This window comes from Xiphophorus maculatus, chromosome 20, assembly GCF_002775205.1.
Source record: "Xiphophorus maculatus strain JP 163 A chromosome 20, X_maculatus-5.0-male, whole genome shotgun sequence".
NCBI classification, from domain to species: domain Eukaryota; kingdom Metazoa; phylum Chordata; class Actinopteri; order Cyprinodontiformes; family Poeciliidae; genus Xiphophorus; species Xiphophorus maculatus.
In genome coordinates this window covers 2780228-3031079 of record NC_036462.1, presented here as the reverse complement: position 1 = coordinate 3031079, position 250852 = coordinate 2780228, and the positions used below count along the sequence as shown (strand labels likewise).

The following is a 250852-nucleotide window of genomic DNA, read 5'->3' as shown; positions in this document are numbered from 1 at the left end:
AGGATGTGTAGACATGTTGACGGCCACAATAGTGACTGGTGGGACAATACATTTGACCTGGATACGCTTATTTAAATATATACCATATTCTTCCAATTCCAAATTTCTTCCTTTTTAAGATTAATTTTGAGTGTGGTTCTTGATCTGTTGGACTTAGTGATGGCCAGACTAAGCAAACAGCAATGTAATTATGAGAAAGATGGAATCCTTACTGATATTGGTAGTGATGGCTCAGACATGGACTATAAGGGCCTGATTTTGAATGCATATGATCAGTTCATGGGAAAAGAGGATGATCTGACCCTTCACCAGTCATGACTGGTCATGTGATCCTCCTTCATCATTAACTTTTACCACCTGTAAAAGTTAATGATGAAGACACAACTGTCTCTTTGATGTACCCTTTAAAACTAAAGACGATCCAATGAGGTTCTGAGAAACTGCTGGCCCACTAGTAAGAAACACAGGGACTGATGTCAGAGAGATCAATGAGCTCAGGAGACGTGTAGACCTTCATGACCAAAACCCCTCAAGGTACAGAATCATGATCAGGTCCAACAAGTCTTGGTGGTCCATCTCAAAAGTGCACCTGTAAAGAAAATGACTGTAGCTTAGGAGGTTGGAGTTTATCTTGTAACTGGTGTTTTGCCTGCTGGAAGTCCCACTTTGTCTGTCTGTCGTTGTGACCTTGATCAAGAGGACAATTCTCCCTCCATGCCTGGTAGTGGTGGTCAGAGGACCTGGTGGTGCCAGAGTATAACTGCCTTACTGCTGTCAAACTGTGCTAGGGAAGCTGCAGCTACAATATAGTAGCTTACTGCTATCAGTGTGTGAATGACTAAATGTGGAGAAAAGCACTTTAAGGTCATTTGGACTTGATAAAGAACTATACAAGTACAGGCCATTTACCTTTTAGATGTTATTTTAAAAATGTGTTGTAGGACGGACGACCGATTTGCTCACCTTCTCACGGGTTGTGGCTTATTATCTTATGCAAAAGTTTGGCACAAAGTCAGTAGGTCATGAAAATAGATCTCAAATGGACACTTCTCTTCAAGGTGTGACCAAGACATTTACTGGTCAGTCAATGCAAGAATCGTTTCCAGAGATGTTGCTTTTGCACCACAAATGCCTGGGAGAAAGTCAAGGATTTATTGCACATTGAGTATTCTTCAATTTTGGGTTATTTCATCCCCTCTTTACTTTCCATGATCTTTCTTGAAATACTCAAAGTCACCAAATGGTGAGAAAGAGCCAAATAACTGACCTTTGATTCCAGGCCTTGGGGTTCGGTATCCTGTACCTTTCAGGTGTGTCCCTGGTCCAACACACCTGAATCAAATGGATCACCTCCTCAGTATGCAGTCCAGTTCTCCAGAGTCCTGCTAATCACCTGATTCAGGTGATTTGAAGCAGAAACGGATGTAAAAGATGCCTGACCCCGGCCCTCAATCCCTGGAGTTGAGGCCCCTGGACTAAGTTTATTACTGTGTGACAGAGACTGACTGACGTTCATGATTTTTAATAATATAAATGAAGGCCTCTACTATAGAGGTTATCTTTATGATCTATGTTAATGTGATAACATAAAACTACAACAAACTGAATTCAATATAATTATGCATAAACACTCAAATTTACCTTGGTTTAGAATATACAGCCAAATGTTGCACTAAAGTAATGCTGTGACTTTATATTCAAATAAAGAAACAATGTTCAGCTTTTATGATCTTTTCTATTTGGAAAAAGCATTTTTAGCTCATTTTAGTAAGAGCACCACATTATCCCACTGGTCACAATCGTGACCAATCATAAAACACACTTTTTCCATCATTTTTAAAATTATTTCCCCTTGATTAGTTCAGAGGGCTGTAAATGACATCTGATTTTAATATTTTCATGTCTGGGAAAAAATTGGGATTAAATGAGTTAGTATGGAAAATCATTTATCTTTTTTTTATTTCTAAACACTGTGTGAGATAAGTTAGAAATTTCTGATTGTCTAATTTAGTTGGAAGTATCAACTTAACAAACCATAAAACACATGAAAGAATAAAAACTTAAATTTGGTAAAAAATGATGACTTCTTATTTATTTTTTACAATCATACTTGTGCAACTAAGAGTCTGTCAAAATAAGACAATATGATTTAGCTTCTTCTGGCTTTTATTATATCAACATTTGGTTTTCACAATAAATACAGTTTCATAAAATATTAGTGTAATACCTGCAGAAAATTAAAGCACATTGAGGCATATTTTTCTCCTTTTTAGGTCAACTTACCACAAAACCTGTTGTAAAATCACCCAAAATAAACAGCTGGTGACTGGTAATGCAAACGTTGTAGGAAGAATCAAAAAACCTTCAAGGAATAATATTAAATCTTACAGCAATATGTAAATATCTCAACTATTCCAAACCCAAATAAAAAAACTCAAATAGTTTCTGGTTGTCTCTTTTCAGAGAAAAAGTGCGACAGTTTTACAGGTTTGGACGTTTTCTCAGCTGATCCTTCAGGTTTCTCCAGGTAAACGGCGCCAGCGGCCGCCTGGTGCCTTCAGGACTCAGCAGGAACGTCAGAAATCAGAGCGTCTCAGCAGCAGCTACTTCTTCAGGATCTGGTCGGAGAGCCAGTCCAGTCCCTCCACCAGACCGGCGCCGCTGACGGCACAGGACGACTGGACGAACCACTGCGGGGACACACACCAGGTCAAAGGTCAAAGGTCGTTCTCTACCTGTATTAGCTACCTAACCGTCCACGTGAGACCGCCTGTCTAAATTCTTTCTGATCACCACAGGAAGTACCTACCGGCTGCCGGACTCCTGATAGGCTGAGAGCCTCTGTGATGTCATCGACAGACATGGCTCTGGGTAAGTCCTGTTTGTTAGCAAAAACCAGAACTGGAACGTCCCTCAGCTCATCCTCCTCCAGCTGAAGACAAACACAGAGCAGGGATTAGAGTCTCAGATTACTGTAATCTGGCTTAATTTTTGGAAATTATTTCACACTAACATTACTTTGCACAAGGTTTTTCCTTTCTTTAGTATTCTATAGCAATAGTAGATTATGCGTTCCTGCTGCATGATGCCGCCACCACCATGTTTCACTGCAGGAATAGAATTTCAATACAAACGTGTTTCTGCTTTGACATTGAGAAAAAAAACTTCTTCAGCTATTTTTTTAAAACAGATATTTAGGCTGGATTCCCACCAGCCCTGTTTAGTTTGCTTTTCTAACCAACTCCAGTCTGCTTGCCTAGTCAAAGTCTGTTCCGCTTGAGGAGACGTGAATGTGCAATCGAAACAAAAAAAGGGACTCTGGTCCACCTACAAATCTCGGTCTGGGTTTGGTTGCAGTGAACTTTGGTGGGGTTCAAATGCAAATGTGAACGCCAGTGGACCAGAGACTGCGCCACTAGCAGGAAGTGGACTGTAGCACAGAGCATTCTGGGTAAATACAACCCCAAAAATTTGCTAACTTGCACTAGCAGGAGAAGTGACTTATCTTTTACCAAAGACAAAAGAGAAATCTTACAACCGCTAAAATCTGACACATTTTTAATAGCATTTTTGTTAAACAGGAAGTTGCACAAAAGGAAGCTACAGTGTCTCCTTCATAGGTTTTTGTGTTGTTTTCTTCAGTGGTTCTTGGTGCAGCGCCCCCACAGGCCAGGAGGGGAACAGACTGCTCAAAGGGTTTGGTTGGTTTGACACATTGGAGCAAGAAAGAGAACCACAGCAGCTGAAAATGTAACTAGTGCTGTGGTTTTGGTCTCTAATAGAACCGGGTCTACCGGACTATCAGGTGGGAAAAACAAAATCTTAGTCCAGACCAGGAGTCAGCGGCCTTTATAATAGAATAGAATAGAATAGAATAGAATAAGAAGTACTTTATTCATCCCAGCAGGGAAATTACTTCGCAGTTACAGCATAGAGACAAGACACAATAACAACCACCACTGAGTAGCAGTTGTCTATAAATTGTAAAAATATGAAATGCTGTTAATATAAGAAACAGCTTAGAGCAGTCCTTGCAAAGATTCAAAAATGCAGATATGTATCTGTAAATATATGTACAGCAGTGTGCCTCAGTGCAGTTGTGCAAAATCGGACTGATTAGTGCAGAACAATGATTTAGCTTTTATTGTACAGTGAGATGGCATGTGGCAGGAAGGATTTCCTGTATCTGTCCCTACGACAGCGGAGCTGGAGCAGCCTATGTGAGAAGGTGCTCTAAGATACGTTTTTATTATTAGAATTAGTTTTACTCTATGTGGAAATATTATGAATATATTGTATTGAAAAACCCTCTACATTTTAAAACTTTGCTAAATTTCGCAGTATTTTTGGTCAGTTATGGGTGCAAACGTCCCAACAAGCATTGAGTTGATGATGTGAACAGAGGCTCACCTGCCTGTGCAGCTCGTCTGCAGCCTCTTTAATCCTCTCAGAATCGCTGCTGTCAATCACAAAAATCAAACCCTGAAGACAAACAAACGGAAAATTTAGCAAGAATGGTCACAACATTAATTTTATTAGAAAAATCAGCTAAATTAATTGTGATAAATGAACATTTCCTAGGGATGCACTATATATCAGCATTAACATCGGTATCAGTTGATTTTAGTCATTTTTTAGCGATTGCTATCACTCCAGTAAGTTTAACAGTTCAGAGTTTTCTGGTTACCTATTGCTAACTAGTTTACATTAGTTTAATGTAACTAATAAACTGGTTACATTAGCCGCTAGTTTAATTAGCTACATTAAACTAGTTACTAATGTAACTAGTTTGAAGTATTTCAAACTAGTTACATTAAACTAGTTTGAAGTATTTCAAACTAGTTACATTAAACTAGTTTTTTACATTGTTACTTCTGTAACAAACTAAAAATACATTAAAAAATTTCAATTTAATTTCCATTTAACTAGTAAACTAGTTTAATATAAAAGTAGTTTAATTAAACCAATAAACTAGTTTAATATAACTAGTTTGGTAGTCACTAATGTGGTAATTAATTGCACATTGAACAATTTTGAAGTATTTCAGACAAAATGAATGTAAACAGTTAATCAGTGTAATAAAATGGCTTCCTAGCAACTGTTGCTAAGACAATTCTAATTTTGTTTTACCCCTAAATTTGTTTGGTGCTTGTATTACCCTCAGAGCAATTCTAGCCACATTTTACACCAATCGACTGTAAAGTACTAATGTACTATACTGTACTAATGTACTATACTGTACTAATGTACTATACTGTACTGTACTAATGTACTATACTGTACTGTACTAATGTACTATACTGTACTAATGTACTGTACTAATGTACTAATGTACTATACTGTACTAATGTACTAATGTACTATACTGTACTAATGTACTATACTGTACTGTACTAATGTACTATACTGTACTGTACTAATGTACTATACTGTACTAATGTACTATACTGTACTAATGTACTGTACTAATGTACTAATGTACTAGTACTAATGTACTGTACTAATGTACTAATGTACTATACTGTACTAATGTACTATACTGTACTGTACTAATGTACTATACTGTACTATACTGTACTAATGTACTGTACTAATGTACTAATGTACTATACTGTACTGTACTAATGTACTAATGTACTATACTGTACTAATGTACTGTACTGTACTGTACTAATGTACTAATGTACTATACTGTACTGTACTAATGTACTAATGTACTATACTGTACTGTACTAATGTACTATACTGTACTAATGTACTGTACTAATGTACTAATGTACTATACTGTACTGTACTAATGTACTATACTGTACTAATGTACTGTACTAATGTACTAATGTACTATACTGTACTAATGTACTAATGTACTATACTGTACTAATGTACTGTACTAATGTACTAATGTACTATACTGTACTAATGTACTAATGTACTATACAGTACTAATGTACTGTACTAATGTACTAATGTACTATACTGTACTAATGTACTATACTGTACTGATGTACTGTACTAATGTACTAATGTACTATACTGTACTGTACTAATGTACTGTACTGTACTGTACTAATGTACTGTACTGTACTAATGTACTGTACTAATGTACTAATGTACTATACTGTACTGTACTAATGTACTGTACTGTACTAATGTACTGTACTAATGTACTATACTGTACTGATGTACTATACTGTACTAATGTACTGTACTAATGTACTAATGTACTATACTGTACTAATGTACTATACTGTACTGTACTAATGTACTGTACTGTACTAATGTACTGTACTAATGTACTAATGTACTATACTGTACTAATGTACTATACTGTACTAATGTACTGTACTAATGTACTAATGTACTATCCTGTACTAATGTACTATACTGTACTAATGTACTGTACTAATGTACTAATGTACTATACTGTACTAATGTACTGTACTAATGTACTATACTGTACTAATGTACTATACTGTACTGTACTAATGTACTATACTGTACTGATGTACTGTACTAATGTACTATCCTGTACTAATGTACTGTACTAATGTACTAATGTACTATACTGTACTGATGTAATATACTATACTAATGTACTGTACTAATGTACTATCCTGTACTAATGTACTGTACTAATGTACTAATGTACTGTACTGTACTGATGTACTATAGTGTACTAATGTACTGTACTAATGTACTAATGTACTATACTGTACTAATGTACTGTACTAATGTACTATACTGTACTGATGTACTATACTGTACTAATGTACTGTACTGATGTACTAATGTACTATACTGTACTGATGTACTATACTATACTAATGTACTGTACTGATGTACTATCCTGTACTAATGTACTGTACTAATGTACTAATGTACTATACTGTACTGATGTACTATAGTGTACTAATGTACTGTACTAATGTACTAATGTACTATACTGTACTAATGTACTATACTGTACTGTACTAATGTACTGTACTGTACTAATGTACTGTACTAATGTACTGTACTGTACTAATGTACTGTACTAATGTACTATACTGTACTGATGTACTATACTGTACTAATGTACTGTACTAATGTACTAATGTACTATACTGTACTAATGTACTATACTGTACTAATGTACTATACTGTACTGATGTACTGTACTAATGTACTAATGTACTATACTGTACTGTACTAATGTACTATACTGTACTGTACTAATGTACTGTACTGTACTAATGTACTGTACTAATGTACTAATGTACTATACTGTACTGTACTAATGTACTATACTGTACTGTACTAATGTACTGTACTAATGTACTAATGTACTATACTGTACTGTACTAATGTACTATACTGTACTGTACTAATGTACTGTACTGTACTAATGTACTGTACTAATGTACTAATGTACTATCCTGTACTAATGTACTATACTGTACTAATGTACTGTACTAATGTACTAATGTACTATACTGTACTAATGTACTATACTGTACTGATGTACTATACTGTACTAATGTACTATACTGTACTAATGTACTATACTGTACTGATGTACTATACTGTACTAATGTACTGTACTAATGTACTATCCTGTACTAATGTACTGTACTAATGTACTAATGTACTATACTGTACTGATGTACTATACTGTACTGATGTACTATACTGTACTAATGTACTGTACTAATGTACTATACTGTACTAATGTACTATACTGTACTGTACTAATGTACTATACTGTACTAATGTACTATACTGTACTGTACTAATGTACTATACTGTACTAATGTACTATACTGTACTAATGTACTATCCTGTACTAATGTACTGTACTAATGTACTATACGGTACTAATGTACTATTCTGTACTAATGTACTATACTGTACTAATGTACTATACTGTACTGTACTAATGTACTATACTGTACTAATGTACTATACTGTACTAATGTACTATCCTGTACTAATGTACTGTACTAATGTACTATACGGTACTAATGTACTATACTGTACTAATGTACTATCCTGTACTAATGTACTGTACTAATGTACTATCCTGTACTAATGTACTATACTGTACTAATGTACTATACTGTACTAATGTACTGTACTAATGTACTATCCTGTACTAATGTACTGTACTAATGTACTAATGTACTATACTGTACTGATGTACTATACTGTACTGATGTACTATACTGTACTAATGTACTGTACTAATGTACTATACTGTACTAATGTACTATACTGTACTGTACTAATGTACTATACTGTACTAATGTACTATACTGTACTGTACTAATGTACTATACTGTACTAATGTACTATACTGTACTAATGTACTATCCTGTACTAATGTACTGTACTAATGTACTATACGGTACTAATGTACTATTCTGTACTAATGTACTATACTGTACTAATGTACTATACTGTACTGTACTAATGTACTATACTGTACTAATGTACTATACTGTACTAATGTACTATCCTGTACTAATGTACTGTACTAATGTACTATACGGTACTAATGTACTATACTGTACTAATGTACTATCCTGTACTAATGTACTGTACTAATGTACTATCCTGTACTAATGTACTATACTGTACTAATGTACTATCCTGTACTAATGTACTGTACTAATGTACTAATGTACTATACTGTACTGATGTACTATCCTGTACTAATGTACTGTACTAATGTACTAATGTACTATACTGTACTGATGTACTATACTGTACTGATGTACTATACTGTACTAATGTACTGTACTAATGTACTATACTGTACTAATGTACTATACTGTACTGTACTAATGTACTATACTGTACTAATGTACTATACTGTACTGTACTAATGTACTATACTGTACTAATGTACTATACTGTACTAATGTACTATCCTGTACTAATGTACTGTACTAATGTACTATACGGTACTAATGTACTATACTGTACTAATGTACTATCCTGTACTAATGTACTGTACTAATGTACTATCCTGTACTAATGTACTATACTGTACTAATGTACTATCCTGTACTAATGTACTGTACTAATGTACTATACGGTACTAATGTACTATTCTGTACTAATGTACTATTCTGTACTAATGTACTATACTGTACTAATGTACTGTACTATACTGTACTAATGTACTATCCTGTACTAATGTACTATACTGTACTAATGTACTATCCTGTACTAATGTACTATACTGTACTAATGTACTGTACTAATGTACTAATGTACTATACTGTACTAATGTACTATACTGTACTGTACTAATGTACTATTCTGTACTAATGTACTATACTGTACTAATGTACTGTACTATACTGTACTAATGTACTATACTGTACTAATGTACTATCCTGTACTAATGTACTAATGTACTATCCTGTACTAATGTACTATCCTGTACTAATGTACTGTACTAATGTACTATACGGTACTAATGTACTGTACTGTACTAATGTACTATTCTGTACTAATGTACTATACTGTACTAATGTACTGTACTATACTGTACTAATGTACTATACTGTACTGTACTAATGTACTATTCTGTACTAATGTACTATACTGTACTAATGTACTATCCTGTACTAATGTACTAATGTACTATCCTGTACTAATGTACTGTACTAATGTACTAATGTACTATACTGTACTAATGTACTATACTGTACTGTACTAATGTACTATTCTGTACTAATGTACTATACTGTACTAATGTACTATACTGTACTGTACTAATGTACTATACTGTACTAATGTACTATACTGTACTGTACTAATGTACTATTCTGTACTAATGTACTATACTGTACTAATGTACTATCCTGTACTAATGTACTAATGTACTATCCTGTACTAATGTACTATACTGTACTGTACTAATGTACTATTCTGTACTAATGTACTATACTGTACTAATGTACTGTACTATACTGTACTAATGTACTATACTGTACTGTACTAATGTACTATTCTGTACTAATGTACTATACTGTACTAATGTACTATCCTGTTCTAATGTACTATACTGTACTAATGTACTATACTGTACTAATGTACTGTACTAATGTACTATACGGTACTAATGTACTGTACTGTACTAATGTACTATTCTGTACTAATGTACTGTACTATACTGTACTAATGTACTATACTGTACTAATGTACTATTCTGTACTAATGTACTATACTGTACTATACTGTACTGTACTAATGTACTATTCTGTACTAATGTACTATACTGTACTAATGTACTGTACTAATGTACTATACTGTACTAATGTACTATACTGTACTAATGTACTGTACTAATGTACTGTACTATACTGTACTAATGTACTAATGTACTATACTGTACTAATGTACTGTACTAATGTACTGTACTAATGTACTAATGTACTATACTCTACTAATGTACTAATGTACTATACTGTACTAATGTACTATTCTGTACTAATGTACTATACTGTACTAATGTACTGTACTATACTGTACTAATGTACTATACTGTATTGTACTAATGTACTATACTGTACTAATGTACTATTCTGTACTAATGTACTGTACTATTCTGTACTAATGTACTATCCTGTACTAATGTACTATACTGTACTAATGTACTATCCTGTACTAATGTACTATACTGTACTAATGTACTGTACTAATGTACTATACGGTACTAATGTACTGTACTGTACTAATGTACTAATGTACTATCCTGTACTAATGTACTATACTGTACTAATGTACTGTACTAATGTACTATACGGTACTAATGTACTGTACTGTACTAATGTACTAATGTACTATTCTGTACTAATGTACTATACTGTACTAATGTACTGTACTATACTGTACTAATGTACTATACTGTACTGTACTAATGTACTATTCTGTACTAATGTACTATACTGTACTAATGTACTGTACTAATGTACTATACTGTACTAATGTACTATACTGTACTAATGTACTGTACTAATGTACTGTACTATACTGTACTAATGTACTATACTGTACTAATGTACTGTACTAATGTACTGTACTAATGTACTAATGTACTATACTGTACTAATGTACTAATGTACTATACTGTACTAATGTACTGTACTAATGTACTGTACTAATGTACTGTACTAATGTACTAATGTACTATACTGTACTAATGTACTATACTGTACTAATGTACTATACTGTACTAATGTACTGTACTAATGTACTGTACTAATGTACTAATGTACTATACTGTACTAATGTACTAATGTACTATACTGTACTAATGTACTGTACTAATGTACTGTACTAATGTACTGTACTAATGTACTAATGTACTATACTGTACTAATGTACTATACTGTACTAATGTACTATCCTGTACTAATGTACTATACTGTACTGTACTAATGTACTATTCTGTACTAATGTACTATTCTGTACTAATGTACTATACTGTACTATACTGTACTGTACTAATGTACTATTCTGTACTAATGTACTATACTGTACTAATGTACTGTACTAATGTACTGTACTATACTGTACTAATGTATTAATGTACTATACTGTACTAATGTACTATACTGTACTAATGTACTGTACTAATGTACTGTACTATACTGTACTAATGTATTAATGTACTATACTGTACTAATGTACTGTACTATACTGTACTGTGCTACCTAATCTGGGGAATCAGTAGAACCTGTTTGGCAGCAGGAAGTAGGCTACAGCGTCTCAAAAAGCAACACATCACGTAAAAAGTAGAAAAGCAAAGACAGACAGAAAAGATAAATTAGATGAAAACTTTTCCCATGTGTGCATCAAAGTGACGTACTGCAGGCTAATGACTTGTGCAGCAGTTGTACCTGTGTGTTGGTGTAGTAATGTCTCCACAGCGGTCTGATGACGCTCTGACCACCAACGTCCCAAACGGTGAAACTGATGTTTTTATACTCCACCGTCTCCACGTTGAAACCTGGACAGGAAAAAGAAAGTGTGCGGCTTTAAAACGCTGCGGTTCTGTAGCTCTGAGGTCAGACAGGAAGAGGTCAGAGGTCAGAACCACTCACCGATGGTCGGGATGGTGGTGACCACCTCAGCCAGCTTCAGTTTGTACAGCAGCGTGGTTTTACCTGCAGCATCCAGGCCCACTGCAGACACACACAGAACAGCTGTCAGAACCTGTACTGGTTCTGATCCAGGGCGGCACGGAAAATAACCCGAAGAACCTTTAAAGGAGTCAGCAGACCAGTCACAAAGTGAATTAATTGACATCATTTTTATCCGCAGCAGCCTGTAGATGTCCCATTATTAATGACACAGATTCCCAGGCAGACCAGAGAAACCCCACAGCATCACAGGTCTTCCACCGTGCTCAACAGTAGCTCTGAGATGCTTCCATGAATATCTTTTCCTTCCAGATCCACCTGAGATCAGGGCCGGCCCAAGGCATTGCAGACTAAGCAGCTGCTTAGGACATCCACACCACCAGGGGGCCCCAAGAGCACCAAGATAGCATGATAAAATATATGCATATATATTTAAAATAAGACTCAATAATACAAACTATATGCTTTTACACATGAAAAAACAATTTTGTTATGATAGTTGTTACATAAATTATTGTTAATCATTAATTATTGTTAGAAATATAAGATATCAAACCTGTTGACTTGTTTACTGTAAATTTAGTTTTTTATCAACTGATGTTACATTCAAATAGTTCAAATAATATTGTACACTTAAACATCACTCTATTTCAAAATCTGATTTTTTATTTTTTTTTTTAGTTTGCTACTTCTGTTAAAATCAACAGCTGTAATAATCCTGGTACAATGTAGCTAATAATACAAATACAAGATAATACTGACTAGGAAAACCTTTCCCGCTGTAATGTCGCGCCCTCCAGCAGCGCGATTGTTAGAGATACAAATAATTAGAAATAAATAGCAATTATTGATTAGTATAGGACATTTTGCCCACTGATAGAATGTCTGATTTAATTTAAATGCTGCTGCAGTAACTCACCCATTAGAATCCGGACCGGAGTCTTGGAGATGAACCTGGAGAAGATCTGCGAGATGATGACTCCCATGATGAAGGTCCAGGTCGGAACTGTCTCAGGTTGAGGCTGCGCGTCTCCGAGTCTCCGTGTCTGCGTGTCTCCGAGTCTCCGTGTCTGCGTGTCTCCGAGTCTCCGTGTCTCCGAGTCTCCGAGTCTCCGTGTCTGCGTGTCTCCGTGTCTCCGAGTCTCCGAGTCTCCGTGTCTGCGTGTCTCCGTGTCTGCGTGTCTCCGTGTCCGTGGATAGCCCGTGTTTTATACACCACCACTGTGGGTGTGTATCTCTAATCCACGCTGTCATCCCGGGAGACGTCAGCTCGGTCCACGGTGGAAGGACGCACGTAAACACAGCTGGCTCACCGGGAAACTTCAAAACACCTCATGACATCACTTCCACCTGCAAAGCTTTCAAAAATAAAAGCACTGAGGCTTTGGGATTTAAACAGAAGTTTAAAACGACTAAAGATTTAGATTTTGTGTAAATGAAGGAACCTTTCTTTATTTATTTACTTTTTTGTCGTTGGTATTGTACTACTGTACACAACTTCTACCACTAGTAGCAGTAATTATGTCTTTTAATTAATTAACAAATGTATTATTTATTCACTATGAAGGTTTTAACAATGAAAACTTGAAAAACAGATATGCAGGCAAAGCAGTACCTCACTACGAGGTTTTATATATAATTGTTTATATATATATATGGAGAGGGCCTGGAAGGTGAAGACCACAGTGGTGCCTGTGGTCATCGGGGCCCTCGGGGCAGTCACCCCCAAACTGGACCAATGGCTACAACAGATCCCAGGAACAACATCAGACATCTCAGTCCAGAAATGTGCAGTCCTTGGCACAGCCAAGATACTGCGCAGAACCCTCAAGCTCCCAGGCCTCTGGTAGAGGACCCGAGTTCAGAGGATAAGAACCACCCGCGGTGGGTAAGAAGGGAATTTTTATGTGTGTGTGTGTGTGTGTGTGTGTGTGTGTGTGTGTGTCTCATTAATGTTATAAATACTTAAAAGTTAAGTAATAATTCTTCTCAGCCTTTGAAGGTAATGAAATCTGAAGCCCAACCATCTTCAGTTTTATTTTGAAAATTCTTTCACTTCCTGTTTTTTATAGTGCGTAGCAGGAAGTGATGCCGTTTGCTCTGCCTCTTTCTTGTGTTTGTTGGCAGGTGTGACACAACCAGGTTGGTCTGGATCCGGGTGTGAAACTCATTTTCGTTTTGGGCCAAATCCAGATTATGATGCTCTTATTGAGCCAGAATGTATTGATAAAACCTGTTCACAAACTGTTGAAATATCAATGAATTCTTAAAATTAAATAACATTATTTAACATCTGTTCAGTCCCTCCAGGATTTTATGATACTGTTAATGTTTTTTACAATAAAAATCAAAATGTTTATTAATTTGGAAATATTTGCAAGACTTTTTATTACTCGCCGTTTAGATCATGGACTACAATCTGACATCATATATAGGCCGAGGCAGTTGTTACAAGTAATAACGTTTTTCACTAGTTTTTCACTTTCACTTTTTTGAGAAACATCTGCAGTGAATTCCCAATTATGTAAAATGTTGGGATTTTACTTCAATTTCCATGATAATTCTCAAGAAACTGGAAACTGGAGGGACTGATTGCTACAATTTGGCAGTAAACAGATGAAAACTGCATTGACTCGATTGATATCATATTAAATATTGATCATATTTAACTTATGATTCATAAGTTCATATATACTCATATATAACTTATGATTCTAGACTTAGTGTTTAGTCTAGAATCTAGAGGGCCACATAAGAAGCTTCGGCGGGCCAGATTTGGCCCACGGGTCTTGAGTTTGACACACATGATCTGGATCGTCCCAATCAGACACAGATAAAAAAATGTTGGTCAGAACATCCATCCATCCATCCATCCATCCATCCATCCATCCATCCATCCATCCATCCATCCATCCATCCATCCATCCATCCATCCATCCATCCATCCATCCATCTTCTTCCACTTATCCGAGGTCGGGTCGCGGGGGTAGCAGCTTCAGAAGGGAGGCCCAGACTTCCCTCTCCCCGGCCACTTCTTCCAGCTCTTCCGGGGGAATCCCGAGGCGTTCCCAGGCCAGCCGAGAGACATAGTCCCTCCAGCGTGTCCTGGGTCTTCCCCGGGGCCTCCTCCCGGTGGGACGTGCCTGGAACTCCTCACCAGGGAGGTGTCCAGGAGGCATCCTGACCAGATGCCCGAGCCACCTCAACTGGCTCCTCTCGATGTGAAGGAGCAGCGGCTCTACTCTGAGTCCCTCCTGGATGACTGAGCTTCTCACCCTATCTCTAAGGGAGAACCCAGCCACCCTACGGAGAAAACCCATTCCGGCCGCTTGTATCCGCGATCTCGTTCTTTCGGTCATGACCCAAAGCTCATGACCATAGATGAGGGTGGAAACGTAGATCGACCGGTAAATCGAGAGCTTGGCTTTTTGGCTCAGCTCTCTCTTCACCACGACAGACCGGTACAGCGCCCGCTTGACAGCAGACGCTGCGCCAATCCGCCTGTCGATCTCCCGCTCCCTTCTTCCCCCATTCGTGAACAAGATCCCGAGATACTTGAACTCCTCCACCTGGGGCAGGACACCCCCCCTGACCTGGAGAAGGCACTCTACCCTTTTCCGGCTCAAAGCCTCGGATTTGGAGGCTCTGATCCCCATCCCGGCCGCTTCACACTCGGCTGCGAACTGCTCCAGCGAAAGCTGCAGATCACGACCTGATGAAGCCAAAAGGACCACATCGTCTGCAAAAAGCAGAGATGAGATCCTAAGGCCACCAAATCGGATCCCCTCAACACCTTGGCTGGTCTAGAGATTCTGTCCATGAAAGTGATGAACAGAATCGGTGACAAAGGGCAGCCCTGGCGGAGTCCAACTCTCACCGGAAACGAGCCCGACTTACTGCCGGCAATGCGGACCAGACTCTGACACCGGTCATACAGGGACCTGACAGCCCGTATCAAAGGGCCCGGTACCCCATACTCCCGGAGAACCCCCCACAGGGCTCCCCGAGGGACACGGTCGAACGCCTTCTCCAAGTCCACAAAACACATGTAGACTGGTTGGGCGAACTCCCATGCACCCTCCAGGACCCTGCCGAGGGTGTAGAGCTGGTCCAGTGTTCCACGACCAGAACCAGAACCACACTGCTCTTCCTGAATCCGAGGTTCGACTATCCGACGGACCCTCCTCTCCAGGACCCCTGAATAGACCTTGCCAGGGAGGCTTAAGAGTGTGACCCCTCTATAATTGGAGCACACCCTCCGGTCCCCCTTTTTGAACAGGGGGACCACCACCCCAGTCTGCCAATCCAGGGGAACTGCCCCCGATGTCCATGCGATATTGCAGAGTCGCGTCAACCAGCACAACCCTACAACATCCAGAGCCTTAAGGAACTCCGGGCGGATCTCATCCACCCCCGGAGCCTTGCCACCGAGGAGCTTCTTAACCACCTCGGAGACCTCGTCCCCAGAGATTGGAGAGCCCAACCCAGAGTCCCCAGGCTCAGCTTCCTCAATGGAAGGCATGTTGGTGGGATTGAGGAGGTCTTCGAAGTATTCTGCCCACTGGCCCACAACGTCCCGAGTAGAGGTCAGCAGCACACCCTCCCCACTATAAACAGTGTTGGTGCTGCACTGCTTCCCCCCCTGAGACGCCGGATGGTGGACCAGAATCGCCTCGAAGCCGTCCGCTTCGCCCGCCGGTACCCATCAGCTGCTTCCGGAGTCCCACAGGCCAAAAAGGCCTGGTAGGACTCCTTCTTCAGCCTGACGGCATCCCTCACCGAAGGTGTCCACCAACGGGTTCGAGGGTTGCCGCCGCGACAGGCACCGTCAACCTTGCGGCCACAGCTCCGATTGGCCGCCTCGACAATGGAGGCACGGAACACGGTCCACTCAGACTCCATGTCCTCCACCTCCCCCAGGACGTGTTCGAAGTTTTGCCAGAGATGGGAGTTAAAGCTCCGCCTCACAGGGGATTCCGCCAGACGTTCCCAGCAGACCCTCACAACACGTTTGGGCCTGCCAGGTCTGACCGGCTTCCTCCCCTACCACCGGAGCCAACTCACCACCAGGTAGTGGTCAGTGGACAGCTCCGCACCTCTCTTCACCCGAGTGTCCAAGACATACGGCCGCAGATTTGATGAAACGACGACAAAGTCGATCATCGAACTGCAGCCTAGAGTGTCCTGGTGCTAAGTGCACATATGGACACCCATATGCCTGAACATGGTGTTCGATATGGACAATCCATGACGAGCACAGAAGTCCAGCAACAGAACACCATTCGAGTTCAGATCGGGCGGGCCGTTCCTCCCAACCACGCCCCTCCAGGTCTCAGTGCTATTGTCCACGTGAGTGTTGAAGTCCCCCAGCAGAACAAGGGAGTCCTCAGGAGGAGCACTCTCCAGTACCCCCTCTAAGGACTCCAAGAAGGGTGGGTAATCTGAACTGTCGTTCGGCCCGTAAGCACAAACTACAGTCAGGACCCGTCCCCCCACCCGTAGGCGGAGGGAGGCTACCTTCTCGTTCACTGGAGTAAACACCAACGTACAGGCGCCGAGATGGGGGCAACAAGTATGCTCACTCCTGCCCGACGCCTCTCACCTTGGGCAACTCCAGAGTGGAAGTATGTCCAGCCCCTCTCAAGGAGACTGGTTCCACAACCAGAGCCCTGCGCCGAGGTGAGACCGACTATTTCTAGCCGGAACCTCTCGACCTCACACACTGGCTCCGGCTCCTTCCCCACCAGAGAGGTGACATTCCACGTCCCAAGAGCTTCTGCAACCGAGGATCGGACCGCCAGGGCCCCCTCCTTCTGCCGCCACCTATCACACACTGCACCCGACCCCTTTGGCCCCTCTCACGGGTGGTGGGCCCATGGGAGGGGGGACCCATGTTTCCTCTTCGGGCTGAGCCCGGCCGGGCCCCATGGGTAAAAGCCCGGCCACCAGGCGCTCGCCATCGTGCCCCCCCTCCAGGCCTGGCTCCAGAGTGGGGCCCCGGTGACCCGTGTCCGGGCGAGGGAACGCCAAGTCCAATGTTTTTTCTCATCATTGGGGTCTTCGGGCTGCGCTTTGTCTGGTCCCTCACCTAGGACCTGTCTGCCTTGGGTGACCCTACCAGGGGCATGAAGCCCCAGACAGCATAGCTCCTAGGATCATTGGGGCCCTCAAACCCCTCCACCACGATAAGGTGGCGGCCCATGGAGAGGGGTCAGAACATGTAAAACCAATTCATAATATTCTCTAAAGTCTTTATTATAAAACCATAAAAAAATATTTTCCTAGTAAGTTTAAAATTATTCCCACAGTTAAACATAAAACTCTTCAATTTAAACGTGTTTATCAAACTACATGGTTTGTTTGTTGGAAATCAAAACAGCTTCAGTGATTTATCATTTCTTCTTATAAGTTTTTATGGTTGACTTGGTGGGATTGTATCATTTCTCGACATTTGTTATGTTTGGTTGTAGAACAATGGATTTAATGTGCAGACTGATTGTTTCCTGCTGCTTCATTCCATCCCGTTTTTTATTTCAGAAGCTCTTTGTCTCTGATTCAAAGTGAAGAAATGTTTGATGGAAAACATTTTGATCAGATTTATTTGGGAATGCATGATTCTCTTTTAGCATGTTTTATTGTACTCCCATTTGGGTTTCTGCTGCTTCTAAAAACGAGCCAAGGGTTTATAAAAACGCCAGATGCTTTTTGGCAATAACTTTATGTTTTTTTGGTGTCCAGAAAACGAGCTGTTTCAATAAAGCCTGAAGTGTAACATCACAAAGCAGCAAGCACTGCTCGTCACCTAGCAACCCTGGCAAAATCAGCCTGTTACCTAGCAACCCCAGTTGAGTTCCTGGTTTTACCAATGGCTGCAACACATGCAGCCATTGTGCTGCATGTGTTGCACAATGGCTGCTGGAAAGTGTTTTGTTGATGACTAACCATCCAGAAACCACTTGCTACTTTCTTGTTGGTTGTGCAAGAGGCTCTACTTCTGCTTTTCAAAGATGTAAGGTTGTATGACTGCATATCTTTTTCCAGCCATTTTATGTGCAAGTGTAAACACTGAATTTGTGGCTGTCACCAGGCCCAGCTTATTTGGATTTAAAGTGACAAGAGGCCCTAAAACAGCTCAAACTGAACAGACTACAATCTCATCGGAAACATGTTACAGATCTTTCCTAACCTGTTCAAAGAAGCATTATAAGTCAGAGTCCGTCTGGTTGAAGACAAGATTGTCAACAGAGTTTGCTGAACTGGCAGAACCTGGTTTTAAGGTATTCATTAATCATAAGCAGCTGCTGTATCTCTCATCTCCATGTAGAACCGTCGGTAGCGGTCCACTGAAAAACACTTTGATTCTGTGAATTACAGGTGAATTAAATCATCTTTCAAAATTTCCAGGTGCTACTTGGCAACATCAAGAGCTCCGGTGTGAATGATCCGATTTTCAACTGTTGATCATTCATAAATAATTGTCAGCTATATAGATATATCATACATACACCATATTATTCAGAAAGCAACATACCTTGGTTGTTTCCTCATCTCAGAAAATCTTTTGTAATTTGCATACAAAAGAGGAAGTTTGGGATGTTTGTAGAAGAACAAGGTTCAAACAGCTGAAAATATGCAGACTTCATTTTTTCTGACTCCTGAGTCACTTTAGACAGGAATTGTTTAGTTCTTTGGTTCAATATCTGTCACTGTTTCTCTCAGAATCAGAATCAGCCTCTATTATCATTGTAGAGAAGCACAACAAAGTTAGTTTCAGTCCATCCAACAAACCACATTAGACATGGATGGACCGGTTCCACTCAGATTGTAATTAGGTGCAGAAAACCTGTTGATTTCCGTTGGATTGTTTGTGCTGCTTGTTTTAAATGCAATCTGCGTCTCCTTCACAGGCTCTAAACAATAAAATCTCAAATCTGAGTGAATAGAAGAAAAGCAGATTTTCCCCCCTTGACTTTATGCAATTCTGTTTGCAGCAAAGATGATTTAAAGTTTGTTTTTACTCAGTTTTACCCTGCAGGATTTAACAAACAGCAGAACAATGACTGAAATGTTCCTGCTGCCATGTCTTCTTGGATCAAACGCCTGACTTTTCACACCTGCTGATAAAATGATCATAAAACTGTTTAATCAGCATCAGTCGTCCTGATTTTCATAAAAAGAGGAAGTTTGAGATGTTAGCTGTAGAAATACAACAGCTGGACAGATGCAGATTTCACTTCTGTTTATCGAACCAGTTGCTTTCATTCATTTGTCTCATGTTCTGGAAGTTACATTTCTGGACCACAAACATACAGTTGAAGTAATCTGACCTCTGCACAGATTGTTGTGGGTTTGTGGTTTATAAATATCCCGGCCAGAATGTCACATGGTTCTGTTACAGTAATATTCTGCAGCTGTTTATCTGAACCAGACAGCCTGCATGGGGAGAATAGGAGACTAAACCAGAGAAACGAAACTTAGAGGCTGTTGACTTTTGAAGCAGGAAGTGAAATTAAACAAGCTGACGTTCAGCTCTGAGAAGCTGCAGGCGGAGATTATTTATTATCACCGATTGCAGTTTTCCCTGCAGACGTCGGCAGATCGGCTGAGTGTGAAGATGAAGCTGCTTTTCTTCTTGATGGTGACGCTGATGACCTTCACTGAAAGGTCACTGCATGCTTGGCCAGACCCCACCAGAGGTAAGAGCCGTAAGGACACAGACGTCCCTAAATTACACTAATGCATATGCAGAATTTTCAAAATTAGCTCACTTCTTCTTTTTAAAACGACGGAAAGTGAACAAATCACCGACTTGTCCCTGAAATTACAGTTTTTATTAGTTTGAATCATTTTGTAGAAATATAGCCTTTATCTCCTCATGCAAATTTCCTGTTTTTGTTAACATTTGCATTGCATTTGCTTTTGCAATTTTTCCATTTGTAAGGAGGGAAGCTGTGCAATAAATTCCTTAAGATGTTAGATTTCATATAAAAATTAATTTTCAACTAAATTTTCTAAAGCTTTCAATATATTCACATAGTTTCCCTCATTTTATTGCTTCACAACCACAAACTTTATTTATTAGGGGTTTTATGTGACAGTACAAGTAACTACATAACCAGTCTGTAGATGATTAAGTACAGCTCATATTGTTCAGCTACATGTCACTTGTTTCATATGCAAGCAATTTAAACACACTTAAAGGAAATATTTTAAATTAGGAATCAACATTTCTAGTTAATTTTGTCTTATTTCAAGTGTGCTTAGGCATTTTGAACTAGAAACTAAACAAAAACTATTTGGTAAGATGTAGTGTTTTGCAGTGTAGAGAGAATCCTCTCCAGGAGATTCTTTGATCTGGACCTAAGGCAGACTCTGTTGCTTTCACTTTGTAATTTCTTGCAAGTGAACTATACCTTGTAAGCAAAACCACACAGGTGTTGACTGTTGCTGGTTCGTTTGTGGAGGTGTGAATGTGTTATCAAACTCTGATGTGGACCAAAAAAGTGAACTCTGGTCTGCCTACAAACCTCGGTCTCTGTTCAGTTGAACTCTGGTGCGGTTCAAATGCACATGTGCACACCAAGTGGATCAAAGACTGTTCCAAAACCAGGAAGTGGACTACAATGCAGGGCATTCTGGGTAATTATAACCCAAACAAACGTGTTAGTCTAGCACTAGCAGGAGAAATGTGCTCGTGGTTTTTTACCAAAGACAAAAAAAAATCTTACATCCGCTAAAATCTGGCACCAGTCCATTTTTGTTTACATTTTGCAAATAAGAAAACTGCGCTCAGTGTCTTTTTCAGAGGTTTTTGTATTGTTTCCTTCAGTGCCTCTCGGAATAGCGCCCCCACAGGCGAGGAGGGAAACATGGTTTTCAACGTGTTTGCTTTGTTTGGCACGTTGTAGTGAGAAAGAAAACTGTAGCAGCTGACCAACAGAGCAACAGCGGCAGCTATGAACACACCCTTGAGAACTGGTGTGACAGGAACCATTTTCTTGGTGTTTTCCAGCATTAGGACCTGTAAAGATCTCATTACAATAACACAAGGGACTGAAAATAAAGGCATGCCCCAGGCATGTCTGTGTCCGGTTTCTTGAAAGGTTGGAACATAATAAAACTCCGAAAATGTTGTAAGAAGATTTTTTCAACGCACTCCTGTTGTGCAGTTCTGATAAACAACAAACATCCTCTGAAATATTGAGTAAGAATCAGGACTTTATCTCATTCTGATGGTGTGTCTGATTATGATTCTTCCTCAGGTGGTTCTGGAGTCAATCTGAGCGGGAAGATGTTCACTTTGTCCGGTTATTACGGAAGATTGGTCTTCTATTCACCTTACCAGCTGCCCCCCTGGGCTACTACTACATCATACCAAACCAGAGGTTACACCGACTCTGCCTCCACACCCAGCTACACCCAAACTAACACAGGCACAACTGAAATGTCAACCCCTAACACGAAAATCAACACCCATAGACCTACAACTGGACCTTATCAACCTACCACCAGCTCTGCCACTCGGTACCCATGGTCCACCACTCGGTACCCATGGTCCACCACTCGGTACCCATGGTCCACCACTCGGTACCCATGGTCCACAGCTCCTTCCACTAGAGGTGAGTTCCTCCACAAATAATCACTGAGGCTTTACTGATATTCTCTGTTCCTGTTCATTAAGGTGAAAAACTTCAACAAAGAACAAAGTTAGTGGAGCTATCGGTTTTCTTTCTTTTTTCTTTGTTCTTGCTTAGCTATGTTCTTTTTTTAAACTATGTATTATGACATTTTAGTTAATGCATCTTAATTCTGCACTAGAAGAAGCCAGACGCAGTAAAACTATCAATCAATCAAATTTTATTTGTATAGCCCATTTCAGCAGCAAGACATTTCAAAGTGCTTTACATCATTACAAACACAGAATCACAAAGCAATATAGAATCAATCATTAAGTCAAGTTCCATCAATAAATTTGTAATTGATTACATTTCAATTACAATCCTAACCAGGTGGGTTTTTAGTTGAGATTTAAAAGAAGTCAGTGTTTCAGCTGTTTTACAGTTTTCTGGAAGTTTGTTCCAAATTTGTGGTGCATAGATGCTGAAAGCTGCTTCTCCTCGTTTGGTTCTGGTTCTGGGGATGCAGAGCAGAACCAGAACCAGAACCTGAGAGGTCTGGAAGGTTGATACAACAACAGCAGATCTTTAATGTATTGTGGTGCTAAGCCGTTCAGTGATTTATAAACTAACAACAGTATTTTAAAGTCTATTCTCTGAGCTACAGGGAGCCAGTGGAGGGACTTTAAAACTGGTGTTATGTGCTCTATCTTCCTGGTTTTAGTCAGAAGATAGAGTTACTAAATGTAACCAATGGTCGAAAACTATAATTATGAAATTATGGAAGAAGTCAATGAAGCGCATCACGACACAATCCCACCTGGTCAACAGTCGGCGCCATCCATGGTTATTTCCGTGGACAGATCGCTGCTGTGTGACATCAACCTTCTTCTTCTGTGCATGCGGGTTGGTACCAGGTTGTAAGTCTCTTTGAATGAGTAAAAAAGTGGATTTCAGGAAACAATGTGAAATCTGAATCAAGCATCAAGACCTGCTGTTAGCATCAGATGTGCAGAATAGCAACTCTGGAGAGGCAGAATAATAAAACCATAACCACGTTATTCATGGTTTCTTTTTTTGTTGTTTTTTGTTTCGGTTACTATTTATAATGTTATATCACTGAGATTTAACCTTCTGTTATATATTTTTTGTATTTCATTTATTTTCTTTTTATTTACAACCCATTTACTCTTATTTTTGAGCTTCTCTGTCCTTGTGCGCCCCCTGCAGGTGTGTCAGTGTGCTTGCGGTACATCACAGACTCTCAGAGTGGCTCCATCTTCACCCTCAGCCCATCCAGCCAGTATCTGAGGCTGGAGATTGGTAGACCGCAATCATACGCACTGACCTTCAACAATTACAACAGAGTTTACCTGCAACCTTACTTAAAACTCTGGCCTGGTCTGACGCCCAACATGTGGACCAGCATCTGCTTCACTGTGGACAACACGAAGGGTGTAGTCCAGATGTTCAGAGACTCAGACATGAGCAGCAGGAAGCTGCTGAATAACCAGGTGAGAACAGAATGAACAACATCTCTGATTTAGTGTCTGCACTAATCTAAAGATATGACTGCTGTCACTGATATGGCTGTTTTCACATCCCTTCACTTTTTCCACATTTTGTATCATTGTGTCAAAATCTAAAATTGATTTGAGTATTTGTTTTTTTTTCATGAAATTATTCATAGATTAAACCACATACTGTAAAAACACAACATCTTACCAAGTAGTTTTGTTGTGTTTCTAGAGTAAATATCTTATTACACTTCATAGGGCAAAACTAACTTGCATGTAATCTGTCAGCAACATGTACCAGCTTGTTTTAAGTCAGTCATTCTTAAATATTGATTAAAAAATACTAGCTTCACTGCCAGATTTTTATATACATACTTAATACTTTTTTGATTTCCAAAGGGCAGAAACACAATAAAAATGAAAACAATACTAATAAAAACAGGCAACAATAAATATTGAGCAGTGATAATCATAAAGACACATGTCACTCAATAGATCTCAAAAAATATATTAATTAATTAAAGTGCACAGCTTTAAACTAGAGAGGATACTTTCACTTATAACAAGACATTTTTCCCATAAATAAAAATCTGTTTTTATGAATATTCAAGAATTACTGACTTAAAACAAGCTACTGTATCTTGCTGAAAAGTTGCTTGTGAATTAGTTTTGTCTTATTTAAGTGTAAAAAGGTTTTTGCACTAGAAACAAAACAAAAATACTTAGTAAGAGTTTGTGTTTTTGCATTGCATTTGCCCGCTGGCCAAATCCAGCCTGTCATGTTTGTTTATGTGGCCTTCTCGTCTAGACTGTAGACGGCCACATAAATAGCACTTTAAGATCACAATTGGGTGCTTAAAATATTATTTTATCAGTCAAATTAAATCAGTTGTATTTGTATAGGACTAAATTACATCAACGTGGAATAAATGTTAAAAATGAAAACATTTAAATTTGTACTAAACAGAGAAAACTATAATATTTGAACAGTTTGCATGTTGCATTAACTGTTCCCTTTAAGGACGTCCATGATCTTATGTGGCCTGAAATGAAGAGATTTACATTTTTTAAAAATGTCTTATGTAAATGTTTTTTTTTTATTATTTTTTATTTTTATTTACTCATTCAAATATGAAATAAATCTGTAAAAAACAAAGTGGAAAACAGTGAAAGGGAGTGAATCCTTTGATTGTTTTGAATTATTGAAATAAACTTTACAATACATTTGTAATTTATTAGGTTGCATCTGTACACACACACACATTTTAATGTAAATCTCAATGAGTTTCTTAATTTTCTCTCCAAAATGATCTGCTTTGTGTGTGTGTGTGTGTGTGTGTCTTCAGTACGTGTGGTCAGGTGAGCGTGTAATGGATTTTTCAAACTTTGAAGGTCAGATCACTGATGTCCAGGTGTGGGATTATCCTCTCCGTTATCAAGAAGTCTTCTACTACATGAGCAGCGGTGGCTACGGGTATGCTGTGTGTGTGTGTGTGTGCTTGTTTGTAATACCTTGTGGGAACCATTTTCCTGACACATACATTATGGGGCCCACTGCTCCTGGTAGGGACCAAAGCCTGGTCCCCACAAGGGAAAATGCTGGTCAGGGGTCAGATTTAGGACTAAGGTGTGAATTGGGTTTTGAGTAGGGTTAGGGTTAGGATAAGGTTTAGGCTGTGGAAATGAATGGTAATCAATGGAAAGTCCCCACAAAGTTAGCCACGCAAACATGTGTATATGTGTGTGTGTGTACTTGTTTATATGGCCTGATTGGACCATGTTCTAGTTCCATTCAGACCATCAGACCACTTTGTTTGACTAAGATACCAGGTGTTTAATTCATTGCTTGGCAAATAAAAACAGTAATTCACAATAAAATTAGTTTATTTAATGGAGGAAAAATACATCTGGCCCCTAAATACTTCTAGCTTGCTAATTTTTTCCCAGGTGACAAGAAGTTTGGAAGTACGATGTGAAAAAAGATAAGATAAGATAAGATAAGATTTATTGTCAATGTCATCAACAGATTACAACGAGATTGAGATTTGCTCGACTCGAGTTAAGATGCAGGTTATGTGTATATACGTAATATACAAAGATAAAGAAATAAATAGTACAAAATGAGAAATAAATAGACATCAGAAGATGGTTGCAGCGCCTGGAGGTGTCGCAACAGAATCTACATTTTTAACAAAGTGGTGTCAAGAGCAGAAGTTCTTATGCCTTTGAATTTAGTGCCATGATTGCCATCGGGTAAAAACTGTTTTTTAGGCGATTTGTCCTGGTTTTTATTGCTCTGTATCTCTTGCCTGATGGCAGCAGCTGGAAGAGACCATGGCCAGGGTGTGAAGAGTCATTTAAAATGTCCAAAACTTTCTTGTGGAGCCTGGAAGTGTAAATCTGTTCCATAGTGGGGAGGGGGCAGCCTATGGTCCTCTCTGCTGCCCTAACAACCCTCTGGAGTGCCTTCTTGTCCGCGGATGTGCTGCTGCCGTACCAGACACACAGACCGTACGTGAGCACACTCTCTATGGAGCAGTGATAGAAGGCCTGCAGCAGGTCTGAGGGGAGACGGTTCTTCTCGAGTATTCTCAGAAAGTACAGTCTCTGCTGTACCTTCTTCAACAGCTCCTTGGTGTTGGTGCTCCAGGTTAGCTTGTCCTCCAACTCCATGCCCAGAAACCTGAACACTGGGACCCTCTCCACACAGGTCCCACTGATGGTGAGAGGCTGGATGTCCGTTTTGTTCTTCCTGAAGTCGATCACCAGCTCCTTTGTTTTGGAGGTGTTGAGGAGCAGGTTATTGACTTTGCACCACTCTGACAGCCGCTTCACCTCATCCCTGTACTCCAGCTCCCCCTTCCCGCCTGAGATGAGACCAACAACAGTCGTGTCATCTGCAAACTTTATGATCTTGTTGCTGAGGTGGTTGGAGACAGTCATGAGTGTAGAGGGTGTAGAGAAGTGGGCTGAGCACGCAACCCTGTGGCGATCCAGTGTTCAGGCTCAGAGCAGTGGAGGTGTGGGGGCCCAGTCTGACCCTCTGGGAGCGACCTGTTAGGAAGTCCAGGATCCAACTGCAGGTGGCTGATGGGAGCCCAAGGTTTGCTAGCTTGGACACCAGACGTTGGGGAAGTATAGTATTAAATGCTGAGCTGAAGTCCACAAAGGGCATTCTGACGTAGCTCCCCTGCTTCTCTAAGTGGGTCAGGGCAGCATGAAGTGCTGTGGATACAGCGTCCTCTGTGGACCTCTTTGCTTTGTAGGCAAGTTGGAGAGGGTCCAGCTCAGCAGGCAGGCCAGCGAGGATGTGACTCCGCACCAGTCTCTCCAAGCACTTCATGATGATCGGTGTGAGTGCCACTGGACGGTAGTCGTTCAGGGTGATGATGTTGGTTCTTTTCGGCAGGGGGACAATGGTAGAGGACTTTAGGCAGGGAGGGACTGTGGCTTGAGACAGGGACTGGTTAAAAATCTTTGTGAAGATTCCAGCCAGTTGCTCTGCACAGTCTTTAAGCACCCGTCCCGACACACCGTCAGGTCCCGCAGCCTTCCTTGGGTTCACCTTCCTCATCACCTGCCTCACCTCACTCTCCTCTACTGTGAGAGCAGAGCTGCTGTGGACAGGCAGCTGTGATGGAGCTGTGGTAGGTGTCGCCTCAAAGCGGGCAAAGAAGATATTCATCTCCTCTGCCAGGGAAGTGGTTCCCTCCGTGCATGGCTGGTTGCTGGATCTGTAGCTTGTGATGTGCTGAACACCCTGCCACACCTGCCTGGTGTTGTTGCTCCTGAGCTGCTTCTCTATTCTCCCTCTGTATGATGCCTTAGCTTGGCAGATGCCTCTTCTCAGGTTGGCTCTGGCAGAACTGTAGAGTGCTTTGTCCCCAGACCTGAAAGCAGCGTTCCTGGCTTTCAAGAGGCCCCGGACCTCCTTAGTCATCCAGGGTTTCCTATTCGGATAGATCCTCATGAGTCTGTTCCTGGTGACATTGTCTGTGCAGAACCTGATGTAGTCCAAGACTGCTGAGGTGTAGTTCTCCAGGTCCTGATGTGCAAAAACCTCCCAGTCAGTTCTCTGGAAGCAGTCCTGTAGTTGGTGAGAGGCATCCTCAGGCCAGATGGTGACAGTCCGGGTTGTACTGGGGACACGTTTCCACAGGGGGGTGTAACCAGGGATCAGTAGCAGGGACACGTGATCAGACTGGCCAAGGTGTGCTAAGGGTTTAGCCCTGTATGCTTGTCTGATGTTTGTGTCCAGCTTGTCCAGAGTTTTATCACCCCTGGTTGTGCACTTTACGTGTTGATGGAGTTTAGGGAGGACTGATTTCAGATCAGCATGACTAAAGTCCCCAGAGACGATGTGAACAGCCTCGGGGTTCTGGTTCTGGTTGTTGCTGATAGCATCATGCAGGAGTCCCACGGCCGAGCTAGCGTTAGCATCCGGTGCTATGTAAACCTATCGGGTCTGCATTTAATTGTGATGAACTCCACGCCTGGAGAACAGTGGCTAACAACTACTGTGGAGTTCGTACACCAGCTGTTATTTACATAAACTCATAGTCCACCTCCTCTTTTCTGACCGGAGCTGCTGATCGGTCCTGTCGGTGTGCTGTGTAGCCTGCTAGCTCGATCTCCGGGTCCGGTATGGTTGGATTTAACCACGTCTCCGTGATCAACAGGACGCAGCATTCCCGGATGAGGTTGTCAGTTGCAATCCACAGCTTCCATTCGTCCAGTTTGTTAGCGAGAGAAAGATGCTTGGTAGCGGTGGTTTGTGTGGCTGTTTCCTGAGCCTCGCTAACACGCCGCTGCGACGCCCCCTCTTCTGTTTACATCTCTGCGCCGTCGCCCTGTCGTAGATACTGGGATTATAATCCAGGGAGAGCCCGGTGTCCGAGCAACATCGACCGGAATGTTGCTGTGGACACGGAAAAGCTCCAGTGACAGACTTTCCCCGATTGCTTGACCAATGGCCAGTAAATGTTGTCGGTTTTAGGTGTTTTTAACCAGCAAAGTGGAAAAGACGAACTTTGAGTCGCTGAGCACAGAGCCGCTGCGTCTGCGCGCCGCCATCTTGAATTCTACGTTCAGGCCAGGAATTTCCTAATAATGGTTAATAAAAATAGATGGATAAATGCAGGAACTGAAATGAATGGAAACCAATACAGAGACCTAAATATATGTAATAATATAAACCTTTGAGTGAACCAGGGTGGGCAATGAGCTAAAGAAAATTAAAAAACTTAAATTGAACAAACAATTGAAATTTCAAGGTTATATTTTTTAAAATTCTGTTTTCTTATGTCACAGTTTTAAAATACTAATTTCTTTTTTGTCTAATTTTTAAAAAAAAATATAGCAAGTTTATTTGTATAGCACATTTCAGCAGCAAGGCAGTTCAACATGCTTTACATAAAAACAACATACAGTCAACAATTGAAAATCAGTAACATACTGACAAAATTTACATTTTGACGATGGCCATCATCAAAATCACCAAAACACGTAGAATATGTTGATCAATGTTCCATTTATTATTGCTCAAAAGCAACTCGGTGTTTCAGCAGTTTAGCAGTTTTGCTGGAAGTTTGTTCCAGATTTGTGGTGCATAGAAGCTGAATGCTGCTTCTACATCTCAACATCTTTCACCATTTTTAAACCCCAAAGATTTTGAGTACATTGCAAGACAAGTTTCCATTACGAACAAAAAGAAGTTATTGAATTTTTTATACAACCAATACTTACAAAATACATAGTTATATTTAATATTCATTTAAACAAATACAAACAAATTTAAAGCCTTTAGATGCACACATCAAGTTTGTTCTTTTGATTTTAGGTCCTACCAAGGTTCTGTACTCAGCTGGTCCTACATCAGCTACTCTCAGACAGGCAGGACGCTGCTGGAGGACGGCTATGAGCTGCAGATGAGAAAACCAAACCGCAAGTGGGAACGAAGAAATCACCTGAAGGGAGAATTCAAGCCCAGAAAGGTTCTGCTCTTTGAGGAGCGTAAAAGAGAGCAATGGAAGAAAGAGATGTAATGTTCAATGAAATCATATTACACCTTTTTGACCTTTCTATCTGAACATATAATTAACATGAAGATTAATCAATTAACATTTGCACTGATCAAAAATATTCCCAAAATCACATTATGGTTTTAATAGTTTATTTTCCTACTTTTGTAATTCATTTTAACTTTCAACTACAATAAAGTGATTTCTAATTAAATATTGCATGTTAGTGAATTTTGTTTTATACAGAACAACATTATGCACTTCTGGTAAAAATAAAACCAGAAGTTTATAGCAATCTGTGTGAACAGAAAAAAACTGTGGTAATGTTTCATGACATTTTCTCAAAATCACTATCGCAGTTTCATTTTGTCATGACCATGAAATGATTATTCTGCAGAAATTTGTTGTTAAAATTCAGTTTGAACATTCACAGTGACGGTTCTTGCATGAATAGATCATGTGCTGGAAAAAGAAAAATCATTGTGCATTTCATCAGTGACATTGCAATATAAGCAATTTTGATCAAAGGTAACTGATGTTTACAGATTGTTTTATATTTTCAAAATTAATACAAATATTTTTAGATCAGAGACTTTATCACATTAATCTTAATTTATTTTGCAGATTTCATTCCAGTTTATGGACTTGAACCTCTACCCTTGCTCAGACTATAGGAGGTGGGCGAATTGATCCAAAAATATTGACACTAATTTGCCATCAGCATCAATGCTAGCTTGATAAGATCAATAATTTAGTTTTAGATTCCCTCTTGAAATTTCATTTTATTTTTGTTTTACAGTAAAAATAGATTTTGCTTTGATTTGCTCTGAAATTATATATTTTTTGCATTTGTTCATTTAGAAAATAATTCACACATGTTAAAGTATTTTGTGGACAACTCTTTTTCTAACTTCTGTCCTAAGTTTTAACAAAATCCAACCACAAAAAGGAAAAACCAGAAAATACTTTAATTTCACAAGTTTGATGATATAGCAGAGTTAAATAATAAGTGTTGGTATTAGATTGACATCAAAATATGCAGCATCCCACACCTCTTCCGGCTGTTAGCAGGAATGAAGTATAAAATACATATTCTGAAAATATTTCTAAGAAATTCTCAACACTTCAATCCACATTAAAAAACCAGTTTTTAGGGGATGTTGAGGCCAGAAGAGTAAGCAATTATTCTTAAACTAATATACTGTTCCCCACAAGGGGGCGCCCATTCCCATTTTATTCTCTTCAGAAAGCCAAATAAAGAAACTCGGGGAAAATAAATACCAGGAGTCGTTAATTATTCTGTTTAGTAAGACATGTTTTAATAACAAAATACAGATTCTACATCCTTATACAACCTGTTGGCTTTTCATTTTATATTTTTATGTACAAAACTCAATCTGCAGTGTTCGAGTCTCTAAATAAATTCAAGATTGTAAGCTTTTCACACATCTAAAACTTTTGGGGTTCCCCAACAGTCGGCCAATATGGGATCGTCCAACCGTTAGGGCTCAAAAAACAAAACATTTTAAGTGTGAAATTAATTTAAAATAATGTTAAAAGGCCAACAAATTACTTTGAAATGCAGATGCAGTTAAAACATAGAAATGTTTTAACAGAAAGGAAAAAAAAACATTACAAAACAAACACCATCAGCACAAGACCACTTAATATCAACTTATTTTTATTTGTTATTGCTGTTCATTGTTAGTTGTTCTAGGATGTTTATTATAACATGTCATACAGCCTGAAAATCTTGCATTTTGCAGTGGTTTTATCATCATTCCCATCCATGTAGCTGTAAGTAGACTGCCAATAAACCTACAAGTGTTGCTTGGTGCTCAGGTTCTTTAATTGTTCAATAAGGACACTTCATTTTTCAGTTTAACTGATGTAGTCAACATAAAGCCTTAAAAACTAAACATATTAAGACAATTAGCATTTAAAAACATAGACAGGTTGTGGTTATAGAGCTGAAACATGCAGCAATGATCATCCTCCCTTTATGCATCTGGTCTAAGCCTCATATTTAATATTCTGGTACTTTTAGAAAAATGTATCATTAAAAGTGTTTTTAAATGTATTTTGTTCATATTTACAAACTGAGAGGTTACTTTTCAAACGACTTTGGTCTTTGGATATATTCCCATTTTAAGGCAATATTTACCTCCACAAACATTCGTATTTCACGATTGCAATTTAATTTTTTCAACATCTTGATTCTTGATTATTCTCATGAAAGTTAACTGGTAAACTCAGGGGCCTTTTTATTTTGTTAATTTAAAATTCAAAGTATTTTCTTTTCTTTCTGGTAGTTCCTGAAACTTTTCTTTATGCAGTAAATCATAAAAATAAAACAAAATTATCTAAAATTTCTGGTTTTAACTTAAAAATAATAAAAACAATTACAATTTTTAAATTAATTTGATATAAAACAGCTGACAAAACATTTTAACTCTGCTTAAAACATACTGACATAAAATAAAAGTTTATTTTTCCTTTTTTTTTTTGGCATAAAATGTCTTCTTAAACTTTTACTGTCATTTTACTGTTCAATCCAGTTTACCAGGATTCTCTGCAGTTTTATTTCAACTGGGCTCCACAGAACGGACCCGGTCGACACCAAGAGGAGCTCCAAACTGAACAGAATCAATTTTTAGGCGCATTATAAAAAAACATAAAGCAGAATTTCATCAGTTTGTGTTTCTCACCAAGCGACCTCCTCGTCTGGTTTTAGATTTCTGATTTAATCTGGAATCTAGATTAATGATGGGAAGATGCTTCTGATGAGCATCTTCCCATCAGAACGACATCCAGAAGGTGTCAGTTTTACGTAACTACAGTCATGGTACCGGAACTCTTCAGTGGTACGCAGGCAGGTCATTGATTTCAGAGATTTAAAGAACATCTGAAGAGTTTACGTCCAAGACAGGATGACCACACAACAAACAAAAGCAACAATGAGGTGAAAAATTTGGAATCGTTTGGATTTTCTGTGATTCACATAGTCAAAATTATACATACAGTCTCAAATATATAGGGAACCTTGTTATACTTGGCTAAATGTTTTTGTAGCGAATCGACAGCTTCATTTAAAAATCGGGTTCCTACCATCAAGACGGCTCATTTCTCTACAGATCTTAGCTTAGCTTAACGTTAGCCTGTCTGGTTCTGTTTGGGATCTAGATAGGTCAACTAAGTCCAAGTTTCAAACATCTAGCTCAAGGGTTTCCAACCTGTGGCTCCAGAGCCACATTTTGACCAACACAACTAATAACTTTATCCAAAAATGCTAAAGAATTCAGCAGTGTTTCAAAGGGGTAAAATTATGTGTCTTCCAGGCTCATAGTTCCATTTTATAGTGCAATCAAGTAACTATGTTACCTTGACATGACAAAAAAAATGCTCTATATATCAAATATGACTTAAAACAAAATTTACTTTTAATTTTTTACTGTAATTTAACGTATTCAAATTGGGCCTCTGTCTCTTTAAAAACTCCTGCTCTTTCTGAAGCTCCGCCTTCAGGAAGTCATCCCAACATGGCGCCTCTAACCCTTTAACAACGTACCAGCGTTACACTGAGAAACAGCTCCTATAATGAGCTTAGCAGATGTTCCACCAGCTGTTTGCTAATTGCTGCTGGCTAGTCTGAAGGAGCTTAGTGGGGGGAGGAGCTGTGCCTCGAAAGCGGGGCTAGGTCCACACAGGTGTTTTGGACAGCTGAATGGTTGCCATGGAGATTAAAGGATTTCTCAAACATGCATAAAAAAATCAAGGAAACACTCCAGATATGTTTTTGATGATAAAACAACATTATATGATGCACAGCTCAAAACAGTTACATTTACATAATACTGTCCCTTTAAAACAGGGGAGCCCAAAGTGGGTCCTGGAGGCCCGGCATGCTGCATGTTTTAGTCTCTCTGTATTGGTAGAAACAACCTTCTCAGCAGGTCAATGTTCTTCTGAGGCCTCTAACGAGGCATCATCAGTTTAACACACCTGGATCCATGGGTGGATCCAGGTGTGTTAAACCAGGAAGAGACTAAAAGATGCTGGATGCCGAACCTCCAGGACCAACTTTGGGCTCCACTGCTTTAAAATGTAAAGGTAATTAAGCAATGCTAGCTTTAGCGGTTTTTCCAAAGTGTTTTCATGGAAGAAATGCATAATTATTTCACAAAGAGTAGAATAATTAGTATGGAATATTTTTTTCTTATCAAGTACTTAAAGTAGTTTTTAAAAACTATTTTTTATAAAAAATGTAAAGTCCCATTCAAAAGATAATTAAAAATCTAAAAACAAAATCCTACAGCAGATTTCACAAAAACGAGCCTTTCATCTCCAAGAACCATCATCATCCCTATTCCAGTCACACAGCAAACAGACCCTCACCATGACGCCACCATTACTGTGCTTGACAGTCAGGTGTAAAAGTTTCACCTCAAATCCTTAATTAGTCTCATCAATGTGAGAATTAGTCGCCTCTTTCACCAAACGCAGCAAAAGTAAGAGTTTACTCTACAACCAGCTATCAGAGATTTACACAAATGTTACTGGGAAACAATGAACAATATTTAAGCTTGTATGTAAAGATTTGACTTGGTGTGGATTAGAGAAAATTCATAATTCAAATTTGTGCATCCTGATTGTCATGAAGGCCGTAAGTCAATGGATAAACTTCATTTATGCAACACATCTGAAGCAGATATCAGACGTTTAGCATAAAATGTTGAAATAATGTCAGATGATTGAATCAGAGCAGCTAGTGTTCAGTTATGGTGACGTTATGCTTCGTTTCCAGGCAGCAATGCAGGCCAGTGCGGTTTAGGACGCCATTTTGTCTGTTTCAGTGTGAAAGCGACCCACATTACCGATCCATACCGCTCACTGGAAACCAAGCATTAATCATCTGGTGTTTAAGTTTCTAATTACCTGTTGCTCATTCATTAAAGTAATATTAATAGGTACATTTTTACACAAGTCTGTATATTTATGTCTGCATTAATTTCACTGCTGGTAAGTCAAAAATACTGAACACACTTATCAGCAGAAGAAAAAGGAAATCAGGAGAAAAATATAAATTTTACATTAAATGCATGATGAACTGCATCTTAATTTTCACATTAGCTACAGTTTCACATTCTGATGTTAAAATCTTGTACTCATAATGTAATGACCACATTTAAATATTTCTTATTTCTGTTTATGATTTTTTGCTATTATAACTTCACGCCTCTTTTTCCTTCAACATCCTGCAAAAACACAAAATCCTACCAAGTCCTTCTGCTCTAGTTTCTGGTGCAAATATCTTGGTTCACTTGAAATAAGACAAAACACAACCTTTTAATTTTTCAGCAAGAAATACATAGAATCTTGTTTTACTGGTTCCACCTGCAGATTATTACACTTAAAACATTTTCCCCTTGTAATAAGTGAAATAATCTGCCAGTGAAACTAGTACTTTTTAAGTTAATGTTAAGGAATTACTAACTTAATGGAAGCTTCCACATCTTGCTAAAAAGTTACTTATAAGTTAGTTTTCTTTTTTAAGTGTAATAAAATTTTTCAATCAAAATTTGACAAAAAATATTTTGTGTTTTTGGAGTGTGGTCACTGGGTTCACTGCAAAAACACAAAATATCTTGGTAAAAACTAAACTAATTTACAAGCAACAAGATACAGGAACTTGTATTAAGAATATAGTTACATAAAATGTATGTTTATTTATCTTATAACGTGGTAAAACGTCTTGTTATAAGTAAAATAATCTAGTGGAACTACTACTTTTTAAAAATCGATTTTCAAGAATTAACTGCAGAAAATAAGCTCATGTCTTGCTGAAAAGTTTCTTGTAAGTTAGTTTTGTCTTCTTTCAGGTGAACTAATATATTTGCACTAAAAATTGTATTTTTGAGGTTTTAAATGCACCACTGTTGCTTCTTCAACACTGAGCTCAGTTAAAAATGGACACAAATTCAGCGTTCAGACAAAAACAAATAAAATTTTCACCATGCATGTTGCAGAGACGGTGAGCTACCCAATGCAGAGAGATGCGAGACTGGTAGTGGTGTCGTGGCTCCTGAGCAACGCTTCACAGCAGCAGGATTAGAGCAGGTTGCTGGTTCTGAATGCTGTTTGTGTTTCAATAAAGAACATTTCTGTGAAATATAAATATAATGCACTGCTTGGCTCTGCTCGGTTCAGTTTGTTTGCATAAGTCTGAGTGTGTGTGAGGGCATGCGAGTGTGTTGGGCACTTTCTTTAAAGAAAAAAAAAATGGATGAAAACTCTGAAGCCTGGTTCAAAAATAAGAACCGAAGATGTTCAGAAGTAAAAATGTTGAGTCAGTTTTCCTGTCCGCTACTCCCCACAGGGTCAGGATTAGTAGTGGACTATGTGGGAACGTGATCAGCTCTCCTTCATTTCCCAAACAAAACGCTTCATCTGGCAGCTCCAGGCCAGTCCAGACCGCATGATTCCCCAGGCCGTGTTTGAGCCGAGCAGGCCTCCAGCTGGGCCTCGGTCCGCTCTCAGGATGTGGGCGGCTTGTGGAGGATGCCCTGCAGGTCCTCTGGTAAGGCCAGGATGACGGCCTGGATGTGGGCTCTGAGTTTGGACAGAGTGCCCGGCCGGACCGGGAGCTGCTCCCGCTCCGCCTGGCTCTGCAGCACAAAACATCAAAACTTTTGATTTTTAGAGTTTTAAAAAGGGCTTAGAAATAAAAAAAATAAAACATTTTTTTTATATCATTTACAAATTTAATCAGTTTTTGTTTTTCGCTTCCTTTTCAAAAATGAAAAAAGTTTCAAATTATAGAAAAAAAAAGTTCTTTCTCCGATATTAGAGCGAGGCTATGATAATTTAATTACGAGAATTGAGTCATAATATTATCAGAATAATGACAATTTTACCTACGCCTGTCACAATAAAAAATAAATAAATTAACCACAAGATAAATTAAAATGAGCTCAATTAATTTGTGTTTTTCTCTATTTCTACCAAAAACTGGATGATAAAAGTCTTTATCAAAGTTAAGGTGCTTTGACCTTAACTAGTCCTTTTTCTTTACAGAGACTTTATAATTTATTGTATTTGTTGTTTCTGTTTTTTGGATATTTAAAATATTATCTCGCTCCAGAGTTAAATCTTCATTAGAATTTAAAGGTTATCGATCTTGCATTATCCTGCCGTTACCATTAACTTCATTACTTGAAAATGGTGTTAAAACAACAATATTGTCATTTATTGCAATAACTTCTGGGACAATTTGTTATTGTGACAGGCCAACTCATGCAGCTTAATGCAATTTTAAACAATAAAAAATTCCTGCTACTGATGACAATTTGATGCTGATGAGTTGAAAGATTAAGTATTTCTACTAAGTATTATCTATAAAACTTTTACCAAAGAGTAACGTCACAAGATGCTCAACATTCCTCATATAAATGTTCAATTTTTCTCATAAAAATTATCACTAATATCACTTTGTTCTCATATTATTTCAACTTTGTTGTACAACTTTATTCTGGTAAAAAGATCTAAGAGCTCTAGAAGCGAATGCTAAGAAAAGAGAAAACTTCCACTACAGCAACAGATGCCATCTAAAGCCCTCCACACCGAAGCAATGCAATGATGACTTGTTGCTGTAATTTCCAGACTGCTGAGCGGACCTGATTATAATCCATAGAACTGGAGTTTGTGCTCACCAGTTTGTCTTTGAGCTTCAGAACCAGATCTACCGCCTCCACCTCTGTGTGCTTCTGGATCCGCTGCTGAAGGTCCTGCAGACAGAAACAAAAGTTACTTTTTCCTAAACCTAAAACCAGCCAAACTCCCAGCAGGTTTAAAGGAATAGTTTAATTTTACCAATAAACTTTTTTTAATGTTAATGAAAGATCTGTTAACAATGTAACATTTTAACCCCTTAATATCTGAATATATAATTGTACAAAAAATTTATTATTGGTGTTTTTTTGGTCAATCAGATAAATTAATAGATAAATTAATTAGAAATGATTAGAGTGAATACTGTACCTGTTACTACTGTGAATTTAGGTATGATGCTGATTAGATTCACCAGGCACTTAAGGAATGAAACAAACTTTTAAATTTTATTGGCTTTGAAATTGAGATAAAAAAAACGTGTTTTTAAACAACTATTGTTTTTTCATCATTACAGGGTTTTAAATACAGCTTAATACTGAAAGATCCCTTATTAATTATTTGTTTCATCGTTTATATATTAGTTTTAAAATCTAAAATAATCCTTTGATTTGAAGCTGCATTGCATGCAGAGAATTTACCATTTCTACAAAGATACTTAAATAATGCATGTTGCTTCCTAATATTACTGTTTATCATTTCCCTCATGTCATGAAAAATCTTCATACCAGAAATTAGAACTACATTTAGAAATTTAGTCATATCTCTACTTTAATATAGCATAGAATAATTTAACCTATTTAGATATTGCAGAATTTAGACCAAGGCTCAGATTATGTTCTAATTTATCAGTAAATTCAAAGCGGCGTGCCTATCCACGTTTAGTTCACAATCCTATTTCAGGATATGAAATATTTTTATACACAAACACATCAAAATAACCAAGTTACGGGCGTGCCGTGATGGCGTAGTGGTTAGCGCGACCCGTATTTGGAGGTCTTGAGTCCTCGACGCGGCCGTCGCGGGTTCGACTCCCGGACCCGACGACATTTGCCGCATGTCTTCCCTCCTCTACTCCCCCGTTTCCTATCAGCCTGCTGTCATATAAGGGACCCTAGAGCCCACAAAAGACCCCCTGGAGGGGTAAAAAAAACAAAAAACAAGTTACACTATGAAATTCCATTCCACAAATGCAGAAGTGGTAAAATAGACAAACTGGGAGGTAAAAACAAATCCTAGCGGTAAAAATGACCAACTGGATCCAAACAAGCTGAATTTGGTAACTCCATGTCAAGTTTTCATTGAGTTTTGAGATGTAAAGGGAGACACTTCCACTCCAGCTGAGGAGAGCCAGCAGCAAGCATCTGATTTTTATAACAGCGCCCCTGGTGGCTGGATGAATGAACGGGTCACATGTTGTTGAAGTTGGCCACATATCCCCAGTTACTTTTTCTGGTTTATGGCTTTTCCTCGTGTTGTGACCAAACTTTTTGGCTCTGGGGTTTCACACGGATCATTTATCTGATCGTCTCGCTCACCTCCTCACACAGAGCCTCCAGGTGGAGAGCCTCCAGTTTCTGAGTCATTTCTCTTTTCCTGCTCCGGAACCAGCCGTCAAAGTTGGGAGACTTTAGAAAATGCCTAAAAATAAAAATCACAGGAGTTCACGCCGACTCAGAGGTTTACATCACATTGTTTCTGTATGCATTTACATTTACAGAGCTACAGTTTTATTATACAGCAGCTGGCACCTGTACAGTCCTATCCAGTCTCCTTTGAGCCTGGAGGTGAGCTGCGGTCCTGCTTTCTCCAGAGTCTTCATGAAGTCAGGCTGGACAAAAGGCCGGAGCTGAGGCGGACTCTTCCAAGGACTGATGGACTTCTGCAGAGGCATGAGGCTGGCCACGTATCGCTCCTGCAACGACCCGCCTGGGCGTTTAACCCCTGCTGTGAGTTTTCATGATGGATAAAATGGACGGCATTTACCAGAGGAATGATGAAGCTCTGAGTCAGCTCTAAAAAGTACCGTCGAAGAATCGCATTTTGAGCCGCCGACGGTCTCTTCTGTTGGACGCCCTGAAAAACGGAAGCAGACGGATTAAAACCGTTAATGCTTCAGGCTGCAGAGAGTTACAGAACATTTTCCACATTATGGAAAATGTTCTGCAAGGATGAAAATCCACTTTCAGGACATGAAACTCCTTTAAGTTAAGAAACTCCTTTATTATCCACAAAATGAGCCAACTTTTAAAATATATTCCTTTGTTTTTACACAGTTTTAAAGAGATTAAAGTTATTTGATCAAGCAGTAATTGTCAATTTAACATTAAAATATTAGTGGTAGTGCATTATTTTTATAATGGATATTATCAGGTGTTATAAGCAGGGTTTGTACACTTTATCCACAGAAACATTTAAACATTTTCAACTACTAAACCTAAATTTACCAAAACGTTTGGTGGATTCATAATTAACAGAAATATAGGCTTGAAAATGTCAACATGTGTGGAATTAATAGATTTATTTCTATAAATTTCTTAAATATGATTGCTTTGTTAGCCAAGGCTCAGATCGTCGCGGCTACAAACATCAGACCAACTAGCAGAGGTGGGTAAAGTATCCAAAAATGTTTCTGAAGTAAGAGAAGTACTACAACATATTTTTACTCACGTAAAAGTAAAAAGTAGCTGTCCAAGAAATTACTCTGAAGTAAGAATAAAAAAATATTGTAACTTGTAGTTGGTAAAAAGTCTGTTCAAGTACTGAATAACTGATCAAATTATCAATCATTTAATATTTAAAAATTACAGACAAAACAAAATATAAAGTTAAATTATTTTTTTCCTTTTAAGGACCAAAATGATCATTTATATTAGTAACAAAAAATAAAAATAAAATGTTTTCAATTCAGTTTCTTTCAATTTAAAAACCTTGTGAAACTTTAACAGAAGCTGCTGGTGTGTGTCTGTCTGGTGGATTTCTGGTTAAAACATTTTTGTTTTTCATTCAGTTTGTAGAAAATCCAGAAATTTTACTCAAGAGTAGAAATACTTTTTAATTAAATTACTCAAGTAAAAGTAAAAAATACGGGCGTGCCGTGGTGGCGTAGTGGTTAGCGCGACCCGTATTTGGAGGCCGTCGCGGGTTCGACTCCCGGACCAGACGACATTTGCCGCATCTCTTTCCCCGTTTCCTGTCAGCCTGCTGTCGTATAAGGGGCACTAGAGCCCACAAAAGACCCCCTGGAGGGGTAAAAAAAAGTAAAAAATACAGTGTAGTAAAAATATTCCTTATTTTTCAAAAAAGTTACTCCAGTAACTGTAACTAGTTACTGGCCACCTCTGCCAGTTAGAGAGACCGATTAAAGCAGCAGTCATGTTTTGCTGCAAGGCAACAACCCTCGTGTTGCTTCAAGCTCGTTTCCCCTCAGCCAACAATCTGTAGCTGCAGCAGTTATCCAAGAAGAAATGATCCAGCATTACGGCTCCTGGCCTCGTGAGGCCGCAGACTCCGTTTTTGTTATGTAGGTTCAGCTGTGCGGCGCACAGGCTGTGCGGGCGCACCTTCCCGATTGGCTGCCTGGAGGCTGCAGGAGAGCAGCCACCTCATTGGCCCAGCAGAGGATTGTCAAGCCAATCAGACGTTGATGTTTCCCACCTGCACCATATAAAAGGCTCCTAAAGTCATTCCTCCAGTGGGGCGGCCAGCAGGAAGAGGCTTTGTAAAGCCGTTCCCCCACCTTCGGTGCTTGTAACTGCTTTGAGTCGTTTTGAACTATCTTGTTTCTACTTGTTCAGTTAAGCAGTTTGTGTCTCAAGATTGTTCAGACAAACTAGAAGCTGGTGATGACGAGGCTTGGTAATCCCTTTGTGTTTTCTTTTGGATTGTTTTTGAGTTTACTTTATACTGACTTGTTTGAACATTTTGCAATTTAATTTGCACTTAACAATTCTTGAATTTGTTAGTCATTTTCTTTTGTTTCAATTGGGTTAAATTGTGTTTTGGTTTTGAGATACCATCTTTTCATAATAAATCATTTTACATTCCACTTTTTTCTCTGCACACATTTTTATGTTACCGGCCCTGAACCCCTAGACCTTGGGGGCGAAACATCCAACATAAATCTTCATGTCTTTGCTTCCATCAGACAGAAGAGAGGTGATGTGTTCAATAACTTCAGGAGATAAGAGATCTGATCTGCAGATGTTTTACAACTCCTTCAGCCCAGGTTGCTTTAAAAACATGCAGCAACACGCGCCAGGCAACCAGGAGAGGCGGCCTGCTACCTTCTGGAGCTGCTTGATGATTTCTTCATCTTTGCTGAGATATGGCTTGTAGGCAGTGTACACACCTGTGATGAAAACACACTGAGATCAGTTTACCGAGGCAGGAATGAGATCAGCTGGCAGCTCCAACAATGAAGAGTCTTTACCAGGTTTGGAGTCCAGAGTTTTCAGGTTTTTCAGTTTCTTCACCTTCATCTGCTTGGCCACTTCTCCTGGGAGAAACAAGCATGTAAAACAGAGGGGAGGATTCATCATAAATTACATGTCTAATGTGGAATATAACTCGGTCTGTAAGGCTCACCTGCTTGCTTCATGTCTCCGATGCGGATGATGTGCGGCCAGTGCTGCAGAGTCTTTGCAAAGAAGGGATTGGTCACTCCCAGAATGACGGACGGCCTGCAGATTCAGAGGTCAACAATTAATTCATGGTATTTAATTTTACTTTCATGTATTTGACAAAGTTAAATCTTTGTTAAAATGCAAACCAGGTTCAGAAAACTAAAAATGACTGCCTGTACTTCCTGTAACACCAAATGTTTTGTCTCTTACTGAATTTTATTGTTGTTTTTGACATTTGCTGCTTCTCCAAAAGTGTTTTCATTCAAAACAATTTTCTAATTAAAACATCTGATTCCAGTTTTAAAATGGTGCTAAAACGGGGGAAGTTCAGTGAGACTTCCGGTCCAAACTACTGACGAACCAACTGGTTTATCCTGAGATGACAGATAATCTGCAGAGAAAAGACAATGTTTCTGTGTTTCAGCTGTGAACTAGATAACAGAGCTAGAAACCTGTCTATTGTCGGTTTTGTGTAGGGAAACATGTTTTATGTTAAAATGCAGATTTTTTTCCCACCACTTCTTATTGAAGTAGGTAATTAATTGGCTCTTATAGTTAATCAATTCTTTATGTAAACTTTAGCAGCATTATTAAATAGTCTTATGAATATTTAAGATGTTTCTGTGCATTAGTTGTGTACAAGATATCGGCCATTAAGCTAATGGCAGCAGCTAGAAACCTGTGTATTGTCATTTCAGTGTGTAAAAATATGTAAAAACTTAAATATTTAGCAGTTTATTAATTAACTTTTTCCTCCACTGTGTGCCAGAGTAGCATGTAATGTTATGTTTATGTCTGACTGCATTGAACTGGAGTAAGTCTGTCATGATAACAAAATTTGCTGAACGATAAATAATTCCAGAAGTTATTGCGATAAAATATAATGTTGTTTTAGACCATTTTCAAGTAATATAATGATAATGAGATCAATAAATTTTAAGTTCTAATGAACAATTAACACTGGAGCTGGAAAACATTCTGAATATCCAAAGTAAATGAACAATAGAAACAACAAATGAAATTAATTACAAAGACTTTGTGGATAAAATTATTCTTCAAAAAAAGGGCTAGCCGAGACCAAAGTACCAGACTGAAAACTTTTAGCATCCAGTTTTTGGTAGAAAGAGAAAGAAAAGAGAAAAACAATAATTACTGCAAATGGAAATGATTGAGTTTGTCTTAATTTATCAGTGCGATTAATAGATTTATTGGTTGTTGTGAAAGGCCTAGTCATCCCTGAAAATCCCTGCTGTGATTCATTCTCCTGTATTTTCAGAGTTTTAACAGTTTGGCTATTTTTACTCACGGAGCCTGCGTCCGGGTCGTGTACTCCTTAAACTCGCTGTCATGGATGGTGAAGTACGGCCTGAAGTCGCTGCAGTAACGCAGCGGAGAGACACAGCTGCAGAGAAACAGAGAGAGGAGGACGGGTTCATCTCAGTACATCTGTCCGCCACACCAACCAGTTCTCCAGGACACCAAAACTCCTCTGCATGTAGGAGACGTTTCTAGATCTGCTGCAGCACGTCGGCTCCAGGCGAGCCAGAAACGCCTCGACTCACCTGACCAACGCCAGCACGGTTTCTGACGACTCAGCGGGCGACGGCGCCATGACGACCAGGGCCTCCCCTAGCAACACCAACTCCCAAAGCATCTGGATGTGGAAGAAGACCGGGTAGAAGCACCTGGACGGAGAAAACGTTTTATCAGACATTTGGTACAGAACAGGGCTGAAAATGTGGCATTGACAGGACGATTTTAGTTCACACATTTACCTCTTCCTGAAGGAAGAAGAGTCTGACAATTACAGAAAAGGTTTTTTAATCTGATTAGGATTATTTAGTTCAAGGCTAAAGCTGTCGCAGTAACCAATAAGTCAACCAGAGCGATAAATTAAACAACCAGGAATCAGATGTATTGTACAAATTTTGCTTTTTTTATTTTGCTTTTACTGAGGGATAAATCAGCTAAATAACTGTGAATATTGAGCTGTATGCAGATTAATTTACATAAAAAAACAGAGAACCATCTGACCTTTTCATATCAAGTAGTCAAAAGAACACTTTCCATGCAAAAGGACAAGTTTCAGAAAACATTTAAGCTAAAATGAAAACTTTCTAACACAGTTTGGGTTTTATTTCAGGTGAAAGGTTTACAGACGCTGCAGTTCCACCCACTGAGCAGCAGATGGAGACACACAGAGGCAGAACCGGTCCCACCTGAACAGAACTCACCTGAACAAGTCGACTTCATGGATCGTTGGGAGAATGATTGAAACCAAACTGTCACCCTGAAAGCAGAAATCCCTTTTCAGCTCAATGTGTGAAACAAAATGAGTAAAATCAGACGCCGGGACGTGAATCCTCTCTGGGACCGTTTACCTGGGCTGACTGGACCAACTGGGAGGTTCCTGGTTTATCGTAACAGGTTGGGATGCGAACCTGCAGCGCGTAGAAAAGTAAATATAAAAACTAAGGTCTGACCCATATTCTGCAAAAATAAAACACTGATGCATGGAACTAAATTACAATAAATCCACAAATAAAGTCAATTCAAACATTTTATTGGCAAAGTTAAATAAATGTACTGCTGTTAAAGGAGCTGCATTGTGTGTTTAACAGGAACATGGAGCCAATTTATAGCACAATCAAGGAACTGTGTTTCCTTCAGTCGATGCCGTATGTATCAAATATTACTTAAAAGAAATTTTACTTTAATATTTAACACCCTGAAATTGGGCTCTGTCTCTTTAAAAGCTCCTCCTTTTTATGAAACTCCGCCTCCAGGAAGTCATCACAACATGGCTCCTCTGTTAACCCTTTAACGTTTTTACCAGCATTGCACTGAAACTTAGCTCCTATAATGAGCTCAGCAGATGCTTGCTAATTGCTGATGGCTAGTCTGAAGGACCCAAGTGTTTTGCACAGCTGAATGGTTGCCATGGAGATTAAAATATTTCTCAAACATCCATGAAAGAATCAAGGCAAAGCTCAAGATATGTTTTTGATTATAACATGATGAAAACCTCAAAAAGGTCTATTTTACATTATACTGTCCCGGCTAACCCTTCTACAATCCTGGTTCGGTCTAAATCAAAACAAAAGCTTGTTTCTTCCCATCAGGCTTGTATGGGACTACCTTAATGACGACACCCATGATCGGCAGAGTCAGGACTCGTCCAGGATGCGGCGTCGGCCAGCGGTCGATGTCGTTACAAGCTAACACAGGAAAAACAAAAGATTCAACAAAACGAAGGGATCCACACTGGAATCTTCTCTGTTCTGCCACAGTTAGCTAAGCAGCCGGTAAAATCGGAGTGTTTCTAGCAGTCAGTGTGTTGTGAACATTTCTGCTTTAGATTCTGAGTCAGAAGACACATTCTGATCTAGATTCAATTCTTTTGCACTAAAGAGAAACTGGTGTTAAATTATAAAGGCTGGTGGGAACAGCTAACTCACTCTCACTCTTTGGTTACCTAGCAACTCATTCATTCTGTGGTTGCCTAGCAACGACCTGTTGAGTAACTTGCACAGCAGCAGTTTAATGTTTCGCCACCGCGACTCTTAACTGCTTAAAACAAAAAAACTGTGTGGAGTGAAAACTGTAGATTAAATAAGAAAGTTTGTCTCGTTTTAGATATTTAAAACGGAAAAAAAAACTGATCAGTAATTATTAATATCGAATGATATGAAATGCTTATATTGTGATAAGTTTTTCAGCCATGTTGTCCAGCTCTACTAGTGAGTTGGAATGGCTTTGTCAAAATCCAGAACAATTGCCTTTATTCTGGACACATTGCACATAATAATATAATATAACATAATAATTGTAAAAAAGTACAACTAAGTTGGCAAATGTCAAAACAGCAGAGGACGGCGAGAAGCAGCTATTTTAATAAAACAGTTCAACTGAAATGAAAAAAAATAATTTAATGTTTTCCCAGTGACTGCGTAGACGTCCCATTTTCAGAAAATAATTATATTTTGACCTGAAAATGGTGAAATCCTAAGCTGATCTCCATCGAGCTCGAGATACGTTTCTGAGATGAATGGCAACAATTTAAGTCTTAAAACGTGGAAAGCTGGTAGAGGCCTGAGACAGCACAGACAACAATTAAATGCATAGTCCTTTCACAATAAGCAATAAATCAATTAATCATATGATAAATTAAAACAAACTCAATAATTTTCATTTCCATGATACATTGTTTTTGTTTTCCCTCTCCTTCTACCAAAAACTGGATGATAAACGTCTTCAGTCTGGTGCTTTGGTCTCAACCTTTTCATGCTTTGACTGTTACAGATACACCATGAGCTGACAGAGACGAAGATAGAGAGACGTTGAGACTGACCGGCCTCCAGGCACGGCTCCTGTTTCTCAAAGTACTCCGGAGCCATGATCTTCAGCAGCGAGTGGAAGAAGGTCACATACGGCAGCTTACTGATCAGAACCAGGGACTGAAATAAACACAAGACATTCAATAACGACAGACAAACGTCAGGAGTTATTCTGCAAGCTTGTTTTACAACCACTGATAAACGATAAGGAACATCACACTGTTCTGGGAAATGATGACTAACTCATTTTTGATCTAAAAGATGCCAGAAAATAATTAATGTTTCCAAGAATTTGTTTCATATGATCAAAAACAGAGGAAACAACGAACCAAGTTGGCCTTCCTAGTTGTTAAATCATTACAAAAAAAACAAATACACAACAACAACTGCTCTATGGAAAAACTAGGATGCAGGTTTTCATTTTTAATGTGGCTGAACCAACTTTAATGCATGATTTCATTCTCTATTTCCTCAACCAGCCATTTCAGGCTCATCTCTAAGTTACTGCAACAACACAAAACAAAAAAAACACACACACTTCCTGCTCACCTGAAATTATTCAAAGAATTTAAATGTGGGAATTCAACATTTCCCCAACTGCTAAATCTACACGGTGTCTTATTTGAACTAAGAGGCAGGAGAATGACGACTAGAAACTCAAAGTAACTGCACCTGTTCATTGCAACAGAAGTGACATGTTGCCTGATGATTATGAAAAACATGTGATTACACTGAATTTATCAACACAAGTCGACCGAGACGAATAAATTCAGAATTACAGCAGAGGTTTTTAGTCAGAGCAGAGCTGCAGATCACCACTGACCTTCTGGAAGTATCCTCTCTTCAGGGATTTGTCTCGAACCTGACGAAAATACACATAGCCGTAGTAATGGCCTTGTTCCCGCTGCAACGCAGAGACAAAGGTATACACAGCTGCATGACAACGAAATAAACAGAAACAGAAGATAGCTGGAGAGAGATGGATGGAGAGAGAGAGAGAGATATATAACTACCGAGGAACATCTGGAGAGGTTGCTACAGAGAGAGACTATCTCTTCACGCTAGAAGAGATAGATAGGAGAAAGATGGCTAATGAATTAGCTAGAGAGATAGATAGAGGCAGATACTCTATTAATCCCCTAAATTAAGGTCCCTAGAAGCCCAGAAAAAGCAATAAAAACAGCAAAGGTCTACATAAAATTTGCATTTTGTACTAAAAGCAATGCGGGGCTGCCCAGTGGCATAGTTGGTAGCACTGTTGCCTTGCAGCAAGAAGGTCCTGGATTCGATTCCCGGCCGGGGTCTTTCTGCATGGAGTTTGCATGTTCTCCCTGTGCATGCGTGGGTTCTCTCCGGGTACTCCGGCTTCCTCCCACAGTCCAAAAACATGACTGTCAGGTTAATTGGTCTCTCTAATTTCTCCCTAGGGGTGTGTGTGTGTGTGAATGGTTGTTTGTCCTGTATGTCTTTGTGTTGCCCTGCGACAGACTGGCGACCTGTCCAGGGTGAACCCCGCCTCTCGCCTGGAACGTAGCTGGAGATGGGCACCAGCAACCCTCCCGACCCCATTAGGGACAAGGGTGAACAGACAATGGATGGATGGATGGATGGCAATGCAGGGTTTCCCCCAGTGTATTATAAGCCTGGTGGCCTGCCAGGCAAGGCGTTGCTTGTTTTTGTTTTCTGAATAATAACAATAGAAATTATTATTATTATTTCTTTAATTTCTTTTTTTTTTTTTAAATGAGCCAGACTGCAAGTGTCTCTATTGTGCTGGTGGAGCAGAATTAGTCCTAAAATGTGGGTTTGTAGTCATTTAAGAGGTCACAAGGCCGGGATGACGGACCAATCACACCACTGGCGCCACTGCGCGTTGCCTCGCGCTCTGTCTGAAGTTTACCTTGGCACAGATCGCGAGCGCCTCCTTTCACTCAAACTGAACACTGAATGGATATTTACATCAACCTCCTGTGAGGAATTATGTGTCTTTTATCAAGGTAGGAGTCTAAAACCCACCGCGTTAGCTCTGCTTGTGCAGCTCTATCATATAACCTTCAGTCGCAGTGAGATAATAATAATTTTTACTTTATTCATCCCAGCAGGGAAATTATTTCGCAGTTACAGCACATGACAGGAGCTGTGTCTGCAGGCAGCCAGCTGAGCCGGCGCCATTTTTTGAAGGAGGACATGTGGCAGAGGTCGTCAGGACCGGGAGTCGAACCCGCGACATTCGCGGGTCTAAGGCCTCCAAACGTGGGGCGTGCTAACCCGCTGCGCCACCACAGCACAGCACGAGAATGATTTATCTTTGTGAACAAAGAATTATGTTCAGCGTTTAAATCTCAACACGCAGCCCGGCGCTTGGCTCTGCATCTGCGCTGATAAACTTTATGTATGTGGTTCTGGTTGGCCGGTGCGTTAGTGGTTAATCGGTTCAGCCTGCAGAGGAGCTTTCGCTCTCGCCTCGTAGTCAGACATCACGCTAGAAGTAATAAAATAACTTTTAAAAATTTTTTTATTTTTTTTTTCCCGGTTACACGATGCATCAAACCATATCAAATGCTTTGTCCACTTGGCTAAAGCGAACGCATCAGAAAAACTCGTCCCACAAAGCTTGGGCAGCCAAAACAGTTTCTGTGGCTTTTATTAAAAACTCAACCGACACGAAATGTTAGAGCTACTAAAGCAACATTAGCGGCGTTAAATTAAATCTCCCGTTTGTTGCTCATCTCTGCGCAGTGCAGCGGATTTAACTCATCATTCAGGGCCGGTCCAAGGTTGTGTGAGGCCTTGAGCAGAATTTGACTTTGGGGCCCCTCTTGCTGCTAAAAACATCAGCAGCTCTAACAGTTTCTGGGTTGGATTTAATCTGGGAGAAGGGAAGGGAGTCTAAAAAGCAATCGGTGATAATTGTATGTTACTGAGATATACTGTATTTGTGAACAAACGGAGCTCAAACTCAAAGATTAAACTCAGAGCATCAGATTGTTGCTATGGTAACAAACCCATCTAACTATGAATTTTGTTATTTAAACTTTTACAAAGTAAACTTGCCAGCTCCTTAAAATCTAAATTTAAATGTTAAACTATTTAAATCTGTTAATTTATGTATTCTGAAGACATTAAATCAAATATAGTAGCATTGATAATCTTAAACAAATGTTGCATTTACGTATCTGTGTTAAAATATTAGCATTATGGCCCCTGAAATCCTGGGGGCCCGATGGAGCCGCTGATTTCATTTGGATTAAACAGAAGTGCAAATAATTGATATTAATTTTAATTGTATTTTTTGATTTGTTGTTTTTAATTCTAGTTGTGGGGTTAAACAGCGTTTCACGGGCGATGTTTCCCCTAAAATATAATTACCCAGTAATATTTTTACATTCCCTGTCAGTTTAACATTTTTTAAAACAAAAACACGGTGCACCGCCTCGGCTCCCCGACCACCACACAAAACTTTGCAGTACTATAAGAAACAGAAAGCAGTTTATAAGCTCAGTCCTTTAGCCAAGGTGTTGGACGACCTAAATAACTAATGAAACCTCTCAGCTCTGCAGAGACGTTAGCCTCTCGCTGTAGCTGCCTCTCTGCCCCATCGAGGTGTAATGGAAGGGATTAGCTGCTGTTAATAATAATAATGTGGCCAAATGTATTCCTTAAGGCTCCAAACCTTCAGGCAGGGCGGCGCGTCTCGATCCGTGTTTTCCAGGAAACACCCAAGGGACGACTTCCTGTTGGATCCCTGTCGAAAGCGGAAGCAGAACTGCGTGTCGCCAAGGCAACCTAGAAACACAACACAAAACGCTGTTTCAAATGCTGCAGTAGGTTAAAACAGCTAAAGACAGGGATACCAGTCAGAAACAAGAGTTTTGTCTACTGACATTTCTCCTGAAAGCAATTAATCATTTCACAATATTCACATTAGACATGTTTGTCCTTGACGTTCATAAAACCTAATTAAAAATACAGTGATCAATGGGGCGTGCCATGGTGGCGTAGTGGTTAGCGCGACCCGTATTTGGAGGCCTTGAGTCCTTGACGCGGCCGTCGCGGGTTTGACTCCCGGACCCGACGACATTTGCCGCATGTCTTCCCCCCCCCGTTTCCTGTCAGCCTGCTGTCATATAAGGGACACTAGAGCCACAAAGACCCCCTGGAGGGGTAAAAAAATATATAAAAATACAGTGATGAAGAGAAGGCTCCATGTTCTCCACAGCACACCTCACCGCTGTCTTGCCGTCACAGTACGGGTCATGGACCAGCCTCACTTGTTCTCTACTCAGTCTCTCTCTTCGCAGTCTATCCTATGATTTTTCTGGATAAGAGATTTTTAGTAGTTTGATAGTTTGAATTTTTAGTGAAGCTGTAATTGCCCCACAAAAAACAGCTAAATGTCAGTTTGGCTCCTTTTTTGCTAGCTACCCACATTCAGTGATAAAAATCCTGTTTTGGTTTTATGTAATAGTTTCTTTTTCTGAGAAATTGATTCTTTGGATTTTCAACAGCTGTAAGCCAGAATCAAAATAACAGTAAAACTTACAGGGCCAGTATGTGTTTTCAGGGCCATTTTATAGCATAAGAAAGTAACCATGTTACCTCCAGTTGTTATAAAAATGCTACATATACTGTATGTCTTAAAAAAATTATTTCCTAATTTAATGCCTTGAAATTGGGCCTCTGTCTCTTTAAAAACTCCTGCTCTTTCTGAAACTCCGCCTTCAGGAAGTCATGCCAACCTGGCTCCTCTATTAACCCTTTAACAACGTTTTTACCCGCATTGCTCTGAGTAGTGGCTCCTACAATGAGCTCAACAGATGAGCAGTTCCACCAGGTGTTTGCTAATTGCTGCTGGCTAGTCTAAAGGAGCCAAGTGGGGGAATAGCCTGGGAGGGCTACTCTGTGAGGAGGAAGACCTGAAGCTTGGAAACTGCAACTCTGAGGAGGAGCTACGCGTTGAAGGCGGGGCTAGGCGTTTAGCACAGCTGAACGGTTGCCATGGAGATTAAGGCATCTCTCAAATATGCATAAAAAAAAATCAATCAAATCAACACTCCAGGTATGTTTTTGATGAGGGAATAACATTACAACATGATGTAAAGCTCAAAAACTCTATTTTACATACCACTGCTGCTTTAAAATTAATCTGTTTGTGCAATACCAGCTTCACCTTTTGATAGAAATTATCTGTGTAATTTATGTTTTTTATGACTTTTTGATACAAAACTTGACGCGACATTAACTGAAATCATTAAATCTCAAAGAATCACTTTCCTAATTATACTTCAATCACATTAATTTATAAATAATCTGGTTTTTGTGCCTAGAATGTCTTCATTTGCAGTACATACATGATTAATTTAATTTGACATCTCCTTGAAGAAGATTTTGAAACACTAATAGCTCCAAAATGCAAATTCCTAATGTTCCTATTGTATATTACAGAAGACATTTGAGTGATAATTTTACAAAGCAACTCTTTTGTTTTGTAAAAGCAAGAGAAAACATCTCCTGTTTTGCCTTCAGTCACCTTTGCATATCAAATTTAAAGTTATTCAAGCCAGAAATATTCATTTGTTTAGATGCATTAGTGAATTCTTGAGCGTCTTCCTCAAGACACAATGTGTTCCAGGTTCTTGACACAAACAGGAAGAGGAAAAGGGAAATCAGGAAGTGCACAGTCATTGAACGGCATTTAACCTCAACCTGATCTTTGCACCCTCCCAGTTACCTGCTGGTGGATGGAGTGGGAGTCAGAAGACAAAATTAAAGTGCGAATTAAAGTTTTAAGATACTGACGCCCTAAAGGACTTTCGCAGTGCAGACAAATAAACAATCAGCTCCTAGAAGACTCCATGATGTCATGCTGCGTTCAAGAACATCCATCCTGAAGGAATTCAAACTGCTCCTCAGTTTGAATTCTTGTGCTCAGCTGTCTTTTCTCGCTACAAGACATTTAAAGATTTTAATTAAATTTCTGTAATTCTAATTACAGTTCAATTTAAAGAAATAAATCCTTAAAGAAATCGATTCCAATTGATTACATCAGCTTTTGGCAATTTACGTCACTCCATTCCTCCTGGTGGCGCCTACGCTAGTCCACAAAATGGCGGCAGCAAAAGCTGAGAGAAAACATCAGAGTCAGATGGCTGTTCAACAACAATTTTAAAAAAGTAATCATTACCCAGTTGATGTACACATGATCATAATACTTTGACTTTTTTTAATTCTGCACCTAAAAATTAACCTAAGCATGAAAAAAAAATAAAACCAGTAGTATAATAAATAAAAACTAAACTAAAACTAAGCAATATTTAACCATTAAGCAAAGTAAAAAACTTTTCAATAACTGTTTCTCTGACTGGTTGGATCAAATCACTGTACTGTAGAGATAATCCCATGATCTCCATTATAATCATTGTGAAACTCTTAACACCAATTGGCTGGATCTCTGTTGAATTAGGTCAGTCACTTTAAACAGAGAATAATTATGCACTTATTTTATGTTAAATATTTGGACTTAATTATCATTTTGTAGAAATCATTTTTTACATTGACATTAAAGAATTTGTCAAAAAAGTCACATTTTTGTGATCAGGATGGATTTAAAAAAAGAAGGGAAAACATCTTTTTACAGGCATTGTTCATGCTGGAAGTGAAAGATCAGCCTGGTTAGCTGATTAGACAGAGTTGGTTGGTTGAGGAAGCAAAACACAAGTTTACCAGAAGTCGTTAGCCTTCATCCAACAAAATTCAATCTAAGTACCAGAGCTCGTCAGAAAATCTGTGTTGTCAGACAATCCATTAAAACATCTTTGTTTTTCATGCGTCTCAGATTAAACCTTCTTTTTCCTGATTTAAACATCCTCAGATTAAAAATCATCAGTTTTATTTTCAGTCCGATGAGCTGAGAAGCAAAATGACACTCCAACCACGTTTCAGAATCCGTTTCCCTTTTCAGAAAGTCAACTAAACGCCAACTGATGTCAAGATATGAATGTGAATTATGTGAAACATGGAAAAACCAAGACGCAGGTCTGGAGTTTAAAGTCTCTTTGCTTCTAGAGCACGCCTGCAGGACGGTTTCTACATATATGTCTACATATATATACATATATATGTATGTCTGAAAGCATTTTGTCCTCATCCCGTCACTGGACTGAAGGCTGAAAGTTCCTCATCTTCAACACCTGCTGACTCACAGAGAACAAAAACACACCTGAGGGCAAACTCTCACTCTGCATTCACACGTAACGCCGCTGCAGCTTTACTTTGTCTGTGAGCGATTTCAGGAACTGATCCACTTGGGTCTGCGTTTACTCTGAACTGGGTGAAGCATTTTTAAAAAGGTCACTGACTCTGAACACTGTTTGTTCTCCAGCCAACCTGTGAGGCCTCCACAGAGCTGCTGCATACGCCGACAGTCAGTTACACACAACTGGACTCTGTTTACTAGCTACTGAGTTCTGCGCTTCCATTAAAAATGTGCACAAAACTTTAATATTCCACTAATAAAGAAAATAAAATAATATACGCATTTTAACTCAATTTAAAAAAAAAAATAAATCACACATGAACAAGTTTGTTCATGCGATAATTAAAAACCAACATCCTCCAACCACTTCCTGTCTTCTTCTTTGTCGTCTTTTCCACCAGCAGTAACATCCAATTGTTGATCATGTGACTCATGTGAAAGTGTTTCGTTTTGTGAAATAAACCAATGATGAAACAGTTTTTAAAAAGGGGGAAAAAACTCATCCTTTCAAAAAAAACGTTTTATCGAAAAACGAGTGTGTTTGAAATTGGTGTTTAAATTAAGCAAATTTATTTTTAAAATGTCAAATTGTGCAATAATAAAGTGGATGGAAACACAGCTGGTGAAAACGGGTTGAAAACTACGCATCAAGATTTTTCTACTATTATGAATCACTACTTCAAAAACATATAGGTGCAGCTAATGAAATTAGAAGAGTGTGAACAAGCTCAACATTGAGTGTCAATCAGTTCAGAAAGTGAAAATCATTACAGATTTATTCTACAGATTTAAATAGTTCAAACAATTTAAATAAACTGAAATAACTATTTCAATAGAATCATCAAGCTTTTATTTCTTTATGATTCTGGTTCACGGAAAATGATAACCACAAATTCAGTGTCTCACAAAACTGGGATATTGTGAAAAAGTCCTAGCATATTGATAGAAAGTTGAGTGGAAGGAAAAAGTGCACCAGCAACAAGAATAACGGCAGCACTGATGGGATTGTTAAGCTGAATCCTTTCAAGAATCTGGGTGAGCTTCACCAGGACTGGACTGAGTCAGAACCTCTGGAGCCACAGAAAATATTATTATTATGTCAAATTCACATTTTATGTGAGATCAACTGGTTTTATTCCCAGCTTGTCAGATAATGTCAGTCAGGTTGTTCATGTTCATAAATTACATTTTAATAATGGTGGACATACATATTTCTAGTTAGAATCTAACTAACGGCGCTTAGAATCAATTAGTCTGATGATGACATTTCATCTTCTATGAAGCTTTGATTGTTCTGGTGCAGAGAAGAGAAGGAAGCTGCTGAAACAGAAACTCACCTGAGTTGGAGTCTGGGAAGGAAAGGTAGCAGATGCTTGTTTTCTGAAAGGAAACATATTTATCTCATTAACTCACTGCTGACAACAGCATCAACACCAAACATGAGATTGTTCTTCTTTCCTCTGCATCTTTCTCGTCCCACTCCTGTGTCTCCACCAACTTTGTACAGAAACTGCATTTCTTCTTTGCTTTGAGTTTGTTTCAAAATGTTCAAGATTCAGATTCTAAGTTGGATTTATGTCTGCACTTTGACTAGGCCATTTTAACACATGAATATGTTTTGTTTTGCTTTCTGGCCGTATGTTTACCCCAGTTTTAAATGTTCTGCAGCCTCTGACAGATTTTCCCTTTGGCCCTCAGAGAAAAGATTTAAATTAAATTACACACATGAACTATCATGACTTTTCAAGCAGGTTTGCTGAAGAAAAGTTTTCCACAACTACAAAATTATGTTTTAATATAAAACCATAAAATCACAGGAAGATAAGTTGAACTTTGTGGTTGTAAAGCAAACAAACAGTCAGGAGGTGGAAATAATGGTATATGACCAAATATTGCACAAACATTCATCATAGTGCTCATAATATTTTGTGATCGACAGAAGTGACATTAAAAAAATATTTACAACTTCTTTGTTGTAATTTATTAGGTAACCACAAATACTTCTCAAAAAAAACTTACCGATTTTACAGGACTTCAATTACATAAATATGTTGTGCTTTTGTTACTAAACAACACACAGCAACTGTATTTAATCACATTTTCAGTTTATTGATATTTGTTGATGCTCTAATGAAAAATCTCCATAATATTTACTGTTTTTTATTTTTTGACCACAATAAAGATAAACAATATGAAAAATGTCTTTTTGATAAACTGTGATTTGCCTACAGCCTGGTCCAATGAACTTTGACTCACCTCTTTCTCTGACAGTTTGGAATGATGAGGATAAATTACCTGGAAGAAAAATACACAATAAAACAGGAGTTCATCAGTTGTCACCTTTTAACTAAACATAATTTAAAGCAGCATCTTGTCTCAGGATGTATTATTACTTGTGCAATATATGCAAGTTAATAAACTTTTAATCTAGTCAACAACAGAGTAAAAACAACATATCTAACTTTTTTCCCCTCACTGTCTGAAGTCAAATCAGACCAAACCTTTCTTGTTTCTGGTCAGTTTGAATTAACAGAACTATTTTTTATTTGCCAAATGCCACAATAATGATAAAATGTATTTTCTCTGTTACTGGACAAATGTTTTGGACCAGTCTAACTTTACGAAAGTTGACATTTCAACAGAAACTTAAATAAAAACCATTTCAAGTATTTTTACTAAAAATGTTCTCTTAGTTTAGTATATTTTTGGAGAAACTTCTTGCTGTGAAAAACTTGCAGCTAAATCTGAATCAATAAGAAAATTGTTTGGGGTATTACTTTCCAGGACATAGCCGGAGCCTCCAGCAGCTGCTAACTAAAACATTCACAGCCGAGTAGTTTTTACCTCCACCGCCTGGCCCAGCTCCAGGTCGAAGCCGACCACACAGATGCAGTGCAGCCAGGAGGAAAAGCGGTCCCACGGCAGGAGGAAAGCCTCCTCCGGCTCTTCGTCGCCCCCCGTCCCCGGTGGAAGGGTTATCTCTTCGGCCGGGGAGATGCTGCTAGCGTCCTGGTCGTCCAGGTCCTCCGGCTCTTCAACCTGCTCCCCTACCTCCTCCGGCCCCTGCAGAGCCATGACCACGACCCGACGCCGACGTCCAGGTGCTCCAAGGCCTGTTAACGATCTGATAAATTAAGTTTTTCTACCCAGAGTCCTGTTGGAGGACAACAGAAAGCCGCAAAACAGAAACCAGAGACTTAGCTAGCATTTAGCATAAGCAGCTGGGCCAATACGTAACAACGTCTTGTCGTTACATCTCGTGACGTAATGACGCATAATCGTGACAGTTATGTATTTATTCCAAGTCTTGAATTGATCTTAAAAATACAGATAATATCAATATTATTGAATAGTGCATCAATTTCAGGAACTTTTTCACTAAGTGAAACACGCCATATAAATTAAATGCACACAAATGGATGTTTTATTTCTGTTAATTATGATTTTCCGCTTACAGTGGAAACATGACTATATTACATCAGACCATTACCAAACAGTTCATTAAAAAGTGTTTAAAAAGTTAAACACTTTTTTTTATTAAAAGTGTTAAAAAAAATTAAACACTTTTATTATCTGATTAAAGGAAGTTATTTTCAAAAGCTACTTTTAATATAACAAATGAACATCTAATCTTATATTCTAAATGATTGAATATGACGGAATATAGACATTTAAGATTTGATAGGTAACGGTCCATGCTCTTCATCTGGTGTCACTCTATCATACATTGATTAACATGTGTTTGTTCCCAGAGAAATGCTGTCTTGTTTTGTTGGTATTAGGACAGAACAAAAGTTCAATATATTGATAGATTGATGGACTCCTGAGGATATTGTAAATAATTGCAATTTCTCTTGCTGCCTCACTACTTCAGATGATCTAGTAATGCCACCTTTACCAAAGAAAAAAGCTAATTTCATTCATTCATGAATGTATGGAGGACATATGGCAACTGAAAACAGAAGTCTGAATTTAATCTCAAATTTTTGTGTAAAAAGTCAGAAATATGAGATGACAGTCTGAATTCTTGACCCAAAACCTTTATTTTGTGCGGCAGTGTGTACATTGCTCTGGTCCAGATCCAGGGCGTAAAGTAAGCCCCATAATTGAATGAATCACTTGTTCGGTCTGAGTGTCAGTCTGAGTCAGGACCAAAAGAGTAAATCAGCTTTATCCAAATCCTTTAATACATCCTGCACTGAGCAAACAGACGGATGAAACAACCTGAAGGGAGACTCTGATTCCCATTTAGTGAATCAAATTTTTACTGAGCAAATAATAGCAGTTTACATGATTTATTTCTGTCACCAACACAGAATCAGTATAAAAGGATCATCAACATATATCAGGTCATAATACATTTGACCTAATACATCTAATTTTATCTAATTTTAGAATTTCAGCACAATAAAATAATTTGTAAAGTTAATAAATTATATTTTAAGCACAAATCTCAAAAAATATATATTTTTAGAGATCCTTAAGATTGATATGAACCAGATCTTGTTTTAAAATCCTTTTACATCATCTTCATTGGTGGAGAATTTAGTTGCTTAAATGATTAAATATTTATTTTTCTTGGCACAGTAAGAACCATAAAATAGGCACTAATGTTATTTTTATAACAATGTGGAGATCAGAAATGTCATGTTCAGCAAAAACTATAAATTACTTTTTGTCACACACATCTTACTTTTTATCCCATATTTATCCCATAGGTCTTAACCTACATTTCCAGAAAAAAACATGAATAATAAAATATTCAAGAACTTTAACATGCATAATTTTTCAGTTTACACATACTGTAAATGCCTACATTTTTCTAATTTCTTTTACTCTTTCCTCATATTGATTTCAAAGGAAAGACCCAAATCTGTTGAGCATATCGAAGTCTTTTTCTATTTTTTTTTTCTCCAGTTTATTCTTAAATAGACATTTATAAATGTAAAATACACCCTGTGGTTCTTTGTAAGTTACACAGCTGAGTGATAAGAAGATAAAACACAGTAAGATGCTGGTAAATCTCAGATAATAGCCAGACTGTTGGCACAGTGACAGCTGGTCCCTCTGGTTGCTCTGCAGGAGGTCTGGGCAGAGCTGCGAGGACCAGAACCAGGTCCGTCTCATGACAAAACCCTGATCCTGAAAATCAGGATGTACTAACAATAATAGGGAAAAATGTGGGGGACAAATAATGTATAATGAACAACAAAAACTGGATCAGACGGAGTTTATTGATCCCAGAGTTGGGAGATTATTGGGCAGGAGTAATACCACCACCATGACAAACAGAAAACTGACAATAAGTAAAAATAAAATGCACATACAGTAAAATGTAACTTTCTATTCAATAAAATAAAAGTGTTATTTAAAAATGTATATTCATGTTTCGTGTAAATGGAGCAATCATGATAAGAAGCAACCAGTAGTTATAATATAATATAATATAATATAATATAATATAATATAATATAATATAATATAATATAATATAACTTATGAAATGTTAGCTGGCACCAGCGCCCCTCCCAGCCCCCCCTAGGGACAAGGGTGTTAGAAAATGAACGGATGGATGTTAAACTTATGAATGCAGCATAAATAAAATATGTTTTTATTGAACATAAAACATATTTTAAATATGTTTTCATAAATGTTAATAATATAATGTATAATGTTAGATAAAAAAATGTGGAGGAATTAGTCTTACTGCGACTAATAATAAAAATACTGGATGATACTGTAATACTGTAATACAACCAGAACCAGAACCAACGTCTCAGAGACAGTTTCTACCCGACAGCAATAACAAAACTAAATGCAATCAAAAACAACCATTAATCATCATAAATGATGGATGTGAGAATGTGGCTGTTCTTATTTATTAGTTTTTTGGTTGTTTTTTTTACCAGTTATTTGTTATTTCTTACATTGTGTGTGAATTGTGAGACAGTTATTTTTTGTTTTTAAGCTTATGCACCGACTGATGGCACCTTTTGAATTTCGTTGCCCTTGTGACAATGACAATAAAGATCTATCTATCTATCTATCTAAATAATAAAATATATTTTTGTTTTCTTTGCAATAATAATAATAATAATAATAATAATAATAATAAATCAAAAAGACAATGATGTCATAAAGAAAGTGTATAATAATACACTAAAAGATACGTAATATTTTAAGTGTAGCTAGATAAAAAAGTTAGGGGTGCACCAAATAAAGAGACACATTTAAAAAAACATTCTGAAAAAAATATACAATAAGCATCAACATCAGCAACATTTATTCCATGATTAAAACAGCACTAATGTAAAGTAATAATGAATGAGAATTATATATGCAGTGCATGCCTTTGCCTGTTAGGGATTGTGGAAGCAATTTTCTTAACTTAAAACACAAAAAACACAAATCTTTGAACACAATCACCAAAAAGAGTAAATACACAAATAAACGGTACAATTTTTAGTACGTTGGTTTAATTTACGTTCTTAGTAATAAAGTTAATATAGTAATAATTTTGCTTGTTAATGCTTGATTTTTGAGCCTTTATGCCAATAGAAAAACTCCAAAGTGTATTTTCAGTGGTGCAAATTAATTTAATTTAATTAAAAATAATTTTGTCCCATGTTTCAATAAACAAAGGCTGAAATAAGTAAAACTATGGGGGGTTGATGTGTGGTGTGGCTGTTTCATTGTCTCATCCAGTATTGATTTAGTCTCAGGGTTCGGCTCACCAAAGAGCGGATAGAGAGATTTTGGCGCCATAAGCAGAATCTGATCTCCTCCAACGTCACTCCACACTGTCCTGTTCCCTCCTGTTCTCCCAGTTCCTAATAAATAGCCACAAAGATGAAGAATTGTAATAGAAACTGTAATCCGGTCTCATTATGAAAATGTTTGAAATGGTGTCAAGTCGGAAAAATTGACATTTTATAAAGCCTTTCAGGATAAACAGCAACACGAAGAGCAACATTTATATTGCTCTTCAATACTGAAGAAGTGCTATTACAAGAAGAGCAAAAAACACTTAATTTCAATTATTAAGTGAAAATTCTGGTGTTGTAAAATATAACTCAAAACCAAATTATATTTAGAAAACCCCCAAAATTTTACTCAACTAAGAGTAGCTTTACTTAAAAAGGTCAAAAGTTGCTGTCGATGAAATAAGAATAAAACAGCATTTTGTAAAGCGACTCAAGTACTGAGTAAACAATCATGACATCTGATTTAGTAAAATGGTATAATTCGAAGAAAAATATAAAGTTTTGTACAAATTATGTTATTTTATAAACTAAAAGGAAAATACAACAATGATGTTGCACTTCAAATCTGTGGGTCTTTGCCTCAAACAATTTTGATTTGTTCTTCATTGATGTTTTTCATTCTTTGATTGTTGATTCTGATTCATTGTGTTTCTGTGTTTGATATGATGTAAAGCACTTTGAAATGCCTTGCTGCTGAAATGTGCTATACAGATAAAATTTGATTTGATTCATTTTGTGAAGTTATTCGCTTTGGGTAGAGCATCCAGAAATTATTATGTAGTTAGAGTAGCGATACTTCATAATAATATTGCTTGACTAACAGTAAATTATAAAACTACTCCTAAAAGTGTATTTCTATTTTTATCCAAGTAAATGCGACTTTTTTTATCCACCTCTACTCAAAACATACAAACAGAAAAACAGAAAGTGGAAATTTAACCAGTTAAAAAAACAACACGGAAATAAATATTCATCTATTGGTCTATCTATCTATTAATGAGGTAACCAGAGAGTTTTGTTAATCCTATAGGTCAGTGAACGCACCACGCCTGTCTGCTTTCTACTTCCAGTATGGCGGCAGGGACTTGCGGAGGAGGACAACTTCTTCTAGATTCTCTCCAGAAAACCGCCGGAAGCCAACAGCTGTAATAAAACACCACCACCGCAAACTGGATTAGGACTAATACAGGGAACGACAGCGCAACCAGCGTCCTCCAGTGAGGTTCCCCCGAAGCACAGCAGCAGTGTGATGCGCGGGGAGCCGCAGTGAAGAAGAAACTCCCCAGATTTTTCCGCGTCTCTCTCCGCTCTGACTGTCAGTTAGCCGGCTAGCTGCTAGCTAGCTCACCTTTGCGCTTGCGTTCGCGGTGCGGGACTGTTTGTAGCCAATGACGCCTCGGCTTGCTGGTTTTATTTGCTACTGGAGACAGGTATGGCATATCGCTTCCACTCGGTAAGCGAACTGGTTGATAAGGGTGGGGAGAAAACATTGGAGGACTTGAATGATAACTTTGGAAGTACTCATTAGCCTAGCATAGCCTAGCCTAGCTGGTTGAACGCCAGAGACGTTGGTCGAGAGTTAGAGATAAGCGTTTTTGCTGTAAAAGACGACTTACTAATCCCCTGAATATTGGCTGTTGAGTGTTTTGAGGCATAAATTCCCATCGGACTGCTTTAACCGACCCACGGGAGTGTTTCTGGCTCTCCGGCTCTGCTAGGTGTTGTTAGCGGTCTCGTAGGTGCACTGTGGAGGGAGTGGTGACCCGACGTGAGGTGCCAAGATAAGGCTCCCTGTATCAGGGTAACAAGGTCACCCCGATTATCATGTGCCGTTTAGACGAACAGCAAATGACACTCGATTAAAGTGCGTGTGGACCGGCTTGTTGTTAGCCTGCTGCCGGCAGGTAAACGCATCACAGCTCGAAAAAAAGGCGCAATAGTTCAGCAAATGTAGGGAATAAACAGGTGGGTTTATTTATTTGGAGGAACTTCTGCTGTTTTGTGCGACGAAAGATAAACTTTGAATGGTTTTACTTCCCAGCTCCACTGCTTGAATAGTTTGATGGACGTGAGGGGCTGTTTGCCAGGCTGTCAGTGCTATAATCAGTCATGTATGTCTTGACACATGGCACCTTGGTCTGTACATAGTGTTTGCTGTCAGATTTAAGCGTCGTTATGTAGCTTTAGTGGGGAGCCATTGAAAAAGGAATGTCTTGTCTTTTTATACATGTTTGGTTTGTTTTTTATTTTCCTTTTCCTCCAACGAAGGGCAGTCTAGTTGAGTCAAAGTGCAGTCCCGAGAGCGTACAGGGGACAATGCTTATCAGTTAGTGCCTAGAAGATTACAGAACTCGGAGATCTGCCTGCAGACAGGCCTCAGATATTGTAGATTATTCTTTTTTAGGGGGGATGCACCAAAACCCTGCCAATCTGGATCAGGAAAACCTCTCCATTGTGTCTGGTTGGAGTAACACACTCAAGCCAAAATCAATGCCTTCAGCACTGGCCGTGTTCACCTGCCGACCCAACTCGCACCCATTCCAGGAGCGGCATGTGTACCTGGACGAGCCGGTCAAGATCGGAAGGTCTGTGGCTCGCTGCCGACCGGCCCAGAACAACGCCACCTTCGACTGCAAGGTGCTGTCCAGGAATCATGCTCTTGTGTGGTTCGACCACAAGACCGGGAAGGTAAGAGACAGCCACGTTTTCAATCCATGACTGACAAAAAGCATGGCTTTCTCATGAATCTATGATTGATTTGGTGGCACGAATACTTCATTAGATCCTGTTTTTAATATGGAGCAATGGAGAAAATAATTGCTCATAACAAGTTTTGCAGGATGATTAATTGTCCCAGAAGTTATATGCCAAATGACAATGTTTACACCAATACTGTCAGTATTATTGGGATTATTATTTTTACTGTTCACTGAAAGCATCAACAAATGTCAATAAATTTAGTGCATGATTATGTGATACCAAAAATATTGTGGTAAAACTTTATTATCGCCAAGCGCTGCGATATATTCTCCCAGAAGTTATTGCGATAAACTAGAATAGTGTTATTTTCAAGTAATATAATGGCGATGACATAACCCAACTTTGCCCTCAATAAACTTTACTTTTGTAAAGAAAACTTGACACTGGAACTGGAAGATATTTTAAATGTCCAAAATAAATAAACAAAAAATCCCAAAATGATAAAAAACAGAAATAAAATCCATAATCAACCAACACCCTGAAAGAAATTAAGTCTGAAGGATCTGTTGGCATTTATCATATTGTTTTTCATCTGAATTTTGATTCTTCATTGTTGCAATAAATTACAATGATTGATTTTTGAACCACCCAAAACTGTCCACATTGTTGGGGTTATTATTTTCTTCACTGGTTTTCTAATGAAAGTATCAAAAATATAAATAAATTTAGCATATGGTTAATTTGGTTACTGTGTGCAGTTTAGTGACAAAACCCACATTTCTTTATGTGACTAGTGTTTCTCAAAAACAGTGTGCGTTTGTAGTGCAATTTTTTTAAGCGTAGTTGGATAAAAAAAGTTAGGGGTGCACCGAATTATCAGCCAGCCGATTTATTGGTGCCAATTTTCTTCATTTTGGGAGATCGGTGATATGCCGATTTTTTACATGTGAAGCCAATCTAATCCAGCGATCTCATTTAGCTTGGCAAAGGTCTAAGAATCCACCACTGTCCTCTTTTGCTCTCCGGTGAGAAAGGTTTGGCTGACAGACTGGCCCACCAAGTCATGTCTGCAGGTTTACAATTAACTGTCGTTGCCAACTCAACAACTTTCTTGCTATATTAAGCAACATTTCATAAAAAATTGGTATTGGCCAAAATTGGAATTGGCAGGTTAAACTTTTTGAAAGATCGGTGATCAGAAAACTGCAATTGGTGCACCCCTAAAAAAAGTAATAAATAGTAATAAATGACAGTAGTACCAAAAATATTGTGGTAAAACTTTAAGTTCACATCGCCCAACCCTACAATTAATTGTCCCAGAAATTATTGTGATAAAGGATAATATTGTTCTTTTGAGACCATTTTCAAATAATCTAATGGTAATGAATTAATAGTGCAAGTTTTTCCTCTCAAATATCAATAAACTTTATTTTTCTAAAGCATTTTTCTTAAACACCGGAACTGGAAAATATTTTAAATATCCAAAATAAACAAAACAACCAAAAACAAAAAATGAAACCGAAAACTTAAACCATGAAAGAAATGAATTATGAAATATGGGTTGGCATTTATTGTATCGTTTATCATTTATTGTGATAAATTGCTTGGTATGATAAAAATTCTGATTTAATGTTGTCACAGTGAACTCCAATTAATGATGATTAAAATCCCCAAAACTGATCATATTGGGGATGATAATTTATAATGATAATGATAATATCATTGTTGGGATAGTTTTACTATTTATGTAATGTTCAATCAAAGTTTCATTCAATATTAATTATTAGAAAATCTTTTGTAGTTAGTGATGCAAATCACACTTTTTTATGTGATTGTATTACAAATGGAATAGATTTCAGGAGCAGTCAGCCTAAAAGAGAAATAATAGTTTTTATTGTCATTTTTATCATTATCACAATAATACCATAAACATATTGTGATAAAACTCAAAGTCCATATCACCCTCATCCTTTATAAAGTCACTGTAAACAAAATTGAAAATCTCAGAATGGAAATTATGGAGCTCATTTTGATTGATTTATTACTTATTGTGACATGTTTAATTTGACATCAAGGCCTACAGCTGTGATTCATGGTCGACCACCGCAGCACAGGTTGCTGAATTTCAGATAAATGTCACGTTTATCACTAGTTTTCCTTTCGAAGACGGATTCCTCAGTTTAACCGGCTGAACGTGTGTTAAACTGCAGTCATGTTGTGTGAATTTAATGATGTGAAGAAGCAGGGGAAGCGACCCATTCAGCACTAGCCGGCCTCCTGAGACACTGCGAGTCTCTCAGAACCTGCTGAAGGATACGATCCTTGTCCTGTTTTCTAATTCCACTCTACTTTAACAATCATGACGCTGGGGATTGAAATTAATCCATTCAGACCTGATCCGCCCTCTGAGCATGGAAACTGCTGCTCACAAATGCTGCTTAAGATCCTAATTGATTAAGTAAGGCCAATTCAACTGAGCTGGTGTGAAGCTTTGAGTTGCATATAACTTCTCAGATTTGACCATGTTTCTCTGGAGCAGTTCATAAAAAATAGTGAAAATGTACATATTGTTTTTCAAAGGGCGTTTGCTTTAAAAAGCTTTAGAAAAGACCAAAGTAATGCTTGCCAGCCTGAATGAGAATATAACTGGAATATATACAGATGTATGAGATCTCTTCCAGTAAGAATATAGAAGGTTTAACTGGTTTCATGAGTAGAAAAATATGTGAACCAAATGTGAGAAACTCTGAGTTTAATCAAGTTTAACGTAATCTCTTTAGACTTTGTTCTGCTTCCCAACAGCTTAACAAAGCTCCTGTCTAATTCCAATTTAATATTACAGTATTTAATGTTTCTCTGCTGACAAGTTCTAGTTTAATGTTTGTGATGGAGAATCAGTTTGTGGTTTCTTTGAGGAACCAGCTAAACAAGTCGAGAAGCATCAGGATTACCCTGTTCTGCGGCATGCAGACACTTTGCGATACCCTGTGTGTGTGTGTGTGTGTGTGTGTGTGCACGTGCACGCGAGCATCAGCTATTTATAACGACAGGAGTAGCGTCATCCTTTCCTCTCTTCAGGGATAAACACACATGCATTCCTCCAAATACCAGCGCCACGGTTCTAATTGGTCTTGAACGATTCAGTGAGGTTTGCACGCATGTCCTTCACCAGAACTTGTTTGGATGAGTCTTTAACCTCCAGCAGCATCTAATGTTCAACATTTATTTCTTTTATTCCTGAAGAATAAGTCCGTTTTGGGTGTTAATGCACTTCATTGTCAGTGAAGCGAAGCCAGACGCTGACTGGCTGTAAATGATTGAGTAGCCATAGTGTGCTCACTATGGAGACCTCCTAAGTCAGATGCAGCCCACTCTCTGTTAATTTATGACGCATAAAGGAAAGGTAAGCACGTGTTCACGGAGGCTTTAAGGGGCTGTAAACGGCTGGAGAGCTTTGTCCTTTATTTCTCGGTACCTCTTTGTCTTTTAAATCCAATAAATGCCAAGACTTATAAGGATTTAAAGCAAAATAAATCAAATAACCACAAATTGGTAGAGAAATCAACACCTGGGTCTGATTCAGCTCCACTTAAATCAAAGCTTCTGGAAAGTTTGTGTCCTTAGAAGATAATAACGGGAAGAACCTTTATAACTTCAAGCCATTTTGCTGTCAGGACAGAGAAATGCAACATGTTTAGAGCTGCAGATGTCACATAAGTTTTTGAAAAAACAGCTTTTTAGAGAAATATCAACTAGAGATGTAAATCTTTCAGTGTCTAGCGATTTAATTTGGATTTTTAGAATTGATTCAGAAACGATTCTCAGAAACTATTTTTTCTATTAAATCAGTCTACGGTTTCTGTTTAGATCATTGGTGACTAACAGGAGGGGAAGACCGTAGTGCAAACAAATAAAAGATTTATTTACACATTTCCGAAACATTTAAAATTCAGTTTATGTTTAAACAAAAAGAGGGTTGTGCTTAAAACTCTGTAGTGTAAGTTACCAGTATGAGGTTGGCTTTGCTGTCTGACTTTTTCTTCAAAAAATATCAAAGAATCATTTAGAATATAACTTTACAAAAAAATTAAGCAGAATAAAAAATATTTTTGACCACTTAAATCAAAATTTCCATGACCAGGACTTGTGACTCTCTATAGAATATTTTTTCCAACTTTAGTATCTACTTTAGGACATTTTGTTTAAATTTTAAAGACATTTAATTTCTACATTTAGGATTTAAAATAAAGATGAACATAAGAGGATGGAAATTTACAGTATGTTATTTAAAAAGCTCATAGATTCCAACGTAATAAGAAAAACGGATCTTAAAACACGTTAATGTGTTTTACCCAAATTAATGCTTTTAGGGTCATTAATTTGTGAAAATTTAATGCAAATATTGCAGGACAAAAAAAGAAAACCGACTAAAAACCTACATTTATTATTTCTGCATTTATAATTTTGAACAAGTTCCTTTTTAATTTATTAAGAGCTGTTGCAGGCCCTTTTTTGGAAATCAGAGTCATCTGGAGGTGTATTGTGGAGAAACATGCATGAATTATTGCAAAAATATTGATAAATGTATCCGTTTAGATTAGCCCACATTTCTGTGTGAGCAGTAATAATGCACAGTTACTGATGTAACAAATTGTTTTGCAAGCCGTTAGGTCTGAATACACGGCTCTCCTTTTAATGCGCTCCATTCAAGAGTGTTTGTTTTTGATTTGTTTGGTGTTGTACCATAAAAATAATCCATAAATTCAAAGGACATAACATGCAAATTATGAAAAGTGTGGCAACACAAAGTCCAGCGCGCGCATTCTCGGATTCAGAGTCTACTTGCGTAACCTGAACCTCATCACCGCAGCTTCCTCTTGTGATAAGAGAAACGTTTTGTTGAATGAGTCTGCAGTTTTGGGTTGAAAATGAGTCATTCCTTTGGATCCAAGTTGGTTGCTTTGCATCAAACTTTCACCTTTGCTGTTCCGATCAGCACGCAACCCAAAGCAGAAAGGTAAAATACTTTGTTTTTCTGAGTCTTGTTTGTTTGGCTGCTGGATTGATTTCACCTCAACACATCTAATTATGTTTTTAAGTGTTATGGCAGTGAACTAGGGCGTTGACTGACATGAGAACAGCTGGTGTGATGAATGTGTTAAAGACTTACGGAGAAAGTGAAGCGATGTTTTGAATGGCGGCGGCCATCATGATAAGAGATCAGACCTAAGGAGGCTGCAGGGCCTGGAGCTCCAGTTTGGGAATCTCTGAGGAAGATGAGATGAGATGCTGCAGATCTAAACGAAGATGTCACTTCCTGTTTCATAATTCTTCCTCTCTGACTTTAAAAAGTTGCTTTTTCCTGAATGAAATGTATTGAGAGCTTACATCTAGGGTAGGACGGAGATTATTAATCGATTATTGAAATAACCGTCAACTAATTTAGTAATCAAATAATTTTAACTGGAGTACACCGACTCAAAAAATGTAGTTTGCTGAAAGAACATCACAATCAGAGCAGGGATTAAAACCAAAACTGTACAAAAATGCATATATATTGCACTTAAGATGAAAAACTTTCTTTGTCTGGAATGGGGCTCTTCTATACGATTATTTTAGTAATCAATCAATTATTCTGACAATTAATCGAATAAATAAATGCTTCCCTTTTGCGGTAGCTCCTAAAGCTAGTAAAAGCTTTTGCTTTGAAAATGAAGGGAAAATAAACAATTCAGTTCCTTTTTTTGAAAACATTTTATTGCTTAAAACACAATAAAATGAAAATAAGTTTGAAGTACAAAAAATGCTTAAAGTGCAAAAACAGATAATAAAAATTTAACATTAACTTTAAAAAATAAAAGCAAACTTAAGTTGATGCATTAGTAGGCACTACTTTTTATGTTACACTTCACTTTCAATCTCAAGTTGGAAATATGAAACAACTTTTTTATAAAATATTTCTTTTTTATGACAATATTCCTCTTAATAATCAACAATAAGTTACAAAATGGAGCTTTAAAATATTAAACAAAAGCTTAAGAATAGGGAAAGTTAAACTACTAAGCCAGCAGAGAGCAAAGTCAGCGGCCCAGACGTATTTTCCTTAATTAAAAAGGTAATTGAACTATTTGCATTTTTAAGTTTTCTTGTTTTTTTAAAAAAAAATTCTATAAAATAATTTTAAATGGGCAGTATTTTGTATTTTTCCAGACATATAGTGCCATTTTATAGCATTATCAATAACTGGTACTTTCAGTTGTTTTAAAAATGCTTTCTTAAAATAAATTTCACTTCCTATTTTGACGCCTTGAAATTGGGCCTCTGTCTCTTTAAAAACCTTCTCCACCTTCAGGAAGTCATCCCAACATGGCTCCCCCATTAGCCGGGTTTTGTCTACAAATATTGGACCTGATCTGACTCTGAGCTTGAAAAGGGTTTGAGGAGAGTCCTGAAAGTCGAGTCCTTCACCTCCATCATCATCATCATCAGCTGCCAAAAACCAGCCTTCATGTTAATTAGCTTCTCAGAGGAAAGCCTGAACAAGTAGAAACCTGTATTACTAACGCCATACAGCTGCAGCGCGTCGTCCATCCCTCCCTGCAGTGAACCGTAACACGGTCCAGCTGACCAGGCCAGACCGGGTTTATCCTCAGCAGCAGGTAGCTGTGTCACGTCAGAACTGTGTGTGGTAACTGCAACAATTAACTTCTGCTTGCAGAAGACAAAGCTTCCTGCCAAGCTGTGGCTTTCAGTCGCAAGTTAATTATTATTTCGGTTATGTCGACATTACAGCAGCTGAAGATTGCATGTTAAAGGGAATTGATGAATTAAGCTTCCTTTTTTTAAGACTGTGCAGTCATGTGGACAGCAGTTTCAACATCTGTAACATGAAGCTGGATTCTCCTGTTATCCTCTGTTTCATAAGTGGGCAGTTCTGTAGAAATTGCTACTGAGAAGTGGAAAAAAGCAGGACAATCCCAGACACTTGCAGAATTATTAGAAAGGGTTTAATGCTCTTGGTTTGGACAGCTAACACCTGTAGTGCAGGGGTGTCCAAACTTTTTGTCACATTGACCCAAAATTGTCAAGCCAGAATTACCAGCTGTCCAAAAAAAAAATAAAATAAAATAATAAATAAATAAGTTACAACCTTCATTTACCTTCTATACAGTAAACTAAGCATAAAATAATTTAAATGAACAGATAAAGTAGCTAGGCTCTTTGTAAGAATGTTGTTTGTAAATTATAGAATATCCAGAAATTAAAAGGATTTTGCAGGTTTGTTTACACGTTTGACGTTACACGTGAAAAAAATGATTCACATTTTGGGGTAGCTTGTTTGGAAAAAAAATGTTTTGGTGTATTTAGCCGTGTTTTATAAATGATTAAAAGCAGATTTTGATTGCAGTTGCAGATGGCCCAGAAACCAAATTTTAATTCCCAGAAGAGAGTTTGTGGTGTTGAAAGTTTCTTCCTAACCACGCTCATCATAAAAATGAAAAAACATCAACGAATGTTAAAGGTATGAGGTCTGCCGCCTGTTAAACCGTATTTTCCTGGATATTTTGTCTCCGAGGCACATCAGGTGATGTTTGTGGCGGGTGAGAAATCACGTTATTGTCGGTCTACTTGTTGGCTAAAAATGAGGACATACAACACACACACACACACACACACACACACACACACACACACACACACACACACACACACAAAAGCACACACACACAAAAGCACACACACGTCCACACATGCGCACCCTCACCCTAATAGTAGATGACTCATTTGATCGTTGTTGGCTTTGGGTGTGCACTGTTTTACTCTGAGAAGAGCAGATTCTCCACTCCCAGTGACTTTAGTTTTTTTCTGAGCACAGACTTACTGAGGATCAATTAAGATGAATGTCTGAGAAACTTTGCTTTGAATTTGACAGCTTTAAAGGGGACCCATTATGCAAAATTCACATTTTGCATGTTTTTGTACTTCTCTCTGGATCTTTTCTTCTTACAAAAATAGGACTTAAAAAAACACCCAGGTGTTTTTTGGGATTTACTTATATTTTGGTGTTTGAAAAATGAGTCATTTTAAAAATCTTTCACAAGTCAGCAGGCACTGCCCGTCGCCTACCAACCCCAGCGAATCCCAGCCCGTTTGGTCAGCTGGTTTTACTGCTGTAGGGAGAAGGCAAGTGTTTTGTTGCAGATTTACCATCCAGAAACCACCTGCTACATTCTTGCTGGCTGTGCAGGAGGCTCTATTTCTGCTTTTCAAAGATGGACGGTTGTATAATTGCACATCTGTTTCCAGCCATTTTCATGCATGAGTGTAAACGTTTAATTGGGGGTGTGATTTAAAAACACAACCCATCTTTTTAGCGTTCATGGGTTTAATGTGGCCAGTGTAGATGTTGACTGCTGCATCATGGGTATTTACGTTGCAGATGTAGAGGTAGTTTGGGTATAAATCCCCAAATGCTGCAGGAAGGCTGTTGGTTCTCAGTCACATCTGAATACAGTCAGTGACGGAAACACTACCAGCAGTACAACACGGAACCGTTTTATTGTTGGTTTGCAGATTTTTTTCTTTTAGTTCAGTGAAGATATGAAATGATTTTTTTTCTCCTCCTCCTTCCCCATTTCTGTTACTTACACATTTCACACTTAAAATCTGCCTACAGTGGAATTGTCTCCCACAAATTCATCACCACCTCAAGTGTTTTTCTACTTTAATATGAAACAAAAGGACTTAATCTAAAGGGGTTTTTGTGTTTACATGTTCAGGAACCCTGGAATCAAACTGACCTGCTGCTGGAAGTGAAGCTCTGCTAACGAGGTGAAATAAGAACGACCTATCGGATCACTGCAGGGTTACGCTGGTCCTACCAACCTCACAGCTTTCAGTTGTAGCAGCAAATAATTACTTCTAGTAATAAATCACACAGTAGACCCATACTGAAGCTGCAAGATTTGAACTTTGAACTTAAAACTTGTTGCTAATATGCAAGAAAACATGACAGAAACTGCTGCTAAATTGCTTTGAATGACTCAGGTTCTTGTTTACGCTGTAAACATTTCTTTCAGTTGACTGTCGTCTTGCCACAAATATACAATGCAAATGTTGTCTAAGTGTAACTGGTTATATTTTTCTGGAATTAGTACAGTTCAGTTGTGTAACTGTATATATACGGCAGCCAATGTATACATAGTTCTGGAGCTGCATTAATGCATTCATCTGTCATCAGTGTACGCAGTATTAGGTAGGATAGTCATTTGTGCTACAGTAATTAATCATTCGTACTGATTATTTATTTTTTATTTCTAAGTGAAGATTGTTGTTCAGACCAACTCTGATATGTTTTTTATTGTTTAGCAGGCAGCGCTGAAGACAGGCATCACTTATTCATGCTTAACCTCATTAATAATTTTCAGAACGACGCGATTAAAATGCTCATCTACTACTGCGTGTGTTGCATCACTCTTTCTGCTGCAGCTCTATTTTTACCTGAGATTAATGCAGGAGGCTGAGTCAGCATGAGCATCTCAGGAACCTGGGAAAAAAACAAACTTATCCAAGTTTTGCTGTTGATTTGATTTTAACTGTCGTCTGCCGGTGAGCCTGTAGGGTAAACCGTGTTGTGATTTAACTCACACAGGCAGCTTTTCAACACTTCCTCACACAGGAAGGTGATGCTGTTGACATCGTCTGCCTTACTCCGAGCACACCTCACTGGACTACAAAGCCAACTGGTGTTTTACATCATTTTTATGTTTAGTAGTCAAATTGCATTGCATTGCTGTTGATCACTGAAGAGAATATTCAGCAGAATTATCAGAAAGACAGAAATTATACACAGCTGCTGCTGAATCTATCTGCATGGTCCAGATCCTTCTTTTACACTGCGTGTCACTGTACTTAGTGACTTTGCAGAAAAAAAACTTGAATCTGACAAAATCATAATCAGCAGGTCAGATTTTTTTAAAGATTCATCGACCGGAAAACGGCAATCGGTGCAATTTTAAAAATATATATAAATGAAGGCAAAATAAGAAACTGTATGCTTAAATTTACAACACAAGACAATAATACCCTGCAACTATTTACATTTTGTAGCATTATTATTTAGTTATCAGTGTTGTGTTTTACCAAGCAGGGAAGTAATATTTAATAATTAATGGTGAATTCCCAGTTGCTTGTTGGTTTCGTCCTGATTAAAGAGGCTCAGATTTTGTCATATGCTAATTAATCAGATTTTTTTTGCTCTTGACTAGAAAAGATTCTGCTCCTTCATAAAAATGTTTCTACAGTATCAAAAATGTTGTTGAGTACTTTTCTTAGTTAAGTTTGAAATTTCAATATCAAACAAACGCTTAGAAAAGGGATTTTTTATTTTCTCTTTTGTTGGATTGCAAACTTTTAATCCTTCATCTTACGTGGAACGTTTTGCTTTAAAAAAAGAGAAGCATGCCTTGCCTTGATGTTTTCCTTTGGCCAAAATCTCTAAAATCAAATTAAAATTGTAACTCATTTAATTGTACATTAACTTTTTTTCCCCCATTTTTTCTCCGAAGAGTTTTTGCGGCGCTTGCGGCTCGTATTTTTTGCGACAGTAGGCAGACAGGACAGAGGGCGAGGACAGGGGGAAGACATGCGGCAAAGGTCGCCGGGAGTCAAACCAGCGACGTCCGCGTCGAGGACTAAGGCCTCCAAACGTGGGGCGTGCTAACCCCCTGCGCCACCACAGCACGCCCCATTAACTTTTAAACCGTGGATGTTTACGTCCTTTTGAAAGATTCTAGATATGTTTTATTTAGTGGAAAAAATGTCTCTTTAGGACACCGACTTGAGCCTTGATATTTGTCCTGCTAGTTTGGATATTTTTGGTATTTGGTTTGATAACTGAATGAAATATTCGACACTGATAAAAGTGTATTAGTGTAATAATTAACATTTGAAGATCAGCCATTTTCATTTGTTTCCATTAACAGACAGAAAAAATGTACAGTACAAAAGAAAATTTGAAGCATATTGTGATTCTTAAAACAGATCCAAGTCAATCCTTAACAGTGTGGGATCATTGGGCAGTACAATGTGACGACATGTTAATAATTCATGTGGTTTGTGGTTTGCATTTCCAACAGATTCCTGGTTTTAAGCTGAGAAATGGACATTTGGGAGTAAAATGAATTTACTCCAGAGTTGTTATGGAACCAGATAATGGGGATGGGCTTGCGTTCACACTCGGCTACACCCTGGTGCAGGAATATGTTCACTGATAAACGCCGGTTCTGTTTGCCAGCAGCTTCCAACAGGCTCTTTTGGAGACGTGGCAGAAGTCCATGCTCCTCTTTTCTGGCTCTGCTTCAAACTGAGACTGGTGCTTTCTCTCCATCTTTAACTCCCACAGTAAACTCCAAGTGCTCTCCTACTGTAGTTTTATCTCATAGTCAACCTTTAAAAAGTGTTGGATTAATTAAAAAGAAAGCATTGCACCATGATCTCAAAAGGTCTTTTTAAATATTTTTTTACCCCTGTTTACTTGAATGAAATGTTTCTGAATTTATCCAATACTTCAGTAAGCAGAACTTTCTGAACTCTGATGGATTCATTTTCAAACAAATCCTCCTTGAACTTGTCTCAGACAGTCATCTGTTGTCATTAAGAGGGAAAATGCATCAAAATGCTGATCTTGCTTTCTGCTTATTAAGCATTGACACTCATTGATCAGTGTCACTTTGCTGTAGATATTTATCCTTTACATCACTGCTCAGCTCAACAGAGCCAATGTTTATCTACCTACAACGTCCTGTCACTAGCTAAAGTCTTGGTTCACTTCAGGGTGAATGTTTATTTTATAATTTAAGGTTAGAAATGTCTGTTTTGTCAACTCACCTTTTAGTATTTGTATCTGATCCCGGGCAAATATTGAGAAATCTTAGCTAGAGAGTAATTGGTAGTTTGACCAGGACTTGTGGATCTTTTCATGTGTGTGAAATGTGATCAGTTGCTGCTTTTTGTTGTCTTTTCTCTTCTGGGTTTGACCTTTTCTCTGCCTAGCCACAGTGTGAAATGAACAGATTTGTCAGACCAAAGTGTGACAAAGTGATTCAGTAACATAAAGAGACGATCTTATCCCTCATCCCGTAGCTAATCCTCATTCAGGGCCTATTTAGTTGTGCTGTCAGTAATTATTAACAGAAAATTTATGGCTCTGTTGGTTGTTTAATCTTTCACTTTGCAGCTTTGCTTTTTCAATTCCAGATTCATAGTTTCATGAACCTTTACATCTTTTTAAAGGTTGACTATGAGATAAAACTAGGAGAGCACTTGGAGTTTACTGTGGGAGTTAAAGATGGAGAGAAAGCACCAGTCTCAGTTTGAAGCAGAGCCAGAAAAGAGGAGCATGGACTTCTGCCACGTCTCCAAAAGAGCCTGTTGGAAGATGCTGGCAAACATAGTTTCATAGTTTCATGAGTGCAGACTGATGGTTCTGCACTAATCAGTACAATTTTGCACAACTGCACTGTGGCACACTTGCTGTACATATATTTACATATAAATACTGTATCTGCATTTTGAATCTTTGCAAGGACTGCTCTAAGCTGCTTTTTATATTGACAGCATGTTATATTTTATTTTTATTTTGTCTACATTGCTACTCAGTGGTGGATGTTATTGTGTCTTGTCTCTATGCTGCTGTAACTGCGAAGTAATTTCCCTGCTGGGATGAATAAAGTAATTCTATTCTATTCATTACTTTGTTGGAGGATTACTGAGATGTAAATAGATAAAACAGCAATTCAGAATGAACACTTATTAAAATGTATTTTAAACAGATGTTGTGCTAAGCTTTCTTTTATATGTCAGTTTTACTGACGGATAAAAGATGAATGGATGGATGAATAATCTGATCCTAATCCACTGTCTTTTTTAAAATTATAATTATGACATGTTCACTTGCATTTATTTTTTATTTGGCTTAATTAATATTCAACAAGCTGAATATTAAGCAAGTAAATACATGTTGTTTCTTTTACAGCGGCAGTAACTACGCATAAACGGTGAAACTAAACGATTGCACTTAAATTATTAATAATTCACTTTCTGTCTTGCAGACTCGTAACTTCCTCCTGGTCTGCATGAGCCTGAGTTACACACTTAACCAAAGAGTTTTGATGTTGATGTAAAGGATAAATCCATACTGGAACAACAAGCACCAGTTCAGAGAGAGTTTTGAAATCAGGGAACATTTCGCCTATCAAAGTAATCAGAAGTCAGCAAGTTTTACGAATTTTTACAAATTCTTGCTTCAGCAGGAAAAGCTCATTTAATAACAGGAAAGTTACATTTTTACAGTAGTATTTGTGCTTTTGTCTGCAGACAATTGTATTGTAATAAAAAACACAGAAGACTGCAATTAAAATGTTAAGTCATCACCCAGCCATACTGCAAAACTTGAGAATTTCATTCAGCTAATTGTTATGAACTATTACCAGAAACCGCAACAGAGAGCTCTTTAAGCATTTTTTGAAATGTATTTGACAACTTTTTGTACAAAAACTGCTTATTTTGGCATTGCTTCGAGTGAGACGAGGTGCTGCAACCAGAACATTGCTGGATTATTTGGTGGCAAATATTTTTCTTTTCTTGAATTTATAGTATTGAATTTCAATTAAAAAGAAATCTTGTTTCATTTGTTCAGTTGGAACTCTGGAAAAATTTTAAATTTGTCAAAATTGAATGTGACTGCATAAGACTCTAAAAATGGTAAACCTACCTAGAAAGATGGATTGATGCATCATCTACAATGTTCTACATAGAATAAATCATCCTATGAAACAAAGAGACATATTAGCACATAGGTAGTCATAACTAATTTTACACTTTGCTAAAGGATATGAAATAGGAATTAGATTTTTTTTTTGGGTAAAGAACATTTTTCTAGGTTGCCAACTAGGAAATGTAATCTTGTGGGCTGGAGTTACTTTCAGAAAAGGAAGCTCTAGTACTAAATCTGTCTTTGGAGCCAACGTTATGCCACAGAAATGTAAACACGATCTCTGTTTTGCATTGGAGATAAAAGTATATCTGAGATGTCACATGCGCTCCTCTTGAGGTGGGATTATTTTTAGATGTGCAAGGTCTCATTGTACCTCTGGTGAGTGATTCCTAGGAAATTATCCGTCATATGATGAATACTTTCTCCTAACGTGCCTCTGTGCTCTTGCCAAAGAAACCTGTTGTCATGTGTTGACCTCCAGACTGGTTAAGTGGACGTTGTTCCTTTTGGCTGCTTGCTGATGCTTTCTCTGCTCTGAGAGCTTCAAGAACGAGGAGAGCAGCAGGAATGTTGGTGGAGAAACTGCATTTTGAGAAGGAATGCAATCATGTGCTCACATGTTGGTGGTGGATAGGGGGTAAACTTTTTTTTTTTACTTTTCATGGGCCACATACCCTTTTTCTTTTATTTACTTTTTCTTTCACTAACTTGGTGTTAGTGTGTTTGAGGTCCAGCTGGTGGTGTTTATTTTATTTAATATCCTTTCTGCATTTACAGAATAATTACTCAATGTTCATTTAATGGTGCATTCACACCCTTAAATGACTCGTTGGACTCGTCGAGTCCGCTTTAATCAAACTAGTCGGTTTGCCTAGGAAGTTTGGTTTGTTTGGGGAGTTGTAATAATCGAACTCTGATGTGGACTAGAAACTCAAACTCTGTCCGCCTTCAAACCCTCATCTCAGTTCGGTTGAAGTGAACCGTGGTGTCAGATTTCTCTTTTGTAAAAAAAACACAAGTCATTTCTCCTGCTAGCAATAAGCTCGCACGTTTGTTTTGATTGCATTTCCCAGAATGCCCTGCGCTGTAGTCCGCCTCCTGCTTTTGGAGCGGTACCAGAGTTCACTTCAACCGAACCAAGACCGATGTTTGCAGGTAGACCAGAGTTTGCTTTTTTTTGGTCCGCATCACAGTTTGATTACACATTCACACCTTCCCAAACGAACCGGACTTTCTTGGAAAACAAACTTGAATTAAAATGGACTAAACATGGTGTGAATGCACCCGCAGTCATATTAAGTTACTAAAACAACTTGCAGCTGTTTACAGACAGAAAGCAGTGAGGAAAATAGTTTGAAGTTCTTCCTTGACAGTCCAAGTGGAGGCCAGTCCTCCTCCAACATCAGCGATTACTCACTGAAGCTGTTGTGTTGTTTTCTAAATGTTTTTAGGATCAATTTAATGAGTCTTTTGCTCATTTTAGAAGAAGCAAGCTGACACCAAAAAGCAACCAAACATGTTGTGTTAACTATTCCAGTTTCTTGCTCTCTTTGTAACCATGCTTCATGCTGGGAATTAAAATGTCAATTAGTAACGATGACAAACAGCACCTACTGGACCGGGACCTAACCGCTGGCCATCTGATCCAAGATGGATGATGTCATGTTTTCTGTGTCTGTGTGAAAGAAATGACTGTAGAAGTGTGTGAGAGAGCTGTATGTGAGGTATGAGGTGCTGTGTGTGGTGTTGCTGGGTGAAATGCTCTATAGTTAGGTCCCTCCCTTCCTGTCTCCATGTTACCATGGGGACAGGAGGTAGCCGTGTGGGGTATAGCATCACAAGATGCGAGCAGGTTGCTTTCCGTAGCTCTCTGCAGTCGGGTAAACGTCTGTCTCTGCATCGTTCTTCCCTTCACCGTCTGTTGTTTTGGCTTCTTCTTCGTCGTTTGTCCTCCTCTCTGTTCTGTGTTTTGTCTGGTTCTCTCATCTGAAGGACGGTTCACTTTGTTTTCAGTCAGAACGAAGAGCTGAGAGCTAATGAATGAAACTCGTGGAACGTCAGACAGATTCACTCCTCAGGCATCCAGATCTGATTGCTTACTCAGTGTGTGTGTGTCGTAATGTATGTTTTAAATGTTGTTTTGGTTTTATTTCCTCTTACGTTCTGATGTGTTCTTGTCTCTTTATTTTATTTTTGTTGACATCCCTGCCTGTTTTCTGAATCATCTGAGTTGGAGCGGCTCTTCGGTGTGTGTTGCTCCTGTCATGATTTACCTCTGAGTGTAAAAGAGGCTTCAAGGCATTTACTGTCACCGCCTCCTCTGTATCATCGCGTCCTCCTGGACGGTGAAACCCCGGAAAAGCTTCCATGTAACAGTGAACCATAATTAAATCCAGTGTTGATGAGTAGGTGAAGTCTGTCAGTTCCAGCTAAATCTGTATTTATTGTCAGCACTGGCAGGTTGAGCTATAGAAACTGGAAACCAAAATTATTAAACATATTACAGGGTTTCCCTCAGAAAACCAGCTGGACCTGGTGGTAGGGTCCACCAGTTACCACATCGAATTTTTATGTTTAAAAAATGTTAATAAGAAATTTTGGAAATAAAACAGAGAAAATTCAGTGGACTAAATAAATTAGTTTTTTACTCGTAATATATTTGGCCAGTTTGATGGACTTTTACTGTCTTAGTTGTCTCATTTGATGTGAAGTTCAGACTACGTTCACAACACAAATGTGACCCAAATCCAACTTCTGACTGCAGTCTAAACGGCCCAATTCTGATCTTTTCACCTCCAAAAATCTGATCTGCGACACACATAATAAATTAAACGAGCTCAATAATTTCCATTTGCATTATTTATTGTATCGAGACTCCATAATTGATTTTGTTTATTTATAATTTGGATATTTAAAATGTCTTCTAGTTCCAGTGTTAAATGCTCATTACAATTTAAAGTTTATTGATCTTTGAGAATGTGTTCTTGCATTATTATACCATTATCATTATATTACTTAAAATAGCCTCGAAACAACAGTATTACCTTTAATCACAATACTTTCTAGGACAATTTATTGTCCAGCAAAATTTGTTTGAATTGAGCATCAATGTTATCTTTAGTAACCAACCTCAGATGATAAGGCTCAAGTCATGACTCTCCTTTTTTACTTTTCTCCGTCTGCGGAAAGATACCGTAGTTTAGAAACCTGTGGCTCCCTCTGCAAAATGACAGTTAAGTCTTTATTGTGCTCAAAAATTGTTTGCAGTTGAAATTATATATGTACATACAGGATATAATGTAAACATTTGCCTGGTTCCCCTTTAGCTCTGCTGTCCTAACAGTCCTTAACCACCAGGAAGTTTGGTCATGATTATCGGGATTTCAACCCCTGCATCACGTTTTGCTGCTTCCCTGAGACGGTTCTTAACCTGCTGTGTTTGTGTGTTTCAGTTCTACCTTCAGGACACTAAAAGCAGCAACGGGACGTTCATCAACAGCCAGAGACTGAGCCGAGGGTCCGAGGAGAGTCCGCCCTGCGAGGTTCTGTCCGGCGACATCATTCAGTTTGGGGTCGATGTCACCGAGAACACACGCAAAGGTTTGTGCAAACATGCTATGATGCCCACTGATGGACTGAAAGACAACACTGGTCCAGTTAGGAAAAACCAGATGCCTCCTGGAAACCTACTGTTACATTTTCCTCTTTTTATTGTTTTTTGCAAACACTGAGTCCAAATATAAACCCTGAACTATACTTAATGGTGGCTTAGGGCTAATTTAACCATGCAACACAGCAAGACACTGACGAGGCTCACAACAAAGCGCACATATTAAGGTCAGATTTTCAGCTCTACATACTGTATTACTAATCCAACCTGCAGCCCTCAATCCAGAAATACACTTACATTTTGGACTCAAATAAAATAAAAACATGGAAATATTTATTAAATCAAATTTCCAATCCTTGTATATCATTATTATTATTATTATTATTTAGATTTTTTTATATCCAGCACAAGACAAAGCTCAGATGGTGCAAGACTTTGATTGTTAACAGATCTGCTTTGTGGCATTTAATATGTTAGAATAAAGAATACATTTTTTCTATTTAAAACAAGGATTTATATATTTTTTAACATTAGTATGAGCACATTTAACTTAAAACGAATAATTTGTTATAAGACATGTGACTGATTCAGTTTTATGCGGCTGCAAGTATTTACAAAAATGAACGAAGATTCAAGCACTGGAAAATTGATCTAATAACTTCAGCTGTGAAGAAAGACCATCAAGTCTGAGGCTATTGCTCAGATTCTGTTGGTGTTTACTGTGCATATTTACAAAATATCTGCATTAACTACAGTAACGGTCTGAGTGAACTTTAAGTTTTATCATGATGCTTTGTATTGCTATTGTGGTAACAATAAATCAGTGGTTCCCGTCCTGGTCCTCCAGACTCACTGCCCTGCATGGTTTAGGTGTTTTCTTGCTTCAGTCCAGCTGATTTCCATTGATGACTGATTAACAGGCGTTTGTTGAGCTGCAGTCAGTTGAACGAGGCACATTAAAGCAGGGGAACCTCTAAAACATGGAGGACAGTGGGCCTTGAGGACCAGGGTTGGGAAACACTGCAAATGATCACAACTATTGTTTCTTTTTTAGTGAACTGCATGGCTAAAAATATACGTAGACATTACACAGCAGTGCACTATTTACAGAAGTAATAATGGCTGGATGGAGCCATTAATGGATCGATTTCAGAGTTATTCAGCAGTGGGATTCAACAGCGTTGATCTTGAATCGTCACAAGATCATATAAAGACAAAGGAAGCTAATAAAAAGACAACGCCACAAATAGTCAGATAAAATACAACATGACCTTTCAGGATATCAGATATGAATGCAGTTTTGTTCAACATATGGAAGTGCCGCGAATTAGATTTTTTGGGTCGTTCAGACCGATATGAAAATTTGGACATGGATTACATTGCATGTGTGAACGTAGCCCAACTGAAGCAACTCACACCTGAATCAAAAAGCCAGAATTACTGCCATTGTAGGACTGAAAAATATGGCTGAAAAATGTATCACAACATATTATATCAGTCGATATTGATAATTATTGATTAGTTTTTTGTTTTAAATACACAACGTACTGCCAAACTGGTGGCATGACCTTTCCTGTTTTATCCAGTTTTCACTATATGCTGTTGTTTTTTTAAATTTTGTTATTTCTAACCAAACATGAGGCACAGTGATGAAACCTTAAACTGTTGCAGCACAAGATACTCAATGCATTGTTGCTAGGTAACCAAGAAATGAGCGAGTGATTTGATGCCACTAATCTTAGTTGGCTGTAAAATGTTAGTCAGCCAAAGTTTTTCCTACATCCCCCAGAATGCTGTGCGGTTCTGGATCGAAGTTCAGAGAAATTGAATATTCTATCAGATATGTTATATATTTATATTGATCAAGTGTCTTTTGTGATATATATTGATGATTTATTGTCCAGCCCTACTGCATTGAGTTTAGCAAGTTTAGCTGAGAAGTTAGCCAGTCATTTAGTTCAGGTGTATTGGAGCAGGGATGTTCTCTAAAGTTGCTGCGCTGTTGTTGCAGAATAAAGTAAAACAGTCGCCATGTCTGCCAGTGACTCCGTTATGCTCGTTAGTAAAGCGCCTGTCTGTATTTTCCTGTCTCCAGTCACCCATGGCTGCATCGTGTCAACAATCAAACTGTTTCTACCTGATGGGATGGAGGCCCGCAGACGAAGCGAGTAAGTTACCGTTACCCTCCTAAAGGATTTAATGTTAAAAAATATATAACAATAACTGTAGGATTTAGATTGAGTGAAGCGGCAGCATAAAAAAGATATTATTGCTTTATATTCTGAAGTAGAGGTTGTTCTATCCTCTGCCAGCACAGTGATGTGATCAGCAAACCATAAAGAAAATTAAATAAAATTTTGAGCAGGGCAGTAATAGTATAAAACAGTATGAAATGTGGCTCATGAGTTTTTAGCATGTTTGTGTTGTACAGTAAGCGGGCTGTTCCTGAGCAGCAGCCGACCCAGCATGATGCTTCCTACTGTACTCGCAGCTCCACCTGTCTGTCTGTCTGTCTGTCTGTCTGTCTGTCTGTCTGTCTGTCTGTCTGTCTGTCTGTCTGTCTGTCTGTGTTTGTGTTTGGCTTCAGTTGATGCCGTGTGTGCACAGGTGATCCAAGGTTACAGAGCGCTGGTGTACAGTGCCATCTGCTGCTGCAGCGTCAGTATGAACTGAATGAAAACACGTTTATATCGCTGTCATATCTGGTCAGGATGGCCCACCGTTAAAAACACAGATCACGGATGATGACCTGCTGTCTTCAGTGTCTGAGTATTTGTGCAACAGCATTGTGTCTGCAAGCAATGTTAGAGATTGCATTGGTGGATTTTAACAATAGCTTTATGGTTTTGCTGCAGATTTAAAGGCCTCTTTTAGTTTCTAAAAATGTTTCCTTTGGATGTGCTTGCTCACATCAACACACCTGTGACTTTTACATCCATCCATATAATGAGATGCCTGGCTTTCTCTAAAATCCACTACAGAGCGAGAGCTTTCATTAGCATGATGAATATCTCCACTGATTCTTCATTTCAGCCTTTTAGATGATTTAAAGTGCAACACATTGTTGCTGTAACTGTGACCCGTTACAGGAAAGGCAAAGATTACAAATAAACCTCAACTACAAAACATTAACTACTAACTACAACACCAAACCAGTGTCTGAGAGGATGATTATAATGGAACAAATGTTAATTTATTAAACCATTAATCAACAATCGTAAGTTGATTATGTTTCATCCCTAATTACGACTTTATCCTCGTATTGTTTCAGCTTTATTTTACAACTGTTTTGACTTTATTCTCATAATATCACAATTTTTATTGTTTGACTTTATTTTCATAATACGGCTTTTTTTGTTTTACAACTTTACTCTCCTTGCTTTGACTTTATTCTCTTTATTATGATTTTATTCTGGTGTTATTATGACGTATTCCTGTATTATTACAACCTTTTCCCCATAAAATTAAGACTTTGTTCCCGTATTGTTTCAAATGTATTCTCCTATTATTGGGACTTTTATCTCAGATTGTTTTGCCTTTATTCTAGCAGTCTTATCAATGACTGAATTGAATTATTAATCAATAACTTTCATTACTTTCATGTAATGAAAGTGTCTATGAAACTAAGAAAATTCAGGCATTTGAAATCACAAGACATTGTAGCAATATGAGAATGGAGTAATTTTTTAAATTACTCCATTCCAAGGAAATTTTAAAAATTTATTTAAAGGAAAAAAATTTTTTTACTCCATTCTCATATTGTTACAACTTCTTGTAATTTCAAATGCCTGAATTTTCTTAGTGTGGCTCTAATATTGAGTCATAGACACTTTCATGACAATATAGAGTCCAGTAGAGTAACTTAAATAATTTAAGTCCTTATCCAGAAAAGTAATGCTACAGTTACTCAGCATTAACTGCTTCAGTTATCTGCTGTAATATATTTAAAACGTTCATGACTTTATCATTTGTTGCTAAAGTAAACTTTACTGTGAGACTAAACTTAGACTCCTGACTTTGGATGGTTTCATTGTGGTTCCCAACATTCATACTTAGACAAAACGGGTCATATGGCATAAAAAGCGATCTGCAGCAGCCAGTACAGTCAAACGATGAAAAAGCTCTACATCATCGTCAGCAACAATCTCAATGCCTTCAGATCAGTAAGATGATGCAAAACAGGCTGAAGTTGTTGCCACATCAGACTGAAACATTGTGAGACCACATGCATCTTTATTATGGTTTTATGTCTAATACAAAACATTTGCTGTGAAGGTGGTAGCTGATGAGAAAACTAATCAAACAGAAATTTCCCTTTGTGATTCCATATGAAGCTATTTAGCTTGTCCATTTATTACCAAACGAATATCCTGCTTGGTTTTAAGATGTTCACCAGTTTTTAACTAAATAAGGCCTCAACTAAGTTTTTCCCTCTGGAATAAAGAACCTCCAGCCTTCTCTGTCCAGCCATTGTTTTGTTCTGACAGTAGCCCTCCTGATTCTCTCTCAGTCTGTTATCACCGTCCATATTTCCTCTAAACACTCCCACATACCTGCGGTCATGTGACCAACGCGGATGTTTCGTTTTCAGGTGACTTGCTCTCTGTGAGGCGAGCAGAGCTCACGCAGCGAAGAATTGTAAGGAAAACTGAAAGATCTTTGCCAGAGTTGGTGCTGCCCAGACGGGGAGGAGTTTGTGCAACTAGTTTGAGTTAAAGGAGGAAGACCTTGGTCATCAGCAGGAGGAGCAGACTATAAATAGAAAGACAGGTTGTGTCATTGAGCGTCTTTGCGGCTCGGCTGTTGAAAAGTAGAGACGAATTATCTGCTCAGGACAAGTTTGTGTTGGAGAATGAAGCGAAACGAGTTTATTTCCCGACTGCTGTAAGGCTAGAGGGTGAACTTCGCCCTGTGAAAGGTAAAACAGCTGACACATACACACACACTAACTAGAGCAAAAGTTGACAGGTAACCTCGGATTACTTCAGAGCTTAACAGGTTAGTGCTTTATGTGATTAATCACTCCACATGTAAGAAGGCTGTTAGCAGAACGCTGCTTGTTTGCTTGGTTTGGGTTTTATTAACTCTGGCGCACTGGAGCTGAATGTGATTAACAGGATCCTGTAGTTTCTGCTGCAGATGTGTGTTTTTTAAAGACTGGCTTATTCAGCAGGTTTGTTTGAGGCCTTCAGCAGACGGGAAGCGTTTTCAAGGAGCTTCTTCAATCAGAGACCACTGTTATTCAGACAGAAATTAAGCTGCAGTTAATTCACTGCCAGGGTTCTTCTATGTGGTGGATCCACGAGTTCTTCCTGTTTGGAGAAAAAAAAGTTTAACCTCAGGTCTTTTATGTTTGGTTTTTAGTATCGGATGCTGATTATTAATTATAAATTTAATTGTGATGAATCGGCCATTGAAATAAGTCAGCTAATTCAGTAATTGATTGTTAACTGGAGTATACAGACTCAAAAAAGGTCATGTTCTGTCAGAACACAGACTCAGAACAGCAGATGTACAGAAACATCTACACATTTTGCGTTTAAGATGAAACATCTTTGTCGGTAAATCTGCTTCACCCAGAACTCCTCAAGTTTCAAGTGACTATTTTAGCTTCACCTAAAAGCTAAAATAGCTTTATTACTATTCAATTATTAATGAAATACATAATCACCCGGTTGACCCTGACAAGTCCAGCAGAAAGGACTTGAATTTTCACGTTGTTAGACGTATTTTTTAGCTGCAGATGCATCCTTTGCTACAAATGATCAAGTGTTCACTACAGGAATGTTATGTTGTTGCACTTTAGAAAAAATGTATTTTTATTACCGACAAAAGGAACTGAATTGTTTATTTGTGTCTTTTTATGTATTCCTAATATTGTAATAAATAAGCCCTAAGTTGCTAAATGAAACAATCTGCAGAATGTGCCAATATTTCTTACCCGATTAATCTACTATTGAAATAATCATTAGTTTTTTTGTTTTCTTTTTACCCTGAGGTCACAGTTTGGCCAGTTTCTTTGGGTTGCACTAATAGACTGAAGCTTGTTACGCCGTTTCATGTGGCTCACATGGGTCACCTTTACATATCTCCTCATTATGCATGATAAAACATGAGCTTTTTGTTTTTACTTTTCTGTCACACTTACAGGGACAGGATTATGTTTTCCTGACACATAGTTACTTGATTATGCTATAAAATGTCACTACATTAGCTGAATGGTTGCAATGGAGATTAAAGGATTTCTCAAACATGTATGTTTTTGTTGAGGGAGTAAGATTGTAATGTGATGTAAAGCTCAGAGTAATGTTTTTTCATTAAAAATGTTGATTTTAACAAAGGTAACTAGAGTATATAAAATATCAGGATAATTTAAAAACTGAACAGATCAAACTGGACCTTTGTGAAACCACAAATGAACTGTAATTGACTTGTTTTTAACATTTTTGGCACAGTTAAACAGACAGGCCACTTAAATAGAGCCAGTCTGACAACATGAAGTAGGCTAAATGATCTCGGTCATCCTCCTGGAAATAATATCTGGAATAATGAGACAGAAGTGGAACTTTCAGGAGAGCATTTCTCCCATTATATCTGGCATAAAACTAACAGCATCACTAGTTCCTCCACTTTCTCAATAATTTGTTCATTGGCAACAGAAACACTGAGTACTACTATTTATATGTGTGGAAAAAAGTGAATTACAAGCTGTACCATCAGTCTGTTCCTTCTTTAATAGCCTCTGGAAATGCAGCTTTACTTTGAAATATGATCGTTAAACCTTCTTCTTAAAATCATTTTAGAAATATGCGAGCGCCCAGATGGAAACACCCAGCAGTGTTTTCCATCATGGGTGTCTGCTGGACTGCATGCAAAACACTTGAGCTCGATCCGATGCGGATGCCTGATTCCTGTGGGCCGGCTGCAGGCTTTGTGTTTGTGTAGGCTGCCCTGAGGTTCTGCTGAGCTGCACTGGACGGCCTGCTGTGTGTTGGATTCCTGGCTTTCTTAGTAAATGTGTTGTTTGGGATCATCGCCGGTCCGATCTCTGCAGTCGGCGTTTGATAACGTTATGATTCGCCTGCAGTGAAGCTTTATTTATCCTCCAGAAGCATCTGGAACATGACATCACTGTTACTATATAACTAAGGTTAAAGCGATTATTGAAATAATCGTCCACTACTTAAGTAATCGATTAGCCATTAAGTCGACATACAGGCTCTAAAAACAGTCACTTTACTGAAAGAACAACAATTTCAGAAGAGTAATTAAGCCAAGACTGTACAATATTTTGTATTTAAGATAAAAACCGTTCCTTGTCTGTTAATGTCTTTTAACCAGAATTTCTCAAGTGGCAGATTTGGCTTCACCGGGTTCAAGTTCTGCAAGAAAACAAAATATCTCCTATTAATCACCTTTTGCTATCCAATTATGAATAAATTAAATGAATCATCACCAGAAAATCTCTATACTGTATTAACTCAAACAGAAAGGGCTGAGTGTTTCACATGTTGATGTTAGAAGTATTTTTTAGCTGCAGATGCATCCTTTGCTTCAGATGACTAAGCGTTCGCTAAAGGAATTTTTATATTGCATTTTGGGCAATAAAATGTTTTTCTTATTTAAGAAACTATTTGAATTGTACGTTTATCTTTTAATGCATTTCCATCATTGTAAAAAAGGCCTATGTGGTTAAATAAAAAAAAATCTAAATGAGCATTAGTAGAACACTAACATTTTAAAATGTTTTTAATTTTAACTGATGTCTTTGGCCTAATTGATCGTTTCTGCCTACTTTACGCTCAGATTTCCATCTTCAGGTTTGCGTTAGGACGCGTCTTCATGACGTTGCTCCTGCAGAATGCAACTTAAACTGGGCAGAGGTCTTCAGCAGCTGGTTAGTCTAGGAAATTAAGCAATGTAGCTTAAAAAGCAAACTATAAGGTCGCAGTTTAACTTTTTAAAAAAAAATAATTTCAGATGAATTCATTCTGGATATGTAGGTGGATGTTTGCATTTTTATCATTATCACTCAGAGGCTTTGAGAGAAAACTCAGCTTGCTTTAGTTTAAGTCATTCTCCTTTTCTACACATGTTGAATGAAGTTAATAAGATATTTGGTTCCTGGAACAGCAGTTGTTGCTGTTCACACTGCTTTATGTTAGTTACACATTACCAGAGTTGTTGTATTTTGTCCAGAGTTCAACCTTCATTCCTGAACTCAGACTCTTATTCTTTCTAATCCTCACCTCTTTAAACGTAACAGAAACTGAGCTGTTGATGACCATCCCTCTTTGATGGTCATTTATAGGTCTGTCATGATAACAAATATTGCTGGACGATAAATTGTCCCAGAAGTTATTGTGATAAACTATAATATTGTGTGTTGAGACCATTTTCAAGTAATATAATGTTAATGGCATAATAATTCAAGAACATATTTTTCAAAGATCAATAAACTTTAAATTCTAATGAACATTTAACACTGGAACTGGGAGACAATTTTAATATCAATATAAGTAAAACAACAGATAAAATGAACTATGAAGTCTCTGTAAACTAAATTGTCCTTCAAAATAACGGCTAGTAGAGACCGAAACACCAGACTGAAGAGTTTTAGCAACCAGTTTTTGGTAGAAAGAGAGAAAAGAGACAAACAAATTATACAAATGGAAATTATTGAGTTCTTTTTAATTGACCATGTGATTGACTTATTGTGACAGGCCTAGACATTGTGATCCATCACAGAACCAGAGCAACATTCAAAGGGACAAAAACACATTTCTGTTCAACCATGACGACAAAATCCAACATGGCTGCTGGGCGAGAAAATTGAACTCAAAATCTGTTTATCCTGACTGCTTCCAGCTCATTAAATCCGTCAGAAAATATATAATTTTGGTGTTAAGAGTTTAATTGTGTTGCTCCATAAACAGTAAGGTTGATTTCCACCATCATCATCATCATCCTGAATTTCTGGTTTGAATGCGGATTAGTGTGTGGTGAATCTCCAGAAATCATTTCTTTAGGTTTTTCTGTTTCGTTCCCGTTCTTGTAAATGTTGTAAATCAATGCTGGACTTTACCTTCACTAAACTTTGTCAGACTAACGTCAGTCATCATTGATCTTGTGCGGATGTGTGTTGAAGCTCCCGACCCGACCCGAGGCTTTTCTGTGTGAATGAAGCGTCTCATTCATCTCTGAGCTTCAGGGCGTTTTAAGGGGAGCCTTCAGCTCAATGATTGTGTTTTAGTGATTCTGCATAGAGACACAACCAGAGCGTGGAGCGGCCCGTCAGCCTGAGGCCCGTTCAGTCAGTAGCTCCTCTGTTTGCTCCGTTCAAACATTTATCCAGACTCAAACCAATCCATTACTCCAAAGCAAATCGGACATGATCCCTTCATTAGAGAAGGAGCTGTGATTTAACCACTGCAGTAGCTTTACTACTGTTGTACTTTAGTTAAAAAAAGGACCTTCAGAAAGTTTTTGTTCCCCTGTTGCTGTGGTTACTCCATGTGTCTTTACTTCCTGATGTTTCCATGGTTTTAAACCTTTTTCTCTTCCTTTTCAGTGTCATCCAGACTCCATTACCACTACCTATAGACAAGGTAAGGACTGTTGTCCTGTCCCATGTGTTGTTTTATATTTAAATGTGAAGAAAGGGACCAGAACAAAGCAGCTAAATGTGTTTAGCATTAAACTTGTTCATCTATGGTGCTTGCTCTGATATACTGTGGATTAGTCACTTGATAGAGGAATGCAGGTCCTCGTCTTCACATGTTTCTCACTATATGGTTGAATTTTCTGTCTGTTTACCAATACTAATTTAATCTATATTGCAATCAAATAAATATTTGGTTTGAACTGGCATTGATGCATCTACAGGAAATAAAATTCCCTCCTGCATCAGCGGCCAGTTTGTAGTAAAAACAGAAGTTTAATGTTTTCCTTTAGATTTATCATTTACATTATCTCTTTCGCCAGTGAGTCGTGGTCCATAAACAGCAACACATTCACATTTAAAGGCTGGAGGGGGAAACAGACGAACTCAGTAACTATTTTAAATAAAAATAAAGTACAAGACGGAAGAGTTTCTGAAGACCAGGAGTTGTATTTGTGCAGACTTCAGATATAAAGTAGTATATCTACTACTATATAAAGTAGTTGCATCACTGTGCAAAATAATAAGTTAATTTTATTAATTTTAGATATTTTGCACCTTTGACAAAAAGCAATAACTAAAAAAAGTAAAAGATCTAATTTCAGATAAAATTTTGGGACATAGCCATACTATATCCAGGTAAACAACATTTAGTTCCCTCATGTAGATTATATCAAAATAATCTCCAAAATATCTTTTTCTTTTATTTAAATTTGATCTAAGAGTAAAGGGAAAGCCTTGGGGAAAAAAATTAACAATTTTAATATTTTTACTAAAATGAAACATCTGGTATTGAGTTATTAATGTAGATGCAAAAATAATTTATAAAGTAGAACAAATTGTATTTGCTGAATTAAACACCAACTTGGTTTTAGAAAAAATTAAGAGCAGAATGAAGAGTCAGCTGCTGCTTGTAAATATTTAACAAGTTATATTTGGTTTTAAACCAAAATACATATCTGATGCTCATTTTCCGGAGAGAATGCTGAATGACTCAAAGTTGGGACTAAATGTTTTTAATTCGACCATGAAGTTTTTATTCTCTGTACTTCTGCTCTGAAATGACACTTCTGCAATTACCCTCCACTTTAGTTTTGTTATGAGTCTCCATTAAATATAAATGAAGCAGCTAAACGGGCGCCATGGTCAATCCACTGCATTCTTTAGTTTCTGCTAATAAAACAAGTTTTTCAGGCACAGACAGACGACAAACTGTTCGGCTAGTTTCCTGTCAGCAGGATAATACAGCCTTTCATAGGTTTGTTTTGTCTTCAGTGGCTGAACAGAAACAGTTAACATCCTACAGCAGTTACATAAGGCACCAATTTACAACACAAGGTGGTTTCCTAGGCAAACTTAAGCCAATTTCACACCAGATTCTACTCCATTTTTATGGATTTTCATTAGGAAATCAACACTATGGTCCAAACACAACGCAGCAGAAAAGAAAATTCATAAAAATCACTCAACGTTTCTTTTTGTGATGACCCCACTCACATTGAGGTTGGAAACACATTGAAATGGAAAACGATCCAAACTTTTAGAGACAAGTCGAGTTTAGTCGAGAAGTTACTAACTTCTCGACTAAAGGAGCCATTATATGCAGGTATATATAAATATTTACGCATTTATTCATTCACACCATAATTACTTATATATATATATATATATATATATATATATATATATATATATATATATATATATATATATATATATATACATATATGCCTGTATGCATACAGGTATATATGCATACATACATAAGGGCGGAACAATATAGCTGAAAAAGTATCACAATATAAGCATTTATCAGTCAATATCGATAATTATTTATTAGTGTTTTGTTTTAAATATCTGAATTACAGCCACACTGGGGGCGTGACCTTTCCTGTTTTAGCCACAGTTTTCACTCCACGCTGTTATTTTTTTAATTTTAAGCAGTTATGAGGCACAGTGGTGAAACATTAAACTGCTGCTGCGCCAGTTACTCAGCAGGTTGTTGCTAGGTAACCAAACAGTGAATGAGTTGCTAGGTAACCAAAGAGTGAGTGAGTTAGTTGATTCCACCAACCTCTCCTAGCTGGCAGTGAGAGGTTTTCCAGCTGAAATCTTTCCCCTTCCTACATCTCCCAGAATGCTTTGCGGTTCAGTGAATATTCTACCTATGGAATATTCCATCAGACGTATTGTCTATTTATATGTCTATCGCAATATATATTGATATCAATTTATTGTATAGCCATAATAAATAGGATTAAAATAACAGAAAAAGTGGAAATTAGAGAATAATAAAACAGATTTAATACGTTAGGAGTTTGGGTTTGGGTCCTGCTTTCCCAGTGACTCCATAATCTGAATATGGCGGACCATAAAATCCTGCATCGCTCAGTGAAACGAGCCATTTCTCCTGATTTATAGTGGAATCAGCAGTCCGGCAGCTGGCCGTCGCTTCAAACTACACTAGTGTAATAAAGCAGCAGGTCACCGCCGTGTAAAACGTGTGTGGCTTTCTGTTTACACCGCTATGCTTCGACAGTGTTCAGTGTTCTGTACGAAGGAGTTCCTGTTTTCTGTTGCGTCACGTTAGATGCATGACGTTGTGTGGACAGATAACGGTTCATTGTGTGTTAGAACAACGTGCGGCGTCAGCTCCTGCTGCTCCGTGTTCAACAGCTGGGCCTCAGTGGAGCGTGGCCGAGGAATGCAGGCTGATGTGTGAGTGCGTTTGAGAGGAGCTGTGATTAGATTTGAACCTCTTCTCTGATATAATTAACTGTCCTGAGGCTGGATCGTTGCTTCCAGGGCTCAAAAGAGAAACAGTCAGTCGCAGGCGCTCTCTCTCTCTTTTATTTATTTATTTAAAAAAATTTTAACCAAAAAACTAGATGATAAAAGTTTTCACTCTGGTGCTTTGGTCTTAAGTAGCTTTTTTTAAGGACAGTTTTGTTTGCAGAGGCTTCATAAATTCATTTATTTGTTTGGGCAACTGTGGCTCTATGGTAGAGTAGTCGTCTTGCGGTCGGAAGGTTGTGGGTTCGATTCCAGCTTCCTCCTGCCACATATCAATGTGCCTCTGGGCAAGGCACTTAACCCCAAATTGCCTACCGATCTGCGTATCGGTGTATAAATGTGTTTGTGAGTGCAACTGGGTGAATGTGACTCTAGTGTAAAGCGCCTTGAGTGTTCAAAATGACTGAAAAAGCACTATATAAGTTCAGTCCATTTAGTTAATTTATTTTGGATATTTAAAATGGCTCCCAGTGGCAGTGTTAAATGTTCATTAGAATTTAAAGTTTTTGAGCTTTGAGAATGTGTTCTTGCATTATTATGCCATTAACATGATAAAACTCAAAACTGGTCTCAAGACAACAATATTATCCTTTATCAATAAATTCTGGGAGACTTAAATGCAAATGACAGGCCTAGAAATCCATTATTGTTTCTCAGCTAAATTAAGTTAATAAAATCCTAATGGGTCCAAAAACAACTTTTTCAATAGAGCTGCATTCATATTAAGATTTCATCTTTGCGCCTTAAAGAATCAGTTTTATGAGCAGCGTATGAATCCTCCTATCTGAATGATTTTTCATTTGGCTGATGAAAATGCTATTTTTCTTTAGTATTCTTTAGTTATGTTGCTTTTTTGATATTGTGAAATGTTATTTTGTAATAAATGGGAAGCTAGGTATCATTTACATGTTTTAAGTAAATATTTCAAAGAGCAATTTAGGTGGATCGGATCAATGTCTTGTCTGACTTTTCAGAGGAAACCGACCCATAAAATAACAAGTTTGGTTTTTCTGGGGTAAATTGACCCAAAACTCTTGAAGACTGTAGAACTTCTTCACATTAGTTAAATATTATTTTAGAAACGCTCGTGCTGTTCAGAGTAAATCATTTATAAAGCAGGGTGGACAGATGGCACAGGTTGAACATCGGATCATTTATCATGTTTGTTCAAAGGAGTTTTTTATTGCTTAAGTGGTGAATAACTGCACATAAAATGATTCGCTTCATTTTTTTTTGTCTACAACAGTAAAATCACTCCATTGTTTTTCCAGTTTGTCTCCCTCTCATCCGTTACTGAACAGCGCTGCCAAACAGCCCGTATATAAACATAATTAGTTGTTTTTAATACAATGGGATGGCATTTATAGGTTCCACTGAAAACATTTTTTCATTTGCAGTCTTGTTCCTCATTCCGGTTCTGATGTTGACCCAACTCTGAACTGGTTCCAGTGTAAAAATGAAATCATTTGGTTAAAAAGTGTCTGTTTCTGTGTGTTTACTTGCATCTTTACATTGTGCTTGTATGTTCTAGAACGGCGGTTTTCAAAGTGTGAGGTGCGCCTCCCCTAGGGGGCGCCAGAGCACTTTAGGGGAGGGAAAAAATAAACCGGAAAAGAAGTTATCTGCTTGCTGTCTTGCGCATAGCGTGCGTAATTGTTTTTTCCTCTGTATGCCTCCGCTCTTTCATACAGCACGCTCATTTAGCTCGAGATAAATTGTTTAGATGAGCCACAAAAAAAGCTCCACCATTTTGCAACTGTTTAGGTTTTTGATTTATTTTTTAATTTCAAGGAAATGTGCAACATTTACAGATGTGTTCCAGAGATCTGATCAAAATGTTTTTGTTAAGATGTGAAAGCACTGTTGGTACCTCAAACATTAAACTCAGAATCTCAGATGTAACATTTGTTTGAGAAAACGGTTGAAAAATGAGTTTGGGTTGTTCTTATCATTAGAAAAATGAAAAAAGGGCGTATTTGCCATACAAAGGCCCTGATAAAATAATTAAAATGGGAGGAAATGTTTTAAAATGTTCATGTGTTAAATTTCATTCAGATAAAGTGTCATTTTAAAAGATGAGATGGTTCTAAAATAAAAGCAGTTAGTTTTGTTGTGGCATTTGTTTGTGTGTGTGTTGATTATGGGGGGGGGGGCACAGCAGGCATTGTGCTCCTTGGAGGGGGGCTCACCCTTTCATACTTTGAAAACCCCTGGTCCAGAACACTATGTGATATAATTACCCGGTTTTCCTTCTGGCCCGTCAAACAGATGAAGTATTGAGCTTTCCTGTTCTGTCTCTGTGATTTATCTAGGTGGCAGCCAACACTCCCAGTATGTACTCTCAGGAACTGTTCCAGCTCTCCCAGTATTTACAGGTAAAACACTGACACCTACTGGGTGTTCTGTGGCAGTACACCCAATGTTCTCCATTTAAATTAGGGTTTTTATAACTGTTTAACTTGGCTTTAAAGTATCAAATGACATGATGCCTCTTTTATTGTTTCTGATACTTTTTCTTGTATTTATTTCCTTTATTTTTATCACATGTTGAATGCTTTCTGTGCTATTATCTTGCCATTTAGGAACATTGTGACTATTTTTAAAATGTTTAATAACATTCTTATTTCAACTTTTAACTGTAGCTAAAAGTTGTAATAATAGTGTGGTCATAGCAGACAATGAAATATTACAGCTGCGAAAATGGAAACAATACAATAAAAATAAACAGTACATGTTTATGTATATATGACATAATTTTAAAAGAATGTGCAACTTTTCTATCATTGTAACTGCCTTTCAACAAATTAAAATCACACTTCCGAATCTTGAAGACATTCTGAAAAAGAAACTCAAAAGATGTATCGATGTTTTCTGGAGTAATACTTTGCATCGTAGCTCATTTAAAATGGCATCAATCGTCGTTTGGAGGAGCAGATGACTTGGAAAATGTCTGTTTCTGCAGGAGGCCTTACACAGAGAGCAGATGTTGGAGCAGAAGCTGGCCACTCTGCAGCGGCTCCTGTCCACCACTCAGGAGGCTTCAGAGAGCAGCTGGCAGGTCGGAGCCACGCCCTGAAGCTTCCACTGCATCTCTTTAGTTTATTTATTTGCAATGAAAGCATGTGGGTTAAGAGTTTACAGTAGAATGAGCAATCTTATCTATCATGTTTTTGTCGTGTAAAAACTGTTTTTTGTTTTATTTTATGGTTGAATAACTTTGAATGAAAGCACACAGATAACATCAGGTTTAGTTTGTCAGACACGCTTCACAGTAATTTTAAGACACAGAGGAAGTTGAGAAGTTCATCTCCTCCTCTCATTTTAAAGCACTTACTGTGAACTCTGCCTCCATCAGGCTCTGATAGATGAGGACCGGCTGCTGTCCAGGCTGGAAGTGATGGGCAGTCAGTTACAGGCCTACTCTAAGGTAAGAGCAGTCAAAATGAAGAAATACATCCAAGTTTTTACTGTTTTATTTAGATCAGTTCATTTTATTATAATCAGTTCATGGCTTTTTTATTTTTAGACAGCTGATTATATTAAGGAATCCAAGATGTTTTTTATTCTGTGACAAAACTACAAGGCCATTGATGCACAGCAGCAAACACCGTTTAGTTTGTTTAGGGGATTAAAATCTAAGGGTTCCTAGAGTCAATGGAGTGTTTGGATTATAATAATTGTTGACTACTATATTCCAAATGTTGTAAATTTGAAGTTTTCATACTAGTACAATATTTAGCCATTTGACAGATTATGTTACTCCAAAAGCTAAAGGTCAGTTCAAAAGCGAGGAAAGGAGAAAATGGGCAATATTTATTTCTTTCATGATTGAAAAAGATTTAGTAGAAGAATAAACTTGCATGTTTCTACCACATTACAGTTTGACAATTATTCCTCAGTTTCTCCCACTATTTACAGTATGAATAAAATATCTAGTTTTATTCATTTAAAACAAATATATTGGAAACAAAATAATTTAACTTGTAATATTTGTAAGAGCTTGATTTTATTGTAATGTTTGTTGTGTAAACCTCACTAAGAATAGTTTCTACTACAGTAGAGACTAGTGGAGATCCATAAATAAACTGAACTGATTTGAACTGAACTGAATTAATCTGTATTATAATTATTGTCTATTACTCTTTCACTCAGTAACTCCTATATAATAATATTTTAGGTAATAAAAATGTCTGAAATAGAGGTTAAAGCTTTCTAGTTAACTTCTCTCCACTCTAACAAATCAGGAAAGCTCTTCATTAAACTGATTTCTTGATTTTTCTGAACTTTTTAAAACTTTGGCAGTCGCAGACAGAGGAAGGGATCCGTAAGGAGCTCCTGGCTCTTCAGGAGGACAAACACAACTACGAGACCACAGCCAAGGAGTCCCTGAGGAGAGTCCTGCAGGAGAAGATCGAGGTGGTCAGGAAGCTCTCTGAGGTCGAGGTGGGTCACCAGGATGCCGTTTGTTAGACACATTTTTGTTGTATTTCTTCATCAAATGTGCAGGTCTGTAGCCGCTCGTTTCCTCTGGTTAAATTTGAACTGAAGCTCGTTGAAATGGAAGGTAGGTAACACAGAAATGATGAAGGGAGCTGAAGGTGACTGTATTACATAGACTATTACATCATTCCTCCTTTGTCTGACCTTGATATTTACGTTCATATTCTGGAGCGTTGAGCTGGGACTGTGTGAGAGTTACCTGCTGCTAATGGCGTTAGCTCTTCCTGAGGGCGATAGCTCCTGCTAATGGCGTTAGCGCCTGCTATCGGTGTTGACTCTTGCTAATGACGTTAGCGCCTGCTAATGGCGATAGCTCCTGCTAATGGCGATAGATCTTCCTGAGGGCGATAGCTAATGCTAATGGCGTTAGCTCCTGCTATCAGCGTTGACTCCTGCTAATACAGTAAACAGTTTATAACAAGCCATCTTGTATGTTTGTTTCAACAGATATTTTGTGTACAGCGGCACATGAAAACTTTGAGTTGGTTTCTCAGTCCAGAGGTTTTGTGGGCTGCCCCCCATCAGCCTCTATAACCTTGATTACTTTTGCTTCCAGACTTGAGTTCACTATAAACTACCCTGACGTATAAACTTCGCCCTGACAAAAATGGCCGCCTCTATAAGTGAAAAATATAATCAAGATGTACAACTTTTGAAGTAATTATGAGTTTTATGTATCACAAATAACGTCTAGGTTAACAGAAGTTGTTAACTTAGACGTTGACCTAAATTACATCAATTACATGTTGAACTGAATTACATCATATTCAAGTCAACATGTTCAACTAGTTGGACATGTTGGATCCCCTGCAATTAGGTGAACAGTTTTATGCAAAAACCTTTAAAATTTTGTTAATCAAGATACTTACATGGAGAAAGTTGCTGTTTTTATGACAAATTGAGCCATAAATCATGTAAAAGTTGAATCATTGTGTTTGTCAGCTGAGCTGCGGCTGCTGTTGTCTGTTTTGAAATGTATGTGTTTGGCGTCTCAGCGGTCGCTGAGCAACACGGAGGACGAGTGCACCCACCTGAAGGAGATGTCTGAGCGGGGCCAGGAGGAGCTGCAGGAGCTGGCCAGCAAGTACAACGCTGCCGTCAACGAGATCAAGGAGCTCACAGACAAGATCAAGGTGACTTGCTCAGAAACTCTGAAACAAACCACTGCCTTCCCTGCGACTGGGCGATACGGCTTAAAATTAAATCTCATTTTCCATTTTAAAAGGTTTTTTTCTTGCTTTCCTTTCTAAAGATGAAATTAGAAGGTATTTTAAAAAGTGACTTTTATTCAATCATACCAGCTGTGAGTTGTACGACGGAGTTTCAGAGAGAAGTTTTGATTAATTATGACGATATAGTTATGATATTAGTAGAATATAAACTCAATTTTACTAGAAAAACATTTTAAAATTAGGAGAAAAAAATCTTCTAGAGTCATCAGGATCTGCAGCTCAGTCTGCTGTTCTTTCTTTGGAATAACTTCATTTGTTGCTGAATCATTTCAAAGTCCGGCTATTGATAATAATTTGAAGCTGATGTGTTGAAATATGAAGTATTATCTGTAAGTAGGCCTGTCGCGATAAACGATAAATCAATTAATCGCACACTACCGACGTCATTTTAATTATCGGCATTATCGTCTCTTCTGACCTTTTTCTCTTTCTGTTAATGACACTGAATGAAAAAAGGCTCAACTCCGGTGTTCTCCACTGACCTCTGACCTCATTTCCTTAGTGTAAAGCCCAGCCGATTGTCGGCCCATTTTCAAACCCTGACAGACCGCACATTAGCCGACAGAAATCCTAGGTATAACGGTTTGATCGGGTTCGTTCCTGCCGTGTGGTGTCCAACAATGGGCACTAAATAATGGCTACAAGTTCAGTGAACTAATTTTAAAACCAGGTATTAATCAATGCTTTACTACAATCTACCTGCAATGCATGTGGCTAGTGTCAGCGTAAAGTCCTGACTGAATGAAAATCATTAGAACCTGTTTACGTCACGTTAACGAAGAACAGCTGAAAAGTTACCAGGTTTATCAACTGTAGCAGCAATTTCGCTCCAACTCCTCCTCTTGTCATTTCTATATTCTTTGCATGTTGAATAAACATTAATGTTGTTTCCACATATCATCTCCAATGTCTGCTGGACTTCAGGTTGCACCGTGTCAGCTGTTTGGGATTCCCCTCCGTAATTTCCCCTCAGAAAGCTGGAGGAGAATCCAGGCTTTCTGATTGGCTGCCTGTCACATTCAACAGGCTGTGTTAAGATCCCAGTCGGGGAAAACCCTGATTTAGATCGGAGCGGCAACGACGATCTATGATAACACACCACACAATCTGAGAAAGACCAACTTTCTAAGATTGTTGTAAGGGGAAAAATAGGAGCAAAAAATCATGTAGTGTGAATTATTGCATCAGGTAGTCGATGTGCCCATCTTCTCTATTTAAATCTAATTATTACTGAAGGGCAACATAATAAACAGACTTCATAATCTGCAGTCTTTTGGTTGAATGCAGTATTTATTTACACTTTGCCTTTATGTTTAGTTTTTTTTTCCAAGTGAGTCTTTTGTTAATGGAGACTGAGAATCCATTTTATTTTTGTTTTTGGTTGTTTATCAGCTCCAGTGTTAAATATTATTTTGAAAATAAAGTGTATCTATCTTTGGCAGGAAATCACATGCATTATTACATCATTTCCATTAAATCAGTGTAAAAAGGTCTTCAAACAATATTATCGTTTATCGCAATAATTTTTGAGACAATTAATCGTTCAGCAAAATTTGTTATCGTGACAGGCCTATCTGTAAGGCCTATACCAAAGATTCACTTCACAAGATGGCCAACTTTCCTCATTTATGTTTTTATTTTTCTTGTTGGACTTCTTATAAAATTATTATTACTTTATTCTCTTAATGTTACAACTGTTTTCTCAAATTATTTTGACTCTTATGTTGTACAACTTTTTTTTTGGAATGTTATAACTTATAACTATAACTGCGATTATTTTAGTAATCATGCAATCTATTGATTATTCTGATGATTAATCAAGTAATGGAGTAAACAATTTGATAAAATGAAGTATGGGGAAGCAATAACGGCAGTATTCATATCAGATATCAACATCGGCCCAAATGTTCACAGATAATTTCTCTTGAGGAATTTTGGTAATCTAGGTTCTCGAATCATTCAAGGAATATTTACAACTCTAATTATTACTTTATCCTTTTACCTATAAATAAAAAAGCTTAGCCTGGTCCCAATACTCCTTTATTAAGTTGACCTGAATTCAAAGTGTAAATAAACAGTAGCTGTAAAACAAGATGGCCGCCCTGGGCATGCTGACATCACTGAACTATGAAAACAAAAAGAGTGCATTGAGTTAAATATCCCAAAACTTTGCCTAATTGATAAAATCGATTTATCAATTATCAGGCAGATCTAAATAAATTTTTCATAAATGTTTTATTTATTCAAACACTGCTCTCCTTTGCTGCTATTGCTCCTGTGTTCCTGGCTGGTTCCACATTCTTCCTGCTCATTTTCTGTCCCTTCACAGTTGACCTTCTTGTGTCCTTGCAGGCGGCGGAGGGCAGGCAGGAGGAGCTGACGCTGCAGGGAGTGACGGAGAAGCGGGAGCTGGAGATGCGGATCGAAGAGATGGAGGAGAAGGAGCAGGTTCTGCAGGCCCGCATCGAGGCTCTGCAGGCCGACAACGACTTCACAAACGAGAGGCTGGCCGCCCTCCAGGGTACACGCCCACACACACACACACACACACACACACACACACACACACACACAGAGCTATTGTTATTGTTATTCACACCAACGTTCAGCGCCTACAAAAGTATTCACACCCCTCGACAGTCTTCACATTGTTTCCTCAAACTTTACTGAATATTACCTGATTTTGTCCAAGTAGTGGAAGGAAAATCCTGCAGGAGTTTCAAGTTTTTGCTAATAAAAATGTGAGAAGTTTATAAGGATGTGTATGATCTAGTGTAATTTAGGACAGAATCTGGTCAGTCGATGGAAAGCAGAAAACAGGAAAATATTGTTATCTAAACCTAAAGCCAACTGAATCTGTTCAGACTTCAGTGATTTTGCAAAAATTATCAAGCATTTCAAATATAAACATATCTGTAATATATGACAAAATTCACTTAAGCAGTGAAATTGGTTCTTAAATTTGCCTAATAATAAATGCACCTGTACTCACACTCACGGTGTTAATCATATTTTATTTATAGGATTGTGTTCGTACAAAAGAATCTTAACACAAAATGCTTTAAAGTTGAGATTATAAATCAGAAAACATGATAAATTTACAAACCTTTAGAGATTTATCCCAAAAGATGCATTCCTTAAAGCTGGGACTGCAGTGAAAGTTGGTGACTGCCATTTATTTATCTTGCACTTATATTTTTTTATTTATTTTATATTTTTATACTAAATTTTGGTTTTTATTTATTTAATTTTTTAATTTATTTCATATTTGTACCTATTTTTGTTTAATTTATAGTTTATTTTTTGTTTTTATTCTTTTATTTCGTCATTTTATTTACAAAGTTTAATAGTTCATATATTTATTGTATTAATTTTCATCCTAGAAAATATTTTGCTAGTAGATCCACTCGGTGTTGGAGTGTGACATAAAATCAGAATAAAATACTGCAACATTTTGGGGTTTTATTATGGGTGTGAATACTTACGTCAGACTCATTTGGTTGACTCTTACTATGAATTAAAGTTATAACTATAACGTTTGTTTTTAATCAAGTCTTTAATGTAAAATCTGACTCGTTTATCCATAAAGGAACTAAATACTGTGATGTCAAACACAAAGACTTTTATTAAGCTTTAAATCCACCAGCAGCATTGTGAGGTTCTGTTGGTCAACTCTCTCCTCTGCTGCTGCTGTTGTTGTTGTTGTTTGCAGTGCGGTTAGAACAGCTGCAGGAGAAAAGCAACAGTATTGGTGAGTCCATGTCTCTGGCCGGCTCTGGGGAAAACGTGTCCTGTCTTCTTCACCGTCCGTCTGCTTCTCTTCTTCATCCTGCACTAATGATGCATGGCGACTTCCTGCATGAGTTGTTTTCCTTTTCTGTAGCTCTCTGTTCATCTGTCTGCTGTGTGTGGTGGGAATCTGGCTTTTCTTCTGTTTTCATTGCGTTCATTTGGGTTCAAGCTTCATGGTTCCTCTGGTCCGTAGGGGCCGACATGTTGGGTCACTTCGAGCTTCGAAATGCAGCTTGTAAAACGTTGAATATGTTCAGATGAAGTGTTTCTAATAGTTTTAATTTAAAAAATATCATCTTATACTAATTTCCTGGTTCTTAAGGCAGATGAGTTGGCTCCTTCTGCTCTAAAGAAATATTTTTTCCAGTTTTAGTTTATTTTTAACTTTTTTTCTAATCCTAAAACAAATTTTAATATCAGACAGTAATATTTAATTATTTTTAAAAAGCAGTTTTCAAATAATTTTCATTATTAAAGGAAACAAATATCTCCAAACCAGTCTGGCTCAGGGAAATGATAAATTAACAGGAAAGAAAACCTCGCCATATTTTGGAAAACCCTCATAAAGTGCATTTAATTAACGCCACAATTTTGAATGGTCCCAAAATAACCTTCCATTGGGTGTCCAAAGTGCGGCCCGGGGGCCGTTTGCAGCCCTTGGACTGATTTCAGTCCGGCCGCTGGATCACAACGTTGGTTCAGCCCAGATGGTTGATCTGGATTAGTTAATTTTGAATTTATGCGGGACCTTTTAATGTAAGTTACACCACCTACTATTATTCTTCTGTTGAGAAAACGGAGCTGAATTAGAAAAGTAATGATAAATGTAAAATTAAAGCTTTTAAATCTTATTTTTTTAAAATAAAAGCTAGTTAAGTTTTCATATTGTATGAAAATTATAAAAATATGAAATGCTTACTGAGGCTTTATTTCCACCATTGATATAAACTGGATTTATTTGGTTGTTTCAGGGTTTTAAAGAGCGTAACATAAATATGTTTTAATTCTAATTGATTTTAATATAAATTGTTTGCGCATACTCCTCCCTCTACAGTAGCTGTTGCAACATGGCATTTCATTAATTCAGTTAATAATCCGAGGATCCCCCTCCTAAGAGATTAAATTCAGTTTTCCTTTAAAAGGTCTGAGATTAGAGGATATGAAGAAGTTTGTTGTGCAGCAGCCATGTGCTGAAATCCACGTGGATCATGATCGTGAGTCTGATTTGTGATGATGCAAGTAACTGTTGGGTGTGTTTGTTTCTGAGGCAGCTTGTCTCAGGGGGCATGTTGGCACTCTGTCGGATCCAAACTGAGCTTCTTGGATAATCTGGGTTGTTGTTTTTTTCCCTACGGTTTCAAACTGTCCACGGCTTTGTTTTTCCTTCCTGTGGGTTAAAAGAAGCTTTCGGTCACTGATTGACTTCTGGTGATTGAATGACGACACTGTCCTGTGAGCCCTGCAGGTGACTTGCCTCACTGCACACTTTGCACACAGTAGCCACTCTGCTGCAGGAGCCTGCCCTGATTTTTACTGTGTTCTCTGTGCATGTGTGTGGCTGGTAAACCTTGGACAAAACGGTCTATATATCTGATCTGGTCACATGACAGATGTCTGCCCCGGATCGCTAGAGGAGCCTGTGGAAGTCAAACAGAACCTGCAGACCTCTGAGAACCGGGACGAAGACGAGGCGGAAACAGACACCGATGATGGTGCAGTTGGTGAAGATGGAGAGAACGATGGTAGATTAATTATCATAATATCAAAACGTCTGTTTTGATTGAGACTTTAACAGCTCTCTGAAGTAAAACATGAAAAAATAAGCCAGTAGGATGAGCAGAGTCTGTTATGATACACCTATAACCATCCAGCTTTACTTGTAGTGTAAAATGAGTTCATCACTTTACTCATTTCTTCTGCCTTATGTTTGTTTCTTTCACTTCTACCTTCTGTTCTCAATCGCTTCAAACTATTAACATTCTAACATCCGAATATTTAGCTTCTCTCACACACACACACACAGACAGACACAGACAGTGACTTGTGAAAGTATTCACACCCTCTTGAACTTTTTCCAAAGTTTGCCATATCAAAGCTACAAACCTCAGAGGGTTTTATTCTGATTTTAGGTGTTAAAGTAGCACAAAAGCTCAACGTGGTTTAGAGTAAAAATATCCGGGGCAACCAGAATCAATGGTCACCTTATTAATAAATAGAACTCACCGATAAGTTATTTAAATTGCAACTAACTTTATTGAGAAAGCAAAACTTAATTTTTTTTTACAAAAGTGGGCGGAGCCTAGACACCCCGAGGGGCGTGGTCAAGTGCAGCCAAAGAAAGAAGGAAGCGCTGTTGCCAACGTAATGTCTTTGTCACTATTTTTAGCACCTTTTCAGACTCTGTAGTGACTTTATTTTGAAAAAACGACAAATCTAGCAACTTTGTTCTGTGTTGTTGGAGACTTTGGTGATCACGTTTGAAGTAGAAGTTGCTCTGCAGTAACTGTCCTGAGCGAGAGTCTGACCCTCGGGCTTCCTAAGCGTTGTAGTCAGTGTCACAGTTGTTGTGCAGAAAGGAGATCCGATCCACAACTTGTTCACGTTCCAAATGAATCACACATACAAGCCAAAAAGCGCTATCGATAAATGCTTTCCGTTCTCACTAGTCCAGCTCCTGACTTGCCACCGGCGCCGTGCGTCTGAGCAGAAGGTTTTAAACCCAAATCAGAGGCTGATGGATGTGAAGATGTACCGTGAGTAGCAACAAAATTCAACTGCACTAGACATCATTCAACCCAAAGAGGGCAGCACAGAGACAGTTTAGGCAAAAATATCACAGAATTAAACAGATTTGCATCAAAATGTCAACATTTGCACAGAAACATAAAGATGGCACTCTTTATGCCATTGCAGACAATTTATTTGCAAAAAATAAATGCAGATGTTTTGTTAAAAACAACTAACCAATTCCAATGAATCAGCCGATATATCAGGCATCCCTGGTTGGAATAAAGCCAGTAGATTTTATCCAGTTTATCACCAGAAGAACTTACTCTGCATCCAAATTTTAACTTCTAGCCTACAAACAAAACTCTAAAATTGCTAAAGACCCTGAATTCTCCATCCACTCTTTGAAACATGACGGTGGCAGCATCATCCTGTGGGGATGTTTTTTTTTGGGTGTGTGATCACCTGCTGTAAAGCTTTATTCTCCTGTAACATCAGTAGCATTACTCTTTTTTATATGCTAACATGCCAAAATAACAACACAAGAACTAGGGTGTCAAATAATTTAATAATTTATTAATTGTTAACTGGAGTCAAAAAAACCTCCAGACTCAAAAAAGGTCAACCTCTGAAAGAACAGAGCAGTGACTGAGCCAAAACTGTACAAACATATAGATACATTTTCATTTAAAATAAAAACTTCTTTGTAAATATGTTTCAGTCAAAGCGCCTCAAGTGGCAGCTTTAGCTTCACCTGGTTCAAATTCACTAAAAGAATGATTTATTTATTATTGCATTTAAAAATTGCTTTGCTTAAAGGAATCAAATTAGTTGTCTATTTAGATTTTTAACGTATTTCTAAAGTTGTATAAAAAAAGGCTCAAGTGGTTAAATAGAAAATCTCCAATTAATCATCAGAATAATCGATTACTTTAATAATCGTTAGCTCCAGTTGTGAGCAGGAGGTAAAAAGGCTCTCAGTTAAAATCCCAACAGGATTCACTGAGATTTGTGGTGGAAAAGTTTCGGAGGTGTGAGAACTTTTAAAAGTGCCAGCTTTGGATTGAGCCTCTTTCTCTTGTGTGAAACACCAGCCTCAACGTTTGCTGTCTTAAATCTGTTTTTCATATTTGAATGGTGATTTGGACATTAAAAAGCTCCATATATGGATTCTCCCATTATGCCTCAGTGTGGCTGTGTTGGATCTGTTAGTTTTGTGGTCATGATGTCGGACCCGGCTGTTCCTTGTTCTCATCCTGATGAGGTCACAGTTGGGAAAAGACTGTGAGTTTTACCTCGGCTCTTTCTGGCTGTGATTTCTGTCCTGTCTGGCGGTCGGTCGTCTTTCTGTCTCTTGTTTTGTTGTCTGTCAGCGTTATGCGTCAGCTCTGCCATGCTTTAACCGCTTGAATCTTTGTTTTTTCTTTCTGTCGCTGAGTCCTCTCTGCGACTCTTCCTAATCAGTGTAGCGTTGGGTTTTAGGAACCCATTCAGCTCTACAGCTGCTTTTGATTCTGCTCATTTAAACTAGAAAATCAAATTTTACAATGAGGCATAACCAGAGCAAGATGGCGGGAATGGTGTTCTGATTTTCCCACGCTGATGACAGCAGTCAGCCCTCCTCCAGATGAGATATTTGTGTTTCTGGGTGTGATGAGCAGAATCAAAACTCTGAGACCAAAGTGGAAGTGGTCGAAGTTAAGTCGGTTCTTCTTGTTTCCGTCAGACAACTGTCATGTCAACAGTGGAGAAGACTCGACTAGAATCCCACAGTTGATTGAGTGTCCGCGTGAGTACCACCATGCTTTCCTGCAGGCCTGTCAGGAAATGACATTAACAAGCTGGGGGACAAAAAAACTGTCTACCAGAGTCAGGATTTAGATTTTCCAGTGAAAACATCAGAACATGAACTATATAAACTATATATCTCAATTTTCTTTATTCCCTGACTTCAACCAATAGTTTGAAGTAAATTTTTAGCAAAGAAACACTTTTATGTTCCATTTTGTTTTTGGCTGTTCTGTTCTTGCCACTGTATAAGGCACACCTTGTTGCCATGACAACTGTCTTAACCCTTCATTGCATAGATTATAAGTTTTAAGTTTTATGGTTAATCGTGATTAATTGATTATTGAAAGAATTAACTAATTTAGTAATTGATTAATCATTAACTGGAGGATGCAGACTAAAAAAAGATAATTTGCAGAAAGAACAACACAGAGAGGATTGATCTGAAACTGTACAAAAAATATAAACACTTTGCATTCAAGTTAAAAATAAACCTGTCTGTAAATCTGTTCTACCCAGAACTCCTCTAGTGGCAGTTTTGGCTGCACCAGGTTCAATTTCTGTAAGAAAATTGAAATGAGTGAATCTATATTAATAGTTGCAATCGCAACTTTCTGTAGGGAATTTTTACTTGCCACTAGCTGTTGGTTATATCCCAAAAGGAAACTAAATGTTGTCATAATCAGCCAAGTATCTTCAGGGAGCCGTTGTGGATGGTGAAGCTGTGGGCAGGAAGAATCTCCAGTAACAGTCAGACTTGCAACTCGTCTGAAAAGGCCTCTGACTGAAGACTGTTGCTGTATGACAGCCTCATGACATGTCTTGACATGCTAACAGCTCCATTTCCAGGCAGCAGAGATGATATTTCACAGTATCGTTTTTCTGGATGACACCATCGGTGTTTATGCTCTGCTAATCCACCTCATTTGCTTTTGCCGCTCCGCTTTAAATCTCTGAATGGTTTGAAATCTGGGCAGAGAGACGTTTGAGTCGGGGAGATTGGAAGTTGTTGATGATCCAGAAAACGTTTGTTGCGTTTTAGCTTCAGTTTTTCTGTTTGTTTTTGATGGAGCTAATCATCACTAACGCAAGAAAACGACAACTACAGATCGGCAGTGACTCGTTAGCCAGTCAGTTTGCTCCTCAGTAAAATTATAAGTCTGCATCTGACCTCTCTGAGTGATAATATAAACACAGAGGGAAGTGTTGCCATAGAAACCGAAGCAACAAAGTTTGTGTTGCTGCTAAAACCGGTTAGCATGACTGTACATCTTTGCTCCTTCAGGAACTAACTGGCTCACTTCCTGATCAGCCTTTTAGAGGTTTTTTTCCCAATGAATTCAGAGTTAATTCCTAATGAACTACTGATGCTGCAATTTGATACAATTTCTGCCTGAAGATAAAATAATATTTCTAATTCTCTGTATATTTTTATTCTTGTCAACAAACTTGTTTTGTTTCTGTTTTGTTGTTTTTGCAGCCGTCAAGCAGCTGAAGGAGAACGTCTGCTCTTCCATACACAAACTGGCCAACTTTGATGGTAGGAGTCAACCTGCTGGGGTAGAAATAAGGTTGAAATTGCCCTTTTATGGTTTTTTAGAAATATTGTAGCATCTAACATACCAAATGTTTTATATAATAAACTTTAATTTAGCCATACTATAAGCAAAGGCCTGGTTTTAAAACAAAGGTTTTATTTTACTCTTCCACCATGCAACATGAATACCAGAGAAAAGACAAATTTTGCTAAATTGTCCCAGAAATTATTCTAATAAAGAAGAAAATTATTTTGATACCATTTCCATCTCATATAAAGATATTGGCATGATAATGCAAGTTCTCCCTCTAAGACGACAAACTTTAATTTTACAAGGAACACTCCACACTTTTAAGTATCCTAAATAACAACCAAAAGCAATAAATAAAAATGAAATAAGAACCACACACAGCTGAAACCATAATCAAAAATGAACAATTAAGTCTCTGTAAGCAAAGTTGCCCTTCAAAAAATATTAGAATGGATCAAAATGGAAAGTACTAAGCTCATTTTAATTTACCTAACCCTATCATGATTAATTGATTAATTGCTTATTGCAACAGGCTTACAAAAGACTTATTTTAATCTGGTATAAATGTAACAAATTCTAGAGTTTTCAAAGAGCCCAGAGTAATTATTTTATTACATAAAGTGATATTATTCTACAAATTAATATATTGGTTCTGATTCGAGATAAAGCAAAGAAGCTAACTGTAAATTAGCATCGATGATGATAAAACAGGACTGTTCCTGGATGTTTGCAGAAGTGATGGACGCCCACCTGCAGAACAATCAGGCGCCAGAAGACGACCTGCTGGCCAGCCCCGATCGCCTCAAAGGTGAAGCTCTCTGACACGACGTCACCTGAGCGTCACCTGTCAGTCTGCTCACGTTCTGCTCACGTTCTGCTCACGTTCTGCTCCCAACAGGAAACCAGATGGACGCCAAAGAGTCCGACATGTCCGACACGCTGAGTCCCAGCAAAGACCGCAGCAGCGACGACACGTCAGGTCAGCAGAGACCAGGAAGAGGGATTTCATTTTTAAAGAACTTTACTTTTGTTTCTTAGCTCTCCATCATGTTATAATGTTATTCCCTCATCAAAGACAAACCCGGAGTGTTGCCTTGATTCTTTCATGCATGTTTGAGAAATCCTATTGTCTCCACGGCAACCATTCAGCTGTGAAAAATGCCTGGTTGGTCCTAGCTCCACCTTCGAGGTGCAGCTCCTTCTCCAAGCTTCCGCCTCACCGAGAAACCCTGAGCTTTTATGAGAATGACTTTGATTGCACCTCATCATGTGTGTTTTAATTTGGTTTCTGTCCCGTTTGTTGGTTTCAGACGGCAACATGAACGACCAGGAGCTGAACGAACCCCAGAACAGAGTCGCTCTCCTCAAAGGTAACGCTTTTCAGGTTTGGGGCAGAAAAAAACAAGTTTTCAGACTTTACTCAGTTTTCTAAATGATACAAATAAATAAAACAAAAATAGTGATTTATTTACTGTTTTTCACCTAAATGTATCTTTTGATTTTCCACATAGAACATCCGATTTATCCAGATTTTTCATTATTTTGAGTTGTGGATGATGAGTCTCTAACAAACACTTTTAAAAAGTTGTGTTTAGCTGCCTTTTAGACCTCTGGATCCTCCTGGATCAGCTTTAACTCCAGCTGTGGTTCTAGTTTATCCAGAACTGACAGATTTGTAAAGTACTTGATTTCTGTATAAAGTCCCTGAAAGTGTTTGATATCAAACTGCACAGTTTTGTAATAAAGTGGAATCTAACGTTAGATTAAAAGCTTAAATTTGGAAAACGTTATTGCCAGATATTTACATACACCTAAAAAAAACAAGGATGCATTTTTTTCCTCACTGGAGAAAAAAAAAGAAATTCAGACATAAATTTTTGCTGTATTTTAGTTAACCGTGTCCCTGCTGTAGAATGTATAATACTGTCATAAGACTTTATTTATAGCTAAATAAATTATCTTTTCTGTAGTTCGTTTGTATTGTTTTCATCTCCAAAGTGGTTTTGGAAAAGTTTTGAAGGAAAAGTGAATTAAACCTGGTAGCAGTTTGGCCAACTGATTTTCAGAAATGTTTTAGATTTTAAAATTCAGCCATCTGCAGAATCAGGAGCCAAACGGACCCGGCCAACGGCTGGTGGTTTAAACTTAAATGTCCTGAGAGAGCGGCTGAAGATTTCAGTCTGAAAATGGTTTAAATGGAAATGCTGCTTTTTATATGTCGTTGTTGTGCTTAAGCAATTATTTGTGATTAATCGATTATTGAAATAATCGTAAACTATTTTAGTAATCGCTTAATTGGAATACACAGACTTAAAAAAGTCAATTTGATGAAAGAAAAGTCAAAACTAATCAAACAGTCTGTACATTTAAATTTAAAATAAGAAAATTCTTTTGTCTGTTAATCTGTTCTCCCCAGTGTTTCAACTTCCTGGTTCAAATCATGGAAAAAACTAAGCAAAAAGAAAACTAATCCCATTAGGTATTTTTTGCTATTAATCAGTTAATCCAAAAAATAATCACCAGATCAGCCCTACACTAGATTTATATCGTTTATTACAAATGATCACGCATTTACTAAGGGAATATTTTATTGCGTTTTGGGCAATAAAATATTTCTAATTTCATTCTGCAGAATGTGCCAATTTCTTAATAATTGATGACTAAAATAACTGTTAGTTGCTTTGCTTTGAATGTTTTGGTTTGTGTTTTTAGCGGAGTTGAATCGAGCCGGTCTGGACGCTGGAGACACGGAGAACGTCATCAGCTACCTCCACAGAGAACTTCTGGAAGCCCAGGACTTGGCCAACACCGGGAAGCAGAAATGTCTGGAACTACAAGGTAGATTCCCTCTGACTGATCAGACAGCTGTCTTCTGGCTCTTTGTGTTTTAATGTCGAAGTGTTGGGACTCTCTGTCTGCAGCTCTGCTGGAGGAGGAGAGGAGGAGTAACTCCAAGCTGACCGAGGAGTCGACCAAACAGATCCAGTACCTGCAGAGTGAGTACGCGAGTTAGGAAAACATGCGGCGGACGAGTCTGGGTCTGACCTGTCCCCTGGCTCTGTGTGGTGCAGCTCAGCTCGGGAAGCTGCAGGCCGACATGGAGGCCCTGAAGGAGCAGAGGGAGAGCACCATCTGCAGCACCAGGGAGGACCTGTACTCCGCCCAGGAGGAGGTACCGCTGCACCGCCTGAAAACTAAAACAAAAAATTCACATAACACAAAACTTTGACACCAGTTTCAACTGTCAAACCGTGTCTACAGTATCTCTGCATGGATTCCTGTCTTCTTAACATTATTTTTGTCAAAAATTTGTCTTCCAAAGCAATCTCGCATATTCTGTTAATCTTTTGTCTCGCAGGACCTTCCTGTCATGTAAGACTTTGCGAACGTCTTCATTGCGTTCAGTGACTCAAAGTGGTTGCAGCTACCGCTAACTGCTAACAAGCCCATGCTAGCTGTAACTCTGACAGATCCTCAGTAGAGCAGGTGTTTAAATTAGCTAATCAACCACCGCACTGCTGGATTAGCTAATAGCAGCAGTAGTTATTAAACTACAGCGATCACTTATTAATAATCACAAAATAAACATCAAATAAATATATAAAACTGTAATGGACTGAATGTTCTGTTTTTTGTGTGAAAAATGTTTGAATATTTTTTTGGGGTTGAACCCTGATATACTGTATGTAGTTTCAGTTGTTATGGAAACAAGTCTTTTGTAGCATAGGCGACACAGAGTGACAAAACAAATTCAACAGTTTTCTGGATTATTTTTCCTTTTGCTGTGGCACACTGCACTCGGGTAATAATACCAACATGTCCGGGTTTCTTTTAGCTAACAGTTGTTCTGCCGCTGCAGCGCGGCTTCGAACGACTTGCAAAAGAATCGTCTTTTTATCCTCCAATCTTTGAATGTTAACAATAGTCTATAACGGACTAAGTGTAAATTATTGCCGGTTGGTCGACGTTTTTAGAAGGATTTTAAAAAGTCTTGAATTTGCCTTGGTGAATCTTGGTGGATCCACTCATCCTGGTTCTGTTTCGGCTGTCAGATTCTGGTCCTGCGACACGCCATGGAGACGGTCACAGCCGAGCGTGAGCGCGAGATCGCCGCCCTGCAGGCGGACCTGGGCGGTGTGCGCACGGAGCTGGAGCACTGGAGGAGCACGGCGGCCAAGTACGAGGAGGAGATCAGCCGGCTGCAGGAGGCCTTTGCTCAGCAGCAGCAGCAGCAGCAGCAGAACACGGCCAGCCAGCTGCAAGGTGGCGCCTGCGCCCGCATCGACATCTGGCTGCGCCGCGGAAAGCTTCACGGCTGCTCTCTGTTCTCTCTTCCAGAGGAGTGTGCAGCTTTGCAGCAGCGCTGTGCGTCTCTGCAGCAGGACTGTGACTTTCTGAGAGCTGAGCGGAGAGACCTGACGGACAAACTGCAGCACCTGGAGGCGGAGCTCAGCAGGTACCAACACAAAGTCCGCTCAGCGTCTGTAGAAAGAGCTGCGCTCTCATTAAAGCACAAAATGATGAAATAAAACATAAAAATCTTTGTAGAAATGTTCAGTTGTGACTTTTTGAAATTTGGCCTTTTTATTTCATATACAAAGAATAACGAGCTGGTGTTTCTGAAAAATAATCTGAGGATAGTTAAGGGAAAAAATCCTATCACATTGTGTCTCTACACGGCGAAAACACTAAATATTACCAAGAATCTTTGGTTTAGTATCTAGTGCAGTACTTTAGTACATTTGAAATAAGACAAAACTAACTTTGAAGTAACTTTTCAGCAGAATGGAAGCTATTTTTATAAATCAGTAATTCCTTAGTATGAATGAAAAAGTACTAGTTCCACTTGCAGATTATTTCACTCATATGAAAAACGTTTTTATAGATGAAATAATCTGCTCATAAGACTTGAACTTTTCCACCAATATTAAGGAATTATTGACGCTAAACAAGCTCCTAAATCTTGGCGAAAAGTTACTTGTAACTTAGTTTTGTCTTATTTCCAGTGTCTTAGGATATTTAAACCAGAAACTAAACCAAAAATGCTTTTTTGGTTTAGTTTTGTGTTTTTGCAGTCCAAAGTGTGGGGTTGCAAAATACAATACCTCTGCACAGAACGTTCGATAATCAATAATATCACTGAACTCCGATCCAGAGCCGCAAAGCATTCTGGGAGGTGTAGGCAGAGGAAAGGCTTTAGCCGCTCAACCAGGTCGGTGGCATCGACTCACTCACTTTAACCTTTGGTTACCTAGCAACTCTCACTCTTTGGTTACCTGGCAACAACATGTTGAGTGACTGGTGCAGCAGCAGTTTAAGGTTTCGCCTCATAACTGCTTGCTTAAAATTAAAAATAAAAAAACAACTTGAAGTGGAGTGAAAACTGTGGATCAAACAGGAAAGGTCACAAAACCAGTTTGCAGGATTTAACACAAAAAGCTGATCAATAATTATTGATATCAACTGATATGAAATGCTTATATCGTCCAGCCCTTTAACTTCTCGTTCTGTTGGTGGGCTACTGGTTCCGGTTCTGGACCCGAATATGTTGTTTTGTGTGGTTTCCAGCACCAGGGAGCAGAGTCTGGTCCTCAGCAGCAGTCTGGAGTCTCTGGAGAAGCGGAAAGAGGTTCTGCAGGACAAACTGGGTTCTCTGGAGAACCAGCACCTGGAGGACGCCAGCCGGCTGAAGACACAGCTGGACCAGGCCCAGGCCCGAACACACACCCTGCAGAAAGAGGTACGCCACCGATCCGCCGTTCGCCACGGCGGTTTGCAGACAGGAAGTGAAGTAGGTCTGCTCTCTCTCGCCCCGCTGCAGTACGAAGACACTCAGTCTCAGCTGTTTGACCTGCGGCGGCGCTACGAGAAGACGGAGCAGGAGAAGCTGAACATCCACCAGGAGCTGGAGCAGTGCCGCAGCAGCCTGAAGCTGCTGCAGGACAAGACCAGCTCTGTGAGTCCAAACAGAAATAAAATCTGCTGCTGGCTTGGAGGATTTTCACTCCCAGCTTGGATTGATGAGCCCAGAGTACAAATAAATGTACTCGAGTAAGAGTGGCACTACTTCAGCATATTTTTACTCAAGTAAAAGTCAAATGTAGCCGTCCAAGAAATTACTCAAGTAAGAGTACAAAAATATAGATTTTAAAATTTACTCAAGTGCCGATCAAATTAGCAATCATTTCATATTTTAAAAATTACAACATCAGACCAAATTATAAAGTTAAGTAGAAATTTTAGCATTTTAAAGACGAAAATGACAATAAATCATAGAGGTAACAAAATCAGGCAAAAAATGTTTTTTAATCCGATTTTTTTCAATGTAAAAATGATGAAACTAACAAAACCTGCAGGTGTGTTTCTGTCTGGTGAGTTTCTGGTTAAAACATGTTTGACTTTCATTCAGCAGGTAGAAAATCCAGAAATTTTACTCAAGAGTAGAAATACTTTATAATAAAATTGCTCAAGTAAAAGTACTACAGCAGAGTAAAAATACTATAAAGTTTTTGGGTTTTTTGTTTTGTTTTTTTTCTTCAAAAAAGTTATTCAAGTAAATGTGATTGGGTATTGATAAGTATGTAAACTGCCCCAGAGTTGGGTAGTTGGGTAGTTACTACCTGACAGTTAGTTACTACCCAACTCTGTCAGAAAACGGTTTAATGATTTAAACTTTGTTTAAACAGGTCAGATTAGCTGCTTTTTTTCTTTCACCAAGAATAAATATATTTATTTATTATTATTATTTATAATTTACTTATTCTTGGTGAAAAATTATTTATTTAATGAATTTATTTGTTCACCAAGAATAAATAAAATCCCTCCTCCCTCGTTCAGCTCACTTTATGTTTAGTTTTTGTTTTCCTGAACTGATTTTTGAACAAGCAGCTTCTTCTTCTCCTGTTCCTCTTCCTCCTTTCCAGCTGATGTTTGTCTTTATGTAACACTGAGCTCTAGAGTAGGTTGTCAAAATAATTTAAACTATAAAAATTATTGAATCAATGATATATTTGGGGACTTATTGTATATTATAAGTTTCATGTCATAACAATTTAGATTTTTTGTTTTGATGATAAATTCCCATTAATGATGATCAAACTGCCCCTATTGTAGTTTTACTACTTTCTCCACTGTTTGTTCAATGAAAGCATCAATACATATTGATCAATACATCTGAAAATACAGATGTATTGCAATTTAGTGATTTAATTCACACTTTACGCATTACAAATAGGAATATTTTTCTAGAGCATTATTTGTGTTTTTGGGGCCTTAATTGCAGTCATACAGTAATAGATGTAATAAATAGTTTTTATCGTTATCCCAAGATAAAACGGCACAGTAAGTGGTAAATATACAACATAAGAACATAACACTGTAAAGTTATTAACATTATTTAACAAACGGTTTTATTACGCAGCTCTTTTTGTCTTTGTTTTGAGAAACATAAATGACGGCTGAATTCCTATCAGTTTTGCTTGAATAAGGAAGTTGAATTATTAATCAAATTGTTTAAAATGGCTTCATGACAATCCTACTCCTTAGTACTGCAGAAAGTTTCCTTCTTCTGCTGAGGATGAAAAACATTTTTAATAAATTCTGCTCCTTAACAGACACTGGAAATGCCTCAAGTCAAATAATGTGACCAGAATTAGATTAAATGTGTTTGAGTTCACTCAGCAGAGATAAATAAGATTAAAACCAGTTTGTTTATATTTGTTCATGTCAGCTGATTTCCTCTGGTGTTTGGGATGGTAAACAGGCAGCTCTTCAGGATGAACCCACTCGCCTCCAGCCTCCTCTGTTGCCCCTCCTGCCCCGCTGCAGCTGCTCCATCCTCCATGTTGTTTCGTTTGGTTGATTTGCTGGCTGATTTCTTCTTATCCCTCCCTTCCTCCCTCTAGCCATCCATATTGCAGCCTGTCCAAGCCATATTCATGGGCCTTGTCCTGGCTCTGCTGTACTGGTGTTTCGGCCAGTTGTGGTAGAAAGGTACACACCGACATGAGTCTGTCCCGCTGCCTCCATCTGTCCGTCCGTCCGTCCGTCTGTCTGTCTGTGACCTCTGGAAGGAAAGTCTGCTGAGGTGAAGTCATTGTTCCGATCTGGGATCAGTTCAGGGTCACAGATTGTTCTGATCGCAACACTTTGTGTGAAAAATCATGATCAGATGTTTATCATCACTTTTCCTCCACAAAGCTTCGTACGGAAGAGGATTAGGGCCACTAAAGAAAAGTTTTTTTCTGACTTTGTGGGGTTTTTTAAATTCTGACTTTTTTCCGCCCAGAATTCTTTTTATTTTATACTTTTGCAGAACCACGACTGATAATTTATATTTTAAGCTTATAAACTTGGGCATAATGATTAATCACAGCACCAGAGTGTGATTAATCTGATGAAATGCTTGAATTTATTTGAATTTGTTTCTATCTAATGGATCTAATGGACAGAGAAAAATAGAAAGTTGCTTTGCAGAAACAAGCCAACAGTTTATTTCTGTTTTTACATCTGCAGAAAGAGAAAAACCTAAACAAATCCGAGAAACCATGGCAACAAACATGCATTTATAATTATTATTATTGTTATTTCACTGAAAAATAACGGTGCAAATTAATACAACAGCAAATATAATAAGCTTTGGTCGTTTATCAGACCGATACGATAATTTATCGATATATCGTGCATTCTGAGTTTTTGCTAGCCTAGCAAACACGTAACGTTCAGGGTCACTGACTCGGCTGGGAAAATTGAACCCTGAACAGAGATCAGCAGGACTTTGACTTCACCTCCTGAACTTCCTCTGAGGACTGAATGTCCTCTTCTTCATCTTCATCATGTGTGGAGCGTCTAACGGCTTGGCCGTCATTCACACCAAGATCCTGCAGGGGGCAGCAGACTCCCAGCACACATGGACCCTTTATTTAAAGGGATACCGCCACGCACTGTAGAAGCTACTTTAACCTCAATAAAATGAATAAATTTAAAGCAAATTTTACATAATATGATCTGCCTGAGTGTGTAACACTTTTCAAAATAAAAGTCTGAGTTAGAAATGATTTCATTGTGAAATATTCTCAGATTTTAGTGAATTTAATCATGAAACATTACTAAAGGAAACACCCTTCACATTAAGACTGAATTGTTTTTTATTGTAATAATGATATCTAGTTATTAATGGTCCAGTCAAAGCCCAGACGTGCTGAGGCCAAACTCCTGGTATCTCTTTAAATCACTAACATCTCCTCCGTTCGTTCACCACGGCTCTCTTCTTCATCCTGTTTTTATTTTCTGCAGGATTTGTTGGTCCATTAATCACTTTTCTTTGGTTTGCTGCATGCCGTTTGCTCCTTGCTGTTTGTTTGCAGGTTTTTTTCGTTTTGCTCTCAAACTGATTCACTGGGTTTTGTTTCCTGCAGCCATTGGCAGATTCATTTTCACTCCCATCGTTTGCTTTTTGCTTTTATTTGGTGCAGCTTTCTCTTTTTCTGCTTCTGTTCTTTAATTATTTCTTCTTTTTGTCTCCTGCAGTCCTAAAAGTGATAAATAGGATTTTCCTTTTTGGATATTTAGGTTGTTTTTATTACATTTATTTGCATTCCTCCTCCTTAACCATCTGAGGGGAAGATCTCATTAATTAGCCTTTCCTTCATGTCACAATGTTTGCAGAGCGCTGCCTGTTCTCAGCAGCTGCACATCTGTTGTGCATTTGAACAGATGACAGGAGAATTGAAAGCTTGGCTCGGTCTTGAACCGCGTTCAGGTATCTGTGATAAACGAGCCGGACCTGGACGGTGCCGAGGTGCGGACAGATTTTTATGAAGCGGAGAAAAACATCCGTTCTGGTCGAGGAGAAGATGGAGAAAATTCAGCGTGTTTAGGAGTTCAGACCCGCAGGAAAAGAAATGAGGATCTGGATCCGATCCGACCAGAACAGCAGATACTGCAGCTGATTGAGACGTTTTATTTCTAACAGCTTTATTCACTTCAGTTCTCATGTCAACAGAAGGAGAGCATAGAACATGAAACTCTAAATTATCATAAAATCAGCTCAATAGACCTTGACACATTTTGCTGGATGATAAATTGTCCCAGAAATTATTGCAAAAAACAAAACATCTGGTTTTGGGGCCATTTTCAAGTAATTAATGGCAAGAACACATTCTGAAATAGATCAATACACTTTCAGTTTTAAGGAACATTTGGTGCTGGAGCTGGAAGATATTTTAATTATCCAAAGTAAATAAACAAATAAAATGAACTATTAAGAGTCTGTAAGCAACAGTGTCCTTCAGAGTAAGAGCTGCTTGAGACCAAAGCACCAGAATCAAGACTTTTATCATCCAGTTTTTGGTAGAAACGATAAATCAGGCAAATGGAAATTATTGAGTTTGTTTTAATTTATAATGTGATTAATTTATTTATTGCAACAGGCGTAGCAGTAAACAGAAAGTCCAACCCCTTTTCAGCTTTTCAAGGTCCTGAAATGATTTCAATTTCGCCTCAAATTGCAGAGAAACTCCCAACAGATTCGCCGTTTATCAGCACTGGGAATCACAGCCACCAACCCGACGTGGTTCTGTTTACAGAACCGGTGTCCAAACTGGAAAATTTAAACTGTAGGCATGAGTTGTTGTGTTTTAGTTTTACCTGCTCAAATTTTTATAAAATCTGTTATGATTAAAGATCCAAAACATAAAAATCAATTCTAACTTTTTATTAAAAGAAAAACAGGAAAGATTTTCTGGAGTCATCAGTGGTTTTTAATGTTGCTGGCCAAACTTTTACCATTCTTGACTTCTGGTTGACGGCATAAAAAAGTCATTTCAAGAGCCTAAATTGGCCCACGGGCCACACTTTGGACCCCCCTGATTTATAAAGCATGCTTCATTTTTTCAGCTGGATTGTGACCCGGTACTACTTCAGGTCCCGTTAAAAAGATTAGAAACATGATTTTAATTTAAAAATAGAGTAAATATCATCTTTTGGACTGACTTTTATCTCTTCTCTCATCCTTCAGGGTGATTTTCTGACACTCTTTGGTTCTTGTTGGGTTCGGTTCTGCTGACTAACTGGGTTTGGTCCGTTTTTTTGTTTTTTTTTCCCCTGACAGAGCGGCTGGAGCCCCTGGATGCCGGTCATCGCAGTGATGGTTGCCGTGACGGCAGCTGTCCTTTACCCCAACCTGTCCAAGAGCAGCGCTGCCTGAGACGCCGCCGCGCCGCTTTGTGTAAAAAAGCAAAAACAAACACACAAAAAAAGAAAGAAAGAAATATTGTACATAATTGTAGAGGGAACGTGGAGGTCGTGTTTCCTGCAGAGGACTCGGATACTTCCTGGTTTATTTTTTTGGAGTTCTGTCATTTTTATCTTCTGATTCTGGTCGGGTCTCTCTGGGTGACGAAGCGCCGAAGGTGAAACGTTCCAGCTCGAGTTTTTTTTTCTCTTCTGAAATATTTACAGATATTTATATCAAAAATCTGCATCATTTACTCCAAAACAAGAAGAGATTTCCCTGTTTGTTTTTGGAGCAGATGATTCCACGTTTGGTTACTTCCTCCAACAGTTAACACTAGCAGTCTGGGAAACAATCCGCTGGGAAGCGTTCACACCGAGGCGTCACGTTTTTGTTCTTCTTCGGGGAAATTTGGGGTTAAAACTTGAAGCCAAATTGTTGAAATTCAGATTAATATTTTTTACTTTTCTGTTTTGGTTTTTAGTTGTTTGTTTTTTAGGGGGTGCAGGAATCGGGGGGTTTAAGTGCCTCTGATGTTACTAACAAACACTGCAGTTTGTGTGCAGAGAAACACACATTTTGACCACCAGAGGCCCGTCGGCGTTAAGAGTCGGACTGCGATGTCATCATTTTGGCAAATGAAAACAGAAAATCTTCACGATGTTCATAATTTATCAGAGAACGGGAAAGTTTTGGTCATATTGGAGCGAGAAAAAAAAAGTTAAAAATGCTTCCTGCTATGATTCTTCAGAGAAAATTGAACTTTCAAGTCCAGATTAGAGAAACAAACGTATTTATGACAGTTTGAGTCCAAATCTTAACGTCGGGTTTTGTTTTTTTAACACATCTAAGTGCGTCACAAACAGCTAACATGGCCGCCGACCCGCAGCGCCGGGGCCTCTGAACGTTTGTTTTTATTCTTCAACAGTAACGAGCTCTGTGGGTTTGTGTCGGTTCACACGTTGGGCAACGTTCGTCATCGTCCGTGTTAATCTGTCTCGTCTCCGTGTCGATTCAAATAATAATGAATAAATAATAATAAAAGACAGCGAACAAATATTCCTGATGTTTGAAGAAAAAACACTAAAGTTACAGAGAGAATTGTAAAATAAAAGGTTGATGAATGACGTGCGACTAGACTTATTTTGTTGAGACTGTTTAGAGTTATGAGAGGTGAGAGCTGTTGTAGAGAAATGTTATTGAATATATGCAGAGAAATGTTTTTGGATTAAAGTTGTAGCAAAGCTGACCCACCAAACCCGCCTGCAGCCTCTTTAATCACTTCTTATTCACTTGGACCAGTGTTTTTACTGGAAATGTTTCCACAAACAAGGTTCATTTTTCTGTTGAAGCTCAAAACGAAAGCCCAGGTTTCAAAATGCATTGAGAGCAGCAATCTAAAAATATCACTTTATATCATTTTTAAATGAATAATTAGCCAGATTAAATATTAATCCTACTGTGAAGCACGGCGGTGGTAGAGTCATGATTTGGACTAAAACCTGGAAACTGAGCTGAAGCTCCAACTCTTACCAAGTGCTAGTCTATTTTTTAATGAAGATAAAACTAACTTACAAGTATCTAATAAAGCTTGTTTTCAGTAAATAATAACTTAAAATATATTTTTTTAGAGTGCTAGTTCCATTGGCAGATTATTTCACTTGAAACACATTTTCAAATGTTTTAAGTGTAATAATCTGCCATTTCTATTTAATCAATATTTAAGAATTATTTGCTGAAAACCAGCTCCTCCAACTTGCTGAAAATTTAATTATAAGTTAGTTTTGTTAAGATATTTGCTCTAAAAGCTTGTTTTTGCAGTACGATAACTTTAAATGTCCCTTTGTGTTGACTAATTTTACTTGAATTGTACCAAATAATTTACTATATTTTGGACAAATGTTCTACATTAAATGGTAAACATGGCAGCAAATTTTCAACAAAACGTCTGAAAAAGAATCATGCTGCTACAATGGTTTAGTCAAAGTTTTCTTTCTCCTTCTGTAAAGTAGTAAGTTTTAGTATATATTTTTTAAAGTAAAAATTTAACAAATTTCTCTCTTTTGTGGAAAAGTTTTACCTGAAGTCAGAAATCTGGTAAATTTGGGTTTCGGTTTTCTTCTTCTGCTGTTTCTAAAACTGACGAGCGAAGGACCAAGAGTCTCTGAGACGTTCAGTTTTTACAGTGAAGACCTGAACAGCAGACGGGTCCGGACCCGAGTCCTCGCCGTTCCCCGGGCGTCTCGGCACGACAATCCGGCATCAATCATCGAGCCGGAGGAGGAGACGGCTGGAACATGTCTGGGATTTAGAGATGACGCATAAATAAAACCGTCTGCAGCTTTATGAAAACAAAATGTTCTGGTTTATAAAACCAAACTTTTCTGTCATTTAGTTCAATAAAATCAAACTGATCCCTTAAACCAAACTTCTCTTTTTTATTATTATTATTTTTAAGTCAAACAGTTCCCTCTCTTTTAATATTCTTTATTTATTGATAAAAAAATAACCTTTTCTTTTAATAAAACCAAGCTGTCCTCTTTTCTTAAATAAAATCAAACGGTTTCCTCTTTTTTTCTGAAGAACAATTTTTTATTATGTTTTTAATAAAACCAAATTGTTCTCTTTTTTCTTATAAAAGTCAAACTATCCTCTTTAAAAAAATAAACACCTCCCTCTTTTGTTCTTTATGATGAAACTTATTTTATATATTTCTTACTAAAATCAAACTTCTCTTTTCTGCTGTTTTCAGTCCTGAGGTTTTAATATAAACTCCATTTTAACTTTAAATCGTCTCACATTTGCTGATTTAACTGAACGTGATGAGGAGGCAGAACCTTCATCAGGTTCTGAATCGATGGAAGCCGATCAGATCAAACTTTATTGATCTGCTGGGCCTGAAACAGCAGAAAGCTTGATGTCGATAGTGACTCAGCAAAATGGACCTTTAAGGTCTTTTTATTTTACTCCTTTATTCCCTTTCCAGTGATGAAGATTCATATTAAATTTTCAATCAGAATACATTTTAAAACGTTTTATGCTGCTAATATTCCAGAATTCTCTATTAGTCTATTATTACTCACAAAAGGAAGAAGCAAAAACAGAAAATACATTTCAAACTAGGTGGATGTTTTCACTCAAACGCACTTTTATATATAAATGTTTAATTTGACACATTTGTAATTTTATGAAATAATCAAAACGTGAGTTATAGTGCTGTAGGTTAGTTACAAAGTTGATTTTGACATAAAACACAAGATATCTTGTTTTATATAAATTAAAAATACTTTATCAATCCCAAAGGGAAATTAAATTTTAAGTCAAAAGTCATTTCAAAGTTTACAAAGACAATCTTGAATTTACAATAATTTATATATTAAAATATTAATATACATTTTATATTATTTTTGTTTTTGTTAGTTCATTTACGTCTACAACTTTTAAAGAAAATTTTATTTTAACTGAATTGAATAATTAAGGAAAAACATAAAATATAAAATAGAGTATATGTTTGTTGCAAGAGTTGCCTCATTCATTCTGGCAAAAATGCTACAAATCAACTCCCTGCTAGTTTTATATGTTAATAAAGTTGCGTCAGAGCGCATCGTGTATTCTAATATCAAAGTCGGAAAGAAAAACATGGGTGAATAAGAGGAAGTTGTGATTTCCGAGCCGCAGTGAACGCAGCAGCAGCCTATAGTCTGGCCGAGGTGAGGCGAAGACTTCAAACCAAGTTGCGGCGGCTCCGAGGAAACACCTTCGGCTTCACTCACACTTCAACCACAACCAGAACCAGAACCAGAACCGAACCCACCGGGCGGGGGGGAAGAAGAAAACAACATGCCGGCCACAGAGAAGGACCTGGCGGAGGACGCTCCGTGGAAGAAGATCCAGCAGAACACCTTCACCCGCTGGATCAACGAGCACCTGAAGTGCGTCAACAAGCGGATCGTGGACCTGCAGCTGGACCTGGGGGACGGCCTGCGGCTCATCGCCCTGCTGGAGGTCCTGAGCCAGAAGAAAATGTACCGAAAGTACCACCCGAGGCCCAACTTCAGGCAGATGAAGCTGGAGAACGTGTCGGTTGCGCTGGAGTTCCTGGAGCGGGAGAACATCAAGCTGGTCTCCATCGGTGAGTGACCGAGAACGGAGCGGCCTGGGCGGGGTGGAAGCTGGCGGAGCCCCGCTGGCGGAGAACCGGAGGGGAGGGAGGGTCACGGTGGAAGTAACTTTCCTCGTGTTTTAACCAGAGTTTGGGTAGTAAAAGTAGTTTTACTAAAACTTATTTTTACTCAAGTAACAGGAAAAAGTAGCCATCCAAGAAATTCCTCAAGTAAAACATTATTTAGTTAAAAAGTTTACTCAAGTAGTTTACTGAGTAACTGATCAATGATCGATAATTTAATATTTAAATATTAATCAAACAATGGACCAAAATAGAAAGCTTGGTGGACATTTTGATATTTTAAGGACTAAAATGATAATGATTCATATGTCAAAAAATATCAAAAAAAGTTTCCATATCAGCTTCTTAAAAAAAAAAAAAAACTTCTGAAACTTTAACAAACTGCAGGTGTCTCTGTGTCTGGTGAGGTTTTGGTTAAAACGTGTTTTTTTTCTTCGGTGGGTAGAAAATCCAGAAAATGTTCTCAAATCAGAGTAAACAATAAAATTACTGAAGTAAAAGTAAAAATGCAGTGTGTTAAAAACTCTCCTGAAAATACTTTCCCCCCAAAAGTTACTCAAGTAAATGTAACTATTACTGCTCAACTCTACTTTTACTCGAGTAACATTATGAAGTATTTAATCTTTTACTTGAGTAAAATTCCTGGATTTTCTCCCCACTGAATGAAAAACAAAAACTCTCCTGCAGTTTCTGTTCAAGTTTCTGAATTTTTACATGGAGAGAAACTGATCTGGAAACTTTTTTTTTTTTTGCATTTTGATCCTTTAAATATCAAAATTTTCACTTGACTTTATATTTTTGTACTTCAGTAGAGTTTTTACTAAATACTTTTTTATAGCAATTTCTTGAATGTCTACTTTTTACTTTTACTGGAGTAAAACTATGTTGAAGTGGTGCTACTCATTCATACTCTGTTTTAACTTTTGTTTATATGAAAAACAAACTTATCAACTTTAATTTAGCATAATTTTACTGTAATACTTAAGGTTTGTTGGTTCCTTAAGCTGTAGTTTCTCCTATTCCTGGCTAAAATGTTTTTCCTCTGTTTTTAATTACCTGACACAGATTTAATTGCAGTTTACTCATTAAAGTTCATAAACTTCAGGGATGCATCAGTGTTGTCCTCTCAGCTGCTGTTTATTGAATTTAATTGACTTTTTAAGACCTGATGGTGATAAAACCTTCCTACTTTGAGGTGAGGTGCATAAAAGGTGTAATTTCGAAATGATTGCTGGTTGGTCCAGGTCTGGGTGGAGTTAACCAGCAGCAGATGAAGCACACCTGCTGTCCAGGTTTTCATTAAGGCCTTTCATGCTGAGTTCAGGAAATGGAGGAACTTTCAGGTGGAAAATCAATGAAAGTAACTGATTTTAGCAGCTCTTCTTGACGGGTCATTGAGTTTCTGTGGGAGAGAAACCGCAACCATTTCAGATCGGAACCGGCCCGATTCCCCACCTTTGAGCTAAATGTTACATTTTCTGTTAATTTAAAGCATCAAAACAACAACTGGGCAACATGGCTTAAAATCAGATCTTTTTTGCTCGCTTTCTTCTCCTTGAAAATATTTGCTGCCATTTAAAAAATTTTTAAGTGTATTTTATTTTAATCTTCCTTTCTGTGAGTTGGATGGTGAAATATTACGAGAATTTTTATTGATGAGAAAAAAAAATGGAAAAATCTTCTAGTCATCAGAATCTGATGTGAGCAGCTCAGTTCTTTGAAACAAACACAATTGTTTCAAATTATTGCTACTGGTAATAATTTCATGCTGATATGTTCAAAGATAAAATGTTACCTCTAAAACTGATACCAAGTATAACTTCACAAGATGCTCGACATTCCTCATCTTAATTTTACATTTTTTATCCTGATGTTCTAACTAGATTGCTACTTTGTTCTTCTCATATTATGATTGTTATTCTTATAATTAAAATAAACATAAAAACATACCAATCTGTTGTAGAACGGACCTGAATTTTAAAGTGTAAATTAATAGAAACTTAAAAACAAGATGGCCGCCGTGTGTGCTGACATCACTATGAACTGTGGAAACCTAAGGAGTGCTTTGGTGGGAAAAAGATACAGATTTACAGTAAATCTCTGAAAGCTAAAAATAAATGTATTGATAAGATGGATGTTGCCCAGCCTGCCACAATAAAACCTAATAAACTCCTCTGGGTGAAAACATGACGCAGTTTCTCTGTTTTTACCGTTTTCTGCTGGATTCAGATTCTTTTCTTCTAATGAGAAACATTTTCTGCATCAGCAGGTCAGATAAAACTGAATCGATATCGGCCTGGAAATGTCCTGATCGGTGCGTTTCTGTCGAAGCGTTTCTACAGGAGGCTTATCACTGGTTGTTGCTGGTTGTTACTGGTTTTTACTGGTTTCTGCTCCACTTTGTTTGGATGTTCAGCTCGTCACTTGCTGTGATTCTTTAGAAAACCAGATTTGTTCCAGCCTGCCCTGCAGGATTAGGAGCAAACATCCATCTTCTCTTTATTCATCCTCCTCTCGGGTTCGCGGAGGGTCTCCTCCTTCTGCAACCAGAGGCGTGAGTCGGCAGGAGGGAACTGGGAGTGGCGTGGGAGGAGTTAAGATCGGAAAGTAGAGTTGACCATGATTTAAAAAGACAAATATGCAGTGGATTGAAAAGATTTCTCAGACCTTAATGTGTTTTACTGGAATATGCCACAGATTTTTATTTAAGTCTGGACTTTGACTAGGGGGTTTTACCCAGTGTTGTATAAAGTATTGAAATCTCAGAGTCAAGTAAAAGTACAAGTACCTCTCCAAAATATGACTTTGGTAAAAGTCCAAGTCACTGACTGAAATGTTACTTGAGTTAAAGTCTTAAAGTATCTGAAACTTCTTGTACTTAAGTATGGAAATTACTGTAAAAATGGATGTACTCAAGTAATGTAATGAAAAGTACAAGTAAAAAGTAAAACAAAGCAAATGCAGTTTGAATGAAATTTTTTATATTTTGGTAAACTTGTCAAATACACTTAAAATAATGTACCCAACCAAGTGCAGGCAAAATTAAACCTGCTAATAGATAAACCTGCAGGCATCATTTAGTTAAGAAAATTAGGTGCTTTACCTATAGCACAAGGTTAACTTAACCTGCTTTACAACTGATTATTATTCATTAAATTTAGTCTAAATTGCTATCGCTATGGCTTCTGTCCCCCCTTGAACAGAGGAGTCTAGGTAGCCTGTTACAGTCAACATTAGGCCTCAGCTAAATACACCACGTATGGAACTGAAACACTGCCAAACAAAGTTCATTTATGGTCAACGTTCCACAATACAGTAGTGTCTAGTGACCAAGCTATAGTTACTGAAACAGGAGGATTATTACCATTTCATAAGACGTTACCTCGATGTGTTTCTTCAAGTTGGACGGGGAGTTTTTGTAAGATAGAATTTCCACATCTTCGGGCAGGAATAACATAAACTGCATGCGGTACGACGAATCTTTAACACCCACGAAAGAGTGTATTGTGTTTAAATAAGGCCATGGGCTCTCATCACCAGCTGGTGGTTCCCCTGGAGCCGTGTCCGACGTAGTTGCAGTCGTTGTGGTCTCCGTCTCCTCCTCCATGTGGCTGCTGCTGATTGCGAGACTTGCTTTGTGTTTAATGGGAGAAGCGAAACAGGTGTATCCTATTGGAGGTGATGAACAAGCCCAGGCAAGCAGGCTACGGACTTTGTTCGGTAGCCTGCTTGCTACTTGCTAATCAGTAGGTGGGATCAAAACACTTTGTTTCTCTCTCTCGCTTTTTTGTAACGAGTAACTAAACCACACATTGAAAATGTATCGGAGTAAAAGTACGCAATTAAGTTCGGAAATATAGTGAAGTAAAAGTGAAAGTTATCAAAAGTGTTCATACTCCAGGAAAGTATGAAGTACTCCAACATATACTTAAGTAAAGTAGTGAAGTATTTTTACTTCGTTACTATACAACACTGGTTTTACCACCTGAATATGCTCCGAAAACACTAAACCTTACCAATAGTTTGGTTTAGTTTTTAGTGTTAACATCTTAACTTGACCAACTTCAAGTGACTTTTCAACAAGATGTGGAAGCTTGTTTTTGATAAATAATTCTTGAATATTGAGTAAAAAGTTTCCACTAGGAACCTTTTCTTCTTCAGTTTAAGACATTTTGCATGTTATAACTTATTTACGTATATTTATGTATATCTATATATCTCGGTAGACTCGGCTTGGTTGGCGACTACGTTTTCAGCTGCTGCGGTTCTCTTTATTGCTGCACTGAGTCAAACGAACCGAACCGTTTCAGCAACCTGTTTCCCTCGCCGCCTGTGGGGGCGCTGCACCAGGAACCACTGAAGAAGACACTGAGCACAACTTCCTGTTTCATGAAATGTAAAGAAAAATTGAGTGGCATCAAATTTTAGCAGATGGACGGTTTGACTTTTGTCTTTAGTTTTTAAGAGTCTTTTCTCCCACTAGCACTAAGCTAACTCGTTTGTTTTGGTTGTGTTTACCCAGAATGCCTTGTGGTGTAGTTCGCTTCCCGATCTGCCAGCATCCAAACGGCGAGATAAAATGCTTCCATCAGCTAGTTTTAGTTTTCTAACCGTCTTTCACTTCGCAGCAACCAGTCAGGTTGAGTTGTTTGAACAGCTTCGCCTTCAGTCAACAGGCTGATTCACCTGCTGCTGCCTCCGGGCTTCACCAGGTGTGTCTTCCTGTCTGTAGATCGGACCTCCATGTTTCTCCCATTTAAAGTGGAAACGTCAAAAACCTGTAGCTTTTAATGAAAGAAAATTACTACACTGAAATATCATGCTGGCATAAAATGAAACCAAGTAAAGGGAAAATGTGTTTGTATTAGGGATGCAGACAATTAATCAACTTGCGGTTAATTGTTGATTAATGATTTATTAGATTTATTAGTTCAAATCATTAACTAATAATGTTTGGTAAGACCTCTGCTTAGTGTTGTAGTTTGACCTCCATCCAGCAGGGGGCGCTGCTGGTCATCCTGAAGCGGAGCCGTTAAAAGAGAAACATGGATGGCGGCCATTTCTAAGAACAGGAAAGAGAAAGTGTCGACTTCTCAACCAAAAGTTACTGTTTTGTTACGAAAGCAACGAGGATTTGGTGACAGACGGACAAGATGACAGAAAAAATGTTTGTTTTTCTTTCAGTGGGTAGAAAATCCAGAAATTTTACTCAAGAGTAGAAATACTTTAATAAAATTACTCAAGTAAAAAGTACACCATAGTAAAAAGAAAACAAAACTAAAAGTAATTTTTTTCAATAAAAGTTCCAGGTACAGTATAGCTACAATAATAGAAAAAAGATTAAAATATATTAAAACACATAATTCCCATGAACAGCTACATTCATAAATGAATTTTGAAGGCATGTGAAAACGTCTCAGTCCTCAACACAAACCAGGATTGATGTTTTTGTTTGTTTTTCATAAATTTCTTGTCATTTTTTCTAACCAGAAATTCACCAGACAGAAACGCCTGCAGCTTCTGTTAAAGGTTCATTAACTGGTTGGAGACATTTTGTTATTGTTTGGTACTTTTAAGAATTGTCATTTAAAATACCAAGATTTCTACATAACTTGGATGTTAAATGATTGTTACTTTGGTCAGTAATTGAGTAGACTTTTTACCAAATCCTTTTTTACTCTCGAGTAATTTCTTGGATAACTTTTACTAGATCCCAGTTTTTGGGTCCTCTGCCCATCCCTAACTTTTTACACAGACTTGTGAAGACGCTGTTATCATTGCATCACCTGGAAATGTTCTGGGTTTTCTCCGCCAGGTCGGCCAGGAGGCCGGCGCCGATCCTCTGAGGGGTTTTAACGTTGGCTGTGAAACGTTGTAGAAAGTTCATGAATACTGCAGCCTTTCTTTTCCTCTGAGTTCAGAGCGAATGCCGGTTCTTCCTCGGTGGAGTTCCCAGCGTTCGGAGGGAGAGAAGGAAAGCTGCTGAGGGAGGCGAGGTCACGGCGTAAACGCTGGTGTTGCTCTCATTTTGGTTTTCCCACCACAGGAGAGGAAATGACTGAGTGGGAGCCGAGCTGAACTTGCTGCAGCTACACCATAAAATCGCTCTTAAATTAGAAATGTGCTTGAAGCGGGGCTGCACCTAACAATTATTTTACTAATCAATTATTCTGACCACTAATTGGATGAAAAAAATTGGCACACTTGTAATAATAATAATGCAAGAAACGCATTTCTAAAGACCAATAAACTTTAAATTCCAACATGTAACACTGGAAATGGATTTTAAACATGCAAAATAAACAACAAATAAAATGAATTTTGGAGTCTCTGTAAAGAAAATGAATCTTCAAGAAAAGTTGAGACCAAAACATTAAACTGAAGACGTTTCATCCAGTTTTTGGTAGAAAGAGAAAAATGATAAATCATGTAAATAAAAATGATTGAGGTTGTTCTAATTTATCATGTAATTGATTTATTGCTTGGACTCTGACAGGCCTAACAATATTAGAAACGGAGTTTTTAAAATAAGAAAATAAATGTTTTATTGCCCAATATTCACTAATCTCATTCATTCAGCGAACATTTTACAGAGATTCATCTGAAGTAAAAAATAAAAGTTCAGTCTTTTCTGCTGGATTTAAAAAAAATCTAACTGAATAATAACCAGAAAGCAAATATTCATATATATTTTACAGAATTTTAACCTGGTGAAGCTAAAACTTCCACTTTTCCAGTTTGACAGGATTTTATTTTATTTGTGTTTTTTTTATCTTAAATGCAAAATGTTAGTATTTTTTTTGTACTCTTCCTCAGAATATGTTTTTGTTTCAAACTGCCTTTTTTGGGTTTATAAAATCCAGTAAACGATTAATCAGTTACTAAATTACCTAATTATTTCAAAGATCAATTAATCATGATGAATGGCCTCAGCTCTGGTGTAAACCCCTTTTTGTTCTGACAGGATCGGTCGCTAACCGTTTGTTTCTGCAGATAACGTCGCGTTTTGTTGCCTCTGCTTCAGTTTATGATCAGCTGCTGTTTGAGCTCTCGTCAGTTTCTACGATTAGTGTTTGTCCTTATCGCCACGGAAACGCTGTAATGGCCTCATCAGTCAAATGCTGCCCACCCCGGTCGCTGCGGCCTTCACCTCCTGACGGTTCGCTCATCAGATGTGATTGTAAACGTGGCAAAGCCAATATTTACTGATCAATTAGTTCAAACCAGGCAGAAGTTTTAATACGAGTTTCACTAATGAAGCTGCTTAAACGATGAAAACAATGTGGGACTGTCGCTGATTTTAAATATGGCTCCAACATGTAGACCAGAAATGCACATGATCCCAGTTTGGGTTTAGTGGTATGAGGACACACTGGTACTGGACCAGTTTGGGTTATCCTGCTGATAACTGGTTAAACAGGAAGTTATGGTCTGAAGATCTGATCATTATATTTGGTGTTAAAGACCCAAACCTTGGTGTTTGATCGCCCACAAACGGCCTCCGACCCCCAGCTTTAGAAACCTCGGCTATAATCTGCACCTTTACCTGACGGACATAAAACTTTTTTTTTTTTAGCTCCTGTCTCTTTAAGAAAAGCCCCAGCGGTCTGTCTGCCCCTCTAATTGGTGAAAATTGGCTTTTTAGGGAGATTTGGTTTGAGACGTGCCAAACTGCCTCCTCTGGGGGCGTCGGATGAAAGTTTCATGGTCGATGAACAGAAACGCCGGCTGGGCTGTAAATGAGGCGTTTAGGAGTCCTGTGTTCAGTGGGAAAACTAACTCCTTTTGGTTTGTATTTGCAGAACACGTCTAAAGTTTACAGGATTCCCAGAAAGAAACCTTGAATGTGTGGGAAAAACCTTCCTGGTTGTGAAATCTTGCCTGGGTCCCTTCCAGCAGCAGGTTGTGCTGCGGGTGTGTCGTCAGGCCTCGGTTGCATCATGGCTGACTGGATCCCTTTGGAAAAATCGACCTTTGCTGCAGCATTCGTCACATTAAGTTGTTTACCGTCACAAATTCCTGCAGAAGATATCGGGTTTTCCTGCTGAGTGTTTTGTTTTCCCTCCCAGCCCGACGGTAAAATCATTGAAAACTGACCCTGAACTAGAACATTTGTATTTACTCCCAGCGGTCAATTCAAACATCAAATTTACATATTTAATGTTTGATTTTTCCCTCATTCCTCCATCTGAGCCACTAAATAACGTGTGTTAATAGCTCTGGTATGCAAACAGCGTTTGTTGGGTTTTTCCCCGTTTCATCACTGCTCCTTGCATTTTCTCGGGTTCGGTTTCCTTTCTGGCTCAGTGAGGAAAGTTTATTTTATCTGTTGATGTCTGAGAAAGTGTTTGTCTGTCTGGAGCGACAGGAATCGCTTAGTGCTCTGAAAACAGGCCCAACAGGATCCGAAGCGCTCGGCTGTCGCCTGCGCAGCGTTTTATGACTTCAGGTTATTTTTAATCTGGAAGCAGTTCTGCTGCCTGCGCTGGTGATACTGGTGATACTGGTGATGCTGGTCAACAGGAAGATGACATATTTTGCTGTTCCTCTCATAATAACAAATGTTTTTGGACGATAAATTGTCACAGACATTTTTGCGATGAACAATACTAATGTTGTTTTGAGGCCATTTGCAAGAAATATAGTGATAATGACATAATAATATCAATAAACTTTCAATTCTAATGCATATTTAACACTGGAAGACATTTTAAATATCCAAAATGGATAAAACGACAGAAGGAATTAAACAGTTGGTTAGTTGAGACCAAATCAACAGTCTGAAGACTTTTTGGTGGAGAAGCTAAAGAAAATGGAAATTATTGCATTTTTTTTCCAATTTATCATGTTGATTTATTTTGTTGCCTTTTGCAGCAATGTTCTTGGCATTTTGCAGGATTTGTATTTATGTACAAAGACGAAGTTTTACTCTGTTCTCTCCTGCAGTTTGTTCTTTAGTTTAGATTTTGTGCAGTTTATTAAATCACAGTGAAAGTCTACATGTTTTTTCTAAAATAATAAATAACAGACCATATTTTCAAAGGTTTTTTTTATTTCCATCATCCATTCTGTGAGTTGGACAACAAAGTAAAATTAGTTTAATTATGAGAGTCAATAGTTTCTGTGGGGGGTTAGGGTTGTCTGTGGGATGTTGATTTTTATGGAAAATATATTAATATATATATATATATTAAATATGTAAATATATTAATATTTATATATATATATAATATATTTAATTCTGTTTTTAACCTAATGACAAGAAAATTAGATTTAAAATGTGTTGCTGTTATTAAATGGGGAAAAAAACTACATTTGCTGTTTTATGTATATTTAAAAGTATGAGCAGTTTATTAATTTTAGTTTAGAGTCATTTTTCTGGACTGTAACCTTTGCAGCCGATTTATTTGTTGTTTTCATTCTAAATCCTTTTCTTGCTAATCCTGATTTAATTAACTGGTTTTTGGGCTTTGTTTCTCTTTTTAGGACATTTTTCTTTATTCCATCGTTTTGCAGTTACATGAACTCCCGTCTGTTTCTGAGTGGATCCGGACTTTGTGTAGGCCACTTGCAGAGCCGCTCCTCTGACTTCATTTTCCATGAAACTCGTTTTAGTTTGGACTCTTTCGGTTTCTGTGACACGTTAACCAAGCATCCGTCCAGCTGCTCCCGTCCTCAACCAGAAACCAAACACACACACACACACACACACAGTTGCTCTTTCGGCTTGCCGTTGCCATGGCGCCGTGTGTAAACGTCCCTCGGCTCTCTCTGCTGCTTTCAGGAAGTTCAGACTCCCGTCACGTTATCATGGTGTTGACATGTTTGTTTGTCTCTAAGACGGCTTAATCTGTGATTGTGTCAGAGTTGGATCTTTATCGCTGCTGGTGCCGATAATGAGGTGATGTCATCGTTCCGCTTAGTTTCAGGCTGAGAGATCTGGAAACAGACCAGCTGCTAGCTGGAGAGTCAGACAAACTCCCAATCAGAAGAGTCGGAGTATTTGTGAAACACTAGTTTTTACAAATTATCTCTTTTTTTCCCCCCATTATGTTGTGGGAATTACTCTGATATAACTTTAAAAATATAAAACAGATTTTAACCTCCAGATTGGTAGAATCTGAATTTGTTTTTAGAAATTCAGAGTTTTATTTTTTTGTCATTCTTGATTCTTCTTGACTCAAGTTTTTTACTTACTTCCTACGTGGCACCGTCATTTGAACGCACCATCAGCCCATCATTACAAGCTGCTCAGACGAACAAAATGAACATTTTGGTTTTCCTGCGCTGCAGTTACCACACCTGGCCACTAGGGCAACCAACAGGATTAGAGGCGTTTCAGAAAAAAATTCAATTATGAGAAAAAAGTCATGAGAAAAAATCAGACCTACAAAAAGTCATAAGATGCGTCATATTGAGGGAAAAAGTCGTAATATGAGAGAAGTTATAATTCGAGAATAAAGTTTTAGGCCAATTGAGTTGTGATGATGCGAGAAGTCATGTAATCAAAATAATGTGAGAATAAAGTCATTATTAAAAGAACACAGTAGTAATTTTACAACTTCTGGTAATATTGAATTCTGGTATTTTGAGTTTATTCTCAATTAAAAATAGAAAAACTTTTCTGGCCTTAATACTCTGTAGGGGTTAAAGGTTACAGCCGAGTTGTCTGGAAGGTGTGAAGTGGGAATTGGATCTTCTCCAATGTTAACAATGAACAAATGAATGAATGAATGAATGCCGTTTCAGCGATACTGACTCTGATCTTGTTGCATCATCACATCAGCATGTGATGATTGGTTGGACTTTCATCCAGAACAGAAGGGATTATTTTTAATCTGAGTTTTACAACATATTTTTTTACATTGTAATAAAAGCAGCAGGAAAAAGTCAATTTCTGCCAAAAAACTGACTTTGGAGATTAAGCTACAATATTTTCTAGAAAAACATGGAACTGTTTTATCTTGAATATTTGCTCAGAAATTGTAAAATTTTTCACATAACAGAAAAAACCTGAGAAATTTCTGATCTTGTAAAGTTGGAAGTTTGACTCTGAACTCAGAAATTTCCACTTTTAATTTGTTCATTTTAGAAAACTTTTGAGATTAATCTAAAAACATTTTGTCAAAGTGTTTTTATTTCTGGTTGTGGTGTACAGTACACCACTTTGGTCAATTGTGTTTTTTAATTAAAGTGTTTTAGAAATAAAGCTGGAACTTGGAAATTTGACTTTCGGAGCTCAGAAAGTTTTTAAAAAAATTTTAATTTTTGGGAAATTAACTTTTTTTCCATAGAGTTTTATTTAATGTGTTTGCTGCTGTAAACTCTAGATGACCTTTGACCTCTCCTGTGTTCATCAATTTCTCTCTGGCTGATTTCTGCTCAGTTAGTGGAGAAAAACTGAGCTGGGCTGAAACTCATCTGGTCACACAGTTCAGTTTCTCCGCTCTATAGAGAGAGAGAGAGAGAGAGAGAGGAGCCGTATGGGGGCCACACACACACACACACACACACACACACACACAGGAGTAATTGATAACAAACTCAGAGAAAAGCCTCTCAAGGTCTGTGAGAAGTGAAGGACGTTCCACCTGTTGTCCCAGCAACGCCGCCGATTGGCTGCAGCGAAGCGGCGTTTTTCCTCGTGATGCATTCAGGTACCGCTCGAAAAGATACAAGCAGGGACATCTGTGGAAAAGATCGGAAGCTGGATCTCATCCTGTGGTGGAACGATTTAAATCAGAGGCAGGTTTATCATAATCAGAACGTAAACAAAGTTTCGTCAGATCATGTGATCAGTCTGCAGCCGGAGAGAAACAGGAAGAAAGTTGGTGAATGTTTCTAGATTCACTAGATTTCTAACTCTGACCCCTGGAACAACTTGTCAAACTTTCGTCTTGATCAACATGCAGATTTTTCAAATGGTTGAAAATGAAAAACTGCAGTAAATGAAGATGTTGTCTTGATTTGATCTTGTTTAGCAAAGCAAAAATCCTGAATTTGATGAATTTAGACCAAACGACACTTTAAAAAAAAGTAACCAATCACGTCTACTTCAAATATATCTTTTGACCATTTAAAAATACAACCTTCATATTTTTATAATTCAGTTGAGCTGTTTTGTCACCATTTTCTGCTGTTGGATGTTTACATGTTGCACCTTTTCAGACTCTTGAAGGACAATTCTCCATCTTTTTATTATTTCTTTAAAACTTTTGTAGCAAAAATCAAGATGGAAAAAACCAACGTTGCCACGTTAATATTGTGATTTTGTTCAAATGTGGCTGAGGAAGATGGTGAAAAGTTGATTTCTGCTCAATGTTGCTGCAGAATTTGAAACGTGATAAACTGACGTGAGTCCAAAGAAAACCGAACCTGATGATATGAAAGTTGGTGACCAGAACTGATGATACTCAGATTCTGTCAAATGGACCTGGAGTTTCAGAAGAGCTCTGCTGAACAGAGGCTCTTCATGGATCATTTTAGCTTCTGCTCTTCAATCAGAGGAAAGTTGCATCATCACCGAACTTTGACCTCAGATTGGCAGAATGATGTGAACATCTGCTGATGCCGTCTGACCTGCTGCCCCAGATCCTCGGTGACTGGATCTGTGCTGCTTTTCTGTTTCCATGTTTCCATCCAGGCGTCGTTTCCTCTTCGTCCCGCTCACACTTCTCCTCGCTGATCCCCGTTTCTCTATATTTTCTTGTGAATCTTGAGTTTTCTATCCTGTCTTGCCGTAAGCTCTTCAAATTTCAAACTTCTTTCTCCTCAGTCTGTAAATCATCTTCTCAACAGAGTAATGATTTTCTTTTATTGTTTTCAGCCGACAGATCTCTGGTTGTGGCCGTTTTCAGAATTAGCCGGTGTATGTGTTTCTGAAACACAGTATTTGTGCTGTGAAACAGTCTGTCCAGTTTGGGACGATTAATCTGATTTATCATTAATAAATAAATAACAAACTCAGAAAAACGTCCATGTGCTGAAAGAGTACAGAGCAGAAATTAAGTCAAAACTTTACAATAAATACATTTTGCATTTGAGGAGTTTTTCTTATAAATATGTTTTACTGTGAACTCAAGTGGCAGGTGATTTTAGAAGCATTTAGCTGCTTTCTTTGCTACGGATCAAGTGTTCACTAAATATGTTGCATTTCATGAAATAAAATCTTGTTGCATCTTTTAATAGATTTCTAACATATAAAGTTTAATGAAAAATCTGCAGAATGTTCCTTTTTTTGACTAATCAGAATAATCAGAATAATGACTGAACTAGAAGTTTTCTGCAGCCCTGCTCCAGCTGGTTGCCAGTGTTTTGGTTTTCAGGACGGTTCAGATGGAAAAGATTTAAATGCGTTGCAGCGAAGGCCGAAGACTCTCGTCAGTCTAACCCTGGATCGGCTACCTGACCAAGTTTTCCAGAGCGGCAGAGTGAAACGGTGCAGCGTTCCAAACGTCATAAATAGTTTTCTTGCGTTCTGATGGGAATTGAAGCCATTAATATGCAGAATCTGCCCTGGATCTTTGAAGCGCTCCGTCTCCATAAGTCACAGCTGACAGAAGTGTTTGTGTTGGCCGCGTTCTCACACTCTGAAAGCTCGCAGCTCTTTTTCCTCCTGCTAAAACATGTTCTCCTCTTGGCTCCGTTTGCTCCATCGTACTTCTTCTGTTGAGTAAAAACCAAACGCTGGCGGTTTTCTATTTATGGCTCGTTATTTGTAATTTTGGCTGGTAGAACATGCTGGGTGGCCCAGATCCTGATCTGTGAGACGAGCAGCGCTCCTTTATCCCGTAATTACCATCAGATCAATAATCGCAACCAGATCTCAACACGGGCCGCTCAATGAAGGTCTGGAGTAAATAAAAAGCTGAACTTGATAAACAGGTCTGGGTCCGATATCTTGGTGCCCACCGCGACGGCTGGTTTTATGACAAATGAAAGTGGCATCTGAACAAAGAGCTCATTTAAAGGGAAAAGTCTCAACAGCTTTCAGGTTGTTGCTCTCGCTGAAAGAAGCCTTGTGCTGGGACACAATTACAGCCATTACTGCACAAAGCTTTGACAAATAACCCTCATCCTTTCTGCCTTCTGCTGGGTTTGGTTACAAGTTTGCTTCAGGCTCTCACAAAGATCCTGTCTCTGTTTATTCAAATTTATTTAAACTTAACTGTTTCCTTATGATGCAAAGTGTGCAGCCTGAAATTAAACTGGTGGCATTTCTAAGGTCCTGAGGCCAAAAGCCTCTCTGAGGTGAGACTGGGCTGAGAAACTGAGACGTAAAGTCGTGTCGGGTGGAGCGGCTCTTTTTCTGTCGTTCAACGTAGAAACGAGCTAAAAACATGGCCGGCCATTTGTCTTCTCACTGTTGTCGGGACTCGCCAGCGACCCGAGCTGTGAGTGTTGGAGACACTGCCGGGTCCAGTGTTGCTGCTGGAGAGGAAACCTGAGAGAAGCCAGGATATAGACTTACACACCAGCTCTCTGAACACACACTTTCTTTGTTTTGGTTAATGCCTCAGTGCTGGAGCTTCATCACTTGTTTCATTCTTTAGAGAAACACTATACTGATGAATTATTGATCATTTTTGATAAAAGTGTTTAAAAAGAAAAACAAAAAGTCATAGGTTGGTTGGAAGTTTCTGTGATCAAGTCCGAAATTGTCCAGTACTGAAACAAAACACGTCTGTGTTTAATGAGAGATTATCTGCACAGCTTCCCATCAAAAGGTTTATTATTTGGTAACCTACCCGCCCCTGAAAGGGTTTGGAGGTTTTCCTGGTCCAACGCCTCCAGGCTCACACCTGTAATGAGATGGTCACAAAGTTCTGGAAAACTTGGATGACCCACCACTTCAGATATGTTGTTTTGGGTCAAGAAAACACGTAAAGCCAGCGGGACGGTGTACCTCAAGGACCAGCATTAGGAAACCTTTACTTGTACTTTCTAATGAAGTTGTTTTACTTCCTATGAAAGTTTTAATATATTAAAAGAGCTGACAGGTTTTGTTTTCTGCCACCTAATGAAGTGATCAGAATGCAAATCTTCTTTCCAATCACGTAAATTTTGAATCAGTTCTTTTGTCAGATTATTCACCAGACATGTTTAACATTTTATACCCTATATGTAAAAAGTTATGCCAACAGAAAGGCAGCTTATTGAATCAGCATATTGTTTTAAAGTTGATTTCTATTTTCAATCCTTGTTTGTAAGAGAAATGTTTCACTTTGGTTCAGGTTTGAAGAAATGTTAAACATTTTGTGCAAAAAGTAAAAAATGAACATCATCTGTTCTGTTTGTAAAAGGATGGTTCAGGTTTGTATTTTCGTTTTTTCCATTACTTTGTCCAGTTTGGCTTTTTATGCATTTCATGCAGCCTCTACAAAAATATTGTGGTTTAAAAACCATGAGCTGCCTGCCAAACGGCTACTATAAACTGTTTAAAGCCACCAAAGCAACAATGTGAAATATGTGGAAATACAACCAGAAATATCTTTCTGGAGGATAATTGGCCTTGCTAAACATCTTGGGTTTAACCTCTGACCTTCTGTTGGAAACAAACAGAAACATTTAAGTGTATAGAAAACAGTCTCATGTACAATTAGTATGGCAACAACATAAAATGCTAATTAGCTTTGTAATTGGGGTAATTGCTAAGCTATGTGGTTTGGCTGCTAATTTAGGCTAACTGGTTAAATATCTGACAAACATGACGAGGAAACAACCTATAAAGTTCTCAGCCACTCTGTTAAATGCTCAGGGATTATTTTACTGAATTCAGTTTAGGATTATGCTAGCAGTTAGCTTTGGGATTAGCAGCTGCTCAGTGCTACATTAACCAAATTAGCATCTGATTTTCACTTATGATTTTGTTCAAAATAAAGATTCTCTAGGAATAAATGAGTGTAATGCTGAGCAAAAACACAATGTGAAACACGTTGTTTTCTTTTTTTAGATAAGCTAAAACATTAGCTTAGCCAATTAGCTTTGTGACATTCTTAGCTTGTAATTAAGTTTTTATTTTCTAGGAAAGAATACAGTAAATGATCCAGTATCATTTATTGTATTGGCAAAAAACAGTCTCTAAACTAAATGTTTTAAAAATGCTATGCTAATTAGCTTTGTAGCAGCCTTGCTAATTGTTAGCTAAGGACAGTGAAATGCAAAGTGAATGCTGGGTTTAGTCTAAACTCTAAATGTTGAATGTTTGAAATGAAAACTATCACAATAAAAACCAGAAGCTTTACAAAACTAAAACTGCTTGTTTTAGCTTATTTACTTTAGAAGCATTTTAGCAAAATCAATAATGAAGTTATTGTTCTTCACAGCTGTGATTTGAACAATTTCTGTCTTGATATTTTTGACCTTTAAATCTGAACGAAGCATGAAAAGGGCAGTTTTGACCGAATTACAGTGGATAACCTCCAGAAACTGCAGTGTGTGCTGATGGGTGGAAGTTGGTTTTTGGTTCTGAGAGCTTTGGGTCGAGTCTCTCGTGTCATTTCACAGCAGAGCTTCCTGACCTGTCGTCATCCCGTCTCCCTCTGTGCGTTTAATGTTTTCTCACTTCGCCTGTACATTTTCTGGCAGACGTGACGCAGAGTTTGATGCCGTCACTGTTTTAATATTTGGTTAATTCGCGGTCTGACAAGAAGAGGATGAAGGATGAAGGAGACTTTTAGTCCGTCTGCAGCTCTTTATCTTTGCATCGGTTTGCTTTTTTCAATGAGTTTTAAAATTTCCAATCTTATACTTCGACATCAATCTTTCACCCCAATAGATACACAAAAACAAAATGACTATTTGAGTTTCGCCGTTTTGCGTTTATAATCTTCTAATCAGGTCAGTTAATAAATAGATAATTGATCCTGTGTGAAAACTAAAAACTGGTAAGATTTAATTTTTTCCAAGAGGTTGAGGAATGCATCGTGTTGTCTGTGCTCACCAAACTCCTGCTGTGTGTGTGTGTGTGTGTGTGTGTGTGGTTCACTGATGGTTACTGTGGTGAACCTCCTGCAGCCTGGCTCTGCTACAAACAACTTTTTCTTCTCATACTTCTTTTTTCCACTGATTGACTGAACTCAGACCAAACAAACCGTTTCTCTTCTTTAGTTTTAATTGTTTGACCCTAAAATGTTTTGTCTCTGCTGAAATCCAAAGACTAAAACATGTCAGAAACTCCAAAGGAGAAAGAAACTGATCTTTGTTATGATCTGAGGTTTGTGTCAAACCTTGTTAAGGATGTAAAACGGACCAAATGTTGGATAACGGATGTTTGCATCAGCTCAGAAAATATGTTTCTTCCCTCGTCCTCCTCTTCCTCACCACATGGCGGGTCTGGTTCTGATGACGACACGGCCTGGGAACCGGCGGGGTGAGGTCATGCGGGGCTAAGCGCTGCTGGGTGTTTGTTGCGAGGACGTCATGCCAGATGTCTGTGGTAATGACAGGGCAGCGCGGCCCGGGTTCCTCGGATCCCTTGTGGCTCCTGGTTCTCGTTTCTGCAGTGATTTGTTCATCATTAATAATCTGTATTTAAATTTTATGTTCTGTTTAAACCCATTTCCCTTCCTGCTTGCTGCTTTTTGTTTCACTCGGCTGCAGTAAATTCCAGGATGCCGGTTTCATCGAGCGTCTTATTGATGGCCAGCAGTGGTTAGTTTGAGCTCTGAAAGCAAAAGGAGTTTGAGATCCAGAATGTGGACCCAGCTTGGCCAACTGGACTACCTGACTCAGTCTGAACATTTAAACCCAGGTTCTGATGCTGGTCGCCCTCCAGGCCTGCTGATGCTTCTCAACTTCTCTGTTGGTTCACTTCAAGGCTTGGTGGAGAGAAACTTTTCCTCCGTCTTTGATCTTCATCCCTGCAAGCTGTTTGCATCCAACCACAGCCGGATTAGAGAGTCGGAGGCAGAATGACGGCCTCTGTCTCATGCTCAACCCTCGTTACTCAAATCAAAGACATTAAAGGCCTCATGGCTGCTTTCTGTCTGTAATCTGGAGGTTTTATGATGCGCTCGGCGGCCCCCTCTGTGCTGCTGCTGTGAGTCATGTGACTCCGGTGTTGTTGTTATTTCAGCCGTGCATCATGCATTGAGGTCCCCAGCGGCTCCTGCTGTGCCGTCATGCTGTTGGGAAGTTTAATTCCACCCTGAGTTTGTTAGTCATTGTAAATGAGCTTCAACGACACAAGAAGCTGGACTGGAGGGATCAGGTTGGATAAATGATGGGGTTGTTTAGGAACTGACAGACGTGTTGAAGCGTCTCCGCTTGACGAGACTTTATAGACATGACTTAATTTCATTGTTTTGAAAAGATCTGTCTCTTAATGTTGACCACGTTGGTTTTCTTTAGCAATGCCTAAGGAGAATTAGAGAAACAGAAACTTTGAGCCAAGAGTTTGAAACTGGATCTGGGTAACCGTTTACATCATCTCATGACGTTGATCCGATTTGCTTGGATTCATACACCAAGTTTTATAAAACTTGATAATTAAAGATTCCAGTTACAGTTTGAGCGATTATTCTGACCTGATCCGTAATAAGCTAAAATTATTGCTAGATGCTAAAATTACATTAAGTATGAACCATCTTTACAAGTTTAATAATAATCTTAAACAAGTTTAAGTGCTTATTGATCAACTTGTTGAGGTTTCTCTACTTTTTAGCGAGCTAATAGCTTTCCATGCTCGGTGTAGTCAGGCTGTCTGCTCTGGTGGAGCCTTCAGTCAGCAGCTTAACAGCCATGCTGGTTTTAAAGGATGGGTGACAGTCTGATCAGCAACAGGTGGGGCGGGGGTTAGGGTTACAATGAACCATGCAGTAAATGTGGAGGAGACCCCTAAACTTGAGCTTTAAACGTTACTCATCTTAAAATAAACTTTTTGAGCTTTACATCATGTTACGTTATTCCCTCAAAAACATTCCTGGAAATCCCTTGATCTCCATGGCAACCATCCTGCTTTGCTAAACACCTGGGTGGACCTAGCCCCGCCTTTGAGGCGCAGTTCCTCCCCCACTCAGCTCCTTCAGACTAGCCAGCAGCAATTAGCAAACAGCTGCTGAGCTCGTTATAGGAGCTGCTGCTCAGAGCAACGCTGCTAGAAACGTTAACGGAGGAGAAATGTTGGGTTAGAGTTGGTCTGTGGCTTTTAAAGAGACAGAGGCCCAATTTCAAGGTGTTAAATGGGGAAGTAAAAGTCATCATAGCATTTTATATCAACTGAAGGCAACATGGTTACTTTGCTACAAAATGGGACTCTGTGCCTGGAAAACACATAAATAACATTTCTTCTGTTTTTTATCTACAGTATTGTAAATGATGAAGGTTTTGTATTTATTAATGATATTTAATGCACAATATGCACATTTAAAAGAAGAAAAGTCATTATATCCAGTTTCTCAGGCTTTGGATCGGAGAACTGAACAGTATTTTTGTTCGTCTTGTGCAGATAATTTTTTGAACACTTTTTGATTTTTGATGTTTTTGAGCCTCCATATCTCAATGCTTCTGTTGCACCTAAATTTTCCCTCTCTGGGACAATAAAGGATATTTTTATTTAACTGGCGTCTCATAAAATGGTCTTTAAACTGTAGACACGGTTCGACGGGAAGTTTCTGCACTTTAAAAACTTAATGAGGATCAGCTGTGCTAACAAAGTTTGGCTGCAGGTCTGGTTTGTTTACAAAATCTAACTTTAACTCTGATTTTTAAAAAATCAAAAATCTGTTTTATATTTGATAAAGCGTTTATTGCTGTGAATCTGATCAAAACCACATCCAGTTTATCAACAGCAACTTTTCAGAACTTTATCGTAATAAATGATGTAAAGCAGGATGAGTGGCAGTTTTTCCAGGATCTGATTTCCATATTTAATGTAGTGGCTCCTGCTGGCGGTTTACCTGCAGACCGACTGGAGGACGGTCTTTGTTCCTCTGTGTTTAGTGGAGCTGGGGGGGTGAGAGGCTGGCTGGGTGGGACGTTATGATCTCAGCCCACAGGAATCTGTGTGTTCAGGGGGCCGACCCACTCTGCATCCTGTTGCCTCCTCTTTTTAACAGATCTCCACCTGAGATCTCCACTCTCTCACGTTCCATCTTCCCTGTTTTTCCTTTCATTTATTCTATGAAAACAAAATCTTTGGCTGTTTTCAACTAAAAAAACAAAAGCACAGATTTAGACCAAACGCTGCTGTGACTTTTCCTCTGTCTGGTTTTAATCTGTTTTATTGGTCTCAATTAGTAAAGTCTGGAAAAAAACACAAAATCTTACCAAGTAATTTTGCTCTAGTTTCTAGTGGAAACATCTTGGTGCACTTGAAATAAGATAAAAGAAACTTACAAATTAGATATAGGAGCTTGTTTTAAGTAAATTCTTAATTTCACTTGATGTTATAAGTGAAATATTCTGCCAGTAAATCTAGTTTTTCATCGACATGAAGGAATTATTGACTTAAAACAAGCTCCTATATCTTGCTGAGACATTTAGTTTTGTCTTGTTTTAAGTGTAGTTGCATGTTTTTACTAGAAACTGGTTAAAATTACTTGGTAGGATTTAGTGTTTTTGCAGTGCATGTCTCATAAAATCCAACCAGTCCTCCTGCAGGGACCATAAAACCATAAACTGGTCATCCTCCCCCCTGTTCTACCTCCAGTACCAGACTGGGATCGGGTCAGAGCCACAGCAGGTATGTCTGGGCGTTGCTCTGGCTGCCGATGATGTCACTTCCTGTGCGGGTCGGGGTGTGCCGCGCTGATAAGAGCGAGCCGTTCGGTTCCAGCTTGCCTCACCTTTGCCCACACAAGCACTCGGCTTTATCTCGCTTTCCTTTTCTCCTCAGACTCGTTCAGCCTTTATTTGTTGGCAGAAACCCTCCCAGCAACACCCGCTCTTCCTGCGTACGGGTGTTGCTGCGTCTCCATGGAAACGCAGCAACAAATCTGCAGGTGTCGGCAGGAGCGGAGGCTTTAAAACTTCACCTGAAGCAGAACGACGTGGGGAAACTGCTGTTTTTTTCTAGATGAAAGGTGGGGAGGATGTGATGGTTCTTTCCCTCCTCCCTGACCAGAACCGGGTTCGGGTCGCTCTCTGGGGCCCGAGAGGCTCATTAATGGCGGTGGAGACGTCGCCGTGGTTAGCTGCAGCAGAACAATGCAGCAGATTACTGGAGCGCTCTGTAATCACGGCTGTTTCCACAAATAATTTACCATGTACACACAACTGATTAAACTGCTGACCTCTGTGAACAATGGGTTACCATGGCAACAACCTGGTTGCCCTGAAAACTGTTGACGGGACGCAAACGGCTCGGTTAGCTCTGAACTAGTTTCTCAAATCTGCAAGAATAAAAGTTAAAGTGGCAACGCTGCAGTTATTATCAGTTAAGATCATGTAATAGAAACACATGAAATATAACGTTATATAGAGGATCTTTAACACAAAGGCAAATATCACAATAAAAATAAAAACCAGACATGCTCAAAGTAGAATAAAGTAAAAACAAATTGAATACATAAATTGTCTTTTAGTTTAAACGAATATCATTTTCTTAGTGTCAAAACATTTTCAGATTAAAGGTTTATTACAGCAAAAATATAACAGATGGAGAATTAGTTTGTTTTTACAAGTTTCTTGATTATTAAAGTTTAGTTTTTCAGAAGCTGCAAATGTTTTTGAGTCTGTTTTTTTTTAAAACTATTAAAATTATTAAATTAATGAAATCTGAGTTAATTGGCAACGAGTCTCCCTGGGGTCAGAGGTCATGATACTAAATACAGCAACCAGGCAGTATTTAACAAACAAACAAACAAACAAACCCTTTTTGTTTTTCTTAGTAGAGAAACTAATTTATTCACTTTCTTCTTTCTAAACATGTTAAAATATTTTTCAAACAGGAAAACAAAGTAAGTTTTGTGCAACTTTTTCTAAATGAGCAACTTACTAAATAATTGTGATTTGAATCAATCAATATGTCAGAATGAAGTTTCACAATGTGAGTCATTATGTTAAACTTTCTTTCACTTGGAGACGATATTCATATAAACTAAGGATAATTCTTCAAAACATGATTCATGATCAGTTCTGGTTTCAGGCTAGAAAGTGTGAACTTGTGATTAATCAGAGCGCTGAGTTCATCTGTGGGTGGGTGTGGGGTTAAAGGTCAGTGATGAGCAAACTAACAGGAAGTTTGCTCCCAGTGACAAACGGCCTGTTGCACAAGTTTATTGCTACGACCTCAGGGAGAAAAGGAAAGTTAGTGAATCCAGATTAATTAGAAACGAGGCGTAAAGGAACCAAACAGCTGGAGTCTGAATTAAACCAACGGTGAGATAATGGAAGAAGATTAGAAATGCAGGAATCCTGATGTCGTAACTTTTCCTCTGAGGCGCTCAGTCATGATTGTGTCACCAGGGGCGCGGCGCGGCGCCTCCACCTGAGCTGATGAGACGTGTTTGGATCTCAGCTGTGCAGCAGAACTGGAGCTTCCCCCGTTTGGACCAGAGGGTTTTTCTAAACGCTGGGGAGGCAACTCGTTTCTGTCGGCAACACGGTTGCTCAAGCATGCAGAGAGAAACGCGTCCAGCAGCTCTGGGTGTGTGCCAGCTCCTCTGCTGCTGTGAAGTGTTTATACTTCTGAGGTTTCACCCAGAAAACCTGCTAAACCGCCGTTAGGCGCTCTGGGCGACCCACTGCGTTTCATTAAAAATGTTACAAATATCCAGAGTTGCACAATCAGGGGTCATAGTTTAGAATGACGGCGTGTCAGGCTAATGGGAACCGCGCAATGATTAGCATCCGCTCACTGGTTAGCATCCGCTCACTCCCAGTCCAGTCAGTTTGAAGCTTAGCTTTATCCAGCATGTCCAAACCTTTTGGCATTGGGTCCAAAAATGTCAAGTTGAAAGAAACACAAAATTTTAATAACAAAAACTACATCATTTGTTTTCATTTTTCATAAAAATAAACAAACTAAGCATGATATTTTAATGAGATGAGCTTTATTTTGACATGCTTGTTGAACTAAAAAGGCTAGCTTGAAGCCACTGGATGTTTTTTTTAGTTTCCTTTTACTGATGAAAGAAATTGAAAGCAGAAACCAGATGAATACTTTGTGTTGCATCAGTGAAGATGTCACCCCAACATTATTTTTACTTCTGCATCAACGGCCTGAACTGTGATCAAGGACCGCACAGCATTGTCTTGAGGGCTGCAAATGGCCCCCGGGCCTCACTTTGGGCACCCCTGGATTAATCCGTCTCTTCTGTTACTGATGTATAAAACACTCTATTTAAATAAACAGGTTAGTCTGGTGGGGGAAGTAAAGCCTGGAGGCCCGCCAGGCTTATAATGCCCAAATATTCATCTACTGGGTTCTGTTGGGTTTGTGAATGGAAAACAGTTTTTATGTAGTTTACTCTGTACAGCTGGAGATCAAAGTTTCAGGTCATTTATTAATGTGGTGAGACGACAAACCAAAAAATGATTTCTTCAACTCATTTTATACAGTCTGGATCAGTAAAACGTTACAGTGGCATTAAAATGATGGAAAATCTTTTGTTTCAGACTCTAAAGCCATTGTAGACGGGAACCTGAAGCTGATCCTGGGTTTGATCTGGACCCTGATCCTGCACTACTCCATCTCCATGCCAGCCTGGGAGGGCGAGGACGAAGAGGTGAACAGATTTCGTTCAATCTGTTTGTTTTTCTTCTATTCATTTAAAAACATCTGAAAAAGAACATTTAGATGGAGAGCAGATCTAATCGTTTTGTTTTCTGTTCAGGCAGAGACAAAGACGCCTAAGCAGCGTTTGCTGGGCTGGATCCAACACAAAGTTCCTGATCTGCCGATCACCAACTTCAGCCAGGACTGGAGGAACGGGAGGGCACTGGGAGCACTGGTGGACAGCTGTGCACCAGGTAAACCAGGCAGTGGGATCCCTGAAGCTCAAAGAGCTGAACTGGATTTATTTTGAAGTTCAGTCGGCACCAATGTTGCTTTTCTGCTGTAAATCTCAGGTTTCTGCTGGGATCGGTTTGATCTGGGTTAGTTTGGTTTTGTCTAGCTGCTCATTAGAGCAAAGCCAGAGTTTAATGCCTGAAACTTGTAATTATGTTTTATAAGGATATTTTTGTCCGGTGTTTAACAGTAAAGTTGTTGCTGCTGATTCTTTAATGAATGTCGTCTCTCTCTCAGGCCTGTGTCCAGACTGGGAGACCTGGGATCCAGTGAAACCAGTAGAGAACGCTACTGAAGCCATGCAGCTGGCTGACGACTGGCTGGGGATCCCACAGGTGGGTTTTCACCTGTTTGTTTTACGTTGCTGCCGGTCGGTGCCTTGTTGTGGCTCATTCAAACATTTTATACATTTCTATAGAATGATTATCGTTAATATTCTGGCGAATCTGCTCAGATTAACTCCAGACTTTGCTATTGAACCTTTCAGCTTCTGTTTAATTTTCAGTTTTATTTAGTTACTTTTTTTTGGCATTAGAAATAAAAAGCATCTCTGCTGACCCAAGGCTCAGGTCAGAGGTCATCGCCAGATTTCAGGCTGTAATAAATGAAGCTGTGGGTTGACTCTAATAAATCAATCATATGAATTAAAACAATTTTCCATTTGAATGATTTTGTGTTTTTCTTTTTTTCTCCAGCTTGGTGCTTTAGTCTCAACTTGGACCATTTTTAGAAACTTGATAATTATTTTGTTATTTCTGCTGTTTATTTATTCTGAATGTTTAAAATGTCTTCCAGTCTTAAATATTCATTAAAATTTACATTTTAATGCTCTGAGAATGTTATCATGCCATTACCATTATATTACTGGAAAATGGTCTGAAAGCAACAATATTATTATTATTTATCTTAATAACTTCTGGGACAATTTGTCACGTCAGGGTTAATAAAAACTTCAGCTTTGCTTCTGTTTGTCTGGAGAAAGTTCTGGCTGGGTTCAGAAGCAGACGGGTTCCGTCAGCTGCTCTTCCTGAATCTTGTCCCGCTGATGTCCGCAGGTCATCGCTCCAGAGGAGATCATCGACCCCAGCGTGGACGAGCAGTCCGTCATGACCTACCTGTCTCAGTTCCCCAAAGCCAAGCTAAAGCCCGGCGCGCCGCTCAAACCCAAACTGAACCCCAAGAAGGCCCGCGCATACGGACCCGGTAAACCCACACACGCAGCGCTGCGAAACCAAATTAACTCAACACCCTGACCTCTGACCCCAACAATGACCGCAAACCAAACCGTCAGTCACAATTGTTTGGGATGCAGAAGGTCACGAGTGTCAGTCATTTTTTCATGGTAATGCATAACTAAGTTTTGTTGCAAATTTTCTGCAGAAATTGTGAAAAACACTCTTGTTTTTTGTCCTCCCTCCAGTAGGAGGCAGTATTTCCGTCTTTCGCTGCCTCTGTGTTATTTGATGACTAGTCAGCGATCAATATGGTGAATAACAAAGTCACATGTAGCGTCATAACTTAGCGCAAATATTTCTAAATTTGCACCACGAAATCAGTGATTTTGACTGCAAAAAATAATGAAAACAATCACAAGCTGAACGTGAAAAGATGTTCAATATTTAATTTTAAGAAGTATTTATAAAATGCAGAGACAGCAATTAATATTTTTAATTTATTAATCAGTTTTATCAATGTATCCTGGCCCAACTGGCCTTTGAAGAATATTTATTATCTTAATTTGGCCCAAGACAAAAATGAGTTTGACACCTTTGCAGTAGATTAATGTTTCCACCAAAACACAAAGTAAAACCAGACACGCTGGATAATGGGAGCACTGGGAATGTTGCTTTGACAATGAAAGGAAGCGACTTCCTGCTGGGTTGAACAATGGCACACACGCACACACACACACACATCCAGAAGAGGAAATACTCTAATAGCTGCAGAAGCAACACACACTAAAGCCACTCAGTCTCTGTAAAATCATCCATGTTTCTCTGTTTTTTCTGCCTTTTTCAGTTTTACAACATTAAAGCCAAAACCTGATTTACTGTCAGCCTGAAACAATCTGTTGAAAATTCAATTAACTTCCCCTCAGTCACACATTTTCCATTAAAGGAGAGTGTGTGACTGAGGGGAAGTCATGAATTATAAAACGGTAAAATTAGCTAATTCAGTTAACTCATCAAATTCCCTTTTACTGTTTAACAATCTTAAGAGAAGTTACTCCAGGAACTAAAATCCCTCCTCCTGTTTTAAAGTTGTAATTGACAGGTTTTTAGAGGGGAACTGGTTTAATCACAGCCCAGTTTGGCTGAATCATTTTCAGACTCGGTGTGTGGCACAGAGTCTGGATTCAGTCTTTCCTCCTTTCTTTTTTCAAACTCGTTGTATATTTTTACACAATATTTCCAGAAACAGGTGATTAAACAAAACTAACATTTCCCTTTTGTTGGAGCCAGTTCCCAACCTATACACTTCAAAAACAGAACAATACTTTAAACATGTTCCATCTGTGGTTGGAAAAATATTTTTTCCATAATATACACTTTAAAAAAAAAAAAATCAGTTTCCACCGTTGGTGACGTCATTCTTCCAATTACCAGTTATAATTTTCTTGACAATCAGCAATGAAATACATGGAATACATCTTTGGTCAGCATTTAAAACGTAACTAGCATATTATTATTATTATTATTATTATTATTATTGCGTTGCTCAGGTATCGAACCTACGGGGAACCGAGTGCTGCGTCCTGCTGTGTTCACCGTGGACACGTTCAGCGCGGGTCAGGGTCAGGTCATGGCCTACCTGGACCATCCAGACGGCACCCGGGAGGAGGTAACGCTCCGTTTGGTGATGCTGGGGGCCGATCCCCCTCCGGTCAAAGGTCAAAGGCTCAGGCTCAAATGTCCCCATGTTTGTTTCAGCTGAAGGTGGAGCCCAACGAGGGCAAGAAGACGTACAGCGTCACCTACGTTCCTCAAGTCATGGGGCCTCATAAGGTAAGATTTATGGTGGATTATAGCAGCTTCATAAACGTTTGCTTCACTTAAAGTCGGACTTAATGCAAAATTCCCATTTTGTGTGTTTTTATCCTTCTGTTTGGGTCTAAAAAGCAGCTCAAGCTCTTAAAAAAACCACGTAGCCATTTTTGGGCATTAAGTTGATGTTTTTGTGGTGCCTGGAAGCCGAGCCGTTTCAGTAACCTGCTGATTTAGTCGCATTTCATGGACACTGCACCATTTCCTAGCAACCCCAGTGGAACTTTGCCTGTTACCTAGCAACCCAAGCAGAGCTCTAGCACATTTGGTCAACTGGTTTAACCGCTGTATGCGCTGTATGCGTTGTACAATGGCTGCTGAAAAAGACGAGTGTTTTGATGTTGACTTGCCATACAGAAGCAACTTCCTGCATTCTTGTTAGTTGTGCAGGAGGCTCTACTTCTGCTTTTCAAAGATGTACTGTTGTATAATTGTGCATTTGTTTGGAGCCATTTGAGTGTAAACATTGAGTTGGGGGGGCGTGGCCAACAACAGCTTATTTAGATCCAACCATTTTATTAGTAGCTGTGCGTGTTTAATTTATTTTGGATATTTAATATGTCTTCCAGTGTTAAATGTTTAATGAATTTTCAGAGGGTATACTTGCATGACTTTACCTTTATAGAACTTAAAATGATCTCAAAACAGCAATATTATTGTTTATCAGACTAACCTCTGCGGCAATTTGATCATGAGAGCTATGAGCGTGTTTTGGATAGAGCTACCCTAAAGTGTTCTAGGAAGGTTAAAGGTCACCTTTAAAGTCTGGAGTTGATAACAAATCATTTTGTTTTTTCCAGGTGACGGTGTTGTTTGCAGGCCAGCAGATTCCTAAAAGTCCGTTTGAGGTGAATGTGGACAAGGCGCTGGGAGACGCATCCAAAGTAACGGTGAAAGGCCCGGGAATCGAACCTGTGGGCAACATCTCCAACAAACCCACCTACTTTGACATCTACACGGCAGGTGAGCTGCACCGACCCGCCGCCGTCTCTTTAAACTGGTCGACGACGTTTCGGCTGAAGCTTTCTTCCTCTTCGTTTGCTCTGAACAGGAGCTGGAACGGGAGACGTGACAACCATGATCCGAGACCCACAGGGCCGCCAGAACAGCGTGGAGGCGATGATGGAGGATAAGGGTGACGGCATGTACCGCTGCACCTACCGCCCCACGCAGGCCGGACCGCACACCATCACCGTCACCTTCGGAGGAGTGGGAGTCCCTAAGAGCCCCTTCGCTGTGGACATCGGACCGGGTGAGGAGTTTATTCTTTATTGTTTTCATTAGGCTGGACAATAAATCAATGTGTATCGCGATAGACACATGATCATTATCAGTAGATGGTACTTCTCATAGAATTTTCAATAATTTCACTGAAATCTGATCTAGAACCGCACAGTGTTCTGGGGCAGGTAGGCAGTTAAATAACACAGCTAACTAAATAAAACTGGTGGCATCAACTGACTCCTTCAATCTTTGGCCAGCTAGCAACTCGCTCTGTCTCTGGCCAGCTAGCAGTAACTTTGAGTAAGGTCACGTTGCCAGTTTGGTAGTATTTCAGATATTAAAAACAAAAAACTAATCAGTAATTATCTATTGACCGATATGAAATGCTTATATCATGATGCGTTTTCCGGCCATGTTGTTCAGCCCTAGTTTTGATCAACACATTGCTGCCAGTTTAAGTTTTCTGTCCGTCTGTCAGCCTGCATGCCAGGCGCCTGCAGGGCGACGGGTCGGGGTCTGCAGCCGGCAGGGATGAGGGTCAAGCAGGTCGGGGACTTCAAGGTGGACACCAGGAACGCCGGCAGTGGAGAGCTGAAGGTGCTCATCAAAGATCCCAGTAAGTAAAGTTTGTTCTTCCGTCAAACTTCCAGAGAAACCTTAAAGTCTGTCAGTTTTAATAATATCTTTAAGAGTCTTCCTCTGTGCATTCAATCACTGTTTCTCAAGAATAATAAATAAAATAAAAAGTCTCAAAAAAGAGAATTTGACATTGTTTAATCAGTTTTACCTGTTTGTATAAGTATGACTGTTTGCCTTTGCAGAAGGCAACGAGGAGCCAGTGAAGCAGGTTCTCAGTCAGGACGGCGTTTTCTGCTACGAGTATTACCCGAGAAGTCCTGGAAAATACACGGTCTCCATCACCTGGGGGGCTCAGCACATCCCCAAGAGGTGAGGAGCAAAACGAACCTTTGACAGCAGCTCTGCAGGATTACATCCTCTGATCTGATTGGAATGAAGTGCTTGTTGATGCATATTTTGTTTTCTGTGCATATTTAAGCACCACAGCGTCTCTTGGAGACAAACTGGAGGATTTAGTTAGTCAGAACTGAATGTTTAACAGACCAGAAAGTTTGAGGTTCCTGATTTTTTTCAACAGAGTGGTTTATCAAGCTCAATTACCTTAAAACTAAACTTTCTTTTTCTACTGAGTGGAAGGAAAACCAAGCAGGTTATTAAAGGCCACATTATGCAGGAGGAAGATGAGCATTTATTCTTCTGATTCAGACTGAAATTTTAATTCATACATATAAATGTTTCTCTGCAGTGATTGAAGATATTACGGTAGAGGAATTTGAGCCACTGAAACTAAGAATTTGGACTTTTTTTCCCTCAAAATTCAGAGAAAAAAGTGATTTGTTTGTGGCCCTAATGTTCTTCCGTATGATGTGGATAAATCACTGATTGATGGGGCTCGGTGAGAAACTCGCATATTTTGCTTCCATGTTTCAGCAGAGCTGCAGATTTTCTTCTTTCATTCTGACTCGTCCTCCTTTTTTAAAATTTTTTTTTCCTCAACAGTCCATTTGACGTGGTGATCGGTCCGGAGGCGGGGCCTCAGCAGATCAGGGCCTGGGGTCCTGGATTGAAGGGTGGCATTGTGGGTAAACCTGCAACCTTTGTGGTGGAGTCCATCGGCACCGACGTGGGAGTTCTTGGTAAACCTGTTTCTCTCTTCTGAAGTCATCCACTTAATCCTCAGAGTTTCTTGTTGCCAAATGTTTTTTTATTTTTTTCATCCACTCTGCTCTGGTTTGCTGTGCTTCAGGTTTCGCCATCGAGGGTCCGTCCCAGGCTAAAATCGAGTGCGAGGATAAAAACGACGGGTCGTGTGACGTTCGCTACTGGCCGACAGAAGCCGGGGAATACGCCGTCCATGTGACCTGCGACGAAGAGGACATCGAGCTCAGCCCCTTCATGGCCCACATCGTCCCCGACAACAACACCAACCACCCGGAGAAGGTCGGAGAGACAAAATATACAGATTACTTACTTACAATTAGTGATTTTAGATTAAAATTAGTTGCCATCAAATGACTAAAACCACCTTCCTAGACCTTATTTCACTGTTGTAGTTTGGCCTCCATCCAGTAGAGGGCGCAGCTGGTCAGAGCCAGTTGATACAGAATCAAAGATGGCGGCGGTATCCCAGAACATAAGAGCTCTTTAAGTGGTTCTGTTGGGAAATACAAGCTTGATAAACTACTTAAGTTTCACCTTAGAGACCATCATGCCTCTGGATGCAGGAGAAAACTCACCGCTAATCAATGAATCATGAGTTCATCAGCTTTAGGTTAACTCATTAAGCCCTAATGGAGAAGACTGGAGTATTTTCTCCGTAGTTTGTAACGTTAGTGGGAGGTCTTGATCTCCTTTCCTCTGTTTTCAGGTCCAGGCTTACGGGCCGGGCCTGGAGCCGAGCGGCTGCCAGGTGGACCAGCTGGCCGAGTTCACGGTGGAGGCAGAAGACGCCGGGAAAGGGCCTCTGAAGATCACCGCTCAGGTCAGAGCCTCGAAACGTTCAAACTCTGATTCTTCATGATTAGTTCAAGTCTTAAATCTTCATTTTCAAACCTTCAGTTTTTCCTCTGCTGCCATCAGCTTCACCCTGACCCAACAACGTTTTATTTTTCAAATCTGCATCATCAGACCACAACCATTTAGTCGCCTTTTGCAGTGGAATTGAATACCAACCATTTCTCACCTTCACTCTGCTAAAACATTTAATATTGTTAGATTTGTGAGTTCTGAGGAAAGGTTAGACTTTTAATTGAAATGAGAAACTTCACTGGTCTGAAGCATTTTTCTCAACTCCTCACTTTCATCTGGGAAAAGTTTCTTGCATTTTGAAACTATTTGAATGGCATTTCAATTAACTTCAAATTCAAACTTTAACTAGGCCCAAGACTTTCAGTGGCAGGTTCCCTGTTCCAGTCCTGCTTGTCCTGCTGAGGCCTGTCAACAAATTTAGCTGAGCGATAAATTGTCCTAGAATTTATTCCGGTAAATGATAAAATTGTCATTTTGGGACCATCTTCAACAAATGTAATAATGACAAAATAATGCAAGAACATCCTGTCAATGACCAATAAAACCTTAATTTTTGGTGAGCACTTAATGGGGATGTATTATGCAAAATTCACATTTTGCAAGTTTTTGTTCTATTTGGGTTTCTACAGCTTCTAAAAATAACCAACTGGTTGTGTTTTGGCAATAAATGGAAGGAGCCGTTTCAAGAACCTTCTGAATGTAAAGTCACAAATCGGCAGGCACTGCCCCGTTGCCTAGCAACCCCAGCCGAGTTCCATCCCATCACATAGCAACCAAGCTGAGCTCCAGCACATGTGGTTAGCTGGTTTTATCACTGTATGGAAAACACACAAATTTTGTTGTTGTCTTGCCATCAAGAAACCACTTACTGCATTCTTGTTGGTTGTGCAGGAGGCCCCACTTATGCTTTTCAAAAATGTACAGTTGTGTTTGCAGTCATTTTAAAGTGCGAGTGTAAACATGGAGTTGGAGGGTCGTGGCCAGCAGCAGCTGGAGTGGATTTAAAGTGACAAGACGCCCTAAAATCTCAATACAGGCAGAACTGAGCAGATTTTAATCTCATTATCTAAGAATCATTTTGTCCAAAAAAATGTAATGAACATGTTTTGTGTCGCCCATAGATCCATCCTGACCTGATCAAGGAAGTAAAATAGGTCACCTTTAAGAGTAGAACTGGAAGACATTTTAAATACCCAAAAGAACCAAACTAAAGCCTAAATGAAATTGAAATAAAAACCAAACCAGATGAACAAAATCGTCCTTCAACAAATATGATTCATTGGTCTGGGATGAACTGCTGGATTTATAAGAAGAGGGGAGGAAAGTGAAGCATTAAACCTGTACTGTGTGATTAACCTGCCCGTCTCGTTGCCGTCTGTGTGTTTCAGGATGCAGAGGGGCTTCCTGTGGAGGTGAAGGTGAGGAGCAAAGGGGAAGGCCTGTACCAGTGCTGCTACACGCCCGCCTCCTCTCTGAAGCACACCGTGTCCGTCAGCTGGGCCGGAGTCGGCATCCCCAACAGCCCCTTCAGGGTAAGCAGCCAATCACAGCCCCTCCTTACCACAGCAAGTAGCTTAACGCTGCTCAAACGCAACGAGCGGGTCGAGGTCGAGACGGTAAAAACGGTCGAGTCAGAGCGACGTTTGATCAAAAGTTCAGCCGGAAAAACCAGGAAACCTCTGATCATCATCACGACTTGCACTGAGCAGAGGTTCAAGTATTAGATGGTCGTTACTGAGCTGTGGAGGCGTTTCTGCAAACACGTTTACGCTTTAAATAAACGGATATATGTACTTCCTCAGGTTTACACTGTAAAAACACAAAATCTTACTAAGCATTTCTGTCTAGTTTCCACTACAGCGTATAACGCTTGAAATAAGACAAAACCTCAAAAACTCGCGTGTAGCTTTAAGCTAAATACAGGAGCTCGTTCTAAGGAGCAGTATAATGAAATAAAAATCAAAAAATCTTCTTGTTTAGCTTTACATTATGTTAATGATGTTCCCTCATCAAAAACATAGCTGCCTTAATCTCCATGGCAACCACTCAGCTGTGCAAAATGCATGGTTGGACTTAGCCCTGCCTTTGAGACTAAGCTCCTCCCTCTCAGCTCCTTCAGACTAGCCAGCAGCAATTTGCAAACACCTGGTGCAACTACTGAGCTCATTATAGGAGCTACTTGGAGTAACGCCGGTAAAAACGTTGTTAAAGGGCTGATAGAGGAGCCATGTTTTGTAGAAGGCGGAGCTTCAGAAAGAGCAGGAGTTTTTAAAGAGACATGCCCAATTTCAAGATGTCAAATCAAGAAATAAAGTTTCTTTTAAGTCACGTTTGATATATATAGCATTTTTATGACAAAGTTACTTGATTACCTACCTGGAAAGCATGTAATACTGCCTCTTTAAATACTGATAAAGAAGTTATTGACATTATTAAAATGTCTTGTTATAAGTGTTACGTCCACCAGGCTCGTTTGATGGGGTAACATTAAAAGGAGACCACACAAGGATTTAGTAACTGAATGAAAATAGAATTTATTAAATTATATTAAAGAAATAACCCTGAAAAAAGAATACCTGAAATGAGAAACCAAAATAGATTAAAGCAGAACCTATAATTGACCAGAAATAAGCAAATGCTAAACAAACCTAACAAATCTCAACCAAAAAATACAAACCAAACCAAATGGGGTTCTGAGGAGAGAGGAGGGAAAAAGCCTCCTCACTGCTGCATGGCTGGCAGTTTTAAAGCTGCAGAACACCAATCAGGGCAACACGCATCACCTGCAGAGACCTGTCTGCAGAACCCTAAAAGGAAAAAAAAGGCAGAGACCCACTGAAGCCGTAACACCTTCCCCCTTAAATCAGAGGATCCCAACCAGGACCTCTGTAGGCATTTTTTCCTATTAGTCTGGTCCATCAATGGCACGAGACAATGCATCAGCCAGCACATTTTCAGTGCCTCGAATGTGCCGAATGTCAAGGTTGTAAGGCTGTAGAAATAAGGCCCATCGCATCAACCGCTGATTGGGGCTCTGTAAAGAGTGCAAAAAGGTCAAAGGGTTATGATCTGAATATACCACTACAGGAAACGCACCCCCACCCACATACACATCAAAGTGCTGGAGTGCCCAAATAAGAGCCAAGGCCTCTTTCTCAATGGTTGAATAGTTGAGTTGATGTTGATTAAACTTCTTAGAAAAGAAACATACTGGATGGTCAACCCCTTCTTCGTCAGTCTGCAACAAAATGGCTCCTGCACCCACTTGACTTGCATCAACCTGTACCTGGAATGGCCGGTCTAATCTTGGAGCAGCCAAAACTGGTGCAGTGCTCAAGAGGAACTTGACATTTTCAAATGCCTTCTGACAAGCTGTTGACCACCTAAACTGGACTTTAGCCTTTAATAAGTCAGTTAATGGAGCCACTACAGTAGAAAAATTCTCACAAAAGTTCCTATAGTAACCCACCATCCCCAAAAACCTCATCAACTCCTTTTTTGAGGAAGGAGGTGGGAAACCATCAATGGCTTGGACTTTAGCTCTCACTGGTTTCACTTGTCCTTGCCCAACTACTTTTCCCAAATAAGTCACTGTAGCTCTTGCAAACTCACATTTAGCTAAATTCGCAGTTAGACGAGCATCCTGAAGACGCTGAAACAACTTCTGGATACGTAGCACGTGTTCATTCCAGGTGTCACTGAAGACCACTACATCATCTAAGTAGACAGCACAACCTTCCAATCCAGCCACTACTTGATTCATCAACCGCTGGAAAGTGGCAGGTGCATTTCTAAGGCCAAAACTCATCACAGTGTAAGAGTATAATCCAGATGGTACAATAAAGGAAGACACCTCTTGGGCTCGAGCAGACAAGGGTACTTGATAGTAACCTTTGAGCAAATCAAATTTACTCACATACCTTGCAGTTCCAACCCGATCGACACAATCTTCCATCCGAGGAAGTGGATAGGAGTCAGGCTTTGTAATGCTGTTCAGTTTCCTATAATCAGTACAGAATCTATAAGTACCGTCAGGTTTTTTAACCAGCAAACATGGCGAGGCCCAACTGGAACAAGATGGTTTAGCCAGGCCGTTGTCCAGCAAATACTGGATTTCTGACTCCAAAAATGTACTTTTCTCAGGAGGAATACGATAAAAATGTTGACGGATAGGTTGCGCATCTCCCACATCTATGTCATGCTCAATTAAATTGGTACATGTCGGAATGTCACTGAACAAGGCTTGAAAATCCAAAATTAACTTCTTCAACTGCTCGCTTCTTTCTGCAGACAAATGACTCAATAATGTTTGTATGTTAGACAACATCTCAGAGTTTTTAAGTCTGGGCTGGAACACAGCGTCATCTGGAGTCTGCACATCCTCATCTAAACCTGCGTTGCAGCTCAAGTCTGCCTTCACAGAAGCAGCAACTGCCTTGACATCTTTATCTTCCAAAGTACAACCAAAGTAAGGCTTCAGTAAGTTTACATGGCAAAGCTGAGTTGGTCGTTTACGGTCTGGGGTAGAAACCACGTAGTCTTGGGCCGACACCTGTCTCAACACAGAATACGGACCATAAAACTTTGCCTGAAAAGGTGAACCCTGAATGGGGAGTAAGGCAAGCACCTTATCTCCTGGATGAAACACTCTGTTTTCAGCTTTCTGGTCAAACCATTGCTTCATTTTCTTCTGAGCCTTTTTAAGATTCTCAGAAGCTAGTTTGCCAGCCAAGAAAAGTCTGCGACGAAAACCATTGACGTAGTCAAACAGGTTTGATGGTGGCTCAGACCTCTCCAAGTTAGTTTTTAAAATAGCAAGAGGACCACGCACATGATGTCCAAACACTAGTTCATTTGGACTGAACCCTGTGCTCTCTTGTACAACTTCACGAGCTGCCAGAAGTAGCCAAGGCAGACCTTCTTCCCAGTCTCTACTCAACGCTGTGCAGTATGCCCTCAACAATGCCTTTAGGGTTTGGTGAAAACGCTCTAGCGCCCCCTGGCTTTGAGCATGATAAGCACTGCTTTGTTGATGGACTACACCAAGTTGTTTCAAAATCTCACCAAACATGCGTGAAGTGAAATTGCTACCTCTGTCAGTTTGAATGGTCTTTGGGATTCCAAACACTGAAATAAAATTAGACAAAGCTTTGACCACCGACTTTGTTGTAATGGTTTTCAGAGCATATGCTGCAGGATAACGAGTGCTTTTACACATAACCGTCAGTAAATACACCGATCCTGACTTTGAAGGACTCAGTGGGCCAACACAGTCAATGATCAAGTGTTCAAAAGGCTTACCAACAGCAGGTATTGGAAAAAGTGGAGCTGGTTTCAAAGTCTGATTAGGTTTCCCAGTTAATTGACAAGTGTGACAGGTTTTTACAAAATAAGCAACATCTTTTTTCAGACGCGGCCAATAAAAATGACGTAAAACTCTATTATAAGTTTTATTGACTCCAAAATGACCAGACAATTCTCCATGAGCAATTTTCAAAACAAGGTTTCTGAACTTGACTGGAACAACAACTTGATAAATTGGACCAACAATATCCTTGTCACTGTAAGGTAACCATTTACGTACCAACAGATCTTCTTGTAGAAAATACCCACATGACATTTTTGTGTCCTGTTCAGCTGTCTGGACTTGGTCAAACAGAGCAGCTAAGGTTGTGTCCTCCTGCTGGGCTGCAATCAACTCACTGAGTGACAAAGGAACAGGAAGAGTTGGCAAACAGGCAGTCTTCTCAACAGAACTAGGCTTACCAGACTCAACCTCCTTATCAGCCAAAGCACGACTGATGGCACGAGTTACTGCACAAGCTGGAAATGCCTCAGGAAAGTCTTGAGCACATTTGTCTGACATGGAAACAGATGGAGACGCTCGGACCACTAGAGGAGGTGCAACATCTCGCCACACACGTCCACCTGCCAGATTGTTTCCTAAAATGAGAGACACACCTTCCACAGGCAGAGAAGGACGAACACCCATCGTTACTTCTCCTTGTACCAATTCTGACTGCAAGTAGATCCTATGGAGAGGCACAGAGAAAGTCTCCATCCCAATACCTCTAATTAAGACACTACGACCAGTATCAGAACATGAAGAAAATGGAAACACAGAATCCAATATGAAAGATTCAGAAGCTCCGGTGTCACGCAGAATCTTTACAGCCACTTTATTTGAACTTCCACTCAGAGAAACAAACCCATGTGTGATGAAAGGAGTGTAATCTTGTCCGACATCCTTCTCAAAGGTCTGGGGATCTGAATCAGTCAGCTCTGAAAAAGACTGGAAGTCACAAGGTGCAGCTAAAACAGTTGGTCTTACACTTTCAACTTTAGGCAGAGGTGTAGACTCCACTGAATGCAACTGTGCAACACTGGCTAAAGCCACAGGTTTTCGATGATTCTGTTTACCCCTACTTGATTTAGTATTCAGAGGGCACTCATTTTTCCAGTGTCCCTTCTGGCGACAATAGTTACAAACCAAGTCCACTTTAGATCTCAATGTAGGATCCAATCTATTTTTACCAGGAAACCGGTCGTGATGAAATTCCTTAAGGCTGTGGTCACCTTTCAAATTAGAATCCCTCACAGCTTTATGGGTCAGAACATACTCGTCTGCTAAGACAGCAGCTTTAGCAGCAGTTTTTACCTTTTGTTCATTAATATATATGGCCACCCGATCTGGAATAATGTTCTTGAACTGTTCCAACACCATTAAGTCACAAAGTGATTCAAAATCATCCACACCTTCAGCTGATAACCAGCGATGAAACTGGGTGTTTAATTCTCTGACAAGATCTGTATTTGACTGTTTTTCAGCTTTCCTGGAGTTCCTAAAATGTTGTCTGTAATGCTCAGGAACCAGTTCATAAGCTTTCAAAACAGCTTCTTTAACAGATTTGTATACCTTTCTTTCAGATGAAACTAATGAAACATAAGCTTCTTGGGCCTTACCCACCAGCACACCTTGCAGCAGCATGGAGCAATCTAGATCACTCCAGTCATTGTCTTCTGCCATGTCCTCAAACAAAGAGAAAAACACATCAGGATCTTGTTCATTAAACTTAGGCAACAACTTCAACATGTTAACCAAGTTATGTCCAGAAAACCCATCACCACCTTGAGACGGATTAACAGATCCACCACTTAACCTGCCCTCAGACCTCAACTTCAGACGCTCAGCTTCCAAAGACAGTTTCTTCACCTCCAACTCATGTGCTAACCTCTTTTCTTCTTGCTCATGAGCTAGCCGCTTTTCCTGTAAAGCTAGTTTTCTCTCCTCAAGCTCATGTGCTAGCCGTAATTTTTCTAACTCCAACTGCATTTCCATCTCAGTTTTCTTAGACTGAAACTTTAATTGAGAAGCTTGAGAAACTGTTGAGCTTGACAATTCATCTACCCACTTTGGAGCACCAGTTAAGGAACCTGAACCAAGAGAAGTTTCATCTATCACATCAACATCTGAAAGAGAAACAGTAAAGACATTCAGTTTTATAAGTTCGTCTTTTAAAAAACTCCTTAGTGGAGGTAATCTTAATCCTTTTACATCTTCAAGATCAACTTTAAAGTGTTCAGCTACTTGACGAATCTGCTCCTTTGTAAGCTTTTCCAAGAGTTCTAATGTTGGAGAAGACAAAAAAGAACTCACAGTATCCATTCTCAAACCAAACTAACCCAACAAACCAACTTCCAAAAAAATACTACAAGTCAAAGTATACCAAATTATTTAACCAACCACAAGGAAGTGCATGACTGGCACCAACAAATGGCAGACCTCCATTTTCCTACAACTAACTAAATGCCAAAAACCCTGACTAAGCTTAGCCTAGTCTTCAGGCCTTCCTCCAAGAGCCAAGGCACTTTAAGCACCAAGATACCGCTGGCAGCAAATCCCTCCAGGCCAAGACCTCTCAGGCAGCAAACCACGGCGGTGCCCTCAGCCCAGAGTCCAACCCAAAAATAACAAACTAAAACAACAAACGGGGTCGTCTAAAATGGAGTTGCCAAAAACAATAAATACCAGACAGCACTTGCCTATTACAAAACAAGATCCTCTCTCCCCCCTCCAACAAAAGTACAAAAATCCTCATGGACCTCCAACAACATACATATGGAACATCAAAAATGTCCAAAATCCAGTAAGGTTAAACACCTTAAACTAGCCAAAAAACCTACAAATAACCTGCAATACAGGCAAACCAAAGTCAGGGGCATGTAACTGCAACCTGAACCCAATAATGAGGCCAAACAAGCCTAATTAGTCCACATAAATTGGACGAGCTCCCACAATGTTACGTCCACCAGGCTCGTTTGATGGGGTAACATTAAAAGGAGACCACACAAGGATTTAGTAACTGAATGAAAATAGAATTTATTAAATTATATTAAAGAAATAACCCTGAAAAAAGAATACCTGAAATGAGAAACCAAAATAGATTAAAGCAGAACCTATAATTGACCAGAAATAAGCAAATGCTAAACAAACCTAACAAATCTCAACCAAAAAATACAAACCAAACCAAATGGGGTTCTGAGGAGAGAGGAGGGAAAAAGCCTCCTCACTGCTGCATGGCTGGCAGTTTTAAAGCTGCAGAACACCAATCAGGGCAACACGCATCACCTGCAGAGACCTGTCTGCAGAACCCTAAAAGGAAAAAAAAGGCAGAGACCCACTGAAGCCGTAACATAAGTGAAATAATTTTAGTGGAGCTAGTACATTTTAATCAACATTAAGGATTGTCCTTAAAAAAGTTACTTAAGTTAGGTTTGTCTTAATTCAATGAGGTATAAGATATTTGCACTAAATTAGACCAAAAATACTTTGTGTTTTTGCAGTGTACAATCTTTGTACTCAGTTTGATCTCAAAGTCGCCTTCGAACAAAGCGAGACATAAAATGTCGTCTTTAAGTTTGAATGATTCAGTGAAATCCTTGAACCTCCTTCGCCTTTTTTAATTAGTCTATTTTATCCTGATGGTTTTGCAGAAACCTGAATAAATGCAGATGAATCTGTTTCTGCAGGTTAAAGTGATTTACGTGTTTGGCAGGTGTTTTATTTTTAAAGTATTTACTGAAGTTACTGACTGAACTATTCAGCTAAAACATGTTTCTGAATGAAACATCTTGATTTTTGTCCAGATGTAACGGCTGTTCTTTATGTTCAACTACTGATCAAAAAAAATCCCAAAAGCTTTTATTTTTATACGTTGTGAATTTGTTTTGTTGTTTAACTCGGCTGTGCTGTCTCACTGTGTCTTGTGTTTGTTTCACTCTTCATGCACTGATCACCCATGTCTGCACTGTACTCCCTATGAATGTAGTTTTATTGTTTTTAAGTGTATCTTTTTATTAAGTTTCACTCACCTGAACCTTTTGTGACTCAAAGCTAATCACGCAAATTATTTTATTTTCAACCTGTGCTATTCTTCACAAAATAATCAATCACTACAGTTTTTTCAAATTTACACAAAATCAACAGATCCCTGCATTTTTTGCACTATTGCAGTTACAGATTCAAATTTTTCTTGAGTTTACATGATGCTAACTCCCACCAACAGGTGGCAGTATCTCTTACTGCTGCCTCACTTGATGTCAAGTTATAATATGCAGTTGATACAGTCACATTTACTCTGTTCTCTCTGGAAGTGAGGACATTATTTTGCAATAAGGTACTTTTTTAGGGTTTAATGAGGGGAAAAAATTGCTAAATTTCTTGCAAATATTTCTAAAGTATCACCAAAAAAATAAAAACCATGAAAAAAAGGACTGAATAATAATATGTTGAAATGGACCAGTGAGAGTTTAGATCTGGGAGTCTTAGCAGAGTGGAGGCTCTTCACACATAGAGGATCTTTGAGTGTTGACTGTACTGTCAGTATAAGGTCAGTTTCTCACTAAACCCTGAGCTGCTGCTGTTTTCATTGAGTCAGAAAACGTTGGCGATGCAGCAGCTTGTCTGACGAGGTTTGAAACCTTTGGCCAAATCATCAGCAGCACAGGAGCAGAAATTTATGGTTTGGAAAACCTCACAGGTTCAGATTAGTGGGGCTTTCACATCTTTTTTTTTACTGTCAAATGAAAACCTTTTTCATTCCATTTGTCATTCTAAGATTGATGATAAATAGAAAATGAATGTAGATTTTCCATGTGTATTGAATTTAAGGTGATCTGTGTCCTTAGTGGAAACGGTTTTCTTTGTGCAGTTAATGTTTACTAACCACTCCTCTCCACTAACATCTCTCTGAATTCTGTTAGTCATATTTTAGTCCATCAGTTTACCAGCTGTCCTCTCTTGCTCTGTGTTCTGGTTTCACCTGCAGCGTAATCTCATGAGAAACTGAAATAGTGTTTGCAAATCGTTCAGGAATTTCTGACGATGCCAACAGAAATCAGAAGTTGGCAGAGACGCTTGAATTATCTAAATGAGGAGCAGCAGAAGAATCTGAGTATTTATAGAAGTTTCTCTGTAATAAAAAGCAACATTTGGATCAGGATTACTGATCCAAACAGCTCTGAGACCATAAAGGTCCAAACATCATTTCAAGAAGTCAAAGTTTAAAAGCTGCACCTTTACTTTCCAACTGGTTTTAAAATTCCAACTGGTCTGAAGGACGGCTGGTAAACTGGACGTTAATCTTCATCATAAGAACTTGGAGATGCTGAATCATTTCAAATTTCAGTGGAAAGAAACAATCTTTCCATTTTTGTGTTCAGATCTTATTTACTCATTGTACTGAAATACTTTTACTTTAATCAGTAAATCAAATGAAAGTTAAATTGGTTTAAAAAAATAAAGTTTAATTGAAATGTTTTACTGTCGTTTGGCTCTTTTGTTTTGTTTCTACCTGGTTATTATTCGGTGCATTTAAAATATAAAATGCTGATTTAAATCATAATATTATGTCTTAACTTGGGTTGTTTCTGTGAAGAATCCAAAGATGTAAAAGGGAAAAAAACACCTAAAAACACTTAATTTGTTGGAAGAGTTTTGAGAAAATGTGAATAAATCCTGTCACCTGACAAAAAACAAAAGTTTTACTTTAAGGAACAAGAATCTAATATATTTGGGCTTTTAAATATTTATCTGCAATTCTAATGACTGTCTTGTCATATTTTAATTCACCAGCATCAATTTTTATTATATTGAGTATTAAAATTCAAATTTGATCCTGAATATTTAAATGTTTTTAAGGGTGTTTCAAATAAATCACCGAATTAATGAGAATAAACCAGCAAAAAGCTTAAATAAATATGAGCATTAAAGTAAATTTAAACATAATTACTATTCACTTTTTTAGTTGTAAGATTTAAAAAAAAATGACTAAAACTGATGCATTTATTGTCTGGTCATGATTCTGGTCTGTTTGGGTCCGAAGCTTGAAGTTTAAATCTGCAGCTCTACTTCTAGGTTAAAACTTTTCAAACTAATAAATTATTGAATTCCTGATTGATTGATGTAATACTTCATTTCAGCATCAATGTCCATTGGATGCATATAAAAGTGCTTTTATTGTGAAGGGACAAGTGTTTCTGCTGTATTTGCATTCTGAGAATGTTGCTTCAATTAAAGAGCCGTGTGTGTGTGTGTGTGTGTGTGCGTGTGTGTGTGTGCGTGTGTGTGTGTGTGTTTGCAGGTGAACGTGGGGAAAGGAAGTCACCCCAACAAGGTGAAGGTGTTCGGTCCCGGAGTGGAGCGAAGTGGGCTGAAGGCCAACGAGCCGACACACTTCACCGTGGATTGTTCAGGAGCCGGAGACGGTACAATACACACACACACACACACACACACTTTCATGACCCTGAAATATGCCTGCAGGAAATTCATACGCTGAGGAACACACACATGGTCCACACACCACATAGTGGACAGACAGCGGAGCACCTTCTCACATAGGCTGCTCCAGCTCTGCTGTCGTAGGGACAGATACAGGAAATCCTTCCTGCCACATGCCATCTCACTGTACAATAAAAGATAAATCATTGTTCTGCACTAATCAGTCCGATTTTGCACAACTGCACTGTGGCACACTGCTGTACATATATTTACATATAAATACTGTATCTGCATTTTGAATCTTTGCAAGGACTGCTCTAAGCTGCTTTTATATTGACAGCATGTTATATTTTATTCTTATTTATCTACATTGCTACTCAGTGCTGGTTGTTGTGTGTTTTGTCTCTATGCTGCTGTAACTGCAAAGTAATTTCCCTGCTGGGATGAATAAAGTAATTCTATTCTATTCACCTGCTCACACTCCCTCATGTTCATCATTAACAGTCAATGATTAGGGGACAGAAACGTCCTAAAATACTTGGAAAATGAGTTTTTGGGGAAATTAAAACTCTTTTTAGGAGTTTGGTTTGACAAGAAATGAAGTCTGTTTACAAATCTGCAGATATTTTGATTGTTTTTGTAGCTTTTTGCTCAACCTTCCCCATATTTTCTCTGAACCAACAAATTACATAAACGATAAATGATTACAATGTGGCTCTTAAAACAGGACAAAAGATCTGACTTCATCTTTCATCAGCTGAGCAGAGTTGGAGGCTGTTTGGTTTCTGTTGTGTTGAGATGAACATAAACTCACATGGAGAAAGTGAAAATCTCGAAGCTGTCATTGGTTTCTGTCTCTGCAGTGTCGTCTGTCTGCTCGCTTCATTTTTTGAATTCTTCGCTCTGTTTAAATTACTGGAAAACCTGCAGCATCCCGAGTATTTCAGGTGTCGGTGAAACCGGCCGGCTCCCCCTAGAGGCAGAAACTGTCTCTACACCCGTAAGGGCCCGGCAGGTATCGGGTTGTGCAGCTGGTTTGCTCTGTTTGTGTTCAGGGGACGTCAGCGTGGGCATCAAGTGGGACTCCAGCACAGACGGTGACCAGGAGGCCGACGTGGACTTTGACATCATTCCCAACGCCAACGACACGTTCACCGTCAAATACGTCCCTCCTGCTGCGGGCAGGCTGACGGTGAAAGTCATGTTCACCGACCAGGTGCGAGCAAAGCTCTGAAACGCCAAGCCGGGAGCTTCATAAAGTTTGTGATGTCATTTATTTGTATTTGGATGATCTCCAGGAAGTCCCTCTCAGTCCGTTCCTGGTGAAAGTGGAGCCGTCTCACGATGCTTCGAAGGTTAAAGCCAAAGGTCCGGGACTCGCCCCGACCGGTGAGGAATCTCACTCCGCTTCAGCAATGCACGATTATTTTAGAAATTAAGTTGTTCCAACTATTAATCAACTATTCTGACAATTAATTGGCTGTTTTGACAATCAGATAAAGAAATTGGGACATTTTTTAATCTGATTTCTTATATTTTTTTACAATGTCAGAAATACATTAAAATGCAAATAAATGATTCGCATCCTTTTCTATATAAAAAAATAGACATTTTATTGCATTAAAGGCAATAACATGCCATTCCTTTAGTGAATTATTGATCATTTAGAGCAAAGGATAATATAAATACAGCTGATGTGTTTAATTTTTGAATTAAATGATCAATAACTGGATGGAAAAAGGTGCCTGAGTTTGAGTTTTATTTTGTTTTACATAATTTGAAGCAGCAAAAGCAAAATCTGCCTCTAGAGGTTTTCTGAGCAGAACTACAATAGAAATTCACAAATAATTTTTTATAAAGTCACAAAAACAGCATCATATTACCAGAACTAAATTCCAATTTCAACATCTATTACGACTTCACTCTAGTATTTTTTGCTTTATCTGTATTTATGACTTTATTCTCATAATCTTTTATTAAAATGTCTTTAATACTCAGTTGTCCAGATCATATTTACAAACATTTTTTAACAGTTTTTCTTTCAGCTAATTTTCATTTTTTGTTTGTATTCTCCAGTTAACAATAAACCGATCACTAAATTAGTTGACCATTATTTCAAGAATAGATTAATCAGGATTAATGTGATCGTTGGAGTATCTCTGCTGGTTTTGAACTCTTTTCTGTCTCTGCACCTGTGCAGGTGTGGAGAGCGGTAAGCCGACCCATTTCACCGTGGTAACCAAAGGAGCCGGTAAAGCTCCGCTGGACGTCACCTTCTCCTCGTCGGTGAAAGACTTTGACATCATCGACAACTACGACTACTCTCACACCGTCAAGTACACGCCTGTGCAGCAGGTCTGAGAGCATTCATGCTAAATGCTCTCTAATCCAGCATTTAGAATGGGATTAGGATGAAACTACGTCACTCTGCAGTGAGACAGGAGCTTGATTTAGCTCTGGGTGTCTGCAGGGGGAGATGACCATCGTGGTGACCTTTGGCGGTGACCCCATTTCCAGCAGCCCCTTCACGGTTGGCGTTGCTGCTCCGCTGGACCTCAGCAAAGTCTCTGTGGACAACCTGGACGGAAGTGAGACGTTTTGTTTTTTACTGTTTTACTGGAGGCTGTGAGACGTTCAGGGATCGTCTGAAACTTCAGCTCTGAACTATCAGGAGTTTCATCTGATAGTTTTAGCTTCTGCAACTAATGATTGTTATAGATATGGATTAATCTGGTGAAAATTAAGTTGATAAACATTTTATTGGCTAAAATGCAATAACACGATTCCTTTAGTGAATTCTTGATCATTTGAAACAAAGGAAGCATCTGCAGCACAAAAAGAAAAGTTCAGCGCGTTCTGCCCCAAACCTCTGGAGGGCTGATCTGGTTTATCTATCTGATCAGAACCTGGATTGCTAAAAAAATGAAGGAAATAAAGAAAATAGGATTTTTTTTTAACAGAAAAAAGTTTGATGTAAAAAATAGGTTTTATTTATTTTTACAAAATTTGAACCAGGTGAAGTTGAAACTTGATTTCTGGGTAGAACATATTATCTTTCTACATTTTTTTGTAAAAAATGTAGAAAGATAATATGTTTTCTTTACATGTAGAAATGTATCTTCTACATGTAAAAAGTAGAGAATACATTTCTCTACCTGTTACTGATTGTGTTGTTTCAACAATTGACTTTTTTCCGTCTGTATACTCCAGCTAATGATGATTAAATGCTAAATTAGTTGACGATAATTTCGGTAATTGATTCGTCGTGATTAATCCGATTAATCGCTTCATTCCTCCTTTATATTTTCTGAAATTGTATTATTTTGCGTCATGCAAAACGAGAGGATCGTGTTTCTGAGTCGCAGCTGAAGCTTCCTGAACTCGTTCCAGGGGTGGAGGTGAACGAGGAGCAGCAGTTCATGGTGGACACTCAGGGCGCCGGAGGCCAGGGTCAGCTGGAGGTGGAAGTGGTCGGTATTAACGCTGCAGTTTACATTTTTGTAGCTTTTTAACTCCACTGATAATGACGAAGCCCTTTCCGCTCCTCGTTTCCAGCTGAGTCCCAGCCAGAGAGCGGTGCCTTGTAAAGTGGAGCCTCAGCCGGGGAGAGCAGCCGTCAGTTTGGTCCGCTACACCCCGAGAGAGGAGGGCGTCTACGCCGTCAACGTGTCCTACGACGGGCACCCCGTTCCGGGAAGCCCCTTCCCTGTGGAGGCCCAGCTGCCTCCAGACCCCAGTAAGGTGAGCGCAACACGCCGTCCGCAAGGAGGAAAACTGACACTTATTCTCTTTCTGGTCTTTTTATTTCAGGTTTGAACCATAAAGAAACCATCTGCTAACAGCAGAGCTAACTTTTCATTTAGCGGTTTTGCTAGCTTTGACTTGGCACTAAATCGCTAATTTACTTAGCTGTTTTGTGTCTTGGTTAGTTTGACATCTGTGTCCATGTTTTGGCATTTAGACATGTATATTAATGCTCTTATTTTGAAGCCACCTTGTGCAGCACTTCCATTTCCTCTCCTCACTTTCTCTTTCTCCACTAACTTTATTTAAAGCAAGAAACCAACAGGAATAAAATAAAACGGAGCGAGATATGAACATAAATATCTGAGGAACATATAAATAAGACCAAGATTAGCGTTGTGCCAGTTGGGTTTAGTTTTTAAAGGCAGATTAAATTTAAATTGAAGTTAGCACTTTAGCATTAGCTTCTACCAAATACAGTGTTGTAGCCGTTTAGTGTTGGGACAGCTAACATTTATTAGTGCTTTAAAGTTAATGTCACTAACATTTTAGTTATTTGCAGACGTGGGACTAGTTACATTTACTCGAGTAGCATTTAGGAGTACTTTTACTGCCCGTTACCAATTGTAAGTTTGGCTTTTTTTAAAACATTTTTATTAGTTTTGTGTTTTCACAAACAGAAAAAATAGAACATTTTACATTGTACTGCCTATCACCTTACATGAGTATGAGATATGGAACAAAAATAAACATAAAAATAAAAGGAAGCCGCCGTACAATGCTACATTCACGTTAAATCTTGTCTTCAGTGGTTGGCAAACATTAACAGACATATTTAAAGCCTGACATCAACACAATCATATTTATCCAGGTGATCAAAGAAATAAGAAAGATGCATAGAAATACAGAAGGAGGATGTTCTTTACTTAAGGCCTGGTGAGATCTTCCACTTTCTAGGATTCTGACCTCATCAGAAGTTGTCTCAGCTCTTTAGGTAAATAGCAGATCACAGATCAATGAAATGTTTCTCGTTACTCTTAAGAACTGAGGGAGGACCCTAAATATTTCTCTATACCATTGTGTGATAGTTGGTGGTTTATCCTTAATCCAATTAATTAAAATGCATTTTCTAGCCAAAAGCAATAATTTGTCACAAAGTTTGAAGTGCGATTGCGTCAGAGTGACTGATTTTGAAGGGAGGCCAAGAAGAAACAGACCTGGGTCACATCTGATTTTTACATGAAACTCGTCACTCAGCTCTTTAGAAATTGCAGCCCAGAATCGTTTCATCAGTCTGCATTGCCAGAAATAATGGTAATACATTCCAACCTCTCTTCCACATTTATTGCATAAGGCAGAGAGCTGGCGATCCATCTTATTCAATATAAAAGGTGTTATATGTAGACGATGTAGTATTTTATACTGTGTCTCTGAGCATATTACATACAGTATAAAGGTAGAATTAACCATATTAATGGCTTCATCGTCATTCTCCATGTATGCTGTGTCAAGGTCTCCTTCCCATTTCCGTGCAATGTCCCTGGACCGCCTGGGGTAAGAGAGTAGAGCACTGCAGAGAAAGCAGAAATAAAATTCCTACGTTTTTCCTGGTCGACAAGGAATTTCTCAATCTCATTGTGTGTGACCAAGCCAGAATCAGAGAGCCTCAGAACCAATGAAATGGCGAATTTGGAGAAAACCAAAAACATGTTCTTTAGGGATACCAAATTTTGACTGCAATTGTTGAAAAGTCATGATTACGTTCTCTGATCACTCTCACTCCTCTGCTATGCCACAGGTCAAAATGTTGGGCTCAAGGCCTGGGATAAAATCCTGGTTTCTTGTAAAAGGTGTCGGGAGTGAGGAGCAGAGCCCACCTCCTGAGTGGTACCAAATTCTCTGCCACACCCTAACTGTGTTATAAATGATTGGATTATGTTTAATAGCTTTTGATAGCCTTTTCCTATCTCCGGTTGTGAGGCTCCACAAGGAAGCAGGCTGAGAGGCCCACGAGTCAAGGCAAGGGTTCGAGTTGAGATGAGCATGTAACCACTCCCACAGAAAACGAGCATGGCAATAGATGTTTGGCAAAGCCAAGCCACCTCTGTCCACAGGGAGCTGTAAAGTTGTGATTTTCTATCATGGTCTCAATGAATCTGGAAAATGCTCTCTCTATATTCACAGTAAGTTTTTTGGATAGCCAAAGGGGTAACATTTGGAGGGATATAAAAGTCATGGGAAAATGTTCATTTTAATTAAACTTATACGCCCCATAAGTGATGAGGGAAGGTCAAACCACCTTTCCAAGTCCCTCCTTATTTCCCCAAGTGTTGGAGAGAAGTTGAGCTTCCATAGCTCTGTCAGGTTAGGGGTCACATTAGGTAAATGAAGCCATGTTGGGACCAACCAGAGGGTAGGTCCTGGACAGTAGCACCACCTAATGACACTGCTTCTGATTTATCAAAATTGATTTTATAACCTGAGAAAGAACCAAACTCATAAATAGTGGACAAGATAGCTGGTATCGAGATGTCAGGTTTTCTTACGCTATTTTGTGAACTTTACTGCCAATCATCACGCCATGTACATTTTGTTATGATCTAATAACCACTGCTAGGGGCTCCAGCACAAGAGCAAATAGAAGCGGGGATAGAGGACAACCCTGTCGAGTAAAAGGTGGAGGTCGAACACCACTAGTCATAACACAGGCAGACGGGGAACTGTAAAGTATCTTGATTCATTTCAGAACATCGCCTCCTATCCCGAATCTCTACAAAACATTAAATAAGTACTTCCACTCAATCCTATCAAAAGCCTTTTCAGCATCTAAAGATGCAGCAAAGGCTCTACAATTCGTTTGACTTGAGTACTGAATTATGTTAAGTAATCTTCTCATATTTGTGAAGGAGAAACGATTGTGTATGAACCCAGTCTGATCTGGATTTATTAAGAAAGTCAAAAGCTTCTCCAGCCTCATTGCCAGTAATTTAGAGCAGCTTACTATCTACCCCGATAAGGCCAACAGACGTCTGATGGTTTTAGCTTTTTAAGGATGAGGTTGATGTTCGCCAGGTTAAGTGTTGGTGGAAAGTCTCCACGCCCAAACGAGTGTATAAACATGTCAGTAAGTGGTCCTACCACTAGGTGGCTTAGTTTCTTATAGAATTCTGGACAGAAGCAGTCCAGAAGGTCCAGGAGCTTTTCCACCCTTAAGGGAGGTTATCTTTATAGAGAACATTTTAATAGGTTGCATATATGGTCCAAATATATATCAGGCTACTTTATTCCCAAAACTTTTGTCGGATATTGCATCGGTAGTGTAACGCTTGGGTTGTGTTTAAGGGAGGAGAGGAGGCGGCAGACTCGTCAGGACGGTCAAAAACTCCCAACCACACTGGTACTGGGAATTCCCCAGTGTTGTCCTTTAATAAATACGCTCTTCACCAACCTTACAAAGCCAGTTGAACGGCTGCTACATTATCAGACATGAAAATGAGAAGAGTTTGTTAAAAAAGAGGATAATTTAATGTTAACTTTGGACAAAACGTTTGGCTCTCTCCTCCTTAATGTCCCGGATCCTCAGCGAGTGGCGGCGGCGTGCGCTAGAGTGAAACAACAACAAAGCGCGTTGACGTCACAGATCACAGAGTTTAATCTCATACAAGGCAATCAACAACAAAACTGCAGAGGAACAGAGATATGCATTTTTCTCATAAAAATAAAGACAGACAAGGGGAAGACAGACAAACACAAAACAGAGACAAACAAAAAGCAAAGACGCGTCTTTGGAGAGAGCCGATGCAAAAAAGGCAAAATGGTGGCCGCTCTCTGCATTTTCTCTCCTGACACGTAATCTTATAGTAAAGAGGTGTTTCTCTATTTAATTTATGCACTCAAGGCGTTCCTCTTGTTGACCAACTGGAAACTCCCTTAAGCACTCAGAGAAACTTGGAAACTCCCCTCAATCTACGGCCAAGATCAAAGGACCATCTGTCTTCTAGCGAGACAAAGAAGCAAACCGCTGCGCTCTGACCCCCCGTGGCTCCCACGGTCATTCTGAGTACAGAACGATCCTGAGATAAGACTTCACAGATACCTGTGAAATCTAAAGTCTCTCTGCCCTGCCGGGAATGCTAACTTTATGGCCTCCTATGGCCCGGCCTCACAGCAGGGAGACTCCATTGAGTGATCTACATTTTGGCCCCTGTTTGTCTGAATGCCTGCTCATCTGCTCAATCCCAAATGCTCAACAGAAAACTGTTCCAAATAAGAGTGTTGAATATACCTTTTACACATGTCGTAAGATTAACTGTATTAAGCACAAAAATAATCATTTTTCCTTAACAAGTTCAAACAACCCGTAACGTTACTAAAGAAAGTTAGGGAGCTAACATGCCTCCCGTCTATATCACGTTTCTCCCACGCTCTCTACAGAGAAGCCGTGGCGCATTCTTGTGACATCATTAGCAAAACTAGAGTATCTTAAAGAGACACTACACAATTACGGCTGTTACAGCACACACAGCGTATATTGTATTGGGGGGGATTTTAATTGCATTCATGACCCATGTGTTGACCAGTCTCCTCCTAGATCTACTACAACATCAAGAAAAAGTCTGAGATTGAGAGAGTTTTGCCAAGACTTGGAACTGTACGACACCTGCAGAGTCACTAACCTGAGATAAGAACATATCGGCCATGATTGTCGCTCATAGTTTTCTCCAATGTAAAGGGAAGACTGTGATGGATTAGTATGGCAGCTCCTCTACTCTTAGTAAAACACCTGGGTCCCGCCGCCGCCGCCATGTCATCCTCCACCGCTGAAATGCGGAGCTCTGCATCCGTGATGCGCTCCGTGTTGGCTTCTAATTTAGCAGAAATGTTATTCAAAGTGGCGGTAAAGTCCTTAAATTTTCTATCCATCAGAGCTGAAATCTTCTCGGTGACAAATTGAGAAATATCTGCGGCTAGAGCCGCTAGCGAGCAGCTCGTGCTGTTGAGCTGCCGATTAGCTTCTTTGCTAGTTAGCATATTCTTCCTTGTTGGCTCTTCAGTTGGTTTATAGGCGGAAGATTTGGCTGTTTCAGGGCTGGGCATGGTGTCGGGTTGCTATAAGATAAGCCTACAGCTTTTTAGTTCAGATGGAATGAAAAAATAAACCAAATTGTCTCGAGAGAAATGGGAGCAAAGCGACAATCTTCCGCTCAGGGTAACTGCGTCACGTGACCCGACTGTAAGTTTTATTATGTAAAGTTTAATATCAAAAAGTGTTGATTTAAGCGTTTCTGGATATTTGTAGTCATTTTTAATGTTTAATTTGCCAGAATTTGCACATAACTATATATTTAGTAATAGTTTGTAATAAAAAAACAGTTTCTAATAAAATAAATTTAAATCAAACGCAAACAAAAGAAGAAAAATGGAATTTTAAAATGTTGAATCAGATTTTATGATCAGTTTCTCAGCGCTTGATTCGCCTCCTCACCAAATACATTTTTACTCTGACCAAAGTATTTATTTCCCTGGTTAACTTCAGGTTTAAATGAAAACGTCGGTCTGTTGTGGTTCCAGGTGAAGGCGTTCGGTCCCGGTCTGAAGGGAGGTTTGGTCGGCGACCCGGCCGAGTTCACCATCGACACGAAGGGGGCCGGAACCGGCGGTCTGGGCCTGACGGTGGAGGGTCCGACCGAGGCGAAGATTGAGTGTTCGGACAACGGCGACGGCACCTGCTCCGTCTCCTACCTGCCCACCGAGCCCGGAGACTACCTGGTCAACATCCTGTTTGAAAACGTCCACATCCCCGGCTCGCCGTTCAGAGCCGACATCCAGATGCCCTTTGACCCCTCCAAGGTGGTCGCCTCTGGGTCGGGGCTGAAGAAGGCGAAGGTGAGACTTTTCTGCTGCTTTTATTGTTCAGCCATCTTGAGTTCTTCAAGTTTTAGTCCAAACTAAAGATGTGCCGATCCGATGTTAATATCTACATTGATCCCAATATTGAGAAAAATTATGGATTGGGTATTGATGAGGTTTCTGATCCATGAGGGCAGATCTATTCAGTCTAATTCTAGGCTTTGTTCTCTCAGCGACGCCATGCTTCATTATCAGTGACGTGCGGTGAGGTTCATAGCTGGTGAGGCACTGACGTCATCAGAATCAGATTTGCAAATAGATGCATAGATTGACAGCAGTTTACAGGTTATGTTTCACTTCTGCATCCTTACACATACAAACTGTAGCTCACAAAACACACATTTCCTTAAAAAACAAAACAAAATAAATGTTATTACTGTCTTACCTGCTTCGATTGAAAGTCCACTTGAGAAAACTTTTTTAGTGTTGTAATGTAGTCATCCATGTCGAAAGTCGGGATAAGCGAGAGGAAAAAAATCACTATCTCTATTATAATCTATCGCTGCACTTGACTTGCTTCCCGAATCGTTTAGCCTAGCTCGCTGTCACTTACTCGGCAGTTGAGGAGTGAACAAGACGAACGTCTGGGATCTTGAGCGCCCCCTGCCATGAGGCAAGAGAACTGCCTGCTTCACCTCGAACCTGTTCTCTGCCGTTTATAATCGCTCATTACACGAAACACGTTACACAAACACAGTTGGTGACAAAAAGCACTGTACATTATATACATAAGCTAAATTATTGGAAATAAGTTCACATATTAAATTTGTTTAAACCATTTTATTGACGCCGTACAGCAACATGCTCTCTCCGCTTAGCAGCCAGCGCAGAGCCAGGGGTTGCGCAATCCAAGGTGAGGCAGAGCTCGCTGCTGCCTCACCGGCATCGCTTCCAAGCATTTGAATGGGAAAATAAGAAAATTCAGCGATTTTGAACAAATAAAAATCGAAATTGGTGAAGCTACATGAAAAATAAATATTTTTTAGTACAAACCACCGGATGAATATAACAATTTAAATTACTTTATGATTATATATTTTCTTTCTTTCCATGATGGCTGGTGAGGCACTGCCTCACCTGCCTCCCCTGACCGCACGTCACTGTTCATTATTTATTTTGTTATTTTCCTAAATTCCTAAACCACTTGAAAGTAGTTTTTTTTTGTAGTTTATTTTGTACATGTAGTTTGTTTTTACTTCACAATTTTTTTTACATCAGCTGCTATTCTCCTAATTGCCCTGACTGAACAAATCTGTCAGGTCTAAATACCTATTAAACAAACACAGGAAAGACAAGAGAGTTAGATTCTTTGTTTCTCGCGAGGAGAGCAGACAGAGATGTGCTTTCAGTTACAAATCTCCAACCTGCTCTGAAACACATCTGTCTGCTCCTCTCTTTTATTGCTTTTAGGAACCCTCTCACACTGAGCGCTGCAACTCTCAAAGGGCGGGGAAAACAATTCATCACATAGTTGCAGCGCTAATAACATTCACTATCTAGACACATGTTATCTACACTCTAGATCCCTTTTGCTCCAAGCATGGCGTCGAATCGGACACGTTGTATAGCTTCAAAGCAACGGCTTTGTAACACAAAGAAGAGCTGAGTTTATTGCAGGACTGATAAACTCAGCTGGGAGCAACTAGCACCTCTGTCTTGTAGGAAGTCCTGCAGGGCAACAGCTGCTGAGAGTAGCTGTCACCTCTATTTCCCAGGGAAGCCTTAGGAAGGAATCAAAGTTATTTAACACACAGAAATATTACTTATACCAAGAGTAAAAGAGAATAAGCATATAAGTAAACATTATCTAAATGTAACTACAAGGCAACATGATACAACGAATATTTGATAATACTAATCAGGGGCGCAACTCCATATTTTTGAGGTGGATGCGAACATATCTTCGGCGCCCCCCCATATATCGAATGATGACTGAGGCCTGCTCTTGCTTTGAAATATCAGGTGTGCAGTCCAGTTCCACTGCAAAGTACTTAGAGGACTTGATCTTGGCAGATATTTTACTCAAAACACACTCTGATACTGAATCTAAAAATTCATTCTGAGTGCACCATGTCAGATATCCAGTGGTTTGTTTGGAGGCAGCCTTTCTAAGATGCTCTGCCAATGTTACATCATATCGTGCTATGAGCTCAAGGATTCCCAGAAAATTTCCATTTTTAGGATTTCCTAACTGAGAATTTTTTCCCCCTTAGTGGCAAGTTTCTCTCTGCAAGGAAAAGTATGCAGTCAATAACTCTAGTCAACACACTTCTCCAGTGTGCTTTTTCAGCTGCCATGGTTTTCTGCAGTTCACTATCAATAGTCTTACCTAGGCGTAAGCGAGATGCCATTTCTTTCCACGTCAGATAAGCATGTATGTGAGAACTACTGGTTTCATGGTGCTTCAGTGTTTTTGAAAGACATCGCCAGTTATTATACCCCTCCACAAGGCATGTGTCAAGAACTTTAGCTTCACCAAAAAGCTTACATGCAAAACAATAGACTCTGTTAGTATTTTTAGAATACAGTAACCAATCTTGTTCAACTTTCTCTCCATTAGACAGTAAACGAAAAAGGTATGCTTTGGAAAAACACCTCTTATTCTTCTCTGATCCTGGATATGGACCATCAGAAACTTTCTGTGGGCCATTTACAACCATGTACTGCCTAAATGTGTCCCCCATTTTGTGTGGTAAAGGCCATTCAGATGGTTCTTCTGAATAAAGCCTTGTCTCGGCTCTCTCCTCCGCAGCTCTGTGCTTCTCTCTCTCTTCATCATCTAGTCCTCTCTGCTCTTCCTCGCCCTCATCTGCACCTTTCTGTTTCTCATTCTCCTTTCTCGTGGTTGACTCACCATGACTGCCTGCACTAATTTCCCCAAAAAAAGAACACAATCAAAGATGGTCATCAGAAACTCAAACCATCATGGTATATGTGATACACCATAAAGTGGGAGAATTTAATTATCACTTGGTGATAGTCCAGAAAATCTGTTTAAGAAAATATACGCCACCACACAGAAATTAATAGTATTGCAACTAATTACATATATGGGTTTTAAAAGAAAAAGAAAAAGAAAAAAAAAAGGGTAACGAAGGTTCGGGCAACGTCTCACCAGGAGACCGGAGTTGAGGAGCCCCGCCCCTCGCTCTTCAGACAGAGTTTGGGGAAGAAGACGGCGGTTGTCCTTTGTTTCTCTCACTGACTGTTCGTCATTACAGGTTAGTAGTGTGAAGCTGGTGAGGGCTGCCCCCCCTTTAAAAATGTGGAGTAACAATGTATATTTGGATATGATTTGTAATTTGATTGATAGATGTGCTGAAACATTGAAAATAAATAAAGAAAAAAAGGATTTGTTAGGATCGCAGTTAGCTACATTTTAGCTACAACGGTCGCATAACGGCCGTTCTGAAGATCGCTACGTGTATCTTTTTTTAGCTCCGTTCCACTCCCCGATTAAACATTGGTACCCTGAGATACATTGTGTTGTTTTATCTGTTAAAAAGGAGTTATTATTATTATTATTATTATGATTATTGTTATTATTATTATTATTACTATAGACTTTACTTTTTCTCCCTTGCTATGTAATCAATTAAACTGTAGTTTATTCAGTCGGACAGTAGTTATTGAAAACACATTAGAGCGAGCTTAAGGTTTTGTCCATTATTACATCTCCCTCTTGCAGTATTCAACATAATTAATCCTCTTATTTGAGAAATGGTTTTTTTAATGTATATCGCTGCACTCTGGATTGATTGGTGAGAGTTGATACCTTTTTACACAGGTGAAGGCTGTGTGTGGTTTTTTGTAGCAGAAGAAAGGACACAGGAATGTGATTGTTCTAGGAAATGTTAATAATTTCAATAATTTGTAATAAAGACAGAGTTTGGGGAAGAAGACGGCGGTTGTCCTTTCTTTCTCTCACTGACTGTTCGTCATTACAGGCTCTCCAAGATCAAGGGAAAGTAGAAAGTCTTCAGAAGAAGAAAAAAAACGGAAAAACAAAACAAAACATCATTTGTTATATTTGTCACTATAAGTAGAGACGAGTAACATATATAGGTTTTTGTTGCTTTCCTAATGCCTACCTGTTCTCATCACTTGTCTCCTCTATCACTGACCTCATGTCTGTCTCCTTCATCCCTTGTCTGTGGTGTTCTCCACTAAGTCATGTGGTCAAAAAAGCATTATTAGTTGTAAAAATTACAGATCTTACCGTTTTTAAAAATAATGTTTAAAAATTTTTGCTTGAGATGGACTAGTTGCTCCCTCACTTCCACCTGCATTAGACCAACCTGTTGCCTTCCCCTGTCTGTCCTGATTCTTCCTCTTTCATCATCTTCTCTTCTTTCTCTCCACCATCACAGCTGAATGACATACATTTTGTGTTAAATAGGCTTAAAAAATACAGCAGTCAAACTACAATAGAAATTAAAGTTTAATTTAAATCATCTCCTTGTTGGATGACAGTTACTGATTGGACATTACATCTGATCTGACTTATCAGATACATCACAGCACCACTGTAGTGGTATTGAATAAGACATTTAAACTCAAGTGTCCCCCTGCCAAAAAGGTTGGTAAAATAGGTCACCAACCTTTTTGAGTTTAAGGGCTTTAGTGACTCTGATGACTAATTTGTCTGATACACACATGAACTTGAACAACTCATCTTTAATTAAAGAATCCATAATACATATGAGTGAAAAAAATGCACCCAGGAGGGCTAAGTGTTGGACCATAGCTGGGCACTGCCGCCACAGCAGCTTTAGCTTTCCTGTGTTAATATTTCCTGAGTTTTATTTCGGTCATTCTTACTTAGTGCGCGGTTATGTGTCTGTGACAGGTTTATGTATCAGATATTAATAGAAATACAAAACAAATCGCGTCCCTTAATGGTTTAATAGGGGAGGCAACTTTTAACAGCCAAATATGGGACGATTCCGTATTAGGCTAGCTGCTAGCTTTAGCTAACTTTATTATTTACAACCCTCCTGTCCTGCTAATACTCTGACGGTACTTACCTACTATCTTTCAACCACATTGAAAGGCTTTTTTTTCATCCCGCCAACATCTTTATCCTTCTCCCTTTTCCTTTTTCTGTTTTGCGCCCCGGACAGCTTTTTTTTCTGCCGCTCCATTTTGTCAAGTGCACTACGAGTGGTAGTCTAAAATGAAAAAAAAAAAAAAACGCGCCTGCGTAATCTCAGGGGCGCGTGCACAGCCACCTGTATGGGAAGGGAGAGCGACAGGAGGGGAGGTGAAGGAGCAGAGGGGCGCCTAATCAGTGCTGTTCCCCTGTTATTGATCATTTCATTCTGTTAATTATAGAAAATGCCAACAAGAAAAAAACATTTTTCGAGACGGGGTTTTGGCGCCCCCTCTAGTGCAGCGCCCCTATGCGTTGCATACCCTGCATACCCATTTTTTGCGCCACTGATACTAATAATACAATTTACCCAACAAAATTAAAGTTGTTTTTTACAGGTTTCAACTGGTGAAGTTAATGGTGTATTTAAATGTGCTGTTCTGGTCCAGAGTTATAAAATACATTTATAATTCAATACATTTTTAAAAAGAAGCATTTAAGTCAAACAGCTGCTTTCCTGTATCGGGTCAGTATTGTTTGATACTAAATCTCACATATCGTATTGGAAGTGAAAAAAGTGTCTCAGTGCATCCCTAATAAAAAACTACTTTCCAAGGTTATTTCTCCAGAAATAATCAAATGTATAAACATTTTTTAAAGCAGAAGTTTTATATTAAATGGTGCAACTAAACAATCGGCTCTCAAGACTGAGACAAAAAGAGATTTTAATTTTTTTGTGCTTTTCTCAGTCTAAGACGTTCAAAAGGAAAGAAGTAAAATTATTTTATTCTGTGTTTTCTAGTAACATCCTTAAAAAACATAAAAAATGAAAGCTGACCTAACCACAGGCCTTACATTTTGTTGTTTAATCTCATTTATTCTGTGCAGGAAGCTTTGCTCTCTGGGTGTTAAGGCTATTTCTGTGTTGATGCAGTTCTTAAATTTAATTGATAATAATCTTAAAAAGGTCTTAAACTTTAAAGTGTTTGCAGATTTATTCTGTTCAGGTTTGCTCAGAGCATTTATGTTTTGTTTTTTTTTTAACTAGAGATGATGGTTTCGGTCCAGAGATGAAGAAGTAATCTGGGCCTCTGGTGTTTGCAGGTTGGAGAGATCAGCGTTCTGAATGTGGACTGCTCTCGGGCCGGGCCGGGTCAGCTCAGCCTGGACGCGGCGCCCGAGTCTGGGCCGGGCTCAGGTAAGACCGGCTGGTAAACGGCCACCTGGGTCAAAGTGTGTTCAGCGAATAAGCAGCGAGACTTCTGGGTAAAAGTTTTCATCAGATTTAATACACTGGTTTTAAATTGGAGGGAAGGCTGAAACGTCCTGCATTTAATAGAAAAGAAAACCTTTATTGTAATTCAACTTCACATTTAAAATATAGAAATTGAGCAAAATAACGATAAAGTGTCAATATAAATACATAACATAAAAATTTAATTTCCATTAAATTTATTAGATTAAATAAATTATCTGGCTAATATGTCCCACAAAGCAAGTTGTATAACTTTTTATACTTCATAATGTTTATGTTTATCACTAAACAATGCTGGAAAAAATGCAAGATTCTCATGTGAAGAAGTGAAAGCTAGTTTAATTTTATTTATTTTGTAGATAAAGTATCATTTGAGGCATCACATTATCCAAAATAATTCAGTTGTATTAAAGTTAATTTGATGAACTTAAACCTGTTTTGGTCAGTAGTTAGAAGTGTTTAAATTTTAATTTGATCATGTTACAACAAGCCTTTGTGCAAGTTTGAGATTTCTATAAAAGATAAACAGAACTTCCAGTTGAAAGAGTTTATTTATTTTAGAAAAGTGTGAATTTATATTCAGCCTCCTTTATGTAATCAAACATCTGCAACATTTGAAAACCAAAGAGTCAATTTGTCTTCAGTCCATAAAAATAAAACTTTACAGTAGCAAAAGCTACCTAACCTTTTGTTAAAATACAACTTTAATATTTTTAATATCTAGAATAGAAAAGTGGTGGTAATTTCTTTAAGAAGCACCATTTTACTTCATGTATGTAGCGAAAGTGGAAAAAGTAACGGCATAAAAATCTATGGTAAGACCTGAACATTGATCTTTAGATATTCTCATCCAGTTGATCTGAGCTCAAACTGTTGAAAAAGCAGAATGTGAGGAACGTTTCGGTGTGAAGACAAAAGAATCATCCTAAATATGATGTTTTGTCATATTTTTTCTCTGTATTTCAGGCATGAAAGCGAAGACGGAGGTAGTGGACAACCAGGACGGGACGTACACGGTGACCTACGTCCCCCTGACCTCCGGCATGTACACCCTGATGCTGAAGTACGGAGGTAAATCCGTGCCAGGCTTCCCAGCCAAGGTGATGGTGGATCCTGCAGTCGACACCTCCAAGGTCAAAGTGTTTGGACCCGGTATCGAGGGCCAAGGTGTGCGGCTGGAACAGATTCGTTTGGGGGAAAAGTCACTAAAATTCAAGTGTAAGAACTTTAAATTTCCTCTGCAGCCGTTTTCAGAGAAGCCACCACGGATTTCACAGTGGACGCCCGACCTCTGACCCGGCGAGGAGGAGAGCACGTGAAGGCCGAGGTCAAGAATCCGTCCGGCGCTCTGACGGAGTGCGTGGTCACCGACCAGGCCGACGGGACCTACAGCGTCGAGTACACGCCCTTCGAGAACGGTAAGGCTGCAGGGCGAGACCCGACCCGTCCACCTGTGGGACTGTTGGGGTTCTGAAGCGTCTGGTTTGTTTTCCCAGGCGTCCACAGCGTCAGCGTTCTGTACGACGATGCGCCGGTTCCCAAGAGTCCGTTCAGAGTCTCTGTGACGGAGGGCTGCGACCCTAGCAGGGTGGTGGCCACCGGGCCGGGGCTGCAGCAGGCCCTGACGGACCAGAACAACGCCTTCAGCATCATCACCAGGTGCTTCACAGCGTCGCATCTTCCAAAACAAAATGATTTCTTAGTGAGAAAAATCAGCTTTTCTCATTACTGAAGTTTTTATCTTTTTCTTAGAGCTGACCTGAATTTAAAGTTCAAATAAACAGAAGCTGTAAAACAAGATGGCCGCCCTCTGTATGCTGACATCACTCTGAACTATGGAAACCCCCCAAAAATACACATTTTCCAAAAATTTAATCCTCAAAAACCAAAACAGTTGTTTCAATAACTAAACAAATATTAATATATATCAAGTAGATCATGAGAATCCTTTGAACACTGATGGTTTAAAGCAGAAATCATTATTTTTAAATTAAAAAAACAAGTACATTTTTGAATTGTGGCTCCAGAAATCTGAATCGAGTTGTGAGATTGTAAAACTTTCCCACCTGTCATAAACCATAAGACGGCGTCTTTGCTGGACCTGTTCTCCACCGTCATGCCGTCGTTTCTCCCCACAGGGGTGCAGGAATCGGCGGCCTCGGCATCACCGTGGAGGGTCCGTCTGAGTCCAAGATGTCGTGCAAAGACAACAAAGACGGCAGCTGCAGCGTGGAGTACGTTCCGCTCACGCCGGGCCTCTACGACGTCAACATCACCTACGGTGGCGAGCACATCCCAGGTGAGGTCATGCTTCCACGCAGGATTAAGTCTCTGTTCTTCAGTCTGATCCTGGCTCAGTGTTAGCAGATGTTCTCGTTAAAATCCGGATTTCAGATGATTTTTGTTTCTTTGTGGGGATTATGATAAATATGACATGACGAAAAGGAATGAAACACTCACTAGCGTCTCACTCGCCTTGAACGCATCGTAAATAAACTTTGATGTCTCGGGCCTCATTTCCGCCTCATGTTCTGAGGTTGTCGGATTGTTTTTGTCTCGTTAAACTCGTGCCGAGCGATCAACTTTAATGCTTCAAAGATGTGGCCGAGAGGTTTTTGGCTCCAACGGCAAAGACGCGGCTCGGTTTTATTGATTTTGTTCGGCGTGTTTAACACCTTTAATGAGCCGCGTCGGTTCGTGGTTCTGATGTTTGCTCCGCCGGCTGGGGATGTCATGATGTCTGAACACATCTGCAGCACATGAGCAGGACGTAAAAGGAGGATCTGCTTTTGTCTTGAGCATCCATTAAAATGCCAAAATCTTACACAAGAAGGGGAAAAAAATCACACACAAAAAAATGAGGTTTTTCCTGTTCAACAATAAACTAATTATTCAATATGTTAATTTAACAAGGAAGGGCATCACTGTAGAGCCAACATTAAAAAAAGATTTTGCACATTTGCCATATTGCAAGAACAGGATTTGTGTCTTTTTTTTCCTTTTAACGCTTCCTGTTTTTACCAAAGTTTAATCGATCAAATGAAAGCAGTGGCTTTCATTTTTGACCAAGTAACTAAATAAATGTGGTTCTGTTTGCTTTGAAATGTTGGTTATTAAAAGATAAATACTTTATAGCATTTTCCATTGTCAGAAGATTTTAATCGAGCAGCTGCCCTGGACCAGAAACGGCCCCTGAACTGCATTTTGGACACCACTGCGCTCGTTTCAGTGTTTACAGATAATTATCTGTCTCTTACCATATTTTGACCAAAGTGACATTTTTAACAAATGTGGCAAAAAAACACTTTTATTTAAGTTTTTACCTGTATTTTACATTTGAACCCCTCATATTTTTATTTTCCAGGAAGTCCATTTAAGGTCCCGGTGAAAGCCGTGGTCGACTCCAGTAAGGTCAAGGTGTCGGGTCCAGGTGTGGCGTCGGGAGTCAGAGCAAATATCCCACAATCCTTCAGTGTGGACTGCAGGAAGGCTGGCGAGGCGCCGCTGGCGGTGGCCGTCACGGGCCCAAAGGGGCTGGCGGAACCGGTGGAGGTGACGGACAACGGCGACGGGACGCACACCGTGTCGTACACGCCATCCGTGGAGGGACCGTACGCCGTCTCGGTCAAATACGCAGACGAGGACGTTCCACGCAGGTACACACACACACACACACACACACACACACACACACACACACACACACCAAGGTGTTTGGGTGATACTGGGAGTACATATTTGTTACTTAAAGGAAAAGTATAAAAAAAAATATCTTCATATAAAGAGCAAAATAACCCATCAGTGGGGAAAATGGAAGCATTCAGATTATTATATTATATTATATGACATGCTTTTGCTTTTATATTACTTGAAAATGGTCTCAAAACAACAATATCATCCTTTATCGCAATAACTTCTGGGATAATTTATCACCAAGAAAAATTTACCTTGACAATTATGGAGTACTTAATTCAAATGAATCTTATTCAAAATAATCCAAGAGAATCAGTTAAATTACCCACAAAAGGAAATGATCCCAAAAGGTTTTCAAACTAAAGCTTCTGAAATGTTGAAATTTTAGCGTTCAACTCTTAACTGTTGTTTTATCTGATCCCTTCAGTCCGTTCAAGTTCAGGGTTCTGCCGACCCATGACGCCAGTAAAGTGCGTGCCAGCGGCCCTGGGCTGACCAGCGGCGTCCCCGCCAGCTTCCCGGTCCAGTTCAACATCGACGCCAGAGACGCTGGCCAGGGCCAGCTGAGCGTGCTCATCACGGTCAGTAAGCCGCTCACCTCACATGGTAACCAGAAGAGACTGCGTCACAATGCGTTTGTCCCCCGCAGGACCAGGATGGGAAACCCAAGCAGCCCAGTATCCATGACAACGATGACGGGACCTACACGGTGTCCTACGTCCCCGACCGCACTGGGCGCTACACCATCATTATAAAGTACGGCGGCGACGACATCCCGGCGTCGCCCTACAGAGTCCGCGCCACGGCGACCGGAGACGCCAGCAAATGCACGGTGACGGGTAAAAACGGCGTTTACCCGAGCGAAGTTCTTCAAATTAAACCAAATTGCTGTCAAACTTTTGTTCAAAACAAATTTTTGTTTGTGCTGCTATAATTAAGATTTACAAAAAATAAAGTGTCTGAGGTTTTCCACATTAAAGCTGCAATCTAAATTTATAAAAAATATATTTTTTAAATGTGTTGCAACTGTTGTGACAGTCATTATGTTATGGAAAAATCCAACTTCTCCACCTTCTCCCAGTGCTAAATAGAAACAACCAATCACAGCCTGGAGGTGGGTCTTAGCGCTGTTGGTCACAATCTCATGTGGCGCTGCCAGGTTGTCCCCGTCAGCAGATTCTGTTATGAATGCTAACGTTAGAATTAACACAGCCACCGATGGCGGCGGATAAATATTTTCCTGAAGCGGTAAGTTGTTTATCCACCATTAGCACAATTGGCAGCGAGTACATCAGACTGATCGACTGCGCTAAGTCCCGCCTCCTGCCTCTGATTGGTTGATTTTGGTTAATTTCTTAAAACGCCAATAGCAGCTCAGGGAGGACATGGAGGAAAACTTTTCACAGATTCTGTCTCATAATAAATTGTCATGATGTACTGACAGTTGTAACAAATGTGAAAAACGCATAAAAGTTACATTCTGCAGCTTTAACCAAATCAAACGAAGTTGATATTAGTTAATTGTGCTATGGTTGTGCAGCTGAAATATTTGTAGTACAGTTGCTGGACACCAAATTTGTTTGATTTTTGTAAATGCGGGAAGTTTCCAGAGGTCAGAGGTCAATCATTCCCCCCTTCACATTTACGAACTTGAACAAATTTGGTGACGATCAACTCTGCTACGATTGTGCAACTTTTTTTTGTAGCAATCAGGGAGTGATTGTGGCAAACCTCTGGAGTCATTTATTCATGTCTTTAAAATGAAAAACTTTTACTGAATGTATTTTGAGATTGGAAGAAGGTGGGGGGGGACCAGCTCCTCTCCGTGGGCTCTTCGTTCAGTGGGTTCAGATCGGTGACGGTTCCGTCTCCCCAGGACCGGGCGTGGGCCCAACCGTGGCCATCGGCGAGGAGCTGGGCCTGTTGGTGAACGCCAAGGCGGCCGGAAAGGGCAAGGTGAGCTGCGTGGTGGTCCAACCCGACGGCAGCGAGGTGGAGGCCCAGGTTCTGGAGAACGAAGACGGCACCTTTGACATCTTCTATGCCACGCCGGCTCCGGGGAACTACGCCATCTACGTCCGCTTCGGAGGGGAAAACATCCCGCGCAGTCCGTTCAAAGTCATGGTGAGGGGGCCGTCGCTAACTTACATCAACGCAAAGATTATTTCCTTTCCTAAAAATGACAGTGTGAGGCTGACGATGCCGAGTCGAGTTTTAGATCGTCGCTTTTATTTTGGTTTTTACTGCCGATTTCCACAGGAAACGTATAGAAACCAGTTAAAAGGGCAGTACCGTGTAAATTGTTATAATGTTATTTCCGCTTTGCTTTGATTCTTGCATTCATGTTTAAGAAATTCTTTAGTCTCCATGGCAACCATTCAGCTGTGCAAAACGCCTGGGTGGACTTAGCCCCGCCTCCAAGGGGTCTGGGCCTCCCCCCTAAAGTCCCAATAAAATCCACTGCAGTTTGTGGTTTAAATAACCTTTTGGAGGAAATTAATACTTTATGAGGAACTCTGTAATTCTTGGTAACTTTATTCATGATTTTTTTTTATTTTTATGGATTCAGCTTTTTTTTTTTTTCTTGAATTAGAAATAATCCATTTTATCGTGTCCCTCAGGCTACTGATGCAGTTCCCATCAGCCAACAGCAGATGGCGCAACAGAGACAGGCCGGTCCCCCTAGCGCTGGCTTCCAGCCATGGGTACCACAATACACTCACCAGCTCTCACACACACACACACACACACACACACACACACACACACACACACACACACACACACACACACACACACACAGCCATGTTCCAGATATTTGTAATGGATTACCAACAAAATTCATCCTTTTTGTCCTGCAGATCATCTGTTCATGTCCAGAGCCAATAAAATATGCACAGTTCACACTAATTAAATTTTTATTTTATAATGATTGGTCTGATTTTAATAATCTGGTCATTTGTTCAGGTTTGGATTTTTATGGATAAATTATGGATAATATAACACTGGATATTATCAAACAAAGATAGAATATAACAAAGTACAGTAAGGGCAAATCTTATTGAATTAATTTACAGTTTAAAATGAACATGTCACATGTCAACACAGGTTTTTAATGAAAAGGAGCAGTTTGAAGAAAAAAAATCTTATTTATCCATATAGATCTTTAAACACAAAACGGACAATTTGTATATATAAAATAATAGAGAAACATTATCTTTGACTCAATGTACTTAAAAATGATTTCATTTTGAATATTTTCGACATAAATACTCCAGTTCAGAGGAATTTCTAACTGAGTTGGTTAAATAAAAAAAAATTACAAAATGCTCATGTTTAAATTAGCATTAAAAGACAGATTATTTACAATTAACAATAAAAAACTGTAGATCTGTACAGATATGAGCATGGATGTAAACACTACACACACACACACACTCCTTTCTGTTGCAGGTGAGCGGCTGCAGGTTCAACACCAACTTCTCTCTCTCTTCGTTTCAAAGTTCTCTCTCGGCTGCTTTTCCTCCATGACATCATCGCTTCCCTTTCTCCTCTCAGCCAATCGGATTGCGGCACACTAACATCATGCAGGTTTCTGGGCGGCTCTGCTGACGGTGCTTTCTCTCATTTAGGGGGTTAAAGTTTCCATTCTTCATCACTGGCTGCATCATCACGGTCACCTCTCGTCTTCCTCCTTACCGCTTCACTGCTCTACACTTCCCATGATGCCCCTGTGTGGGGGGGGGGGCTTGGATGCAGTAGCATGTTTGCAGTGCAGTTCAGGGAGTCTGTTTCCAGCTTTAATCCCTCTCCACCTGTGTGTTGTCCAGGTGATGTCAGAGAACTACCAGCCAATCAGCAGCAGCGTGAACGGCAGTGGCTTCAGACCGTTTGACATGATCATCCCGTTCGCCTTCAGGCCGGGAGAAATCACCGGTAAACTCCGTCACAGAGGAGAGGAGCAGAGGAAACGGAGAGCGGAAATGATGCCTTCACTGTCGTTTCTCTCTGCAGGTGAGGTGCTGATGCCTTCAGGCAAGTCTGCGCAGCCGCTGATCGCAGACAACGGAAATGGGACAGTGATAGTCCAGTACGCCCCGACTGAGCCGGGCCTGCATGAGATGCACATCAAGTACAACGGCACACACATCCCAGGTTGGTACCGACGTAAAGCTGCTTTTAGAACTTTGTAAAAATCTGTCCGATGCAGAAAAACTGTTATAAAAGATAAATAAATTCTATGCTTTGTGCTCTGATGATAATTTTTTGAGTTTACATTATATTTAAAATAACCCAAAAATACTTTTATTTAGTAAAATTACCAGTTTTTATATAGAGAAAAATAAACGTTAATGTTTAATGGGTGAGATGTGTTGAGTTTGGAGACATCTGCTGTCCAGAGAAGGAACTGCAGCTGGTACCAGGAGAAAGTGATCATACCAGAACCTATTAAAGTGGTTAATGTCTTTCTGCTCCAAACTTCAGTGGATGTTTTAAACCGTGACTTTTCTCTCCTGCAGTCACTCTTTCTGTTTAAAAGAAATGTTATAACTCGGTTGAACCGTGTTCTGTTTGTTGCAGAGTCTCCGCTCCAGTTCTACGTGAACCACAGCAGCAGCCCCAACGTTACGGCCTTCGGGCCTGGACTGAGCTACGGCGTCGCCAACAAGGTGGCGACCTTCACCGTCTGCACAGAAGACGCCTCTGAAGGTATGCTGCAGGAGAGGAGCGAGTCCAGCATAGAAATGTTTAAAAACGTCACATCACTTTCATTTTTACATTTCAGGTGGTTAGCTGTTTTAACGAATCTAAACTTCTCTCTCTCCAGGCGGTCTGGACCTGGCTATCGAGGGTCCGTCCAAAGCGGAGATCAGCTGCGTAGACAATAAGAACGGGACGTGCACCGTCAGCTACCTTCCCACGCTGCCTGGAGATTACAACATCCTGGTCAAATACAACGAAGATCACATCGAAGGCAGCCCGTTTACCGCCAGGATCACGGGTCAGAACCCACATCAACACACACAGCCTTAAACAGGACAGCAACCATCACACACACACAACAGAAAAATTCTACTTTTATGGTAATGCTATATTCCTCCACCTCATTTAAAAGAAAATCTTTTTCCCAATTTATTTTCTTTCTTGTTCTCTTTTGTTTTTTTTATCTTTTTCTTTTTTTCCAGTTGTCCATTTTTGATTTTATAAAATTTCTGTTTTGTCCTTTTTCATCTTTTTCCTTTTCCAATTTTCTTTTCTCCCTTTTTTTCATTTTCTGCATAAATTTTATTTTTCACTTTCTTTTTTCCACTTTTTTGTTCTTTTTTGTCTATTTTCCTTGTAATTTTTATTGAACCTTTTTCCCTCCTTTCTTCTGCTATGCATACTAATTCATATATATTTGGTGTCTGAACTATTACAATATTTTAATAGTCCACTTCTCATGGATTTCAGTTGTGGTCGTTAACATGTTGGGCTTTCGCTATAATTAGCTGAACAAAAATACAGAATATACCAATAATTACAAAATCCCTGAGGCATGGTCCATTTTAAACAGCTTACTGGATTAGTCATTAGTTCTGAATTGGGTTTTATAAATGTAATTTCATCGGCTAGAGGCGAGGCTTTCATCGCTCACCTTGTCCATGCTGCTCCAGCCTGATGGAGTTTTTGTTCGTCTTCCTGTCGCCGTGTTTTCCAGAGGACAACCAGCGCCGCTCTCAGGTTAAACTGGGCTCTGCAGCAGATTTCTTCCTGGACATCAACGAGACTGACCTCAGCGTGTTGACCGCCAGCATCAGAGCGCCGTCTGGACGGGACGAGCCCTGCCTGCTGAAAAGGATGGCCAACAACCACATTGGTAACACACATATTTGCTTCTTAATCTGCTTTATTGGTGCGATGCTTTGTGAAGTCACGTGCGAAACATCCCGCCCATCTCCCAACGATGACTGGCATCGGTTTGAGCTGTTTGATTATTGATATAATGCACTAAATCTTAAATAGACGCCTGATGTAAAAAAGAAAGAGGGACGCAGTGTTTTGCTACTAATAGTCCACACTAAGATAACAAGATAAGAAGGTCAGGAAGGACTTTTAATCCAAGAAAAAATAGCCAGTGAGGGGGAATTGGGTCCTTTGTGCTGGCTTGACTTTGACAACCTTAAGATGTAGATGTGCTGTAGAACGGGTGGTTAAATTAGCAGCTAGTCTGCTGGCTACCACAGTGGCAGCTAGTCTGATGTGAACACACTAGCTACTAGCTACATTCTGCTAGCTACCACAGTGGCAGTGATTTTTGCCGTTTAATCCTGAATAAAGTAATTCTATCAATTGTAGACAAAATAAAAATAAAATATAACATGCTGTCAATATAAAAAGCAGCTTAGAGCAGTCCTTGCAAAGATTAATAAAAATGCAGAACAGAATGTATATGTAAATATATGTACAGCAGTGTGCCACAGTGCAGTTGTGCAAAATTGGACTGATTAGTGCAGAACAATGATTTAGCTTTTATTGTACAGTGAGATGGCCTGTGGCAGGAAGGATTTCCTGTATCTGTATAATAATCACAAAATAAACATCGAGCATAAAAAAGTAATATTGTAATGGATTGAATATTGTCTTTGTGTGGGAAATCCTTGAGTGATTTTTGCCGTTTAATCCTGATATGGTCGTCGTCTCAGTTGCTATGGTAGCGGGTCTGTGTGTACCATAGCCAACACAGAGTGAGAGTGTTGTAGAGTTATTATTCAAGAGGTTTTCTGCTTTATTTTCCCCTTTGCTGTGGCGCTCTGCATTAAATCAGTAATGCCTACATCTCCGGGTTTCATTTCGATGGCATTGGTCAGTAAAAGAATCGTTTTGTCCTCCAGCATTGATAACATACAGGTGATTGATTCCCTTCCATTTCCTTCGCAGGCATCTCCTTCATTCCCAGGGAGGTGGGCGAACACCAGGTCAGCATCCTGAAGAACGGCCGGCACGTCCCCAACAGCCCCATCACCATCAATGTGGTCCAGTCCGAGATCGGAGACGCCGGACGAGTCAAAGCCCACGGCGACGGCCTCGTTCAGGCTACCACCTTCACCAACGCCAGCTTCGTGGTCGACACAAGGGAGGCAGGTCGGTCTGGCCCCCTGACCTCTGACGACTCAAACGACGAGGCATTGCACCTCAACCTTTGCTCTCTGCGTTTGGACAGGTTATGGCGGCCTGGCTCTGGCTATTGAAGGTCCCAGTAAGGTGGACATCCAGACGAAGGACGTGGAGGACGGGACCTGTGAGGTCTCCTACTGTCCCACCGAACCTGGAAACTACATCGTCTCCATCCGGTTTGCAGAGGAACACGTTCCAGGCAAGATCAGCTAGAGATCGGGTTTTCCGACGAGGAGAAGTTCCCGCTGAAGCCCGGAGGTTTGATGAAGCTTTGTTTTTATTTACAGGAAGTCCGTTCACAGTGAGGGTGACCGGCGAAGGTCGCATCCGGGAGAGCATCACCTGTCGACAGAAGGCGGCGTCGGTCGCCAGCGTCGGCAGCATGTGCGACCTCAACCTGAAGATACCCGGTAAAAACACACTCTGACCATCCAGTTTGACCACCGGTTGGTGCCGCCCTGGGCGACTGCCTTTAAGAGTTTGTAGAACTTTCAACCCTCTTTGACTTTTTGCTTTTTATAAGAAACATGGTGAGTTGATACTGAGACTTTTTTCTTCTTGTCTCCTTCATGTTGTCAGGCAGGTTGTATTTTTATGTTTTGCATTTACTCAGTGGTTGTTTACGGCTTCATTCACATCGGACCCGTTCAGTTCGCTTTAAGTCAGCTGAAACACTGACTTCCTTTAAATCTCAACTAAAAACCCACCTGTTTAGGATTATATTTGAAATGTAATCAATTACAAATTTATTGATGGAACTTGACTTAATGATTGATTCTATATTGCTTTGTGTTTCTGTGTTTGTAATAATGTAAAGCACTTTGAAATGCCTTGCTGCTGAAATGGGCTATACAAATAAAATTTGATTGATTAATTGATTAATCCAACTCCAGTCGGACTTGAAAAGTCCGGTTTGCTTGGTGAGGTGTGAATGCTAATCGAACTCTGGTCCGTCTACAAATCTCGATCTCGGTTCGGTTGAAGTGAATGCATATGTAAACGCCAAGCGGACCGGAGGCCACTGTAAAACCAGGAAGTGGACTACATGGCAGGGCATTCTGGGTAAATGCAACCAAAACAAACGTGCTAGCCTAGTGCTAGAAGTCCTCCGGTTGCCTAAATCTCACTCTATTCTGTTTTTGTTTACATTTTGTGAAGAAGGAAGTTGTGTTCATTGTTGTGTGTTTTTGCATAGTTTCCTTCTGTTTTGATGCAGCGCCCCCACAGGTGAGGAGGGGAACCGTTTTTTAAAGTATTTAGTTTGAATCAGTCAAACTGTGTCTACTGGACTATCAGGTTTGAAAACACCCCAACTATGACAAAATTAGTTTAAATAGAGCGAATCTCAAGAAGAGAAATAGTTTTTCAGCTGTTCACATCAGAGCCGCTCAGCCTGGTTTTATTTTCCAGCTTTCTGTTCTTCTCTCAACTTGATCAGTCTCATTTTCTGTGTTTGCTCTTTTCGGATTCTACTTTCCTTATTTCTTCTAACTTAATTTTCCCCGTCTCCATCATCTCTCATCTTCCTCAGCTTCTCTCCTCTCCCTCTCCTCTCCCTCTCTCCTCTCCCTCCATCTGTGTGTCTCCTCCATCTTCCTCTCTCTTCTCCAGCTACTTGGTTCCTCCTGGTTTTATCTCAGCAGCTCCTCTCTCGCCCCTCTTTCTGCTCTCACTGCTCCCTCTGGTGGTGTGGAAGACCCAGCGGTCGGGGCGGCCGCCCCTCTGCTGCCGCCCAGGCTCGGAGCCCCTCCCTGGGCCCAGTGCGCCTCATTTCCGGCCTCTCGGGTCTGGTGCTGGCGGCAGCGGCGCCGGGTGTTTGGGTTGTTGATGTGCCCGGTCCGGCTGGGACGGAGGGTGCGTTGTTAAACACGGAGCGCAAGGTTTGCTGCATGAAATGCTTCATTCTGAGTCGCAGCTGTTAGTGATTAGGAGGTTTTTAACTTTTCACCAGGCCTACCGCGAAAACAAATTTAGTTGGATGTCATTGCGATAAAAAAAAAAAAGTTCATGTAATGTAATGGTATAATAATAATAATGCAAGAGCACATTCTCACATGTCAATAAACTTTAAACTCTGATGAACATTTAACACTGGACGACATTTTAAATGTCCAAAATACAAGATTTTTGCACTATAGTCCAAAAATTCTTGGGAAGATTTTTTTTTTCTTTGCAGTGAAGTAGAGGCCGAAGTTTAGGGCCAAAACGGCTAAATTTGTAATACTTGGTGTCATTTGTTAATTAAAAACGAGGTTTTGGTCTGATGAATGATGTTTACGTGCCTGTGTGACGCTTCTGCCGTTTCTGTCAACATCCAGGCTGACTGATTATTTCAAAATGTTTCCTTAGGAAGCCCAGTGACAAAAAGCTCCTTGAACAGTTTTGAGTTTTTCCCTCCCCAGATTTTCCAGATTTGGGTCAAATCAAACATCTTTAATATGTTACAGAAAGACTTTAAATCTGAGTAGATTCTTCCTGAGTTAAATAATCTGCACATTAACCCTGTTGTTCTACCTTTGTGCAGCGATGGACATGCAGGACATCACCGCTGAAGTCACTTCGCCGTCTGGAACCAGCCGGCCCGCTGAGCTGGTTTCCATGGGCAACGACACCTACTGTGTGCGGTTCGTTCCCACGGAGATGGGTGTGCACAGCGTCGGCGTGAAGTACAGGGGCGTGCACGTACCGGGCAGCCCCTTCCAGTTCACTGTGGGCCCGCTGGGAGAGGGCGGCGCCGGCAAGGTGACGGCCGGGGGTCCGGGCCTGGAGGGAGCGCTGGCCGGGGAGCCAGGTACGAACCAGAGGTCAAAGGTCAACCGGCCTCCCCACATTTACAAAATCAAGCAAGTCTGGTGTCGAGCAACTGTGCTGCACACACGGCGTAATTATTTTATATACCAGTTTGGTTGGTTTTGTTAAAGTACGTATCTTTTATGTTTTATTGTTTAATAAAAAAAAAGTTAAGTTATTTATAACTTAATATTTTTATGTTACAAATACATAAAGATGTTATGTTGCAAAACATCATGTAGCATTTAGCACATTTAGCAGCTCGTTCATGAGCATGATTGAGAGCAATTAGCAACCAGTTAGGAGGCGGGTCTTAGCGATGTCAGTAAAGCTCATAAATGCGCTGCTAATTGTGCTAACGGCGGAGGAACTCTTTCCCGTTACAACAACACTTTTGCTGCCACCATCGGTGGCTATGCTAACTAGCCTGAGCATTGATGAAGCTGTAGCCAAGCAGGGAGAGGATGAGCAGCGCCACGTGGAGGGTGATTGACAGCGCTTAGACGCTCCTCCTGGCTGTGATTGGTTGTTTCTAGTTAGCACTGGGGGAGACGATGCCAACTGCAGCTTTAAGATCAGAACTTACTTTCATTCCTCTCTGACCCGCTAACAGCCGAGTTCAGCATCTGGACGCGTGAGGCCGGCGCCGGCGGTCTGTCCGTTGCCGTGGAGGGTCCCAGCAGGGCGGAGATCTCCTTCGACGACCATAAAGACGGATCCTGCGGGATCTCCTACGTGGCTCAGGAGCCCGGTAGCTAGCACTCAGATGGTTCATGCAGCAGCTTTGCTTTTGAAGGTAGCTGAGAGTCACGCCGCCGCTCCTTCCTCTGCAGGCGACTACGAGATCTCGGTGAAGTTTAACGAGCAGCACATTCCCGACAGCCCCTACCTGGTCCCGGTCGTGGCGCCGGTGAACGACGCGCGGCGCCTCACTGTTGCCGGCCTTCAGGTGAGGCATGAGGAGACACCTCCACACCCTGCCTTGTCCTGCTTCCTGAAGGGACGTTGGGGCACAGCTGCATAAAACTCCCAGATAATGGAAGATCTGCTGACCTGTGAGGGTTCGACTGCTTCGGGTGCACTGATGCAACAAGACATGTTAAAAACGTCACTCAAATCTGCAAATTAAAGATGGGAGAATAACATAGATTAACATGAAGGAGGAGAGCGAATTGGCCGAACTCAGTGGTGGGCTCACTTCTGCTAATAGCGGAGCTAATCTCTTTTTGCTTGGTGCTCTTACATTCCTCTTAATCTTCCATTTTCTTGCACCGTTATCCAATTGAGGCAAGAAAATGGAGGAGTGCTGGTGCCGATCTCCATCTTCCCCAAAATCTATTTCTTTCAATTAATCCTGAAGTGCTAATGTATTTTACGAAAAGTTTTTAAGACAGGCAAGTAAAATTCAACAACTGTGTTGAGGTTTTGTTTCTAGTCTATTAAGAATTCAGGTAATTAGCCGTTTAGCATGTTTGCTAACTCTGAGAACGTTTAATGCCCTTATCTTCCCCTAAGGGTTAGGGTAGGGTAACCCTATTCTTCCAGATAAATTCTGAAGAGCTAATTTAGTTGCAAACATTCGGCTGATTAAACTTCAACGTCTTTGTTGAACGTTTGGTTACCAACTGCCAGCATCCGGTGTTTAGCGTTCATGCTAATGTTGAAAACTTGGCATCTCCCAAATTTTTCCAGATAATTTCTAAAGGACTAATTTACTTGGTTGTTTTGTAGACATTCAGTTAAACAGCTGGACGTCTGTGTTTATGTTTTTGCTATGGACTGTTAAAAATAGCCTTTAATTTTGGCTCCATAAACCTGCAACTCATCTTTTTTAAAAACAAGCCGCAACAATTCAGAATTTTCTCCAGTTCTGCATTAAAACATTTCAGGTTAAAACCTAAATAAATTCTCTTCCTGACGGTTTTTCAGTCGACCTCTCAGGTTGTCAAACCTTCATTTTGGGGAAAAAACCAACTAGATTTTCTTATGCAGCTGCTCCCATGGATTGTGACCACAGCCAAGCAAACTAACTAAAGACCAAAACTCATCTTCTAACTCAAACTCAAAAAATTAAACTGAGTGCCCAAAAAAACACAGAATGTGAAGAATAGAAGCTGATTTCATGAAAACTGGATCTGTTTGTGTCTGGTTCTTTGCTTGGTTCTGGTTCGTCCTCCTTCGGTGTGGAACTGTCGGTGTTTCTCTTGTGTTTCATTTAAAGGCTTTTAACAGCGCCACCATCAGCTCTGACTGCAGCACTGCAGCAGGCCAGCACGCCTCATGTCTGTTCACATTTATTCTGGTGATTTTGATCTGAAGTAGACGAGTTTCAGGTCCAAAAGTTTCTGCATCTCATTTGAAATTTATGTTTTTGCTATGGACATTAAGCATCTGAAAGCATCAGTCCTTCCTGATCAAATACTGGAAAAAATAATCATTTTATTCATTTTTAGTGGAGCTTTACCTATGAAATATAATATTACTCTATAAAGACTGAGAACACACTTTAGAAATAGTCATTTTTAAAGATATTTAGTTTGTACAGATTTTAATTAGGTGTTTTCAAGGTTTGGAAAGTGCTTGATTTCTGCATAAAGTCCTTAAAAGTACTTTATATTTACACTGCACAGTTTTGTAATGAAGTGCAATCTAACATTTGATTTAAACCCTAGATTTGAAAAGTATTTGTAGTTGAAACCAGAAACTTAAAGACAAATACACATTTTTTTTCTGTCTGTTTCTCTAAAGTTCTCTCGTTTTGGGTCAGTTAGAATTATTAAAATTATTTCTATTTGCCAAATGCCGGAAAACGTAACATTTTTAAATGTAAGGTTACTTTACAAAGACTATAGAGCTAATCAACAGTAATTTTTAAAGATATTTAATGGGGGAAAAAAAGTTTAACTTTAGTTTCCACTAAATGGCAAAAGGTTCATTTTGTGTCCAGGTTAATAGTTTTTTGTGTCCGTTTTTAAAATATTTGTTTAAAAAGAAATGCAGATCTAAAGTTTTAGGCCTAAATGTAATAAGTTTTGAGTCTCTGACTGTCTGAGGCTGCAGCTGCAGGAAGGAGCTCAGGTAGGTGAAGAGATCTGAACGTCTGCAGCCCAGAATAAATCCTAATGGAGTCAGAAGACGCTGCTTTCGCTCAAGTTACTCATCTGTCCACTCATCAGGAGTCCGGTCTGAAGGCGAATCACCCAGCATCCTTTGCGGTGCGTCTGAATGGAGCGCAGGGAAAGCTGGAGGCCAAGGTTCACAGTCCGTCTGGAGCGCTGGAGGAGTGCGTCGTCACGGAGCTGGAGAAAGGTCAGCCTGTCGTCTTCAGGGGTCAAAACAATCGATAAAAACTGATTTTTAATAAACTGCCTGATATAATAATGGCTTCTAATCTGAGATTAAAAATGTGAATGTTAACCTTTGGCTTTTAAATCAGAAGAAACAGAAAACGTTAGTTTTTTTCAGGCCTGAATTATTCAACAGAAAGAAAAGAAATTCTAGTTTTAATGATGGTCTTTTTTTAATGTGCTACGTGGTTAAAACGAGTTTCTTGTTCAAAAAGACCCATTAAAACAAGAACTTGTCATTGAAACAACAAAGTGTGTCACTGAGGTGAGAATCTGTCAAAATAATTTTGTCGTTATGAAATTCTGCTCCTGAATTGATTTCTGTCTCTAAACCTGAGCAGGTGAATCGTGTTCAGGCTCTTTGTGCCGTTCTTGTTTCCAGATAAGTTCGCCATCCGCTTCATCCCCAGGGAGAACGGCGTCCACACCATCGACGTGAAGTTCAACGGCTCTCACATCCCAGGAAGCCCTTTCCAGGTCCGGGTTGGAGAACCAGGACAGAGCGGAGAGCCCGGTCTGGTGACGGCGTACGGATCCGGTCTGGAGAGAGGCACCACAGGTGAGTCACCTGTTCAACCTGACTTCCTGTCCGTCAGTTATGGATGTTTTCTCAGTTTTGAAGCTGGTGTCCATCCGAGACACTTTTAGGGAACGGGTTTCAATTACATGTTTGAAAGGTTTTCAAATTGATTTATTTCTTCATAAAGTCCTTATTTATTGTATAATGAATCTAACATTTGAAAATCATTATTTGTAGTTGAAACTAGATATTTAGAGATAATAAATATATAATTTTTATATATTTATATATAAATATAATTTTTTTCTGTTTGAAGTTAAACCAGAATAAACGTCTCTTGTCACAATTATCAAAATTATTTCTGTTTGCTAAATGCTTGAAAACTTGGCAGGAACCTTTCTTAATATATTTGTTTCTTTTTTTTACTTTCTCCAACCAGTCGGGTTTAAAGTGAGCAAGAGACGCACTCAAAAAATAAAATGTTCTATTTTAGTTCATCTTGTCGATGCTGTAAAATGCCATCGCAAGATATTGACAATAATAGGCCTGTTGCAATAACCAATAAATCAATTAATTACATCATAAATGAAAACAAACTCAATCATTAACATTAATTGTTTTCCTCTTTTGATCAAACACTGGATGATGAAAGTCTTCATTCTGCTGCTTTGGTCTCAACTAAACAGATTTTTGGAGGAAGGTTTGGTTTATAAACTCTGTGATTCATTTTCTTTGTTGTTTCTGTTTATTTATTTTTGATATTTAAAATGTTTTTCTGTTTCAATGTTAAATGTTCATTAGAATTTAAAGGTTATCGATCTGAGAATGTTTTCTTGCATTATTATATCACAACTTGAAACTGGTCTCAAAACGACAATATTATCGCTCATCACAATAACTTCTGTTTATCAATAATTTATCGTCCAGCAAAATTGAACATAACAGGCCTAAATAACCGTGAGCTGAAACTGTCTTTTTTTGTTCATTTTTTATTGTTTTTTTTATCATTTAACTTTTTATTAGTATTTTTCACTTTTGTTTACATACACAATGTACATGAACACTTCACATTCAACATAACATAAAACTTTAGCTTGGGGGCTATTCCTCTATTTGACCTTTGACCAGTCTAGTTTGTCTAGTTCTTTATTTTTGTGGCTGTCTTTGATCTTGAATGTTGTCCATTTCATCCACTTTTCTTCCATTTGTGTTTGTTGAAGTCTCAAACGATGTCAGTTTTTCCATTATGTAGATTTCTTCTATTATTCCAGTCCATTGTTCCTGATAAGGAGGGTCTGCCTTTCCCCATTTCCTCGTAATAGCTTTCTTGCTAGCTATTAACAATATCTTAATCAGATACCCGTCTTTTACCCTTACTTTGATATTGTTGAAATTGCAAAGATATAGTACCACACTTCATAGGAATATCATATCCCAGAATCTTCTTCACAGTTTCATGCATATTTTTCCAAAATTGAGCAATTTTAGGACAGTACCAGAATATGTGAGAATGATCCATGGTTCATGTTTGTGTCCTTATATCTATTCTTAACTTTAGGCGTGATGAAAAATCGTACTAGATTTTTCCATGTGAATTCCCTCCATATCCGCGAATTGGTGGATGTCTGATGTGTTTTTCACATATCCAACCAATCTTCATCATTGTTATTGTTTTATTTCCAATTTGTGGTGCTGTAAAAGTTTGAGCCTTGAAAATGCTTGAAATTAGAAACCTGAATGATTAAATTTTTTTCTTGTTTCTGCAGGAACCCAGTCGGAGTTCATCATTAACAACACCAAAGCGGGACCCGGAGCGCTAGCCGTGACCATCGAGGGTCTGTCCAAAGTGAAGATGGACTGCCAGGAAATCCCTGAAGGTTACAAGGTTCACTACACTCCGATGGCACCGGGAACCTACATGATCAGCGTCAAATACGGAGGGCCCAACCACATCACCGGCAGCCCCTTCAAGGCCAGAGTCACAGGTACGGGGATGAGATCCCGTCCCCACCAGGTCGAAAGCTACACCTTTCACCCTCACAGCGGGCTTTCTGCGTTTCCTCAGGTAACCGGCTGGTGAACGTGACCAACGCCAACGAGACGTCGACCCTGACGCTGGATCCGACTCTAAGAACAGCCGGCGGCAGCTTCGCTCAGAGCGCCATGCCCAGACCGGGAGACTCGGACGCCAGCAAGGTGCTGAGCCGAGGACCCGGACTGAGCAAGGCTTTCGTGGGCCAGAAGAGCAACTTCTCTGTGGACTGCAGCAAAGCTGGTAGGAGCTTCGTCTCCAGGGGGTGAAGCTGTGTCACAGAAATGGACCGCCACTTCTGTGAACACTTGTAATTGTCTAACTTCTGTTTAGCATTTTCGCTAACTTTAGCGCTCTTAGCTTCCCCTCAGGTAAATTTTCCAAATAAATTCTAAATCTCTAACTTGCATGGCTGTGCTGTAAACGTTCAGTTGGATAAAGTTCAACATCTGTGTTGATGTTTTGGTCATCGCCTGTTAAGAATTCAATTAGACATTTATATTCATGCTCTTATTTTGAAGGAGATGAACGATGTTTACACAACAGTTTCGTTTCCTCTCCTCATGCTCTTCATGAGGTTCAGCAAATTGTTTATTCTGTACCCAGAATGCATCAGTGAAAAGCTTGTTGTGCTTTCTGACCAAAGCTGTACTGTGTTCAATTTCAAAGCTAAACCGAGTGAGAGGTCTGTTCCAAACAATCACTTCCTGAAGTGCAGATTGTACAGGAAGGTGTGCAATAACAAATTTGACCTTTTATGAATATTTATCTTGATTTGGCCCAAGATGAAAATGAGTTTGACCCTCGGTGGCAGCTTGTCCACATTATCCGTCTCATACGGGTCGATCCCGTACTTTTCTCTCGCATGTTGGTTAAGAGTGTCGGTAAACTTTCCTGTCGTTCTCATGGCTCAGCTGTCGTTTGGGCTGCCTACCAAGATGGTGCAGATCCCTTTCGATTCAGACTAGTGGGAGTTTTGGTTCCGGTTCTGTAATGATATTTCTCTCCTCCCAGGTAAGAACATGCTGCTGGTGGGCGTGTACGGCCCTCAGGTCCCCTGTGAGGAGGTTCTGGTCAAACATCTGGGGAACCTGCAGTACAACGTCAGCTACGTGCTGAAGGAACGGGGCGGCTACGTCCTGGTGGTCAAGTGGGGCGACGACCACATCCCAGGATCCCCGTTCAACGTCACCGTCCCATAATGCACCACGGGAAAAACCGTGGATCCGCCTGCTGCTGAGCTGGAGAGGAAACATTGACTGCACTACAGATTACTGTCGAATGAAAACGCTGCTGAACAAAAAACAAGCTCAATCCTCCCTCTCTGTAAAAGTCCAGGATTTTCTGCTTGAACATTTTAATGGAGTTAAAACGCTAAAAAGAATCCCAACACGATCCCAAAATGTTAAACTGGATTTAGGGAAAACAGGCATTACTTGATAACAAAGCACTTTCCTGTTAAACGCTCAGTTCCAGGACAGAAACGTCTTCTGAGCTGGTTGGTCCACACCACAAACGGCCAACAGAACCAAATTGGTGCCAAACGGTGATTTTTCATCTCGGCTGGGGAAAAACTGGACTTCTTCCTTTTAGTTTGTGAAACTACTGATTATTTGTCACTCCCAGAATTCATCTCTTCCTCGATGTTGCCGTAAAAGTTGCCTGTTTACGCTGCCTTCAAGCTGCTGCTTGCTGCAGTCCTCCACAGACTACCTGAGCCAGTGGCTCGGTTCTGATCCGTTTCCTCTGTCATCATGATCTGAGCTGGAGAACATTGAATCTGTCTTGGTGTCGTTAATGCCGTCACCATTATCACTGCTACTTTTGATACTTTAGGATGAAAAGGAGTTTTTGTATCAGAGGGTTTGGGAAAACTTCTCATTTTGTATTGGGGAATGTGAAACTAAATCCTGATCTGATGTACTGTATGTTTGATAATTAAAATAAACTGGAATCTAGAAAAATGAATCCACTCTAAATCTCGCTTCTTTTTTTTTTTGAAAAGGGAAAAACAAACTTGTAAGAAAAAATACTTTAAAGTATTTTGCGTTTTCCAGGCTCATAGTTCCATTTCATAGTATAATCAACTGTTACCTGAAATTGTTATAAAAATGCTGTATATATCAAATATGACTTAAAAAAATGTACTTTCTCATTTTAACGACTTGAAATTGGGCCTCTGTTTCTGTCCTGGCCTCGCTAAGCACTGTGACTTTTAGCAGTATCTCAGCCATACAGGTAGCTAAACACTTTCCCATCCGTCCACCAAGAAGCAGCACTCCATTTGGTTCTTTAGCAGGGTTTAATGAGAATCGTGTAAAACTGTAACACACAAAGGTACAGAAAATGAATGCCTGCTAGGCTAACACATTGGGCTGACACAAGTAAAAATGTCTATCTTCACATAAACATGTCAATGGGTTACAAATTATGATTTATATGACAAGCAAATTAGAACAGTACTTACAGATGATGCTGTTTTCCCCTTTTCGTACTTAGATTAACGAAAACACAACAAAAAGGGCTTCTTTTGGAGGCCTTCTTCCGTTCTGGTAAACAAGTTGTAGTAATAAAAGTGACCACAAGATGGCGTCAGTGAACCAGCAATAGACAAAATTATAACATTTGCCACTAGGTGGCCTCAGCAGATGAACTTAACATTGAATAACATTAAATTAAACAGGTTTCACTACAGTCTCTTTAAAAGCTCCTGCTCTTTTTGAAGCTCCGCCTTCAGGAAGTCATCACAATATGGCTCCTATATTAACCCCTTAACGTTTTTACCTGCTAGTTTGAAGGAGCAGAGTGGGGGAGGAGCTATGCCTGAAGGGCGGAGCTAGGTCCACCCAGGCGTTTTGCACAGCTGAATGGTTGCCATGGAGATGAAAGGATTTCTCAAACCTGCATGAAGAATCAAAGCAACACTCCAGGTTTGTTTTTGATGAGGGAACGGGCTCTTTGCACCTCAGCTTCAGCGTTCGGGGCAAAGCGGCTCGGTTTCCAGTCTATTGAAAATGGCATTTCACACTGGGTGTCTGCAGGGCTTGTCCAAGGTAACAGTTAATGATGAACATCGATCTGAAGCCCCAACAATAAGCTGGAGAAAGGTTTTAAGATGTTCGCCTCGTTATTCACAGATACGAAGGTGAGTTTTACTTCCTTTAAACTTTGTGGCTAACATTAGCTTTAGCTTATGCTAGTAGGCAATATTCTCTGACATTTGTCTTGTAAAAATGTGCTATTTAAGTATCTAAACATTTTTCATCCATTCTAACAGACAATGTTTTACCTTGTGTTCAAGTATATTACGTGGTTTATTGTCGTTAGTGTCAGAGACCAAGTAACGGGGATTTTACGGTTCAGGCTTTTTGCTTCTGCAGCCTGAGGAACAACAAGCCCATAGCTTAACAGTAGAGCAGCTCTGGTGTCGGAGTTCTAGTTCAGCTGACGGTTCAGGTTCAGTTGTTGCTTTTAGAAAAATATGGCCGTGTTCCTTAAAGTCTCCGTGTTATTTCGCTTTATTAGTTTAGCATGTTTCTTGTGAAGCAGGACGGTGTTTCCAGCAGTGTGTACAGGCGGGTCAGTAGCTCGGCTGTCTGGCTCTGGTCTGCTCTCTGGTTCCCATAAACTCTTTCAGGCTGAATACAGAAGTGAGTCCATGGAAATAACACAGGAGGCTCCTTTACCTTCTGCTTTAGGCTGAACAAGTTGATCCGGAGTGAAGTGAAGGCTGTAAACTTTGCTGTGCAGCGTTAGCTTTAACTGGTAGCGACGAATATTTACAAGCCACCGTCTTCTTAATTCAGGACTGTTTGGAAATCCATGAAAACTTAAAAGCCCTTTATATTAGGAAGACAATAATGTTCATAGTATTGTTTTATTTGCGTCTGAAATAAGACTTTGTCTTTTCTAGCTGTCATGGTAACTCAAAGCGAAAAAAGAGCCGCATTTGCGCATGCGGTTGTGACGTCATCGCGGCAGGTGCAAATAGCCAATAACATAACATGATGTAAAGGTTAAAAAATGCATAAAAATAAAGCAGAGCATAAATTCAGTTTTAAAAAGGTTCTTGGATATTTGCATTAAAATCGGTAGAACAGGTTCCTAACTTTTCTGCAGTTTTGTGGCTCTAGGAAGAACTTCGGTTCATTCTTGACAGCAAAAAATGAACTTATGAAAACTTCGCTGCTCACAAATCTAAGGAGTCGCTGGAAGTTGTTCTAGATGAATATGAAAGAAAAATACTTTGTACCAGAACATTTTTCCATTTAAGAGGATAAAATTTAGGGGTGCAACTGACGATTATTTTAGTAATTAATGTGATTGTTGTGGTTAATTGGATTAAAAAAACTGAGGCATCCTGCAGATTTAACCACTTAAGATTTATTTTTTACACAATATTAGAAATGCATACAACTAAGTTTCTACAGCTTGAATCCATCTGAAGACACATTTTAGATCAATCATTAGTTATGGTGGAAAAGGCTGTGAATGTTATGTGCACGTCTTATTTTTTCATTTACTAAAATGCCCAAATTTGCCACGTTGAATAAATTAAATACCTCTATGGCAAAAACTGGAACAAAACTGATGTAAATCTTTCCCACAAATCTGAACAACGACTCTGAATTCATCTTGAAGTATTTATATCAAGATATAAACCAAAGAGGTTCCTCAGAAATGAAAAACTGTCCGGCATTTTATCAGACCAACAATCTGATCAGATGACATTTTTTGAAACGATGCACAAAGAAAAACAAAGAAACAGTTTGTGATAAGGATGTTTCATACCTGCTGCATTATGTGCAGGATGAAACCGAAGGCTGGTCCGATTTCTGAAGTTCACCTGAACCAGACCAGGAAATGACCTGAGAAAAACAGACAAGCCTCTCATTTCGACAAACGTCTCCTGAAGTTTAAACTTGTGGACTACTGTCCATCTGTTCAGCTTCAACAGAACCAGGACTGCTCTGAAGTTTCTGCTTTATTCAGAGAAAACAATGGCTTCGCAATGGGAGGATGTCAGAGATCCTGATCCGTCTCACGCTGAACAGGATTTCCACGACATCAGGACGGCGCTATAAGAGAAACTGAAGCTCCTTGAACAAGTCAAAGAAAACTGCGTTAGAACTGCAGACCACATCAAGATCCAGACAAAACAGGCCAAGAGGCAGATTGTTGAGCAGTTTAAGCAGCTTCATCAGTTTCTAGCAGAGGAAGAGGAGGCCAGGCTGGCTGCACTGAGGGAGGAAGAGGAGCAGAAGAGAGGGATGATGAAGGAGAAGATGGAGGCTCTGAGCAGAGAGATAGCAGCTCTTTCAGACACAGTCAGAGCCACAGAGGAGGAGCTGAGAGCTGAAGACGTCTCATTCCTGCTCAACTACAAGGCTGCAGTGGAAAGAGTCCAGCGCTGCCCCCTGCTGGAGGATCCACAGCTGCCCTCAGGAGCTCTGATAGACCAGGCCAAACATCTGGGCAACCTGGCCTTCAACATCTGGAGCAACATGGAGAACATGGTGACCTACACTCCTCTGGTTCTGGACCCAAACACGGCTCATCTGGGAGTGACTTCACCAGTGTGACGCTGGGACAGACTGGGAATCTCCCAGAAAACCCAGAGAGGGTCACCGCCGGCCACTCTGCCCTGGGATCTGAGGGCTTTGATTCTGGGACTCACAGCTGGGAAGTCCAGGTTGAAAGAAATAAAGACTGGAAGCTGGGGGTGTTGGCAGAGTCGGTTAAATCCCAGGGTGAGCCTGAATATGTGGGATTAGCGTATTATTATGGAACATACGCAGCATGCACTATGTGGTCCGTCACTGCTCTGGAGGAGAAGACGACGCTCCACAGACTGGGACAAAGCATCTCTGTCCTTCTTTAACCCTGACTCTAACCTTCACATACACACCATCACACACACATTCACTGAGAGGGTGGTTCCATTCATTAACACCTGGGATACACACACACTGCAGGTCACCATCCACACGTTTAAACATGATTTACTTCCTTATATCATTTTCTAAAATCAAATTCAACACAGTTTTGATTGTAGACGTAATAATTAGCCACTATACCTCTGCAAGAGTTTGTGAAAATGAGAAGTTTGATTTTAGCTAAATGTCAAAAATATTGTTGGTATGTTTTTCTAATTGTTGGAGTTTTTTTGTGATTAAACTAATTCATTGGTTTTTGTCAAACTTGCTGTTTAATGTTTCTGCTGAGATGGAGAAGTTGCTGCAGGGGTTTCAGTCTGCAATATGTAATTTATTCGTTTATTTATGGTTAATGTGTAAAAAAAATAAAATAAAATACTTAATACAATTTACTAACATAGAATAATGTCATGTTTGTAAAAAATCTGGTGATGAAAAATTTTAAGATTTCATACAATTTAATTTCATTCTGCAGTAAAACCTTATTGCTTTATAAATGTTACTGTCTGGATCTCATTTAAACATTAGATTTATTTTAGTAACTCTGCTAGTTGTTGCTACATTAGTGTCCTGGTCATATTCTCTTGACAGCCTTTAAATACTTTGAAACAACTGCGTTCAGAGACACATGGATGAAGCAAACTGACTGATTTTAACTTTATTTAAACTGGACCAAAGATTTTATGCTGACAAAACAAATAAAACTGCAGTTTCAGTAAAACACAGGCAAGACGTCCAATAAGTCGCTGCAAAAACACAAAATCTTCCCAAGAATTTTGAGTCTTATTTCTAGTGCAAATATCTTAGTACACTTGAAATAAAAAAAACCCATTTACAAATAATTTTTCAGCAAGATATAGTAGCTTATTTTAAGTCAATAAATTCTTAATAAAATATGTTGTTATATTAATAAAATGTAATTAATTATATTACTTGTATGAATTATACTGTTGCAAGACATTGGTCTTATAACAAATGTCTCGTTATAAAATTATTTTGCTTACAAAAGACATTTTTCCCATGTTAGAAGTGAACTAATCTGCAAGTGGAACTAAAACTTTTTATTGATTTGAAATAAGCTCATATTTCTTGCTGAGACGTTACTTATAAGTTAGTTTTGTTTTATTTCAAGTGTACAAAGTATTTGCACTGGAAACCAGGTAAAAATAATTGGGAAGATTTTATGATTGTGCAGTGTTCATGAGAAACGTGAAATGTCATTTTTGGAGAACAGATACAGCCTTTACTACCAAGAACGAATATTTCCTCTGACTGGTTGAAATGTCCGACAGACTGGTGGACGGGCTGGTGGACGGGCTGGTGGACGGTCGGAGGGTTAAAAGGTGGGGAAGATGAGGAAGCCGGTGAAGCTGTGGCTGGTGCTGCTCTGCGACACCACCATGCCGTTGTACCTGGTTGGCTCCACAGAAATTTTATCTCCGACTTCCAGGTCCAGAACCGCCGAGCCGGACGTGACCAAGAAACCGTCGGCGCCGTCGCACAGTGTGAAGTGCTCCTTGCTGCCCTTCATCAGCTTCAGACACACCTGCAAGGTGAAATCATGGTGAATCTCAGCCTGAAACCTGCAGGTAAAGCAGACGGTCTGATACAGAACCCTGAGACTCACTCGGGTCTTTGCTGAAACGTGGAAACTGAAGAAATACACTCCTTTGATTGTACACTGGAACGTCCCGTTTACCAGCGTCTCTCCTTGAAATTGTGGCTCCAACTCAGGCAAAATCACTCTGCAGGAGTTTAAAGCACATGTTTGTTTTGTTCAAAAGTGAAATGTTGGTTCTACAAATTGTTGGTGTAATAACAGGCTTTTGCTTTGGAAAACAAGTCTAAGTTCATCTTTAATAGTGACTTGAGGTGATATCAGAGAGCCTAAGAAGAGCTGCCATCCTGCAACTTTAAGATGCTTGGCAGCTTTTTTACCATCTTACTGCAGCTAAATGGTTCAGGTTTAGGAAAGAATGGATCGAGAAGTCGCAGGATGGATGGATGGATGGATGGACCAATGAATTGTTAGTTAGATGTACGGTTGGATGCACGGTTAGATGATGTATTGTTGGATGTACAGTTGGATGTACGGTTGGATCCATGTTGGCCTCAGTAAACCCTGCAGTCTGGATCCTGATTTTGGTTCCATCTGAACCAAACGTTTTGCCTTTCAGCTCAGATGAACTAGAATCCACAGAGCTGTCGTCTCAGTTTGCCTCTAATTGATCACTGGCTCCACTTCCAGCCTCATCCAGGTTTTTTGATGACTCTCTCTGTGATAACTGATCTGCTCAGCCTCTCAGTCAGTGACATTCCTCCCTGGTTTCTGTAAAAACATCGGCCGGTTCCTCTCACCTGTTGAAGTTAATCGGCGCATTCATCTCTGCTACATTTGAAATGGCTCTCTTGTTGGAGAAGACGTATTTCTGCTTGTTGGATGGGTTGAAGGCTCTTCCCTTCTCCCCTTTCTGGCCCGGGTATCCGGCAGGGCCCGGCAGACCCATGTCCCCCTTCATACCAGGCCGGCCCGGCGGGCCCCGCACACCTGCCACCCCTTCCTGGCCCCTGTTTGGCTGGCCTCCTTCACCTGTTCAGGGAGGTAAACACTGATTTCATGCTCATCGGTATGAGTGAAGCTTCCCCACAACCTTCTCCAAATCTACCAGAATTGGTGTCAATCAACTCAACTACATTTGAGCAGCAACAATTTTTGTTTGTGCCGCTATCATTTTAAAGATAGCAACAAATGTTTCCAGAGGTCACGAAAGGTCAGCCAGCCCCCCCACCTCCTTCAAATCAGAGAAAACTGGTGACAATCAACTCCACTCTGCTTGTGCAGCAAACCTTTTTGTTTGTGTTGCTTTTGCTTTGAAGATATTAAAGTTCAAAGGTCAACCAGCCTCCCCACATTACCCAAAATCTAACTAAATTGTTTTGGGAGCAACTTCACTCAGGCTTCTAATCAAAAACAAAAACGTAAAAAGTGTTTGCTGTGCTGCATGTTTGAAACACCAAACTCCCTCAACTGTGTCAACTCAAAGTCAAAAAGATTATCTTCAGTCCAGGTTCTGTCCGGCCTGAGCTCACCTGGATCTCCTTTCTCCCCCTTCACACCGTCCCGTCCGTTGGGTCCATGGGTGCCGGGGATCCCGGGGATCCCGGGGATTCCTCCGGTGCAGGACTGCATGTCCACCGGGACGATGCAGACCAAGAGAAGCAGCACTGCAGTACCACAGCTCAGCCACTGGAGGGCCTGGACAGAAACACAATACAGACCCAAAATATGATATATACTCAAAATCAGCCAACACAGTCTGGGCTTTCGGTTCCCTCCGATGGATTTTCGCCAATCCGCGAACGGAAGAAGTTGTGAAAAATGAGGTTGATTTTCTGCGCTGTTTTAGAATTGTAGTCTGTCTTAGTCTTTGGTAAAGACGGCGAGGACGTGAACAAAGCCGTTCAGTCCGTGTTGGCCACGCTTCCAAATATTGAATTAACATTAACGTTGGGATCGGCTCTTCTCTCTTCGCAGTGGAGGGCGCTTTGTTTACAGCAGACGACTTCCAGTAAGCTTCATAGCGTCTGACTGGCCTACGTCACGCCAAATGTTAGCAAGTGGGTAAAATTTCAAACGGGAAGCAATCGCTTCTCAATAGCCGCCCGGAACCCAAACCTTCTGCATGAAGCAAATTTAGTTTTTGCCAGAATAATTCAAAATAGCAAGAATGTAAAGAGTTTTTTTTTTTTTTTTAGATTTCCTGCTACAGCATTCATGCTGCTTGAAGTTTCCCACATTTTTTCCACATTAAAACCACATTTAAATGTATTTTGTTGGGAGTTTGTGTGATAGACCAGCAACCAAAAGCTAGCAGATCCATCAACAAGTGGGCAAATGGAGCATCCATGTTCTACCTGCTGTCAGCAGGAATGGTGAAAGTCACCATCACTAAAACTCAGTTCAAATATTGCTGACAGCAGAGATTATAGAACTTTTTATCCTCAATATTTTCTATGCTTTTTTCTTAAAGACAGTGGGAAATCCCATTCCAAAGAGCTGACCAGTTCAGAAAATTTGTCAGCCAATATTTTAGCCTTTAGAGGAAGAATAATTAATTTTTCACACTCCATAATTTTGTGTCAGGCAATAAATAAAAAAAGTCGATATAAAAATGTCTAATATCTTGCTTAAATTTGCTTAAATATAGTAATTTCACTAATAAAGTAACATGACCTAAAATGATCTGAATCTGTGCTGTAATCCAGAATATTTAGACAAACTGAACATTCACTCATTTTAATGTATCGTCTGGATTTTATGTGGAGTATTGAGCAAATGATTGAGTTTCATTTGATCTCGGCATTAATTTAGCATCTCTTTACTGCTATAGTCAGTTTTCTGTGAACTGAAGTTGAGGTCTGTCCTACTGAACGCGTTTTAGCCCATCAGGGAAGCTGCACACGTCTCCATCTAGCAACGATTTTCTTTCACGATTTGAACTTTACTTCATGTAGCACAACATTTATAAAATATAAGATAGTCTCACCATTTGCAGTAATAATGTCCGTCGTCCTGTGGTGCAGCAGTAAGACGTTGGAAAGTTTTCCTGCTGCGCAGAATCAGGAAGGAAACATGAAGTGAAACTCAAGAAAACCCTCTGCTGGTCAGTAAAGCTGTTTTTAGGCTACAACACAGACTTTTCACTGCAGGTAGCTGGGAAAATAATTATTTTAAACGTGTTCAATATAAATTTATTGCCTAGAGAACACTGAGAATATTGAGGGGATTTAATTTACATAAATCCAAAGTTTAAAGTCTACAGATGCTCGGTCCAGTTCTGGACTTTACAACCTGCCTTGGTGGGTTTTGTAAAAATCCTGACAGAGTTTCCACAACGCCACGCTAAGTATTCACACCGCAGGAACTTTTCCAGTTTTATCACATTAGGACAAAAAAATCTTTGAATGTATTTTATTTGGATTTAATATCACAGATCGACACAAAGTAGCACAACAATATGACATGAAAGGGAGAGTTTTCTGTTTTCTGCACAGTGGCGCAGTTGGTAGCTCTGGTGCCTTGCAGCAAGAAGGTCTTGGGTTCGATTCCCAGCCCGGGGTCTTTCTGCATGGAGTCTGCATGTTCTCCCTGTGCATGCTGGGTTCTCTCCGGGTTCTCCAGCTTCCTCCCACAGTCCAAAAACATGACTGTTAGGTTAATTGGTCTCTCTAAATTCTCCCTAGGTGTGTGTGGGTGTGTGGGTGTGGGTGTGTGTGTGTGTGTGTGTGGTTGTTGGTCCTTCAATGGACAAGCGACCGGACCAGGTGAACCCGCCTGTCGCCAAAAAAGTTTCCCTGGAGAAATTCACCTTTGCCCCTCCAGACCCACTAGAAACAAGATGTAAAGAAAATGGATGGAGGAAAATGTTTCTGATTAAAATTCAACAGCCTCACTCTGATACCCTTAAATAAAAACCCGAACAACAAGAGAGTCCAGAAGCTGCTTAATTCATATTGTAGAAAATGAGGGGTGTGAATACTTTGGGAAAATGGATCAACATCGTTTTACTTCTCCACTCTAATCCCACTGGGTAGTTTGAATAAATTCATTACAAATGCTTAATGATTACATCAGCAACACGTGGATTAAACTTGGTAAAAAATTGTCAGTACTGGTGAATGTAGAAAATGAATGAATATTTCCAGGGACCAAACCAGGGAGGAATTATTTTCAGCCAGTTGGTAATTCTACATTTGTAAAGAACAATTATTAACTGTGAGGTTCCTCAAGGGTCCAACCTGGGCCCACTTTTATTTAACAGTCTCTCCCCCGTGACATGTCACTCTGCTCAAATGAAACAATAGAGAAATAAAATTAATAGGATGATTCAAAAACAGATAAAACAAAACAAATCTTCCTGCAGGCTAACTTTCATTAGTTTATGCATTTCTGAGCACTAAATGGCACTTTCCAACATCTTGATTCAATCCTCAATTTTTAAAGTGACAAAGGAGCCAAAGACTAAAAACACCAAAAACTTAAAAACACCTTCAGAGCAGCAGAAAGGCTAATTTAAGGTGGTTCTGGGAAAACTGGCTGCTTGGAAACCAGGGTCTGCACGGAAAAACACAAAGTGTCAAAATGGTAACTTTTTAATTTCCTCTGGTTCGTTTCACTGCCAGCTGCAGTGAAACTTAACACTTCATTTGATCCATGAGGTCAAAAATTCAGCTCTAGTTTAAAATACATGTATATATTAAATTGGATTGTTTTGATCCTTTGTGGTTTGGTTGAGAAAACCAACCCAGAATGAAAAATGGAAAAGAGGATCTGAGCACCAGAGAAGCTGACCGAGCAGCTTACTTAGGATGTATTGATATGAAAACTGCAGCTTGATTCTGCTGACGATATGAAATAATTTGTGGAACAGATACTGAGGTCCGTGCAGAAGGTGGGATCGATGTCTGTGTTTCAGTGAATCTGGACAGGAAGTTCAGAAAAACAGAACAAAATGTTAAATGTTTGGTTTGATATCTGCCTGTTATTGCTTCATCATCACTTTTTTATCACGGAGCTTTTTCACCAACTTCCTGTTTAAATATTTCACTTCTGTGTCCACAAATGAAAGATTGCAAAATTACAGAATCAGAATGTCGGGAGGTGAAGCATCAACACTTTCAACATTTAATCTTTTTTATTCTAAACTCTCTAATCATGTTATATATACAAAAAATCCTGCTTACCAGAAAACAACTTTTCTTTTGTAGCATTATAAAACTCCTGGCATCACATTGCATGATTTTTATTGTCATTTTGATTTTAGAGTTGATTATAATACATTAATGTTTCCCTGTATTTTCTGAACCAAAAAGGTAAAAAAAAAAGACATGAAACCAACAAACACAAAAACCCTCAATAAAAGTCTTGTATTGTGAAAACTGTAGATTTGATCCCTAACCCTGCAGGTTATATTTTCTCCTCTTCATTTCCAAATGTCCCAGTTTCAACTAAACATTTAGTTTGTGCCTGAATGACTGAATGTAGGTTGAAGAGCTTTGAGATCCTCTGGACTTGATAAAGTGACATAAGTACTAAATTTACCATTTAGCTTTTAGCTAAAAAACTAAATGTTTCTGTTGTAGCTACATTCAATTTTTATTAAGAAAGCTAACAACCCACCTTCTTCAAATTAGACAAAATTGTTGTCAATCAAGTCGACTTCCTTTGTGTTGGTTTGTGCAGCAACATTTTTTGTTTGAGCTGCTTTTGCTTTGAAAATAGAAACAAAAGTTTAAAGGTCAAAAGGTCAACCCCCCTCCCCCACATTACTCAAATCTAATTGGTGTCAAAAGCTTGTGGTGAGTTTGTGCTGCTTTTGCTTTGAAAATGTTGATAATAACCTCTGATGATCTACAGAAACTGTTTCATTAATATCTTTAAAATGATAGCAGCACAAATCAACATTTGATTTATTAGATTTAATACATTTGAAGATGGGGGGGGGGGGGTCTCCACTCAGGTGAAGGTCTCAGGTGTTTGCATATAAATAAAACTTTTCTCTTATTCTGGTAAATCAAAATATTCAGTTCCAACTGGAATCAGCTCCCAGTGCAGAGAAATGAACTCAATGAGAAATCCTAGAGTTTTTGTTGCCACTCTTTGTTCATAATTTATTAGAGTGATGGGTTAAAATACAAAAGTAAAGGAATGAGAGAACTGGGACATTGGGTTTTAGCAGAAAATCTTTTTACTGGTGACACAAGAATGATAAATCCAACCAAGGAAATCGATTCAAATGAAACAAATTCTCAACATCTCAGTTTGGTTTTTCAGTCAAACCCGAACAGGAGACACACAAAGTGGGAAAGTAAGGAGAATTTGTGTGGTGGTTGTTGTTGCGTCCGTGCTGCAGGTCAGTAAGGATGCAGCAGAAACCCAGAGAAGATGCTGTAGCCGTTGCCTCTTCCTGTCATCCCTCTGTGCTCCCTGGTCTCCAGCCAGACCTCCTGACCCCGAGACACGTAGACGGCCAGCCCGCCTGACGTCACCTGGAACCAGGAGAGACCTCGCTCTTACTACACGCTCATGATGGCACATTTTCAGTTTGATCGTGTTTATTTTGCTTTGTATGCACCAAGAGAAATCAATACGTTAGTAGTTCCTTGATTTGCAGGAAAACCAGATTAATTCCCAGACAACAGAAGTTTAACAGAGTTTCCTGCTCAACTGGAGTTTTCAGGTCCCATCCTGGAGAGTTACCGTCCTGAACCTTTAGATGCATTCCTGCTTCGACACACCTGCATGAAATGTTAACAAGCCTCTGCAGATCTGAATGATCCAAATGATCTGGGAACAAATCTTTGTTTGTATTCTGCTGATGTCGACAAAACATACTTTCGCAATTGCGGTGTTTCCATCAAATAAGAAGTGAAATTAAAATCACATGTGAATAAGCTTGTTCACGCAATAATTCAGACATCGGAATAGATGTCGGCATCACTCGGGCTTTGGACTGACGAAATCCCGCGGCTGCGTATGCGGCGCTTTGGGGAAATGGTAGTTGGCGATTTTACAGAAGAGCTACGGATTCAACATGTTGGAATGACACAAAACGTTTTGTGACTGTGGAGCCAGACGCAAAACAAACCATCACCCTCCTACTACTTCCTGTCGTCTTCTTCAGCATTTCTGCCAGTAGTAACATCTGGAGGATCACATGACTCTTGTAACATGAAAAAAAAACCTCCTTGTCTTAATAACTTTGCATTGAGTTTTTTCCGTGTTTATTTTTGCAAATGTATTTTTGTCATTTCAACCTGTGCAATAATATGGCTACTGGGGAAGCAGGTGCTGATGGGAAGTGAGCAGGATGCATCCAGAGGCTGCAGGATGGCTCCGCTCAGGACTGGATGTTGAATAAAATGACAAACTGAAGAGTCGCCTCCCGCTCTGACCTGTTTTTTGCGGCGAAGATCACAAAACGATGTGAGCAGATTGTTGTCGAGCTTCAGCTGCACGCAGAGTTTATCCTCCAGAGAAGCGTGATACACAAAGTAGTACATCCCCGGGACCCGACACCTGGAGGACGAGGAGATTCTTAAACCTGGTTTGGAAAAATCGACTTGAAACCAAGCGGAGTTTAAAATGCTGACCTGAAGTGTCCCGTCTCTGTGCTGAAGTCGTTCTCGATGTTGGTTATGACTTTAGTGAAGCGAATTGTGCTGCTTTTAGCAGGAAACTCGGACGTTGCTCTGGCCACACTGAAGGCCGCCTTCTGCTGCGCCGCAGCCGACCTGCAGAAAACAGGAAGGTTCTGGTTCTGAAGCTGAGAAATCAACTTTTTTTACTATATTTTATCCAGCTAGTGGCAGAACTACTGCAAGACTGTCTTTGTTTTCTAGTTCGACTTGGTTTAGGCCACATGTTTGCTCACTTCTAGAGCGTTTCTGGTGGAGGACTGTTCCGGTTGTTCCACCCTACAGTGGCCCTGTGCTTGACCAGGAAGTGAACATTTGATGTCATTTTCAGGTTTCCGTTGATAATTGATGTGATTTTAATGTGTAGCTTTAAATGAAAATGAGCTGCCTGTTATAGAATAGAAACGGACTTTATTTTCCCAAAACAATCACTAAATTCAAGTTTAACAACAACTTGAAGTTTTCAAAACAATTTATAAATAACAAAACAGCAATAATGATGAAAGTAATAATTAATAATAATAATGAAGCTTGAATCTGATTTAATCAACTGAACTGTGTTGAATTAGACCTTTTGGTCTTAAAATAAGCTTTGCTGTTAATTTGCATTAAAAATAAACTGAAAAACAAAAGTTAACAGGATAAAAAAATCATAAATCATTTTCAAAGGGTTTAATTCATCAGTACTCAAATCAAATCCAGATTAAAGTATTTAAGTATTTGTTGGCTTTGACAGATTTCTTCCTTCTCGTTTTGTGGCTGAACTTTCGTTTAAAATTGTTGGAAGTTATGGAAAATTGTTGAATTTTACACTTGAATCTTTTTTGAATCTTTTATTTTTAAGCTAATTTAATTCTGCATAGAAACACCTCCATGTGAACTAAATACTTGAACTATTTTAAATCATTTAAGTGTTTGTTCTGTTTATTATTTATTTTTCTCTTGTAAAGCGATTTTCTATCAAAATTACAGTAGATTATTTATTATTTTTGCTTGTCTGTGTTGTCGTACCAAGCTTCTCCTGGCTCTCCTGGAGGCCCGGGAATCCCTGCGCTGCCCGGTTCTCCTGGTTCCCCTGACGGGCCCCGTTTGCCGGGCGGTCCCGCCGGGCCCGGTTCCCCCTTCAGGCCCTTCTGAGGCCCCAGGCTGCCGGTCCGTTCTGCTCCTGGTGAACGACAGTGAGTGGATGTTTTCATTTTGGTGCTGCTCCATTACAACCTCATACTAAGAAATAAAACTTTTAAAATATATTAAACTACAAACAGAAATTAACCTGGTTTTCATACCATTTTGGTTACTTACAGAAAATAATATCTAATTTCTGTCTTGAAATGGGGTTTTGCAAACAAAATTATGTGTAAAGAAATGAAGTGAAAATTGTTTTATTTTAATTTAAAATATATTTGCACTTTGCTTTAACTTGAACTGTTTAGTCCACTTTAATGAAACTCCAGTTTGTTTGGTGAGCTGTAAGTGTGTAATAAACTCTGGTCCGCCTATAAACCTCCGTCTCGGTTCGGTTGAAGTGAACTCTGGTTCAGTTTGAATGGATATGTAAACGGTAAGCAGCCTGGAGGCCGCTCCAAAAGCAGGAAATGGACTACAACCCAGGGCATTCTGGGTAAATACAGCCAAAACAAACCAGCTAATTTAGCGTTAGCATGAGAAACGGCTCGTAGCCTTTAGCCAAAGACAAAAGAGAAATCCTACAGCCGCTACAATCTGACACCGAAGCTCATTTTTCCTGAAGCAGGAAGTTTTTCTTCAGAGGTTTTCATGTCGTTTCCTTCACTGGTTCTTGGTGCCGGTAGAACCAAAAGTGATTAACGCTTCAACAGTCCACTCACTCCAGGTTCTGAGTACAATTCCATGACGCACCTTTAAGATTTCATTGGGAAATGAACTGAAAATCATGTATTATTGTCCTTCCAATTCCCAGTTATTCACCAAGTTGTGGTGTTTTGGTTTATCGCATAAAAATCCATTGAAATAGATTAACATATCTGGCTGTAATGTGAAGTAATAAGAAAAAGTTTCAGTGGTATTAGCTACTGCTAATGTTTTGCTAATTACCTTAAAACACAAATTAATATCTCAGCATGAAAATCATCAAAAACCTTAAACCGGATCTGACAACAGAAAAGCAAACATGACAAAGGTTTTGGAAAATCTACCTGGATCTCCTTTTTCTCCTGTCTGCCCATCGCGGCCGTCTCGACCCGGAAGTCCAGGAATACCTGAGGAACAACACAAAACATCACAGAAACGCCCCACAAACAATCCACCCTGATGGGCAACCCGTACAGACCTGGCATCCCTGGCATTGCTGGACAGGTCTCCATGGCGACCAGCAGAGGTCCAGCCAATGAGAGCAGAGCTCCCGTAAGGAGAAAACGTCGGAGGAGCATGAGGCTAACGAGGAAACGAGGCAACGATCAGAGGAGTCAAATATGTGAAAATGAAATGTAATTAAATATGAGAAAATCAGGTCAAAGGAGGAAACAACAGGAAATATTCAGGAAAAACAGGGAGAAGGGAATTAAGACATTAAAGTCTCTGACAAAAACTTAGAAACTTAATAAAGGAGATAACCATAAAACCAAAAATCAGCATTAAAATACATTTATTAAGGATCCAAAACATACCGAGGGAGTAAAAAGCAAAGTGAAGAGAAGCTCCGAGTCCTGCAGCGGCCAGACGAGGAAGTCAGCATAAAATCTTGTGAGGAAAGATTTCTGATCCGACAGTTCTGCATTTCTGGGAGGGTACAGAAATCCAGAAACAGAACCAAATCCCAACAGCAAACCAGTAACTTCACAGACCCTGGAAATGGACCTAAGCTTCAAAAAATACTCAACAAATTCAGAGACGGTTTGGACCTCATGCAGAGCAGAACCACAGGCTGGAACAACGAGTCATAGTGTCTGTCAAAAGTTGTGGTGTTTGACTTTGGGTCAAGATGTTCTGGTGTTTGACTTTGGGTCACCAAGTTCTGGTGTTTGACTTTGGGTCAAGATGTTCTGGTGTTTGACTTTGGGTCACCAAGTTCTGGTGTTTGACTTTGGGTCAAGATATTCTGGTGTTTGACTTTGGGTCAAGAAGTTCTGGTGTTTGACTTTGGGTCACCAAGTTCTGGTGTTTGACATTGGGTCAAGATGTTCTGGTGTTTGACTTTGGGTCAAGAAGTTCTGGTGTTTGACTTTGGGTCACCAAGTTCTGGTGTTTGACTTTGGGTCAAGATATTCTGGTGTTTGACTTTGGGTCAAGAAGTTCTGGTGTTTGACTTTGGGTCAAGAAGTTCTGGTGTTTGACTTTGGGTCACCAAGTTCTGGTGTTTGACATTGGGTCACCAAGTTCTGGTGTTTGACTTTGGGTCAAGAAGTTCTGGTGTTTGACTTTGGGTCACCAAGTTCTGGTGTTTGACTTTGGGTCAAGAAGTTCTGGTGTTTGACTTTGGGTCAAGATGTTCTGGTGTTTGACTTTGGGTCAAGATGTTCCGGTGTTTGACTTTGGGTCAAGAGGTTCTGGTGTTTGACTTTGGGTTTCCTTTATGTTTGCGTTTTCATCGCTCCATATTCACTTGTTTATCTTCCATTAATCAGAAAGTGAATGAAAAATCTGTTTCAACGGTGAAACTGTTTCCTGACTGCAGTACTGAGACCGGCCTAGTCAAAGTTTTCAATGACATCCATATAAACACGGACCGTGGAAGAACCAGTGCTGGTTCTGTTGGACCTCAGTGCAGCTTTTGACACCATTGACCTTCAGATATTACTGGAACGGGTCGGTCCAGAACTCAACTGGTTCCAGTCAGACATAAAGAGCTGAGATTTCTTTGTTTCAATGGGAAACGGACAGAAGTCAGGTGGAGTTCCCCAAGGCTCAATCCTGGGATCTCTCTGATTCAATGTCTACATGAATCAGATGATACTGGGCTCCGCAGTACGATGTCAGCAGGCGACTCGGAACCAGAACAGAAGCTTAGAACAGAAAAAAGTGCCAAAACTTTCTCCAGATGAACAGAAACAGAACTGAAGTTTTGATCTTTGGACCTAAAGATGAGCGATCAAGAGTCAGCTTCAGTTATTGTCTCAGGGAAACTAAAGATCAGGCTGAACTCTGACCTGAACCTCCAGAGCCACATAAAGACGGTTACAAAGTCGGCCTGAAGAACATTTCCAGGATCGGAGGAATAATGTCCCAACATTAGAGAAACTCATCCACACGTTTATTTTAGTGGCATTTATTACTGCAGCAGCGTCTTCACAGGTCAAATCAACCTGACCTCCTGCAGCTCGTGGCTTCTGGAAGGATTTTGGGTCCGATCTCCTCCATGTCGGGTTCTGGGCGCCTGCAGCTCCTGCTGTTGACTATTGAACTTTTTAATGGAAATAAACTTATATACACAAGCAAACTGTCTGGATTCAGTTGCTTACAGATACTTTCTGTCTTGGGCTGCAGTTATCACTAAATAGATAAGATAAGATTTATTGTCATTGTCATCAACAGATTACAACCAGATTGAGATTTGCTCGACTCGAGTTAAGATGCAGGTTATGTGTATATATGTAATATACAAAGATAAAGAAATAAATAGTACAAAATGAGAATAAATAGACATCAGAAGATGGTTGCAGCGCCTGGAGGTGTCGCAACAGAATTGACATTTTTAACAAAGTGGTGTCAAGAGCAGAAGTTCTTATGCCTTTGATAAATACATCTTGTACCAATTAGTGCTGAGAGCTTTTCAGTGATATTATCATTATTATAAGTTATTATATTATTGTTTGTTACTATGGTTTCTCAGTTTTTGTCTTTTTCTCTCTTTCTGCAGGTGTAGAACAAATTTCTTGGCTGTTTTCAGTCGTTTGTTTTCTCTTCTATTCTTTTCTTTTTTCCCTTTCAACTCTTTACCTCTCCTCTCTTTATTTGTTTTGGTTTTTTCCCTTGTTTTCCATCTCTGTGTCTGTTGTATTTTAGTAAAATACGGGCAGCCAGAGGTGCCAGAATTTTACTGTGTAAAAACGGGTTTTACTGTATTTATACGATTTTACGTATAAATGCGGTAAAATTGTATAAAATCTGAATTTATACGGTAAAATTCCAGCAACCACAGCTGCTGGTATTAGAAATGTTTTTTTACAGTGTAAAGTATCAAACAGGAATCATAAAACATAATAAAGAAGATATTTCCAGCAGGGTTGGTGTCAGTGTAGAATCCAACAATAAGCTAACAACTCGGAGGCTCTCCAGGTCAAATGACCAAAGAATTTTTTATTCTCTCTTTGGGCCGATTGGTTCGGTTTCCTTTAAGCCTGTAGGATTGAGAAACACTGGAGCTCCACTGTGGCAGCAGGCAAAGGTCACCGTGGGTCACCGCAGGTCACCGCGGGTCACCGCGGGTCACCACAGGTCACCGCGGGTCACCACAGGTCACCGCGGGTCACCACAGGTCACCGCAGGCCACCGTGGGTCACCGCGGGTCACCGCGGGTCACCACAGGTTACCGCGGGTCACCGCGGGTCACCACAGGTCACCGCGGGTCACCACAGGTCACCGCGGGTCACCACAGGTCACCGCAGGTCACCGTGGGTCACCGTGGGTCATGGCAGGGTGTGGCACCATAATCCAGAAAGAGGAAGTGCAGAAACCCAACTTGTTTCATTTCCTTAGCACAATGAAACCAAAATGATCTGATGATGGAAGAAACAGAATCAGCCTGGAAGGATTGTCATGAACTCTGAGGAGAAGATAAATATCTCATGTTGCTACAGACACATTCACTCAGCAGCTGAATCACATCCATATTTTACTTTTCCACGACCCAATTCTGATGTTTCTACCCCCCAAAAATCCGATTGTGCCACTTCTATATGTGACGTTAATGGGATGTGTGATTATTTTCAAAGCCTCTGCAGTTTGAGGTCATTTAACTTTCCTTTGATGTTATTGTTGATGTGAGACTTTCTTCATAATTAGCTTCAGAAAACGCCAGACGCCGTCAAGCTGGACGTAAACAAGGGCTGAAAATTAGAATTAGGAATAATTATGATTATCTTAACTCCACCACTCCTGCTGTGACTCTATAGAGTAGAAAGGTTTGTTCTCATAGAAAAATACTTTATGTTGGTAATATTGCTTATTATGACTTTGTTGTCCTATTACTATGACTGCATTCTTTATTTATTTCAACTCTTCATCTGGCTGTAATAATCTGAGGTAAAGAATAGAGAGGAGAAAATAAAATACACACATCAAGGTTGAGGTTAAAAGATCAAATTCATTATTTTAGTTTAATTTTAAAAAACACTAAAATAACTTCAGTGTTTTTTATGAACAAAAAGCAAACATGTTTTAGCAGAACAAGAATCTACATTTTAAAGAATTTCAATGTATTTGCTACTGGAATTAAAAGAAGAAAGAAACATTTTGAGTTATATTTATGACATTAAATCAGAGGTGACCAAAGTGCGGCCCGAGGGCCATTTGTGGACCTCAGGGCCATTTTTTCCGGCCATTAATCACAGTTCAAAAATAGCATTGAAGTGTTTTGCTGGTTCAGGCAGTTGATGCAGATCTGCATTTTAAAACCTTAAAGTGGAAAACTTTGAAACACAAAGTATTCATCTTTAAATTTTATTAGGAATAGTTCTAAAAACATCCTGTGACATTTAATAAACTTGGAAAAATAAAGCAAGAGTGAGCCACATACTCTTCCTGTCGCTAAAAAGAGAAAGAAAAGCAGAAAAAATATTACAAATTTAAGATATGATTTGTTGTTTGTTTTTAATCTGGCAAACCTGCAAGAGCCTTTTCTCTTTTACGTCTACAAAGAACGACAGACATCTGACTGCTTTATTTGATTACAATATGGTGTTTATTTCTTCAGCAAATAAACATTAGAATAAAAAATACTCAACATTTTGTTTGCAGTAGTTGCTACTGTTTCCCCAACGTTTGGATCCACTTCATTAAACGATCAACTTTAGGTTCAGAGTTGAATAAAAATCAATCAGCTCTGAAATGAGTAAATATGAAAACATTTTACGTGACGCAGCTGCTGAACCTCAGACTCTGAAATCAGAACTCGACTAGTTTTATTATGAATTTGAGAAGATCAGGAAGCCGTTGAAGATGATCAGTTTTTCTCTGAGGTCTCTTGCGTCGGAGTCTTTCTGGATCTGCGGGTTTTGCTGCTGGTCTCTGTAGGACTCCAGCCAGACTTTCTGTCCCGCCGTCAGCTGCAACACGACTCCACCAGACAGGACCTGGAAAAAAACCACAACTCATCACATCAGAGCTCTGAGAAGAAACGCTGCTCCTCTCTGCTGCCTGGAGGGTTTATCAAATGTCACGTCTTAGAGGCAGAAAAACTGTAAATCCTGACATCTGTCTCACTCCCTTTAGCACATTCAGCAGTGCGTTCATGAGGATTATTGACAGCGCTAAGACCTTCCTCCTGGCTCTGATTGGTTGTTTTTGGTTGGGAGCGGTACATTTGTTCAGATGGGAATAATAGTACTGGGAGGAGATGGATCTTTTACATCTTTCTCATATTATTCTGTCACAAAAATGTAGAAAACAGATTTTCTTTGAATAAAAGTTTCATACTGCAGCTTTATGCCGTATATTGAGTATAATTTGGACACTTACCTGTTCAGAGTTCCTAGTGTTTTCATCACAAAACACTATTTTCTCTACTTCTCCTGCTTTGACTAAACCCAGGCACATGCTGACCTAAAATCACATGCAGACGTTCAACAACTGCTACATATTTTTACAGCATTTTTAGCCAGAATTGCAGTGTAACAAAGTGGAGGCACCTTGGCGATGGAGTGGAAGGTGAAGTAATAAAAACCAGGTGTTCTGCAGGTGAAGATGCCGGTGTTTATGGCAAAATTGTTGTTAGTGTTGACGACGGCTTCCTGATAAGTTATTTTCTGACAGGAAACAAATAAGCTTTCAGTTTCAGTTCTGACTAGAAAAACAATAAATCAGTCCTGGAGAGTAGAAATGTGACCTTCAGCCGACCTGGTTGAAAGGTGGATATGTGGTGACATTTCTCCTCACAGAGAAAGCTGAGTGAGTTTCCTGATTGGACGAACTTTGACCTGGAAACACAGACACATTAATTAAACCAGCGGCATCCAAACGTTTTGTTATGTGGGCAAAAATCAACAAGTGAGAAAACTTCTGCTAATAATAGAAAGATTGAAATAAAATCAATCAATTAATTCTGTCTGATTTTTTCTCTTGTATAAAATGTGGATCCAAACTTTAAAATGATTTTCCATATTAAAAGAAACTTCATCTAGTTTTCAATTCAAAAATATTTTGTTGATCCCAAAGGGAAATTAAATGTTGTTATAATTCATATTAATTCAGAGTTATTGTAGATAATGATGGGTGTTGCAGGAGAGATCTGCTGTAGCAGTCTGTGTTACAAAGAAACCTCTGACTGAAGACATTTTTTTCCCAATACAGTCTCATGAAATTCTTTTTGAACAAATTTATTCTGTTCTAGTTTCTTTCTCTCAAAACTCTTCCTATATTTAATCAAGCAAAGTCGGTAAAAGTCTCTATTACAAACATTTGGTTATTAAAACAATTTATATTGTAAGAAAATTATGTTGGTTATAAATTTACCCTGATTACATATAAAACGTTTGCATTTGAGTCATTTTTGAAATGCAGTGGGGGCCACAGAATCATCTGAAGGGCCACCAGAGCGCTCGGCGCCGTAGAACCGGGCTCCGCAGGTTTTCTGGGGGAAACCTGGACTTTAGCGTCCAAATACCTGAAAACCGTCTCCGTTTCCTCCTCAGTTATTCTGGTGCTTTTCTATGTGAAGTTTGTGCTTGTCAGCGAGTTTGAGGTCAGATATAAATGTGTGCAGCGAACTGTAGGGGCATTTACCGGGGTTGAGGTGCGTCCCCACTGGACCGGGTGAACCAGGCTGGCCGGCCATTCCTGCTGCTCCCACGTCACCGCGGTAACCCTTTGGACCCATCGGCCCTTGTGGCCCCGAGCTTCCTTTGTCCCCTCTCAGCCTCAGCAGCATGCTTGTGTCCACTGGGCCGTCCACCTGGACAGCTGAGGACAAAGTCATAAACCAGTGAAGAGTGCAACAAAAGGGGTTGGTCTAAAAGTTGCAGGGTTGCAGCGTCAACCTGAAGGCAACAATGCAAACCCTGAAGTTCAGACACATCTGCAGAAATCAGTTAATCAAACTAAACTAAAGTCTCAACTTGGTGCAGCTTGGTTCAGTCCAGTGACAGAAGTCTGTTTAGTACACATAAAGATGCAATGTAGTCATAAACTCAGAAGTATTTAGTCAATAATCGATAATCCTAAAGTTGTGAAATCACATATTTAAGAAAAACCTAAAGGTGATTTATCATGCTTCTTTGAACAGGTTAGGATAGACGTATCTTCATTACAAAATCATTTTTAGATTTAGATAATGAGATTTTAATCTGCTCAGCTCTGCCTATGTTTTAGGACGTCCTGTCACTTTAAGCCTGCTGCTGGCCACGCCCCTCAACTCAACGTTTACTCTCGCATGTAAAAATGGCTGCAGACAGATGCGCAATCATACAACGGTACATGTTTGAAAAGCAGAAGTGGAGCCAGAATGCAGAAAGAGGTTTCTGGATGGTAAATCAACAACAAAACGCACGTCTTTTCCAGCAGCCATTGTACAGCGCTTACAGTGGTAAAACCAGCTGACCAAACATGCTGGAACTCATCTCTGGTTGCTAGGTAACAGGCTGTGCTCATTTTCCAGACACCAAAAAGCAATAACTTATTGCCAGCTAGTTAATTCTTTTAAGCTCTTGGCTTGTTTTTAGTAGCAGATGAAACCCAAGTGGAACAAAACATGTAAACTATGAATTTTTATGAAAAGGTCCCTTTTAAAACAATCCTAAATGTGACTTGGGTTTCAGAAGGAAGGTGCTACCTGGCTCTCCCTTCTGGCCTTTCATCCCAGCCAGCCCGTCTCGTCCAGGAGGTCCAAGTTCTCCTGGACGGCCGTTACAGTTCACGTCGCCTTCGATGGCTGACGGCAGCAAAGCAGCGGCCAACAGAACCGCACAGACCAAATCGGCTCCCATGGCTCCAAACGCTGCAGAGAGAAAACAGGATGACGACAAGTCTTGGTTTCACGTTCAACTTTATTTTAAAGTTATTAAAAGTGTCTAAACAAAGCAGCAGCCGATATGTGATCAGATTATTTATGTTGCATCTGACAGAAACAATTCATGCAAACTATAAAAACTTTAGCCAGTAGTATGAAAATCTCATCCTTAAATTGTGAAAAACAGATAATAAAAACAATGATTTAAAAAAAGAAAACATATTAGTGAATATTATGAGGTTCTTCTGGAGTTCTGAGTTTTTCAGTTTCCAAGTCAGCAGATGATTCTGATGGGATTATTTTAGCACCAGTGACACACTAAAATGGGATCCATTTTTATTTGAAATACGTAGTGAAACTAAAATGAACGCTGGTCCAGTAACACAGATGAGGAATAAATTTCTCCCAATAGAAACTAAAAGTTCTGCATGGAGTCGATTGAAGCTCATTTTGGTTTTGAAATAAAATGGAAATTATGAACTGCTGTAAGACGGAATGAAAATTTATACTATTCATGTAAAAAACAGTCAGTTTTCTGACCAAAACATCAGAAAATAATTTTTTTCCTGTGTCAGTGTATATTTCTATCCAATAAAGGAAGTTACTTCTTTAGAGTCAAGCAGCAGTGTTGCTATATCCAATGCTTTTCTTCAAAATGTTTGCCTGCTTTAATCATCTTAATGTTCAGAATCAGAAGATTCTCTTACCCCTGGAGATCTTGCAGGTTCAGAAGAGCAGCAAACAGATGATATTTCCTCCTTATTGGACTGAAGATTTGCTGACTTACTGAGATCTGCAGACGTAGCACAAACACCCAGACATGAGGAAGAAAACGAAACCCATGAAGAAGAACCACCCAGAGCTGCTAGTTCATTTAAACCCCTGAAATTAACAGCTTCATTCTAATTATAAATCAGTTTTTTTCCTTGAGAAAAATCCCATCTTTGATTCACATCTAAAAACCTTCCAGCCTAAAACCAGGAACATTTGGAATAAAACCTCAATCAGTCTGCAACTTTCTTATTTGTGCACAAAAGGAGATTTCTAACTTAACCCTCTCATGCATGAATTATGATCCTTTGTGTCAGAATTTTTTTTCCATTTTTTAAATTTCTTTTCTTAAGGCATAAAAAAGGTAGGAACATTTTTTTGTAAAAATAATTTTTTTATTTTTTTTTATTTTTATGTGATCAATTGTAATTTTGTCCAAATACAAAGTTGTTATTTGAAAAATACATCAGTAGTATTGTTCCTTTATCTGATGTCACAATATTTTTTTTACTTGCAAGAGTCGTCTACAGTAGAAGGAGGGACCGGGTCGGTTCTCATGCTTCTTTGTCTGTCGGCCATATTGTATTTAACAAAAATAATTTCTTGCATTTGCAGCTGATGGCCAGTAGTTGATGGTATATTTTGTGATGCATTAGTGTCCACTTCAGTGGTCTGCTGTCCACTGTAGTGACCACTATGCATGAAAGGGTTAAGACCCTAAAAACTGAAAAATCAAATTTATCAAACATTCAAAACAATTTAAAGGCAGAAAAACAGAAACACTTACCACCTTTAAACATGAATTATTTAAATATTCCTGTGAAAAAATGATGATCCCAGCCAGCAGTGCGTCATGAACGCTTTCAAATTAGCTGTAAATTTTAGAGCTGTGGCGCCCCCATCTGGTCGATAATATAATATTATTATATTACAATAATATAATAATATAATATGGCATGAGAGATAATTTGTAAAAAAAAAATTATAATAATATAATATTATTGACCAGACGGGTCGATAATAAAACATAAAATAGTAATTTTTGTGTTTTATGTGTCAGAGCTGAAAAGCGTCATATAACATAACCAGGTAGGGATTCTTTACCATCTATTCAGAATATCAATATTCACATTTCACAATGTAACATTTTTGTGTTGGTTTTATCATTTGTTCATTTTTGCTGGTTTACTTTTGGTTGTTCATTAGTTTTCATTAATGTCTGATTTTTACCTAGTAATTTAGTTGAGTGTTGAGCTTATTAAATTTGTTGAACAAAGTATTTTAACTGCAAGGTTGAATGATTTAGTAAATAAACTCCTGTTGAAGGATGAGGGACGCGTCTAAAAGCTGCAGGACCCCAGTGAATGCAGACTGAGACCACCGGCTCAGCCAATAGGCAAATGGTATCATAATTGATCCATTTCCAATAAAAAGATTTAGATGACAACCAGTTATGAATTTCCTTTTGTGTATTTAACTTCCAAAGATTAGTTGCAATCTCAAACTCATAAAACAAATGATTGTTAATTACAATGATTAACAAAAAGAACATTTCTTCATTTCAGCCTTCAGCCATGAGGCGATAACTGACAGATTTCTGTTTCAGGACCTGATGAGCATCAGAACTTCTCCAGGAGTTAAACAGGTTCTAGTGAAATGATCTTGTTCTGCGTTTTAATGTGGTGGGAAAACAATCCTGGAGTTAAAGGCTGACAGTTTACACCTACATCCTCACCTGAGTCCGATTCCTTTCTTGTGAAAAAGACGGAACACGTGTTGACTGGTACCGGTTCTGTGATCCACATTCACTGACCAATTACCAGAATAAGCTCATGATATTAATATAGTAAAGTTAGATCAGCAGAACAAGGTCGTATTACAAATATAATTTAGAAAAATCAAATGAGGATTGTTGAATACTTGGTAAAGTTATGCTTAAAAAAGCAGTTTTAGAAATAAGGTGATATTAAAATCTTTTAACACATCAGCATCAAATTATTATAAGTAACAGGACTTAGAAATGATTGGGCATTTCCATATCGAAACTTTGGAGTTTGACTTTTCCCTCTGGTAAAATAGTTTCTTTTTGTCTAATATTATAACTCTGCTGTCATAATATTATGATTTTATTCTCATAATTTCAAAAAAGAAAAATCTTTCTCTATATATTTATATATACTGTATATGTAACCCAGTTTTTCTCCAAGAGAGGTGACTAGACGTGTGAGATGAACCATTTAGCATAGTTAGCTTAGCTACAGACTACTGTTGGCCTCCATACCATTTAATGAATTAAGGAAAAGAAATACCAAGATATTCATATATTTATCTTGTTTTACCGTTTACCACTTGACAACAGGTGAGTCGGTCAGCAGCAGCTCTAACCCCGATACTAACATGACCTTTAACCCCTGTCCCAGTGAAAAAGATAAGCAACATTGTCACCTTTGGTAACCTTTGGTTAACATTGTGCTAACCAACCTTGTTAGCATCATTCCAGTGAGTCTATAGGGATTTCTCTGTCTTTGCTCTTTTCACAATTACACAATAAAAACAATATATTTGTTGCTGACAGAAATTCAAACAATCTTTATAAAATGATCATAAAAAACAGCCTCCTGTCTGGACTGCAGCCAGTCCACACAGTTTTACCTAAACTTGCATCTAAATTACAGATCTATGTTGCCACGTCCCTCCTGGCCGTCCTCTCTCCTCTCCTGAGTGAAATTAAAGCTGCAGTATGAAACTTTTATCAAAAATATTTTTTGACATATTTGTTTAAACTGTCATTGTGTTGTCAAACTATGGCATGAGAGATAATTTGTAAAAAGATTATTTCCTCTGCCTTCTCCCAGTGCTACCTAGAAACACCCAATCAGAGGCAGGAGGTGGGTTTTAGTGCTGTCAATCACAATCTCATGTGGTGCTGCTCATCCTTCCTCCCCCTCAGTCTGTGCTATGCTGCAGCTAGCATAGCCTAGTTAGCATAGCTACCAGTGATGGCAGATAAACGATTTTCCTGTAATATGTTGTTTCTCCACCATTAGCATATTTAGCAGCGAGTGAATGAAGTTGATTGACAGCACTAAGACCCTCCTCCTGGTTCTGATTGGTTGTTTTGGTCATAACGTTGGATTACTTTAGCTAGCAATAGCTGTTCAGGGAGCAGGTGGAGGAGATTGATTGTTTTCACAGATTATCTGTCTCATAACAAACTGTGACGACATGGTGACAGCTTTAACAAATATAGAGAAAACATTTTTATTAAAGTTATAAACTGCAGCTTGAATAAAATGCAACTACATAGCATTTTTTGAGAAGTCTGGATTGTTTTATGTACATTTTGCACGTTGTCTGTGACTGTTGCTGGTGGGAAGAAACATTTCAATGAGATAAAACTAATAATAAAAAAATTAAGCAACCTATTTGCATGCGTGTGTGTGCAGGAGACATTCTTAGCTAAACAGGACCTGGAGAAGCTGAATTGCATACACAAAGACTTTTATGGCGCTGGTGAATCCACTACCGACCTTAGCACCAGAATAATTCGGGGAAGGATAGCCGGTGGTGTTGCAATATTATGGCACAAAAAATATGATCAACTGGTTGATGTGATTAGACTGGGTGTGGATTGGGCCATAGGGCTGAAATTTACTTGCGGAGACAAACATTTTATTGTTTTAAACATATACACACCTTATGAATGTCCTCAAAACGAAGACGAATTTCTTAATAGACTGTCTTTTATTATGTCTTTTATGTAAGATAATCTATCCACTTGTTTTTTTATTGTGGGGGATTTAAATGCAGATGTTACAGATAAACATTCTACATTTGCTACGCATTTAATGCAATTCTGTCACAGTAATGCCTTAATTCTTTCTAGTAAGGCACTTTTGCCTAACAACAGTTACACCTATATTAGTGAATCATGGCATACAACTTCCTGGTTAGATCATTGTATCTGTACAGCTGATGCTCATGATTCCATTCTGGGAATTCGTGTCAACTATGACCTTGCCACCACTGACCATATACCATTCTCCTTATGTGTAAACATGAATTGCATACCTTCTGTTTTGCCTGTAGACTATAACATAAGTACAGGAAAAATAGCATGGGATAACTTGACTGAAAAAGATCTATCAGATTATTGCTATCAAACTGATGACATGTTCAGCAATACATACTTACCAAAGGGAGCAATCTCATGCCGTGATATGAATTGCAAAGACCCTCAACATGGTATTGAGTTATGTACTCTGTATGAGAATGTTGTGAAATCCCTCCTTATCTCAAGCAAGCCACTGCATAAAACCATCTTGCATAGCACCAAGCCGGGTTGGAACGACTATGTAAAAGAACATCATGCAGAGGCCAGAAGGGCTCTTAAAGCATGGGTCAACGCAGGTAAACAGAGACATGGCCCCTTGTTTGAATACAAAAAACAAGCAAATGCTAATTTTAAACATTTTTTAAGATTCATAAGGAGACGTGAAAATACTATGAGGTCTGACTCTCTTGCTAGAAAGTTAGGAAATAATAATGTTAAGGACTTTTGGAAAGAAATAAAGAAAGTAAATAACTGTAAAACGTCACTTCCATCTACTATTGATGGTGTTACTGGTGTAAAAGAAATCACTCAGTTATGGAAAGAGCACTACAGTGCGCTGTTTAATTGTGTCAAAAGTGACATTTTTGACATAGGAAGCATTCACAGTAATGAGAATGTGATTGTATCCCCACAAGAAATATATCATATAATTATGACACTGAAAGACAATAAGGCCTGTGGGATGGATAACATATCCACTGAGCATTTGAAAAATGCAAGTAAAAAAACTCTGTGCATTACTCTCTATGTGTTTCACTGGCTGTCTAGTACATGGTCTGCTACCTAAATCAATGTTATCTGTCATTCTGGTACCCATTATTAAAGACAAAGCGGGTAAGATTAGCTCCTTGGAGAATTACCGACCCATAGCTTTAGCTAGTAGTTTGTCGAAAGTTTTTGAAAGAGTCCTTCTAAATAGGCTGGAAAAGTTTCTTTTGACCTCTGATAATCAATTCGGTTTTAAACCCAAACATGGTACAGACATGTGTATTTTTGTGCTACAGGAGATTTTAGATTTGTATAATTTGCGCAACACCACAGTATTTATGTGTTTTATTGATGCTTCTAAAGCATTTGATCGCGTGAATCATCAAAAATTGTTCTGCAAGTTAGAAAGCAGAGGTGTACCCAAATATCTAATTAGAATAATGGTCTATTGGTATGGTCATCAACTACTGTATGTCAAATGGGGTAACTCATTGTCTGACTCGTTTAATGTTGGTAACGGAGTAAGGCAGGGAAGTGTATTGTCCCCTTACCTTTTTAACATCTATATGGATGAACTATCAAAGCGCCTGAATTGTTGTAAAACAGGCTGTGTAGTTGGTGACCGCACAATCAATCACATAATGTATGCGGATGATTTGGTAATCTTATGCCCATATAGTGCTGGCCTTCAACAATTACTAAGGGTCTGCTCCCAATATGGATGTGATTTTGATGTCAAATATAACGCTAAGAAAAGCAATGTCATGATTGTTAGAAGTAGAGCAGATAAGCATCTGATAACCCCTGACTTCTCTTTATCTGGCATTGTCCTCAATATATGCAATGAAATTAAATATCTGGGACATTACATAACTGATGACCTATCTGATGATCGTGACATTTGTAGGCAGTATTGCATGATGTATGCACAGGCTAATATTTTGATTAGAAAGTTTGGTATGTGTTCATCCTCTGTGAAGGTAGCTCTTTTTAAAGTTTTTTGTACTTCATTTTACACAGCCCATCTATGGCGAAGATATAAAAAAAGTAGTCTGCACAAACTTTATGTGGCATACAATGATGGCCTGAGGCTGCACAGTGGCACAGTTGGTAGCACTGTTGCCTTGCAGCAAGAAGGTCCTGGGTTCGATTCCCGGCCAGGGTCTTTCTGCATGGAGTTTGCATGTTCTCCCTGTGCATGCGTGGGTTCTCTCCGGGTACCCCGGCTTCCTCCCACAGTCCAAAAACATGACTGTCAGGTTAATTGGTTTCTCTAAATTCTCCCTAGGTGTGAGTGTGTGTGTGCATGGTTGTTTGTCCTGTATGTCTTTGTGTTGCCCTGCGACAGACTGGCGACCTGTCCAAGGTGTACCCCGCCTCTCGCCTGGAACATAGTTGGAGTTGGGCACCAGCAACCCTCCCGACCCCATTAGGGACAAGGGTGAACAGAAAATGGATGGATGGATGGATGGACAATGATGGCCTGAGGCTCCTACTCAAAGTGCCTAGATGGAGCAGTGCCAGCCACATGTTTGCACATAACGCTGTTCCCACATGTGCAGCTGCGCTCAGGAATCTCATGTATAAATGTATGTGTAGATTACCCGTATCATACAATAATATAATAGCAATTTTAGTAAACCCTGTTTTTAGTACAGCGAGATTTTTCTCAAGATTGTGGAAACATTGGCGTCATCATTTATTTGTGGCTCAGTGACTGTCATGTTTCTTTTTGTTTTTTTTTTCTTTTCTTTTTGTTTTACTATGGACCTCTTTTGTGTCTGAAATAAAGATTGATTGATTGATTGATTCATGCAGTTTGCGGACTGTTGCATGTAAAATTCACTAGCAGTAAATATTGTGCTAGTATCAGTTTTGGACCAAAGGCAGTTGGAAACCTTTACAATTTGATGCTTTTGATGGGTCAGATAGACTCAAGAAACTAACAGCAGCTGCAGGGGGCCATCAAATTCTTTGTCATGGGGCCCCAGGTTCCTGGTGGCGCCGCTGCTTCCATCGCTGAATAACTTCGATTCATTCATCATTACTTCCATAAACAGCTTTGCTGTGACGTCAACGTTCTTCTTATGCGTGTCATCAATAATTCTCGCAGAGCTCTGATTGCGGTTGGATTTAATTAGCATAAATGACAGTGGGGGGAAGAAACAAGATAGTTGCATATCAGTAAGAAATGGAACTGAGAATAAAGACCTCCTGTGGGAACTTAGCCATTTCGCCACCATCACAGGGCTTCATATACACTCAAGATGTTGAATTTGTACTGAACCAAATATTTTGTTTTGGCTTCATTTGTTGTGGAGAAATTCAGGCGAAACAACGGAGAGCAGGTGTGTTAAATTTACTGTTGCTACTCTCACTTTCCCCCTTTTCTTATTACTGGAAGTAACCAAATCAGTTTATGGTTGACTGTTTTTAGATCTGGGATTTTTAGAACAAAGTGCAAAACCATGAGCCAGGCTCACTTTCTGTTTCATCGTTAAGATTGAGCTCTTCCATCTTGTCTGTCAGACCTGCAAAGGAAATAAATGTAATTTATTCACACAGCAAGATCCATATGAGTGGAACAGAGTTGTCACTGCAATGCATGAAAGCAGAAAAAATTGCAATCAGCTTGTGTTGCTAATAGAAGTTAGCTTGGCTACAACAATTAGCTAATTTCACTGCGGTGTGTGGATTTTGTTAGGTAAATTGTATTATTAGTAATTATCAAATATTTGTTGTATCATGTAGCCTTGTAGTTACATTTAGATAATGTTTCTGTATGTTAATTAATTCTGATTCCTTCCTAATCCCTCCTTGGAAGAGAGAGGTGACAGCTACTCTCAGCAGCTGTTGCCCTGCAGGACTTCCTATGAGAGATGGAGGTGTTAGTTGCTCCCAGCAGAGTTTTACAAGCCTGACAATAAACTCTGCTCTGTGCTTCTTTGTGCTACAAAGCCGTTGCTTTGAAGCTATACAACGTGTCCGATTCGACGCCGTGCTTGGAGCAAAAGGGATCTAGAGTGTAGATAACATGTCTAGATAGTGAATGTTATTAGCGCTGCAACCATGTGATGAATGCTTTGACCCCACCCCATAGAGTTGCAGTGCTCAGTGTGAGAGGGTTCCGAAGAGCAATAAAAAGAGAGGAACAGATAGATGTGTTTCAGAGCAGGTTGGAGAATTGTAACTGAAAGCACATCTCTGTCTGCTCTCCTCGCGAGAAACAAAGAATCTAACTCTCTTGTCTTTCTTCTGTTTTGTTTAATTAGGTATTTAGACCTGACATTATTTGGTCCTTCGCAGCCGGATGCCAAAATACCGGAAGGATTCCAGCGGGCATGGTGGACCCCAGTAAAGACCGTGCGCACGGCAAGTTTCCTAGTGGAAGCTTATCAGAACCTGTTCAAGGGCTGGCGCTCTGCCTGCCTGCTGGGATCTTACGGTTGACGGCTCTGAGGGGAAGACAGAGGGTGAGTGGATTCTTGTTTAAAAGTGTGGCGAATGACTGAGGGTCATTGCGCGAATAAGAAAACCCTGTAAATTCTAGACTCTAACAGGTAAAAATAGGACACAAAATCCGTGAAGGACGTCCGAAGTCCTTGCGCAAAAATTTCGTGGAAAAGGCGCACGGAGCCTAGTATAAACCTGCAATAAAATTTAATCAATTGGAAGATAAAAATAAAAATAATAAAATTTTCTCGATAAAAAATAAAAAATAAGTAATTTAATCAATTAGGCGATAGAAATAAAAAAATAATAAAAAAAATTTTCAATTCGATATATAATGATAAAAATTTACTCAACAATAAAAATATTTAAATCAGGCACTAAAATTGTAATTGGAACGGATGGCGGAGTCCGACGAGGCGGGCGTTTAAATTCCGTGTGAGTGTGATTGGAAATATAAATATCACTCGGTGTTTTATCTCATATAAAAAACAGTAGGGTTGTAACCAGCAAACCTGTCTTGGATGCAGAGGTAAGAACCCCCCACTCGAAAGAGTTGAAGTGGGGGTTACCACTACAGGTATTTTTAATTGCTGGCCTACTGAAAAGATCTCCAGTTTATAGGATTCCCTAGGAGTCGACAAAAAACTGGGCAAAATTTTATAAAAAAAAAAAAATGGGGAAAAGTATAAGCAAGAATAAGCCAACAGACAGTTTAAAAACAAATGACTGGAAATATGTTGAAAATCAGGATCCGCATAAAATAAAACAAAAAAACAAAGTCAAAACCAAAGAAAATGCGCAAAGAAGGGTATGAGGATGTAAAATTTTGGTTAGAATTAGCACAAAAAAGAGAAGAGGAGGAAGAATTGTTTGATGAATACAGCCTGAGAATGCATCAACATTACATAGGATTGAAAACTGGGATTTTAGATGGATACATTAACCACGCTATACACGCAGAAAAGGTCTCAAAAGAAAAGAAAAAGGTTTCAGGAGCCTTTTTCCAGGATGAGGAGCAAATATTTTATCAAGACAGGAGAGGAAGAGGAAGCTTTAGGGGTAGAGGTCAGAACCCCAGAGGACAGAGAGGGAGATTGGGAAGAGGGAACTACAGACAAAACAACTTCAGACAGAAAAATTTAGGAGGATGTTGGTGTTGTGGGAAAGAAGGACACATAGCCAGATGTTGCCCAGAAAAATACATAGATCAGTCAGCATGACTAGAATCAGAAAGTTTAGAGAGTGACGAGGTCCAATTTAAATCTACAGGATTTATTATCTATGGACAGTGTAAGACCAGAAATAACACTTTTCATGCAGAGATGGCCTTATGTAGCTAGGATTAGCTTTGATTCCAACCACTGATGGGCACATAGCAGTTAAAAGGCAGTCAGAAATAAAAAAAAAAAGGGGAGATTTCTTTGTTGTTAAGGGCAATGGAAATCCACACTATTGTTATACATTAGATGTGCCCGACAGACCCCCACCTAACTTTACTCAGGCACTCCTGACTGAGGGAGCCATCTCTGCCCCCCAGGATCAAATGCCTCCAGACAACTTACACATAATTCTTTGGTTCAAAAATGCGGCTGGGCCTGATAAGAATTATGAAGACAGGCTCAACATGGTCACTCCAGCTAAAATCGCAGTGACCTATCTGTAAACAGATACAAAACACAGACGATGTCTTTTCTGGGTTTAACTAACTATTGTCGAAACTGGGTGCCTAATTATGCAGTGATAGTGGTTCCTTTACGCAAACTAATGTATGAAATAGATCCTAAAAGACATGCAACAATTAAGTCCTACAAAAAAGAAAAAGATCTTTGGATTACTAATGGCGTACTAAATAGAAGATCAAATCTATAAGTGACCTGCAAATAGGCCTATCTTGCCAAAAAAACCTTGTATAATGGGCTGCAATATTGAGCCATGGCGTTTTCGCATGTCTCAACGGGGGGATGGTAGGATAGATACATTAACATTACTCTATTTATGGATTTATTTCTTTTTTAAGAACTTTTAATGCATTACAAAAGGTCATTTCATTTCAAAATTGCCTACAGAAAGAAGAGAGGGCTGCAAATGAAATAAGGAAATAAAGTGAATAAATAAATAGAAACAGGCTCTAACTGTAAGAGGCAGTGCTCAGATAACAACAAACTGCACTATGCAACCGATTCTAGATAGTTTCACAATCAGTCTTTTTAAACTGACCAAAACTTTAGGATAGATAAAATATTATTAAATCTACAGGAATTATGGATGATTAAGACAGAATAAAATAGAAGTAACTCACTTGTTGACTAGAAATTGATTGAATATAGAAAAAGTTTGCTACACTGTACAAATTTGTTGTTGAAGGATAATATTAAGTTAGAAATAACTTATGGGTTAATCAAAGAGGATCTGGTGGAACTTTTGTAGAGAATAATGTAGATCAGGGAACTTGCAGCCCCCCTTGCAGCAGCTCCGCAGGGGGGCCACAGAGTTGGGCTGTAACTGCTACCCCACTAGATTCAACTAATTAACATGTGAAGCCTCTTTGCAAACCACTATTTTTTAAGTGCGAAGTAACCCCCACTTGTAGTAACTCAGCAAGACAGAACGAGAAGGTGTGATGTAAATCACTTTCTCTCCCATCATCTAAAAGTACCTTTTGACAAAACTTCAGACTATAAGTTACAATTTTAGTAGTGGAACGACAAAAGGTTTTTAAGTTCAAATTTTAAAATTAGAAGAAACTAAAACATATCTGATGATTCGAGTGCCAAAGCCTAATAAAGCAGTAGAAAAATTAAGAGTTCCTCCTAAAATCCTTATTAATTCTCTTTCCTGCCATAAAGTCGGTCCCTCTGAGAAGTGAGGGAGGGGTTTATGGTGGGGTTTAAAGATTTGTTTTGTGATCTGACAATAGAGGTTGCTCGGGTTAGTGTAGATAGTTTAAACATGCAAATACATAGTGAGCAAGGAATAATGTGGAAAATGTTAAATATAAGTTTTTTGCATCCAAACACTGATTTACTGTTTTCCTTTAATATTACTTTATATATTGAGTAGTGAGTAGTTTGGATTTTTTTTATTTTTGAATTTGTTTTCGTTGGTCTGACTTTTTGGTTGGCTATTTGTTGTGCACTCATTTAGTTAACTTTAAGTGTCCGTTCTTTATATTTTGTTAAATATAACAAATTAATTTCTTTCTTTTGAGTTACCAGTTTCCTCTGGACCTGTTGCTGAAAATCATACAGATGAGCTCCAGCTGATTGGTGTCCATATATGGGTGTCAAACTTCCTTAGCGGGCCATTCCATTTGTTCACCCAGGGAGGGGGAAATTTGGACTTTAGTTTAATTTCTTTCATTTGTAGATTTGGTAATATTCTGACCAGTATTTGTTAGGTTTTTGTGTGTTTAATTACCGCTAGTGTGTGTTAATGGTCTGATCAGCCACTATTTAAGTTCCCCTCATGTCTTGTTTGTTAGGTCAGTTTGTGCTTGAGTTTGTTCTGTTACCGACTGAATTGTACTTTGTTATGTTGATTTTAGTTTGGGCCCAATTTATCATTTTTTGATTTTTTTGTTGACTATATTTTGAATTTTCTTCAACGTCTCTCTGGCTGGTTTATGCAAAACCTTCACAGAGTCTTAATTGGTAAACACGCCTTGTCAAACACTAGTGAGAATTTTTGAGGAGTTTGTAAAATGAATTATCTGACAATCATAAGAGTAAAATGAGATAAGGAGCTTTAAAACTGTAATGTGAAGTGTTTTGGGAAAATAGTAATCTTGAAGATTTAAAGCATGCTAACATAAATTGTTTTGTTTGTTTTGACGAGTTTTACCTTTTGGGAAAAAGGCAGCATTGAATTTGGTAGAATTTCTCAGGGAACATCATAAACCTGTTTCATAAACATTGTTATTTAAAGTAGTAGAAATGTGATGCATTAGCAGGTAATGCATCATCAGGGGGAGAATATGTTATAGGTTTATCTTTTATATTACTTAAATAAAATTTTTTATTTAAAGAACATGTTTGATCTTGAAGGTTATCCTGCAATAGTCAGCCCCGCCCACTCCTCACTACTTCCCAGGGCTGCCTACTGACCAGTTCTCTGTCTAACAGGTCCGGAAAATCTCTGAGACCTGGGTATTACCCTAAAAGTACTCTATAAGAGATAATCTATTTAAACTGGTGGCGAAAGTGATTCGTCTAGCTCTAACTACCTCCAATCCAGAAGTTATGACCCTTTACAGTTAAGAAACAGTCAGCTGAGTAGCCCTCACAGCTGCATAATTCCAATAACCACTTCTGTTAACGGTAGCCCACTTTCTAAATCATAACTTGCACTTGGAACCGGCTAGATTATGTTTAGTGACTTAGATGTAAGTCCCAGGGTCATTATTTACTCTCACCAAAGGAAATTATGAAGCCTCCTATTTACTGGAATCATGTACATTAGTTTTACCTTAATTAAAAGAACTGAACAAAGATTAAATGACTCTATTAATTCCAATGTCCACCAACCTCATTAGAATTTTATAGTATAAATTTATTAAGCAAGCTTAAGCAAGGATATGCGACATACAAATTAATAATCAATCGTATATAATTCAAAAACAGTGTAATAAAATTTACATGTACAATCCTACTACCCTGTCTCCTTTCCCTAACTTTAAGTCGCACGTTCTGAAATGGAATTTCAATGAGCAGATTCAACTCATACCCAGACGATGGTGGATCTTTTGGCAACAGGAATTTCTAGCATCCTTGGTTGAGGTCTTTGCCTTGTGTGGAAAAATCCTCCTTAGAAAGGAAACAAAGCAGAACGGGTCCGAATCCTTTTGCAAAACCCAGTTCCTCGTCCCTGAGGGACCTTTGTCCTTCCTCCAAGTCTTGTTGCAGAGTTGAAGCTGCTGGGTTGAGACGAGACCGACGGTCGAATAAAGAACTAGAGATGGGGCGATGGGACCCAGTCCTTTCTTGGCGGTGTGAAGTCCGAGCTCCCCCGTGGTTCTGAAGTGCGGTCCGTAGCTCAATCTGCTCCTGCAGGTTGTCTCTTCCTCTGCGCCGCCGGACTGGGAACAACTGGTTCCTCTTTGCAGCCCGTTTTTATACATTTCTCCACCCTGTGTGTGTATGGGGAGGTTTGGTCTACGTGACTTTCTTCACATCTGCTGTGTCTCATGAAAAAGTCCCCACATTTCCCAACCTGTTTTTGCTGACCGTAGTGGAAAGTCCCGTACTTCCCCATTCCCCGTTGCCTCAGCCAAACTTACCGCACCACCCATCCTGTGCGCCCTGGCCATCTGTTCAGAACTGCTTGCGACATTTCCTGTTATCAGGGCTGTACTGCATTCCTCTCTTTTCTATAACTCACTATCATTTATTATAACTCATTAAACACATTCAACCTGTTGTTAAACCTGTTTGAATTGATTTCAAATGATCACAACTTCACATTCATTGACAACAAATCACATCTTTTCCTTATTGTTAATCATTAACATAATCATTACATAGTTAAGTCATTACAGATCATTAATCAGAGATTCTTTGCAGAAAGTTATTGAGTGATTACTTATACTCATATTATTCAGACTTATTCAACTTAATTATCTTTTAATCAAACCACAAGATTACTTTATTTCTTCCAAGCCATTATGCATCTTTTTCTGCGTGTGCCTGGAAAGATCTCATACCCTTATACCAGTTTTCTTGACAATCTGTGTTACACATAAAAAGTAAAAGGAAAGATATGGTCTGGTGAAATATGTTTCTTTTGAATGGATTTGAGTCGTTCTCCATTGAAGGATGTTCTGACAATGGGCTAGAGGATTTTGAAACAATAGATAACAAATTTATAGCGATTACTGAAGCATATTTTGATAAATTAACTTGGGAAAATAATTATAGAAATTAAAATATTATTGTGTTAGCCATTTTCAGAGCATTAATTTAATGGAGCAAGAATGCTTTAAGAAATGTTTTGAAGAATCTGTTATTGATTAAAGTTATCACTAATCAGTAAAAGTACTCAGGTGGGATTATAATGATTTTTCTAAACTTGATTTTTGTTTTGATGTACATCCATTTAAAACGATTTTGAATAAAACTTTAAATTCAACGACAAGTAAAAGACCTAGGTAAAATTGGTATATTTTGAAAATGTCTAGATTTGTTAAGTTGACATTATAATTTCTCCAAGTTTAACTCTTTTGAATTTTGAATTTTGTTTAAGGAAAGCATGTTGAATGTTTTAGACAAATAACCAGTAAGATCCAGTTTGTACTATAAAAGTAATTTAAACTGGACTGTCTAATTCACATTGATATTCATTGTTTTGATGATAAATGTAAACTGAACAACTGCAGCAAATTTTAAGCTTTTGTTTATTGTTTTGTTTCGTTTGTTTAGTTCTATTTTATAAGATTGGTTTAAGAGGAAGATCTGCATATGTTTAACATTTTGGCAAAACATTAATTTGGAAACATGTCTTTTGAAGCTGGTGATTACAGGGTTTTGGTGTTTTCCATCAGTTGGAGTTGTGATATATATATATAATTGAAGCATAGATTGAATAGATCACATCCACCATTTAATGAACAGACTGGACAAAGTAGGAGATAAGGCTTCATGTGATGAGTTGCTCATGGCTAACTGCATACAGACAGGCTTGGAGTTCTGAGCTCCAAGCCTGACTCTGAACTCTGCAACACAAGCTGTCGTTCGAGGGGGAGGGCCACTGCTTGGAGAAGCAGTTTCACCTTTATTTCGACGATAGCAGCCACAGAGCCACGAGCGTTGGAGAATTCACTCGGACACAGTGAATTGAAGATATTTGTGATGACTATGTAGTGGGTTGAGAAAAAAAGGTTTAAAAAAATCAATAATAATACACCCCCTATTTTTCTATTGGAGTTGGTCTTGTCTTTTGTCTTTGTTTTTTTCCTGTGTGTGTAGACGTGTTTGTTGTGTGCGTGTGTCTTCTTGCCAGTGGGGGCGCTCTCGCGCCGCTGTGGGTCTAGCGAGGAGAACGAGTTTCCTGGCTCTGGGCATGCGCGGCTCAGAATAAACGAGCTCTGCCAGAGTAACATTGTTTCAACTCGCTTCCTCTGTGATCCACAGGTAAGATAGAAGGCCACTCTCATAAGCCATGTAAAATGATCTGTATAAAGATTAATTTCAGAGTCTATTGTATAACTTACATGTATAATTGCAAAGTTTTGTATTGCCGTTGATCTGTGTCGGCGTGTAGCTTGCTTTTTGTTGTTGGAGCCTTGGGGATTTTAAAATTTATTTATATCACTTGATCGGTCAGTATTGTTTGGGTAGCATTATAATATTTTTGTTTCTTATAACAGTGTATTTATTTGTGGTGGGCTTGATCTCTTTTGTGGCCGCTGTAACAGTTACAACTGACAAACGTTAAAAAAACAGTTGTAACTGACAAACGTTGGTGTTTACTGTGTGTTGTAGATGGAATGTTTTGTTCAGTTGGGTTATGTTAATTTAGGATTAGATTTTCTTAATTTCTTTTGCTATTATGTTATTTTATTTGAGGATTTTATTTTATTTTATTTTATTTTACTTTATTTTATTTCTTTGTGGAAACTCCGGATGTTGTTGACTGCATTTGAATTGTATTGTGGTTGTGTTTGTTTAATTGAAAATGCTCAGAAAAAACGAGCTCTGCCAGAGTAACATTGTTTCAACTCGCTTCCTCTGTGATCCACAGAAATTGGTTGCAAAGGATTCATGTGCTTTTGCACTGCTTGATACTGGCTCAGATTCCCCTAGGTCTGGTGCCAGTAACAACTACACAAATGAAATGATGCCTTTGGAGATTCTGATCTCTGTTTTGTCATTACAGTTTTGCAGCTGTTTTCCTGGTGCCCTGCGGATGTGGTCTCATTCAAAGTCTGCTTCTTTGATAAAAAGGATTAAAGTAATTCCCTTGATGGAAGATGACAAAGCAAATTTACTTTCTTTAAGTTAAGCCATTGTTTGATTATGCTGACACTGATGATGACGATGACACTAGAGAATGTTGTACTTATGTTTATGATGCTAATGAAACTCCTGTCGATGATGCAATGTCTGTTTTAACAACTTGTGATAGGTGATGGCACAGATGTATCCTTTATTAGAGAAAAAATCTGATGTTGACAAAGAATACTCTGATGAGGATTCTTCTGACAGGTATCCAGATCCTGGCTTTTGGACTGGGTGTGACCCCTGAGTGTAAACATGTTTGCTTTCCAAAACATGATCTCCCAGCTGAAAATCATTTGAAGTGACTGTTTTTGGAGGGATATAACCAGCAACAAATATATGTTAAACAGGAGGGAAATGTTAGGTAAATTGTATTATTAGTAATTATCAAATATTTGTTGTATCATGTAGCCTTGTAGTTACATTTAGATAATGTTTCTGTATGTTAATTAATTCTGATTCCTTCCTAATCCCTCCTTGGAAGAGAGAGGTGACAGCTACTCTCAGCAGCTGTTGCCCTGCAGGACTTCCTATGAGAGATGGAGGTGTTAGTTGCTCCCAGCAGAGTTTTACAAGCCTGACAATAAACTCTGCTCTGTGCTGCTTTGTGCTACAAAGCAGTTGCTTTGAAGCTATACAACGTGTCCGATTCGACGCCGTGCTTGGAGCAAAAGGGATCTAGAGTGTAGATAACATGTGTCTAGATAGTGAATGTTATTAGCGCTGCAACCATGTGATGAATGCTTTGACCCCACCCCATAGAGTTGCAGTGCTCAGTGTGAGAGGGTTCCTAAGAGCAATAAAAGAGAGGAACAGACAGATGTGTTTCAGAGCAGGTTGGAGATTTGTAACTGAAAGCACATCTCTGTCTGCTCTCCTCGCGAGAAACAAAGAATCTAACTCTCTTGTCTTTCCTGTGTTTGTTTAATAGGTATTTAGACCTGACAGATTTCAACCCCCTTTTTTACATTTAAAGTCTCACAAAGACCGGAAAAATGAGACTTTATGATCAATTATGATTAAAGTGCAGGAACTCCCTCAGAAAATTTACAATTAATAAAATATCTTAGTAAAAAGCTTGAAATCCTTTTATTTGAAGTATAAGCCACTTTTTAAAAGCTATTTATATTATTATGTCATGTTGGCGTAAAAGCTTTTGCCCACATGCAGAACACCACAGGGAACAGAATTCAGTTAAAGATTTTTTTATTGAAGCAAAGTAATGTGATGTGGTGGGGATCCTGGGGTGAGTCTGGAAGACAGCGGAAAACTGTGGAACAGGAGGAGATGGTGAGTTCGGGTCAACTGGGAAACGGGAGTTACGATGGGAATAGATCGGTTCTTACTTGGGAAAGATTGATCACAATCAGGGAGGTGGTCGTCTGTGGGTTCCAGGCTGAAGTCAACGGATCCGGCTTCCATAAACGAGCGGGATCCTAGGCAAGGAGGCCGCGGTGGAGGGCGGGCAGGTAAGCGATGACTTGACGGAGGTGGAGGTGAGGTCCGACTGCCAGCCAATGTCAACTGAGAATCTTGAGATCTGACGGGAGAGGTGAAGACGGGACTCGGGCAACCAGTGGGTACCGTCCACGGCGTCATGAGGAGGGCTTTAACCAAAAAGCCAGGATGGAAGTCACTCTGGAGAATCCAAATCGTCTCGAGGAGTAAACGATTCCTGAAGAGCACAGAGGACAAGGAAGAGTTACTTAGAGGAAAAAAGCTCAGAGGACTAACTTCGAGGGGCTCAGTGTACCAAGCAGGTAAAACACTCCGGCGTCGAAGTGCTGGCAGTCAGCTTCTTTAACCTCCAGAGCACATGTGTCAAACTCAAGGCCCGCGGGCCACATGTGGCCCGCTACGTCATTTTATGTGGCCCTCTCCCCCCACCACCGTTTTACAGCCCTATTGATTGACTTAAAATAGGTTTTGAGCACGAATTGACTACAAACTACATCTCCCATAATGCCTTCAGATTCTTACCAGCCAACATTACGGCTTCTCGCCACTAGAGTGCAGCAGAGTCACCTCAAGCTGATTATTAATTTTCCCAGCGAATAAAACTGAAGCATCGACAAGCTAACAAGCTTTTTTTTTTTATTGCAGATACAAAAATAACAATAACAACCTCAAACAACACGTCAATAACAGACATTACAAAAAAAAAAACTAATATCACAACTCCTGCTGTTAACAAAACCAATTATATGCAAGGCTAAAACAAGTATTAAAATAACGAATAAAAAGAAAAATAAAATAAAATTAGATAAAATAATAATAAAAAAAATAATAGTAATAATAAAATAAAATAACTTAATCAGAGGGGACTACTAACTTAAATTCTTCCATTAACTCAAACATTTTAATTGCGTTTAAAGTCTGCATCTTTCTGAGGCATCTTTTAAAAAAGGAGCTAACAAGCTAAAGAGCGAAGTTCCGAGATGTTTCAATCGAGGACTTTTAGCGTCTCCTGCCCCTGATTTGATGCCACAGCTTCGACTCCATGCAGCTCGTGTTTTGTCCATGTTTGGAAGCACCTATCTGTGCGAACAGATGTTTTCAATAATGACTTTAAACAAGACCAAGACCAGATCGCGCATTACTGACGAAAACCTACACGCCGTTTTGCGGATTTCCACAGAATAGAACTAAAACCAGACATCGACGAACTGACCAGGGGAAAACATTGGTGAGCAGGAACAAACTAAATTTAAATAGAATGAATGTAAAACCAAAACTCAGTATACTGGAATATGCATATAGTTTATTGATTTTGCTTGTTTTGTGTTTATTTACAGAACACAACACAGTGAGGATATGTGAGTTGGTGACAGGGTGAAGAGGATCAGCTTTGTGCACAAGGACAGGAAACATCACCTCATTGTTTTGTTCTTATGTGAAATACATGTTCGTTGTGTAATAAATAACGAACAAGTTTTGTGAATGAAGTTGAGAGTTAATATCAAAACTTGTTTTTATTCTTTGTCTGCTTATCTTTAAAGCAGACAAAGATTAATTTTCCCAGGGAATAAAACTGAAACATTGACAAGCTAAAGAGCGAACTTTAGCTGAGCAGTTTAAAAATACTGAGCATATTTTTAAACTGAGCAGTAATTTTGCATCCATGCAAATGTAATATTTAAAACTTGAATACATAAAATCAGTTATTTAACAATGTGAGGTGTTGTTTAATTTATTTTTAACATTGTATTTTCATACATTTATGCTAGGGTTGCCCAAGTCTAGTTTTCCAGACCTATCACTCTGCAACTTTAGATGTTCTTTCTCTAACACACCTGGATCATTGACTCATTCATAGGCCTCTACAGAACTGAGTTGCCTCTAATGAGGGAAGTCAACTTTTTGTCCGGGGTATGTTTTAGCAGGGACGCATCTAAAAGTTGCAGTCTGGAGGACTGCACTTGGGCATTCCTGATTTATACCGTCAATGTGGCCCTTTGAGGGTGGCCAATATGCTGAAGTGGCCCTTGGTGAAATTGAGTTTGACACCCCTGCTCCAGAGGATGATGAGATGATGACCGCCAGGTGCGTAAAACCCATGGGCGCGCCTCCCAGGTAGACAGCCTCTGGCTCCATCTAGTGGGCCACAGTGATGCTACAGACTGACACCAGGAAGAGGGGAAAAGAAAAACAAAAAGGAAAAAAGGACCAACACCTCCAGAACCCGACATATTAGGACATCTTACCATCACCATCATCTTGTTGTTCCACCAAAGTCTTCAGCTTCACCTCCACTAGATAATGGTCGCTCACTTTCAGAGCCTGGACCAATAGAAATAATGAAACTTTAAAATGATGAAAATGTCTGAACTGATTGTAATTCTGGATTAACTCAAATATCAAGGGAAAGGTAAAATTATTGGCAATTCATTTTAGCTCCATGATCAGATTTCAGTAGTTGATCTGGTATTTGAATGAAATGGAAAACAAATAATTACAAAAACATGAAAATAAGAGCAAACCTGCTTATCAGAGAGCTTGTACGCTTTCTGGAAGTGGAAGATTTTAGCAGATTTTGGAACAACAGCCTGAAGAAGAAAGCGAACAGCAGGGAGTCATCGGATGATCATTTACAACAGACGTTTCTAAAGTTAAACCAGAACAAACTTCTCTTGTTTTGGATTAATTAGTCATACAAATAATCTAAATATTTCTTATTTATGGCTCTAACAGAATCACCAAAATTATTACCAATCTTCTCTTAAGCTTGAACATCTTGGCTGATGTTTGTAGATGTTGCTCTGATATTTCCCCATACTCTCCATTTAGGAAGGAAGGTAAAAGCATCTCTGTTTTTCCTTCAAATGTAACATTGGTGATTATGGCCAAACAGTTCAACTTTAGTTCATCGGACAATGGAACATGTCAAACTATAATCTGGCTTTTTATCTTTCTTTTTTAGTAATGGCTTCTTCTTTGCTGAGCGGCCTTTCAGCTACCGTTGGTACAGAAAATGTTTCTCTAGCTTCAGCAGCATCTTCACAAGAACTTTGGCGTCTATTTTGGGGTCAGTTTGCATATTTTGGACCAGGACCCATATCTTTCCTGAGTGCTATGACAGTTGGACATTTGCGTCATGCTTATTTTCCCGTATAATTGTTTGAACAGATGAATGCGGCGCCTTCAACTATCTGGAAATTGTTCTCAAGGAGGGACCAGGCTGGAGCAGCGGCACAGTTCTCTTCGAGTCAAAGGAGAAAGCAGTGAGATCCAGGTGTGACTCTAAAATACATCCACAGGTGAGACTCAAAATAACTCAAATCTGCCAGTTTACCAATCAGAAGTTTGTGGAAGGAAACATCTGAATTCAACAAAAATCACCAAAATGTCTCTTGGCAATTGACAAATAGTACGGAGCCCTCTGCAGCGGTCCCCAACCACTGGTCCGCGGACCCCCGCCGGTCCGCAGCAACATTGCGAAGGGCTGACCGGTTGGGGACCGCTGCTCTAGAGGACATGGGGAATTAATTTTTTCTTCTGTGTTTCCTCACAATAAATGAGCAAATACAGCCTGGTCTGTTTTGGGTAAATCAGTGATAATAAATGTCAATTTAAATTAGCAAATACTTTTACACAGCCTCAATGAAAACATGTTTCTACATTTTTAATTCTTTGGTGCAAAACAAAAAAACTGGTTGGAAATTGATCTGGTTGTTTGTTTGTGTACATTTGAGATGGAGCTGAACATGAAAACGGATCTTTATTAACCAGACTACCAACGCAAAAAATTACAAAACTGTTAAATGACTTTATTACCCTGTGAATGTAACTAAAAACAGTCCAAATAGTATAAATGTATTTTGTCTTTCCTTATGTCTTACGAAAAGTTTCTGTTTGTGTAAAAAACAATGGAAAGAGACAGAAATCCCATGTTGGGCTTGTTTGGCTTTTGCATTTTGCACAAAAGTTTTGGTGCATTTGTACCTTAAAGAAAAAGATGTAAAACTTCAGATATCTCACAAACGAGATAGTAACGCTCCCTACAAAACCTTCTTACATTGTAGAAGAAAGACTTTCAGTATTCAAGGTGCTGCTGATCCAACCAGTAAATTATTGTGAGAAAACGCAAAAGAAAAAAATCCCCCCGTGTCTTCTAAGCGGCCCCATAAAATATAAATAATATTGGTAATTGTAACTATAAAACAAGAGAAATTTGGTTTGATTTAATGCAGTGGTTCCCAAAGTGTGGGGCGCGCCCCCTAGGGGGGACGCCGTGCCATTGCAGTTGGGGCGGGAAGCAGTATGGATGAAAAAAAAAAAAACACAGTTACACAAAAGTGTTTCACTGTAAAGATGGTTTGTAGTTTTGTTGCAACCTGAAGTGTGAAATAAACTTGAGTGGAGTTTGAAAACAAAATATGTGTTTAGGTTTAT

The 250852-nt window shown here is 39.2% G+C and overlaps 8 protein-coding genes across 17 annotated transcripts; 3 read left to right on the top strand and 5 right to left on the bottom strand.

Moving 5' to 3' along the window:
* Window positions 1-2148: 2148 nt before the first annotated feature.
* On the bottom strand, window positions 2149-13466 carry LOC102233049 (ADP-ribosylation factor 1-like). Its single transcript, XM_023324501.1, has 6 exons — window positions 13054-13466; window positions 12096-12176; window positions 11892-12001; window positions 4411-4482; window positions 2810-2932; window positions 2149-2690 (listed from the first exon to the last, which is right to left on the bottom strand). Exons 1-6 carry the CDS (start codon window positions 13118-13120, stop codon window positions 2604-2606), a joined length of 540 nt encoding a protein of 179 aa, XP_023180269.1. The 5' UTR covers window positions 13121-13466; the 3' UTR covers window positions 2149-2603.
* Window positions 13467-20590: 7124 nt separating this feature from the next.
* LOC106700033 lies at window positions 20591-30501 on the top strand. The gene is made up of 5 exons (XM_014473551.2): window positions 20591-20830; window positions 22397-22753; window positions 23981-24264; window positions 25614-25741; window positions 30107-30501. The coding sequence occupies exons 1-5, from the start codon at window positions 20749-20751 to the stop codon at window positions 30309-30311; spliced, it is 1056 nt and encodes a 351-aa protein (XP_014329037.1). The 5' UTR covers window positions 20591-20748; the 3' UTR covers window positions 30312-30501.
* A 5384-nt stretch (window positions 30502-35885) lies between these two features.
* dennd6a (DENN domain containing 6A) lies at window positions 35886-57410 on the bottom strand. 2 transcript variants are annotated; one of them, XM_005811631.2, is made up of 19 exons: window positions 57014-57410; window positions 56426-56464; window positions 55507-55549; window positions 50588-50700; window positions 47738-47818; window positions 46929-47034; window positions 45716-45795; window positions 44959-45018; window positions 44812-44867; window positions 44140-44262; window positions 43884-43979; window positions 42540-42634; window positions 42385-42450; window positions 42239-42303; window positions 39939-40028; window positions 39704-39867; window positions 39491-39593; window positions 37997-38071; window positions 35886-36952 (listed from the first exon to the last, which is right to left on the bottom strand). In XM_005811631.2, the coding sequence occupies exons 1-19, from the start codon at window positions 57242-57244 to the stop codon at window positions 36821-36823; spliced, it is 1818 nt and encodes a 605-aa protein (XP_005811688.1). In that variant the 5' UTR covers window positions 57245-57410; the 3' UTR covers window positions 35886-36820. The 2 variants fall into 2 exon arrangements, with proteins under 2 accessions (XP_005811688.1, XP_023181083.1); XM_023325315.1 differs by having other exon boundaries at window positions 42385-42447.
* A 4567-nt stretch (window positions 57411-61977) lies between these two features.
* On the top strand, window positions 61978-121572 carry slmap (sarcolemma associated protein). Of its 8 annotated transcripts, XM_023353457.1 has the most exons (26): window positions 61978-63621; window positions 80863-81010; window positions 83116-83188; window positions 90592-90628; window positions 95787-95849; window positions 96437-96532; window positions 96830-96901; window positions 97777-97917; window positions 98970-99107; window positions 101559-101727; window positions 102919-102957; window positions 104609-104740; window positions 107452-107514; window positions 108994-109053; window positions 109815-109889; window positions 109980-110060; window positions 110392-110451; window positions 111794-111919; window positions 112003-112077; window positions 112153-112253; window positions 113134-113344; window positions 113420-113537; window positions 114650-114821; window positions 114903-115037; window positions 116986-117073; window positions 120192-120279. In XM_023353457.1, exons 1-25 carry the CDS (start codon window positions 63343-63345, stop codon window positions 117067-117069), a joined length of 2748 nt encoding a protein of 915 aa, XP_023209225.1. In that variant the 5' UTR covers window positions 61978-63342; the 3' UTR covers window positions 117070-117073; window positions 120192-120279. The 8 variants fall into 8 exon arrangements, with proteins under 8 accessions (XP_023209225.1, XP_023209224.1, XP_014329039.1 ...); XM_023353456.1 differs by lacking the exon at window positions 116986-117073 and having other exon boundaries at window positions 120192-121572; XM_014473553.2 differs by lacking the exons at window positions 104609-104740; window positions 116986-117073 and having other exon boundaries at window positions 120192-121572.
* Window positions 121573-124034: 2462 nt separating this feature from the next.
* Window positions 124035-204630, top strand: flnb (filamin B). 2 transcript variants are annotated; one of them, XM_023325190.1, is made up of 49 exons: window positions 124035-124446; window positions 148060-148169; window positions 148278-148413; window positions 148691-148788; window positions 149509-149656; window positions 151176-151294; window positions 151384-151458; window positions 152298-152460; window positions 152549-152749; window positions 153200-153337; window positions 153543-153669; window positions 154300-154436; window positions 154547-154740; window positions 155168-155281; window positions 156717-156860; window positions 166971-167094; window positions 168166-168326; window positions 168409-168499; window positions 169311-169465; window positions 169581-169698; window positions 170501-170580; window positions 170666-170851; window positions 176426-176740; window positions 182961-183054; window positions 184078-184278; window positions 184356-184529; window positions 184608-184770; window positions 185250-185410; window positions 186476-186767; window positions 187232-187385; window positions 187454-187643; window positions 188681-188928; window positions 189426-189509; window positions 190635-190740; window positions 190819-190959; window positions 191386-191514; window positions 191633-191806; window positions 192506-192664; window positions 193726-193929; window positions 194009-194161; window positions 194250-194372; window positions 196487-196753; window positions 197366-197503; window positions 197586-197701; window positions 199929-200061; window positions 200482-200658; window positions 202386-202604; window positions 202685-202894; window positions 203666-204630. In XM_023325190.1, exons 1-49 carry the CDS (start codon window positions 124155-124157, stop codon window positions 203851-203853), a joined length of 7824 nt encoding a protein of 2607 aa, XP_023180958.1. In that variant the 5' UTR covers window positions 124035-124154; the 3' UTR covers window positions 203854-204630. The 2 variants fall into 2 exon arrangements, with proteins under 2 accessions (XP_023180958.1, XP_023180959.1); XM_023325191.1 differs by lacking the exon at window positions 189426-189509.
* Window positions 204631-209230: 4600 nt separating this feature from the next.
* Window positions 209231-213239, bottom strand: LOC102220190 (complement C1q subcomponent subunit B-like). The gene is made up of 5 exons (XM_005811634.3): window positions 213135-213239; window positions 211678-211843; window positions 210946-211177; window positions 210215-210332; window positions 209231-210133 (listed from the first exon to the last, which is right to left on the bottom strand). The coding sequence occupies exons 1-5, from the start codon at window positions 213135-213137 to the stop codon at window positions 209924-209926; spliced, it is 729 nt and encodes a 242-aa protein (XP_005811691.1). The 5' UTR covers window positions 213138-213239; the 3' UTR covers window positions 209231-209923.
* Window positions 213240-216317: 3078 nt separating this feature from the next.
* Window positions 216318-220555, bottom strand: LOC102220453 (complement C1q subcomponent subunit C-like). The gene is made up of 7 exons (XM_005811635.3): window positions 220431-220555; window positions 220094-220197; window positions 219960-220022; window positions 218797-218950; window positions 217741-217881; window positions 217543-217666; window positions 216318-216636 (listed from the first exon to the last, which is right to left on the bottom strand). The coding sequence occupies exons 1-7, from the start codon at window positions 220538-220540 to the stop codon at window positions 216502-216504; spliced, it is 831 nt and encodes a 276-aa protein (XP_005811692.2). The 5' UTR covers window positions 220541-220555; the 3' UTR covers window positions 216318-216501.
* A 4084-nt stretch (window positions 220556-224639) lies between these two features.
* On the bottom strand, window positions 224640-228753 carry LOC102222299 (complement C1q subcomponent subunit C-like). Its single transcript, XM_005811641.3, has 7 exons — window positions 228631-228753; window positions 227747-227911; window positions 226702-226878; window positions 225817-225896; window positions 225609-225725; window positions 225439-225522; window positions 224640-225053 (listed from the first exon to the last, which is right to left on the bottom strand). The coding sequence occupies exons 2-7, from the start codon at window positions 227898-227900 to the stop codon at window positions 224886-224888; spliced, it is 780 nt and encodes a 259-aa protein (XP_005811698.1). The 5' UTR covers window positions 227901-227911; window positions 228631-228753; the 3' UTR covers window positions 224640-224885.
* Window positions 228754-250852: the final 22099 nt, after the last annotated feature.

Coding starts and splice junctions, on each gene's coding strand:
- LOC102233049 (XM_023324501.1), bottom strand. CDS start 13,120: ATGGGAGTCATCATCTCGCAGATCTTCTCCAGGTTCATCTCCAAGACT. Junction 12,002..12,095: donor CACCACCATCCCGACCATCG/GTGAGTGGTTCT, acceptor TTTCCTGTCCAG/GTTTCAACGTGGAGACGGTG. Junction 2,691..2,809: donor TATCAGGAGTCCGGCAGCCG/GTAGGTACTTCC, acceptor GTGTCCCCGCAG/TGGTTCGTCCAGTCGTCCTG.
- dennd6a (XM_005811631.2), bottom strand. CDS start 57,244: ATGGCTCTGCAGGGGCCGGAGGAGGTAGGGGAGCAGGTTGAAGAGCCG. Junction 47,819..50,587: donor ACGCGCCGCCCTGCCTGAAG/GTTTGGAGCCTT, acceptor TCTGCGTTGCAG/CGGGAACAAGGCCATTACTA. Junction 44,868..44,958: donor AGTTGGTCCAGTCAGCCCAG/GTAAACGGTCCC, acceptor TTCTGCTTTCAG/GGTGACAGTTTGGTTTCAAT.
- LOC102222299 (XM_005811641.3), bottom strand. CDS start 227,900: ATGGGAGCCGATTTGGTCTGTGCGGTTCTGTTGGCCGCTGCTTTGCTG. Junction 226,879..227,746: donor AGGCCAGAAGGGAGAGCCAG/GTAGCACCTTCC, acceptor CTTTGTCCTCAG/CTGTCCAGGTGGACGGCCCA. Junction 225,897..226,701: donor GGGGACGCACCTCAACCCCG/GTAAATGCCCCT, acceptor CTGTGTTTCCAG/GTCAAAGTTCGTCCAATCAG.
- LOC102220190 (XM_005811634.3), bottom strand. Junction 210,333..210,945: donor GCGCCGATTAACTTCAACAG/GTGAGAGGAACC, acceptor AAACTCCTGCAG/AGTGATTTTGCCTGAGTTGG. Junction 210,134..210,214: donor ACGTTTCAGCAAAGACCCGA/GTGAGTCTCAGG, acceptor TTCACCTTGCAG/GTGTGTCTGAAGCTGATGAA.
- flnb (XM_023325190.1), top strand. CDS start 124,155: ATGCCGGCCACAGAGAAGGACCTGGCGGAGGACGCTCCGTGGAAGAAG. Junction 153,338..153,542: donor GGTGCTCATCAAAGATCCCA/GTAAGTAAAGTT, acceptor TTGCCTTTGCAG/AAGGCAACGAGGAGCCAGTG. Junction 194,162..194,249: donor TGCAGAGGAACACGTTCCAG/GCAAGATCAGCT, acceptor TTTTATTTACAG/GAAGTCCGTTCACAGTGAGG.
- LOC102220453 (XM_005811635.3), bottom strand. CDS start 220,540: ATGCAGAACTGTCGGATCAGAAATCTTTCCTCACAAGATTTTATGCTG. Junction 220,198..220,430: donor CTTTGCTTTTTACTCCCTCG/GTATGTTTTGGA, acceptor TTTCCTCGTTAG/CCTCATGCTCCTCCGACGTT. Junction 217,882..218,796: donor GGAGAGCCAGGAGAAGCTTG/GTACGACAACAC, acceptor TGTTTTCTGCAG/GTCGGCTGCGGCGCAGCAGA.
- LOC106700033 (XM_014473551.2), top strand. CDS start 20,749: ATGAAGCTGCTTTTCTTCTTGATGGTGACGCTGATGACCTTCACTGAA. Junction 20,831..22,396: donor TTGGCCAGACCCCACCAGAG/GTAAGAGCCGTA, acceptor ATTCTTCCTCAG/GTGGTTCTGGAGTCAATCTG. Junction 25,742..30,106: donor ATGAGCAGCGGTGGCTACGG/GTATGCTGTGTG, acceptor TTTTGATTTTAG/GTCCTACCAAGGTTCTGTAC.
- slmap (XM_023353456.1), top strand. CDS start 63,343: ATGCACCAAAACCCTGCCAATCTGGATCAGGAAAACCTCTCCATTGTG. Junction 95,850..96,436: donor AGCTCTCCCAGTATTTACAG/GTAAAACACTGA, acceptor CTGTTTCTGCAG/GAGGCCTTACACAGAGAGCA. Junction 110,452..111,793: donor CAGAGTCGCTCTCCTCAAAG/GTAACGCTTTTC, acceptor TTGTGTTTTTAG/CGGAGTTGAATCGAGCCGGT.